A 264,234-nucleotide genomic window follows, 5' to 3' on the forward strand; every position below is an offset into this window, starting at 1 on the left:
TATAAAAACAAGACAATAAACTTATCATAATAAATAATATTTACTCACCCTTTCAGACAAGGACAATGAGATAATGTTTATTTAATATCTTGAAGCTACAAATGTACCAACCCAAGAGCTAAAGTTGCTATTACCACAGCAGTTTTTCCAGTGCGTTGTCCAATCGGACTTTAAATGACTCAGTTAATAAGATGCTCATCATTTCCCCCAGGAGAGGCCACGGCACAGAGCAGTTAAGTAAGTTATTGAGATTTTAAGTTATTCATCAAAACTCTGTCAGCTGCTTTTTAATTATTTATTTGAAGTCCATCCATTTGGCAGATAGTTATGGCACGTGAGAATCTTTTACTTACTACAAAGGATTCTAATAATATTCTCCTTACTAATATGGTAACGTATGACAGATTGATTCACAATCTGCTGAATGAGACACCCAAAATGCTCATTAGCTCTATTTTTGGCTTGGACTGAAGTACTGAATGGGGTCTCCAGGACTCCAAATTGTGGATCCTCTGCTATTCGAGAGCCTCGGACAGGAGGAAGAGCGCCGCCGGGCGGGCGGGCAGGTGTCTTGCTCGGCTGTGGCTTGGGGGGCGCTTTTTTCAGTGCCATTGTAACTTTGAACAGTCACTAAGTGAACTGTTGTAAGTCGAGGACTACCTGTACTTCCATCACTTTTTTCCTTTTTTTGGTCATCAAGTTTTTTGACACCTTGCGAGACGACTGGTGGTACTTGGATGTTGCCTATCCTAAAAGTGGTACAATGGGTGAAAAGGTTGAAAAGCCCTGCCCTATAGCAGAGGTGACTGAAAGAAGAAATGATAGCAGTCTTCAAATATCTTAAGAATTTGCATACTGAGGAGGGAGTGTACTAATGTTCTATTCCTGAGAGCAAGACCAGAACTATAATTATAAGGAAGTAGATTCAGTGGCGAGTTCTCCTTCCCCGGAGGTGGGGTCATCAAATATAGGTTGAGCATGCATCAGATATGCTGTGATGGAACCTGCACAGAATAGGTTATGATTAGAACATAGAATAACAAGGGTGGAGGGGGCTTGGAGAACTTCTAGTTAAGACCTCTGTTCAATCTGGAGAGCTATGCCATTCTGGTCAAATGGCTACCTAGTCTCTTCTTGAAAACCTCCAATGATAGAGCACCTACAACTTTTAGAAGTTAAGCCATTCCCCTGATGAATTGTTCTCATTATTAGGAAATTTCTCCTTAGTTCTAGGTTAGATCTCTCTTTAATTATCTTCCACCCATTACAGGTCACCCTTGACTTACAACAGTTCATTTAGTGACCATTCAATGTTACAACGGCACTGAAAAAGTGACTTATGATCAATTTTCAGTTACAACCTTTGCAGTGTCCCCAAGCTCATGGGATCAAAATTCAGATGGTACATATGACTATTGCAGCGCCCGAGGTCAGATGATTACCTTTTACGACATTCTGACAACCAAACAGGCAAGCCAGATTCACTTAACAATTGGTTTACTAACTTATTAACTGCAGCGCTTCCCTTAATAACTGTGGCAAGAACAATGGGGCAAAATTCACTTAAGAAATGTCTGACTTAACAACAGAACTTTTGGGCTCAATTTGTTGTGATTCAGGGTCAGCCTGTGGGTTCGGCAGTTGGGTCGGATGACTCAGATGAGGGGGAGGAGGGGGTGTTGAAGAACTTGCTGATGATGGCTTTGAGCCCCCAGCCAGGCCCCTGCCACCTGGTGGAGACCCAGCTGTCTGAGCCTGACAGCGTGGATGAAGATGACCCACAGCTGGCCCTGTTCAAGGACACCCGATGCAGGAGGCAGTCAAGTAGGAGTAAACAGAGGAAGGCAATGGGGCTTCTCGGAAGGAGGGAGAGAAGCCATGCCCTGAACTCTTTATAAAGGACTTGTGTGGGGAGGGCTGGTTTGCTGAAAGCAACCGCTCAGATAGTGTTTCAAAGCTCCGGTATCTTGGTTCGTGTCTTGTTTGTTTTTGTAATAAATTTGGCAGACGTAATGCAGCCTCTTGCCGTCTGTAAAGGGGTTGCCTTTTCTGCAAGGCCGGTAGCAGGCTGGTACAGAACACAATTCTGGTTGTAAGTTGAAGACTACCTCTACATCTTGTCCTGACCTCAGGTGTTTGGAGAATAAGTCAACACTCTCTTCTCTGTGATAGCCGCTCAAATGTTAGAATACTGTTATCATATCATCCCCAATCCTTCTTTTCGTTAGACTAGTCCAGGGGTGGGGAACCTTGGCTCTTTTATGACTTGTGGACTTCAACTCCCATGCTGGCTCAGGAATTCTGGGAGTTGAAGTCCACAAGTCATAAGAGAGCCAAGGTTCCTCACCCCTGGACTAGGCATATCAAGTTCCCTCATATGGTTTAACCTCCAGACTCTATCATTTTTGTTGCTCTTCTCTGCACTCTTTCTAGGATCTCAACATTTTTTATGTATTCTGGTGACCATATCACTAAGATATCTTGTAACTCCATGAATTTATGCGATAGCCAGTAACTAAAATATTTAGTAACATTTAAGTACTGTAGCTATAGGTCATTACCCCAGAAGTGTGCCAGCATTGAGGTGAATGGTTTGAACTAGTTTAATAGTTCAATATCATACCGTTGCAAATAATTAGAGTGGTTTAGATTTTTCCAGCTTTTCTAGATTCCTTCCCTACGTTCCAAAACTGGTACATTGACAATGAATGACCCGAGAAGAATGACAAAGGCAACAAATGGATTACCTAGATTCTGACTCATGCTCCTCAACATTCCCCCATCCGCAAAATCCCCTGTGGTAAGTATGTTTGCCACAACAAATGGCAACAACTTGACCTTGAAAAAAATGAAGTGTCACATTTCTTCATTTTGTTGACTCTGCCAATACAGTTATCCTGTATCTTCTTTAAAATAGCGAGAACTTTCTTGGAATAAAACTGGCCTTTAGATATGCCTGTGGTTTACTAACTAAAATATGTTAAAGGTCACTGGTACTGTCCTTACTGTTAGTAGGGAATGCTGCATGTGTAACCCTCTGTCTTCTCTATCTTTTAAAAAAGCATAACAAGAAAACTTCAGTTGATTAAAGTTATGATGGCAGGAAAAGTCAGTATTTTTAACCCCTTAAGCCAGAGGTCCCCAACCTTTCTCGTTTGGTGGACCAAAGGGAAAGGGAGAGGGAAGCAATTTACGTGCATCCGTGCACTAACGGGGCTGTGAGCACCCGTGATGCAAACGGGGCGATGCTAGTGCCCGCGTGACACTCGCTAGCACTGCACCATTTTCGCTGAGCAGGAGCTAGCACTGCCCTGTTTTTGCTGTGTGGTGCTATTTTTGCTAGCGACAGTGCTAGTGTGAGTGGGGGTGAGTGCACACACACATGTGCACACACTGGCCAGCCTGTTCCATGGCCAGTAGGCCACAGCCTGTGGGCTGCAGGCCACAGGTTGGGAACCCCTGCCTTAAGACATGTGGAAGATTACAACCTGGAGAAACATGAGTTAATTCATAAAATAAAATTAAAAAACTGATACATTGTGTGTATGTGGAATAAAAAGAAAGGTGAAGGATACAATAGATCTGAATTGAAGATAGTTAATTTTGTAGAGTGATGCTGAATACAGACAGAAAAGTAGAGATGTAGGAAGAATTATGAAAAGATATGTCAGAGTATCAACTGAACGATTGTGAGTTGATGCATGTTTTGCTCCCATAAATGGTTAAAATTGAAGATTTAGAGGAAATAATTGTGAAAAAATGTGCAGTACTGAGTTAATGCAATCAATAGGAAAAATATTCTATTAGGTGATGTGAATGAATGGATGACAAATGAAAGTACAGAAGTGATTGAGCCATTTAGAAATATCTTGATGAACATCTACTTTAAAAAAGGTTTGCTTTGAATGCCTGGTTTAATCATAAAGAAAAGGAGTAAATACAATCTAAAAGCATGACTGAATGTTTGAATGCGATGAAAACCATAAATGATAGAACTATATGGAATCATTAGCAAGTACTTGAAAATTGAGCAAGGAATAACAAAGAAATGTGATGTCTACGTGATTCTTTAACATATTTATGATACAACTATAAGGTGGTCTTGAAGCTTTGTTGGTTAGGGACACGAACGTACAACAAATATTCATACTAACTGAGGACAAGAAGTGAAAATAAAGCAAGCTTGCAAATCCTATAAAACCCTATTACACAGTTGATCTTTTAATCTTTATTGAGTTTATTTGTTCAGTCTGTACTGCTTTTCAGCGATTATAGATTTTGAATTTTTTAATACAAAAAATAACATTCAAAACAAATATACTTGCTGAATATGTCCTAAAAATGGTAAGTGTAATATAAAATACTCCAATCTGTATTCCACTGATGCCTTTAGGAGCTATCATGGATTTCCCCATCTTCCTCAGAGGAACTTTTCTTAATCGCGTCTTCGTTAGGTGTATTGATTTCTGAAGGGGAAAAAGAAATATATTTATATAGTTTTTGCTATTAACTCATTCTAGTTGCATCTGCTACTAATGTGCCTAACTATAACCACACATAAATAGCTTGCCATGAATGTACATTATAGTTCTCAAAATAATACAGGTAGCCCTCATTTAGCAAGGGCCTTGTACAACAACACTTCTAAGTTACGATGGTGATGAAAAAGTAACTTTGGGAACCCATCCTTACATAGAAGCCCTTCCCAGGTCTGTAAAACAAAGGTAAGCTGACGTAAGATCATAAGCACAGTGGCTGTTTCACTTGGCGACCACTTCACTTAACAACTGAGTTGCTTGTCCCAAATTGTGTTTGCTAAATTAGGACTACCTGTAAAACACTGCTAACAGTTAAAAAAAAGGTTCTGTTGTCCTCTGATCAATTAAGATAGTTTCACATCTTATTCTAGAGGATCATGCTACCCTCCCCAATTCCACTCCTTACTCCTTGCAGACCCTCCCCAATCCTTGCCACACTTCTTGTGTACTCCCTTGTTCCCTCCACTACCTGGCAGCAGCCACTTATTTGTCTACTGGCTTTAGACTTGCAATTTCCTGTGGTCTTCCCCACTGATTTTGCTTTTGCAGGGAGAAAGTCAATGGGGAAACTGCAGGGAAGGTTGCAAGTTGCTTGGGTAAGTATATCCCTCTCCTGCACACCATTCCCCAGTCCCCCTACATTCATGCTGGCCTCACACATCATCATGGAACCTCCTGACCCATGCAACATCCTCGTGCACCTCTCCAACCTGTGCTGTACCCTTGTTACACTTCTCAGGCTTTTGAGAAGTTTGCAGGAGACATTAGCAATCACAACTAAGTTTAAACTTCTGGTTTCCCCAATGAATTGTGGAATATTTTCGGGTAATTTAGAAAGGACAATCACATTTCCTGCATTGCCTTGTGGGAAGCCACCACAACTTAAAAAAAAATTATTCCAGGGGAATAATGTGTCCCAGATTTTAGACACATTCTAAAAGCTAGCCACTTAAGGTACCTTGGTACAAAAAAATGTTGCCCTATGATGCACTGTTTTGCTCAATTTAAAATTACAGACACAAGAGTTTTAGTAGTATATAGATAGTATATGTCAAATCATCTCCCCCCAACCCCCAATCAATTCTGCAGAACAATCAAATGCCCCTGATTATCCAAAACAGTTCCTTAAGAGTTGATTTCTAGAGACTCACTCATCCTCTACTACTCTATGGCTCAGAATGCTTCTGGCAATGGAAGTACCAGAAAGTCATAATACCAAAGTAGTGGTAGATGTTCTGTGGGCTTGGTCTGGCTTCATGAAAAGAATTCCCATTTCTGATAAAGATCAGCATTCCTTTTCCTATATTTAAGTTCTAAAAATATTAATAATTATTTTATTTATTTATTTATTTTAATTCCATTTATATCCCGCCCTTCTCCGAAGACTCAGGGTGGCTTACAAGCTTAGCAGTAGCCTTCATTCTATGTATATGCCTGCTTATTAGGGCTTTTGCCCCCCCCAAGCGGCATTATTACTAAGTCAGCTTAGTGCCCCCAACAATCTGGGTTCTCATTTTACCTACCTCGGAAGGATGGAAGGCTGAGTCAACCTTGAGCCTGGTGGGACGCGAACCTGCACTAATTGCAGGCAGCTGGTGTTACTTAAGGAGGCATTAGCCCACTGTTTCATCCAAGATGATTCCTCCCTTCTCGTATTATTATGTATGCTGGAAAGCTATGGGCAGAAGTTCTGTGAATACAGTTATGACATTTCGGACAAAAACTAAATACGATTACTATGCCAGAGAAAACCTGGTATTTCCTTTTTCCTACAATTTATTCTGATAATTTGATATTTGGTGTCTGAACTCAGGCTTTAATGTCAAAAACCTCTGTGATGTGAATCCTAATGACTGGAATTTCAGAATCATGTTGAACTTCAAAGTTCGCCTCAGATGGAAGGGTGATTTGGATCATTATTCAGAAAATGACCTTTCATTTTATTTGAGATTGCTACTTGTCTATTTAGTCTCCTAGAATTCTGTCTGTTCAAAGAAATAGGAGATTTGAAGGTTTGCTGAAGGAGATTATTTGTTGATCTGATATTACCTCAGGAGCATCTTTCTTTTTCTACTGTATATTCTACTGGCAGAAGAATGCCTGGAAACCAAGAATATGATATCACCTGGCAGTGATTTTATTAGCTACCTTGCCTAATTTCAAAATTGTTTAGCTATAGAAGCCTTGAAAGCTTGGAATACAAAAAAATATATCTTGACGGAGACAACCTGATCTAAGTGACTTTAAAATGTTTATCTAGTCCAAGAAAGATAAGCATTTTGGCTTTCATGGCCCAATCAGAATCAATTCTGCCTTCTATTTACATTTTTTCCTGATTCTTCATGCAGTGAGGAATGTATAAATCATGTACTTCTGTTTCAGGAGATTTAGAAGTTCTGATTTTCCTTCTCTCAACACAGTAGTGAACTTTTCCACTGTATTGTTTTACTGATGTAGAAGCATAATCTTTGCACTCTAAACTTAAAGGACCTAGGGCAGAGGTAGGCAACCTTGGCTCTTTTATGACTTGTGGACTTCAACTCCCAGAATTCCTGAGTCAGCATGGCTGGCTCAGGAATTCTGGGATTTGAAGTCCACGAGTCATAAAAGAGCCAAGGTTGCTTATCCCTGACCTAGGGCATAGTTATATATAGGTAGTCCTTGATTTACGACCACAACTGAGCCTAAGATTTCCATTGCTAATCAAGACTGTTTGTTAAGTGAATTTTGTCCCATTTTACGCTTTTCTTGCTACAGTTATTAAGTGAATCACTGCAATTGTTAAATTAGTAACACTGTTGTTAAAGGAAGCTGACCCCGGGACACTGCAACCATCATAAATGTATGCCAGTTGCCAAGATCTGAACTTTAATCACAAGATCATGGGGATGCTACAACGGTCAAATGAGAAAAACAGTCGTTACTTTTTTCCGTGCTGTTATAACTTTGAATGGTGACTAAAGGAATGGTTGTAATTCAAGGGCTACCTGTAATTAAAATAGAAAACCTGAAAAAGACCCAAATAAATTTGATGTGAATATAAAGGTAAGTCTTTATGATATTGTGTCAATTATCTGCAGCAGAATGAAATTATTTTTTTTTCTCATTCTGCGTTTCCAAGTTAATCAAGGCACAGAAAATGCACACTATCGGAATGACACATTATTCACAGATATTGTAAAATTAAAAACTTTCCAATTTCTTTTCTAAAATGGGAAACAATTGATGGAATAGCTTCACAATTGCTTCCAAAATCTGATGGGAGTTTCAGCTTCCATGCTAATCTTAAATAAGACTTGAAAGAGGAAAAAACAGAAGAAAGGGAACAGAGTTATTTTTCTTTCTAAGAAAGCTTGCAGTACATTTTCTCATGTTTCATTCCCATCGAGAAGGCTTTCTAGAAGGAAAATGAAGCATTTCAAAAATTTAGCTTAAATTATGCACTTCACTGCATAATCAGATACTCTATTCCTTTCGGCCACTACAGAGGCCACATATTTACTTCAAGGGAAAAGATATCTACAGTGAAAAAATTGGCCAAGACAGTTGCGTAGTAGAAAATTTCTGAGCATGCTTTTTTTCTAACCCAAAGAGTGATGGAAAGCAATTATGTAAAGGGGCTCGGGACTCTGCTTGTCAGCAGGAAAGCCTTTTGAAAACCAAACAGAAACTTGGTCTGGGGGAAGAATCCTCCAAAAGAAAGACTGAGTTGAAAATGGGCCAAGCACTGAGGGAAAAAAAATTCAAATAATCCCCTAATGCAGTCAAAGTGGGTCAGCATCTTGGAATGTTGCCAACTCCTTCATTTGAAGCCCCCTCCTTTCCCCCCCTAGTCATGTCACTCAAAGAAGAGCTATTATAAAGAAGTTCGTGTGTGTATGGGGGGGGGGATCCAGACGTCAAACCCGGCAGTGCTTTCCCTCTTTCGTTGTCTAAAGAATACTTTAGTAGGTCTACTGGCAAAGGAAGACTTTCAAAACAAAAATCTGGACAAAAGCTTTTAAGCTATAAAGAGATTCCTTTGTTTCTTGCACAGGGAAAAATTTCCTGCCTTCCGTGGGATTGTTCCCCAACAGGTTTTGCCGTCATCATCGTCATCACACCATCACTATGATGACTTGTCTTGAAGTCAAATGAGAACTGAGGACCGATCCCTGTCTTCTAAATGGAAGGTCTGAAGAATATCTTTAGGGCATGGGAAAAAAGAACTTTTCCATTCTTACTGTCCTCTTTACTTTGCTGGTAAAACTATTTCTATAATCAAAGTAAAGAAATATGAAAATGGAAGAAATGCCCTTTAAGCTTCTCCTAAAGAAACTATTAACATGTAACGTAGAAACAATCATGCCCTCAGTTGGGAAGTCAGGAAGGGAAAAATAATGTCTCTGTTCCAAGTCCATTAAGATACGGGTTATCTGCCATGGGCCATCTCCATATCTGAGAAGAGCGCACTCAGTCAGAAATGCAGGACGTTGCAGAGACACACTGCCTTGTGTTTTGGAATGACAATTTATGTATTACTTATTTATCTGATAGAAATGTAAACTGGCCCCCCCAGCAATAAGTGTGAATGTGACTGCTAAAGATTTGCAATTATCTTGAAAAGGTTTATCTACTTTTGCTCAACATAAAAGGGTTTCTCTCAGTTCTGACAGATCTACGTACATACAAATATGCACAAATATATAATGAATCAATTCCACAGATTTATGACTGAAGGAAAACTCCAGCTGTGGTTTCAGCTGAAATAAAAATGTTTAGCCTGCCAAGTTGGGGACTTTGCACAGGATTACTTTATTTCTTTTGCTATTTTTCCTTAAGAGGTCATCTAAAATTCAGGCTTGTCTTCCTTTCAGGGCAATATCTTTGTGGCAAAAAGTGACAGAAAGTTTTTTAAAAAATTATGACATAATTATGTTTTACTGCTAGTAGTAAGAAAGCAACATAAACAATTTTTCAGTTATAACATCTAATAAAATAATTTTGTCAGATGGTATTGCATTAAGGATTCTCTTAGATTTCTAATCCATGCAGAAAACTGTTGAGTCCTGATATTTCTGCACATTTCAATATTTCAACATAATACTGTGGAATGGGAGCCAAAGATATTGTAATAAGGACTGCCTAATGCCTGGCTGTTGATGTCATAGTGTGATCACTCATTTCCTGATGTGCTCGTCACCCGGCTCCTTCTGTGTTCCAGCTTACCCCAATTCTCCTTTCATAGCTTTATTAACTCTTTCTAGAGTGAGGTCGAGTAATTTTACATATAGACAGGAATCCACACTCCCTGGAAAGGAACACTTATTTTACTAACAGAGCTAATGGAAAACTTACAAGAAACAGAATCAAAACTAGAAGGTCACCAACATCTATATAATTCTACCAAGAAACATCTTAATAACTATATGCCACAAATGTACAGAGAACCACTGTTTTGAGTTCTCAGGGTTGATGAGACAAGACAAGCATATAAGGGCTTTTTTTCCTGAACTGAGTCAGTTCTTTTTTTAAAAAAATTTTTTATGGTGTATCAAGAATAGAAAAAATGGTTTTTCTGTAAAAATTATCATTTCAGCTAGATAGCAATACAAGTGGGGTTCAGCATGCAAACAAAATTTAACTCTCCCTTATCTTCTGGCTTCTACTGTCAAAGAATTTATGAGAATTCAGAGATTGACCATATGCTGGCAAAAGTACCATTACTATTGAAATGAGTGAGCTTCCTTTAAAATGTATTTGCTGCTAAATTCCCCATAGTTAAAGTTCTATTTAAAGCTGACTAGAAATCTATCACAGCTAGCGTAACTTTTATCTTTTTAGTGCCTTTGCATCATCTCCTCTCTCTGAATATCTGTGCTGGTTAGACAGATCCTACACTGTACCATTCTCTTCCTTTGCATAGTATTAATTCACCTTTATTCCATAAAGACAGAAGTGTATTTCAGGCAATCAATCCTGTCCTATCCTAAGATAGGACAGGATTATTCAATCCTATTAAATTCAAATTCAATTTGCATCCTTTTGGGTGCTCTTCAGTCACCTTGGAGCATATAACTATTCAACAGCCCAAGACTGCATAACAACAACAACAACAACAACCATCATCATCATCATCATCATCATCATCATCATCAAGTTGGAAGGACCTTGGAGGTCTTCTAGTCCAACCGCCTGCTCAGGCAGGAAACCCTATACCATTTCAGACAAATGGTTGTCCAGTCTCTTTTTAAAAACTTCCAATGTTGGAGCATTTACAACTTCTGGAGGCCGGTTGTTCCACTGATTAATTGTTCTAAATATCAAGATATCTTAGTTCTAGGTTGCTTCTCTCTTTCATTAGTTTCCATCCTTTGCTTCTTGTCCTAGCTTCAGGTGCTTTGGAGAATAGCTTGACTCCCTCTCCTCTGTGGCAGCCCCTGAGATATTGAAACACTGCTATCATGTCCCCTAGTCCTTCTCTTCATTAAACTAGACATACCCAATTCCAGCAAGTTCCTTATATGTTTTAGCCTCCAGTCCCCTAATCATCTTTGTTGCTCTTCTCTGCACTCTTTCTAGAGTTTCAACATCTTTTTTACATCGTGGTAACCAAAACTGGATGCAGCATTCCAAGTGTGGCCTTACCAAGGCATTATAAAGTGGTATCAACACTTCATGTGATCTTGATTCTATCCCTCTGTTAATGCAGCCTAGCACTATGTTGGCTTTTTTGGCAGCTGCAATACACTGCTGGCTCATATTTAAGTGATTGTCCACTAAGACTCCAAGACCCTTCTCACAATTATTACTATTGAGCGAGGTAGCACCTATACTGTATCTGTGCATTTGGTTTTTCTTGCCTAAATGTAGAACCTTACTTTTTTCACCACTGAATTTCATTTTGTTAGATAGCGCCCAATGCTCAAGTCTGTCCAGATCCTTCTGTATCTTAAGCCTATCTTATGGAGTATTGGCTATTCCTGCCAGCTTGGTGTCGTCTGCAAAGTTGATGAGTTCCCAATCTATCCCATCCAAATCACTGATGAAGATGATGAAGAGCACTGGGCCCAGAACAGAGCTCAAAAAATGTCTCTGTGTCCCAGCTGTATGATTCCTCAACTGTGCTCTATGGTGACTTGGGGCACTGAAGAAAATTCACAGGGGTGCCACAGGATATTTTACAACTTAAAAAATTATTTGCAATATGCAACTAATGCTTTTACATTGGAAACCTCCCAGAGAGTGCTATGGGGCAATGTACAAGCCTAAAATAAGCTGTTGCTATTAATAAATGGAATAGTTGATAAGTTTGCTGTGGCATTGTGGGATGTCATGCGTACAGTTTGAAAACTACTAAGAATGTTCTGAGCCAAGAAAGTTTGGGAACCTTCTGTGTTACCCATTTTTTTTCTCTCCCGAGTCCAATTTCAACATTAGTAGTTTCCTGCTCTCTTCTTGCTCATGTCAACTTTCCTTCCTTGTGAAAGATTCTGTGTATAAAAAACATTATTTTTTTATCCCCCAGCTCTTTCTCAGCCTCAAGATTGTATGACAAATGCAGTTTATATGTCTGAGAGAACATGTGGCAGGATGTCAGAGAGTATATATACTTTATCCATTCTATCACACTAATTCTATACTACTTGTTTTCAACTTTTATTAAAAAAACTAATAGGCAAGGCCTTTTAGTTATTGCTGAACAGCTATGAACATCCCTGAGAATTAAAGTTTAATAGCATCCGGGTTCTCAACTGGATTTTAATGGTTTCATCCCACAAGAAGCAGAATTTATAGCCAGATATAATTTGAAAATTTGAAGCCCTGTGTAAGCATTCAAAGTATATAGACTTCCAATTAATGAGGACATTTGTTCTGGAAAAATGCAGATGTTAACACATGCTACGCTACAACATTGTCTGGAAGAATGTTTGTAAGGCATCTGTCCTATAAAATTCAAAATAATAGAAAATACTTGTAGCTTGGGTTTTAGATTTTGCCTGTGGTTTGTTCTCCAAGGTTGTTTCAGTGTAATTTTTGATTGTTTCGTTCAGAAATTGGTTAATCAACAAGAGCACCAGTCAGCTGCTCAGAATTCAAATATAGCACCAGACAAACAACCAATTGCATGACCAACTGACCATATTGGCACACAAGACATTTATAAGCTAAGGAGACTAAGATAAGAAAATCCTGCTGCTGATGTTACCTAGCTTGGTAACGAAACATTCAGAAATTATATTGAAACAAGAACAAACCACAGCTCAAACCTATAAAATTCAATTACTTAGAAATCAGAACTGTGACATCTTGATATATTTGCCACAAAACAAATGAGCAAATGGGGGAAAATGTTCTGGTGATGTTATTGCAACAATTAAGTTACATGAAATTTAACTAGAAAGAATAAACATATATGCCAATCATACATTTGCTGCTGCTATTATTATTATTATCATCATCATCACCACCACCACCACCAAAACAACTTTTCATAGACCACTACCTAAATACATGATTATTCTCTGCATCAAATATTATTCAGAATATACAACAAATACCTTTGTTTATATTCTGGCCAAGAATCACCATATCTGTTGTGAATTTCCGCAATACCACATGAAGAGTTGGATATTCAATGACAACTTTCCCTTTCAAATTGTCTAGAAGGCTTTTATTGGCATCTAATTCTTGATACCTTTCGGAAAGGATAATAAGCATAATATGTATTATATAGAGATTTGATTATTCCAACATAAAAATATATGTCTTAAAAACAAGCGTACTGTATCAATGTCTTTGAAAATGCAAAAACAATATGACAATTTTTTCAGGAACAAATATTCACTTCTCTTATCAGATGTCAGCCTTTAAAAAAGTTGACAGGTTTGCCAATCAAACTTCAGCTTTCTAGGACATGTGAAAATATGTTTAGTATTTTGGTGAGTCACTCTCTAAGACATATTTTTATGCAGTGCTAATTCACCCTGTATTCCATAAAGAGAGACATGTATTTCAGGCAACCAATGGAAAATCCCTAAAATTTATTCTGAGGTAGTGAAAAAACCTCTTACAGCTCAACATTCTGTTGCAATGTGCAATTCCATATTGCTGGCCTTTAAAAAGAGTCCATTTTTAGGATGTTCCAACATAAGTTTTTTTTTCCTTTTCCAACTACAGGAATACCTAATTTGGGCTTTGCTGATGTTGAAATAGCTATGTAGCATTTTCTGAGAGAAAGGGGGAGGGGGAGAGTTTAATGTTTCTTTAGTAAAGAGAATGCTTTGGAGTAAATATGTATCACATTTCAGATTTTAAAGCCATAAAGCCTTAGTCGATGGATTTAAATTTTGAAAAATATCTAAATATCTTTTTTAGGATTTTCTCCAATGGCAAGAATACTTTTAGCATTTTTATTATAATTCTTATAATTCTTATAATTATAATTCTTGCTAAACTCAGGTGGATGTATCTTGAAACAGTAGGGCATTTTTTTCTGATAAAGATGTAGACACATTCCTTATTTAGTTTTTGTTTGAAATAAAATAAAATGGAAATAGTAATTTAAGTAATCAAATCCAATCCCACTGCTCAGTTCAGGAATAAAATCAATCTGTATTCATAGAAAAGCATACACCCACATTAAGCATGACTGTATAGCTAATGTAAGGAATAATTTAGCCATTTCATTTTGTTTTACATATTGTATAGGCTGCCTAACTCAGAAGATCCTGGTTAAGTTACAATATGATAAAATTATGAGCAACAGTAGAAATTAATCAAAATGATAAAAACAGTAATGTTATAAAGGAGAAATATATAAAATGCTCGAGATTTTTCCTCCTACGTACATATTTCTACATGGAACACAAATTAAAGTCCTCTACTATAATTTGATGCAGGATCTGTTAGTGCTAGAATGCACCAAACGGATACATTGAGATGCCCATTCGTTTATTTAATCCTTTATCTAATGTGAATTGTAATGACAGTCAAAGATAGACATGTAGTATGAATTGAACACACACAGGTGGAACTTAAATAAAATGATACATTTTTCACTATGAACAATGCTAAGGTAGGTAGGATTACAAGTGCACCTCCTACAACTCCATGCAAATAAAAAACTGACACAATACTTTTACTTTACTCTTTTGCTGTGCTGGGTTTCATTCTGCAGGAAATTGTATCACAAGATAATCCAACATTTGCAATTTAAAGACATTCTTTGACCAAGTGACAAAATTAGTGGACCAGAGGAATGCTGTGGATATAATTTATTTGGACTTCAGTAAGGCATTTGATAAAGTATATCACAACCTACTACTTGATAAGATAGAAAAATGTGGGTTAGACAGCATCGCCACCAGATGCATTCGTAGCTGGTTGACCGGCAGTACTCAGCATGTGGTCCTCAGTGGAACTGCATCAACATGGAGGGAAGTGTGTAGTGGGATGCCCCAGGGCTCTGTTCTAGGGCCAGTGCTCTTCAACATCTTCATCAACGATTTGGACGAGGGGATAGATGGAGAACTCATCAAATTTGCAGACGACACCAAGCTGGCAGGAATAGCCAACACTCCAGAAGACAGGCTTAACATACAGGAGGATCTGGACAGACTTGAACATTGGGCGCTATCTAACAAAATGAAATTCAATGGTGAAAAAAGTAAGGTTCTACCTTTAGGCAAGAAAAACCAAATGCACAGGTATAGTATAGGTGGTACCTTGCTCAATAGTATAACTGTGAGAGGGATCTCGGAGTCCTAATGGACAATCACTTAAATATAAGCAATGTGCTGCAGCTGCCAAAAAAGCCAATACTGTGCTAGGCTGCATTAACAGAGGGAGAGAGTCAAGATCACGTGAAGTATTAATACCACTTTACAATGCCTTGGTAAGGCCACACTTTGAATACTGCATCCAGTTTTGGTTACCACGATGTAAAAAAGATGGAGACTCTAGAAAGAGTACAGAGAAGAGCAACAAAGATGATTGGGGGACTGGAGGCTAAAACATATAGGGAATGGTTGCTGGAATTGGGTATGTCTAGTTTAATGAAGAGAAGGGCAAGGGGTGACATGATAGCAATGTTCCAATATTTCAGGGGCTGCCACAAAGAAGAAGGAGTCAAGCTATTCTCCAAAGCGCCTGAAGGCATTACAAGAAGCAACAGATAGAAACTAAACAAGGAAAGAAGCAACTAGGAACTAAGGGAAAACTTCCTGACTGTTAAAACAATTAACCAGTGGAACAACCTGCCTCCAGAATTCCTGGCAAACAGATGGGAAAGAAAAAGAGGTAGTGACAGATTTTATTTGCCTGGGCTCCAAGATCACCGCAGATGGGGAGTGCAGCCAAGAAATTAAAAGATGCTTGTTTTGGGGGAGGAAAGCTATGGCAAATCTAGACAGCATACTAAAAAGCAGAGATGTCACCCTGCCAGCAAAAGTGCGTATAGTCAAGGTTATGGTTTTCCTAGTTGCAATGTATGGCTGTGAAAGTTGGACCATAAGAAAGGCTGAGCGCCAAAGAATTGAGGCCTTTGAACTCTGGTGCTGGAGAAGACTCCTGCGAGTCCCTTGGACTGCAAGGCGATCAAACTGGTCAGTCCTAGAGGAGATCAACCCTGACTGCTCTTTAGAAGGCCAGATCCTGAAGTTGAAACTCAAATACTTTGGCCACCTAATGAGAAGGAAGGACTCACTGGAGAAGAGCCTAATGCTGGGAAAGATTGAGGGCAAGAGAATAAGGGGACAACAGAGAATGAGGTGGTTGGATGGAGTCACTGAAGCAGTAGGCGTGAGCTTAAATGGACTCCAGAAGATGGTAGAGGACAGGAAGGCCTGGAGGAACGTTGTCCATGGGGTCACAACTAACAACAACAAAGTTCACAGAACACTGTTACATAGCAACATGATACTGCTGGGAAGAATTAGTGGTAAGAGAAATTATAATTATTAAATGACTACCATGCTCTTAAAACGGAGCTGGGAGTCTGAGGGATCCAGAAGGCACCAGGTTGCCCTTTTCAATGTCAAATATGCAATTATCATAATCTGGACTAGTATAGATTGTTTCTGCTATACAATTCCTTAGCAATAACGACAGGGCACAGGTTAATATTTTTGATAAACTTCACAGAGTTAGAGTTTAATGATCCAAATTCAATTAAAATACAGTACTGCAACTTGCTTTTCCTGGTTTGGAAAGAAAGAACTTTATGCAAGAGTTACTTCCCTTAAATCCAACTTCAATCATCATGAAAATAATTTGGTTTATTTATTTTTTTACCTCAAGTAATTATGACCAGTTCTTCCTAAACCTATTTTTTTTAAAAAAAGGATAAGAGTATTTTAAATTCAAAGAGTGCTTTCATAACATTTGGAACGGCACATGAGGAGAAACATATTTGCTGATTTATTTACAGTACTTTAATACAAAGTATGGCGGTACCTTTCCACTGGCAAGAATCTCCACACATTCTTTTCTGATTAAGCAAACATTTACCACCAAAAGGCTAAAGTCATTCACATGCCACAATACACTTTCCATTATCTCATGTTTTAGACAAAACATCCTTAGCGTCCAGCTTGGCAGAGCATAAAACATTTGTACTTTAAACTATTTTATGATAGTAAATTATTCAAGTGTTAGATCACCAAGGCCTAGTTTTAAGTAAACTTTATTGGTTGACAGACAGGGACAACTTCTGGCTAATACCCAAGGCCTCTGGTAGAGTGTGAAGAGCTAAAGAACTGTAAGAGAGAAGAAGAGTTTATAGTAATGTTACTAACTAAACTTATTGCCCTGTTTTATTTTTAATTCCTTGGTTAAGCCTCTTTCTATTAAAATATACTATTCTGTTTACTATAAATTTATTCAGTACTTAAACAAGCCTTGAAATACGTTGTTTATTCAATTTATCATCAATTCTACCACAGATTTTCAACACTGCCAAGACAACAAGAAGCCTAAGTTAGGTGTTTCAAAGTAAACTACAGAGATGGCAGTGTTAGATTTGACAGTTTTTCATATTATAAGAAACCACCTCAACCCACCCACAGTTTTTATAACAGAGCTTTATGTCTTACATTCTTGTTGACATCTAATTTCCATGATAACCAGGAAGGAAGGAAGAGATGAAAGGAAACTAAGAAGAGTCCAGAAGGTTATATCTTAATCTTTAACTAATCATGTTTGGCTAAATATAACCGTGGCTCAAAAGGTAGTATACAAGTATTTACTGCTGGATCATAATTTGCAGTCTTTAGTGCTATGTTAGTTCATTTGATTTACAGCTTTGTCCTTCTTGTCTTTTAAAGCTTTAGCTTCCTTCTCTCTTTGACATTCATTTTTTTCAAAAACTGGTTACCATCTGCTCTGTCTCTTTCAACCTGGGCTTTTTAAGCTTCTTAATCTTCTCCCAATTTGACAGGCAATTTTCTGAGATAAATGAAAAATGCAAAGGTGTTGTTTAGCTCACTTCAATCTTTCCTAATTTTAGTTTTCACAGTACCCATGGTAATAAAGGTGATTTTTTGTGTGCGTCTCCTTATACAAAAGGGTCTTTGTTAGCTTCTAATATTTTACTTTATAGATGATGCTATTTCTACTGAATTTTGAAAATATATAACCTGCCTCTCTGTCAGACAATAAAGATAAATAGGTAATTATTTTTAAAGTAATTTTAATGAAGTTTTAGTGACCACAGTAAAAACAAATTCAAAATAAACCAGGTGCTGGGGGAAGAGAATAAAAACTGTAGCCTCCAACCTTCAGCACACCAAGCATAAGCTAATATAGTAACTTTTTATCCCTTTTATAATGACCTTTTCTTTCCAAAGCCTAACTTTTACCGACTGTATGTGCAACCCCATAACTTGTCATTTTTTTTTAGTTCTGCTTCAGTAAAAGGTCCAGTACACGTTATCAGAAATATTGTACAAATAGTTTAGGTAAAGGTAAAGGTTCCCCCGCACATGCGTGCTAGTCGTTTCCGACTCTAGGGGCCGGTGCTCATCTCCGTTTCAAAGCCGAAGAGCCAGCGCTTGTCTGAGGACGTCTCTGTGGTCATGTGGCCGGCATGACTAGACGCCAAAGGCGCACAGAACGCTGTTAGCTTCCCACCGTAGTGGTCCCTATTTTTCTACTTGCATTTTTACGTGCTTTTGAACTGCTAGGTTGGCAGAAGCTGGGACGAGTAACAGGCGCTCACTCTGCTATGCGGCACTCGGGATTCGACCCGCCAAACTGCCGACCTTCCAATCGACAAGTTCAGTGTCCTAACCCACTGAGCCACCGCGTCCCTAAACAAATAGTTTATCTTTGATCAAATAGTACAATTTTAAATCCTTCCTTTTCACTCCTCATAATCTTTGTCCTGTAAATCATTCCAATGGTATTGTAGGATTTAATCTTTCATTAATCTCTGGCATTCAACAGGAGTTTTAATCTTGGAAATTTTGTGGCTGATGATAAAGATAAAAATCTTACGGAGTTGCTCTTCCATCTTGCAGAGTATTCAGATGAACAATGCGATTGGGGAAAGAATTCTTGTGTAAGAATTTTGAAAAATATTCTGATATCTGCATATACTGACAAAGATGGCTCCTGAAGGGAGACACAATCGGTCACCGTTACATTTTACAGACCAGTCCTCAAGGAAATGAATATGTGAATTTGGGGACCAGGTGTGTAACATTTCATAAGATCCAAGAAAAAGACTTATCTATTTATTTCCTTATTTGCTATATTTGTATCTTCACCTTTCCCTTAGGAATTCACGGGAGCACACAAAGTTCTTCCAATTCTTCCCTCCACAATAGCCCTGTGAATAAGTCAGGCTGAGAGAAAATTACTGCTCAAAGCCACCCAATGACTTTTCATTGCTGATGATGAAGAAGGTGGATAAACGTAGGTCTCTCTGTTTCAACCATGATCATTGTATTAGACTGGGTCTCAAAAGCCAGTGCATTATTAATAGAGTATGTTCTATTAACAATAATGTACAATGTTTGACTTCGTTTCATGAAGTAGGAGGGTAGAAAGAACAAAGAAGAGATATACATAACACTTACAATTCCTTTCATGTATTAATTCAGAGGAGCTGCATTACAGCAGAGATAATAACTAACAGATGGACATTCATTCCTAAGTAGTGAATAAACCTTCCTTGTGGTTATGATTTCTGAACTAGAATACAGCAAGATTTACTCCACAGTTATACAGCAAGGGAAAAAACTATGCATTGGATTGTAAGTTTAGCTTATATAACTTAGTTTGAAATTTTTTTCTGTATGTTTGCCTCAATACTAATTTAAACAGGGTGGAAAAATTAAGATTATCAATCTTTTTCAAGATGATTTTTAAAGAACACTGGCACCTGAATCTTTGGCTGAAATCCCCATAAAAAGGATTCAAACACTAAATAAATGCAATTTCCTGAAAACACAGACACTTTGTCAACTGAATTACCAACTGTTTCCCCTCAGCTAACCTCTTTAACCACTTCCATACTTCTCAACTGAAGTTAAAGATCAACACTTTTGGATGCAGTTTTTGTGAAAAGGATCATGCTAATTATCTTCACCACTAAACAATTCATTTCTCTCATATAGTGTACACTGCCATAATGTGAAGAATGGCACTTTTTAATTCTTTCATAAATGATTGTGCATATGATTATAATGCAGTGAACCACGATATTCATATTTTACTTAGGTAAATGACAATATTGCTGAAGAAAAAGGTTCCTATACAATATATCTAGATTTGAAGACATTTGTAGAACAGATGTGGGTTGTAAAACATGCCATGAATGTATTCTTAACACATGAAAGTACTTGGCTAAGCTACTTCAGTGACTGTTTAACCCAATTTCAGACTCACAAATACACTTTGAACATTTCAAAAATGTGACCCAGAGAAGGAAAATGTTGAGACTTGGCTTTAACTATTATAACCACAGTGGCTTGAAAATTCATTTATAGAAAATCCTCTTGAAACATTCATTCATGCAATAATTCCATTTTTAAAATTGCTTAAGACAATTAATATTAAGGCACCTCAAATATGTTCCTTTTACAATTATAAGGTCAACAGATTTTAGAAGGAAAATCATAAAAAAGAGGGATCCTCCTGGAAAGTCGTTGCTCAATTTTGGTGCATTTACCAAGAAGGCCATGTTTTGAGATGCTATCCATCTGCTTTAAATGCCAATGGAATAAAGACAATTTTACAAAGATTATATAATGCATATGGGAGAAAAATAGAACTGTTAAAATTGTTTTACATTCTTTATGAACTGAACAGAATTGTAACGGGCACTTTCCACTTGCCATGCAAACCAATGACCCTCTTCTGAAATTACTAACTATGGTAAGCAGCATATCACAGCTGTATTCTGAATTAAGTGCAACGTCTGATAATATTCAGAATTAGGCCCAGAGGATTAATGATAATAATTCAATCTGGATATCAGTGAAATGTACATTTTTATGAGTGTGCCATTCTTATTCAGAAAAGGATGAACAAGCCGTAAAAGAAAATTTGTGGGGGGAAAAAAGCATTCTTCCTGGTGATTTGTTTACACCAGAACCTTAATATCCAAGAGTAACATTGAATCTAAGGAATAGAATGCCATGAAACACTTGAAGAGTTAACTACCAATTCTACTAATAGTCAGATTTATACCAGGTTGTTAATCATATATTTGTTGGTTGCTGACTTAAGAAATACTTATCATGTGCCTTAATATGGCTGCTAGGCTTGGGCAGGGCAGAAGGCGTACAACATAGTGCATTTAGGCAAGTTACTGAAAATTAGAATGTAGCTATACCAAACTGCTGATTGTCCTTTTTTTACCCAAAGGTTTTAAACTCATTGCTACTTCTCCCCACCCTTCCCACATTTCAGCTGATTCTTGACCCTTCTTGACCAACAAGTGAGCAATGTCCCTTCCAAGCAGTATTGTTTTCTACTCTTCTTGAAGCACCAAGGGGAAAAAAAGGAGAACGTTTAACGCAAGGTACGAAGTACAGAAATGTAACCGGATTTACAGTGCAAATCATATATACATAGATAGTAGGAATTCAGGCTCCTGGTCTTATTGAAAAACCTGAAAAGGACGAAAATAACTCAGGCCATCTGCTACCGTGATGTAAAACACAGATCTGTAAAGACTCCAACACAGTTTAAAAGTCACAGACCTGGGAGCAAAAGTCTGAAAAAGGAAAGATAACAGTACAACATCCAATATATGTATTTCAGAGAATAGGACCAAAGTTCATGAACAAAGTCATTCAGAAATCATCATCCATGAGATAATAAAGAATAGTACCATGAATATCATTTCACTCATTAAAGGTTGTTTTAATGAATGCCACAGGACAATGGGAATGAAACTCAGGAATGTGTACAGTAGTAAAATATGCAAAACTGAGGCACAATAGGAGGAAATGCAGCAAGTTAGGAAGTCCCAGAAAACAGTATCATTAACTATTCATACACCTTCCTTATCAAATGTAATAATACATAACAAGGCTTGCAGAGATCATAAGGAAACTTTAAAAAATTAATATGACACTGAAAGGAATAGAAAAGGTTCCCTTGAAGACCACTCGGAGGCTCCAGCTGGTACAGAATGCGGCTGCGAGAGTTGTCTTGGGAGTTTCCCGGTACTCCCATGTTACACCTTTGCTCTGTGAGCTGCATTGGTTACCAGTTGTCTTCCGGGTGCGGTTCAAGGTCTTGGTGATGGTTTTTAAGTCCTTACATGGCATGGGTCCGGAATACCTTGGGGACCACCTGCTGCCGGCGTCGACTCCCCTCTGCCCTGTGCATTCCCACAGAGAGGGCCTCCTCAGGGTGCCACCGGTCCGAGAATGTCGACTGGCGGCCCCCAGGGGAAGGGCCTTCTCTGTGGGCGCCCCGGCTTTATGGAACCAACTGCCGGTTGAGCTCCGGATGGCACCGGATCTTCGCTCCTTCTGGCACGGGTTAGACCCATTTATTCGAACAAGCTGGCCTGGCCTGATGGGGGAACCTTAGGGTTTTTAATGGGTTTTACATTTTGATTGTTTTAATTGGGCAATTATTTAATCTTTTTTTAACTTTTGTATTTCTATTTATATGCCCTGTTCACCGCCCTGAGTCCTTCGGGAGAAGGGCGGTATAAAAATTCAATAAATAATAATAATAATAATCTTCTTAGGAAAAATTAAAATTAGTTGAGTGGATAGACTGGAATTAAATATTCTAAAAGAAAATAACGTTGATAGAGAAAGGATAAACACATTGCATGGTTAACAACTTGTTTTCAGTTGTGTATGTTCAATCTTATTTTGCATTTACTGAAACAAAGCATTTTCCAACTTGGCACTCTCCATACGTTCTGGATCCACAACAACCAGCATTTCCACCCAAGATGGTTGAAACCTCTGGTGATTGTAGTCTCAATACTAGACTAAGAAAGGAAGAAGCTAGGTTAGGAAAGGCGCTGTTAGGGCATACAGTATATATTTTTTTGAGTAATCCAATGTTTATTACTGCTATATATTCTGAATAATCAGTAGGACAAAACTCTTGCATATATGGTCACATAATCTAAAACTGCTCTGATGTAAATATAAGATATGGTGTCACCACTAACACAAACTTCTTGGAAATGCCCCTTTAGTTAGAAGTCCACAATTTTTAATTTGTACAGCTTATTATCACTATTTCTCTCTCTCTCTCTCTCTCTCTCTCACTCTCTCTCTCTCACACACACACACACACACATACACACTGTAGCTGCAGCAGCTCCTTACAGATTTAAGTTTTATTCAAAAGTTCTACTAATGTTTACTAAGGAGTAAATTCAGATCTTATCCAGAAGCAGAGCAAGGTAAATAAATTCTCACTTTGCTTTCAGACAGATGTCTTTTAAATTATAGTTTTAACATTAATCAGTTATACTTTTGGAATTTAAACAGTGTGAAATGGCATCAAAGAGAGCACTGAAGGGGCAGAATATAAACATACAATTTATCAATCATTGTGGAAGATTCAATAATTCATTATAGCAAAAGTCTCTAGGATCAGACATTTTGTTTTAGGGATAGTTCAGCCTTATTGAGTAATTTTCAGAGTTATATAGCCACACAGAACGTTAGCTGAAAATGTATCTGTGACACAATGGCTTCTGCAGCTGGCCAATTCATGCAGACAAGCTTGGATCTATATGATGAACTCCAAACCTGTAAGTGGTACATAAGCTTCACTCCACCCACCAATGTGCCCTATTCACACTCCCAAATGAAGTTTAGTATATGGATTTTAATTTAGATAGCTAGATATTGAAATAGTTTGATGTCTTTGCCAAACTATACTTATCATGAATTATGATGAAAATATAAAACGGGATGTATTAGAAACTGCTAATATTTATGATGAAGCAGAGCGAGAAAATAAATCAGATATATCAAGTATTGCATACATTTTAGTTATTTGAGACAAGAACCTTTAAAAGAACAAAGTCTCTTTATTGAAAGTGCTGTTAGGCCATGCATTCATCTTACCTGGCAACCGTCCCTTCATGAATAAAAGAATACAAAAGGTTGTCTTTTTTAAAAAAAATCTTAAACCTCACATTCCCATAAGGTCTTTGCATTCTTATGAAGTTTTTATTTGCTGATTGCCTGCCAAAAAGCCACTCACTTTTGAAAACAAACATATTCCAACGGCTCTGCCAATGAAAGAAGGTCAAACCTCTCATGACAAGGTCAGGAGAACAATTCTAGTTCATTTCTGTCAGTAAAAGATAAAACGGCAAGACTAGAGTAAATGAATAAATGACTGACCAATACTAGGCAAGTACAGTATTAAAGGTTGCACGTGATGGGATAGGATAAGGTGTCAGCAAGCAACTGTTGAGAAAATGTGAAGCTAGAACATTGCAGTTCTAAAAATCATTCTTCTTTTTTTTTAATTCTTCCTGAATTTATCAGTAAAGAAAAGCCTTGATTTCTGTGACTGGCTTCTAGGCAAGAGAAACAAAACAAAACACAGATTGAAATTCAGGATATTCAGGTACAGAACTCATTTGCTAGTTTTTAGTAATTTCCTTGTTTAGGTGAATAAAATGAGATCCTTATGCGAATGTAAATATTACCTGCTGCTAGCATTCCACTTTTGATATTCAAGATGCCAATCTACAATCTTGTGCAATCTAAGGAAGCATAAGGTATCTATTTATAGTGCAATTGCAAATGGAGAAGAGCGAGCACTATTTGTTGAATGAATTTAGATGACTGTTTTCCACACAAGAATGTAATAGATTCTTGCTAACATAGCACAACAAAATATATTGAAATACATAAGGAAGTACCGTATTTTTCGGACCATAAGACGCACTTGACCATAAGACGCACCCAGTTTTTACAGCAGGAAAACAAGAAAAAAAATATTCTGAACCAAACAGTACTGGTATACTAGGAAGGAAGGAGGGGAGAGAGAGAGAGAAGGAAGGAAGGAAGGAGGGAGGAAGGAAGAGAGATAAAGAAAAAGAAAGAAAGAAAGAAAGAAAGAAAGAAAGAAAGAAAGAAAGAAAGAAAGAAAAAGAAAAAGAAAGGAGAGAGAGAGAAAGAAGAAAGAAAGAAGGAAGGAAGGAAGAAAGAAAGGAGGGAGGATGGAGGGAGCAAGGGAGAGAGAGAAAGAAGGAAGGAAGGGAGAAGGAAGGAAGAAAGAGAAAGAAGGAAGGAAGGAAGAGAAGGAAAGAAGAAAGAGAGGAGGGAGGGAGGGAGGGAGGGAGGAAGAAAGAGAAAAAGAAAGAAAGGTAGGTACCAGTAGTTTCTTTTCCCTGAATAGGTTTTCTAAGATGCCGAAGCAATTTCAAACAATTAGCAGTATTATCTTGCAAATGGAAAATCACTTCCAATAAACTTCGCAGAGAAACCTGCAGGGACAACTCCTCACGGCTTTGCCTGTGAGGTTTAGTTTAGCAAAAACTATTTCTTTAGCAGCGAGGTAAAAGAAAGAAAATGTGCGCGCGCAGGGAGGGGGAGGCAGTCAGAAGGCATGGCAGGCATGTCCGTATTTCCTCCCCTGCCGACCAATCACAGGGGCGGGGCGGAGAATTCCACGTCTTCATTCAATCACGTCTCTCCAATGGAGCTGATGGACTGCGTTGACTGAACGGGAGACAAGTGTTTTCGCTTACCTTCGGACCATAAGATGCACCTCGTTTTTCCACCCACTTTTGGGAGGGGAAAAGTGTGTCTTATGGTCCGAAAAATACGGTATATCTCTTGAGGAAGTGAGGCAAAAAACAGGCTCTCAGCATTAAATGAAAATACTGATAGAATCCTGGAAAAAAAAGAGAAATATGAACAAGGTTCCTAACCTGTTTCCCCCTTTAGCTATTCATAGCTTTGTAATAAAGAGAAAACCTGTGTGATTCTTAAAAAAATTAAACAAAAATGTAATTTTAAAACGTTTCCTCAACAGGTTACTTTCAAAATTGCAGGTGGCTCAACCTATTACCAAGCATTTACAGAATTCCTATATGAAATCAAAATTTTAAACTATGATGGCAAGGTTCATTAAATTCAATGACACATAAACCACCAAACAATTGTTTTAAAAATCGAAGAGTGCCCACTATTTAATAATTCCTCATTTAAAGGTGGACAATTGCAAAGCAAACAGCACGGAGAGAACTGAAATCAAACTAAGTTATAGCAAATTAAATAAACGCCTTTGGGAACAAAAAGGGCATGATAAAAGTCAGTTATGAACCAAAATCCTGAAACTATGTTTTACATTGCATTTTTCTCACCAGCAAACATCATAGGAAAGATTATAGGAATATGGAGTAGTAGGAGTAGAAATTTGAAGATTGTAGAAGATTGGTGCAAACTATCACCAGTTTAAAAGAAAAATTGCTGTAATATTGGTAACAGTTCACGCTGGCACATAATAACTGGAAATCCTCAAGAACAGATTTGGCAATGAAAGAAAAATAAACTTCAGTACTATGGTTCAGCTATCCAAAAGAAAATTAAATTAGCAGTTAGCTAAAGACTAGTTCAATATTTAGAATTGTAACATTTAGGTCTTTTAAAACACAAAACAAGGAGATATTCTTCACAACAAATATGTGTATGCCTAAGAAATGTCAAGGATGTAGCACACAGGTCTGCAACCCGCGGCTGCAGAGCCGCATGCGGTTCTTTCAGCCGTCTCCTGCGGCTCCCAGTCCTCTGCCATGTGCAGTCCCCCCCAAAAAAAAGTGGGATTAAAAAAGTTCAACCAATCAATTCAAATAGGCAGGGCAGGTGCATATCTCGCCTTAGCTCCACTCTTCAAACCCTGTTCTGCACATGTGCGCATGTATGCGCATGCACACATATTTTTTGCGGCTCCCAGTTTTTCCTTTTGTGAGGGAACCGGTTCAAAGTGGCTCTTTCACTGTTTCAGGTTGCTGACCCCTGATGTAGCACAACCCAACAGTTTAGTCATCATACAAAGGAACCAAAGTTCAACATTACTCCTTCACTGACATCGTACTGTAAGTGCTCCTACAACACTTCTGAAGGAGTATCTGAAACCATACACATATAAGAAGTAGTGCACGGAAAATTTATTCAGGTATCAAAAAGCCTTATCAATTACTTGTGATACATGATGAGGCAAATATATATATTATCGCAAACACGTCTTTTATTGATTACCATAATTTCTTTTACTCAGTAAACCTTTTCTGAAAAGTCACTTGGGAAAATAAGAAGATGTAGTTCCCCAACCAGACTGTATTATTTGGCAAGTGCTTCTTTCCTTCCCTTACTGGAAAAAGCAATAATCCTACTGTATGAAATAATTACTAAGGCATTCCAAACATACTGTGTTGAACAAAAGGATTAATTTTGAAGAAGACAAATAGCTATATCTAACAGGAATTTAAGAAACTGCAAACATAACCAAGGAACAACAGTGTATTATCCCTGCTCTGAATTGATAATTAATAAGGTACTTGTAGCTCTCATGTAATCTTCATCTGCATAACCAAGTATCTTCCCTTTCCCCCTTTGACTATTTCCTTATTCAACATCAGTTTAGCCAATCTAGACATCTGATGGAGGTGCAGTTCATGAAAGCATTTTAATAAACACATTTAATAAAATGCATTAACTGTAGTTGAAAAGGTGCTACCAAATTGCTTCTGATCTCTCTGCCATCAGTAATATCGCAACTCTTCACCATTTCCTCTAAAATCTGCCTGCTTTCTTAAAATCTCTCTCTTCTCTTTTGTCTGACAATGAATTAGCTTTTTTATGCTGTATATTTTACTTGTGAGAATGAGCAAGATTAATCATTTGTGGATTCTCCTAATCTCTGGAATCATTTCTGTTTTTCCCCTCTGCCTCAGACAAAGAAAAAGGGAAGCTGAGATCAAGAGTTCCATGAATAGATGTCACTATCATAGGTGAGATGGGTTTGTCATCTGTCAAGCAAATTTGCTTCTACAATATTGACAGTATTTTAATATCTTATGTATTCTTAACCATCAGTCAGTTTCAAAAAAAGAACAAGGGAAGCTGCAAACCCTTTTGTTTTTACCAGAGAGAGGATTATTAAACACATTACTGTAGTGAGTAAACAATTTCCAAGATGACCTAATATGTTTAATAATATCATCCTCAAAACAGGAGTTGTCGTCATCATCATCATCATCCATTTTGCATGGAAAAAGATTATACCTGCCAGCAATGGGGTGGGCGTGGTTTCGCTATGATGTATCTGGCCCACGGGCCGGTCTTACACTGATTGATACATCATATATTGATCCTCAAGAAGCCATGAAGAAGCCTTACATTTGTACAAATAGCTTAAAGATTTGCAGTGATCTTCATTTTTAAAAAATAGTTTCATACAAGAGTCTTTTCAATTCCTACCCAAAATCAAACCATGTAAAGTAAGTTTATGTAAAGTATGTACTCTGCATAACCTGTAGGCCTTCTTTGAATATTACAATTTTGAAGAGAGAAAAATATTGTTTACACAATGCTGAATCTTTCTTTTTAAAAAATCCAATCTCTGATCATCTCATAGTTCATCAATTGATTATCTGTAACCTAAGCAGATATGCTGTTCCCTTTAATAACAATAAAATTAAAATTCTTACCTGATAGAATTATGTGGCCTATTTTCTACTTTCAACAAAATTTGTATGTCTGACTGGGAAGACACTGTGTAGATTTTTAATCTGCAATAAAAAACATTAAAATTAAAAAAAAATCACATAACAAAAAATACAGAAACTTAAAAAAAATCTTTGTTTCAGCAAGAAAAACCAACCAAAAGAATTATAATGTACACAATATACTGTATTAATACACTGAAATAATAGAAAATACAAATATTTTGTAGAAGGAAGTACCTTTGCTGCTTGACAGGATCAGCTTCTTGAGGGTCAATATATGTCTTCAAAATATCACACAATAGTTTATCATCTGGCACCCTTTATCCAGAAATACAAATCATCAGTGAAGATATTTATAGGAATAGACAAACCAGTTAGCATCATATTAATATGTACTGTATGTAGTTTTATGATCTGTTTCAGCTATAGTTCATTCATTCACACACACAAACACTTAGAAATTCATAGCCAAGATACCAAAAAGACTTTCTGCTAAATTTTTCCTGTTCCAATTATTTAGTCCAATTTAAATAATTCTTTCACATCTTTTAATTAAACCTTCCTGTTGTATATTCTTTTCTAGATAGGAAACTGAAGAAAGTGCTTGAGGGATGATGTTTACTAGGTTATATAATACAGGATACAGCCATATAAAAATAGTATGTACAATAAACCATACTTTCTCAATTTAAAGCTTCCTAGACTACACAGACAAAGCTAAAAATAAGTAAGATGATATGCAATTTTAAAATAGTTCAAGGGAAATATCCCAATAATTTGTTTATTCAGAAGCCTTTGCATTCTTTCCAGAAAAAAAACACACACTCAAATGTAATTGTCAAATATAATCCAGCAATTATTTAAATAATTTAATTACATAATTATTTAAACTTCATTGAAAGTAAGTTTGCTGGCAAGTATGTATGAATACCTTTGTTGTGTGAATTTAGCATGACTCTGAGGAAATATAAGCTTCAAGTGCCAGTAGAACTTTTGTTCCCTGAAAAAAAAGAAAACAGTCTAGATCCTTAAAATTCTTTTTATTACAAATGCAATTGTAACAAGAGAGAGAAAATTCAAAACAAGTTAAGAAGTAGGAGAAGCTTGTTCAGGGCTTGTTCACTTGGGGAGATATTAAAAGTCTTGGGGAGATATTAAAATTGTTCCTGCCAAAGTATAACCCAACAAGCAGGAAAATCAAGTATTTCCCCATGGCTCTAAATACAAAATTTCTTCTACTTTTTAAACATAGTTTAAACTTTTGCTGCTCTCCTTATATTTGAGGATTGATGTTTCTTTTCCCATTACACATGTATGTATAAACACAAGTATCACAAGTATGATGTTAATAAATAAAAACAATACAGTGCTACGGGTCTAAAATTATTTTGATCTCTGGGTAATAAAACAACATTCTGTCAACAGATCGCAAACAGAAGCAGGATAGATCCATCTGTTCCTAGGTACGATGAACTACTACGTCCACGTTGTTGGATATAACAGCCTGGGAATATACATAGCGTTTTTCAATCTTTACTTAGAAATAAAGATGCACGTTTTGCTAGGATGAAATAAAATAATTTTACTTTATAAATCACCCAAGCAGACTGGTAATAGTCTGAGAAAGAACTATTTTTGGAAAAAAGCAACTAACATTTTTAGAATGGAGGGAAGTTGACTCATGACTAGAATAAGAAGTTGGTACATATAAATAGAAGGAGAATAAAGAGAAGCAAGCAATGCAAAGAGGTTCTGAAAAGTCTGTTTCTTCTCTACAGATACAATGCAAAGTAGCAAGGGGACTTGGGAGATGACAGATAGTATAGCATGCTGAAGCTGTTCTCAAAAAGTGGGAAATTTCTTTGTTGGCTATTACCTTTACCTAACAATGTACAACTAAATGTTGGAATTATATCTGTAATGTAGGACCATACAAGGTGCTTCTTCAGAGTTAGGTTTCTGGGAGTTAATTTATACAAATGATGAATTACTGACATAATCTTATCAATCTTCGCACCTTCCGGCGTGACTTAAAAACCTATTTATTCCAGCAAGCCGTCCTGGCCTGATAGATTTGGGGTTTTATTTGTTTTACTATTGCTTTACTGTATACTTACCTTGCTCTGTACACCGCCCTGAGTCCTCCGGGAGAAGGGCGGTATATTAAATAAATAAATAAATAAATAAATAAATAAATAAATAAATAAATAAATAAATAAAAAAAAAATCTTGTGATAATCTGATGTACATGTTTTTCATTTCCATGAACATCTAGGCAGAATGCAGATAGAGGTTTATGGAGTTATGGTGTAATACTACTGGATTATACTTTCATCTAGCACATTGGTCTTTTAAACAGCAGTGGATAGTCAGATTATGTATTTATTCACCTAAATTTAAAAACACCTTTGACTCTATGATACAGAATACCTTCAGGGTAAAAAAAAAAGAATAAAGTGCAAAGAAGAGCAACTAAGATGATTAAAGGCCTGGAGACTAAAACACATGAAGAACAGCTGCAGGATTTGGGTTTGGCTAGTCTAGAGAAAAGAAGAACTAGGGATGACATGATAGTAGCATTCCAGTATTTAAGAGGTTGCCACAAAGAAGAGGGGGCCAACTTATTTACCAAAGCACCTGTAGGCAGGACAAGGAACAATGGATGGAAACTAATCAAGGAGAAAAGCAACCTGGAACTAAGGAGAAACTTCCTAACAGCGAGGACAATTAACCAGTGGAACAGCTTGCCGTCAGAAATTGTAGGTGCTTCATCACTGGAGGTTTTTAAGAGACTGGACAATCACTTGTCTGAAATGGTATAGGGTCTCCTGCTTCAGCAGGGGGTTGGACTAGAAGACCTCCAAAGTCCCTTCCAGCTCTATTCTGATTGAGGGTTGCCTATTTGCCCCTTAACTGAATAAATTATGCTCTACCCAATCTCTTCCTATTGTATTAATTAGCAGCAACATAGGATTATGAAATTATCTTTTCAATTTCTATTCTACTGACAAAATGTAGAAGCCTTTTGCAAATCTTAATTATCAGTGCAACACTATTTCTTCTTTCTCAAAAAAGGCACAATTTATACTTCACCTCCTTTGGTATGTAAAGGAAGCAAAAAAAATTGTGTTGCAGTCTAGTGTTCTATAGCAGGGCTTTTCAACCTTTTCACCCATTGTACCACTTTTAGGATATGGCAACATCCGAGTACCACCAGTCGCCTAGCAAGGTGTCAAAAAAAAAAAAAAAAGGAAAAAAGTGATGAAGTACAGGTAGTCCTCAACTTACAACAGTTCACTTAGTGGGACTTCCGGTGGCTCCGCGGCGACGGAGACAGCCTTCCCGGGCTGCCCGCGGCTCAGCTGTTGTTTTTTCGCCCGAAACAGCGCCGATCAGCTGTTCGGGCGAATTCGAAGCCCCCTCCTCGGGAGAAGAGGAGGAGGCGAGCTCCCAGGTAGGGGTAGAGTTCTCCAGGGCCGCCTGAGCTTATGGCTTGGGCGGCTGAAGGATTGAACTCCCCCGTAGCCTGGGCTGCTCCCAGCTGGCCGGCGCCTCTGCTCCTGACTTCTTGGAGCAGAGCCAGCCGTCTGCGACCACCCCTGCCTGAAGGAATGACTATGGATTAAAGGAGCAGGCAGAGCGATACAAGAGGAAAAGGTGAAGAAGATTATTATATTTTACTCTCCAGCTTGATGGACTTTTTTTTGGATTATAAAACTGAAGTGAAACTGCGTCACAGTTGGTAAAAGATGGCGGCTAAACCACCCCCTAAAACTCTTCGGAGTGCTGGAACTTCTCCTGTGCAACAATCATTACTGCAGGCGCTGCATCCTCCTGATGTATTGACATCAAAGGACTTGCAAGATGCTCTTGAAAAACACACCCAGGTAATTTTGGAATCAATTAATGATAGATTTGCACAGATGGAGGAGAAATTGGAGAAACTGGAGAAGAGAATGGAGGAGAGGATGGAACAGAAGCTCAGGGAGATGAAGGTAGACATCTTGTCTTCAGTGTGTAAAGTGGCTCGTTGTGTGGAAGAATTGGAGGAAAAGCTAGAGGACTTGACTCAAAAGAATGCTATATTAGAAGCAAAAGTATTGGAGAATGAAGATAAAATGGACAAGGAACTGAGTCTTGCTCAATATTACCAGATGCAGTTTGCCATTAGAATTAGAGGCTTAAAGGAGCATACTAAGGAAGATCTAAAGCAGCTTGTTTCTGAGGCTTTCGAAGTAGCGTTGAAACAGCCAGCATCTGAAATAAAAGGAGGCATGGATAAAGTGTTTCGTGTGAATTCATGGATTGCTAGACAGAGAAAGTTGCCTAGAGATGTGGTGGTATATTTTGCAAAAAGGGAAACTAGAGATGAAGTTATACAAGCTACTTATGATACTAAAGTTGTGATTGCTAATCAAGAAGTTTTGGTCTTAAAAGAAATTCCTCCAAAGATTCTAAGGAGAAGGAAGGACTTTACATTTCTTGTGCAAGAGCTCAAGCAACGAGATATAAGGTTCAGATGGGAGATCCCAGTGGGGTTGATGGTGACGCACGAAGGTAAAAGGTACCGTTTGGCTACTGTGATGCAAGCGCGAGATTTTTACAATAATGTTTTAAATGCAACGCCATTAACACTTTTGGAAGCTGAAAAGGGATCTGGAGAAGGAGTGCATCAAGAGGCCGAAGATGGTCAGATAGAAGACAACGGTGTTGGAGGAGATCAAGATACAACCTCGTCGGATGAGTCTATAAAACAGAGAGTGACGCGTGCTGCTGCAAAACGATCTAAGAAGAGAAAATAGCAGGATTTGCAGAAGTCTATGGAATTTCTACGATATAGTCAAGTAGTCAAGTATGGGAGGTGGGAAAAGGTTTAGGTGTAGACGCAAGATATTTTTATATGTGGTGGTTTTGTGGAAAGGATGAGTTTTTTTTTCTTTTTTTTCCTTTTTTGTTTGTTTGGAATAATTATAGATATGGTACTGGAAGAGGAACGGCCGATTACACAAGAGTTGACTTTAAAGTTTTTCGATTTGGTTGAGGTGTTTTTTTGGTCTTTAATATATATTTAATACTATTAAGGTTTGTTTCATCCTATATAAGTTAGAGAGTGTGTCTTTTTTATTTTTTAGTTTTTTATATATATTTAATATTGCTAAGGTTTGTTTTATCCTACATAAGCTAGAGAGTGATGGATTTTAGAATTTATAGTTGTTAGTATATGGTTGCTTAGGTTTGTTTTTTTTCTATATATATACCTTGTATTGAGCTCTGGGAAGTAGGGGGGGGAGGGGGGGAGGGGGGGAGGCAGGGGGGGGAGGAGGGAGGGGGGTAGGGGGGGAGGTAGGGGGGGAGGAGGGAGTGGGAAGGGGGGTTTTTTAAAGGAAAATTGTATTTTAAAACTTTTCAATAAAAAAAAAACAGTTCACTTAGTGACTGTTCGAAGTTACAATGGTACTGAAAAAAGTGCCCCCCAAACCACAGCCGAGCAAGACACCTGCCTGCCCACCCGGCGGCGCTCTTCCTCCTGTCCAAGGTTTTCATTGTTGTGAGCATTTCTGTTGAGGATTGGCAGTGGGGGTGGGAGGGTGTTTGGTTTTTATTCCCCCGGTCTGCTGGGTGATTAAAGCAGGGTTTGGTCACTTCACATGACCCTGGGACACTGTGACCGTCATAAATATGAATCAGTTGCCAAGCATCTGAATGTAAATCACAAGACCCTGGAGATGCTGCAATATTCCAGATGGAGCCTGGTGCTTCCACTGAGCCCTGACAACCCTGCAGCTCCAGCCATCTCTTGTTCAGGCTTGTGCGATGCTGCCACCAGTTCAGCTCATTTCCCTCGCCCGCTACCACTTTTCTAGGATAGTCACGTACCACCTGCCTGGTGCTAATGTACCACAGGTGGTACCCGTACCACTGGTTGAAAAGCCCTGTTCTATAGGATTTTATCATTCATCTATTGTATTCATTTGCAAACACATTATCCTGAAATTCTTCTTTATTGGTTGCACATCTTACATTCAGATGTTTTCACTTGATGCTTTCATTCTATTAATGCCCAGGAAAACTGTCTCCAGAAATTCTTTGGCCAGCAACATTTAGAGCCTCATTAAATGAATATCAATGATAAGGGTGGGAATAAAAGCATTAAAGCCCTTCACCAAATATAGAGACAACACAGAAAAAAAACATAGAAACCATAGTTTTTCACTTTCAAGAGATTTATAAACAAGTCATTAAACCAGGGATGAGAGGGGTTGCAGCCCTGCAGATGTTTATTGCTTCCAGTCATGAGTAGGGGACTAATAAGGCTTTACACAGCCTACATCTGATAACATAAGTTCTGGCTTGTAGAATCTTTCAAAAGTGAATACTGATAGCCTGTAGCTCTTTTCTAGAGCTGTGTAGGCTGTCAGTGAAGCATGTGTGGATCAACATACAGAAAGACAAGGGGGGGGGGCAGGAACATTCAGGACACTGCACCCAGCCTCCCAGAGGATCCAGTGACTAATGCTTGGAGGAGAGAGGTCTTGCTCGGGCTTCACCATTTAAGAAGTTTCCACTGGAATGTTTGTTTCTCCCTGTTTGTTTGTTTGCCCAGTGCCACAGTCTCCCTTTTTCTTAGAAAAAATTCAGCACGATGAAAAAGGGAACTAAATGAGTGTTTACCCAGAAAATTTAATTAGGCCATTGCAATTCACGAGATGATGAAACGAATTTAGCTGGTTTTAAAGTAAGAATAATTACAAGATTCTTTAGGCAAAAGAAAGAGAGATGAAAGATGTGGAAACTTTAACCAGAAACTATCTATGCCGATTTTTGTATTTACATGGGCAGCAGCTAAAAAAAGAGTTAAGTCAGAGTGATTGTGAATGGGGGTTATTCTTTTTAACTACTGATCAGCTGAATTAAGCATGAATCATAAGTTCACTGGACATAAGCCGTTTACATGCCAAGCAACTTTCTTTCAGCCAATTTGATTATGTGGTGTGTTTTTTTTAGAAATTCCATGATGTTGCAAAAGTACTATTGTGGTTCATTAAGACAACAATGAAATCATAGGAATGGAAAGCCACATTAATACTCAAACATAAACTCAATCCTTAATTCTATTCCAAAAGGGCCATAAAAAGAATGGCAACATTTTCAAATGACATAACTGAGGGTTCAGAAACTTGCTGCTTTATATTTAAGTATTCCACAGACGTCCCTAATTCCAACTCATCAAAACTTATTTATTAAACAAACTGATATGGCTGCCCAACTCACACACGGTGGCTACAGGCAGCATACAGCAGTTAAAGCCACAATTACCTCACTTTTCAAAAACTATTCCCTTTTATGCTCTTCTAAGCCTCAGAAACACTGATTCAGCCTCATTAAGTGATTAAGGGGCATATCAAACTGTCAAAAATGTAATTTTTTTAACACTACATTCTCTGAAGTACAAATATGACAGGTGAAATTCTAAGACCATAATCATTACTAGAGGGGCCCCATATCAGTCTTATATGTCAGGGCTTTTCAACCTTTTCACCCATTGTACCACTTTTAGGATATGGCAACATCTGAGTACCAACAGTCGCCTTGCAATATGTCAAAAACCTGATGACCCCCCCCAAAAGGAAAAAAGTGATGAAGTACAGGTAGTCCTGGACTTACAACAGTTCACTCAGTGGCTGTTCGAAGTTACAATGGCACTGAAAAAAGCGCCCCCCAAGCTACAGCCAAGCAAGACACCTGCCTGCCTGCCCGGCGGCACTCTTCCTCCTGTCCGAGGTTTTCATGTTGAGGATTGGCAGTGGGGGTGGGGTGGGGGGGTGTTTGGTTTTTATTCCCCCCCCCCGTCTGCTGAGTGGTTGCAGCAGGTTTCGGTCACTTCACATGACCCTGGGACACGGTGAGCGTCATAAATATGAATCAGTTGCCAAGCATCTGAATCTAAATCACAAGACCCTGGAGATGCTGCAACATTCCAGCTGATCGGCGCTTCTTCTGGGCTCAGCAGAAGCACCGGGATCAGTGCTGAGCTCCAGATGGAGCCTGGCGCTGATCCTGGCGCTTCCGCTGAGCCCTGACAGCCCTGCAGCTCCAGCCATCTCCCGCTCAGGCTTGTGCGGTGCTGTCAACGGTTCAGCTCATTCCCCTCCCCCACTACCACTGTTCTAGGATGGTCACGTACCACCTGCCAGCTGCCAATGTACCACAGGTGGTACCCGTACCACTGGTTGAAAAGCCCTGTTATATGTGACTGTGTGGTCTGTGCTTTTGGCAGTGGGGCAGTTTTGGCAAGAGAGTGTTTTCCCAAAAAGAGGACTGTATTAAGAGACTGCACAGTCCTTAGCTGGATGGGAGAGGTGCGGGTTTCAGGACAGCCACATCTTACAACCTCTCGGGATATATTTAACAGGTTAGAAAGTTATACCTTGAGTTGAAAAAGATTCCATTCATTAGGCGTAAGCAAAAAAAGGATTGAGCCCAACTGTGTCATCTCTGGGCTTGGGCCTAATATCAAGCTTGCCAGACTCATGGAGTAACGCATGAGATACATCTTGAAAGGCTCTAAGGTGTGGTTACCCTGAACCTCTTTCTCCCCCCCCCATTCAGCTCAGAAATGTGCAATCTCTTAATCTGGGCCTCCCTCTGGGAAAGCTCTGGTTTGCGAAAAGAGTTTCCTGTAGCTTCTCTAGGTGCACATTCCATGCACACTCCTACAGTATATTCCCTCCCACTGTGAACGGTGGGAATGTAGTATTAAAAAATGTTCACAAAGACAGACAAATCTCTCTTCAGCATGACTTGTCACCTAACTGCCATGTTGCTACCAGCATAATGAATTTGCCAAGATCTCTTAGGTAGTAACTTTCTCATGAGGGAATACTAGATTATTCTTTCAACCTGCTTTTTGGGAAGAGGCGATGGGAACAATAATGGTTCAAATTGTATATCAAAAGAGTTACGATGCCTGATTATATCTAGTAAGGCTACATAATATTCTGATATAATTAGAAATAAGTCAGATTTTTTTTTAGCATCCAACACTATTATCTTAGGAGTTGATCAATATTTTTATCCTAAGGCAGCATCTGAAATATTTAAAGATTTTAAGTTGCACAGCTGATTGTATAAGCAAAACTTTTATAAGTGATCACCTTACTGTTACAATGATCTGTATTTACACTGAACAGAACTGAAAGGTATTTGAGCTATGTTGCTGAAAACAGGAGCAAGATGAGCACATTTCTATTGCAAAATTTACAGAAAATTTTGCAAATTTTAATCTGACACTGTCTTGATCACTAACGCTGGAATTTTTGCATGTTTTTGTGATATTCCTGCTTAGATACAGATTTCTACTTCGAGCATAGAAGTATATTGGCCCATATGCTAATTTCTTCTTGCAAATTATAGTAATATGAAATATTTGCAAGAGAGCCATCTATTGGTTTTCAGAATTATAACCAAGTTAGTCTTTGCAAGAAACCAAAAGCCTTGTGCATAAGCTTTTGTGGATCAATGTCTCTACTTCATCCACTGACAGAACAGTTATTAAAACAGACTGTGCTATGAAGACAGAGTATAACATTTGTGTATAAATATTGCAGACACGATTTATAAATAAATATATGTCTCTCTTGTTACATAACAGCTTCCCCTCCTATCTAATTCACAATTATGCTCCTTGAAACCAATGAAGTGTATTAGCATCTCCTTGTTGATGAAAGAATCATGTTTCTTTTCCATCCTTCTCTGCAACAAAGCTAGAAAGTTTATATCATTCTACGGCTAATATCATAATTTACTGATGACAAAATTAAATGCATACTGTACATAGTACACACTGAGAAAACAACACAAATATAAATCAGTCAAAGGCCAACTTTATTCAGAATGGTGAAAAGCAATCAGGACCCCTGTGGGTCACTTGGGAAAATAATTCAGAGGTTATAGCTGGATAATGTTTTATTAGGATGAATCAAGACACCCTTTCAGACCTGTGTTGTGATGTGTGCACCAAGTATGTAAAGTGGCAGAATATATCTGACATTGCACTGAATTTCATCACTTGTTCGCCTTAAGACACTTACACATAAAAGCCATATTTAGAATGAAGGACTTTGTTGAGCTAATATCATGCTAATAGGAGTAGCTAGAAACTTACTTATTGCTATAGAAAGTAGAATTCTCTCGTCTCTTCGTGAAGCCAATTGGTAAAGTTTGCAAGCAGATCTTGCACCTTCGAGCTCGGTTTCTCAGAAAGTTTACCTGATGAGAGATGCAGGTTTTCAAATGAAAGGATAAGAATTGCTTTAAAATGTGAACTACTTCAAATAATTATTTTTGAGAAATTGTGGTTTAGCACTACTAGGCCAAGCTTCACACGTTCAAGACCCAGAAAATAAGAGAATTGTGGAATCTTTTGCTTTCATTTAGTTTGTCATGTCTAAATCTTGTTTCAATAAGATTAAGCTTAAATTTTAGTCACTAAAGCAGAAAACCTCCTCATGACCCAAGTATAAAACACAGGAGTGCAAAATTTGTTCTTACAAACTTATTTTTCTTTTTTTTATTGAAAAGTTTTAAAATACATTTTATCTTTAACAATCCCCCCCTCCCCCCTACCTATCCCTCCCTTCCCCTCCCCCCCTTTCCCCCCTCCCCCTTTCCCCCCTCCCCCCGACTTCCCAGAGCTAAGTACAGGGTATAAAAACAAAGAACAATCATAAACATCCATATGCTACCTACAATAAATTCTTAAATCTATCACTCTCTAGCTCATATACAAACAAACTTATTTTTCTAAAAGTAAACCACAATTGAAGGTTATATTGAAAGCAGACGTATCATGTTTCACAGAATAGATGAGATGTTCAAACCATTTCTATATGAGGCTCTAAAGCAGGGGTGTTAAACAAACTGCCGGCCCGTGTGCCGGATGCATCATAGCGAAACCACGCCCACCCCATTGCCGGCAATGGCAAAGAAGTTGGGCTACGTCGTGACACGTCACGTGATGTTGCGAGTTTGACACCCTTGCTCTAAGGCTTTGCCTTCAATATGTGGGACTTAAATCACTAAAGTTTAACAAGACTGAAAATATATCCAGCAGCGACTATCTTGTAGAACTGACTGCTCAAAAATGATTGAATTTACCTAGAGTATATGCGTAATTATCTCAGTAACAGGTTGTGCAAATCCTTTGGAAGAAATGCTTCAGAAAAAACAGGGATGGGTACACAGTAGCTCTTTTCAAATCATTCAAGGAGGGTCAATTTGCAGGTGGTTTCAGCAGCTTCTCCAGCTGCCTCTGCATGTGTGCATTTCACACAGCAGAAATAACAGGAAGCAGCTTCTAAAGCAGCTGTGCAAGCCTGGAAAAAGAAGTGGCTACTTTAATAAGCCAAAAAGAAGGGGTTTATGTGTGTTCCCAAATGCCCTGAGACAACTCTTTCAAAAGGTTTGCATAGCTCTACTCAGTAAAATGACTCCCTTTCATAAAACTATCCCTTGATTTTATTTATTTATGCCTTCATTTAATTTTTAAGCGGCTTACATAAAGGAGGTGTTGACTGTTCTATGCAAATGAATGTGCCTTCAAAAGCATACAGTTCTGCAGTGCTCCATTAGATGAAGCTTAACAGAACTTAAATTCTGTGTTAACATTGCATGAAATTATATTGGATAAAATTATATGAGATCTAAGTTTATATACTAATATTCAGTACCAGAAATGATAAATCTTTTAATCTTAACACGTATTTACATCTTTATATCGATGTTTCTCAATTTTAGCAACATTTAGATGTGTGGACTTCAAATCCCAGAATCCCTTAACAATGCTCTAAAGATTTTCAATGTCACCCTTAAATCTAATTCTTGCATATGAAAATCAGTTGCAGATCCACAGTAAAATCATGGATATGACAAACAAGCTATTTCACAAAACGGCTCCTTTGGGGAGAGTCTGTATATTCTTATGCACAAATAGCTGCCAGCAATTGGCATCCTCAGTCATAAAATGCTTACTTAACCAAATACAAAGAAATGAAGCTGCTCTTTTCCATCTTATCAATTGTTATGGAATCTTTCTACTGCTCTTGAGATGTGTGAGCATTTCTAATGAATCGCTGGTTTACAGTCATTAATTTTATTTTAATTGTGAAAGTGCTCAAGTCGCGTATGGAAATAAATATGCAAGAAATTTATACTTTCAGACTTGCCCTACTTCCATAGAATATCAAAAATCAGAGGAGGCAGAGAGCCTAGCATACATTAAAAGAAACATCTATCTATGGGCATTCACATGCTTACAGGGTGCTTGCAAAGTATAGCAAATCTCCTACACAAACCAAAAGCAAACCCTTGAAAACCTATTGCTATATTATCTCTCTAGTTATTGCTTGCAATTCTAAATGGGAAATTTCCACTTTGCTAGCCGTTATTCCCTTAAGCTGTCTTTATTCAGCAAAACTGAACAGTGTCAGCACTGCTTCCAAATAGATGCTTCCAAGTGAAACCAAACAGCTTAACTGTTTTCCTTTCTACATTCACTCAACCTAATCATTCTGCAGACACACTTCCTGCTTCTACTAGCAGCCATTATCAAAGAGGAAAAAAGAAAGGTGGAAAAACACATCTTTCAAACAATAAAATGGAAGATTCTTCCGTGGGACAATGCTCCCTGCAAAATTCTTGTGTATCACTTGTTTTATGCAGAATATAGGCTTATTTATAGCTCTAGAACAGGGGTGTCAAACTTGCCGTGTCACGTGACGCAACATATTGCGACTTTTTTCACATTGCCAGAAGTGGGGTGGATGCGGCCTCCACATGATGCAACCGGCCCATGGGCCGGCAGTTTGACACCCCTGCTCTAGAATTTTACCACTGAATGGCAAACATGGAGAAATGCTCTTCATTTTGAAGTGTCTTCAGTACATTAGCCCCTCTGAGGGCATTCTAGTAATCTCTGTGATTTATCTTTGTCCTTTTTTTCTTTCCTATTTCCTTCAAACTTAACAAAGATAACAGCAGGGGCTTCCATGCAGGGACATATGCACTCCTGTTCACAGTTACAATCAACCTGAATAAGGGGACTTATGATCTGGATTTGAAGTTCCAATGGTCAGGCCCCCTCCGTAAACATGGGTCTAAACTTTGGGTTCTTGGCAATAGAGTTACGTGTGACTGTGTGTTACAGTTTCTGCTGAAAACTGCACTTGCTTCTGGTTTTTGGTAAAACCACACCAACAGTGAACTACTGGTTTGCTTAATGGCCTGAGATACACTTAATGACTGTGGTGATTTGTTTAATGACCATCACAAAAAAGGTCATAAAGGGCAAGCTCCATTATGGACATATGTTGAGGACTACTTGTATGTGTACCAATAAGACAAACTATCTACCATATCCCTTTTTTATGCATGACTGTAAATGCCGAGAGAAATTAATAATAATAATAATAATAATAATAATAATAATAAAAAATAGAAATCATGCTATCAGAAGTGTAACTTCTGATATTGCTTAAAAGAAGGTTCTCAACATCTCTACAAAATACTCTGAACATCTAAAGTTGTTTATAAAATTAATATTTCTGAAGTGAGGTCATTTTTGACTTTGCACGGGGTATATGGAAGAATACAGAGGTCAGATACAGGAACCATCCGTACAACTTTCTCAAAACTTGAGTTTAAGACTGTACCATCATACCAGTCAGTTTACTGCCAGCTTTCTCTTGGCCAGGCTGCAGAAAGGCCAGCTTCAAGGCTAGCAACTCATGATCTACTGAAAGACTTATAATTGGTTAAGTTCATATATCATACTAAGCACAAGCACAGCTTTCAAATCAAATACCTGGATGCCTACAACATACTAAGGCAAATCCAATTGAATATAATAGCCTTAAGATTCACATGTGAAGTTGTTTATTAAGTTGAAAACTGTGAGACTTTTAATCCCTTTTCTGTTGAGCCTTGGTGGAGCAGTGGGCTAATGCCTCCTTAAGTAACACCAGCTGCCTGCAATTAGTGCAGGTTCACATCCCACCAGGCTCAAGGTTGACTCAGCCTTCCATCCTTCCGAGGTAGGTAAAATGAGGACCCAGATTGTTGGGGGCAATAAGCTGACTTTGTAATAATGCCGCTTGGGGTGTGTGTGAAAGCCCTAATAAGCAGGCATATACATAGAATGAAGGCTACTGCTAAGCTTGTAAGCCGCCCTGAGTCTTCGGAGAAGGGCGGGATATAAATGGAATTAAAAAAAATAATAATGGGAAAAGGATAACACTCTGTCCTGGAGGAGGACAAACTTTTGTTATTTTCAAAGCTTGGAAAAAATGATGATATATAAAATAACCAAATAGAAACAATATGCCATACTGAGTAGTATTCTCCCAACTGCTGGGTTGCTAATATGAACACAGTTGCTATATTTTAATTAAGAATTACCACAGTACAACAATTATCTTCCTGAGGTTAAAGAGGTACTAAACTCAGTTTAGATTAACATCTTTTTCTTCTAACAATATCTGCATCTCAAAACTCCCTTACAAACGATCTTTAAATGTTGTTCAATGTATCCATTTCAAGGTAACATTGAATATAATGTGATCTTCCATGCTTATCTTTTCATTATTTACATTCCCAATCTTTTTTTCTAGTTGAAAAAAATGTAAAACATTTAATTTCTTTAGAATATTTACAAATCGATTGCTTTTGGGTTTATGAGAAATAGCATCTCGAGCAGCTCGGTCAGTCATTCTTCCCACGTCTTCTAAAAACCGGTAATCTGAAGAAGAAAAACAAGAAAAAAAGCAAGGAGACATTTTACTGAAATAAAAGTGATGTTGATATGTAAAAATATAAAGAACTATATATACGTCGTGTCTTTAGCATTACAACGTTCAGTATGTATAAGAATGTAGTTGAACCAGAAGCAATTAAGATTTTGCAATATCTTTTAAATAAAGCTATTATTATTTTTAAAGTCAGAAAAAATCAGAGAAGGAGAGGGTATAGTCTTTTGATTTTTTTCTTACTCAAACATGCTTTTTTCCCCCTGGAATCATAAAGTTACCATACAACCCCAGGAAAAGAGAAATTTCTTTAAGGAGAAGCTGGGATTTCATATTTTATTCTGATTTTTTAAAAAATCTCTATGCTGTTTTGATGGTATTAGTGTTATGCTAGATCTGACTAGTCATTGACTGCAAATAAATTTTACTATTATTAATGCTGAGAAGTGCAGTTCCAGTTTTCATTCCATTCCTGTTTTTCAAGTATTTTTTCAAGCTTTGGAGTCTGTGAAATTTTAAGTACCTCTATATGTGCTAGGATTAGATTTCTTTTAAGAAATATACTTCCATTACCTCATTCTTAGTCCAAAATATTCTCAACCTATTCTCAGTCCAAAATATTCTCAACCTATCTTTGTATTCTATCCGACATACTCTATTGTGTTTGATTTAGGATACTAGGACAAACTACACTGCTAGTATAGTAAAAAGGAGCTTACTATCGGCACAGTAGCAAGACTTTACAAAAAACATAGTAATTTTATAATTCTTATATATTTTTAAAAAAAACTATATAGCTCACTGCACTAGTGTAGATCGTTGCTTATGCCAAGGCCTACAGTACTTTCGACTACTTTTATTGGACTAATACTCTTACCACTTAGAAGAGTTAAGTTGCTGAACTTATTCATTGACACAAATGCCGCTTTTTCTCTGGTTCCATTACAGCTGTATAAAGCTTTATGTTTTTTTACACAAGCCAAACTGAAAGCACAAAAGCAAAGAAACACTGTTATTTTATTTTCAGTACCTAAGATTTTTTTTTAAAAAAAGACCTTTGGTTTATACCTACCTGCATGAATATTTCATACATCGAGGGCACCTGTATTTTGCTGCTTCTGTATTGCAGAGTTCACATCTAAAAAATGAAATTTGAGACACTACGTGTACAGATGAGAAAAGTCTCTACACAGGGGGACTTTGGAAAAGACAAACTAGTGAAGAAAAATGATCAGAACTTTTCACTTTTGTTTAAGTGCAAACTCCCATTAGCAGCCTTGGCTATCTCCCCAAAACTGATTTATTACAAATTAATAAACTCTGTCAGGATGTCTTTCCATTCCACTGCATTTCCTGCAAAAGGTGTTAAAATACTGTTACTGATAATCTGAGCCCCTTGAAGCTTCCAATGAGAATCAACACAACAGGATCTTACATCCTGTTAATGGCCACCCTCAGGATTCTGGCTTATCGTTTGTCAGCAGCATCCTGGTAAATGCTGCTTTGTCATTTCTTGCCAGTAGAAGCAGCTAAACAATGGAAATTCTTTTCCATGCTTTGTTTAGCCTGAAATGTAACTGAGTAACTTGGACTGGTGCCCCATCTGCTAGAGATGATGCATCAGAGTTCCAACTGGCACATCATACTAAATCATACTAAATCAGAAATACACAACCTGAACACCAGCACTTTGTGATCTGATCTACTATCAGCTCCTGGCTGGGTCTTTGCTCTTGTAATTGATGGCACACCGATATTAAATATAAAATCAAATCCTAATGGTGGGTTTTTTCTGCACCCACCATAAGAAGTCAAACAGTCACAATATGTGAGCCTAGGCACTGAGATGCCACTATTCTAAAAAAGTGTTTTCTTTTTAAATCACCAAACTCACAGTTTTGGGTCTTCCTGTTACCATATCTGGCTATTAAAAAAAATCAATTCCTACATGGCTACAGAGAGGTACAGAAAACTCAAATTTCTTGAGGCCATGTAAGTTTTCCAGTTTCTGCAGCCCAGATATGGTAGCCTTTTCCCTCCCTGTTATGTATATGGGGCTGCCCTTGAGGGTTGGGTTTTATGGTCATTTTTAATATTTGTATTTACTGTTTTTAGTCGGGCATATGTTTAATTTTCTTTTAACTTTTGTATTTTTGTATTTTTTATATATTTGCCCTGTTCACCGCCCTGAGTCCTTCGGGAGAAGGGCGGTATATAAATAAAATAATAATAATAATAATAATAATAATAATAATAATAATAATAATAATAATAATAATAATAATAATTATTATTATTATTATTATGTCATCATGTGAAGATCACCTGAAGTGTTAATACCATTTTATAAAGCCTTGGTAAAGCTACACTTGGAATACTGTATCCAATTTTGGTCACCACGATGTAAAAAAGATGTCGAGACTCTAGAAAGAGTACAGAGAAGAGCAACAAAGATGATTGGGGGACTGGAGGCTAAAACATATAGGGAACGGCTGCTGGAATTGGGTATGTCTAGCTTAATGAAGAGAAGGACCAGGGGTGACACGATAGCAGTGTTCCAATATCTAAGGAGCTGCCACAAAGAAGAGGCAGTCAAACTATATATACACATATATTAACCACTGTCCATTTTGAATACATAGCAAAAAGAGAAAACTTGAGAATTTACAAGGTTGATGATACATGGAACAAAACTGTGACTGAATCTGGATGTTCTGCTTCGGATATCACGAAGCCTCCACCCAGAAGGTAAGAAGGAAAAAGCAGCTAAACAAATCTTTTGGAGCAAAATAAGCCTGATCACAAGGCATACCCTTTCTTTTATACATTGCTTTATGAATAAAATCAGAACATGATGAACTTGTTTACGTGGAACTAACTCAATTTTTAATTTGAACTGCTATGGAATTTTTTCTTTCAAAAAGGCCAAGCGTCAGGTTACTGACTTAGCATTTTCCGAATTGTGCTTTAAACCTAGGTCAAACTGATCCAGACATAATTTAATACAGTAAATTCTGAGAAACCATTTATAGATACAGGGAGAACAGGCCTTTTTCAGGTTTGTCACTATAGAAGTAGTGATTTTCCTAAAGAAGTCCTGTTCCCCTTCATATCTATAAATGGATTACTATTTGTACCCACAATTCTGACTTGTGTGTTAAGATAAAAGCCTAAAATAATGCTGAGAAATATTTGTGAAAAGCATAAGAGCTTCAGTAGAGCAAAGATGCCTTGATGGGAAATAATGCAAAGTAAGCAGAAGAATTTTGTAAAAAAAAGTATGATTGATGTTTTTGCTTTTTAACTGTGTTACATCTAATATTTATTTATTTTATTTATATATCTATACTTATGGTGCAAATGTATTGGGATTTTCACCCAAAAATGAGTAAATGATGACGTGGTCAGAGGGAGCTCATGGTCTTACATGAACTGGGTTCAAAGATCATAGATTGCCCAGCTCTGAAATTTAATTTCGATTTATACCACAGCCATGACAACTCCAGTGATGTTTACATGAACATATTCAATAAAATTGTATGAATAGTATCCAAAGTGAATCCAAAAGAGAGTTTGCAAGTCATATGGACAAAGAAGCCAACAAGAAGTCTTTGAGCTGAGCACATATTGTTCTTCTATTTGTTCATATCTTTTTAGGAGCATTTGAGATATGCAAACGTTCAGGTCCATGTTAGATGTTAAAAGTACAGCTCCAAAGTACAACAGTCCAAATTAATACAAAAATAATGTGAAATTGTGCCAAGCTTGTGTCAAGCATCCTTCCCAATCAACATTGTCCACAGGTTTGTCACTTGCAAATGTAATTCTGTAATACCAGCAGAAGATTGCTGAAAAAAATGTTAATACTCATAAACCACTCATTATGTTTCACTTGGTCTACTCTGCAGACAACTATAGTCACCTAAATCTTTGCATACCAAATTTGAATATTGGAAAATGTTTTATTTCAAAAATCTCTTAAATTTTATATATTTATTTATTCTTTTTTTTCACAGACATAAACCACGTGACTCTGGCCTGCTTACAATTTCTAAAATTACAAAACAATGAAAAAACATTTAAACCCTAAAAGCACCCATAAAATATATAAGTACAAATAGTAGCTGTGATGATCAGTCAGCTAATAATAAAGACAAATACAGGTAGCCCATGACTTACGACCACAATTGAGCCCAAAATTTCTGTTGCTAAGTGAGAGTTGCCCCATTTAATGACTTTTAAATCCACAACTGTTGAACGAAACACTGCAGTTGTTAAGTTAGTAACATGGTTATTAAGTGAATCTGGCTTCCTCATTGACTTTGCTTTCAGAAGATCACAAAAAAAGAGAACACATGACCTCAGGACTGTGCAAGTCATAAATGAGTCAGCTGCCAAGTATCCGAATTTTGATCACGTGACCAAAGGGATGCTGCAAAGATCAAACCTGTGAAAAACGGTCATAAATCACTTTTTTAAAGTGCTGTTGTAAGTTCGAAGGGTCACTAAACAAATTCTTGTAAGTCGAGGACTACCTTACATAGCCAAGTTTTTAAAGCTTTGCTAAAAGCCAAGAGGGTCATTCTATTCAAATGTTCTAAGTGAATAACCTAAAAGGTTTAATTAGTGGTGGGATTCAGCTAGTTCACACCGGTTCGGCAGAACCAGAGGCTAATTTTTTGTTGACTTTGGTGAACTGGCTGAAGCCCTACTCCTTTTTTGCAATGCCCAGATCGGACCACCGGAAGTGCGTGAACGCCACTTCTGGAAGTCGGTTCTGAGCCTCAAATGCCTGGGGGAGGCTTCCCAGGTCCAGAACAGCCCACCAGGAGTGCATGGATGCCACTTCTGGAAGTCCATTCTGAGCCTTGGAAGTCCAGGTGTCCACGCAGAGAACTTCTTGTTCAGGTATTTGAATCCCACCACTGGGTTTAATCCAAGAAGCACACTTGAATCCAACATTAAAGTGTCTCTTGAGGAATTATTCTACATTAAATTGGGCAGCAAAAATTCTTGCACTGCATCATGTTCAGTTGCTCTCAAACGTTTCCATATAGTTTTTCCCCTTCAGCTTCTTATATTTAACTGGCATTTCCTTTGGATATTGTCCTGCTTATATAAAGTGTATACAGCACAGGTAGTCCTCGACTTATAACCACAATTAAGCCCAAAATTTATGTTGCTAAGCAAGACATTTGTTAAGTGAATGTTGTCCCATTTTATGATCTTTCTTGCCACAGTTAAGTGAATCACTGGAGTTGTTAAATTAGTAACACAATTGTTAAGTGAATCTAATGTCTGCATTGACTTTGCTTGTCAGAAGGCTGCAAACGGGAAGTAATCTATGGTATTTTAAGTTGTATAACACATTAGGATAATGTGAATTTAAAGCTTAGTTGGAATGAGGAATAGTTTTAGACAATTGATATAAATTGGTTTATTTGGGATTGTTTTTATTGGGTATCAGATTGGAAGGTATTATTTTGTATTTGAATAATCATTGATATGATATATATATATATGTATGTTTGGAATTTACCTATATGAGTTAAAGTTTGATAGTTTGAATAGTTTAGGATTGTTTGCGTAAGTTAGATCATGATTGTTTGTATTTTTATACCCTGTGTTTTGGTATTAGATCGGAAAGTATTATTTTGTATTTGTATAATTATTGATATGATATATATATATGTCTGGAGTTTTCTTATATGAGTTAAAGTTCGGTAGTTTAAATAGTTTAGGATTGTTTGCGTAAGTTAGATTATGATTGTTTGTATTTTTATACCCTGTATTTTGCTCTGGGAAGCGGGGGGGGGGGGGGAGGGGAAAGGGGAGGGAGGGGTTGGGGAGGGTTAGGGAGGGGGAAGAGGGTGGGAGGGGAGGGGGTTGGGAGGGTTTTTTTTTCTTTTTTGGTTTGTTAAAGATAAAATGTATTGTAAAACTTTTTAATAAAAAAAAAAAGAAGGCTGCAAACGGGGATCACATGACCCCAGGACACTGCAACCATCATATACATGAACCAGTTGCCAAGCGTCCGAATTTTGATCATGTGACCATGGGGATGCTGCAAAGGTCGCAAGTGTGAAAAAGTCACTATTTTTCAGTGCTGTTGTAACTTTGAATGGTCACTAAATGAACTGTTGTTGAGGACTGCCTGTGTAGGGCTGTGCTTACTACTCAAAAAAATCCCCACACCACATTTTTTGTGCTTCTGCCTACTCTCCCTCCCCCCCCCCAAGATTATTCAAATAGAGAATGTGTGTGAACAAAAATGTTTTTTAAAAGGGAGAGAATCCTATATGTCAGTGATGAGTAAAATGTAAATCCACAGGAACACTTTTTGAATTAGAAGACCTCCAAGGTCCCTTCCAACTCTGTTAATTCTGAAAGAAATGATACCTAACCATTAGACATGAATGACCTTCAACTATAGCTGACAAGCACCAGCACTGACTGATGCTCTATCTATCATTTCCATTTCAGCAATATATGCAATACAGGTAGTCAATGACTTACGACCACAACTGAGCCCAAAATTTCCATTGCTTAGCAAACTATTTGTTAAGTGAACTTTGCTCCATCTTACGACCTCCCTTGCCACAGTTGTTAAGTGAATCACTGCAGTTGTAAAGTTAGCAACATGGTTGTTAAGTGAATCTGGCTTCCTCACTGACCTTGCTTGTCAGAAAGTCGCAAAAAGATGATCACATGACCCCCGGACAATGCAACTGTCATAAAAGTGAACCAGTTTGCCAAGCATCTGAATTTTGATCACATGACCATGGGGATGCTGTAATGGTCAATAAGTGTGAAAAACATAAGTCACTTTTTTCAGTGCCGTTGTAACTTTGTATGGTTATTAAATGAACTGTTGTAAGTCGAGGACTACCTGTATATCAGGCATGTCAAACTGCCAGCCCACGGGCTGGATGCGTTGTCCTGAAACCGTGCCCACCCCATTGCTGGCAATGGGGAAAAAGTCACAATACGTCGCACGACGTCCCCTCGCAATCTACTTCCTCCCCTCTCCTAAGCTACATTGTGGTCGTAGGTCAAGGACTACTTGTGATGTATAAACTTTATATAAACAGGATAATATCCAAAGCAAATGCCAGTTAGATATAAAAAGCTGAAGGGAAAAAACTACACAGAAACATTTGAGAGCAAGTGAACATGATGCAGTGTAAGAATGTTTGCTGCCCATTTTAAGTGTAGAATTCCTCAAGAGACACTAATATGAATAGAGTAGAGTAGAGTAGAGTAGAATAGAAGCTGGAAGGGACCTTCGAGGTCTTCTAGTCCAGCCCCCTGCTCAAGCAGGAGAACCTATACCATTTCAGAAAAGCGACTGTCTAGCTAGCCTCTTGTTAAAAGTCTCCAGTGATGAAATGCCCACGATTTCTGGAGGCAAGCTGTTCCACTGATTAGGAAGTTTCTCCTTAATTCCAAGTTGCTCCTCTCTTTGATCAATTTCCAACCATTGTTTCTCATCTTTCCCTCTGGTGCTTTGGAGAATAGTTTGACCCCCTCTTCTTGGTAGCAGCCCCTCAAATACTAGAACACTGCTATCATGTCATCCCTTTCTTCTTTTCTTTAGACTAGCCAAACCCCCAAAAAGAAGAAGATAGCACTTTAACACTGGAGCCAAATAATTGAATGAATGAATGAATGAATGACCCAGATTGTTGGGGGCAATTAAGCTGGCTTTGTAATAATGCCGCTTGGGGTGTGTGTGAAAGCCCTAATAAGCAGGCATATACATAGAATGAAGGCTACTGCTAAGCTTGTAAGCCGCCCTGAGTCTTCGGAGAAGGGCAGGATATAAATGGAATTAAAATTAAAATAAAAAATAAAAAAATATCGTCAAAGTACAACCACTTACACATTGAGATTGGCTGAGCCTCCCTTGTGCTAGTTGGATTATTAAACCTTTAGGTTACTCACTTAGAATATTCAAACAGAATGACCCTATTTGGCTTTTCGCAAAGCTTGAAAAACGTGGGACTCTGCAAGGCAGTCGCCGACTTACAACAATTCGCTTAGTGACCGTTCGAAGTTACGACAGCGCTAAAAGAAAAGAAATAAGTGCCGGATGACCCGTTTTTTCACACTTTTGATCCAGGGAACCGTTCAACACAAGACGCAACTCCCGCCTCCCACAACCGGCTTACCAGAGCAGCAGAGCAACCAACACTAAAAACGGCAGCCCAACGCCCAACGCCAGGCTACAACTCGGCGGTCCCCGCGGGAAGCTTTAAAGCCACGAGGTTTGCTTCTCCACCCTCCATCGGGATCGCCCCTCGTTTCCGCCCGAAAGCCTTGGGCCCCGCCGCTCGCGAATGGAAAACTCGTCCAACCGTCCTGTGGCGAAGGTAAGAGGTCTCGGAGAAAGCGGGAAAGGAGGCGAGGGCCTACCTCTGCAGCGACATCTTCCGCTGATGGCTCTCGACCGCCCCGCTCGGAACGGCTCCCGTCGCGGCCGCCATGTTGGGCGCCGCGCTTGCTGCAGCCTAGACCGGCGCGCCGGCTCGTGAGAGCGCGGGACAGCTCCTCCTAGCGACCGTGCGGAGAGAAGCAGCGGAAACAAGCCCCCGGAGGGCGCCGCACACCAGCTTAAGAGTCGCTGGGGCGGGCTGAGAGGCTTGGAAATTTGGGGCGGAGGGGATCGTTCCCGGCAGACCCGGGCAGGGAAAGGATGATGGAGGAGTTGCTCTTTTCTTGCTAAGGAATCAGGCAAAAGTGGTGCTGGTGCAATTGGCCATGGGCAGAGCAGACTGCAGGGAGGAGTAAATGGTATTGGCAGGGGTCTTCAAACTTGGCCCTTTTATGACTTGTGGACTTCAACTCCCAGAATTCCTTAGTAGCGTACCTGGCTGAGGAATTCTGGGAGTTGAAGTCCACAAGTCATAAAAGGGCCAAGTTTGAAGACCCCTGGTATTGGTAACTGGGGGTAAAAGGAAGGGTCCGTTAACACGTGAAATCTGATTCCTGAGAAGCTTCGGAGCCTGAATGGATCAAAAAAAAAAAAGGAAATGAAGCGTTTTAGGCGTTTGGTTTCGTTGCTTTGTGCACTCTCCCTGAAATGGGGGCATTCCCTGCGCTAGATGCTAATACTAGTATTGCATTTTTAATGGGAGTTGTGGCTCCAAACACAAGCTTCTGGGGACTAGCGGTAACTGGTCCGAGGTTTCTTGAGGTCTGCGGTGTTAATTTTGTACAACGTAGGAGACAACATAGCTTGTCTTGTATGTATTCTGGGCGTAATAATTTAACAAAGGAGTAACAATTTATAAGATTATTACATACAGTAAATACATGCCACTTTAGGGGTGAAGGTGCTGGGTTGCAAACTTGTCAGTTATAATGCCGCCGTAGGTCTGAAAGGCGGCTGGTGACTGGGCCAGTCTTTTTCAGCCCAACTCACCTAACATTCCGGCCCTGTGGAATCAACTTCCCCTTGAGCTCCGGATGGCCCTGGATCTCCTTTCGTCGCGGACTTAAAACATTTCTCTTCCATTAGGCTGACCTGGACTGACAATAGGGATTTTTAAAATAGAATATTTTTAATATTTTATCATTGGGGCTTGTTAGTTTAATCTTTTTAAACATTTGTATTATTGTGTTTTATTGTTGTTAGCCGCCCTGAGTCCTTTGGGAGATAGGGCGGCATATAAGTCCCAAAAATAAATAAATAAACACAGTTGTGTAGGGAAACTAGGAGGGGGAAGGAGTATTAGGTATGTTTGTCACCTTGAGTTACTTATAATAATAAAGGTGGGATATAAATAAATGCACAAATAAATGAATAAAGGGACTTGGAACAAAGGAAGACATGGTAAGCCTACAAAGAGTTGCATTTCTTTCTGAGCAAATGTTTTATGATTGGATTTGTAATTTTCAGAGATGTTCACTGTAAGGTATTGGCCTTTATATTATGTTGCACTGCTTCCTAAATGCTTGAGTTCAATTGCTAAGTGCTAGTTTATTTATTTTATTTATTTATTATTTAAACTTGTATACCGCCCTATTCCCGTAGGACTCAGGGCGGTTTACAGGGAAAAATTAAAAATACATACGTACAAAGTTAAAATTGATTAAAACTAAAATTAAATTAAGTCCCTGAATTTAAACTAAAACCCCATTAATAAATAATTAAAACCCCTCAGTCTGGGCCAGACAGCTCAAAAAGCCAAGTTTTCAAATCCCTGCGAAATGAGCGAAGGTCGGGGACAGTCCTAAGCTCCGTGGGAAGATGGTTCCAAAGGGCTGGCGTGTCCACAGAGAACGCCCTTCCCCTGAGGATAACCCGCCGGCATTCCTTGACCGGCGGTACCCTAAGAAGGCCCTCCCTGTGGGAGCGCACAGGATGATGGGAAGTTGATTCCGGCAGCAGGTGTTCCTTCATGTGTATGCTTGTAACAGTTGCTAGCCAGCCCAGACTGGTTGTCTCCAGCTGGCTAAGTAGGTCTTGGGCAGGAAACCTCTGCTTTAAACCTATTGGTCGCCGCCTACCGGCCAACCGTATAAATAGCTGCACAGCAGCTCACTTGTTGCTTCTGTTACGTCTGACCTTCAATAAAGCCTGTTGCTGTTTTGAACCTTCCGTCTCGCTCAATGCCTGCAAGAACCAGCTACACAACACTTACTATTAAAAATTAGCCACAGCTAAAAACAATTGTGCATATGCTGCACATTGAATCAAGAGAAGATAGTTTTTGTGTTTTAAATCTTTTTTAGGCCTCAGACTTTTAAAGCAGCAGGCCTTTGTTATAATTTGGAACTATTGCTTGTAGGAGGGCTACTTATGTCAGTTAATGACTTAAGACAGGGGTGTCAAACTGCCAACCTGCGAAACCGTGCCCATCCCATTTCTGGCAATGAAAAAAAAAGTCACGATATGTTGCAACACGTCGTGTGACATTGCGAGTTGGACATCCATGACTTAAGAGATCATATACAGGTGGTCCTCAGTTACGGACTGCAATTGGGACTGGCAACTCTGCCACTAAGTGGCACAGTGGTAAAGTGAAACATCATGAGACTGCTAGACTGCTCAAATCATGATCATGTGACTGGAACACTGCAAGGGACACAACTTCAAATAATGGTCTAAAGTCTGCTTTTTCAGTGCCCTTGTAACTTCGCAATCAATGAGTGGTTGGTGAGGACCATGTTTACATCAGTCCTGGATCACCTGTCTGCACAGGGTGGTACACACACACACACACGGTCAGAAATCACTAAGGTGTAATGATATTGGTTAAGGAAAGGCAAATTAATGGCAAATCACTATTTACTGAATTTCTGGACTTCTCTTATCCCAGATAATTTAAATGATGGATGGGGTTAAAGAAAGTATTTTAAAAGTATGAAAGCTGCTTGAAACATTGTCCTAGATAAGAATTATTTTGGGGAAAAACCTTAGCCACAGACCTAATTATTCCTTGAGATGGAAACCTCCAGGAAGTACACTGAGAAACTAGAAAAACATCTTGGCAACAGTAATAACAAAACTATATCTGTATGACAGAGCCCAGGGTACATTTTATTTGCTTGCAGAAGTTTCATTACCAGATTAGGTGCTAGTGAATATGGGGCTTACTCCCTGTTTATATACAGTAGCTTGCCCTGCCAATGTTGGTGGGTGTGCTGTATTGTTGCCAGAAAAACAGTATGTCTGTAGCCATGAAGTCAATAATCAAGCTCAACAGGAAGAATAACAATCACAGAGTTGGAAGGGACCTTGGAGGTCTTCTAGTCCAACCCCCCCCCCCGCTCAAGCAAGAAACCACACCATCACCACCGCCGTCATCATCATTACTGTTTGGTGTTTCAGAATGGTCTAATGCCAGTTACGGTTTCAGAGCAACATGTGAAATAACGTCATTCACCAATTGATGAACCATTACATCCAAGGATGTAAAGTTCTTGGTATAACTGCAGAACGAGTATTTTCAGATTCGGATACCTATGAAGTAATATGACTTGGTTCCATCGTAACTCTTAACTTTAAACATGGGAATAACAAACCAAGCATTTCTGAGTATTTAGAGGATAAGATTTTCTGGAACAAGAAACTTAACAATTATTAAAAATAACTTATATTTTTACAAATCACCAGTCTTATGATAAATGAAAACTAAGAACGTACTTGGCTAGTAAGAGGTAAAAAGGGATTACTCTATAAAAGTTTGATATCTAAAAGTATAACGAATGTTAAACAATTTTTTGATTCTGTATCATCCATATATAGCAGGGCTAATCAGCTTGTGCTGTTTCACTGCAAGTAGTCCCTGTGGATCCAATAAGGATAGAGCAGACTCTAGATTTGCAAATGTTCAGGCTGCGTATAGTAGGAGTGTACCTATGAATTCATGGGTAAAAACCATGTCTGAAAAACTAGTATATTAGAGAAAACTGGTGAAAAGATGTGTTTCTGTGATCAAAAATGTGTTTTAAACCTTTATCTTTCTCACTGCTTAAAGTTATATATTCTAGATTTTATTCTGCGGGCCATTACTATTTAGTGAGTTGTTTCAAATTCAAGCTGCAGATAAACTTATTTAAATGGATAGTGACATACTAAATTAATCCATCCCACTCCAAGCTATCCCATCTAAAAGGAAGCAAAATTGTCATGTTTTCTTTGAAGGGAAGTATTAAAGTATCTTATATTCATTTAAACATTGTTATAAAGCATTTGTGAAAAATTAATAAACTTATGAAGATAGACTATTTTGGCACAAAAGCACAACATTTTCAAAGTGACTTATTTAAGAGTATAATTTAATAGCCATTTAAATATATGCTGTATTAAGATTTTCAACAGTTACAAAATATTTACACAAGATATAATTATAGATTGCCCTGGAAAGTTAACATCTTTAAAGTCATGGTGTGTAGTCATTCTACAAGTACAAAATTCTGTTCTTTTTATAAGCACCAGATATGTCTGTCCCATCCATTTCATGTTACAGACAGAAATATTTTCAAAACAAGATTTTCACATAAATAATGTTTTCAGTTATCATGAAAAATGTGACCAAATATTTTTAAGACACAATTTTACAGTGAAAAGTTGGTTTGATGTAACCAGCACATACAGCCTAAAAAAAGTAAAGGAAAAAAAACCCACTTTATGTTATATATGGAGCGCCAGGCCACACAAACAGGAAACACAAAAGAGGTAGTGGATCATCTGTGAAGAGGTTTGTATCCAAAAAGGACCATCATACAACTAAAGTGTTTAAGGGATTTTTATGGCGGCGTAACTCATTGTCAGTATAACATAAGCTATTGCACATTTGGGAGCATAAACCATACTGCTCCTTTTTACTGCATTCTTCCATCTTTTAAGGTGTCCTGGACAGTGCTGTTAATAAAATCAAGAAGAATTTCCATATATGTATATTCTTTGGTTCAGAGAATATCATAAAAAGCACCAACCAAAAATTAAATATGTTATTAATATCGTCAAAAGTTTCTTTCCGAATCCATTTCTCCTTCATAGGAGGAAGTCTTTTTCTTCCTGAGATTCTTTAAGAGATCACCAGCATGTTGCTGTACAATTCTTCCACAGTTTTATAATTATTTCTTGTATCCTGTATATGGCGTTAGGAGGAGGTTTGCTCAAAATCCTAAAGAAAGCACACAAAGCCACTTTCTATGTATCGCTGTTGTCCTTGCTTGAGATGAGAAAATGGATGAACCTGAAGAACCGGTAGTTGATTGGTGTCTTGAGTGTGGAAAAAAAATTGAGTTTTATGCCAGTTGCCATCTTGAATCTGCAACAAAAGAAAGCTAATGAAAACTTAAACTCATACAATATTTTAATTCTGTATCATCTTTTCAGAGAAAATCAAGAAAGAAGCAATAGTTATCACCAAAGATAAGTAGATGTTCCATGTACAATTATGGGCATAAACAACTATTTTGGAGAGGGTGTTTTAACAAAATATCTATTTTAGATGTTTGGATCTCATCTGAAAATAAGACTTTTCGTTTAGTTACAAACTAAAAAGTGGTTGTTCCAGGTAAAAATGGATGAGGGAAAATAACTGGACAAAGCCAAGGACATAACAGAGGCAGGGAAGTGCATGATTAGGAAAGCTAGTAGAATACTCTGTTTAAGGACATAAGCAGCAACCATGGCTGAAGGAAAAGACAGAAGTGAAGGCAAGCAGGACTGGAGGGATATGGAAATGCTGAAGGGACAGTATGAGATACTTGCTTTTCTTGATCCACCATATAGGAATTGCTCAGAATATTGTTTCATGTGAAATCTAACACAACCAAAAACTTCAGGATTTTGCTTTGGCTGACCTGAAATGGCTCAGCAGAACTTCACAAGCAATATATGGTATTCTGCTTTCTTGCACCACCTCAAGACAATAAAAGCATCTGTCTAAGTACTGAACAGCCAAAAACCTGGCTAAAATTCATCAAAATGGCTGCATCATTTCTCTTCAGATCATTTTGCTTCTATTAATCAGTCTATTACACTTTGGGGAAACTACAACAAGGTTGTGAAATGTTCTTTTATACCATGTATAGTATATTACCAACATTGTGATGGCTGGAGCCCCCGTTTAAAATTTGAGAGGAGGTCACACTACAGGTAGTCCTTGACTTACAACCACAATTGAGCCTAAAAATTATGTTGCCAAGTGAGGCATTTGTTAAGTGAGTTTTGCCCCATCTTATGACTTTTCTCGCCACAGTCGTTAAGTGAATCACTGCAGATATCAAGTTGGTAACATGGTTGTTAAGTGAATCTGGCCTCCCCATTCACTTTACTTGTCAGAAGGTCACAAAAGAGGATCGTGACGCCGGGACACTGCAACCGTCATAAATGTGAGTCATTTGCCAGTGTGTGAATTTTGATCACATCGCCATGGGAATACTGCAGCGGTCGTAAGTATGAAAAATGGTATAAGTCACTTTTTTCAGTGCCGTTATCAATAAAAAAACCTTATACACTTGACTAGCCTTTTCATTTGTTTCCTATAATCTTCCAATTTCTAGAAATTACGGTCAAAGGATGTTCCTTATAAACAGTATGCTAAGCTACCTGGAAGAACAGTGGAATATAAATGTAATAAATAAATATAACTGCTATCGGAAAACTAAGTATTGGAAGAAAAAACCTTATTTCTACTTCATTTACTTCTATTTCCACTTCCACTGCATAGCTTTCTGTTCTTTTTGGGTTTGTCATCCTGCCATCTACGCTGTACCTGCAAACTGAGATTTGTAAGAAACAAAAAAAAACCAGTATTTGGAGTACAACTTTTTGTTGATAAACCAGAGGTGATTTGATACTCATTGGGAAAAATGAGCTCTTCCAAGTATCCATGAATAGTCATGAGCATTTTAATTTAAAAGCCAACAACTTTCATTTTTAAACCATTATTTTATGATTGTCTTTATCTTGGGTACATACACACAACAGCAATAGGCGTTCATGGCAATTATGAATTTGGACAGAAAAATTTATGGGCTAGTGTAAAAGAATCAGATCTACATGCTGCTCATTTCTTCTTGTGCAAATGTCCTCAAAATTTTTGACTGTAATAGAAAATGGAGTTCTAATGTTGTATCTTGCACATTGGAATAGATGTGTCAAACGTGGGCTGCAAAAGTTTTAAGCGAGCAAGGATTTAGCACATTAGGCTTCTGTTTAAGAATATCCAGATTTTAAATCATAGCTAATCTCAGTTTTTATGGATGTTATAAATTCATCATAATCTATAAACAATTAACATTTTTGGTTGAATGTTAATGAAATGGAATCTATATTGTTTGTGGACAAAGTGCATATATATACCGTATATATATTGTGTGTGTGAAATGTTAACTATTTAGATTACCTTGCTAGGCCCCAAACATGGGGCAAATCTTTATTTCCTGTTTTCAGCCTATCTTGAAGGTCATTGAACAGGCTGTAGTCACACCGGACAGTTCATATATTTGTGTAAATTAATTCTTTGTTAGTAATTTACACACACACACACATACATACATACATACATACATACATACATACATACATACATACATACATATATATATATATATATATATACACATATATATATGTGGATCTTTGGTCATTCGGGTTTTTCACGCGTAGAATTGAAGGTGTAGGAGCAACGTTGCTCCTACACCTTCAATTCTACGCGGGGAAAAACCCGAATGACCAAAGATCCACATACAAACACCCGCGAAAACCTCAGAAAACACACACACACACACACACACACACACACACACACACACACACACACACACATATATATATATATATATATATATATATATATATATATATATATATATATATATATATAAGAAAATAGGAAAGTATTCTTTATATTAACATTTTCACTAATGGCTACAAATGGTTTACCATGCATTCATCCATAAGAACTTTTGGTTCAAGCAGCGTATTTGCTTCAAAAATATCACCATTCCATCCTTTGAAGATCAGAGGAGGTTTCTGATCATGTAGTTCATTAGTTTTCCACACTGGGGTATTGAGGCAGTGAACTGTGATAGTATGGGTTGCTTCTGAGCTAAGCAAATGAAGGAAGTTCATCTGTACTTTTCCAATGTTAAATTCCAACTGTTTTAACAAAAGTAAACATTATTAGAGAAAATATGGTGGCAGTTCATAACCACAAATCAAATTGACACTGTTCAGTTTGGATATATTTAATATATACTTATTCATTAAAATTCCATTGCAATCACAAGCTATTGTTATTCAATCTGTTAATTATTCAGGCACCATAAGCATATTCCTTCCTTTTCCTACAAAACCGGATTTGCACAATATAAATATGAGGAGGAAGATGACATAACAGGAATGGAAAAAACAACACTGCATACTTTGCTTTTCAAATTGTTGTTTCCATATGGACCTTGTTTAGGACCTTACATTGACATTTGGCTTGAATTTCTAATGGTTCTTCAATTACGGTACATAGCAATCCATTTCAGGTTTAGAACAATACTGAGAATCAGATATATATTTTTTTGTTTTAAAAAAGGCCATTTTCATCTTGTTTTTTCTCTTTGTTTCCACTAAGTTCACTAAATGTTTTAGGAAATGTGATACAGACACAGGGAACAAAAGAAATTATTAAATAATAGCACCACTATACTAGTAATGAATAAGGTTTTGTTCTCCATGTAACCCTAAAGCAGGGGTGTCAAACTCAATTTCATTGAGGGCCGCATCAGCATTGCGGTTGCCCTCAAGGGGCTGGGTGGGTATGGCAAGGGTGGGCGTGGCCTACTGGGTGGGTGTGGCTAGAGTGCGTATGGCCTACTGGGTGGGCGTGGCCAGCTCTACATCGTTCACATCAAGGGTGCCTGTGGGGTCCTGGGCAGGAGTGGGACAGATCTGAGGGTGTCTGGCAGAAGGAGGGTCTCTGGGCCAGGGCCAAGGCAGTGGGGGCCGTTCCCTCACTGTTTCCAGGATGGCTTCGCGGGCCACATGAAACCACTTCGCGGGCCGGATCCAGCCCCCGGGCCTTGTGTTTGACATGTCTGCCCTAAAGCATGATAAGGCCCTAATCTAATCTTGCAAATTTGTAATAATTCTCTGGAAATTATTTTTGAGTTAAGAGTGTATACGACTGATGAGCTATACATCTACATAATTGCTGATGACTATACTATAAATCTGGTAGAGGACAGGAAGGCCTGGACGAAGGTTGTCCATGGGGTTGCGATGGGTCAGACACGACTTTGCAGCTAACAACAACATACTATAAATCATTGCTTGCCTCTTTTTTTCTTTAAACATTCGGCTAAGAACATGATCAAATATGTTCCATTATAAGAAGCCATTATTACATAATTTCCTATGTGTTAGCTGCCTCTACCCATGCAAACTAGGTTTATTTGTTTTGTAAATATGCAGGGATATTGCAAAATACGCAAAAGGGAAGACATTTTTAATGATTGGGCAGCCAAGTTCCATAGGAAAATTCCAACTCTTATAAATAAATAAAATAGCAGTAAGAAGGTCAGTATCTGGTTATTGCAGAAATGATCTACCTTTGTGACAGCTACAGGTGATAAACATGTCTGGCCACCAGCAGTGAAGTTGCAGAAAACTTCAATAGCATCTGAAGGGCACCCAATATTTGGATCAATCCAATATTTTCCTGTGAGTTGAGTAAATAAAAGGCAGACAAATTCTAAAAAACGTTTTGCACCTGTGGAAAACCTAGTTTCGTAAACAGAAAAGGCTTCAGTCGTAAGTTCTCTTCTGCCTTGTATGTTTTCAGATTCCAAAAATACAACGGGGAGAAAGAAGAGAATTAGAGTTACAGGTAGTCTTTGATTACTGAACACTCACTGAGCGACTAAAGTTGCAAGGGCACTGAACAAGGGATACTTAAAATTGGTTCTCAAAATACCAGCCATCGCAATATTCCCACGTAAAGGCGATTGCAATTTGGGTGCTTGGCAACCAGCTCCCACTTACAATGGTTGCAGTGTCCTGTTGTCATGTGATAGCCATTTGCCACCTTCCTTACAAGCTTCTCACAACCACAGTAAATGGGGAAGCCAGCAGGGAATTTCACAAGTTGCTTTGATAAGTTTCCACCCCCCCTTCCTGCACACCACATCCTCCTTTCTTGATCACTTTGCACTTGGACACACCCATACTCTCCTCCCCTCAATGTCTGTTCTGTACCAGCCTGCTACCGGCCCTGCAGAAAAGGCAGGGACAACCCCTTTTACAAGAAGGCAAGAGGCTGGAACTAAGCCTACCAAATTTATGGATACAAAAGCAAACAAGACACGAACCATGAAACAGGAGCTATTCAAGCGGTTGCCTTCAGCAAACCAGCCCTCCCACGCATTCCCCTTTTATACAGTTCAGGGCATGGCTTCTCTCTGCCTCCTTCTGAGGTGCCCCATTGCCTTCCTCTGTTTACTCCTGATTGACTGCCTCCTGCATCGGGCGTCCTTGAACAGGGCCAGCTGTGGGTCATCTTCATCCACGCTGTCAGGCTCACACAGCTGGGTCTCCGTCGTGACCAGGTGGGAGGGGCCTGGCTGAGGGCTCTCATCAGCAAGCTCTCCAACCCCCTCAGCAAGCTCTTCAACACTCCCCTCCTCCTCTGAGTCGTCCGACCCAACTGCCGAACCCACAGGCTGACCCTGAATCACAACAATGTCCCTGATTTCACACGCAGATTCTCCTACCCTGAGCTCGCACTCTCACCCTCCTTCCGTTGACCTTCCTGCGTTTGCATGCACCTGTGGGACTCTTGCTGCTTCTTAATGAGCCATGCATGGCTCTTGATGTTTCAAAGGCAAGTGGGACAGCCTGGATTGCTGTCACTAAGCAACGTGATCATGTGACATAGCCTTTTAAGACCATAGTTCTTAGCGGTGGCAGTTACTGTTCCAATTTGCTGCTGCAATCCAAGGACAACCTATAACTGTACTGTGGCTCAACTGTATCCAATTGAGTTGCGAGAAAAAGACGTAAGGACTCTGTGCCGTTCAGTTTTATTTGAAAATATTATTTCTGTAACTATAGTCAAAGACATCCACAAGTGCGTCGTGTTAATAACGAGAATGTTTTTTTTTTCCTGTGATTTCACAACACTAGCAGAAGTAGTCATACAATTATAGAATTGGAAACTTTGCAGAACAGAAGAGTTTATAAGCAGTATTTTAGGGCCAGCAAGTTCAAACCAGCTAGATTATGAAGGAGGTATATTCCCAGAATAAACTTTGCATATAGAAATCATGTATAAGCTCAGCAATTTTTGCCATAGCTTCTGAAATAAAATATATGAATCTTATGCAAAATAGGCAATTCTATAATAAAAGACCACAAGTTCAGTAGCTGTGGATCTTTTATATTAAATAACTTCTGAATTCTAGACAGAGCAAAAGCTGTGTAAAGTTTAAGGGCTTATTTATTTTATAATTTTATTGGAGACTTACCATTAGATACTTTACGTTCGCAGTTGAGCAGATCTCTGCATATACGTGCTGGATTATCTCGGGTTCCCAATGGGTTTTTGATGCTATGGAGTAAATTGCTCAGATAATGTAGTGTTTTGAATATTTTGGCACTGTGGTCCAAGAATGTCACTTCAGTATTCTGATAATTCTGCAAAAGGAAAAAAAATAAAATTTATATTGTAAAGAAATATCAGTGTATTGGGACATGGTAAGTTACCAATCTAAATACTACCATCATCTATAATTGAAAATCTGGATTTTCTGATTTATGATAAATACTGCAGCAAAATATGTTAAATAGTGGGAAATGTTATGTCTCCTACAAAAGGTCTTCAAATATTTGTTATAATTGGTTATGACTTGACTTGGTAGTAATGTTTTTTAAAAAAATCTTGCAATAGCAGTTTATTATTTGCTGAATATGCGTCAGCATAATGCTAAGGTTGTAAAACAGACAAATATAATTTTAACTAAATATAACTATAATTTTCTAGATTACCAGAAATAATAATTCCAGTTTATGTTGGCAAGATAGAACACCCTCTGCCTCCCCGCCCCAGACACTGCTCAAGTATTGCCTCCAGTCCTGGGCACCATGCCTGAAAGCTTCAGACAAACTGGAACAGACTGAAAGAAGAGTAACAGAGATGATCAAGGAACTAGAAATTAAGTTTTCATGAGGTGGAAAGAAATGGGAAAGTTAACATTCTTTAATTAAGTAGTGGACATCAATCAGTAAGATTAGTATCTGTTTTCTATTACCCTGATGTGCAATCTATAGAATAATGGAAGTTAAATGACAGGAAGCAAATTCTGATTGAATCTTAGAAAAAAAATCTTCTAAATCTGTCAAAGAGCAATTATTCAGACTGATGGTAAATTTCCACTTGTTAGATGTGTTTAAGTGCAGCTGGAAAGCTATCTGACAAGGCTGATTTAATTTGGCTCCCTTCACGGGGAAAGTATGAGGACTGACCTAAGTGATTCCTTCCATTTTTATAATACTGTGATTTTACTATATCATGTTTGGTTCCAATACCTGTTTAATCCTTTTTTATATTAAAAACTAATGCTGTAATATTTCCTTATGAGATGAGGTCATGTCATTTCTCTTTTTTGTTTACACCAACCTAAATTATTTGCCGTTAAAACACAGTTGTATGATGTCTATAAGCATTTAGGCTAAACGGCTCAGATAGCTACATATATCCTTTTCTAGTTTGCCATTCAATGCTTTTCCACATAAAGTAATATAATATTTCAAAACCTGTAGTAAAAGCCTTCAAAATGATGCATATCTTATTCTTGAAATGGTAATTCTAATGTGTGTGTGTAATTTATCAGTTTCAACATGCGAATATTGTTACCTCCATTTCTAAGGCAGCATTTGATTCAATCAAGGCTTGAATAGTGGCACTCATGTCTATTTGTTTCTGCATAAAATCAAAATGTTCCTTATCAGTAACATCACTGTCAAGAAATTCAAAATCAATCATAGATCTTTTTACAGAATTAAGAACAGTAATTAGATATGCAAGGACATTAAAAGCTCATTATATTATTTATATTTGGTGCTTTAGTAAGCTTCAGGGCACTCGAGAAAATTACAGTGCTGAACTGCAAGGGCTCCAGGAAAGTGCCTGAGACATCAAAGTGATAAAAAAGGAGTATTTGTATTTCATAAGAAGAATTATTTCAAATATAGGATAAGTACAAGAAGTTTGTATTTTTCATAATGATTCGAGTATTGTGATATGCATGCACATAAACATAGCATAGCTTTATAAAAGTAACAAGAAATATGAAAAACAAATGGTATCACTAATCAGGGATATATTTTGAGCTGGCAATTGTGTATTGACTATACCTGACATGTCAAACACAAGGCCCGGGGGCCAGATCTGGCCCGCGAAGCCATCCTGGAAACAGTGTGGGAACAGCCCCCACTGCCTTGGCCCTGGCCCAGAGACCCTTCTCCTGCCAGAGACCCTCAGATCCGTCCCACTCCTGCCCAGGCCCCCATAGGCACCCTTGATGCGAACGATGTAGAGCTGGCCATGCCCACCCAGTAGGCCATATGCACTCTAGCCATGCCCACCCAGTAGGCCACACCTACCCAGGCCACACCCAACCGGCCCCGAGGGCAACCACAATGCTGATGCGGCCCTCAATGAAATTGAGTTTGACACCCCTGGACTATACATTCCCTTGAATTAAATCAGTCTTATTTCCAAGAAGATTTGCACATGCTGTTCTACATGTTACCTGTACAATGAGCATAATCTTTTATTTATTTTTTATTTATTTATTAAATTTATTTGATACTCATGGCGTATCAAAATGACTCTGACCGGCTTTTAAGATAATACAAATGTAAGCAGAACTATAGCAGGATTGAATTATTTCCATTTAAATGGTGACTTTAGAGAAAAAGTCAAAGGGTAGGTTTGTATCCTTTAGCTTTATTACCCAGTGATTATGTTATTCTAATAAATAAATGGAACTTACTCTCGGTCCAGGCTCTCCTGGTGGACCCTAGAAATAAAAGGGAAAAAGAGAGTTCATAAAATTATATGTTATATAAACATATACAATATGTCTTTTGATTGTATTTTGATTTCTTACGGGTAGACCTGGACGACCACGGGGTCCTTGAGGGCCCTGAATGAAAAAAAGAGATGATAAAAATGCCTAAGTAAGAGTAAGAATACTCTAAATTTTCATGTATTACTTTGTAATTAAATGTAATTTAATTCAAACATTTAAATAAATGTAAACAAATAGAAGATATAGTTGTGACTTATGCAAAGATTTCGCAATACACTATAGGCCATTTATCTAAGTTCCTGAAAGTATGTACTGTGTATTTCTAAAGCTATGCTGTATTATTTTTTCAAATCTATAATCCTTTCTAAAAGATGGCAACCCAATAAGACTGGATAAGTAAAATTCTTTTATTTTTCATTCTTTGTATACATTTGGAGGTAATTTTGAATTGATTAATTAAATTATACCATAGACACGAACAGAAAACAGTTTGCATAATCCCCAGTCAGTTAAAATGTTACTCTAAAACAAGTCCATGCATTACACACTTGATTTATTAGCAGTGCATAACTATTGCAACTGTCAGATGCAACTGTCTGCAAATGTATTTTACATAAGTTAATATTTATTGCCTAAAAAGGTAAAGGTTCCCCCGCTCATGCGTGCTAGTCGTTTCCAACTCTAGGGGCCGGTGCTCATCTCCATTTCAAAGCCGAAGAGCCAGTGCTTGTCCAAGGACGTCTCCGTGGTCATGTGGCCAGCATGACTAGACACCAAAGGCGCACAGAACACTGTTACCTTCCCACCGTAGTGGTCCCTATTTTTCTACTTGTCTTTTTACTCTAACTGCTAGGTTGGCAGAAGCTTGGACAAGTAACAGGCGCTCACTCTGTTACGCGGCACTTGGGGTTCGACCTGCCAAACTGCCGACCTTCTGATCGACAAGGTCAGCGTCCTAACCCACTGAGCCACCGCGTCCCTTTTGCCCATAGGACGACAAATACTTCCCAAATACACAAGCTTCCTAAAAAAATAAATTTACATTGCTGTTTCATAATATCAGACTTGAGTTAATTGTGCCATATTTATACCATGCCATAGTACTGTTTTTTTCTTCCATTAAATTTTATCCCAATTGTTGGACACCACCTGGACAATTACCTGTAATTTTCTTAAGTTTTTCAGAATTGGTTTGTCATTCCCTCTTTTCTAGTGCTGAAAGAAAGTGACTAGCTCAAGGTCACTTGCTGGCTTTGTGGCCAAGGTGGGACTAGAACTCCCATATTCCCAGTTTCTAGCCTAGTGCATGTATCCACTGCACCAAACTGCCTACATAAACAGATACTTAAAGACATATAAAGAAGCCTCAAAAATGTTGCCCAAGTTAAATTAAGTGGCTAGGTTAAATACTGTATGTACTGGGTTATAAATAAATAAATAAACCCCCCTCGTACGTCCTGTCAGAACTAATTCTTCCATCACCTTCCCCAACCATTCAGCAAAAGTTTTCTGCACCACTTTAAGAAAAAAAAAACTCGTTCAAAAGTAAATAACAACAGGATCTAGGAAAGACGCCAATCTTTTCTCCCACCTTCAGAATAATACAATCAGATGTACTATGGAACTGAATGAATTTTTTCTTAATGGTTTTCAACATAAGTGGAAATAAAAAATTCTGCTCTTGTGAGGGCTAAACTAATTGCTTTCTGCTACCAAGAATTTATGTGTGATTCTTCTCTGACCAGCCTCATGCAAAGCATGTCAAGATGGAAGAAAACGTCTAATTGCTATGACCAGAAGATTAAATAATACTGATGCTGATTTTCCCCTGAAGCTCACTGGAAATACCATTAGCAGGAAGCTAGGAGTTTATGTCAGAGTAATTTAATTTAGTTCAGCAGATAAACAACAAAAGTATCTTTAGACACTGAACAAGTACAATAAAATGAAATACCTAAAGCTCCGATCCTAAATGTGTAGTAGAAAGAAAAAGAACTGACAATAATGGGCTTAAGCCATAGGACCGTCTGGAGTCTTCAGGATTAGAAAATAGTATTTATAGGACCAGTGCTTGTTTTGAAAGTTACTATGAGTCTGAAAAATGATTTTAAGATTTCTACTTTTCTCTCGCATGGGTAAAACTTTATTGATAATATCTAATATCTGATAGGAAATCCCTCATGGAAAAAGTGAAAAATGAGCTTGTGATTTATGTGTTTGAAAATCAGGGTAGTAAACGTAAACAAGGAAATTATGGCGTGACTTTAAAAGAGATACAGGGCATTTCTATTTATAAGGACTATCAAAAATATTAGAACCTGCTTTTGCCTTTTTTAAATTTTCTTTTTCCATTTTCTTTCTTACTTCTTTACATTATTCCTTATGTTCTTTGTTTCGTCTTAATATTTGTATTGCTTTTATCATGTTAAAATTTCTTCAGTAAAAATTATATTAAAACACTAATATATTGAATTTGCTTTGTTGTCAACTAATGCCCCAGCAAATGGCTTAAGTTTTGTCTACTGTTGGACTACTCTTAATTTTTGGATTGAGTGACTTAAAAATACTGCAATCAGTCACTCAATCAACCATCTTCATTCAGTGAAATTATTTGCAGTAAAGGACATAATGGGCATTGAAATTAAAACCAGAAATTTTACTTTTACTTTTTTATGGCTTCAACTAAGAAACCTGGGAACTGGAAGCTTATTGAGACCAACAAAATTTTCTCTTAGAGATATCTAATCTCCATAGCCATTTCTTAGATTTTCTGGACAAAGGAGAAGCCACTCACGTATTCATGGGAATTAGGCGGAATGTAGCATTTTAGATTATTCCTGCATAAATAGACACAGATTTCTCATTCCCAAAGCTAGTGAAGTCATTAGCAGGAAGGTCTATAACTCATAAGAGTGCATGTTTTATCAAGATCCAATCTGGGTCGGTCACTGGGACTAGAGTTTTTTTCTTCCAAACTTTTGGATTCGTGCTGGAGCCCATCTTCAGGGAACTTCTCTCTAGTAGATTGTGTGCTGTTCTGTGTGTGGTATTTATAATGCTTATTGTTCATCTAAAAAGCCACTTACAACAGGCACTATAAAGACAAAAATTCTCCTCCTGTTGACTGACCCAGATTGAATCCTGCAATATTATTCTGGGAAACATATATTCTCCTTCTTGCATGCTTTGTCTTCAAAAGGTCCCAGAGCCTGTCAGTTCCAGGAATGAGTTAAAACAAAGGTCCCCAACCTTTTGGGCATCAGGGACCGGTTCCATGGAGAGACATTTTTCCATGGACTGGAGGGGGTGTGGTTTTGTTTGCTGCCTGCATCCTGCAGATGGGGCTTTGCTTGTTTCTGCGGACCAGTTGCTGGCATGCCGTGGCCCGGTACTGGTCCACAGACCGGGGGTTGGGGACCCCTGAGCTAAAAGATTCATCTAAAAATCTACAGCTGCTACTAATATTTTCACCTAAGAAACAATAGTCTGACTTTGTACAAGACATTCTACATTCCCGACATTTCTTTCTTTTCATGAGTTGCAAAATATAATAAAATATAATAAAAACACCTACATCGCTGTGATTCTTCAAAACAAGAATAAGTGAATTGTATTTGTCTGGCTGATGAGCTCTGATCAAACAGGCTTCTTCTGTATCCTTTTGTACAGGACATATCATCACCAGGAAGTACAGAGAAGACGCTTTTAACTATTCAACTATGATACCTGGATATTGGGTATATATACAACTACAGCGATGTATAAAGCCAGCCAAACATGCAATCAGTCCAATCTTTTTGTTTAAAAGTATGCTTACACTAAATAAATACAAAAATTTTCACTTTACCATACTAATAGCACGCATACCACCTGTTGTGCATCCACTCTAATTTTTGCTTTGGTGAGCCAACACTACTAGACAGGAGGCCTTGTACTGGTACAAAATATTTAGAACCACAGCAGTATGATCTCTTATATAACTTGAAATCATCTTTCAGTGCTTTGCTCAGCCCCCTTACATATATCCCTAAACCTTTCCACAAAATATGAATATTGGTTTCACTTACAATTTCACCTCTGGATCCCTTTTCCCCCCTGGGTCCCTGGGGAAAAATGAAATTACATTAATCTTATATGTCCCCTATCATTTGCTTTCAATCACACTAATACTAATACTAATACACAATCATACTAATATGAAAAAAATGCATTAACCTTAATTCAGTTGTATGAATATTCACAGAAAGGCATTTACTTTTTTAACTGGATGAAAATTATGTTTAATAACTTTGTAAAAAAATAGAGTATTATACTATAGTTCAGCTAATAAAGGTTTTCAAGGAATTCACATAAAATGTTTTTAAATAAAACTTTCTGTTTTAGTTTCTATGTCTAAATAACAAATTTAATCTGCAAAATCTGCTTGTGCTTCACACCTTTTAAAATGTGTGTCTTAATTCAGTTTATAGATCAGTGTAATTCCATTTGCTTTATTTCACCAACTGCCTGTTTAGGTATAAATCTACGGTAAATCATAATAATTATATAGAAAGTTAAAATTCTCTCATGCACAATGTACATACATATACTCAGGGCTTTTTTTGTCATAGAACGCTCAGAACGGAGTTCCGGCACCTTTTTTGGATAGAACCTTATAGGGTAGGCAAGGCAGGTTGTATGACATGTGTGAGTTCCGGCACCTTTTTCTTTTACAAAAAAAGCACCGCATATACTTCTTGTTCAATCATTGAAGCACTTCCAACTCTTTGGGATCCATCATATTATGAGGTTTCGGCTGCCAGTAATTGCATCTGTTGGCTATTTTTTGTGATTTTTATATCCTTGACTCATTTTTATCCTTGACTTCACATTCTACGTCCAATATATTTAAGCTTGAACTTCTAGCATTACTAGTTCTTGCAGAGAGGACTCTAGAGTTTGTATTAACTAGTTCTTCTTTTGTGTCAACAATTTTCTCTAACACTACAACTTTTTTTGATATTATTATATTGTTTGCTGCTAGAGTCATTAATGTGAGAAGGGATTAATTGATGAATACATTCAAAGGCATCCATTTTTCTTTGTTCAGTATCTGATATTTTTTTACAGTTATATGTTACAGCTGGGACAACCATGCTTTGACAATACATACCTCTGTTGCCAGTGTAATATCTTTGAGTTTTAATTATAGATCTGTCATATTTATTCTCTGAAATTGTAGATAACCTATATTAATATGGTGAGAACATACAACCTTAGTGAATTCCTGTCCCAGTGCTGAAGCATTTAGATGCTCCATATTATAAGTGTTGCTGTCTGTTCATCATCGAAATTCTTAAGCAAACTGATGAGGTCACCTGATATGCTCATGTTTTTAAGGAATATCAATGATCTGTTATAGTCCACATAATGATAGTCTAATCCAGGGGACCCCAACCCCCGGTCTGTGGACCGGTACTGGGCCATGCCAGCAACCAGGCTGCACAAACAAGCAAAGTCCCATCTGTGGGATGCAGGCAGCACACAAAACCACGCCCCCTCCGGTCCGTGGAAAAATCTTTCTCCATATAGAACCAGTGCCCAAAAGGTTGGGGGCCTCTGGTCTCATCAATAAAACAAATCAGAAGTCATTCTCTAATTCTTCTGCCTTTTCCACTATTCAATGAACATTCACAGTGTGATCGCAAGTATTCCTGCCTCTTTTGAATCCACCTTGTACATTTGGCAATTCTTGTTTCATGTACCGTTGATGTCTGTATTACAAATTCCAGAGCATTATTTAATAGTCTGTGCATTAAATGAAAGTGGTTTTTTTTAATAACATGAACATGTTTCTAGCCTTCCCAGGTTTTTTGTTTCCTTTTTTGATATTGGGATATAAATGAATATTTTTCCAGTCCCTTAGCTTCTACCATGTTTTCCACTGATTATGATTATGTGCTATTAGCTTGGCCATGACTCCAGAAATCAACTGGTTTTTCTTCTATATTTTTGTTAGTGATATTTTCTACAGCTCATAAACATTTCATTTTCCAAATGTGTGCTTTTAGTTCAAGAATCCAACCCTTGTATGTGTTACAGACTGGGGATCTTTTTGTAGAATTGTTTTGTGTATTCATATTCTATTTTTTCCCTAGCAGATGCTTGCCTTCTGTGCCTTTTGTTTTTCTTGATCTTTTGTAACTTTCTTAAACAAAACTTTAAAATCTTTTAGATGTTATGCTCAAGCTCATTGCTTATTGAGATATAATTTTTTTCATTTTTGTTCTTCTCTAGTACTCAGTACGGTATTTAATTGACTAACTTTTCCTCTGCCTATTTTGTCTTTTGTTTTTCATCTTTCTTGAGATATTTTCAACATTAATAGACACTCATTTCAACATCTTTTGGGGTTATTTTTGTATTTTAGGACATTTTTCTTTGTGCAATCTTACAAATTTCAGTATAGAATTCTTCAAGTCCATCTAATCTATGGTATTAGATCTATTCCTTACATTACGCTCATGATAATATGGAATATCGCCATGTTGGTATTTGTTGGTCTGATGAATTTGCTTTATTTACTTTAAATTGTAATTTTTCAAGGAGTTTGTGATCTGAGCTACAGTCAGAATGACATGTATTTGCACACCAAATGGAGCTTTTCCAGATTTGACTGATGTTTACCTAGTGAGTTTGATTTTGGTGCTTCTTCTCAGGTAATGTATTGAGTTGTCTTATAATTTATTGGAAGAAAGTATTTGCTAGAAATGTTGAATTTTCTTGGCATATTCTTATTATTCTGTACATCAAGGTAATTTCCCCCCCCCAGTATTGCAGGTATATTTAACTTCTAACATAGAATCCTCATTTGCTATAACTATTATGCTGACTTCTACTATTGTATCAACAGTGTTTTAAGTCACCCTAGAACTGTTCACCTTCTGCTTTCTCTGCCTCTGTGGTTACAGCACAGATTCAATCACTATAATAGTAATTGGATTGGTTTATTCTGAAATTGAACTGAAATTATTATTTTTTATTTGGAAACTGTACCCAAGCATTGATTTTGATTTCTTTTTGTTAATAAGTAAACCAGTAATGTATGAAGTAGGTCTCATGTTCCTTCTAACCTATTGCAGACCATTTCAGTTTGCCAATTTCCAGAACACCAATGTTTGATCTTAACATCTCAAGTCTGAAATTTTGCCTTGATTTATGGTTCTGCCATTCTATATACCAACTGTACAGGTGAAACTCAAAAAATTAGAATATCGTGCAAAAGTTCATTTATTTCAGTAATGCAACTTAAAAGGGGAAACTAATATATGAGATAGACTCATTACATGCAAAGCAAGATAGTTCAAGCTGTGATTTGTCATAATTGTGATGATTATGGCTTACAGCTCATGAAAACCCCAAATCCACAATCTCAGAAAATTAGAATATTGTGAAAAGGTGCAATATTCTAGGCTCAAAGTGTCCTACTCTAATCAGCTAATTAAGCCATAACACCTGCAAAGGGTCTCTCAGTCTGGTTCAGTAGGAATCACAATCATGGGGAAGACTGCTGACCTGACAGTTGTGCAGAAAACCATCATTGACACCCTCCACAAGGAGGGAAAGCCTCAAAAGGTAATTGCAAAAGAAGTTGGATGTTCCCAAAGTGCTGTATCAAAGCACATTAATAGAAAGTTATGTGGAAGGGAAAAGTGTGGAAGAAAAAGGTGCACAAGCAGCAGGGATGACCGCAGCCTGGAGAGGATTGTCAGGAAAAGGCCATTCAAAAGTGTTGGGGACTGAGGCTGGAGTCAGGGCATCAAGAGCCACCACACACAGACGGATCCTGGACATGGGCTTCAAATGTCGGATTCCTCTTGTCAAGCCGCTCCTGAACAACAAACAATGTCAGAAGCATCTTACCTGGGGTAAAGAAAAACAGACCTGGTCTGTTGCTCAGTGGTCCAAAGTCCTCTTTTCTGATGAGAGCAACTTTTGCATCTCATTTGGAAACCAAGGACCCAGAGTCTGGAGGAAGAATGGAGAGGCACACACTGCAAGATGCTTGAAGTCCAATGTGAAGTTTCCACAGTCTGTGTTGATTTGGGGAGCCATGTCATCTGCTGGTGTTGGTCCACTGTGTTTCATTAAGTCCAGGGTCAACGCAGCCGTCTACCAGGAGATTTTGGAGCACTTCATGCTTCCTTCCGCAGACGAGCTTTATGGGGATGCTGACTTTATTTTCCAGCAGGACCTGGCACCTGCCCACACTGCCAAAAGCACCAAAACCTGGTTCAATGACCGTGGGATTACTGTGCTTGATTGGCCAGCAAACTCGCCTGACCTGAACCCCATAGAGAATCTATGGGGCATTGCCAAGAGAAAGATGAGAGACATGAGATTGAACAATGCAGAAGAGCTGGAGGCCGCTATTGAAGCATCCTGGTCTTCCATAACACCTCAGCAGTGCCACAGGCTGATAGCTTCCATGCCACGCCCAATTGAGGCAGTAATTGCTGCAAAAGGGGTCCAAACCAAATACTGAGTACATATGTATGCTTATACCTTTCAGAGGTCCGATATTGTTCTATGTACACTCCTTGTTTTATTGATTGCATGTAATATTCTAATTTTCTGAGATTGTGGATTTGGGGTTTTCATGAGCTGTACGCCATAATCATCACAATTATGACAAATCACGGCTTGAACTATCTTGCTTTGCGTGTAATGAATCTATCTCATATATTAGTTTCCCCTTTTAAGTTGTATTACTGAAATAAATGAACTTTTGCACGATATTCTAATTTTTCGAGTTTCACCTGTATAATATGTTTAGAGAACTGAACTTTTGTTTTAACACTAGTATTACTCCTATTTGCTTTCTGCTGTTTGTTTATTTATTCCCTGTCTTTATTATTTTTATAAATAAGTTAAGGTAGTGGACACAGCTATTTCTCTTTCCTCCTAATTTCCCCACAACAACACTGTGAGGTGGGTTGGGCTGAGAGACAGTACCTGGTTCAAAGTCACCCAGCAGGCTTTCATGTCTAAGGCAGGACTAGAACTCACAGCCTCCTGATTTCTAACCCAGTGCATCAGCCAGTAAACCAAAACGGCTCTTCCCAGTAGCTTCTGATTTGGAGATTCATATTCCAATATTATTTTGATATTGTCCTGTTATGAAAGTCCACTTAATTTTCAAGGAAGAATCTTGAAATGGGTTGCCATTTTCTGCTCTAATGTATTGTATTTAATCTATATGTACATATATGTTTTGTTACATTGAATATATGGTTAATTAAAATGTTATTTAAAGAAATGACGCAAATCTTTTTCAGTTTATTAAGAATCTATCTGAATGGTTCAGTACCATCCAAAGCATAAAACAAAAACGAAAAGTAACATTTGTGCTTATAATTAAGACTTTCCTACAGAACATTAATATTTATATACGTGTATTTTTTCCTGGTAAAAATAAGCAATTATCTGATTTTTTAAAGAAAAGTTTATGAAATTTCCATATATTGCAACTTTTAAATAAATATTCCTTGGCTTCAAAAAATGTTTGTGGACTAAGGACAACATATCTTAGGAAAAAATTAAGAGAAAGCATTACATGTAGGAATAAAAAACAAAGGGAGATTTCAAATTGTGATGAGTTGTACTTACAGGTTTGCCAGCTGGACCAACAATACCTTCGTAACCAACAGGGCCTGTGTTTCCCTGAAAACCAAAAGGAAAATAATTTGTAGAGCAATAACTGAATGCAAATGTTCTTATGAAAACTTCATGTTATGTCATATATTTATTTACATTCCACTACGAAACATATAACGATACTAAACTATTTTCTGGGGACAAGATAAACGTAGAATGCAAATTTACTTTATCTCATTTTTATTTTCATATTCTGCTTTGCATTTCACAGAGACATTTATAAAAATTTGAATACTGTACTAAAGGTAAAGGAAATTGATTTCTGTTTCTTTAAAAACAAAAGTGAGCAAGCATTACATTTAATGTATATCTTTTATGTTCAGATTATCAAAAATCTCATAGAGTATGCAGCAAGCTGTAATTTAAGTAAATGAGCAAGATCACCACTAATTTTTTCTAACGAAGTTATATTGCTTTACCAAACATAAAAATAATACAATTTTATAAAGTTATTTTGATGAAACAGGAAATTTCTTTCACTCAAATATTTTGCTTTAATGCAAAGATAAAGATGTGCACTACTTTATTAGGTAATTGCTGTCTAACTCTACAGTCTAGTTCTTCCGAAAATTAAAAAAAATAATAATTAAAAAATCAGCAAAACAATTCAGAAATAAATGCATAAAACCAATAAGAAAAACTAAGATTAATTCTAGTCTAATAAAATTTTGAAGACTATGTAAAATCATTCAAGGAGGAGGCCAAGTATATTTTGTGCAGGAGGAAAAGGCTTGGTCCATGTAATGAAAGCCTTTCTTTTCTTAATGATAAATTCATTACTAATAATTGTTTTGGAAAAACTCAAAGTTATATAGCAATAGCACTTATATACCGCTCCCTAGTGCTTTACAGCACTCTCTGAGCAACTTCAGCATATTATCCCAACAATCTGGCTCCTCATTTTACTAACTTTGGAAGGATGGAAGCTGGTCAACCTTGAGCTGGTCAAGACTGAACTCCTGGCTGTGGGCAGAGTTAGTCTGCAATACTGCATTCTAACCACTGTGCCACCAGGGCTCTCATCTGCTAAGCATGGTAATTTATTTATTTATTTTATTTAATTTGTATACCGCCCTTCTCCCAAAGGACTCAGGGCGGTGAACAGGGCAATAAATATCAAAATACCAAAATACAAAAATTAAGAACAGATTAAACCATAGTGCCCAAATACAATAAATAAATTACATTAAAAACAATAATTAAAACCCAAACCCATCAGACCAGGCCGGCTTGTTCAAACAAATAGGTTTTTAGATCACGTCGGAAGGAGCGAAGGTCGGGAGCCATCCGGAGCTCAACCGGTAAACGGTTCCACAGGTCAGGCGCACCCACAGAGAACGCCCTCCCCCTGGGGGCCACCAGTCAACATTCTCTGACCGGTGGCACCCTGAGGAGGCCCTCTCTGTGGGAGCGCACTGGGCGGAGGGAAGTTGATACCGGCCATAGGTGCTCCCTAATATCTGAGTTCCATCGCAGATAGGACAGATGAACTGCTCTACATTTGCAACAACTCATTCAGGAATGCCCTTTTATTGCCCTTTTATCCTGAAAGCAAATCAACCACCTGCTTCTTCACAGTCCTACAAAACCTATGCCTGTGACTATAATGGCAGCTGAAGTTTGACTGGTGAAGAAGACTCTCATGTGGTGTCTGCAAAAATTAAGCTCTTGATGGTATAGAAAGAGCCACTGTAGAAGGCAAACATGAAACTTCGGTCATGCTAAACTACCTAGAAAAAAATACAATCAGATTCAAAAGATGGATGAAAACTTGAATATCCATATCTTACCCATATCTAAGACAGCATCTATAGCAATTTCTCTTGAAACAGAGGGATGAGGTTCAGGTGTCCATAATTTTAAAAATGACTGTAATTGTTTGTTTCGTTTTTAAACATATCACTGTTTACAACCAAGAAGGCTGATTTTTATGGAGACATAGCTTTATCTGAATGTTTTCTCACTTTTCTTTGGAGAGTGTGAACTCTGATCAGCTGGCTCTCTCATGGCCAGAAGTTGCCCATCTAACCTCCTTAATCAACTGTTTTAAATGTTACAGCTTTTTTTTAAATTCTAGTAGACATTGCCATCTGGTGGCCAGAACTAATGTTTTTTTTTTTTCAAATAGGAAATTTAGTCAGCTGTTTAGGTTCTAAGACAGGGTTGTTCAAACTTGGCCCTTTTATGGCTTGTGGAGTTGAAGTCCACAAGTCATCAAAGGGCCAAGTTTGAAGACCCCTGTTCTAAGAGAAGAGAATATTTGTAGCTCAGGATTGAACCGTGGAGTCCTTGGTGCTCTTTCAGGAGCTTGACTAAATCCAAACACTGATAAAGAATTCCTGGAAGCCTAGAATACTGACGAACCAGCCATCAATAAGCACATAAGTAACATTTTGCATACCATTCATAAGAGACAAATGAAAAGTTAAAAAGGAAACAGAAAGACCAAAACACTTTGCCAGCAATCAACAGCCAGATAAACAAGGATTAACACCAGGATTTGTACCAGACCAACGATCAAGAAGTAAACAATAATCCAATCAAGGATTTACCAACTCAGATAAACAATAAACAACAGCCTAATCAAGGAACTATCAAGAAGAAAATAACAATGCTGTGTAAATCACTACAATATATATAAACCAGGGGTCTTCAAACTTGGCCCTTTTATGACTTGTGGACTTCAACTCCCAGAATTCTTCAGCCAGGCATGCTGGCTGAAGAATTCTAGGAGTTGAAGTCCACAAGTCATAAAAGGGCCAAGTCTGAAGACCCCTGATATAAACAGATAGCAAACCCCATTCCCTTCTAGCACTGAAGTTGTTTTCAAGTTGGGTCATGCAACATCTGCAAGAAAACAACCAAACTCACAGCACCAAGGATCCACTAAGATATTTTACTCAACAATAGCAAAAGCAAACACTGTAAGTCCATCTTGTATTTTAGGTATTAAGAATGCCTGGGTTCATGCAAGAAAAAAATAAAGTAGATGCTCTAAAATTGAAACTTGCCATCCTTGCTCTATCAATCACCTTAGCTATTATTCAGTAACAGTATGTACAGTAGTGTCAAGTTAGAGAAGATAAAACTTTCAAATCTCTTCACTGTTTGATTGTTTTTAAAGCCATTGTTAAAAAATTTAAACAAACCACCATCCCCTGGATGAGGAAATCACAGGAAGTTGCAACACCTTTAAAGTCAAAAGCAGGAGTAAATTTTCAAAAACTTTTTTGCTCATAGGTGTCTGGTCCCATAGCAATGCTAAAATGAAGCTAGAGAAAATAACAGTGCTAAAAAAGAAAGATGCACAGCGATGTTCTCCTGCATCATTTCTTCCTTTCATGTTGCACTGAGATGTCACATAGAAATACATAAGGAGTGAATTTTGAATTTTGACACTGCAATGCATAAAAATTGTAGGATTATAGTAAATGAAATCCTAAAATAAATCAATAAATTTATAGCTCATTAAACCACTCATTGTGGAAGCAAGAAGAATTTTAAAGTGCTATTAAAGGTTAGTGAATTAACCACAGTTACGTAATTTATTATAGTATCTACATTTTGTACAATTGCTTGGAAATAAGTCAAATTAACTTTCATTGGTTTTTACTTATTTCTTCATAGATTAACATAGGACTATTTTAAATAATGCAAAAAATGATATCTCCTTAATAATAAAAATACAATAAAGGAAGAATATTGGCTATTAGCTGATCTTTTATAGCAGGGGTGCCAAACTGCCAGCCCATGGGCCGGATGCATCATAGCAAAACCACGCCCACTCCTTTGCCGGCAATGGCAAAAAAGTTGTGATATGTTGTGACACACCATGTGACATTGTGAGTTTGACACCCCTGTTTTATAGCATCCCAAAAGATGCTGCTAGAGGCAAGCCAACTTTATCAATGTCAAAATAGGTATTGGGACAATTTTTCCCCACTTGCCCCTGAACTAAATCTTAATTTATTTACTGAAAAGCAAAACTTTGGATTAACGTATTCACACAATTTCTTACCACTACAATAAATGTTTGGAAGATTCCTAAGAAAAATCAAACATTTAGACTATTAAAAATTACGTTGTTCCTCAAAGCTTTGGGAGAGCAGAGCCGCAGTAAGATAGACGACACTTTTGGCATTTGATTTCTGTCACTTCTGCTAATTAAGTATTTTATGTTGGTTTCGATACGTATTGATTATGACTGTAACTTGCTTACAATTGACTGGCCTGGTGTGAATAGCTATCAACAAGCAAGTCTTGATATTCATATAAATAGATAGACCTACTTACTATTTCACCTATTGGGCCTTTAGGTCCCAAAATTCCAATTAAACCATGATCACCTTCAGGGCCCTAAAAATATAACACAATATACTTTATTTATTTATCAAATACACAACAACTGAATAAAAATCACAGATCTAAAAACAACAAATATTATTTTTTTTATAAACATACACATTGAGAAATAAAGAGCATCATCCAGTGGCCTCATGTACATATTAAAAAAAGGAGAGGAAGGAGCCCTAAGCGCTGAGGCACCTCACACGGTAAGGGCCATGAGGTGGACTTCTCATTCCATGTCATCTGTTGACTGGAATTGACCATCATCTTCCATTTAAATTCATAAGTCTTAAAGATGGTTAATGTTTATTGAAGCTGGTTGCAAAGAAACCACATACCTTGGGACCTGGAAATCCTTGAAATCCCATCAAACCCTGATCTCCAAATTCTCCCTGTAATATTTGTAGACAAAAGAATTAATACTTTGGAATGACAATTTAATAGATACTTTACAAACCACAGCAGATACATACGGCGAGTCCTTTCTGGCCAGGAAGTCCTGGTCGGCCTTGATCACCTTGTGTCCCTGGAAATCCTCTTCTACCTTGCTTTCCTGGATGGCCCTGAAGCCCTTGTTCACCCTGCAGCAAGCCAGAATGAGAATGAATACATATTCACAGAGAGAAAAAAGAATGCTGTCAGCCTTTCCATTTATACTGTACTAGACAGGAAACAAAAGGGACACGGTGGCTCAGTGGGTTAGGACGCTGAGCTTGTCGATCAGATGGTTGGCAGTTTGGCGGGTTGAATCCTGAGTGCCGCATAACAGAGTGAGTGCCTGTTACTCGTCCCAGCTTCTGCCAACCTAGCAGTTCGAAAGCATGTAAAAATGCAAGTAGAAAAATAGGGACCGCTACGGTGGGAAGGTAACAGTGTTCCGTGCGCCTTTGGCGTCTAGTCATGCCGGCCACATGACCACGGAGACGTCCTCGAACAAGCGCTGGCTCTTTGGCTTCGAAACGGAGATGAGCACCGGCCCCTAGAGTCGGAAATGACTAGCACGCATGTGTGGGGGAACCTTTACCTTTAGACAGGAAACAGACCAGATGAGCTACTGCTACTTTACTACAAACTACATTAACAGAATCTTCCAACTGGAAGTACAAATCTCCCACCATTTCATTTACGGCCTGGCAAGTTAGGGAGGAGGGTTCCTTCTAAGCCTCTTTCTCCACTCCTTATGCAGTTGTAGTCTATATAATCTCTTATCTGATCATTGTTCCCTAGGATTCATCGCTTTGCCCCTACTTCTCAAGGTCTTCCTCACATACCATTACTTGAGCAAAGAATCTTTTGTTATTAATAAAAAGCAACTGAAAACAATTTTAAGAAGGTTATGTACATCATTGCTTTTACTGTGCTATATCCAGGGCTTTTTTTGTCATAGAACGCTCAGAACGGAGTTCCGGCACCTTTTTTGGATGGAACATTGTAGGGTAGGCAAGGCAGGTTGTATGACATGTGTAAGTTCCGGCACCTTTTTGTTTTACAAAAAAAGCACTGGTTATATCGTAAAGTCACTGTGGAGTCTTATAAATTTATTTATTTTATTTAGCTGCCCATCTCACAAATGCAGGACTCTAGGCAGCGTACAACACAACAACAGTTACAAACTCCGTAACAACCTAAAATGTCAAAAAACCTAAAGTACCTTTAGTCCTGGGAGGCCAGGGCTTCCAGGCACACCTGGTGAACCCTTACGTCCATGAGTTCCAGGATATCCTGCTAGTCCAGCAATTCCTGGGCTTCCTCTGGTACCCTTGACAAACAAAAGCTAGTTAAACAGAGTCCCTTAAGTCAGCCAACCCATTTATTTTTAGCAGAGGACAAATGCACCTTTTAATATATTCAGAATAAGCACTATTATTTAATATATAAATTTGACTACCCATATTCACACACTGTGACGCTACATCCTTGAAATAATGCCGTTACAGAAAGCACCATGTACAGCAGGGGTGTCAAACTTGCCGGCCTACGGGCCGGATGCATCACAACGAAACCACGCCCACCCCACTGCCGGCAATGCGGAAAAAGCTCTGATATGTCGCGCGACGTCACATGACATTGCGAGTTTGACATGTCTGATGTACAGTATCTAAAATATCAGATATAATAGCATAAATCAAGCAGCATAAATGAATATCAACTCTACTAGATTCCAATTCAGAAATTACCTCATGCATTGCACAAAGCTGCAAACATCAACATCCAACTGACTACTCATACTGGCCAGAAATTCCACCAACCTAACAAGATAAAGGTAGCTCCTAATAAGACAAAAAGGAGTTCTTAAAGCTGACCATCTTTTTTATTGTAAAAATATTAAGGTGAATATGCGGAAGGCATTGCTTACGTTCCCATTGTAGCATATTCTGTTTCGACATAGGTTGATCCTATGCTACCGTGTAAAGTAAGTAAAGAAACGGAACTTGCATTAATGAATTTTGACACAGCTTCTTCACAAAAGAAAATGGTTGGCATTATTTGAGTGGGAAATGACATCTGTAGGGAAATACTGACATTGTATTCTTGTGTAATATTTGCTACTATATATTACTGGTGATGCCATTGTTTTTAAGACCTCTGTCATCATCACCACAACTACCATCATAATCAGAATAAAGTTAGTTCAACTGTTACTCACAGGAAGGCCGTGCTGTCCAGGTAACCCTGATTTTCCAGGATTTCCAGGACTACCTTCTGATCCAGGGTTGCCAGCTACACCTTTCTGACCAACAGGACCAGGTTCTCCCTGAAATAAATGTGAATTCTGCTTGAAAAGCTCTACACCATCTAGATCTAAGTAATACCACTGACAATTTGACACAGTCAATAACCAATGTTATGGTAGCTCAGGTTGATAATATGGGACCGAAATTAGATTTGCCGACTTCATTTTAACTATATTTCCTCCCTGTGTGTATGTATTCATAATAAAAATCAGGCTGCGATTCTAAAAATACAAAAATAACCTATATTTTAGTGGAGCTTAGTTTCATGTTAACATCTGAAGATTGCAATATAAAAGAAAGAGAGGGTGCTAGACGTCCGGAGAAAAAAGGAGGAACCTGCCCCACTTTACATCGGGGAGGACTGTGTGGAGAGAGTTTCCTCCTTTAAATTTCTGGGAGTCTACCTCTGAGAAGATCTGACCTGGAAAGTTAATACAACCCAGGTGGCTAGAAAGGCCCAACAGAGGCTTCACTTTCTCAGGGCCTTGTGGAAGAACAGGGTAGAACAACAGCTAATGACCCTCTTTTATCGGTTTACCATAGAGAGCGTCCTCTCGTATGGTATTGTGGTTTGGTATGCTGGTCTGACAGCCGCAGATAGGAAAGTATTACAGAGGGTGGTGAGCACAGCACAAGACATTGTGGCATGTCCCCTGACACCACTGCATGACATCGCCAGGGCTCGCTGCCTTGGAAGAGTGAGGAAAATTCTCAGGGATGACTCACACCCTGGACGGTACCTCTTTACTCTCTTACCATTGGGTAGGAAATATAGGAGTATAGCCAGCCGCACCAACAGGCTGAAAAACAGCTTCTATCCGTGGGCTGTTAGGCTTTTGAATGAGAAATAACTTTTGTGAACTTTTGTGAATTTTATGCAGAATTGACTTGGGAGGCCGGTGTGTGGTGTAGTTGGTTCACATGGTGTAGTAAGATGGAGGGTTTGTTGTCACTGTGTGTTGGGGGGTGGGAGCACAAAGGGAAGCTCAGCTAATCTCAATGTACACATAGTTGTACTTTGACAATAAAGGTTCATTTCATTTCATTTCATAAAAGTATTTTATTGCCTATCCTACAGGTTAAGGACATTCTATCTGATTTGCTATTTATCTTTCAGTGGTAATGTGTCTGTCTGCATAGAATAACCTAAACTTATCTGTAATCTGTATTGGTCATCACTTAAAATAGAAGCACTTAATCAAGCAATTTACTTACAGGCATTCCAGGTTTCCCAGGCTGACCACTTGATCCTTTTTTTCCAATAGGACCCTAGAAATTTCAAAATATTTATTAGCTCACAAACTATAAAACCTAACAATCAGCTAGGATTCTGAATTTTTCCACCACACCTTTTATTATTTATTTATAAAATGTACAGGCCACTCATCTTACCTCAAGGTAACTCTGGGTGGCATACAGTCATAAAAAATAAAAGTATATCAATTAAAAACATAAGCAAGTAATAAAAAACCAGAACACCACAGGCCAATTAAAAGATGGGGAGGGCGGGACCAGGTTGGGGGGGGGTGGGATTCATTGTTAATCAATCAACCATGTCCACAGTGATACACCCCCATTGGGGCCCCAAGCTAGCTGGCAGAGCCAGGTTTTTTGGCTGCTCCAGAAATTCACGCAGGCCAACCTCACATCAGGGGACAAGATGTTCCTCAGGGCAGGTGCAATGGCAGAAAAGGCCCTTCTCCTGGATACCACCAGTTGGAATAATTTAGCTGATAGGGTTCGCAACATGCCTTTTTTGCCAGCATGGGTGGGGACAGCCAATCCCATTGGGATCCAAGTAGTCTGGATCCATACCATGAAGGGCTTTAAAGGTGATTATCAACACGTGAATTGCATCTGGAAGCAGACTGGCAATCAATGCAGTTTGCGAAGCTGTGGTGTTATGTGGGATGAATAGGACCTCAATGACTGAATGCATTCTTAGCATTTAGAGATTATGAGCTGACTGCATATTCTGTAAGATGTTTGTCCATTTACCATAAATGTAAACATTTTGTGGTTTGACTGTAGCTCTACAAAGCTATTGAGATATGCACTTTAATAAAATGTGCTTTGCTTTCAATCTCAGATTGTCACATATCTTCAGAACGCACTGACTGAAAAAGTTGGTTTAAAGTGGGAATTTGAGAGTACAATTGGAATCTTGACAGAAAGCTCTTATAATTTAAAGTCATTATTATGACTTAAAAATAAATCTGTGACAAAGTATATTGATGTACTATTTAGAAATCAATTGCTTATGTTTATTTGTAATTTGTCCAATAAATCAGAGATGAATTATGCCACAATGCATATTTTCTTTCCAAATAGGTTCAAATGGGCTTTTACTGTAGCTATGATTCAGAGAACGGCAATGCCTTGTAAGATTTCAAATAATATTCCCCACGTGCTACATGATTGTTCTTCAAGCGTACTTAAGTTTTAAAAACCTTGTTAAGGGTTAAGGCAGAGAGCAGCCATTGTAAAAAAAAAGTAAACTAAAAGATCTGCTTAGGAATCAGAATTTTATTTTGTGGTACTTTGCCCTCTGTAGATCTGGCTTCTAGTAGATTCTATCAAGTAGATTTCCTTCTTTTTAAGAGCACAAATTATCCAGGAAAACAAGAAAGCTGCTACCTTCATTATCCACTCCGAATATTCCAAATGTGAAACTAGACAAGAAATTATCCAGAGCTACTGCTATTGTTCATTCTGAGCAGGCTTATCCTTGGGCAACAAATAGGAAATGTGATGCTGTCATTAAGTTTTAAATTGCCTCTCATAGAGGGAGGTTTAGATATGGATCATATCCAACCTTCTGGATAATTCCTATTTGGAATATTTTTGGTTTTATTACAAAAGAGGCAGGTACAACGATAAATCTCTATGTGGTGCTACTGAAGTGATGTGTTTTATTATTTATAGTTGTTTTATTTGCATTATCTTTTTCCATGTTATTTTTTTTCATTCTGTTTTACTGCTTTGCCCTGCTGTAACTTTTATATCTAAGCTAAATTTCTTCCTCCTTTTATTTATTCTTCCATCCTTCCACTTCGCTTTTGTTCTTGCTTTAGCTGCACTGGAATACCGTCACCTGCTGATCTGTATCAACACTGGTTTGGTCTTCTTTGACTCCACTACCCCTCTCCTTTGCACTGTGATGGCGCAATGGTTAGAATGCAGTATTGCAGGCCAATTCTGCTGACTGCCAGCAGTTCGGCAGTTCAAGTCTCACCAGCTCAAGGTTGACTCAGTCTTCCATTCTTCCAAGGTGAGTAAAATGAAGAGCCAGATTGTTGGGGGCTGACTCTGTAAACCGCTTAGAAAGGGCTGTGAAGTCTAAGTGCTATTGCTATACACCCCATTCCTAGGCAGTTCCTTCCTAGATGGCTTTTGCTGGCTCTAAATCGGGTATAACTGATGTTGGTGTTTAGGCTGGGGTAGTTTGAAAGCAGGGATGGAGGCAAGGGGCATCTGTTCTGTTCATCCAGTTACAGGGATTCATGGAGGTAACTTGGATACATGGGGAAAGAGCCTTGGTGGAGCAGTGGGCTAATGCCTCCTTAAGTAACACCAGCTGCCTGCAATTAGTGCAGGTTTGCATCCCACCATGCTCAAGGTTGACTCAGCCTTCCATCCTTCCCAGGTAGGTAAAATGAGGACCCAGATTGTTGGTGTCAATAAGCTGACTTTGTAATAATGCCGCTTGGGGTGTGTGTGAAAGCCCTAATAAGCAGGCATATACATAGAATGAAGGCTACTGCTAAGCTTGTAAGCCGCCCTGAGTCTTCGGAGAAGGGCGGGATATAAATGGAATTAAAATTAAAAAAAATAAATAAATGAATATATGCGAGTCACGAGAACTTTATGCAAATGATGCCAGAACTCATTCTTGTCATTCTGACATAATCGTGGCTTATTATGGATGTAACCGCACCCAGTAGCTTCAGCAATACTCTTTATATCACCCCAGCAGACTTACAAAATAGCAACTATGGCCAAAACAAAATGTTTCTGGACTTTAAAAGCACTGAATGACTTCGTTTTGAATGTTTTCCCTAAAAAGTTTCCCACTTTCTACTTACTCGAGATCCTCTTTCTCCTTTTAGTCCTTGCTCTCCCTGTTCGCCTGGTTCACCCTTTGGGAAAACAGTAATGTAGATAATGTTTGTATGATATCAAAACTGAGAATAAATGAAGTTTTTGTACATGTTATTTTGAAAAAAAAATGCACAATTACAATGTACTGTACTAGAGACTTACGGGTGGCCCTTGTTGTCCAATAGCACCTCTAAGTCCTGGGAGTCCGGGGTGACCCTAGAAACAAAAGAACCTATTCTTGAAGAAGGAAGTTTCCATTTCTTTCAAAAGTGTAAATTCTAAAATGCTAAGTCATGATTTAATTAACTGATGTTACTATGGTGTAGGGAAGGAAGCAGCATCTCATTTCAGATATATCTATGTTGGAAGAGGAGGGAGGCAGAAGTAAACCAAAGGCAAACAATGCCATTCAAAGTGGGTGTTATTACAAATACAAATATATTCTTTAAAATCTTGTATGCCATTTTGCTTGTTGATAAGTCTAAAATCTACTCTTCTAGATCAGGGGTCCCTAACCCTGGGTCTGTGGACCGGTATGGCATGCCAGCAACCGGTCCACACAATCAAAGCCCCATCCATGGGATTCAGGCAGCACACAAAAGCCACACACTCTCCGTTCCCTGGAAAAAAAAAACCTTTCTCCACGGAACCGGTCCGTGGTGCCCAAAAGGTTGGGGACCTCTGTTCTAGATGCCTTGTGATATCTGCAAGGTCTTGCTGCTTTTATTAAATGGATGGAGCCCACTTTGCGGCATATGCTCTCCCCTCTTTTACTGTGAGGGTGATGTGAACTCCAGGCCTTTTTGTAATCCAGGTTCTGTAGGACGCTAACATGAATATGATATTGGCTATCAAAAGAAGAACAAAGAAGCTTTAAGTTTATTTACTTCCCAGGGTCCCAAATCTTTTTATTTAGTTTCCAAGTGTTCATTTTGATAAATTGATCCTGAATTCTGTTTAGGGTTTAGTTTTTATGTACGATTATTTTTTTAAAATAATCAATGGTGGTCCTGGATATATTTTTAAGAGGTATTCAAATAAGTGTAAGACGGAGTCATGTTGCGGTAAGTTCGCTACAAGTAACATGCATATAGATACCAAAATAGGTTTTACCATGTAACCTATGTCACCAGGTTCTCCTCTCTCTCCCCGTTCACCAGTAGGACCCTAGAGAAATAACCATAAAGAATCCAGACTGTTTAAAATTTCATTTGAAATAGTTACTGCGGTTTGGTTTTTTTTTTGTTTTTACAAAATAGCATATCTCTGGGGGGGAAAGGAAAGAAAAACAAGATGTTAGCAAATTCCAAAACACTGCAAAGCATCACTGAAATTTAATTTGTTATTAGTTCTACAGAGCTGAAAGAATATGTAACCACAGGAGTTAAAGTGCTGTCTAAAAATGCTTAGCTTTTGAATCATTCTTGCTCAAACTTAAACATTTCAAACTGAAAATTAGATTTTACACTAGGGGCTAGAGAGTTTAAGGAAATGAGCACTCCTAATAATTTGGATTTATGTAGAACATTAAATCAACTAAAGTGAGCCACATTATTTCACACGATATATTCCCACTGTCTTAACATCCTTATATGCAGCGTAATATTAAGGTAAAGGTAAAGGTTCCCCCGCACATGCATGCTAGTCGTTTCCAACTCTAGGGGCCGGTACTCATCTCCGTTTCAAAGCCGAAGAGCCAGCGCTTGTCCGAGGACGTCTCCGTGGTCATGTGGCCGGCATGACTGGACGCCAAAGGCGCACGGAATGCTGTTACCTTCCCACCGTAGCGGTCCCTATTTTTCTACTTGCATTTTTATGTGCTTTCGAACTGCTAGGTTGGCAGAAGCTGGGACGAGTAACAGGCGCTCACTCTGTTACGCGGCACTCGGGATTCGACCTGCCAAACTGCCGACCTTCTGATCAACAAGCTCAGCATCCTAATCCAGAGCCACCACGTAATATTATCTGCATACAAATGGGTGGCCAGAGCCTTTAATGGATTAGTTAAATCCATCCATGCATTTACTAGTTCCTTTATCAGTCAGATAGCTCCTATCTCCTCAAGTGTGTTCCTTTATTATTTGTAGTGCAGATCAACACAGTGCATAACTAATATTGCTACTAACCTCTAACCCACAGTCTAAGAACCACGGGCTGTATCAATAGGATGCGGTGCACATGCAACCATGCACATGCATATTTTAAAAGAAATTGCATCTGTTTATACAATGTTGACTGTAATTTTCTGGCTAAAGAAAGACCTACTGGTTCACCTAGGGGCCCAGGTGGTCCTAGCATTGAGCTGTCTTCCCCAGGGTAACCCTACAAAGAAAATAAAACCAATTGTTTATTGCTCATGAAATCTATTTTTTTTGTAAAATACATAAATTATACATACTTTCCTTCTTTAGCATATCTGTGTCACATACATAAAGGTAAAGGTAAAGGTTCCCCCGCACATGCGTGCTAGTCGTTTCCGACTCTAGGGGCCGGTGCTCATCTCCGTTTCAAAGCCGAAGAGCCAGCGCTTGTCCAAGGACGTCTCCGTGGTCATGTGGCCGGCATGACTAGACGCCAAAGGCGCATGGAACGCTGTTACCTTCCCACCGCAGTGGTCCCTATTTTTCTACTTGCATTTTTACGTGCTTTCGAACTGCTAGGTTCAAAAGCACGTAAAAACTAACACAAAATATTGTTCAGTTTATATAATGGATTGAGTTTGTGACAGCAGTCTGAAAAATAATGCTTTCATAACTCTTTTTTTAAAGAACTATGAAGTAACACATTCAGTTACCTGCAATACAATTATATGTGTCTTTATTTGAAAGTAAAACCCATTAATATTGATGAAACTTACTCTCAATAGCATAGAATATACATGTTCTAATTTTTAAATTTTTAAAATAATTTTTAAAATTCTTTGATATAGAAAAGACCTATTTATGATATTAATAAAAAAGTTACAGCTGTTTTTTATCATTGATTAAATGTATTTTGTAAAGTCATAATTGTTTTCTACAACAGATAAAAACATTTTCAGCAACAGTTGCTTTAGTTAGCTAAATGCTAGCTTTGAGTCTGCAATACTAAATCTTTGTAAGCAGAAAAATCAGGCTTTTGGTTGAGAATTCCATATGTTTTCCAAGTAAAGCTACGTTATCATTAATGTCAATGTGAGAAGGTAAATTTATAGGTACACCCTTTCAAAAAGCCACATTCTTTGAAGTTATATGTTCTCTTTTAATGTGGACATTTTATCAAAGATCCACAGAAATTTATGAAGTTTTTAAAAAGGTAGGAGTTCCATACGCAACTTGGAAATACTATGCCAGCAAGCAGGGTGACCGAAATTTGCAGAAGACAAACAATCTGGAATGGAAACACCAGGATCAATTTTAAAAGATTTGGGCCTTTAAAACTAAATTATTCGGACCAGAGTATCTGAAGATTACTGGGAACAATATGAAAGATAGTTCCCAGTAATCAAATTTAGAAACCGTATGAACTGGTAATTGAAGCAGATGTCAGGATGATAGGTATTACAAAATTTGTCACAAATTCTTACTCTACAAAATTCTCTGCCTTTCAGAGAATTCTTAAGACAATTTTTATTTTAATTTATATGTTATTGTTGTTGCTCTTCATTCATAGGAGCTCTTCATTTCAAGGAGGAAGTTATGTAAAGTGTGTGAAGTTTTTTACTTTACTTTAATCCCATTTATATCCCGCCCTTCTCCGAAGACTCAGGGCGGTTTACACTCTAAGCACAAATCAATTTGCTTAGCAATAGCCTTCATTCTATGTATATGCCTGCTTATTAGGGCTTTCACACACACACCCCAAGCGGCATTATTACAAAGTCAGCTTATTGCCCCCAACAATCTGGGTCCTCATTTTACCTACCTCGGAAGGATGGAAGGCTGAGTCAACCTTGAGCCTGGTGGGATGCGAACCTGCACTAATTGTAGGCAGCTGGTGTTACTTAAGGAGGCATTAGCCCACTGCTACACCAAGGCTCTTTATATCATGTATCTAATGGAATTTTCTAAATACTACCTTGTGAGCGCAATATGGTCTAAAAGATAAGTGAACTGTTATAAGGTACTATGTTTCTGATTTATAGAGCCAGTTTGATGTAGTGGTTAAGGCATTAGGCTAGAAACCGAGAAACCTTGAGTTCTAGTCCTGCCTTGGGCATGGAGCCAGATAGGTGACCTTGCGCCAGTCACTTTCTCTCAGAAAAGGAGTCAATGGCAAATCATTTCTGAAAAATCCTGCAGGGACTTGTCCAGTCTCTGACAAATAATCAACAATCTATTCAACCTGCAATTGTACACCTTGCTAAGACTCCACTAGGTTTGCATGGACAGTAGCTACTCAGCATATAAAGTGATAGCTTTAGACTTCCAGTGCTATGATATCTGCTGTAGTAGATGATTAAATGATTAAATTTATCAATTTCTTCAGTTTATGTTTTTAATGAAATGAGAAAAATTAAAGCTCATGCAACATGCAGACAAAATCTGTGAACTTTCATGGTTGCTAGCCAGCAGAAATTTGTCAATAAATACAATAATTTCATCTCCTTACTTTCTCTCCTTTGGGTCCTGGAGGGCCAAGTGCTCCTGGCGGACCTTGGTGACCCTAAGAAAAATATGTGTCATGCAATATCTGCAGTTAAAAAAAACACAAGTAACATAGAGTGATAAAAAAAATCATGCTTTGTATAATCAGAGTCACCTTGTGGTGAGATAGGAGGCAAATAAATTTAATAGATAAAATAAATCTACCGGGACAGATTTTGTCAAGGCTGATGGAAATTGAGCAATTGGCATAAAATTACTGATGTTTAATTGTTATATTTATCTATTTACTTATCCAATTTATATAGCCACCTATCTCACCAAACAAGCTGTCAAGGTTCTGACAGACAGAGACAAATAAAGCAAAACCCCGAGGCTTGCAAATTCCTCAAAGAACATGTTTATTAGTTACAAAATATCAGCACATCCAAAGTAAAACCAAGTCTGATGCTGATAACGGTTTTAAAAAATCTAAACATTTCTGAGAAATATTCTGAAAAATTGTACAATCTATGATTTCCACAGCTGTTTTCAAATGGATACAGTTATAACTGTAGAAAGCCAAAGATGCTTTTAAAAAGTAATGGCCATATTAAAAAATATGGAATCAATAAACAATAGCCAATTGCTGGCCATCAACACATCGTAATCAACCTACAAGAAGGTACCACATAAATACGACTCACAGAATAACCCAAAGCATATATTGCAATAGAAAGAAGTTCCCTGAAGATGGGCTCCAGCACAAGTCCGAAAACGTGGAAGTCTAGTCCCGCTGACAGACCCAGATTGGACCTTGCGACATTATCCTGGGACAAGTATATTTGCTTTCATTCATTACATAACAATCATAAAATTAATGGATAGGCCCATGAAAAACATTTCAGAAATGTATCATACCCTATAACCTGGAATTCCTGGTTTTCCTGCTGATCCCATTGCTCCTAAATGTCCCTGTACAAGGAGAAGTAGCAATTAACAGATTTTAATACTGTAATAATTTCATTAGCCAAGCTATCAGTTCACATAGTACTTCTAATTGGAAATATTCACAAAGCATGGAAATAGAGAGAGTTAAGCAAATTACCTACTGCAATTAATACATTTGAAATAAGCTTAATTCTGGTTAAAACCATAAGAATACTTTTTAAAAAAGTAATACAAAACAGACTTGTAATATGGTAAATAAATATAACTGAGTCAAATTATAAAAAATACAAGGTGGAAATCTGATTGATCTTGTCTCTTAAAAAGTGCATAAAATAATGTAAACATATAAAAAAATGTGCTATAGAACACAAACATTCAATTTCCGGATACAACATTTCAGATATAAACAATGCTGATATATAACCATAAATGAAGCACATGTAATAAAGTAGCCCAGTAAAATATATGTCTGCCTTTAAATATGTCATTTCAGTGTACCTGTGAAAAATAATTCTGATATGACATGACCATAACGGAACCTTCCCATTATGATCATGACTGTCATAAAGCAGGTCAATACGTGACCAACCTGATTTTATTATCTTTTTCTTTGTAGCAGGCATTAAGCGAATCACCACAGTCCTTAAATCCACAGTGATTAAGTGAATATTGTGGCTATTAAGTGAACCCATATTTTCTATGGGGTATGAAAATTGGAAGTAAATGCTGCTTCTCGGCAAAAACATACCGGTAACAGTACAGATTTTGAAAATAGCTTCTATATAATAATATGAGAACTGTTACTTAAAAATAAGTGACTCAACATTCTCACTCCTTTTGTCTACATATCATAAAAGGTGATTGACAGGGTTAACCTGTTAACTCTGTATGATGATTTATTATGGATGCTGTGAATTTTAGACAATTCACAAATCCAGACAAACCAATCAGCTTTAAATAGGCTCTTCACCTGCATCAAAGTTCATATAAAACTACAGAGGATTAAATTAATACTATACCAACCACTGGTCCTCTAGTTCCTCTTGAACCCTTTGGTCCAATTTCCCCAAGCTTGCCAGGTTCACCCATAGCTCCGATTTCTCCTGGGAAACCATGTTGACCCTTTTCCCCCTATTTGGGCGGAGAATAAAACATTACACCAATTGAAAATCACATTGGAAAGCCAATATAGGTACTGTATAGATAGTTGCTATGAATCCAGCAAGTGGGACATCACATGACTGGTTTGCTCAATGACTGCAATCTTGGCACTTAAGGTTGTGGGTGATCTTGTGGGTTATTGTTGTGATTCAGAGTCAGCCTGTGGGATCGGCAGTTGGGTCGGATGACTCAGAGGAGGAGGGGGGTGTTGAAGAGCTTGCTGAGGGGGTTGGAGAGCTTGCTGATGAGAGCCCCCAACCAGGCCCCTCCCACCTGGTCACGACGGAGACCCAGCTGTGTGAGCCTGACAGCGTGGATGAAGATGACCCACAGCTGGCCCTGTTCAAGGACGCCCGACGCAGGAGGCAGTCAATCAGGAGTAAACAGAGGAAGGCAATGGGGCACCTCGGAAGGAGGCAGAGAGAAGCCACGCCCTGAACTGTATAAAAGGGGAATGCGTGGGAGGGCTGGTTTGCTGAAGGCAACCGCTTGAATAGTTCCTGTTTCATAGCTCCTGTTTCATGGTTCGTGTCTTGTTTTGCTCTGTTTTATGTTAATAAATTTGGCAGGCTTGGTTCCAGCCTCTTGCCGTTTGTAAAGGGGTTGTCCCTGCCTTTTCTGCAGGGCCGGTAGCAGGCTGGTACAGAACAGTTATTAAGTGCACAGAGAACCAGGTAAAGAGTGTTGGGTGCCTTAAGGCGGTGGGGTAGGCCCTGGGAGGCATGATGCAAGCCGTGCACAAGTGTTTCCACTCAGAAACTGAAAATCCTTCATGTGCAAGCAGGCAGGCAAGATTTCAGCTCTGTGCAAGCAAGCAAGAAGATTTCAGCTCCACACAAGCAGGCAAGGAGCTGAAAACCTTCAGCAGGAAGTTCTTTCCTCCAATTCCCAGAGATGAGAAGGAGTGTTCTTGGCAGCAGCAACAGAGCTTACACTCTTCCTTATCAACTTCCTATTGACTTTCTATGGAAGCCAGCAGAGAAGACTACAAATGATGAATGATGTTAGCCACGTTGACAACACGATTGCAAGGTGCTTGACTAGTCATAATCGAGAACAGGTTTTCAAGCATCCAGATCACAATCACTTGGTCAGTGGGGGTGGGTGGGTATTGATGCAATGTTTTGCAATGATCAGAAGTGCTTTGATGACCCTTTATGAGGCCATCGTTAATTTTCAACTGTTGTTAAAAGAACAGCATAAGTCAAGTACTATCTGTAATAACAAAAAATATTTGTTATTCTATTCTTAAAATTGAGCAATGGGGTGGCCTAGTGGTGAAGACGCCTGCCTCCCACTCAGAAGGTTGAGAGTTCAAACCTAGGTAGTAGCAGATAGTTTTCTTTCAGGGTGCAAAGAGAAAATATCTGCTGTGCACTCCATGTAGGCATCAGGAAGGGCATCTGGCCAGTAAATGCTCAGCTCCATTCACATGCTTCAAATTAAGGGATTACAGGGTTGTAAAACAGAAAAAAAATCTATTCTTAAAACTAGGACTTTTTTCTTTTTACAATCCTGTAATCCCTTAATTATTCCCTTAAGGGTAGAATTGGAGCAACAGTATGGAGCTGAGTGTTTACTGATCGGATGTCTTTCCTGATGCCTACCTGGAATTCTTAGAAGGATCTCTGCACCCTGAAAGAGAAGCCTCCGCCACTACCTAAAATTGAATTCTCAACCTTTGGAATGGGAGGTGAGTGTCTTCACCACTAGGCCACCAAGCCACTCTATTATTAAAAAGAGTAGTATTTTATTAATATTGAATCCTTAATGAAAAATAATTTTGTTTTCTGTCCAAATTCAAGATAAAAAAGGAAGACCACTTACCTTTTTTCCTGAACGACCCCTTTGACCTGGACTTCCTTGAGTTCCCTCAGGACCCTACAAGTAGTTAACATAAAGAGAGATAAATCTGGATCCACATTTGTAGATTTAAAGATGAAGAGTTATAAATTCTACTCACCTGGTCTTGTCAGGTTTTCCATGAATAACTTTATCCAGCAGTTTTGTGTATATATTAAATAGGAGTGGTGAGAGTGTTGAGTCTTGAAACACCCCCCCCCAACAAAAGAGGTATTTCCCCCACCTACACAAACTGGAAGGAGTCTCAGAAAAAAGGCAACAACCACTGCAGGACAGCGCTGCCCATTCCAAGCACCCAATGCCAGTCTAGAAGGTTATCATGGTCGATGGTATCAAAAGCTAATGAGAGATCTTAGAAAGGCAGGAATGGATGCATCAACCTTCTCTTAAGTCTTTCAGAATTGTCGATAAGTGCAAAAATGCAGTATCAGTATATTAACTCAACTAGAATCCTGACTGGAAAGGGTCCAGAAAATCCCCTTCCTTTCCGGGCTGCCAGAAACTGTCCACTTACCATTTTCTTCATGTTCCTGGGCTGTAAAGGACTAGGTGAGGGAAAACCGTATGAATCTGAAAACATGGAGCTATTACTCATTCAGCTGAGTGGTTTGCTGGATTTGGGAGATATCATTTATCTGAATGGGGCAACTCTTGTTCTAATAGATCAGGTTCATACCTTGGGAGGCCTCCAAGACGCTGGTGTGAGAGAAGCTTATCTTTTACCGATAAGTCAAATGCGTCCATGGCTAAAACAAAGAGACCTAGTCTTGGTGATTGAGCCACTTTTGGTGGAGTTCCCTTGAAGATAATTTGGAAAGTAGAATCGGTGGTGAGCGGTGCTTCAGAAAGTGTTGCATCATCTCTGTATTGAAAGTTTTCTAGGCTCAGTTTTCTAGGCTCAACCCACTTACTGTGGGTTATAAAGTCCTATGCAACTCTGTCCAAATTATTTGCAGTAGCACCAATTCCACTCAGTTCACCTTTGCCCCCACCTTTACTATCTAGTGCTGAAGCAGTGCTGGAAAGGTTTAGAAACATTTCTTTTTATCCTGACTGTTTAGATGCCTTTTCAAAGCTGGAGTTTTAGTTATTTTTATTCTGACTGATTATTTATAGTTGGGTAGATGAAGAATATTTTTAAACCCATGCGCACACATGTACACAGATACCAGATTGATTTACTTATCTTTCCCACTGAAACAATACAAAGTAGTCTTTGAAGCAGCAGATGGCTATTGTCTTTCTGCATTTCCAAGAATCCAACAAAACTGATCTTCCTCAATGCCAAACAATTACGCCTAAAACTGGATCCATACTTCCTGGATAAATATATTTATAATTGCCTGCCCTTTCCCAACCATACGGCAGGGAACATAGTAAAAGAAGCACCAAAAATCTCATATTTTGTCTATGGGATTTTTTAAAGCTACGTTGATGATTTTACAATAACATGCAATTCAAACTGTATTCCATTTCTCACCCACACTACCAGATTTTCATGACCATACCTAATTTTGTATCAGATAGAAACTGATGACTGCCATGTTACAAAAAACAAATACTGCAGCAAACAATAATAATAAAAAATGTTAATGTCTGCATTAGAGTTGATAGTTGCTTCGCAAGAAAACTCTGCTATTGAGCTTCCTTGCTACAATAAATAAATAAACAAACAAAAGTATGCAGCTGGATAAGCTGGTTTTTTTTTGTTTTTCTCTAAAATAGTTTATTCAAAGCAAGCACAGCAGAATGTTTCTGGTTTTTATTAAACTGTGTCATGTCCTGAGATACCAGCCAAATTTACTGACAAATTAGATGAGGTACCACTTCAACAGTTACAAATCAGATGGTTGTTAAAAATCAAATGGAAAATACAGGATTGTTTCCTAGGTTACAACTTTGTCTTGTTAAGTATGTGGGAGGGGGAAAACATACAGTGGTCCCATTCAATTGCTTTGTCTCCAAATGTAAGCAAACAACAACATAAGTCATATATAGATAGTTCCTGACTTATGAAACTAATAGAACCTGGAATTTCTGTTGCAGCTCATGATGATTGTAAATCAAGGCATCCACATGACCGACCCGATTTTAAAACATTTTTTGCAACAGTTGTTAAAAGAATGTGGCGGTTGTTAAGTGAATGTGGGGGTCATTAGGTGAGTGTTGCAATGGACAGCTTTTGTTGGAAACAGGAAGTAAATGCTGGTTAAAAAAACATATGCTACAAACAACAGTAAATGCAGGCCGGTTGCCGACCACACAAAATTCAATCATGTGACATGGGGGGAGAGAGCAACCATCAGAACTTCAAATCCTAGTTCAATGGTGGCAAATCTATGGCACCTATGAAGCTGGGGGAGGCTGGTTTTTGGGCACTCGGTCTCTAAAAGGTTCACCATCACTGTCCTAGTTGTTAATGCTTTTATTAGGGAGGGGGTTTCCATCATAACTTCAAACATTTGTTAACGTGGTCATTAGCTAAGGACTAGCTGTACTGAAAGCTCCAGCACAAGTTACGTACTATTTGAATCTACATCTAGGTTGTCTCCTCATCCAACAATTCCAACATTTTTAAGCCACTGATAACCATTTCAATTGTTTAACTAGTGTTTCATTTAATTTGACCCTAAATCTATTTATTTGTTATACCCTGGCTTTCCTCCAGATTAGGAAGAAACAGCAACTGGCCCAAAGACACTCATGACTTCCATGGACTTAAGAATGGACTTAAACCTGTTTCCAAGGTATAATTTTTATAACACATTATGTTTATAACACAACACTATGTGGGAAATAGTGGGATAGTATGGACCAGCTCTGAGAAACTAATACCAAAAGACAAATCAAAGAGACAATCTTCATGGATAAAAATGACTCCTTAAACCAACCATATTCTTTATTATGAAAAGTTTTATTTTGAAAATTAATTATCTTAGATAGTTGGGGGTGGGGGTGTCTTGCACATAATTGTAAGAACTGATCCATTATAATGTGTGTGTTTGCGTATACATCTTTTCTCATATCACTCCTGTTCATATTTGATTTTAAAAGAAGCATTTTTGAAAAAAGAATTGTTCTCTCTCTTACTATGTTTTTTATTTTCCACACATCCTCTGTCTGGTTTTTAATTATTCCCTGACAGCCTTTTATCTTAAGGGTGAGATATAAATGTTTTAAACCAATAAACCAATCAATAATATTTCACAAAAATTAGAAAGGTCCAATAGTTGATACAGTTTGTAGACAGAATCCTTATTTGTAACCACTCTGACTTTTTTTCTTTATAATAGAAAACATAAGGTGTACTTAGGCATCATGTTATGTAACATACTACAATGATGACATAATCACTAATGTTTCTTACATAAAGGAAACTCCTTATTGTGGAGGCCAAAAAAATTGTCTGGAGAAGATGTGATAAAACAATCATTTAAAGATTTCTTTAAAACCTTTTAAAGCCCTGCTTAAAGTTTTGAAGCCTAACACTTGATATGCCTGCCTACATCACATTCCATGCCGATATTGAATGTGATGGATTCATAGTATCTCAATCAAAAATGCAAAACCAAGAAAACTGGAATAACAAAATGAATGCTCCTGTTTTATATCTCAAGTCTTATATGACCTATATAAGTATCGAAAATAATCTATTCCATGTTCTTATTACTATGCCAGAAAATAAAATTAATCATTGCTGTTTGAAGAGAGAACCCCATCCAAAGACAGAGTTCAACTGGAATCTGAAATTTGTTTCATAATATTAGTCATGCCTTTCAAGGCTGTTAAAGGCAATTTTATTTGTATTAACAGGGTAGCCTTTACATAATTGTAAAAAGTTTCAAATATCTTTTCCCATTATCTTTTGTTATTTTCTATTATTCAGATTATATTTATTTTTCCAATTTCATTCTTCCAGGTAATGCTGCAACTCTGACAGTGATTGTATTGCATGATATATTCCTGTAAGTATTATGCCATCAATTTAGCAGCACAGTTGATTTCACAGCTAACGGTGTAATTTTATTTTATGAACCTTTGGGACACAATTGGGTAAAATATTAAGGCTAAGATTCTTCAGAACTGTTGGGTTTATATTTTTGTAAAATCTATAAAAATATCTGAGTTTACTTACTGGCATGCCCCTGATTCCAGGTTCACCTGGAGGGCCAGTAAGCCCTGGAATTCCAATTTTCCCTTTTTCACCTTCTTCTCCAGGAAGGCCAGGGTCTCCTAAACTGCCCTAAAGCACAGATATAAATAAAAAGCATCAAGTAGGATGGCATTAAATTACTGGACATTACATTATGCAAACAAAGGCTTGGTAAAATGTTTTCTTCAGGTAGGTCTAGAGTAGGGCTAAGGACTAACACATACGAATAACAAGTATGACATCAAGAACGTCATTTGCATGTGATATTGTTATGTATTAGGCTTAAAGGAACACCTAAAGCATTTGTATAAGAGTCACCACCAGGAGGCGTTGAACTGTAACTGTTTTGGCGGGAAGCAGTTTCGGCGGGAAACAGAGGTTCCATCCGATTGGTTGGCTGTGTACCTGGCCAGGTACTGGCCAGGTATATAAAGAGTGCAGGTAACCCCTATTCCCCAGTACGGTCACTTCCACCTAATAAAGAGCTGTTATGCTGTACTCATCGGCCTGGCGTCCTTCCTACTCTCCAGAACCCACTACACAATAGATATATCTGCAAAACGTACTTCAGTTTTGCTGTACCTTTCATTGTAAAAGCCTTTTTAACCCACATACTTCAAAACTGTCAATAAATAGCCTATCTGGACATAAGCAGCTCAGGTGACCTAAATGTTATGGAAGAAAAAGTTGCAGTGCCAGTACCTCTTATGTGGCAGAGGTTTAATAATGTTAGGAATGGAAATGCAATACAAACAATTAATGGGAGTTTGCAGGAAACTAGAGGATAAATTAAAATAAAAGTTGAAAGGGATGCACAAGAGAAGGAAACTTGCTGCTCTGCCTTTCCTTTTCTTTCAAAAACAAGGCAGAAGAGGAGTGCACAACTTTTGCTGGCTGGTGGAGCACACTGGGCCTTGCAGGTTCTACTGAGAGTCATTTGAAGCAGCTTTTAATTTAATTTTTAATGTTATTTTAAGGCCACTATTTTTTAAATTATTATTCTGTGGGATTTGGGTAATAGCAAAATCACATTCAATTAAATAAAGAGAGAGAAACTGGTTTTTTTGTCCTTTTGAATAGGTGGAAGAGCAAGAAAAAAAAGTTATTACAACAGGTGAGTTTCAGGGACTTTTTGCGCTTTTTTGGGATCCGGCGAGTTATTGGAAACAAGTATCTTATGTTCTGGAAATACCATCTAGTCTGGATTTGAGAAGAGGTTCTGGAAGTCGATTATCTGTCAAAATAAAGACAGGGCACTACTGTGGAATGTTATCTTTAAGCCAGTGTTTCTCAAACTCAGCCACTTGAAAATGTGCCGACTTCAACTCCCAGAATTCCCCAACCAGCAATGTTGGCTGGGGAGTTCTGGGAGTTGAAGTCTGCACATCTTCAAGTGGCCGATGTTGAGAAACACTGCTTTAACTCATTACCGCTGTAACAAGCTTCGCCCTATGGAATCAACTGCCAACGGAACTCCGGACTGCCCCTGACCTTCGTTCATTTCGCCGGGACCTAAAAACCTGGCTCTTTGAGCTATCTAGTCTGGACTGAGGGGTTTTAATGTTTTTAAATTGTGATTTTAATTTTTTTGCGGCTAGACTTAATTTAATTTTATTTTAATTTTATATTGTATTGTTTTTAAATTTTGCCTTGCAAACCGCCCTGAGTCCTTTGGGAGTAGGGCAGTATATAAACCGAATAAATAAATAAAATAAATAAATAATATAAGGGACAAGTCTTCCTTAAGTTTATTTCCCTGTACCTGTGAAAATAGTCTCTTGAACAGTTGTCTGTGTATTCACCTGTAGGATTTCTCCCACCTGTAAAGAGGTCTTTTAACCCTGAACTCTGCATAGAAACTCTAGGGCAGAAGTGTCATCTTGAATTAAGACAAGAAGATTCAGGAGAACATGAACAGCCCATTCATGCATAAAGCCTGCTCATTCCCACTTCATAAAAACTGCTAAAAAATCAGGATGGGTGAGTTTCATAAGACATCAAGGATTATAGTTCACCTTTCCTAAACAACAAAGTTCAGCTTAAAGCTGGATTCATTATCTTAATAATAAAAAAAACAACCATGTACTTCTATCTGTGGGCAACTTGCAAAGTTTAACTGTTGTGGAGTTTTTTACCTACTCATGTGAGAAAGGAAACCAAGTTAAAGTAAGTTTATGAAAAGCTTACATAAAGTGTATTCTGTCTCACTTGGAAACATAGGAAGATACTCTCTACAAATCAAATTATTGCTTCAGAATTGTGAGAAAGGAAACCAAGGAGGATAATGATGCTGTGTACCAGCACACAAATTGTTTATATTCTGGTTTATTAACCACAAGTCATAGATTCAAGTGTTTCATGAATATAAAGTTTAGAATGAAGGAATAAAAGCCTGAACTGACAGTTGTCTTGCAATAAAGTGGAATAATAGAGTTAAATCAAAGTGGAATAGTCCATGGAATAGTCTTTGAACTATAAGAAGATATTGTCAGTGGAAATGATTGGACACTCACTGTTGCTCATGATAGAACCCAAACTTTGCATTTAGAAGAAATATGATTCTCTTTAGTAACTCAGAGCTTGAAAAATTCTGCCCGAAAACCTGGAGAGATGCTATTAATTGCTAACAAAACTGAAACTATAATTTGATTTGTACACAATATCTTCCTATGTTTCCAAGTGAGGCAAAATTTACTTTATGTAAGTTTTTCATCAACTTACTTTAATTTGCTTCCAGGTATCCTGTATGAGCAAGACACGTCTTTATCTTTTATGATAGGTTCCAGCACTAGTCTGGGCTCAGAAACTGAATAGGGTTGGGTCTAGTTATCAGCTGGATGGGAGATCACTAGGAAATGCCAGGGCCATAAGATAGATTAGGAAGTTCAAAAACATCTTGGAGGAACACAGTGACAAATCACTTCGCTATGGCGGAATAGAAAATGGTTGCATTTTGGTCCAACTAGGAACTGAGTTCAATTTGAGAGTGTCTTTCTATGAGAACTGTAATATCAATAAATCCATAGAGTATTTGAAATATATTCCACAATGTGAGGGGGGATAGCATGAGGATTCTTAAGCAGAATTAGTACTAAGAGATCGAGTGCCTTTTGCTTCTCTGTTTTTTTCTAGCAGATGCAGCTTCTGTTAACCATTGACTTTAAAAAAATAATTTAAATTTAGGAATCACATAATAAAATGCAACATTTTTCTCATGTAACTGTAAATTCTGATTTTTTAAAAAAGTACCTTTGATCCATCTTTTCCTTGAACACCATCTTCTCCTGGTGGTCCTCGAATACCCTATGTTTCAGAAGAAATATATTAAAATGTTACTACCAAAAATCTTGTGTATTCAAACCCAAGCAAGAGTTGTTGTTAGCTGCGAAGTTGTGTCCGACCCATCGCGACCCTATGGACAACGTTCCTCCAGGCCTTCCAAAGCAAGAGTACATTATCTCAACAAAACAGCATATAGATCAAATTAAAAAGAGTCAAGGATACAGCAGTTTTATCATTTGTGCTTGAAAACACATACAGGACCAGTACACAAGGACTTGCAGACTAAGAGCAGATATTGTTATTGTCACAGATTTGTCTTTTTTTTTTAACCTTGGTCCCTCTGGCCCTTCCAAATATACAAAAATGCTGTAATCCATGCATTTTGAAATGATTTGTGATTAACTTTTATTCTCGATTTAAATGTGATTCTGCTTTAATACTGAAGGACACAGCAGCTGTCACAAACAAGAAGTTGTCTGAAAGTGATATAAAACAAGCTGCACTGAACAAATAACCAGAATGAACACTGCATGTCAGGGAGATGTCGATTTAAGCTTCCTGATATTGGAGTGAATGCGTGTACAGGGAAGCACAGGAAGATAAACTGGAAGATCAACTTTTAAAGAAGGGCTTAACAGGCACTAAATAAATGGTGCATTTCTTTAGCACTGTCTCACTTTTAACTGCATTTGACTTTAAAGGGAGTATCTTCACTGGCAAGCAGAATATTCCTTTTACTTTTCTAAAGCAGTTTAGCATTCTGGAGTGGATCAGCCTTTTATATTTTATATGTTTTTAGTATATTTTATAAGAAACATGATAATATTTTTATGGAACCTATGACTATAAATATAAATGTCTCTCTCTTTCTCTCATATATTCATATATAAAGGTAAAGGTTCCCCCGCACATGCGTGCTAGTCGTTTCCGACTCTAGCGGCCGGTGCTCATCTCCGTTTCAAACCCGAAGAGCCAGCGCTTGTCCGAGGACGTCTCCGTGGTCATGTGGCCAGCATGACTAGACGCCAAAGGCATACAGAATGCTGTTACCTTCCCACCGTAGTGGTCCCTATTTTTCTACTTGCATTTTTACATGCTTTCGAACTGCTAGGTTGGCAGAAGCTGGGACGAGTAACAGGCGCTCACTCTGCTACATGGCACTCGGGATTCGACCTGCCAAACTGCTGACCTTCTGATCGACAAGCTCAGCGTCCTAACCCACTGAGCCACCGCGTCCCTTATATTCATATATAGATACAGTATATATAGATATACTCAATATCTCTCGTTTGGCTTCTGTTATTCTTGCAATGGATAGTTGTTATGGGGTACCCGTAAACTCAGTTCACATTAGAATATCATAATATTGTCCTCACTAAAAATGTAATTGTTTTGTCCTTCTGAAAAAGATAACAGATTAATACACTAAACATTTTGAAGTAAAGATTCATGAGCTTGCAACCTCTTGGGATTTAAATCTGAAGTTTTGAGATGTTCTAGAATCTAGACAAACTTGGAAATGGCTATGGGATTGGATGCTTACCCATTCACAGCATCACTGCTATCGTTATATAATTATTTAGAAGCCACCAATTTATCAGACATCTGGTGTGCTCTCTAGACCTCCCTCTTGGAGGATGATCTGTTCTACTCTTGCTTACCTTTCCAATTTTCTGAGCAGATAGCACATTTCAAAATAAAATATTCTTCCTAATATTACGTCCAAATGAGCAAACACAATTTTCCAATTGGCAAGTGTTATTTGACTTTGTATAGGAATACATAAGCATGCTAGGAAAAAATTACAAAAATATAAATAAGATAGCTGCCAACCCCAAGTGTCCATCTGAAACCTAGGCTACTTCTGGGTTACTGCTTGAATTAGTGTTTTGACTTCAAGTTGTGATCTATTCTTTGAGTACTAGTGATTTCCTCAGTAATTGCAAATGTATATGCAGAACAAAGTTACAGACTGCTACAGGAAACTGACTATCATGTTCAACATGAAAAATTTACTTCAGAAAAAAATATGCTGCAGCTCTTGTAATTCAGATTATCTTGATCTATTGTCATTTTATATCCATCACAGACCTAGGTGCTATTGTTTCAGAGTGAAAGACACAAAATAATAGAAGTTACAAGATGGCAGATTTTGATTGATTGTTACGAGAAATAGCAGCAATAGCAGTCCAAGAGTGGAACCAATTAACGAGAAAAGTGATCCTCTCCCTTTCATGAATGAGTTTAAATCATGGTTAGTTAGCCAGAAGCCTGGAATACTTTAACTTAGTTTGAATACTAAGTTAAAGAATCCTGTCCAACTCTTTGATCCTACATTAATAGAAGTTTATAAATCTTTAAGTTACATAATTAAAAACATATTCTGTCTCATGAGAAGAAGTGCTAGAGGTGACAGGATAGCAGTGTTCTAATATTTGAGGGGCTGCCACAAAGCACCTGAATACAAAACAAGGAACAATGGATGGAAACTAATCAAGGAGAAAACCAAGCTAGAACTAAGAAATTTCCTGACAATGAAAACAATCAGCGAGTGGAATCGCTAGAGTCCAGACATTGTGGGTGCTTTACGACTGGAATTTTTTAAAAAGAGATTGGATAGCCACTTGTCTCAAATGGTATAGGGCAGGGGTAGGCAAGCTTGGCTCTTTTATGACTCGTGGACTTCAACTTCCAGAATTCCTGAGCCAGTCATGCATGACTGGCTCAGGAATTCTGGGAGTTGAAGTCCACAACTCATAAAAGAGCCAAGGTTGCCTACCCCTGGTATAGGGTCTCCTGCTTGAGCAGGAAGTTGGATTAGAAGACCTCCAAGGTCCCTTTCAACTCTGTTATTCTTTCTTTCCATACCTTTAAAAATTTCTTTAATCAAATGTGATGCTGATATTTTCCAGGTATTAGCAAAGACGTTTTTTCATCTCTCATCTGCTTTCCTAATTTACATAGCCCTTTTGCATTCGCAATATAATTTTGTCCCTAGTAACAAAAATATTCAGTACTTACTCTTACACCTTGTTCACCTGGTGCTCCAATATTGCCAACTGGTCCAGAATCTCCCTGTTACATGCAACAGAAATACATCACACCGAGTGATCAACATATTCTGATCAACAGAGCAAAACACTAAGTTTGCTACAATAGATATCTAAAGTTTGCTCTTTATAAAACAAACTCATTTCTCAAGCATGAATTACTCTTTATATTTTTCATCATAAATAAAGTGTAAATAGAAAGGCAGACGTTACAAGAATAATAATGCAGTTTTCTGCAAATACAAATGCCGACTATATTCTTAACTAAGCCAAACACATTCTAGTCAATCACATAATGATATAATATGAAGCTTCTTTACACAGCCCTATGAACTAATTAATATAGCAGAGTTGAAATGAATGCTTACATAGTGGCTTCATATTCCTTGATGACTGAACTCTTATGTTTGCAGAGATGAAGCAATGAGAGGAACAAGAACAAGACCAACACTTGGATCCTTCCTTCCTTCCTTGTGAAGCTTGGAGTGCCTATACTAATTTCAGAAAGACTAACTCTAGCTACACTCCATTCGTTGACTGGAAGAAGAAGGTTGGACGGCTAGAGTAGTGGGCAGCTATGAGTGTGATTTAAAAAAGACTTGGACTTATCTTCTCTGAATCCATATTTTCTGTTTTCACCAGGCTTCCTGTATATCTGTACCTGTCTAAGTGTGACTCTTATGATGGGTCTTTGGTCTTCATTACTCAAACTAGATAACATCATCAATGCACCAATGACCCCTATCTTATTTTAGATTCCATTTCCCCATCCCTGTTTTATAACCTTATTTATTCTATGGATAGGATAGGAATTTGAAAATGTTGTAACCTGGTTCCACATGTTGCGATCTTCATTAAAAATAGCTAAATTTAACCATGGAATATTTTTTAAAAGGCTTAAATTCTCCTGGATTGGTGGGTTTTTTTTGTTTGTTTGATATGAGCAACAGTTCACTTTTAGGATAGATCCCCTATATGCATATAAATAGAACCTTGTTTGATGTTTATAAAACCTTTTGCTAAAATTACGATTGTTTCTTAATGCATGTTCCATTATAATTAACATTTAATTCAATTCAAAATGTATATTCTGATGCTGGGACTTAGGTTTAGTATGCTGGAAATTATGTTTAGTATAGGTATTTCTGTTATTTATTATTATTACGCATTCCATCTTCCTACCCCATCCCCACTTCTCTCTTTGTGGGGAAACTACGAGCTAAGCTGGAAGGAGGGGTCAAGTGGGGGGTCTAGCTTGGAATCACTGCACAACTGTTAAGAGGCATAAGCTTGAATCCCTTGAATTCCAGGATACATGAAGCTTTATCTGGTCGTTCCCAGAGAAGGCAAGCAATCTATGAGATTCTTGTTACATAGGTGGTAGGTAATAAAGTTACTGACTATAGCTATTCATGACTGGCTCTGATTGCTTGCACCTGACAATATCAATTGTACTAATACAGGATATTAGCCTCTTTTCTTTTAAGGAAAACCTCTACTGGTACATAGGCTCACCTAATTTATAATATTTGTCATGATTCATACATGAAGGATGCAGTAATGACAACATCGCCGAATGTTGGACCAATTTAACCAAAATGTCATAGCCAGTTTCAGACAGAATGCTTCTAGTGGAAATAATATTTCATGTATAGAGACACGAAATATCCCAGGGTATGTGTAGAGAAGTGACTGCCTGTTTTCCTCATCCTTCAAACTGCACCCCAACAAAATTGCTCCAACAATCACCTTTGTGCCTGGTTCTCCGTGTGGTCCTGGCTCTCCCTCTGGGCCAGGTGATCCCTATATTGAAAACATAAATGAAGTTATCCATTCTCTAGCACTAAATGCTTTCCAATATGACGAAACTCACTAGGAACTTCACAAGACTTTTTAAAAAAAGGTCTTATTGGTGTGATTATTAGTGAGATACTTGTGGTATAATATCCTATTCTGCTATGGTGCAATATCCGATTTTTAAAGACCTCTATACTTTCTGTATGAAGCAGTATCTGTCAGTTTTGCTTGGCTGTATAATTTAGTGAAGTAAAGGACTCACCTCAAAGCCAGCTTCACCTACAGGACCAGCTTCACCTTGTTCTCCCCTTGGTCCCTGGTTATCAAACAAAAATTATGTGAGCATTACATTCTTATTATGGGGAAAAACACTTTTACACCTATACTTATAACATCAGCTGGCCAGGTTTTTTTTGAAGCATTTTTCTCACAGCTGGATATTTCCTTTATCCAGATTCTGTTAGCTTCCGAGAGTAGAATAATTTAATACGGTCCGTACTCTTAAAGAGGATTTGCTGCAATGGTCCAATCATCATCATGCCATGGAATATTTCTCAAGGCTTCTTACTTGACGTAACATTACATCTGAACCCTCAAAACACGTAGTTCCACATTCAGTAACAGGCTCGTAGCACAGGTTTAGAGACATGGCATAACTGTATTATAGAGAAGAATGTAGCTGAATACATGCGGAAGTTCCACTCTCACATAACTCAATCTGTCTGCATATCTCTATGAGGTAGGGTTTAAATTCGAGGCTTTCCTCCTGTCTTCCTCCTGCAGATTGGGTGGTATCCATTCAGTGATGATTTCATAATTCTATATCATCCACACCTTGTCTTGCCAACTTCCTTCATTCTTTACACCATTCATAGAAAGGATATAACTTTGGGGATTTATGGACATCTGCTCTACAGTACAAGAAATAATTAAGGATAAGAACTGCCTCATGGGAAAGTTCTTATCCTTAGATTGGAAAAGAATGAATGGCAATTGAAGTCTTTTAATATTCTAAAAGAAGAAAAAATGGGCAGTTACAGGCCAGATGGAAAGAAGATCAGAAAATTGGCATTTCAATATCAGATGGGAATTTGGTAAAGCAAATTAGAGATCAAAGTCGAGCACATATAAGAAGGATATATAATGCATTGATAGAAATTGACTCAGAAGCGGAACTGGTTAAGGATTGTATGATAAAATGGGCCCAGAACTTTCAAGAACCAATAATAATGGACACTTGGGAGAAAATATAGGTTAGGAATGTTAAATTTACACAGGCACAAAACTTAAGGGAGAATTTTTACAAAATGTTTTATAGATGGCATTTAGATCCCAAAAAATCAGCATGTATGTATCCAAATTGTCAGCCAAAATGTTGGAGATGTGGTTGTGATGGTGCAACGTATTATCATGTATGGTGGACTTGTAAAAAAGTTAAAGCTTTTTGGATCAAAATTTGGTGGAACATGCAGAAGATCTTTAAGAAAAAGATAAGATTTTCACCACAATTGTTTTTGTTGGGTATTATTACTGACTGTACTGCTATAGAAACTAAATTTACACTGAACTTAATAACAGCTGCAAGACTTTTGGTAGCGCAATACTGGAAGAAGGAGTATCTGCCTACTATAGAAGAATGGACTTTGAAAGTTTCGAACCTGGCAGAAATGGCTAAAATCTCGGCATATGTGAAAGATCACTCGCAACAAAGATATATAGTGGAATGGAGAAGATGGATTGATTAGATTCAGAATAAATATGGGACTACAAAGTATCATTTAGCATATGAATAGTTATTAGTTATTATAACTAGAGGATATATTATTTATCTTTTCTATGGCTAAGGAGAGTTAAAGTGCGATAGGATTTAAAGAGTAATTATAGTAAATTAGAATATTTTAGAGTAAGATTGTACGATGTAATACCCTGTATTCAGCTCTGGGAAGTCGGGGGGGGGGTGTTGGGAAGGGAGGGAAGGGGTGGGGGGTGGGGGAGATGGGGTATATGTTCTAAAAATGTATTTTAAAAATTTTCAATTAAAAAAAAGAACTGCCTCGTGGGAAGGCTCTCAGATAAGTTTTCAGAAGCCCATGGAATGTGTAGAGATTGCAAAAAAAAAAAAAGAAACCTATCATATTTGATAGAGTAGCCTCAGCATGAAAGTTGATGTCTACTAAACCTGGGGTTTCTGGCAGTGCCTTGAAATTTCCAGCTTTGGAGTCCACAACACTGTTTCTGATACCGCTTATATCAGCAAAATCAGGAACTCTGCTAGATAGCTGGTGCCAATATCTACCTGAATTCTCTGGGATCAAAAGCTAAGCAGGCTCAGGCTTGGCTGGTTCTTGGATTGGGGGCTATCAGGGAATACTAAGACAGAGGTCCCCAACCTTTTGGGCACCAGGGACCAGTGCCATGGAGAAAGGTTTTTCCGCAGACCAGAGGGGGTGTGGTTTTGAATACTGCCTGCATCCTGAGGATGTTGCTTTGCTTGTCTGTGCGGCCCGCTTGCTGGCATGCTGCGGACTGGTGCCGGTCCATGGACTGGAGGTTTGTGAACCCCTGTACTAGGACATTGTCTGGATTTTTAAAAAAATTGCAAAGACAACAAAGGCATTTCCATAGTATCCCCAAAACTGGTGACTGCAGGCATGGATACATCTCTGTTGTCACCAGGAGCTGACCTTGATTTAAAGGAGGCTACCTTTAGTTTACTGTATTGATTTTATTTCAAATTTCATACTATTTTTGCTTCATGCTCTGTAATTTCAATCAGTTTTTGTTAAATCCATATGAAAGAGGCCAAATCTTGGTTTTGTTTTAATGGATGAATTAAATAAATTCTGACAGTACATTCTTTGATTTTTAATGGAGAAAAATAAAACATTCCACAGTAGGGCAAATGAATGTGGCATAGAATTCTGAATCTGGTACTGGTTTATATCTGTAAGTTTGAAAAATAGATTTTTTATTTTAACATATTTATTATGCTCAGTCAAACAAAATTATTTGAATTATCAGATACAATATACAGATGCCCAATTACTACAGTACTGACATATAATGAAATATGCTTGCATTTTTAATTTTTTTCAGTAGCTTTTTTCATGTTTAAAGCCAAAAAAAAATCATGTGTAATAATTGCCAACAGGCATTCTTGTGAAGCTAATGAGCCAAAGACCAATCCTTGACTATTCCCAATGGTAAAAATTAGTAATACACAAGAATTTTGATATAAAAATCAGTGGAGACAAATTGCACATTTTTGTTAGTCCTCTAATTTCTCTTAGATTGGTTTGAACAATTAGCAGACAATACTTGCCACCTGCCACCAACAATTTATAGCCTTTTTTTCTAGACTCGGAAATTTAGATGCTTCAAACACTGCTTATTTTGTCATAAAGACTGTTGTGCAAGTTGTCACTCAATTTATATCAGTGATTTTCAAACTTGGCAACATTAAGATGTATGGACTATAACTCGCAGAATTGGGAGTTGAAGTCCATACATCTTAAAGTTGCCTATTTTGGAAAAGATACTGATTTAAATAATCAACTGAAAGTCAAATGTATTTATATTAACTGGGAGGTGGGTTACGTACTCAGAAAAAAAATTTACTTTCTATTCAGCTTCAAAGATCTAATAAAGAAGTTACACCAACTATCTGAAACTAAATTAAATATACAAACACACCAGCTAAGTATAAGAAACCTGAGACACTCTAGATTAAATACTTAACTGATCTTGGAGAGTGTATATTTGTGAACTGGTCAAATTGCAGCATAGAGGATATGTTTGATATAAATGTACTACAGTTGGATAATCTCTTGGGAATTAAAAAAAATGCCTCATGTAGGTTCTTTATAAATACTATCTGAAATGATGAGGTAAAAGCTTAACAGAAAAGGCCAGAAAAGGATTTTTTTAAAAAAGTGAATGCAAGGCATCCTCTCTCAAGATAACAACTTTTCAGGCTTTCATGGATATGTTTAAGAGGACAATCTTCCATCTTAAAGAAATGACAAAAATACTTTATTCTATAGATCATAAAATCTTATAAAGAGCCACACAGTTTCAGCCTAAAAATAATGCTTCTTCTTTAGTATATCTTTAATTACAACAAAATAAGGCACATGTTTACAAGAAATTATATTTCACATTTCAAATGAAAGGAAATGAAATCAACTTACTGGTTCACCCGAAGGACCTCTATCTCCTGTACTTCCAGGAAGGCCAGGCAAACCCTAAAAACACAAAATCAAAACCAAAAAGCTACTTAAATCTTACCTCAAAACTTCATAAACTGACCAAAATGCAATTTCATAAAACATCTTCAATGACACTTTTTAAATCCAATAATTTTGTTTCTACTATATAAGGACTTGTGGCTGGTCACTGACTAGCTGATTTATGAATTAGTAAATTCTTTGTTTTGGTGAGCGGTATCCTAAATCATCTTTGAAAAATTAAGATATACAAACTAAAGATAAAATCCTCTATTTATCTGTGAAGTAAACTATTATATGAAGACATACTATAAATATATATGAAAAATGACAAATAACTGCTATAGTCTGGATGGCCTTCCTGTAGGATCATTTAGGGACGGGAAACAAAAGAATAGTCAAACTTTTTGAAGCTGCCTTTTCATGTAACAAGTCAGAAAATAAACCACTGACAACAAAAAAGTAACTGACTTTTAAAGCTTAGCAACATTTAAGATGTGCTTTGAAAAAAATATTCCATGTGTTCCATTTCTTGTATATGGCAGACATCCAAAGTATTATTTTTAGTGTCCTTGAACACTGATTCATGTAAGATGTCCTATGGTTACAGTAGGTACAATACTATCCTCCAGAAGCATGGCTAGCTACATTGTAGAGGAAATGAGTGTGTTGTTAATTATGGTAGGAAACTATCAAATTATATATAAGGCATTCCCAGTAGTAGTGTTCCAACTTTGCAGTGCTGGACCCAGGGAGATCTGCTGATGTCTGCTTAATGCCATTTTGTTGTGGCCTGTCAGCAGCCGGAGGACTCCGCAGCCAAGTCAGAGGAGGAAGCACAGGAGTAGGTGTCGGGCCCAGGGTCAGGGCCATCTGAAAGCTCCAATGGGGACGAAGGAATGGAGCTGTCGCAGTCAGGGAGAGAGGCGGAGCCTGGGCCCCAGGTGGAAAGGCTGAGACCTTCATGCCTTGAGGCAAGTGAGTCAGGAGAGGAGGATCACATGGGGCTAGTGATCAATGCGCGGGTGCGGAAGAGGCTGAGGAGAGAACAGCGAGAGGCTATGGGCCGGTCTTTGGGGCGGAAGAGCCACCGCTGCTAACAGAGCCCCACCCTCAGCTGTGGATAAAAGGCAGGGGCAGAGACGAATAGGTGTGGCAGACAACTATTTGTCTCCCTGCCGGTCAGGCACTTCTAGTTGGAACTCCTGACTCTTATTTGGAAACTTGCCGGAGGTTCCTCGGATCCTGTGGTGCCAGGAGTTGGAGCACCTTCTAAGCCTGTGCATGTGTCTTATGTTGGAAGAGAGCCAGCTTGCCTGAAGGACTTTTGTTGCAAGCATGGTGAGAGACTGAGGTTAACTCTGGGTGTTTGGGAGGCCTGTGCAGGGAAAAAGGGAGCAAGTTCCATTGTTTGGAGGCAACTAAAGATTTTAACAGTCGGCTGTGTGAAACTGCTGGCGTTGGAGATTTATTGGTGCGTCTGTTGTGTTTGGGGACCCGGGTCAGAACACATTTTGACACTAAGCAAAGACCTTTTCATTCATTCAAGTATTTCAAATAAACCAGAACACATTTATTTTTTCAATGCTATCAAATTATTCTAGCTGGCATTTGATATTTTTATGACAGACTTACTTTTTTTCTTACTTTTTGCAGCATGCTTTTAGCTTTTTTGTCTAATTTGGGAAAATTTAGGTTTTCTTGGCAAGGTTTTCAGAGGCCATTTGCCATTGCTTCCTTCCTAAGGGTTAGAGGAAGAGATTGGCTCAAGTTCACCGAGCCAGTTCCATATCTAAGGCAGGACTAGAACTCATGGTCACCTGGTTTCTAGCCTGATGTCTTAACTACTATGCCAAAGTGACTCTATATAAACTTCATTTTAGGGATTTGCTTGGAAATATGTATACAAGACTTTGTTCTTGGATTGCAAATGCTGCCTTGTTTGCAGTATGGACTGAAATAAATTTTGCATAGAATTCTATGGAAATAGAACTAAAAACATCCCTCTCTACTGCCATAGTTTGGATTGTAGCATAGTGGTGTATCCGCAATTCAATAAAACTGCAAAACCTTTCAAGGGTTTCTCTAGAATATGCATATGGCTGTAACAAAAGAATAGTTAATGAAGCTATTGTCTTTTTCCAAGTTCATGTTGCTGCTTCCAAGCCCTGACTCCATCTGCTCCCACATGCTCTTACACGTTACTATATGTTCTGAAGCCCATCTTTCAAAAAGTATGTACAATCCACTATTGCTACTTTTTCTCTGGTAAAGGAAAAAAATTGTGTCTTATGCAGTTGCTGTACAAGTAACAGGTCAGCAGAGATCACTTTCAGATGTATGTTCAGGACATGTATCAAATATTGAAGTGTATTTAATGCTTTAGTATCATTCAGATACTGTATATCTCTTTTTACTTTTTTAAAAAATAGCTATAACTTGGCTTGCTTACAAAAGTATGGTTGTATAAGACTGAAAAATTCAATTTAATCATTTAATTTACACTGTTATTGACTGATTTTGTCTTTACATGCTTTATTTTCTACAAATAAAAGAAATAAAAAGTTGTTGTACTACAGGAAATTTACCAAAGGAAGCAGTTCAACAAGCTCTCTGTTCTCTAATGCAGATATTAATGTCACCTGAGCCAGTGCATTATTGTCCTTGCATTTAAGAACTATTTTGGAGAATTTACCCTCTATGTATAATAGCTACAGTGATCTCATAAATTATATTACATAAATGCCTTCATATATGTTACCCCCCCCCGTCGATAGGGCTCGCAACTTGGGCGTCCTCTTGGATTCACGGCTCAATTTCGAAGACCATATAGGAGCCATGACCAGGGGGGCTTTTGCCTAGCTTCGTCTGGTGCGCCAGTTGCGGCCCTATCTGGACCGAGATGCCCTACGCACAGTCACCCATGCGCTTGTCACCTCCCAGCTAGACTACTGCAACGCTCTCTACATGGGGCTGCCCTTGAGGACCACGCGGAGGCTTCAATTGGTGCAGAATGCAGCCGCGCAAGTTGTTATGGGAGTTTCCCGATACTCCCGTGTACCTCTTCTCCGTGAGCTGCATTGGCTTCTGGTTGCCCTCCGGGTGAGATTCAAGGTGCTGGTAATGACCTATAAAGCTCTAAATGGCTTGGGTCCGGATTATCTAAGGGAACACCTGCTGCCAGCATCAACTTCCCATCGTCCTGTGTGCTCCCACAGGGAGGGCCTTCTCAGGGTGCTGGCGGTTAAGGAGTGCCGGCGGGTGATCCCCAGGGGGAGGGCATTCTCTGTGGGCGCACCTGCCCTTTGGAATGATTTACCGGTGGAACTTCGGACCGCCCCCGATCTGCGTTCATTTCGCCGGGACCTGAAAACCTGGTTTTTTGATCTATCAGGCCTGGACTGAAGGGGTTTTAGCTTTTAATATTGTTTTAATTGTTGGGCTTAATTAATTTAATCTATTTTAATTTTATACTATTTTTATATTGTATTTTATGCTGCCCTGTAAACTGCCCTGAGTCCTTCGGGAATAGGGCGGTATAAAAATTTGATTTAATAAAAAATAAATAAATAAATATTATTGATAACAATAATGTCTGCCATCATTGCCAATGTCTTTTAATATAGATTTTAAAACTTAGATAGGAAATGTGACTTTGGGCTGCACTGTTTCCCAGTCTTTGCCAAAGCTTAACTAACCAATGGGAGAAAAGACACTCCAATTATTATATCAAAACACCTCCCCTATAATACCTTAACGTGGTTATTTTCAAAGATCAGGAAAGTGATTCCAATTGGACCTGGAGCTATGGGGAAGGAACAAGTGCTATGCTCACTCTTCTCCCCAGTTTTCCATTTATTTTAAATTAAAAGAGAAACAATAAAACCTGTAATACTTGACCGGATAGAATTCCTACATTTTTGCAGAAATTCTTTTGAATTTTATTAGAAACATCATTTTTTAAATTTATTTATACTAGCAGAATAGAAGTGTAACATAATGTTCATATGGTCTACCTGGCCAGGGAAGTTAGTTTTAGCCCCAAACAACCCTATGGTTATTTGACTGAGAACTAGACTAGCTTCTAACAGAGGTACTCTTCATTTAGTGACCACAACTGGGACTGACAACTTGGTCATTAAACAAATCGGTTGTTTTGAAATGAAATTATGACTGTGCTCATGATCTTCAGCTTTCATGACTTAGAGACCTGCAAAAGTTGTAAATGCGAGGATTGTTTCTAAATGTTTCTAAATAAGGCAGTCATTAAACAAGGTTTACTTTTATTTGCAGAGTATTTTAGACCCCAACTCATGTTAGGTGACCTCAGCTATAAACTCAATGTATTATGTTAGAAGCAGAATGGAATTATAAAAAAATAAATCATGCACCTAGGCATGAAGAACTTACTGGTGCTCCTGGATTGCCTGTTTCTCCAGGAATTCCAGCTTTCCCCTGTGCAAACACAAAGGAGGCAATGTGTCTATTTCAAAAATATCGTCAGAATTGATGCCTTAAATATGAATGCTAAAAATTGCCACGTACAATGAGTCCAGGAATGCCTTTTTTCCCGGCGTCACCAGCTTCTCCCTGGGAAAAATAAGCAAAAGGCATCTTTTAATGTACACTGTATTTAAACATAGAACAATTTTTCTCCTAAATTCCAAATTATGGACATTTTTGTCAGCTGACAATGAGGTCAGCTTTTATCTTAGTCTGGATGATGCAATGAAAACACTATAAGACACTAAGGAAGAAATGGCATAAGATGTAACACAAAGACAAAAAGTTGAGTTCCAAACAGCAGAAAGGTTACATGGTACTGTACTTCATGCATCTAACAGCACCATGGATCATTTTCTGGGGCAAAGGTTAAAAAATCACGTTTACCTTAATACCTTCTGTCCCTTGCTCTCCCAGAGGACCATCTTGGCCTCGTGGTCCCTGACATATTAAAACAAAAAACAGTCAGGAATGATGCAACTGTTCATGTCTATGCATCCAAGGATTCCTAAGACAAAATTCTAGCACAAAATCTGCTATGATAATTCACAGAAATCAATTGGATTCAAATGAGTATATTTAGTAATTGTTTTTCCTACCACGTATTACATTTTTCCCCTCACACATTCACAGAATCCATTGGGGATTAAAAAAAAATTGTAGGAGATAAAGAAAAAAACAACGTCCATCTGAAAACATCCCCAGTCACCATCTTTGTATCAAAAGAAATGAGAAATCTGTCTCTGCAATTTTTGCCAACCCCTACTCCAGAAGATGGTAGAGGACAGGAAGGCCTGGAGGAACATTGTCCATAGGGTCGCAATGGGTCGGACACGACTTCGCAACTAACAACAACAACTATTCCCCTTTTTTCTTGTCCATTATTTTTCTATTTGAGCCATGGGCACAATCACCTTAAGATCTACCCTTCAAGATAGAAATTGCTAGACTGCAATTCGCTTCTAGAAATTCACAATTATTTCTTCAAGCTATTTCTCAGATCTTTTGTTTTTCCAATAAGTACACCCCAATGGGATTGATTTTCCACAGCCTTAAATACCTTAACTCTGTAAGGGAATAGGGATATGTCATACATAAATGATCAATTTGGAAGTGAAATAATCTCGTTCTTATTTCTCACTCCTTTAAAGAATACAGGAGAATGAAAACTAAAGGCAGGAGAAAGAAGAAAGGGGGAAACAAAGAGACAAGCCTGTTTTTTGTGCATCCTATAAAATGATGCCATAATGTCTAGAGACATTTCAAGAGATTTTTTGAAGAATGGGGTCAGAAACTAGTAGCTATAATTTAATTAGCAATGTTTGCTGATATAAATGGATTATTTACAAAAATTTTAAAGGAGAAATGAAAGGTAATATTTTGGAAGACTGACAGGATGAATGGGATAAACAAGAATCACCTGATGCAAAAATACTAGAAAATAAATTCTGGATTGTAAGACATATATGATGGTCAAAATGGAAATACCACTAATAAACAAAGTGAATATTTGGATAATTTTACTGAATTTAAAAATGAGGGTTGTTAAAAACTTGAAGCAACCTTTGAGACAGGAGAAAGAAAAAAATTGAAGGGAGATCAATTTCTATGAGAACATCTAAATGAATTAAGGACTAAGATTGTTAGAAGCATAAAAAAGGAATATAAAGTTGATTGATTTGATCAGGATTAAAATAAGACTTATCTTTATAAAATTCTGTGACTTCTTTGTGCTGACATCAGGATAGAAAGGTTATTTACTCATGGATTTGTAAATGGATAAGAGACAAGTTATAGGAAGATATGAACCATGTATGAAATCATTTAGAATGAAGAAATGATAAGTTTGCTTATACTTGTTGTAATGAAGATCAGAACTCACTTATTTAAATCTTGTTTCCCCCTTTTTCCTTTTTTCCCTTTTTCTTTGCACTTTTTTCTTCCTTTTTCATACGCACACATACATACACACAAACAAACATAATGTGTACTTTAGGGGTCATAAACACTACGTACTCTTTGACCTTTAGTACCCTGTGGTCCAGGAGGTCCTCGTGCTCCTGGAGGGCCCTAAGTAATAAATAAGAATTAAATACATTTTTATCATAGAGCAGAAGCCTATTTTTACAAATTATATTTTGTTACCAACTTTCCTCCCAAAAGCTCAAGACCAGAAAACTGTCACCCATTTTTCTCCTTATTGCCCCCTTTTTTAAAAAAAACATTCTCTAAAATAGGCTAAAATAATCCCTTCAGGTACTCAGCAGTATTAAAAGACTTAATCTCCCCTAGTCCAATACTCTATCAATTGCATCATAATTGCAGATATGGAAAAGTAAAGTTGTATGAGAGACAAATTATTACATTAGCAACTTGAAACAGATAACATATCAGTCATGGGATTACCTTCTAACAGATAGGCCTTAAAATGATTAATTAACAGACACATCTGCTCACATAGGTACATGTCTTATTTGCTATCTGGCCAAATTCACTGGACTAGATCCAGTGGGAATTATGTGGAGATTTCACAAAAGCAGAAGTGATTCATGACCCCTCTTTGCTGCTGCTATGCATAATGTTCCAAAAAGTCCTACCTTCCTCCAGAATAGTTTTACAGCTTGTAGGGGAAGACTGCAAATCACTCCCCCTACGCCGAACACATTTTCATCAGTTTCAATGAGAAATTAACCATGGCTTATTTCGAACTCACTGGATATAAAAGCTTGCTCAGGTTGGACTCATGCCAACATTTCCTACTTTTGGCTGAATAATTTTTCTCTAAAGTTAACCTGCCCATTAAAAGACCTAAGCTTAAAATTTAACGGAGGTGTGACTGATGTGGAGGTGAACAAAAATATAGTATTTTATACTTACAGGTAGTCCCTGTGGCCCTACATCGCCAGAAGCACCTGGTGGACCTGAGTAACCCTGAAACAGAAGGACATATAGTATTTATTTATTTATTTCATTTTATTAGATTTATATACCGCCCTTTCCCGGAGGACTCAGGGCGGTTTACAGGGCATTTTAAAATCATACCAATATAAAATACAAGTTAAAAGACAAATAAAAGATTAAATTAAATTAATTAAATTAAAGTATGGCCGATACATAGTTAAGTTTGTTTCAGTTTGTATTGTTATGTATGGAATTCTTATGTACTTTATTAGTGAAGAAAATTTTCTTAAAACGAGACTTATTTGTATTTGCATTTGTATATGTATTTGATTTTTTATGGGGAAAAAATCATTTCACTCTGTCAATTCAAGTAGTAGCAATACTAGTTCTGTAAAAATATAGCTGACAGGTCAAACAATATGCTTTTGGTCTAAGTTCCAAATGATGTTTTAGGGAATTTTAAAAAATCCCCATCACTATTTCAAGCTATTTTTTTTTCCAGGTACTTTCCTCCTCAAACAGAACAGCTTCAAAGTTTTGTCTTCAAAATAGAGAGAAATGTCTGCTCGATTTTCACAGTGAATTATGACCAACCAGAGCTATTCTTGCCGATAGTATTGTTAAAAAAAATAGTTAACGCAGAGAGTTAACATAAGCAAAAAAATTATGTTCAAAAATAATGTGGAATTTCAGTATATTTTAAGAAAAATGAACAATATTAAGCCCAATGCCTACAATTGATGCTTCTCATTTTTCTTACAAATGTCTCTACACATAAATGGGATTACCTTAAAGACCTTAAATATCTGGTAAACAGGAATTTTCCAGTAACTGTTTAAGCACATACTTTTTACTTAGGCTTTGTTAATGTAAGATAAATAAATAAAATTAGACAGTGGTTTTTTACATAAACCTTACCATGAGACCTTTTTCTCCAGGAGGGCCCACTGGGCCTGGATTACCTCTGTCTCCCTTAAAAGTAAATAAACAAATACATGCATGCATGCATACACAGATACATACATACTGTTCATACATGTAGTTATTTGATTTTTGACAGTAGAACTGCATATCCAGTTTTTAAATATATTAAAAAATGAAAATATAACTTCTATACCTAGATAAATAAACATGATGACAAGGTGGAAGGAGGTTGAGGGGTTGGTGAACTGGTGTAAGGAAAACAGCCTAGTTTTAAATACTGGAAAAACCAAAGAAATCATTGTCGATTTCAGAAAAGGCAGGCACAGCCACACTTCTCTGTGCATTAATTGTTCACCTGTGGAGATGGTTACCAGTATCAAAATCCTGGGTGTGCAGCTAACTGTTGGTTGCTCAACAGTGAGAAATTGGTGAAGCGGGCACAGCAGGGCCTGCATTTTCTACGTCGCATGAGAAAAGCACATCTTCCTTCCCCTGTCCTGACCACTTTCTACATGGGGAAGATTGAGAGCATCCTGTCATACAGCATCACAGTCTGGTTTGGAAGCGCCACCGCTTCACAGACAGGAAGGCGGTGCAGACAGTGGTGAGCATGGCTGAAAATATCATTGGCAGTTCCCTCCCCTCCACCCAGGACATAGCACAGAAGCGTTGCTTGAGCAGGGTCCGTAAGATTGTCTGGGACACTACTCGTCCTCTTCATGACCTGTTTTCCTTGTTACCTTCTGGGAAGAGGCTCCGTGGTATCCGAAGCAGAACATCCAGATTCAGTCACAGTTTTGTTCCATACAGTATTATCCCTGTGAACTCTCAAGCTTCCTCTTTCCATTATATATTCAAGATGGACAGTATTTAATATTTATTTGTTATGTAATGTAGGGGTGTGGATCTATATATATGTTGTATATAGTATGGTTAGGTGTGTGTCATGTATGTTTCACTTTGAGAGTGGGCAACTAAATTTAATTTTTGATGTGTGCCATTGTGCTCACAGTAAAAAAATGACAATAAAGGTTATCTTATCTTATCATATCATATCTTAATATTCAGTATGGTGATGTGAGTGGTAACTCCTGGTTCTCAGCTAATTTCTAAGTCTCTGCAGGAATGGTAAACAAAACCAGTAGGAACTCAGTAGCTACTTTTGCACCTACATGTGGACCTTTTCCTTGTCTCCATTAATGCATTCATTGCTAGGGTTTCCCCCCCTATTCTGGAATGAATGTGTGTGATTCAAAACAGTTTTTGATTAACCCACGAAGGACAAGATGGATGCTCTCTTCCCCATGAAAATAATACCATTGTTGTCATAAAAATGTGAATGCTAACAGGCTGTGACACTTTCAACCCAGTTGTATTATTTGCTGACAGATTCTATCAATCCTCTGCTTGAAAAATATTCATTCCATTAAAAAAAAATCCTGCTACAGTTTTACTATTAAGTAACATTTTTTGTAAGCAACATAGAGTAACTTTCACTCTTTTGCATTATTAAATTCCAATACAGATTTAGAGAATAAGCATGCTGTTATGTTTACATGTGAAATAAAATTTCAAGTAGTGCAATCTCTCCCAATTAGAAAATGAGTAACTTATCTTTACTAGAGAAATGGTAAAAAGCAAGGTTTAAACTTCTTTTGCCCAGTTACAGAACCCAGCAGTTACTTGTACAGTAATGTAAAAAAACTACAAAATCTAATCTCAGACTTCTATCATGACAAATAAACTTATCCCATATTGAACAAAATTTGAAACAGTAGGTGTAATGCACAGTATAGTACATATTACTTGTACTGCTCTTGTTGCTCTTGTAGCATCTTATAGTATACCTTCTCACCAGGTCCCCCAGATAGTCCAATTTCACCAGATGAGCCAATAGGTCCCTAAAGAGCAGAAGAAAAGCAAATAATCCAGTAACCTGTCATCTATAGACAATGTTATAGCAATAGCTTTTAGGCTTATATACCCCCTCTCCCCAATAGTGCTTTATAGCACTCTCTGGGCAGTTTATAATGTAAGCATTATTTGCATACACCCCAACAATCTGGGTCTTCGTGGAAGACTAAGTCAATGTTGAGCCCCGTTAGGATCGAACTTCAGGTTGTGGGCCAATTTGCCCACAATACTACACTTTAACCATTACACCACTAAAGATCTTATAATGAATCTCAGCAGCTTACATTTATTTCTATGGCCATATGCACATCAGAGTCCAGTCAAATTCTATGAAATATCTGAAAACATCTTTAGGCAACCTGTATAAAATGTACACATTTATTGTACACCATATAATCCGCTTCTTAGTTATATAAGGAACTACATGCAAAAATGAAGTTGCTTTTGCAAAGTCACCAAAAATCTTAGTAACCCTGCCTACAAATCTTAATTAATACCTTTAAGGACTCTTAAGAGCTAGGAAGAACATTGTATATACAGAATCCTTAAAATTACACAGCTCTGATTACACTGATATGCACATTTATATGATTCTTGTCTATTGGCATTACTGTTTGAAGATTATAAAGCTGTACTCGTGATTATTGGAACTCAGAACAATATAATTGCACACAAAAGCTGTTCAAAGCATTCTTTTCTATCTTCCTATTTGGCTACTGCATAGGTCCCATTCACCAGATTTTTGACGGTATATACATTTGAGGATCTGCCTTTAGTGATCAAGCTGCTGGCTTGATCACTAAATAATTATTATGAGTAAGATGTCCTCAAGTATTAAATCACGTCAGTGCAGTAAATATTTGTAAATCGGCATTATAATTACATCTATTTCAGTGTACTTTTATTTTCATTTTAAAATGTGTGAAAAATCTAAAATAATTCTGCATTCAGCTTTTGAATAAGACAGTTCCAATCTTACATGCTTCAAATATTTTCATGAAACTTTTCAATTTGAAGAGCTTTTCCCATGGTCAATAGGGTGGACATTAAAGAAATTTTAAATAAGATATGAGTAAGGCATTACCAGAGCCTAAAGCCAAGTTGTATTCCTCTTTTAAATTTTGTTCCTCTAAGTCTCATGAACTCCAGAAACTCCCTGGCATATTAAATGCCTTTTAAAAACAAATTAAAACTCAAAATAATAAATTCACATAGGGGAAAGAAACAATGTAGAAAAGATGTCTACATAAAAGTGCTACCTGTATAATATCCCCCAAAATACCAAATATAACTAAACAACATTCTTGGAACAAGAAGAATGCATCAAAATTGGGAACTGAGAAGCAAACTTTTAATGCCATTATAAAGAAACTTTATAAAGATAAGATTCAGGATCACAAAGGCTGAAGAATGAAAGTGTGAATATATGAAATTGGAAAACAACTTTTTCTAAGTCAATATCTTAAATAATGAGCTGTTTCCTTCTGTTTTGTGACAGGAGACTAGTGAGCTGAAAATAGCCTTTCTTAGGCCAATATATGTCAGATGTATGAATTATAGCTTCAATAAATCTTCAGCCAGTATGGAAATCATGCTGGAGAGTTACTAATCCAATTGAAGCATCAGATTGGAAAGAGTTCTGTAGGACTGAACCCAAAATTATTCTAAATAATGAGCTGTTTCCTTCTATTTTATGACAGAAGACCAGTGGGCTGAAAAGTGTCAGGTTACTGCTTTAGATTTTTTTAAAAACATCTACATTATGGACATGAGTATGCTAACAATATCTGTTCTTTTTGTGCAGAAGACGAAAGCAACTTGATTGTTGTTACTTCACAATCCCCCACCACAGGGGATTGAATAGCAGGGTTGGACCACTATGGCAATTTTATGACCTGCGGACTTCAGCTTCCAAAATTCCTGAGCCAGCATGGCAAATTCAGATATTTGTCCTTCTAACAATAGTTAACATCATGGTGCTGACAGATTTATTTATGGTCCTTTAATGTGATTTGGCCACCTAATGAGAAGGAAGGACTCACTGGAGAAGAGCCTAATGCTGGGAAAGATTGAGGGCAATAGAAGAAGGGGACGACAGAGAATGAGGTGGCTGGATGGAGTCACTGAAGCAGTAGGCGTGAGCTTAAATGGACTCCAGAAGATGGTAGAGGACAGGAAGGCCTGGAGGAACATTGTCCATGAGGTCACATTGGGTCGGACACAACTTCACAGCTAACAACAACGTGATTTGATGCAATATGTCAGAATATTGTAATATTTAAGCTACTATTATCCACAAATTGAATTTTTAGAATGGCTTGCATAGGTTGAAGTGATGTTTATGTAATCAGTTAACTGGGAAATGTTTGGCACTTTGGCAATGAGTTATAATGCTTCAAAATATAATAACAGCCCTTTTATCAACCACATTATTTTCTAGGGGAGAAAGACTTTAACATTCTGATCTTATTTTTTAAAAAATATTTAAAACATTTTTGTTTTATGTTCAACGATAGTAAAGTCTTGCTTATAATATACTGTGGTAATTTAAAAATCTGAAATTTAGGTGTACATGCCAGTATACAATAACTGAGACAGAAGCATTTTTTTCCAGTTCTTTAAATCAGTGTTTTTCTTGGCATAACTTTTAAAAAACACTTTATCTCATTTGTTCTACAAATTTGCTCAATGGAATTCTTTTCATTCTTATTAAGTTAACCAAATATTGTATAACTGGATCTCCTGATTCTGTATGAAGCCACTAATTGTACCAGCCAGGGAAAAAAGCATTTCAATTATAAGATGTTATACTTAGCCAAAATAATGCATTGCTAATACATTAAATCAAAATAGTTTCTCTTGTTGAGAAAACCCCTTGACTGAGTTTCATGTCAACAAAAATGCAATTTATTTAGAAGGATCTCTAATACCAAGAAGAGTTATGATGAATAATTACCATATGAATAGGTTTCGCACAAGAAGGAATTATAGTCAAATGCATCATTTCTACGGAACCTTCCAACAAAAGGATTGAGATTTTTCATATATTAAATAATCTAACTGCAAAGGTATCTACTGACAATAACCAACCTTGAATATATTTCCCAAAAAGAGAATGGAATGATGGACAAAGGATTTTGTAATCCTTTCATCTTTCATTCAGAATCACCCAGAATAAAATCACATATGTGAATCTGATATTATTAAATAGAAGGGAGATAGTGAAGTCAAAAGCTTAAAACTATTGCATTATTTTAAAGTGCTCTGAGTCTCCAAGTATTCAACCACAAAGCCTTTTTCCATCAGTGAAATAAATCAGGACCTAGTATGGATTCTCTGCTGAAGGAAAAAAGATTACTTCTTTTCTCTTTTCTCACCTGAGTCATCATTAATGTCTTACATCAGGGGTGTTAAATTTGCAATGTCACATGACATGTCGCGATGTATCGTGACTTTTTCCACATTGCCGGCAATGGGATGGGCGCAGTTTTGGCATGATGCATCCGGCCCACAGTTTGACACCCCTGTCTTACATACTTCTCTGTGGAGTTCTCATTCTGGAGCCTACCTGCTGTTTTAATTCTGCTCTTGCTCAGTATTTTTTAATCAAGTAAATTGATTACTTGATTAAGTACTAGATATAATCAAACTAATTATTAGAGAAAACATGAGGCAAATGACTTCATATCAGGTACATTTTTGAAAAATCTACCATATTGGCACAATTGTATTTGAATTTCAGCAAAATAAAAGCATGATTTAAAATTCTACATTTTCTAAGTAATTATAAAAAATGAAGTCATAAAACCTATAAAATTATATAAAACCTACAAATTGTTGGTTACTGATTATATCACTGATTTTTAACAATAATTTTTTGTTTTGAACTAATGGGGGTATTCCAGGCAGTAAAAGATCCAACAGTTTATGTCTAAATAGGACATATTTATACACAAGAATGCTGTGAAGTTCTAAATCAAAAATAAGAAACTGAGAAATTATATATTTTATTATTGTTGTTATTTAAAATTTCTTGCAATTCTTGACTAAAAATGAATAGCAGAGGATTTGTAATAGACAATTCCCTCATTTTCACAAACTATGGTTTCTTAGGTCAGTCAAATGAGGGATTAGAGAAATCTAGATTAAAACTAAAAGTGTTCTATTTAGGAACACTAAATTTTACCAAACTTACCTGTTTCCTGATATTAGTTAGACCGCTATTATCTTTATTGAGATGTATACTAAATTCTCCATCAATAAAGAGGGTAAATGGAGACCACAGCTATATTTTTATATAGGAAGGTGGAAAGTTGTTCTTCTGTGTATAAATATTGACAGGATATTTAAATATTAAACTTAATATTAAAATTTAATAATATATTATTAAATATTAAATAAATATAAATTTCTGTAAAGTCTAAAAAGAACATAATAAATCCGTAATAAAGTTATCTTCAGAATGGGTGCTTTTTAATCCATTACATTAATTAGGACTAAGCAACAATCTGGATTCAAATGTGTGCTTTTTAATCCATTACATTAATTAGGACTAAGCAACAATCTGGATTCAAAGTGGAAAAGTTGATCCAGATATTCAGAACATGAGGGTACTGAGGTAACAATTATGGAATTCTTTAAAATAAAACCTCTAATAGAAATGTTTTAAAGATATGTAGAATGTGAATCCATATGGCTGCACAGCCCTGTTATTAATTTTATTTCAGGCCTTACTACATCTAGCAAGCACATTAAAAAAAACAACAGAAACTACCTGAGGACCAGCATTAATGATGATGACATCATTTAAGATCTTCTTTAATTGTAAAAATTACTTATGGTGTACCCTTGGAATAATTTATCAACTTATTGAGTAACTACGTGCAATATACTAAGGCAAACAAACTGGCTAACCAGCATTTGTGTGCTGCCATCCTATCGCATCCATGCATAGTACTGTGACTTTAATATGATTAAATGTGCTATTCAAATTCAGAGTGACTGCCTTTTCCGATTAGCAAAATACAAATTCTGTAAACATCAAATTCCAGTTTATTAAGATAAATATGAGGCACACCAAATTTGGGACTAATAATAATGCATTCCTTTTGGGTACACTATTAATCCATCTTCTGAATGAATGTAGTGAGGCATTCCTACATAAGATCTTCAATGCCTCACTAATATAGCTATATACAGCAGAGATGAATCTTAAGTAATGCATAAATTTTAAGTAATGCATAAATGTAAGAAATAATGAGGCAAAGAGAAGGAGAAAGAAACAGCATGTTCATTCAAATAAAAATGAGCATTCCAAGCAGATAATTTACACCTGCATTCTGAAACCTGATGCTAAGCAATTAGGCAGAGCCACAAGCTTTATATAAATGAAAACAGAGTTCAATCCTTTGCTATGTATTATTTCAATGTCAGTTTCCACATCAGTATTTCTGTAATCTTACAGTATATGCCTCTGTATTTTTATTTCTAGTTAGATTTTGCATTTCATCTTAACATAGAATTGTGTTATACCGTAATTTCTATGGCGAAAAATGCATTTTACCGAAGAGGGTCATATAATGAAAGAAACTAAAACCAATATAAAAAGAGTGTTCTATCCACAACATAGAATTTCCACTGGGCTCACAAACATGCATTTCTTTCTCTCACTTTGCACCAGTAGTGCAAATTATACGAACTCCGATTTCTTATCTGGGAACATTAAGTATAATATTACTGGGGAGGTTATGGAATTCCACAAAGATTCATTTTTTGCAGTTGAATTTTGACAGGAATATCAAGCTTCAATTAAATTCATAGCCCATCATAACTGAGCAATTATAGAAAAATGAAAATGAATCCATTTAGAAATAGAAAATAGTATATTCTTACTGTTTCGCCAGTTTTCCCAAGAACTCCTTGGTCTCCTGTTTCTCCCTGTTGTTTTAAAAATATAAGACTTTATTTTAAATTACATGAAACTGAAATATTTTCCTTCTGTATATAGATTATGCTGTTCTCTATACTTTGGCACTTTTACCAACAGTTAGAAGAAGATTATTTGCTTCTCTAAAAACTTTCCACATAACATATTAACTCAACTTAAATCTTTTTCACCGTCTCACCTTTCCCTGAAGGGCTGAAATGTCATTTATTGTCTTTTATTTGCTAACAATTTTTTCCATTCCTTCACCAATATTATCTCTGCTTTCCTCTACAACAGGAGTTCCCAACTGGGGGTGTGAGACGATATTCCAGGGGGGTGCAAAAACTTGGGTTTAGAAGTTTCAAAATTATAGTAAAAAGGTAAAGGTTCCCCCGCACGTGCGTGCTAGTCTTTTCCGACTCTAGGGGCCGATGCTCATCTCCGTTTCAAAGCCGAAGAGCCAGCACTTGTCCGAGGACATCTCAGTGGTCATGTGGCCGGCATGACTAGACGCCAAAGGCACACAGAACGCTGTTACATTCTCACCGTAGTGGTCCCTATTTTTCTACTTGCATTTTTACGTGCTTTCGAACTGCTAGGTTGGCAGAAGCTGGGACAAGTAACAGGCGCTCACTCTGTTATGCGGCACTTGGGATTTGACCCGCCAAACTGCCTACCTTCTGATCGACAAGCTCAGCATCCTAACCCACTGAGCCACCGCGTCCCTGTCAAAATTATAGTATATAGGAATAACTCATTTTGAACTTTTGTAAGCGGTGTGAGAATATATCAGAAGCGTTCTAAAGGTGTGGGTATAGAAAAAGTTGGGAACCACTGCTCTACAACTATGCACAAACTAACCATTTACTTGTACATCGCTCAGAGTCCTTCTAAGAGGGAGATAGGTGTTTTCTTATTTTGACAAATACTTGATAAAAATTCAAATTCTTACTATTTTTAATTTAACAAGAGCAAATATCAGGAATAACTTTAACCCCTACCTTCAGGCCTTCTAGTCCTGGTTCACCTGCAAAACCTTTCCTTCCAGGTTTCCCCTATATTCAAATAAAGAAGTCCAGTTTTTTTTAAAGCTTTTAAGGTTTCATTAAATCATTGACAATTAGAGTTGCATTATGCTTGCTACAACCTATCAGAGTGACTGTGGGCCAAAATATATGCCGTCTGTATATATAAAGTTCGTTAGATTTTTATTTCAACAAAAACATCTAGAGAAAATTGCAGTTATGTATTTTAAGTGGAGAACCTATTCACTCTTCATCCATGAAGTATTTTTGTTCATTTCCAATTGCTGAAATGCAAGGACTAAGTATGCATTTGTGTGTCATAGGGCAGAAATTTCAAAAGGAATATCATTTCTCAGAAAAAAGACCTGCCTTGTAAAAAATTTCTTATTCAAGAGCCTATTCTACCTAACTTGCTCATTAATAAAAATAACTGCAGCTATACTTCATGTACAAACTGGTTTATAAAGTATTGTTCTCATAGGAAATCTGTTGTGAACAACCCTTGTTTTTGTGTTTCATAATTTTCACTATTTTGTGACTGCTTTATCCTTTTGGTGCTACCAAAAAGACACTGTCTAGCAATAATCCTATAATTGTTATTCATGAACATTTTTAAAATAATCTTTTTTACAATTGTTCTAAGCATTCATGCTTGAACCAAATCTGCACCAATATATGATTTCAAAATATGTTTTGGATAAGGCTGAAGTATATGGACCAATCAAATAATAATCTCCAGAGTTTATCTTTCGATTCATTCTTGCTTCGTCTATTTCTCTTTCTTAGCATTTTAAATCTTGCACTTTACTAGCCTTAATTAAAAAATAAACAATGATTTCAAAACTATTTTTAATTGAAACTAGTGGTCTTTCTCAGTCTATCAGAAAACATAAAAAAATCACTCAAGGCCTATTTGTTACCATTTCAAAGAAAGTAGGTAGAAACTATTATAAAACATTTAATTTTTTTGTTTTATTTTCTTAATTCGGAAACTCTATTTATTTAACTGACAATGGGAACAGATGCACATACATAAACTAAGAATTTCCAAAAATAAGACTACTATTAATCTGAAAATGAAGGCCAAAGCAGTGAGGGGATCAAACTTCTTTCCAGCTTCACCAGTGAACCTAAATTCATTACAATGAATCAAATCCCGTTTCAGCTACTACTTTGAATTTCTCAAATTCATTTTTCAAAAATACAAATTGTTTTACATTAACCGTAAAAACAATTCAATGTTTTAATAGGCAATCCTTCATAGTCACATTTGGAGATGTCAGAAAGACAGATTAACTGTAGTCCATATTGAAGTTTTTTAACCTGAGAAATGGAAATTCAGCCCCAAATAGGAAAATATACAGTATTTTCTGGCGTATAAGACGACTGGGCGTATAAGATAACCCCCAACTTTTGAGATGATTTTCATGGGTTAAAGTCTTATACGCCGGAAAATACGGGTAAGTAGGAAGTCAGGGCTGCTTCTCAATTAGGTGAAGGTTTATCAAGAGCTTTTGGCCTCGAGATCAGCTTTGCTCTGCCTCGCCTAAACCTCGTCTCCTCTCGCCTTGGCGCCCCCTTCTACTTCAGCCACACGCGCTGGCTGTTTCGGCCAGGAGCGACGAGCATTGTGGCCCAACACTTCGGGAAGGCACCAGGTCTGAAAGAAGGCGGTTCTTTCCGTAGGTTAATGAACAGGATGGCGGAGGGCGGCATTGGTGGTGGTGAAAGAAACGGGCTCAGCCCTGCGCCGCAAGTTTGAGATTCACACACCCCCCTCCCCAAGGCCGCCTTCTACTTCAGGGCGGAGGGGCGACCCCGGGTTGCTGAAGCCCCAGCGCCAGCTTTCCACTGAGGTCTGCCTGTCGCAATTCCCGAGCTGCGCCTTCCCGGGCAGGTGTTGCTGTAGGTCTGGCCACGGCAAACTCCCAGGGTCAGGTGAAGCTCAGCTCCGCGCGAACATGTCAGGTCGGCCTCTGCCTGGCTTTCCGCGCTCCCTTGAGCTCTCGTGCTCACCGAGCGCCGGCGGCTTGGCACGCGCTTGACTCCCGCTCCCTTCCAAAAAAAGGGGGGGCTCTGCTGCCCTAGGATGCCGATAAGCTGGAGCCTCAGCCTCGGTTGGGCTGGTCGGTTTATTTATGAGGAGGCCGTCTTTTCCCATTCTCGAGCGCTGGATTTGTCCGTTTCCACTAACGTCTCTGCTCCCGAGGATTTACTATTTTCCGGCGTATAAGGAGACTGGGCGTATAAGACAACCCCCGACTTTTGAGAAGATTTTCATGCGTTAAAAAGTCTTATACGCCGGAAAATATGGTACTAAAATGTTAAGGTTTTAAACCTGGACTGAAATTCATTTTGTTTCCTTAAGAAAATATCCCTGTAATGAATTCTGTTTATTTCTTTTAATATTTCTAAGTATTTAGGAACCTTTAAGGATGTAACAATATAAATGAGTGGAGAAACGTAACTCCAGATAAGAAAAACATCTTTTAGATAGATGGAAACTCGGCCCCAAATGAGAAATTATATTAAAATGTGAATATTTTAAACCTGGACTGAAATTCATTTTATGTCTTAAAGAATATTGCTCTGTGATGAATTACCTATATGTCTGTTAATACCTCTAAGTATTTAGGATCATTTAAAATGTAACAATATAAATGAGCGGAGAAAAGGCACTTTAAATAAGAAAAACATCTATTATTTAGTTTTCTAAAATATTGCAAAAACACACATAAGAAAAATAAGTAATTCTATGCCAGGGACCCTAAATTCTATATTACAAATAATTGATATACTTTCTGAATAAATTAAAACTCACAACTTTCTTTGAGAAAGAATCTGAGTTCTAGCAGAGAGCATTTCAATCATTGGCAAGAGGAAGGGAAGAGAACTTGAGAAGAATATTGATAATTAATTCAAGTGCAGTAGTTACCTATAAAACGAAACATTCTTGAAACATTAATGAATGTGAAAGTAGGAGAAGAGTGGTTACCAGTAAGACGTAATATTTTTATAAAATGTATATAGAAAGGTAGGAAATCTTAAGAGGAAAAATGGACTGAATATATTTAGTAAAGTAAATAAAAGTAAAATCAGTTAAACTTATAGTTATATTCTATTCTATGACATAGACTAGGTATGCTAATTTCCTGTGAATATTTTAGGCCGGGGTTTGGCGGCCCGTTGGGAGAGGGAGGGGCAGGCGCCTTACGCTTGCATACATAAACATGAATGTGGCCATATATGCACACGCACAAACAGGCTGCGAACATGTGCACCATGCAAACGGGACTGCAAGCATGCGCATGAGGCTCTCAGCGATGCCAGCGCCTGTGTGAGGCTTGTGGCTCTGCCACCTCCAGGCTCATGGTGATGCTACCACTGGCGCGAGGATCACACCGCAGCCCGCAGCGATGCTGCCACCAGCACGGGGCTCACACCACGACCTGCCTACTGCTTGCAGCGCTGCTGCCACCAGCACAAGATTCGTGGCGATGGCAACAACAGCAAGTGGTGTGCCAACAGCCACCTGCCACTTGTTGTGCTGCCACCTCCCATGCAAGTTTGTGGCAATGCCGCCACCCACACGATACTAGGGGTGCTGCTGTCGCCTTCACAACACTCACAGCAACAGTGGCACGAGGACGCATACATATGCACTGCCCAACTACTCATGCAGCCTGATGGCCAAGAGACCATGGCCTGGTAGTGGGCTATGGCCCATAGATTGGGGATTTCTGTTTCAGACTACAAATACCAGCAGTCCCAACTTCTAAGATTAAGGAGTTAGAAATTATGGAAGTTAAGCATAATGTCAAATCCTGCAAAAACACCTGATATATTTAAAAAAAGAAAAACCAGAACAAGTTGATTTGATATCAGTTTGAAAGAAGCACTTCAAAAAGTACTTTATAAAAAGCTTAGACATTAACTTTACAACAGTAATAAGATCCAAAATGCACTGATGTAATTACTTTTTAAAAGAATTGCATATACAATGAAGATGCAATCTTCTACAGTGATTTATATACTGCATGCAGAAACATTTTTGGAACAAAAATAATTTACATGCCACCTATAATGTGAGAGATAATTATTGTAATAGCATGTTGAATGAGAGATGCGGGAAGTGGTCAGATAAGGGTGAGCTTAGCCTGTTTCAGGAATGTGGATGTGGCAAATGTCTCAGAAGGCACCCTCCCGAATTTATTGGGCTTTAAAGATGATGGGAAGGAATGAAATTTCAGATTTGTAAGATTTAATGTAACTTTACAATAAAGTAAAGTAGAGGAATGCTGGCACAGTGATTCACTGCCAGGAGTTCGACCCTGATCCACTCAAGGTTTACTCAGCCTTCCATCCTTTTTCAGTACTTACCCTTGGTCCAGTTACTCCAATTGGCCCAATGGGTCCTTCTTCTCCCTAAAGCAAAAAAGGACAATCATTTTATTCTTGGATATTGCATTTACCATAGATATTTTTGTGATGTAAGACTAAACACCTGAATGTATATACTTAAACTTGAGAGATGACAGAATAATGATTAATTCATAAGCATATACATATATAGGAGTAAATCTCACTGGATTCAGTAGTATTTCCTAGTAGTGACATGTAATATTACTTTGTGCATCAATAGTTACAAATTCAGGTATATAATACTATATGTCTAAATCTGCTTAATTGGACATTAATTAATAGTCTGGATTTCTTTAGAATTATTTAGGTACACTACTATGAATTCAGTTTCACAAGAAAAGATGCCTCCTTTTTCAGATAAGTTATCTCTTAAGATGGATATTAAAATATACACTCAACAACACATCTTTTATTCAATTTATACATTAATATATTTCTTCTTCAGAATGCAAAACATAGTCCTTCCTAGTGTGTGTAAGATACCAGATTTGGTTCATTTAACCTTGTACAGGTACCACCAAAACAAGTAAGTTATTGATGGGCCACAGTTTATACTTCACATCTGCCAGAGAGACATTTAGTAATTTTGCAGGTTAAAAATAAGATCAGTCACACAGGACTGGATCCCAATTCTAAAACAAAAGTGTGCTGTTGAGATAACAATCACCTTACCTCAACTCCTTTGGGACCAGGTGGACCCGGAGGACCTCTGTCACCTAGAAATCCCTAAATAACATAAATCATAAGATTAATGAACAGGGATACTACTGCAGAAAGCATAGAGGAGTATGAGGATTAAAAGTAAGAAATGTAATTTTAATTGACATTTCCCCACTTTATGTTGTAATGGTTTCTTTATGTTGTAATAGTTAAGGAAGCCTTAACTATTAAATCAATAGCCACTTGAGCTTCTCTATAAAAGTACAATATGCATACTGTTATGTGCATGTACATTCCAATTATGTGTTAAAAGCTCACAAAGGAAAACTACTTAAATGGAGAGTAAATTGTAATCATTTTCTGCTTAAACCATTAATCTTAGATTAGGCATATGCATTTATTTTTATTTTTTTCATATTGCAGGTGGGAAAGCAGCTGCAAAGGGTGGATTCTGATCATAAAAACACATAAAAAATAATCATCTCCCACTAGCAGCACTTCAGCAATAGAATTTGCAGTCAAGAGTGTATATCATAAAAAAGTGAGCTCAGTAATCACAGATGTTTTAGCATCCTATAAAAGTTAGCCTTAAATGAAATTAAATTTTCTTTATTTCTTTTACACTTTTCTATGACTGTTCTCTATTTTTCTTATCTAAAAATTGGAATTGTTTTCACTACATGGAAAAAAACTTTAATAAAAATTATAGATGGATGGATGGATATAGACTAAAAAAGAGAACAATATACAGCCTTGTCCTACTCCTTTGGCAAACTGGAACCAGTCTATATTGTGTCTTCTTGACTTGTATGTAAGTTTCTCAAGATATTCTGAAGTTCCATTTTCCTGACTACTTTTACAGCTTGACCTGATTTACATGCGCTGAAACCGACGAAAAAAACTTCTGTATTAATCAGCTGAAATGGATTGTTTTTTCACTTAATCAAGGAGCTATACTTTATGAGGCTTATTTTAATAAATGTCTGAAAAACGTAACTGCTACCTCTGTGAAATTTTCCATGGTCACATGTTCTCTCAGAAGTAAACACCGTGATCTTCAATGGTACTTATTTTCTCATAAAATGTAGCCTCCTCTGAATGGAAGTATCTCTCTGTGACACTAGTGGCATGAACTGAATTAAATTAAATTAAATGCTCACCACATAGCAGAGATAGAGGACAATAGGAAGCTCAGATTACAGCATAATCTAAACTATCTAGAGAGCATTTGATCTGTGGATGGGTCTTTTGGCTCTAGCAGAGATTTAAATAGTTTTATACAACTCAGAGTGCATTGACTCAATGTTTGGATATTGTAAAATGGAAAAATCAAATCACTTATTCTGTCCATTTACATTAGAAACTTTATTAGTTCTATTACAAAGTTAACGGGGAACTTAACGTAACATTGTGATGCATATGTGCCTCATTTGTATAAAGAAATGATTGAATAGTATTTCAAAGCTAGAAACATCTTTCTGTTCTTGTTTGGTACCCATTCAGTAAAAAAAAAAATCTTTATTTCACCGGAGATTATTTAACAAGATTTGGGCCCATTCCAACCAGTTTAGATCAAACATATTTTATTTCTAGCATTGTTCTATTGGTTTCAACCCATAAATATATTTTAAAAGAGGTGAAAGATGCTTTGCATAGGTCACAAAAAGTAATAACAGTTGCATTGTTTACAAAATGCTTTGTAATTATTGCACAGGTTACTTCTTTTCTGATATTTTTAAAACAGGAATAAAATGAAATGCCCTGCTTCAGAAATATTATACAGGACTTTTTGAAAAATTATTTTCCTGGACTGAGACAAAATGGCTGCCCCAAGGTCATCCAGCTGGCTTTGTGCCCAAGGTGGAACTAAATGGTTTCCTGGTTTCTTAAATTGGTGCCTTTAACCATTGCACCAAACTGGTTCCCTGGTGTAGAGAACCGATAGAACAAGCTACCATATCCGTGGACCCACATGCTCAATTCCAATCTGCAGTAGATCTCAGAGTACCCAGATTCCCAGACCTCCCATCATTGTCCTACATAGAAACAATCTGCAACAAAGCTAACAACACCATGGTGCAAATAACGTGCTTTAAATGAATTACAGTAATCTAACTGTTAAGATATGCAACCCTAATACCATAAAGTTTGTTACCAAAGCTGCAAGCTGTCCCATTTTTGATGCTGCTTTTGTGATACAGAAATCAGAGACATTACCTGGAAACATAACTGGAGGTAAACAGATGCAACCCAAATAATCTTTTAGCAGTTTAAATAAATTACAGTACATTAGAGGATTGATCATAAAAGAGCGAAACAGTTTCCCAAATGTTCTTTTTTGAATTGGGAATTGGGAAGACAGTGATGGAAAGAGAAGGTCATTTGGAAACTGTCTCATTCCCAAGAGTCAATATTTTACATTAGTGTTAATATAAAAGGCTCTGTCATGTTTTCCTGTCAGTTAGTTTATATTTTTACAGAAGTTCCAAGGGAGAAGAATGAGGAAAAGAAGAGTTTGGCAAAACAGTCTTCCAAGAAAAAAAAGTCAGAAGAAACTCCACAAAACCTCAGTGAGTACGTGACATCTGGGAGCGCTAATACTGAACAATTCCAGTTTCACATGGGATCATCCGATTATGGACTCTGTAAAAGCTTTCCCATTTAGGTAATGTTCATCTCAAATGTAAGCCACCAATTTTCTCTAATTAAAGACCATATTCTCCATTTACGAGAGCCAAAATGTTACATAGAAAAGACTCATCCTTGCATCAAATAAAATTTTCAGCTTCCAACTAAATAATCAGTGTTCTGACTATGATCAACCAGCATAGCGGGATTTGGGAAAGGACATTGAATATTTAGTAGGGGAAAATATGTGTCACATCCAGAGGGATTAATTTTCCATAGCAAATTGTCTTTTGAATATATACAGCTGGAATGTTACTGAAGGATCTATAATTCATAAGATACATACTCCTCCTGGTGCAAATGGGTTTGTAGAAAAAATAGCAAAAAGTAGCAAAATAAAATAAAATAAAATAGCAACAGGTCTCGTTGAACATTGTAAGCCATCTTTTCTTCCCAGCAATGTTTCAGTACAGCCTTTTTCAAACTTAGCACCCTCTAGATGTACTGGGATATAGGTCATATCATGGCTTCATAGCTGGGTAGCATGGGAATTTGATGGGGGGTTGAAGTCCAACATTTGGAGAGAACTGACTTAAATAATATTGATCTAACAAGATCCATCCTGCTGTCCTTTTCCCATATTGCTTCTGCTGTACATAAAAAACAGCAACTGCTTTAAAACTGATTTCTCAACTCCTTTGAAGCAAGCAGCAAAAAGATTCCAAAATCAGTAAAATATGGCTTCTCCTACAATTTTACTTGCTGCAATTAATTACAAAGAATTTATAGTAAAGTTCCACATATTCTAACCTTTGGGCCTTCTGGACCATTTGGACCTGGTACACCAATATCTCCTGGAAAACCCTAGGACCAAATAAACAAACAAAGAAATGGTATTATCATTTTATTCAAGAACTTAAGGAAAAACTAAGACCTTAGATATTCTTTTCTATTTTTTCCCTTTTGTTTAGCTGCAGTGAATATAAGTAAAGGTAAAGGTTCCCCCGCACATGCGTGCTAGTCGTTTCCGACTCTAGGGGCCGGTGCTCATCTCCGTTTCAAAGCCAAAGAGCCAGCGCTTGTCCGAGGACGTCTCCGTGGTCATGTGGCCAGCATGACTAGATGCCAAAGGCGCACGGAACGCTGTTACCTTCCCACCGTAGTGGTACCTATTTTTCTACTTGCATTTTTACGTGCTTTCGAACTGCTAGGTTGGCAGAAGCTGGGACGAATAATAGGCGCTCACTCTGTTATGCGGCACTCGGGATTCGACCCGCCAAACTGCCGACCTTCTGATCGACAAGCTCAGCGTCCTAACCCACTGAGCCACCGTGCCCTTCGCAGTGAATATAGTGGGGGGGGAAAAATCAACTGTTTTAGTATAGAAAAAGATCCAATCAATCTTGAAACGTTCCAGATGCTGATCTGCAGCTTGTCTGAGTGAGAATAATGTATGGGCCACTCAGATTACACATTCCCTTTTTAGCCACTTCTTCCCACTAACTGATAACTGGTTATATCAAATATTGCATTTAGATCCCTCATTATGACATCTCTCTATGATTTAGAAAGCACTTCAGTATTAACAAATGTCCTAATTACATTAAACTCTACCCAGGAGATTTTGCTGCTGCAGGTACATAAATAAAAGGTTTGATTTTTTCCAAATCCTAAAGAAGAATAGTAAAATGAGGCAACTGGGCTACATGTAATCTTCAATCACCAGATGTGTCTCTTTTTTTTAAGGGAATATGTCTTATTTCAGAAAATGTCCATTATTCCTATAGTATTTGTGATTACTGGACTTTCAGTCTGGTTGGTAACCATCTGGAAATAAAGTCTTACTTTGGCAACAACAAAGTATTCTAATGAATTCAAATGTCTGTGATATAGGTAAATAAAAATCACAGCATCTTTATAAATCTACCTATATGGAGTGGTTCCTAAAATCAGTAATCTAGTAATAGCTGCTATGCCTATTGTATAAAAAAAACCCTAACACATATTATTGCAACACAACAATTACAAAGCTTGTAACACTTCATCAGAACTTCCAAATACGTCAGTATAAAATACAACATAGTTGTGAATGAAACCTTCTTGGAACTAAAAAACACAAGTTAGCTAATGACTCATGTTGAGAAACCTGCACTTCATTACTTCTAACGTTTATTCATATCAAACATCACTTCTCTATATAATTCTAGAGTTCTTTTCTATACAAAACATATGGCAGAAATCTTCCATACAGTTTATTGTCTTGAGGGGATTTTGTGCTCAATTGCAAATCAAAATAATTTACAGATCAAGTGAAGTTCATGTTGAAAACAATAAGTAATGTGTTTTTTTTAATCCAAAAACATTCTGGAGAGAAAAGCTTCCCAAGGAAACAAAAAGCTTGTATAGTGCAGTAGGGAGACCTCCACGCTAAAGAAGAAAAATGACTTAAAGACATGTTGGGTTCTATCTGACGAGGGAGTGCTTCCTACAAACAATTTTGGGGCAATTACTATTACCAGAGAGTTTAACAATACAACATTTCTAAGAATAGAAGCATACAGCTGGTTCACAAAACTCATCTGAATTACAAATAATACAAATATTTTTAGCTTCAAAAGCATTTTTAAATAGACTCTAAGACAGTCTGGGGATATTTAATTTTCTTCCTTCAAACAGCAGTCCATCAATATTATCTTAAAAACACTTCCAAAAGCTATCCATAACATTACATATCAGCCTGCTCTTTGAGAAACATAAGCCCTCCAAACCCATCCAGACACAGTTTAATCAGTTTTATCTTTCTGACCCATGATATTTTTGCTACACATAAGCAACTTAGTTCTATTTACTGTTCATGAAATAAATCTAGATCTTATATTTACAACTATATTTTTGGATGCATTTTAGCAATAGGTAAAGGTAAAGGTTCCCCCGCACATGCATGCTAGTCGTTGCCGACTCTAGGGCTCATCTCCGTTTCAAAGCCAAAGAGCCAGCGCTTGTCCGAGGACGTCTCCGTGGTCATGTGGCCAGCATGACTAGATGCCAAAGGCGCACGGAACGCTGTTACCTTCCCACCATAGTGGTCCCTATTTTTCTACTTGCACTTTTACGTGCTTTCGAACTGCTAGGTTGGCAGAAGCTGGGACGAGTAACAGGCACTCACTCTGTTATGCAGCACTCGGGATTCGACCCACCAAACTGTCAACCTTCTGATCGACAAGCTCAGTGTCCTAACCCACTGAGCCACCGCGTCCCTATATTTTAGCAATACCATAACAATAAAAGTGTACTAGACTAGCCAAATTAGCAAATTTCAATAAATATATCCACTTTTTCCTAGCAGATACTGAAGAATAATCTATTCCGAAATTGAAGTCAATGAAAACTATTGGATTTCTTATATTTAAAATTATCACATTCCATCCTGGAATTCAAAACAAAGCTTCCAAGAAATTTTCAATTCAGACTTAGGCCTGTCTGTTTATTCTTTATTACTGATATTATATTAATCAATTAATGATATAAATATAGGTTAGTCCTCACTTACTGATTGTTTCATTGAATGAGCTTTCAAAGTTATGACAGTATTAAAAAAAGCTTTGTGACCAATCATCACACTTTTAGTGTTGTATGGCCACATGATCAACATTTCTATCCCTTGCAACCAGGGCACCTTTACAAGCATTGCAGCATCTCGCAATCACGCCCACCATTTCTGTGTTTCACTTGCAACAAGCAAAGTTAATAGAGAAGGCAGAAGTAAAATTATGAAGTTATGATCAATGGTGTTTCACTGAATAACCGTGGTGGCTTGCTTAACCAAAAGGGAAGTGAAATTGTTAAGCCCATTCAGTCATGTAATGTTCTGCTTACTGACTGAAGCACTTAGATAAAGATTTAGAAGTTCCAACTTGGTCACTAAGTAAGGACTGCCTGTATGTAAGTTTGAAAGATTGCAGCTTGTCAATTACCTCTGGTCCGGGTGGGCCTGATGGCCCCTGGGATCCTGGATCTCCCATTTTGCCCTAAAATTAGAACCTGTATTATGAATCCAAGTTTTTCTTAAGAGGTACAGAAAATGAAATTGTATGTTATAGTAATGTGCCGTTTTAATGTCCAGCATTTGAATCTCGTTGATTTTAATAAGAAAATTCTTTGCCTTTTGGAAATTACTGCTGGATTAGTAGAAAAAAATTACAGAGTATTAGTATTGGTAATAATAATAATAATAATAATAATAATAATAATAATAATAATAATAATAATAGTAATAATAATGTAGAGAACTGAAGCGTACAGCTGATTGATATCGCTGTACCAGGAGATGCCAGAGTTGAACAAAAAGAACTGTGGAAAAAATTATGAAATATCGCGACCTGGACATCAAAACTGCGCAATTATGGATGAAACATGTAACAGTGATACTCATTGTCATCGGGGCAATGGGAACTATGTCCAAAAATTTGCAAAACACATCAAGAAACTGCAGCTTCCTGCAATAACGCTAGCAATGCTAAAAAACTGCGCTACTCGGAACATCTTACATTTTAGGAGATACCTGGTTGATACCTAGGATGCTGGCCACAACCCGTGTCAATCATCAGCACCAGTCAATTTGAACGTTCAGTTGACTGAGGTTCATGTTTAATGAATAATAATAATAATAAATTATATTATATTATAAAAAGTAAATGCTTTTATCACGTATGTCATGATTAAATTTATGATCATACACATACAGATGAATTCAAAACAAATAAATTAGTTCATATTGCTTGATTAAAATATTCCAGAGAAGGTCTGACTATGTGGGCAATAAAAGTTGACACCAACCTGAAGGCACATGATTAATCAATTTGATTAAAATTGATTTATAAAAATAAATTTTATACCTTCACCAAAAGACAAATCATGAAATATTAAGGTTGCTTGTTGCCTATTTTGTTAAGTGGCTCTGCTACGAAAAAAGTATTAATCTATTTTTAAATATTACATGTGATTACTCTTATAAAATAGAAACATATCTTATTCCAGTACTACATAGACAGTTTAGTGCTTATAATATTTACTGGTTTGTTTGGTGGGACACATAAAAAAGAAAAAGTAGATCAGAAGTAAAATACAGAAACTCTTTGACTTATGACTGTTCATTTAATGATGGTTCGAAGTTATGATGGCTTCAGAAAAAGTAATTTATAACCTGTCCTCAAAGTTACAACTACTGCACTACCTGTGCGATCATGTGATCGGAATTCAAGTTTTTGGCAACCGGTTTTCATTTACAACAATTGCAGCATCTTACAGTCATGTGATCATGATTTATGAACTTCCCAGCTGGCTTCTGACAAGCAAAGTCAATTGGGGGAGTCAGATTTGCCTAATAAATGTGTGATTCACTTTACAACCATAGTGACTTACTTAGCAACTGCTGTGATTTGCTTAATGATGATGGTAATAATAATCAATAAAATCAGATCCAGTCACTATAACTAGCTTAACAATCCCATCGCTCAGTGATTATGGTAGAATGCAGTCCAGATTCCCAGGAAGTGAATGCCAAAGAATAAGAGACAGCAAAGTTTTGATAATTTGGATGGGAAGAAGCGGGTAAATCAGTTACTACCTAGAAGTTTTCAGAGTATATGATAATGCAAGTAGTTTGCTATTAATTTGGGAAGATTGTGTCTATAGGAACAATTAGGAAAACTGCTTAGAAGTAACTCTGCACATCTTTCTTGTTTTTTTTTAAGCCTGAAAGCGACCAGATTTCCAGTCCTAATTGAGGACTACCTATTTTGCCATCGTTTTCCATTTATGAAACCTTATGCAGTAATAAAATTGATTAATGCATAAAACGGAAGAAAGGTTTTTGTTGCAGAGCTAAAATGATATCCTAGGTTATTGTGGTTGTAATAAATGATCTTTTAAATATTTTTCAAATTTTCAACATTCCTTCTAAGAGATGTGTATAGTTGCTTATACATATATAATGTAATTCAACATGGCAGGTATAACAACCAGAATTTCACAAGTCCTGATTAGGAAAGACATTTAAAAACCCTTATACACACTCAGTTCAACAACTTATAGATTTTAATGCTGTTAGCACTGTGTGTAGTTATTTATATTTCTTTTAGGATATATGCCTCATAAGATTCAGTTTGCAATATTTTATACATTCTTGATAACCAATGTGCAAATAAAGTGGTTCCAACTAAATATTTAAATCCAAAGCCATTAAGACATACCGAGGGTCCTGGTTTTCCTCTATTTCCTGGAAGTCCTGGCAAACCAACAGCACCCTTTGAGAAAAGAAGAGTCAGGAGTTGCTAAAATTAAAATAAAATGAATGGCTGCGCTCTGCCACTGAAAACAGAAGGAAGGCGATGTTATTATTCTTTCTAAAGAATATTTTTATTCTGTCCTTTCATTTGAAAGCCACAATTCAGAAAAAAAATAATGTTTGCTTTGGTGTGTTTTTTCACAGATACTTTCTACTGCAAATATATGTGAAATCTATATAAAATAAGATGTTGGTATTTTCTTTTTTAGAGATCCCTTGATAGGGACCAACCTATTTTAATGCAAACATTTTAAAGCAAAGAAAAATGCTTTAGCTCCCCTTTTGCTCTTACCTAACTCTATCCTGTTAAAGAAACATGTAATGTAGGTTGGAGTAATAAACAGTATGGTACAGCTGGATTATAGTGCATGATTTCTCTCTCCCCCATTATGTCACTCTTAGAAAAAATGTCCTATCACATTAATGTAACTCTGTTTTTCTCTTCCTCTCATGCATCCTGCAGGAGAACCCAGGAGGTACAGATTTTAGATTCCACCATAGTGTACTTTTTCTAAATATGCCCATTTCATCAGAAAAGGAGCAAGGTAAGCTTATAACAGGAGGGATTATGCAATAAGAGATTTAGTTCTAATAAACTGATATTTGCAACTGGCTATGTCCCCAGCTACTTGTGGAATGGGCATTTCCTTCATTCAGCAGCATTTTTGCAAGTGTGTGCCAACAAAAATTCCAAATGTGCCCATCAGGCCAAAAAGACTGAGACTCCTCGGTAATGTAATCCTTAATAGCCTGGCTAGGTGACAGTAACCAGAATGTTAAAAAGTGGAAGATCCAAGAGATTTCATATACTTTTTCTTGATGCTGATCCCCTTTTAAAATCTTTGCGGGTCAAGAATTTTAGTGATGATAAGCACCTGCAGGAAAGACAAAAATACAATGGAGGGGAACTAATCGAGGAGAAAAGCAACCTGGAACTAAGGAGAAACTTCCCGACAGCGGGAACAATTAACCAGTGGAACAGCTTGCCTTCAGAAGTTGTAGGTGCTTCATTACTGGATGTTCAGACAGCCACCTGTCTGAAATGGTTATAGTGTCTCCTGCTTGACCAGGAGGGTGTACTAGAAGGCCTCTAAGGTCCCTTCCACTTCTATTCTGATCGATTAGATGTATCAGAAAGGTGCCTGTAAGCGTCAAGGTGCTTCAATATGGATATGAGTCATTCTCTAGTCTTTCCTTTGCTACCCAGTGAAAGTACCCAATCGTTACGCATTCAGACCTTGCCATCGGCTGACTGGATGCCAGGGCCAGAATGGGAAAGAGAATGGAGTTATGGCCCTGCTTTCTTCCCTTGCGCCATGTAACTTACAGGTTTCTGGGAAACAAAGTTAGACGACACCGGTGGCGCTGAAGTGGCTAAAGCCTTCCCAAATTTCATTTCGTTCCCACAGGAGTCATGAGTCCCAGCATTCTGTAAGTTAACCCTTTTGACTTTGTTTCAATAATTGGTGCCCTAATTTCACCCAATTGAAGGTTACAGACACAATGTGGGTTATTATAGCACTCATGAATCAGTAAACCTGGTGCAACTGAAAGAATGGACATTGCAGAGTACATACAGGTAGTCCTCAACTTACAACAGATCGTTTAGTAACCGTTCAGTTACAACGGCACTGAAGAAAAAGAGATATATGAGCGTTATTCACACGTTAGACCATAGCAGCATCCCCACGGTCACATGAACAAAATTTGGATGCTTGGCAAATGGTTCGTGTTTATGACGGTTGCAGTGTCCCAGGGTCATGTGATCCCCTTTTGCGACCTCCTGACTAGCAAAGTCAATAGGGAAGCCAGATTCACTTAACAACCGTGTTTCTAACTTAGCAGCTGCCATGATTCACTTAACTACTACGGCAAGAAAGGTCGTAAAATGGGGCAAAATTCACTTAACAAATGTCTCACTTAGCAACAGAAATTTTGGGCTCAATTGGGGTCGTGAGTCAAGGACAACCTATACTGTACAGTCTATATAAACTTTATAAAATGAAGCTCTTTTGAATTTACCTTGTCTCCTGGATACCCCACCTCTCCTTGCTCTCCTGTAATGCCTTGTTCACCCTACAAAGCCATTATATGATATAAGTTTATCAATGTATTATTATTATTATATTACAGTACATTCAAATATATAAGAGTTATAAATAGCACATTTTATAAAGTTTAATGAACACAGAAATAACATGCTTGTTATTATTTTAGAGACTAATACGTTGTCCTGCTCTCTCTCTCTCTCTCTCTCTCTGCATGCATGTCTGTATGTGTCTCTGTATCTATATAAAACCTCGGTGCCTCTAATAACTAGAGCAGCTAATGAAACAGGTAATTTTAATCATTAAAATATTAGACGTGATCAGTAGGAATCACACATGAGCAGCTTCTGGCAAATAAAATTCAGATAATCTTATTTTAAAAAAATCAGAAAAAGTGCTTGTAGATAAGATTCAAAGTTTTAAAAATATTTATAATGAAACTATTTAGATCACCTTATCACCTTTCAATCCAGGTTGCCCCATACTCCCTGGAAGACCCTTTGGAAAACAAAGAACAACAACATTTAAGGCTCTTTTCACTGTTTACAGTAGCAACCGAATTTTGCAATAGCTCTACAATACTTTACCAAAGGTCCAGGAATCCCAGGAAGTCCAGATGGTCCAGCTTTTCCCACCATACCCTAAAATATAACGAATAAACCAGAAGTTGTAACGAACAGGCTGATGTCTCTTTGCGTTCTTTTGAGGGGATGGTCTCAAAATAATTTGAGAGGTTTGCTTGCTTTCCCCCCCCGCCCCCCGATCCATACTGAATTGTCCTAAAGTTAATTTAGAAAAGAATATCTGTCTTTCAGAGTTGAACTGTGGAGTCCTTGGTGGTCTCTGAGCGTGGCTGTTTGCTTGCGTATCTCTAATTACCTGACAAGAGAACATCGGTGCTGCCCCTTGAAAAAGCACCTCTGGGACAATCATGACCCAGATGACTCAGAATCTCCATAGACATTTAGCTATGCACTTTGGGATAAACACCCTTTGAAATGATGAGGGAGTATGAACGCATTACCAGAAAAACTGCAGACTGCCGGAACCATTTGCACTTCAGTCTGAAATGCAGACAACACAAGACTCATCCCCAACAGCTTGTGTTCAACAGTGAAGGGACAGAGGGCAGAAAATATCCTGCAGAAAGGACAGCTCCACAACACAATCCTTTCAGCAGTTCCAAGAAGGCTCCACACCCATTTGCACCACTCAGGTGACCCTGATGACACAGATAAACCTCCAAGTGGCCTCAACGACTCTCTAAAAGAATGCAAAGGACCAACTGTCTGCAAGGAATATAAATCCTTCCGTTCCCCACCATCCAGAGCTGATGAAGCTTCTTGGATGAGAAGTGAAACATTTTCAAAGCCTGTTGCTCTTGAAAAAGTACCTTTGGAATACTCACCCTATATGTTTGTGCCAAATACAATTTCAGTAATCTTATTTTCTAACTCTCATCCAAGTAATTTATAGATATGTTGAATGACAGTTGACACTTCTTCCAGCTTGATATTAAGCCATGAACAATTGCTAATTATGTTTGTCATCTTTTGTATTCAGAACTCCTGGGAAACTTCGTAAAATATTTTGCGGAAATGCTTCTTCCTTATTTCCTCAAAAGAATCAGATCCAGCAAGGCTTTGTGAAGACAGCAGCTCAGAAAAAGGCCTTTTGCTACTAGTCTAAATAAAACACCAATGGAATACTGACCATAATTATTTTTTTAATTGTTTGATAAATTTGTCCATATTGCCACGTGTGCTATATTATTCTTATTTATACAAGCCTTGCTGAAACTTATACAACTGTAGTGAGACGGAAGCCCTTTATCAGTGGAACAGCAGTCCACAAAGCCAGCTTTATAGTATGTATGCATTATAGTAAACTAGAATGGCCAAGATTCAAATTAGTCATTTACTGCTTAGTACAGGAATTCAAAGAAAAAGGTTTTAAAGTCTAAATAGCCAAACAACTGCATGAAATTATATAAAGTATCTTTACAGAGAGTTGTGTAAATTACTATTGTTTGAATATGACACATATTTATACCAAATTATACAAATACTTAACCTAAGCTTAGAAAGAGTTTCTAGCAGGACTACCCAATTCTTTAATAGCTTTATTCTCTATGCCATCCGTCTGGTAAACTCACAAGATTCATTTTTGTCACCATGCACAGTATACATAATCCAAACTAGACCGTGTTGTTTCTCTCATATAATACATATGCACAATTCTGTATTTATTTATTTATTTTTGTCATATTTATGTAGTGTATATCAGAGGGGGTGACCCTCTGAGAGCTGTATGCAATGAAATTTCATTTTAATATATGCTGATTAGTGTACAAAGTAACAATAAAGTTATTATTCTATTCTATTCTATTCTATTCTATTCTATTCTATTCTATTCTATTCTATTCTATTCTATTCTATTCTATTCTATTCTATTCTATTCTATTCTATTCTCAGACAAACAATTTATACTCACTCTAAGTCCAGGAAATCCAGGAGGGCCAATACCACCAATATTTCCCTTTGAAAAAGTTAAATTGAAAATAAACATATTTCTTCATATATGATTCAAATAAACATAGGGACAATTCACTGCATAGTTAATCTACACAAGAAAATTATAGAAGCTGTGCTAGATTAAAAAAAACCCAGACATTTCTAAATTCAGCATCTTATTTTCAAAAGAGTTGTCCCGTTATCTACAAGTGCAGTATTTTCTTTTGCATTGTCTCTTGTCAGAAATGTAATTTCCTTAAGTTAAAAGGGAAAATCTCCTTTGCATGGCAGATCACAGTCTAGGGACTGGATCTGAATGGGTACCTGAGACCTCTGCAAGCCCTCAGCAATTTTTTTTAAAAAAAATCCAAAACAAACAGAAAAAAGCAGCATTTATGGCTCCACTAATTTTTGACATTCTGAAGGTAGGAAAAGGTCACAAAATGGGTTACATTTTCTACACTGAAGTTATTTTTATTAAACATATGACACTTTCTCTCTTCCTCTCTCTTATAGTTGTTGTGGGGAAAATGGAAGAGGAAGGAGTACTAAGCAAGTTTGTCACTTGAGTAAATAAAATAAAATAAAATAAAATAAATAATACTTACAGGACTTCCATCAGGACCAGGAGGGCCTCTGTTTCCAAAATCACCTGGCAATCCCTGGTTAAAATGGGGGGGGGGGGGGAAGCATTGTAATGATAATGAAAATAATCTGGTAATAATTATATTCTTATTCTCTGACATCTTTGAAAATGCAAATATTTTTTCCAGGAGAATGTACTGGCTGTTTTTGTTCCAGCAGCTTCCCATAAAATCTGACATGCGTGAATGGTCATGTAGCTCACCAACAGAACTTTCATATCATCCAACATAAAATGCTTTTTACTGTAACCAGTTTGAAGTTCAGTTGTGTTAAGTATTTTAAAAAATCACTAGGGTTATCCATATAATCAGCCATACGTGTATGTATTTCAAAGCAGCTTCAGGATGAAATTTTTAAAGATTTTGATTCATCACAGTAACTTAATGGACTAAGCACTAAGGGGTGTGATGGCCCAGTGATAAAAGACACTTGAGCTGGTCAGCTGGAAAGCTGACAGCCCAGGAGGAGACCTGAGTGCCATACAACAGGGTGAGTTCCCGTTCCTTGTCCCAGCTCCTGCCCACCTAGCAGTTCGAAAGCATGCAAATGTGAGTAGATAAATAGGTACCACTTTGGTGGGAAAGTAACAGCGTTCTGTGCACCTTGGCATATAGTCACGCTGATCACAGAAGTGTCTTTGGGTAACACTGACTACCTTGACTAAGACACAGCTAAGCACCGTTCCCTAGAGACATATAAGGCTGGGCAGGGGAAACGTTTACCTTTAGCTTAATGGAGCATTCAGACAACAGCCACCCTTTAGTCAAATAATATATTCAGGCTAGGCAGGACTATCTTTTTGGTAGCTGAGACATGGTTCCAGTATTTCTGACAGAGCCGAGTGCTGTGGTCACTGTGGTGGTCATGGGAATGACGATGATTCAAAATAGGTGGAAATTCTATCTAAATAGCCAGATTTGGAATCTGTTGGGAGACATCTGCTTTTTATTTCAATGCTATTATATCTATTTTAGAGCTTTGGGGGACGTAGAAAAAGAAGTGCAGGGGATTCTGTACTCTCAAGTTCCTCATCTTTTATTTAGCATGTCTCAGCATCCTAAATCATTGAAAACACAGGGCCAGCTTTTTTTGAGTAGAAGATAATGGTGATAAAGATTGATTCTGAAGGCACTGTCAAGTTGTATTCACCAAATAGGAAATCTGTGTCCACGAGAGCAAGGATTAAAATAGCACCAAAAATACCGAGCAATGCTGACCAGTTGTACTTCTAGGTCAGTGGTCTCTGGCTGGCTGACACTAATACATCAAGGCAATACTCTGATTATCAAATTTAACTCATTTAAAAAGTCTAAAAAACCCCAATGCTCAGTTCCCCAAGCAGCCACAATTAATTCCACATGTCCAAATGTTTACCGTGTCACTTTACAAACGCACACTTACAAACATATATTACACACATAAATTACTTTTAGTATATTTTGCAATTATCTGAGGAATGTAGACGCCACCAACTTGAACGCTACTACCTCAAGAAGCCTATTCACATTTTACTAGAAGTAACAATGCATTGTTTTTGTAGTCACAGCAAAAGGTAATCAAATATATTAAGCATTTTCTATCATAATGATTTCTGGTTATAAAAAAGCCTTTATCCCATTGGCCTAATATGAACTTTGCAAAATCTATGTATCAGACATAATCCAGGTGGTTGTAACTTTAACATATACTAAAATTGCCAGTTGGAATGTAATGTACGTACTATAGAAAAAAATACAAGTTTGGAAGAATAAAATACCTCAGCATAACATTAATTTGTTATTTGGATTATAATTTCTTATTATGGCGTTGGTAAAACAAATACTCTAAATTGCTTCTCAGAAGCTATCTCTCTCTCTCTCTTTTTTTAAAAAGCAATTTTAAAGCTAATATCTGCAAAAATTCTTGCAAAAATCTAAGCAGTACAAATACTAGAAAGTTTCCAGAGAAAGATTCCTACAGGATAGGGGATATAGACAATCAGACATGTATTTTCTGCAATCACCAGGAAATTTGTAATTGAAACAAGAGTGAGGGTGAAGGTTCGTTCTACGAGCTTGTGGGTTCGTTTCTGAACATTCCATTACCAAGTTACGTAACATCTTCAGCAGAGTTTAGGGGATGTCGGCATCAGTGTCCTTGTTTATAAGGGCTTCAGGTGTGGGTGTGTCAAGTGAGGGTCTGTGATGCATCTTGTGATGGGTGAGGTGTGAGTCATCCGTGAGTCTTGTGATAGGTCTTGGGATGGGGAGGTTACATCAAGTCAGGGTCATTGAGAGGTGAACTGCTGGGGGTAGCTTGCGTGGGTCGGTTGAGGGTCAGTGCTGTCAGCATTGGCTGTGCAGTTGATTTGAATTCTGAGGGGTTCGTAGGCTAGTTGTAGGTCAATGTGTCTGTTGATGGAATTGCTTGTGGCATGCCTGGCTTCAATGAACTCACAAGCATGGCGGATGGTAGCCTCGCCGATGATTTCTGTGTTGCTCCAATCGAACTGGTACTGTTTGGTGTCAGTGTGGGTCAAGATTAAGGATTTGGGATCGAGGTGTTTTGACTGCCAGCCAGTGTACATGGATCCTGGGTTTTAACAGATGTGATGTTTGTCCAACGTAAATTGGTTGCAAGGGTTACAGTTGATTTTGTAGATGACATTGTTTCTTTCATCCTTCGGTATCTTGTCTTTGGTTCTGGATAATTCCTGGTGGAGTGTGACTGTGGGTTTGTGGGCTATTGCTATGCCTAGGGGTTGGAGAATCCTGGCTGTCATTTCCAACACCCTTCTTAGGTATGGTATGGTTAGTTTTTGTGTGGTGGTTGTGATGTGTCAGAATATGAAGTATTTTGGATAGCTGTCAGGGAGAAAGACATTGAGCAGCCATTTCTCTTCTGCTCTTCTTAGTGTTGTGACGCTGCAGTGTGTCCTGGCCCTTCTGAAGAGGGTCTGGACACAGCTTCTTCTTTTGTGTGCGCTGGGGTGGCTGCTTGCCAAGCTGACGATCTGGTCTGTGTGTGTAGACTTGCGGTAGACGCATGTTTCCAGTTCTCTTTTGTCTAGTCTCCTTATGTTGATGTTGAGGAATGGGAGTCTGTTGTCTTTTTCCTCTTCGCCTGTGAATTTGATCCCAGGGAATCTGTTATTGAGTAGGGGGTGTTATTCTTCAATTTGGGAGCATTTGATGATGACAAAGGTGTCATCAATGTAGTGTGTCCAGAATTTTGGTTGGATAGTGGATAGAGCTAGGAATTCGAGTCATTGCATGACTGCTTTTACTAGCAGGCCTGATATGGGTGATCCCGTCAGGATGCCTTGTACTTGCTCGTAGATTTTCCCATTGAACTTGAAGTATGTGTTGAGGCATAGCTCCAGGAGTTTCATAATGGTTTCTGTGGACATGGAGTGTTCTGTAGTGGCATCATCTTTGTGGGTATGGTATTTAGTGAGTAAGTGGTGAGTGTTTTTTTTTTACCCAGGTCAATGTCAACCGAGGTGAAGGGAGAGGTGACATCGAAGGAAATAACAGTTTTGGATCCTCTTTAAAGGGCACCTATTCGTCAATTCTGTATCTAATTCTTCAACTAAGTAGCACCTCTCTGAAACTGCCTCCCAAAGAAAAAGACACATACTACTCATCAATGTTGTTTCTGAAGAAGATTTTATAGCTTTATAATTTAAATGCACCGAGTTAGTATTAACACACTGAATACACTATGGAACATTTCTTTCTGCCCATCTCCCCCAGTTATGCTTTATTTTCTTACAAATTGACTTATAATTCATGTAAGGGTAAAATAAATAAATAAATAAATAGTATTTAACTCCTAAGGTGCAGAATATACAAAGAACATTTAAGGTGCAATAGGGAGACCAGATCAGGTCTGCAAAAATCTGAACAAGTCATTAGTTGGCAGCACAGAGTTACAGTTTTCTGTGTTGCTTTGTTGCATCTACTGGTCATCCAGAATTTTGGCAATCTTATGCTGTAATCCTATAATTATTTATCTGCAGGAAGCACCAGTGAAGTTCATTATATTTAGAAATAAGTCTGACCTGAATAAACTGAGCTGTCAATCAATACATGATACCATAAAATGAAATAAATGTTAGCCACTTACTATTCTCCCTTTTATACCTCTTTTTCCAGGTGAGCCTGGAATACCCTGAAAAAAATAATAAAATTTAAAATTTTAATAGAAGTTGCAGGTTTATTTAGATATACAGTAGTTTGCTATCGTTCTTTCATTTTATATTCATCACTACCACTAGCAAATTACAGCTACACTGAATTTCTTTCAAGAGTAATAGTTTCGGCTGAGCAAAGATGACTCAATTTACTCACATTTGTTTTCATAAGTATCGATCATTTTCTTTTCATTTTGCCCATTTTGGACCCTTAATTGTATTTAAGGTGGTATTTTTAAAGCTTATGCTTATGATTACCCACATTTCTGTTTCGTGAACAGTTAGTCATACTGGGCATAGTAACTGAGGATACCCAAGATACTTAGAAATAAGATCACGAGGCATCCCAGTTGTAATAGATTAAACAATTATATGGATCATGACGCTATGACTACTTTATTTAATTAGATTTAGACTTCAATGAAGATGATCACCGAGGGGTCTTCCAGGGGAAGAGAACCTTCTTCATATAAGCTGGCCTTAAATTGTTGAAAGTTTTAAAAGAATTGAACTCTGGAGACAGACCAGCAAGCATGGGTGGCAACTCAGTGGCAAGATAATATAACTATTACAGCCAGTTCAAATAACAGTCTATCTTCTCATTTCAATAGGTTTTCATACTGTTTCCGTGTGTAATACAATCATTCAACAGGGTTGGAGCATAAATTTCCATAAAATATGAATAAAGATGTATCCTATATTCTATAAAACCTACTCTTTCTCCCTCAGGTCCAGGATTCCCAGCCACTCCCGGAGGTCCAATGAAACCCTTTGGAATTATAAATAAGAAAAACAAGAAAATGAGAAATTTCTTCCGCAACACATTAAATACACTTGCCAACACATCTAAAACATAAACTTTCTGACTTCTACAGTCTAGGTTGTTTCCAAAATGTTCGGAATAGGTCTAACTAATCCAGAATCTCAGACAAGCTGCGTTGCTGAGATGCGTTTTTAAAAACTGAGATGTATTGTTTATCCTGGGCATCATGCTTTATTGTTGTAGCCGTTGTTTATACATTGCTCAAATTCAGTCTTGCAAGATAGGCAGACATGTAAAATAAATACATAAATGGCCCAGATACTTTTAGCTTGATTAGCAGATTCCCCATTCAGGGTGAGAGTTAACTCTATATTTAGGATAATATGCAGGAGCAAAAAGCAATTTTCTTTAATAAGTGCCTGCCGAGTAGCTTGAATTTTAAATTGGGAAAGCTGAGATAACAGGCTTATGTCAAAAACCCACAAGCCTGTCCCTAACTTATGACCATAATAGAGTTAACCTGTCACAGTAGTAAGTTGTGATCATGGCCATAAAGGAGTTTACCACGTGACCAAACCAATTTTATGACCTTTTTGCAGCAGTTGTTAAGTAAACACCACAGCCATTAAGCAAACCAATTGTTCACACTGGGCTCATTTTGCCAAAAAGCCGAAGTAAATGTCGGGTTTTGACAAAAGCATTGTAAAACATGGTCATGTGACTGCAGGATGCTGCAAACGGCTGTAAATGTGGACCGGTTGCCAAGCACACAAAATGCAGTCCTATGACTATGGGAAGAGTAGTCATAACTTCAGAACTGGGTCAAAAGTAGTCTATAAGTCAAGGACTACCTGTGGTTCTGATTTTACTTGACTTCGCAGGCAGAGCCTGAATAGTGTCATGTAGGCACGCCTTTATTTATGTAGTCTTCTGATATAAAACTAGTATATCAGGATTTAATATAAAACTAGTGTCTCAGGCACAAAAAGGTTTCTATTCACATATGCACCCCCACACACAAACTGAAGGATTAACATGAACAGACTGGAGATGATGGGGATGAAAATAAATTCCATATGTTAATGAAACTATTTTATGAATCAGAATTAATCAGTGAGTAGAGGAAAAAAATAACTCTGCATGAAATATCTCTAGCCCTACATTATGGTTGAGCTAACAAAGTCATGCATATAATGCTTACTTACTCTTACACCTTTAGGGCCTGGGTTACCTTCGGGTCCTGCTAAACCCTAGCACAAGAAAACATGTCTTTTACATTATTTTTCAAACAAGAAAACAATATATTTAAAAAGTGTTAAAATTATTAATTTTGCAATGTTGGTAACATGCTTTTTGAAATCATGTCTGTGAAAGTCAACATTCGGTGCATATAATGTGGCTCTCAGAGAGCTTGTAAAAGATACATAATTCCTTTGGTATGGGCACTATTTCCTTTTTTGCTATAGTCAAATATTAATGAGAATTGCACTCTTAGTTCTTCAATAAAATATTGGGTTTGATAGGATTTCACAAGAATTTTTACTAAACGAAAATTTGGATGCAATTCCTATATTTCCAAATCAATATAATACCAATATGCCCATCCAAAATCTTTTTAAATTCTTGCCCCTTAAGAATGGCTAGCATATTGCTCTTTCAACTATGAAACAGTATGGTAAAGTTTTAATTCTGAATGTCCATGATAACTGTTTATTATTTAACTATTGCTACAAAAGCCAAAAACAAAGCTGAAACTAATCTGGGTATCTGGATAGCAAGGCTGGATAATTATTTTCCATATATGAAGTACAAAAAGGAAACCTCATCAACATGAAGTTTAGAGAGCCAGGAGAAAACTATAGGGCTTTTTAATGCAATCACCAGTCACATGCATTGTATTTTATAAGGCATCCAGACAATTATATTTCCATTTTCTTTATAAAAACTTTCCTTTTTCTCTCTATAAAGATCAGTAAGAACAGGGGTCTTCACACTTGGCCCTAGGGAGAAGGGCGGTATAAAAATTTAATAAAACTAAACTAAACTTTTATGACTTGTGGACTCCCAGAATTCCTCAGCCACGCTGGCTGAGGAATTCTGGGAGTTGAAGTCCACAAGTCCTGAGTAAGAAGATTAATGCAACACCAGGAGCTGTTCATCCTTAAGCATCACATGAAAGCTTTTTTATGCAGCTGGGAGCTAATTTCCTGACTTCTTTCTTACCTTTGAGGACAGAACTTTGATGGGCTCTAAGTATACTCGCTGTGTTTTTGTAGAACCATTATAAAGACATCACCCTACAAGGCAGCTGTTAATTCCTATGCATTTGTCTCTCATCTTCTATTCATTGCACTTTTTTGTAGTTCATCGCTGTTATTACTGAAAAAGCAAAAATTACTCCAGTGCTAATTTAGGTTTGAAGTATAGTTACTGCACCTGCCTGCCAGGGTAACCAAGAGCCCCAGGGTTGCCAGTCATTCCTAGAATTCCCTAAGTTGAGAAGACAAAAAATACAGTTTAATCATCTATGTAAGTATGAAATATTCATTACAAGTCCACTCTTCATTTAAGCTTACATAAAACATATTCAGTATGCAGCAGCATGCCTCAAGTAAGCAGTGGAGAATGTAACTCAAAAGCAGTGAGGGAAAGAGCATGGCCACTTTGTAGGGTCTTGAAAAATAGATAAACCTGGCTTTTTAGGAAACTTGTAGGGCAGGCATGTCAAACTGCTGGCCCGCAGGCCGGATGCACAGAAACCACGCCCACCCCATTGCCAGCAATGGGGGGAAAGTTCCCATATGTTTCACGACATCACATGACGTCACGAGTTTGACATGCCTGTTGTAGAGTATAGGAAAAAAAATAAAGGAAACTGTAAATTTTCTTTAGAGAAAAGAGTAAGATTAGTAAGCAGGGTGCACAAACTAATGCTAACTATGGCTGTATGATTGCTACTTAGATTGGAATGAAAGTATCAATGTGTTGGTCATCTACAATTGAATGCCATCAACTCCAACTCTCATCAAATATCCTAATGAAATAATTCAAAAGCTGAGGCTAATGCTTATTTTTAGTGACTCAAAAAGTCTCTGGAGTGTTGGAAGTAATGACAGATTTGTGAATAGTGACATAGCTGGAATTCGTCTAGTTTTCTTTTTAACAGCAAGAGGTAGCCTGTAACTTACTACATTGTTTTACATAAATTCTACTATTCTGTTATTCCAAAAGAACATTTAGACATTTTAGTATGTTTTTAAAATTTAATGAATTAACGTATGTTTTTGTACATAGTGGAAATCAACCAAAAACCTGTAACAGTTGAGCATGCTTTCATTTTTTAAAAATGTGGCAAGATACATTGCCTTCTTCTGAATCATTAAGCCATAAATAAATAAATATCTAAGCAATTTACTAGCAATCCATCTCTCCAGCTCACTGCTTTTTATTCTGATTAGCAATGGTTCTCTGATATGTGAATTTAAATTGGTGTGCAGGATTAAATATTGGCCCATATTCACACAAAAGACATTTGACAACCAGCCAAGCAAGCAAGCATGAAGAGCTTATTAAATATTTGGGATTAATACATGGCATATCAAATCATGATTGTTTTACTTACTTGTTCCCCTTGTATCCCTCTTTGTCCTGAATATCCTACTAAACCCTGCAGGTATATAAAAAAAACCAGAAACAAATGTGGCACTGTAGTCTAAAACACTCCCAGATGTCCCCATATAAACAGATTTTTTTTTGGTCTCTCCCAAGAAATTTTTTGCCAAGTTTAGTTTTTAGACTTGGCAAAATTTCAGGACATGAAGTACGACCGGAAAATATTACTGATATATACAGAGAGAAATCCTCATCTCAGTTATAATTACTTTTTAAAATTTCTAATATGTCACCTGGCTGGTATCAATGTAATTTGTTTTATGTAACATAAACTTATAATTATACATTTATAATTATTCAAATTTGGATATAAATGAAGTAGTTTTCCAATCCCTAATCTTTTTCAGAGCATCTTGAGCAGCTAATTTGATTATAGTAAATATGCTTCTCCACAGAGCTCTAAGAATTTAACTAGAAAAGTAAATTTGCTAGAACTATTTTTTTATTTTGTTCTTATGACAATAGAAGCATGTCAGTAAGATAGCTGATGCAAACTGGTTGAATAACTCACAATAATTTTGTTTTGCATGTTTTATCAAGAAGTTCTGGGAAACTTTCTAATCAAATATGCTGTATATCATGGGAACTATACTATATACTGTTATGGGGAAAATCCCATAATATACAGTATATTAACTGGTGAGAGATAGTATAATGTAATGGTTAAGGTGCTGGACCAGGAGTGAGGAAATATAGTTCCCTCAGGAATGGAAGCTGGCTGGGTGCCCTCTCAGTTCTAGCTTGGGAAGGAAGAAACAACCATCTAACCCACATTAGGTGAGTACAGATAAATGAAGTCTTCATTCTGGTGTAGATCAATTTAGGGCTGATAATAATACAAATTCAAGTCTAAATTAAGAAAGGCATTGACCAGAAACAGTAAGCTGAGAATTCATCAAAAGTATGAAACATAATTTCACAATATGAGCTCCACCCCTTAGATAATTGCAACAGAAGTATAAAAAGGTTAGGCATTATTGGCACTGCAAGATCACAACACACATTTAACCATTTTCAAAGCCCCTACAGACAGCCATTATGAAATCATGCATGTGTACAGTTTGATCTGGAGGACAGTATTTTTGAAAGCATCTGAAAATATTCTATTACCATTTCTTTGGAAGTTTTTGGTAAAATGAATTATGCGATGATAGCTTGATAATACAGAGGTAGCTAGTTACCTGTTTCTTAAAATTCAGTATCAATAAAGCAAGGGAGGAATGAAGCAAAGGGTTATTTGAAGAGCGAGGGCAAATCCTTCACGTGTAAAGTAGGTCTGAACATAAATATCCATTCTTGGAGTTCCTAAATATTCTTCCACTGTCCATATTCATCCATCAGCACATTTCACTTCCTCTTCTTGTACATAAAGAAGATCTAACTCTTTTTTGTGGTAGTTATTCTAAAGGGTCTTAAAGCTAACAATGGAAATACATGCTAGTGATAATTCATCTGTAAAGGTAAAGAGACATTACAGCTGATAGAAATCCTTGCTTATCAGGCAGTAGGTATAATACTTTTATGTGGTCAGGGCTTGCCCCATTTTGGGGGGCTTTTAAAAGAAATGTTGGGTTACAGTCAGTGGTGGAATTCAGCCAGTTCGCACCAATTTGACAGAACCGGTAGCTAATTTTTTGTTGCCCAGGCCCAGAACGGACTTCTGGAAGCAGCATCCACACAGAGGACCGGTTATTCACATATTTGAATCCCACCACTGGTTACAGCAGTAACTTCTGTCTGAGAATCCAGACGGTAGACCACAGCTACTAATTGTTTTCAGACATGCATACAAATGAGGGGGGAAAATTAACAAAGTGAACAGAACTCATTGAATTTGTATAAATATCATTTCATACGGCTTTTTTGAAAAAATACATGTGGTTTTAATCCAGTTTTCTTTTAATTACAGGCAGTCCTTAACTTACAAACATTCACTTAGTTCTGAGTTACAGTGGCATTTTAAAAAATGGCTTACAACTGTCTCTCACATTTACGAGCATGGCAGCCTTGTCAAGTCATGTGATCAAAATGTGGATGCTTGGCAACCGGCATGCATTTATGATGGATGCTATGTACTGGGGTCATGTAACTTGTAACTTTCTCAGCTGGCTTCCGACAAGCAAAGCCAATAGAGAAAGCCAGATTCACTTAACAATTGTGCGATTCACTTAACAATTGCAGTGACTTGCTTAACAACCTGAGGGGAAAAGGTCATAAACTCTGACACAACTGACTTAACAACTTTCCATTGCTTAGCAATAGAAATTCTGTTCCCAATTGTAGTTGTAAGTCAAGGACTACCGGTACTAGGATGATCTGTAACTTTGGAACTATAACACTTTTTTATTCTCACCTGGAATAAATTAAATAGTAGTTGAATGTAAGGCAGGCTTCTGGCTATTGTTTAAATCTCATTGTATAAATTTTATACATTGAAAGAAACTTTACAATCTAAAACGTTTACTATACTCTTTTCTGAATGAAACATTGGCTATAAATCCAATAAACAGAATTTCACATTTGTCCACAATGTGTAACAATTTTCAGATGAAGCATGCTGATGTGTCATGTCTTGTTTACAGCACTGGTGAATCCACCATGAATTCATTCTGATATATTATTCTTGTTCTGTTTAAAATAAACTCTAGAAGACACAATAATAAATTACATGCTTAAACCCATTGTTTTTCATAATTAGCAGCCTCTACATATTTGTTTAAAATTTGGTTAGCAATTCTTCAAATTAACTAGCTATAGTTTAAAAAAACATGCTTGACATTTTGTACAAGTAAAATATCATTTGAATGTTATTCCCAATTATATAAACACGTATGCCTTTCACCTATTCCCAGCAAGACATTTGCAGTAGTTATATCACATTCAATTTTTCTCTTAATCAACTCTCCTGAGTGAGTGGCTGGGATCAAAAGCTGTACACATATAGAAACCTTAACAGCTGTCTGAATCCCAATTAAAATTTGAACTGAATTTACCTCTCTGAAATCCACTTTATTATATTAATGCATTTTTTTTCTGTTTCTATTCTTACATGCATATTGATTGAAAGCAACAGAAAATATATACTATAACCGTTTACTGGTACACCCTCATATACAGAAGATACAGAGTTGGAGTAGTCATTATGGATAAGCCAGACCATCCAGGGAAGTAAAAAACAGATTTGATGAGAATTGCACATTTTTGTGGGGCTTATTTGTGCAAAACAAGCTCACTACCAAAACTTACTCCCACTCTGCCAGGATAAGCTGACAGCCAGCTTTATCCTAACCATGTCCAAAGCATGTTCTGCCAAGGTTCCAACTCAGCGTTCAGAAACCTGATGGATTTTGTTGGACAAGATGGCTGTCAGCTTGTTCAGGCAGGATGGGAATGAGTTCTAACAGCAATTTTTTTTTTACACATACAAAACATATCTAATCCTTTGATGCACAAAGCTGGATCATTGACTGAACTTGTTTTTTCCTCTGCCTGGACAAACTGACATCAAAATAAGGATTAGTTGCTGCTATAAAAAGCATGCAGCCATGAAAAATAAATGTGGAACAAAAACGAGACTATCTTCCTCAAAAATAAAGTAGGAATGATACAAAAAAACCTTATTCATCTCATTTAAAATATGTTTTTAAATTGGATTGCTTTATTTTTTTCCAGTGAAAGGTTACTTTATAAAGCTGCAAATTTCTATTTCTATTCTATTGTTTCATTTGACATATAAATGAAAACGTAATGATTTATTTCTTGCCCAACCTTATTCACGAGGGAGGGGGCTTGTTGTTAAACAATTCATTTATATTTTAGAGAGTTATGACATCACAAGTTTGAAATCTCTTATATGGACCCATAAATCTTGTTTTATAAAAGACTGGATTTTTAAAAACATGCAAAGCCAATATCAAACAAACTACATTCTGTTGGTCATGCCATAAACTTTAAGATCACATACATATTGTAATGCCTGCCTGTATCACATTCATTTGACTGCAGAAGGGCAGAACTGAGTGGATGAATTGAACCCATATCCAGTGATAAAATCTGATAAAGAAACAAATAACCAAACAGTGCAACCTCATCTTAACTTCAGGCAGATACGTTTTAGTGTCCTGGAGGTGTAGCAAACTCTAATTTTTTAAAAATTTGTTATTATAGTATTTTATTAAAACATTTTGTAAAAGTTTGTGACTCGGTCTAAAATAATATTGTGAAGCTTAAGTAGGTAGTTCTGAATTACAGGCAGCTGGTTTGGATGTCCTGAATATAAGGACAGATAGTTCTCGGGTTATGCGGGCAATTGGGACCAGAATTTTGTTGTTGGGTACCAGTTTTGTGTTGTGCCTTTTGATGGTGATGAACCTTCATTTAACATTAATCTTTTTTTTCATCATCTACAGCTTGACAAATATTAAACATTGTTTATGGATCTGAATAACTTCATTGGATTTTAAACACATATAGGACAACAATGTCTGGAGCCATAGTTATCTCTTTTTAAAAGGGATCGACCTAAGTTATCATCTTGATGGAACCTGCAGCATGGGCTGCTAATTTATTAGAATTACTAATAATGTTGGACCTACTAATGTATAGATTTTTTAAAAATAAAGTACAACCAAGCATACAATTTTCAGTTCCAGGCAAATGTACTATCCAAGGAATATTGGCACAGTAATTCAAGATTTGGGGGTTTTTTAGTTGATGAAAGAAGTTCCACTAATCAACAATTTTAAAATAAAGTGAATAAATTTACTAAAAGTAAAATAAATTTACTTCAATTTTTTTTCTACGGCGAACAGCTGTTGTGGTAAAACATTTATTTTGTACTTTGAAAGAATACAAAATTCCACCCTATCTCTTTGAAGATAAGGCTCCATGCAGATCTGACAATCAATAAAGACGGCTAAAATGACTAGTTATCAGACTAGCCAGATAGATAGCAATAAAATTTAATATTATTTTTTTTTACATGTCCCTGTTCTAGGACACGGAATCCTGAAGAAATACAAAGCATTATTCTAAAAATTTAAAAACAAAGTTTGAACTGAAGTGTCAGTTTTTTCAACAAGGAACTGTTCCAGAACACAAAAAATAAAAATAGTAAAATTTATTAAGATGCATTTTACTTAAATAGTAAAATTTATTAAGATGTGCCCTTGTAAAACAATTCACAGCAAGCTGAATTGATCCTAAGTAGCAACAAAGGAAAAATATCCATCAGGAATGTGTGGTCCAGTAAACCAAATTGTTTATTGATAAAGGAGAATATTTGTAGCTCAGGTTGAAATTAGGAGTCTTTGGTGCTCTCTGAGCTTGCTTGTTTTCTTGCAGATGTTTCATTACCCAAACTAGGTAACATCCTAAGTGCTAGTCAAATTGTTTATATTCGTTGAGCACTCAGAGATAGTGTGGCTAACATGCTAACTAATAAGGTAAAGGTAAAGGTCCCCCCGCACATGTGTGCTAGTCGTTTCCGACTCTAGGGGCTGGTGCTCATCTCCATTTCAAAGCCGAAGAGCCAGCGCTTGTCCAAGGACGTCTCCGTGGTCATGTGGCCAGCATGACTAGACGCCAAAGGCGCACGGAACGCTGTTACCTTCCCACCGTAGTGGTTCCTATTTTTCTACTTGTATTTTTACGTGCTTTCGAACTGCTAGGTTGGCAGAAGCTGGGACGAGTAACAGGCGCTCACTCTGTTACGCGGCACTTGGGATTCGACCCGCCAAACTGCCAACCTTCTGATCGACAAGCTCAGCGTCCTAACTCACTGAGCCACCGTGTCCCTGATATGCTAACTAATAGGAGGATGTAAATTATATTAAGGTCACCTAGATAGATTTATCAAAACATTTTAACATCATGGTGTCATTTACACTATGTCTGCCTTTTTCTATGTTTGTAAGAGTATATAAGCTATGGTTCTGCCTTTGCTCACTGCTGCCCAACAAGCAGCCAATGCTTTGCTGAAAAGCCCAGTATGTACTATATTGCTTACACGCCAAGTAAAATTGTGCTGTATCTTCAAAGTTATTTGGTTACAAAAATTACAGTCACATTACATTTTGTAGTTCTGCCTAATGGGAAGAAGTCTTACGAATACCCATGGTGTAAGCTGCAAAGCTCTATATTTCAGACAAGAGGATTCTTAGAGAGGGAGATTTGGCTATGTAATGTAATTATAACATGGGAGACATTATGCAAACGAATATGTTTGATCTCTAAAATGAAATAAGAGATCAAATTTTCAAAGTACTTTTTGGTATAGTCTTGCAGCATATTATATGAAAGCTAAATAATTATTTAGGAATATTATAATGCTTTTTCAGTTTCCCTAAGATTCTCTTGTTAGTTTATAAATATTAGATACTGAATTAGCCTAATCAACTCTGATCATTCTAATAGATTTGGTGAAGATCTCTACACCAAATAAGCAATCATAAGCTCACTATCATAACTCAGAAGAAACACAGCATAATCTCAACCCATATACTATTTAGTTCTTACATAAAATATGCGTAATTTCATACAAATAGCAGAATTCCAGTCAAAGGAACACCTCAATTGCCACAAAATTGCAATTAATGTACAAGTTTCCCTCATTTCCAAGGCAGCCAAGGTGCAGTATAAAAGTAATTCTTGTAACACGGCTTTTCTTGGAAACTCTTTTTAAAAACAGATTTATTTAAACAATGTTTCATTGGAGTCTTATTGGTTATTGAAAACTTTGTTTCCTACATTTTCAGTACCAGGAGTGGCTCTGATGACGAACTTCAACCTCAGATTCTGTAATCTGTAAGAAATTCTTTTTACATATGAGTATTACATTATTTGTAATTATAGACCTTAATAATGGCCTACAAACTAACATATTTTAAAAAATCTTACCTTTTCACCTTTGGGACCCTGTATGCCAGGTAATCCTGTTAATCCTGCATCGCCCTATAAATTTAGTATAACATTAATGTAGCATGATACCAGATCAAAGAATAACCAGAAAGTTGTTCCCCATAGCCCTCAAACTACTGCAATATGACCAATCATCATTGCATTGCATCTAGCATTAGAATACTTCAGTAACTTTAAGCCAGAGAATCTCCTGCAGATCTTTGTGTGAACAGCAGTGAACTAGCAAGGATTCCTAATCCTTGGTAGCACAGCAATAACATTATCATGCCTTGCTTTTCTTAAATTATATTTCTGATATAAAGAATAATCAGGAGTGAATTTTTGTGGAAGAATTATAAATGCTGCTAAATGCTAGTATTAAAAATGAAGTCCAGGCAGTCAAAAATAGGTAGCTGTTCCTTGCTGATTTTCTGATGTACATTTAACACATTATTATTTTAAAAAATTAAATAGTATATCTGATTTTTGTTTTGATGGTAAACCACCAGGAAACACAAGGACAGCACACTGAAAAAATATTGATGGAACTAATGCCGGCAATGGGGAAAAAGTTCCGATACGTCACACAACATCACCTGACGTTGCAAGTTTGACATGTCTGATTTACATATTACTCTTTTGCATCAAGCTCTGGATGGTGAATCTTGTAATAACAATAAAATTTCAAGGTGATCCCAGTTAGATTACACCTTGACTGCCCTGGGGTATCAATAGCACCATTTTCAATAAATAGACAGAATCATTGCTTAATAGTAGAATAGTTCCAACATTTTTTGTATAAAACATTTCATGTATAAAACATGCAGTATCCATTTCTACAGTCTATTAGTTTTCAAAATTAGTAATGTAAAGCAAAAGAACATGCAGATGTACCAAAGACGTTTTTCCAAACAAAATTAATCAGGGAAATAGATTGTATCCAAAAGAAAATCAATAACAATGCAATAGAACATTATGAGATCCATATTTTCAACAATTAGACAAATCCATCATTTTCTTTCCCCTTTTGTTTGTGCATTGCGAGTCATCCTCCCACCGAAGAGATGTAGCTTGCAGTATGACATTGCTTTGGTCATTTTGATGAGAGCAGGGAATTTCTACTGATGCCCTTGCTTTAACAAGAAAATATTCCTAACTTTCCAAACAGCAATTTCATAATCCTCCTATATTTTAAATTGGACATAAAACATTAATCATACAATACAAATAAGACTATGAGCAATATTACTCATTTACTTTTTCTCCACGCTTTGCTTGTCCTGGAGAAAATCCTGGATCACCTTTTGGGCCCTGGGAAAACAAAATTAAATTAATATATAAGGCACAGGTATTATTGCTAATATCTCTTAGAAGTGAATATGTTATTTAGGAGAAGGATATATAGATTCAATGAAATATATAAAATAACACTTTAATCAAAGAAATAATTTCTATTATATATTGGAGGTATTTTTATATGCATTTTACAACATTAGCTCTTCTAGGAGTTTGTACAGATGACTTAGATCTAGAAATAGAAAAACACAGTTTTAGTATTCTAGTAGCTATATTTTAGAAATATTTAATACTTCTCTGGTAGTTTACAGTGTATCATTCAAAAAGGACAAATTAAATTACCACCATATTATTCTAATAAAAGACACCCCCATTCTTCAATCTCCTTAATCTTCAAGCATCAAAAAATATCCCCAATAATTCATAATATTTTCCTTTCTTGTGTTCCTCTATCTTTCTCTTATTCTAACATCTGTTTTCCCCTGATTTCTTTTCCTTAAATTTTCTCCTAATTTTCTTTTCTGCATTTACTCAGCCTAAGCATAGTTTAATGTTAGCAAACCTTTTTTTGCCTGCCAAAGTAAAATGGGCAAGTTTTAAAATTTGTCCCCCAACCTCAAGTGAGAAAGCTTGTAATGAACAAACCCACATCTTACTTGACTTCAAGGTTCTTTTCTGAGAGCTTCTATAATCTCATAGGTGTTAAATTCTCATAGGTATTAGCATACTTTTTTAAAATAATATTTTGTTTAGTTTGGGAGGTAGCAAATGGTATCTATGTTTGATAATTCTGGCATCTGTGGATAATACATTGCTGATTCCTGTCTTAAGCCTATTTGGAAACCATGTTCTTTTTGAAACACATGGCCTGATTTGTTAGGGTTGTAAACTATTTTTCCTAAATTGGGAATATCCACTCAAGGGAACTGAATCATTTTTTATTTAAACAGTGCATCCATGAAGACCAGGGGTGCAGAAGGTCTTAGTGGCACCATGTACAGTATGTTGTGATGCCTTTGTACAAATGATAAAAATTATGTACTTGAGTCATCCTGAGTAGCAAAATGGAACAAGTACATGATTTGCATAATGACTTCACACAATGTCAGCTTCTACAGGATTCTTACATACAAATGTAAATCAGAATAGGGTAGAGGTGGAAGGGACCGTGGAGGTCTTCTAGTCCAGCCCCCTGCTCAAGCAGGAGAACCTATACCATTTCAGACAAGCAACTGTCCAGTCTCTTCTTAAAAACCTCCAGCGATGTAGCACCCACAACATCTGATAGCAAGCTGTTCCACTGGTTATTTTTATTTTTATTTATTTATTTTTATTACATTTATATCCCGCCCTTCTCCGAAGACTCAGGGCGGCTTACAAGCTTAGCAGTAGCCTTCATTCTATGTATATGCCTGCTTGTTAGGGCTTTCACACACACCCCAAGCGGCATTATTACAAAGTCAGCTTATTGCCCCCAACAATCTGGGTCCTCATTTTACCTACCTCGGAAGGATGGAAGGCTGAGTCAACCTTGAGCCTGGTGGGACTCGAACCTGCACTAATTGCAGGCAGCTGGTGTTACTTAAGGAGGCATCAGCCCACTGCTCCACCAAGGCTCTTAATTGTTAATTGTCCTCACTGTCAGGAAGTTTTTCCTTAATTCCAGGTTACTTCTCTCCTTGATTAGTTTTCATCCTTGTTTCTTGCCCTGACCTCTGATGCTTTTGAAAATAAATTGATCCCCTCCTCTTTGTGGCAGCTTCCCAAATACTGGAATACTGCTATTATTTAAACCCAAATACTTAAAACTTAATTTAAAATACTTTAAACCAAATATTTAAACCCAAATACAAATAAACTCTCAAATACTGGAATACTGCTATTATTTAAACCCAAAGAGGCAGTTTGTATAATCTGGAAAAGGATATAGCTATATTAATAAGGTATCTTTGTCTCTTAAACAAATTTTAAAATATATGACAAAATGAAGTCATCATATTTATATTACCAGTTACTGAACTATTTCAAAATTTTACAGCACTAATTTTGTTCAGGATCTCTCATGTGTGGGATATTTCTTCATTCCCTTTTGTTAATGACTGTTTTAAATGATGCAATATTAACCCATTTTTCAATCTTATCTGTCTCTTCTAATTATTCCAAAACTTGAAGAGGTGAGATTTTTATTATTTCTTTTTTACAGACAGGCAGCGGATCCTATCAATAACAAGAGCTTAAGTATTAGGTGTTCTGAGAACCCACAGAACATTTAAGCTTGGTATTAACAAAATAAATTTCTTTGGATTACTGTTGGTGACTGTTAATGTAGGCTGACATAATCTTGGTAAAAACAACTGTTCATGATAATTAGAGAAGCTGGTGAAGTTCTACTGAGCTAAACTTAGAAAGGATTAAACCTATCTTGAAAGTGATGGAAGTTCTACTGATTCTTAAATTCTTCTCTGGCTTCCAATTGAAGAATTGCCAGCTTCTCTGGCCTATTAATTCCTCACTGTCCATCATAATTATATTTTCACTTCCTTACACTGAACAGGAGAAAATTAAGAAGCTGCAAGTGAAGGAACAAGGAACCATTCCTTGTCAAAACTTTATTCACTATATTTGAATTTGTTGCTGCAGTATTCTCCTCCTTCTTGCATCATTCACGTTTTTCAATTTACAGGAGAATATGCAAAAAAAAGAACCAAAAAACTTAAATTTCCAAATTAACCCAAACATCACTAACCCAGATTCATATGCCAAAATATTCTCCATTTGCTGTGCTAGATACTCAGAATACTCAAAAATTACAGGGTACTTTGTTTTACATTTGCCTGTGCAAAGTTTATCTATTGCTGCTAACTGCCTGGGAGCAGTTTTTAACACTTGTCACTACAGGTCGGATTCCCACCCTAAGGAACTGTATTAGAAGAAATGGCTGTAGTTGTTTTTATCCTGTAACCCATTTATCAAGGAGCTATAACTAAATCCGAGTTGAAGGCTCTCCAGAATTCCATACAGCTGTCCAGAGCTATCTAAATAGTTTCTGCTATTGGACCTCCCTTTTAATCTGCCTACTAGATTTGACTCTGTCAAAGCATTACAGTATTTTACCCTTCAGGTAACAAAGCTTAGAAAATAAAATAGGAATGCTGAGGCAAAACCTTTATTGCAGTATTCACATATTTTCTTTGAATAATGTGTGTGTGAAAATACAACACAAAAATGGCTGCTTTGTTAACCCTTGCCTTTTGAAGCATAAACCACATTTAAAATAACGTGCCTGGTTTTGCTTTTACAGAGAGTCCTCACTTAGGAACCACAACTGGGACAAGTAATTTGGTTGCTAAGCGATGCAGTTGTTAAGTGGAAAATCATGTGGTCATGATGAGCATACAATATTATTTCCCCTTTGTTTTTTAAGCAAAGGGACAAGGTTGCTAAGTGAAAAATCATCAACATTACTCATGTGTAGCATACCTTCAGACCTGGCCAACCTGGCAGCCCGGGGTTTCCATGTGGACCTGGAATACCCTATGGAAAATATAAAATATGTAATTACAAAGAACAGGAAGGAAGGAACTTCATTTGTGCAAGGACATTTCTCAGGGATTATTAACCTTTTTATGCTGGGTGTCATGAATACTGGTCTAAAGAAATTATTCAGAAACCATTGCAACTAAACTTCGAGCCCCCCAAAATAGGGAAGGAATTAGGAACAGATTCAAGAGAGGCTTCTTCATGGCAGTCCCAGTTGCTGTCATTAACTAAATCACAGCAAATCATTAGGTAAGAACCAATCCCAATCTAAGCCATTCCCACCTTGGTTTTTCCCAGCTCCAAACCTCCATAAGATAAAGGACTGCCTTTCTTCAGCTCCCCCTAATCACCTATCTCCTCCCCATCTCTGTCCTTTTGACCACCCTGTGGCTTCAATTCCTCTGCCCCACTCCCCAACTAATCCTCACCTTTGCCCTGCTGGCTAGGACCACCTGCCTTGGCCTTTGTGAGGCAGCTTCTGACCACTCTAGACCTTCTTTCCAAGGCTGTGTGCAGCCTTATCCAAATCATCTGCAGCATTCTCACAAAGCTTTGGAAGGCTTCCTAGCCTTGCGTGGAGGCCATACATGAACTGAACAAGGGTATGTGCAATTTGTACAAAGGCGTGCATGGCTTTTAGAAGAAGGTCTGGCATGGATAGCAGCTTCCTCAAAAAAGAGCCAGACTGCGTGCAACTGATCATCATCAGCAGCAGCAGCAAGAGGAGGAGGAAGAAGAAGATGGCTAAAGTCAGCTGGGTGCAACAGGACTGGCAGAGCAAAAAGGGCAAGCGAAGCATAGACAGAAGTGGCAGTGGACTGCAGAGTGGCAAAGCTAGCAGGGCAGAAGGACCAGCAGAGGTGGCAGAGTTCAAGGCAGTCAAAATGGCAGATGTGGGTGGGTGAGACAGAAGGATGGGGGGAGTTGAAACAGCCCTGTGGTCTTAAATACAGGACAGCTGCCAGGTGCCTGAATTTTGAACCTGTGACTGCAGCTGCATTGCAATGGCCAAAACTTCAGGAATTGGGCATAGCTAAATTCATTTATTGCCGCAGCAACTCTGAACAGTAACTGAATGAATAGTTATTAACAAAGGAATAGCTGTAGTTCCAGTTTTTCTGATTTGACTGTTTCCTGATTTGGACAGCTTTGAAGGGCTGACAATTTCACACTGACTAAGAGATCTCTTCACCCTACAAACTGAAGGCTGTGCCAATTATTATAGAGAATAAGTCATTTAGCATTTCAAACACTCATTCAAAGATATTTCTGTGCTGCTGCAAGCAAACCAAGTCTTTGTAACTTACATAGAAAAATCCATACAAAACATATCTGGTACAAAAAAATAAAACAACAATACAACAAAGCTCGAGTAAACAAATGTGTTGTATATGTAAACAGTAATAATACTTCATTAACAGATTGTGAAAAACTAGGGAAGCCGCCTGACAGAAAAACACGCGGGAACTTGACAGCTGTCAAAGTTCCCCGCACAGCGCAGGCGCCACCACTGACAGCTCGCGGCTGTCAAACTCCGGACCAGGCGGAAGCCTAAGCTGTCAAAGTTCCCCGCACAGCGCAGGCGCAACCACTGACAGCTCGCGGCTGTCAAAACACCAAACCATGCGGAAGCCGGAGCTGTCAACAGAAGACAACGCGGATTGGTCCCGGTTTGACGCGGCGCCAAAATGAACACTCCTGATTGGCCCTCGCTGCCAGCTGCCGGCTATAAAAGCCGGACAAGTTATTCTATGTTTGCCTTGTACTAAATAAACCCTGTTGTTAACTAGCCTGTCGTCCCGAGTGGTCCTTAGGCTACTTCACTGGCGACGAGGGTGGGATCGCTCCGGAGCTGAAGTCACGGCCGAGGAAGAGAGTTCCCGGCAAGAGCTGTCACGGGAAGTTTTAACTTCCAAAGGAGCAACCCAGGACCGGACGACATGGCAAACTTCGGGCGTGTGAGGGAATTTGATACCCGCCATCCCGAGAGATGGCAATCACACTTAGGCCAGGTCGAGGGATTCCTCCTCGTCAGTAAAATCACTGACGACAGAGCAAAGGCCGCCGCTCTTCTATACATCAGCGGACCTCCAGTGTATGATGCAGCTGTTGGCCTGTTCAGCCCGGTGCCCATCACAGAAGTCTCCTACGCGGACCTGGTGGACCAGCTGAACAAATACTATATGCCGGCTCGCTCAGAACTGTACTGGCGGGTCCAATTCGCCCAAAAGAAACAGCGGCCGGACGAGCCCGCCAACGAGTTCATCGCCAGGGTCAGACACGCCGCACGGAACTGCTGTTTCCCCGACCTGGAGGACCGCATCAGAGACCAGGTGGTGATCGGTCTGAAGGACGAGAAGCTGCAGAAGAAGCTAACATCCAAACCCGACATGAGCCTGGCAGAGCTGACCAGAGAAATAATGGCCTACGAGCACAGCCACAAGAAGAAGCCGACAACCTCGACCCCAGAGAGCCCAGCGACCGTCTTCCAAGAGAGCGCAACCTTCAGCGACAGCGAAGAGTCGGTGGATTTCACCGACGGAGAAGCCCTGCAGCGCAGAATGGAACGCAGGCAACCAAGGAGAGGCGACACTTCAGACCGCCGTAGGTCCAGGAACCCCCCTCCGCCGCCGCCACGTTACGAGCAACGGGCCGCCTGTGCCAGCTGCGGGGGCAACCATGCCCGGGGAAGCTGCCGATTCAGAAACGCTAAATGCCACAATTGCGGAAAGACCGGCCACATCAAGCCGGTGTGCCGCAGCAAGGGCCGTGACAACATCCATGATCTGGAGGCAAACTCCCCAGGTAGGCCAGCTACTCAGGCCAGCAGAGAAAAACCGCCAGGGCCCCTGGTAGAGACAATTGACAGGGTAAACAGCCTAAGCGCAAAGGTTAAGGTCTGGGTAAAAATTCAGGGGGTACCCTGCCACATGGAGGTGGATTCAGGGTCAGCAGTCTCCTTAATATCATTAAAAACGTATCAGGAGATCTGTCGGCAAGGCAAGGGACAAATTCCCCTGAGGCAAACCCAAGTACACCTAGCTGACTTCCAGAAAACCCCCATTCCTCTGGAAGGGAGGGCTAAGGTCATAGTGCAGTACAAGGGGTTCAAGGGTCCCTTAGAGGTTTTAGTTACGCCAGGGAACCGCACCAACTTGATAGGGTTAAACTGGTTCGGGCCGCTAGGGATCGCCATAACGGGGGTAAACACAATTCAATCACCCAGCCTAGAAGCCGTTTGCAACAAATATGCAGACGTCTTCGATGGCACTTTAGGAAAATACACTGGACCCCCCATCTCCTTACAGTTAAACCCAGCAATCCAACCAATTAAGATAAGAGCTAGGAGAGTACCCTTTGCCCTAAAAGAAAAAATAGAAAACGAACTTGATCGCCTCATAGGCCTCGGGGTGCTTGAACCAACGGAGGGGGGGACCTGGGAGACCCCTATTGTCACCCCAATTAAACCTAATGGTGAAGTGAGAGTCTGCGCAGACTATAAAGCGACAGTCAACCTAGCCCTCAGCCCCCACGCTTACCCGGTGCCAGCGGTAAGGGACGTATTTGCTTCCATCCGTTCTGGCGCCATTTTCGCAAAACTCGATCTCACGCAGGCGTATTTACAACTGCCTGTCACTGAGGACACCGCGGAAGCCCAGACAATTGTCACCCACCGCAGTGCCTTTAAAGTAAAGAGACTCCAATTCGGCATATCGGCGGCCCCAGGTATATTTCAGGGTATCATGGAGAAGACCCTGAAGGGAATACCCGGGGTCTGCCCCTATTTCGACGATGTCCTCATCGCCGGAGAAAACGAAGCAAACTTAGCTGACAGGCTGTCAGCTGTGCTGAGCCGGCTCAGAGAAGCCGGCCTCAAACTTAAGCGAGAAAAGTGCTCTATTGGAGTCACATCCACTGAATTCCTAGGGTACAAAATAGACGGACAGGGCATCCACCCCACCACAGACAAACTAAGGGCTATTCAAACTGCACCCAGCCCAAGGAATAAACAAGAGCTTCAAGCTTTTTTAGGGTTATTAAACTTCTACCATGCCTTCATCCCCCATAAAGCCACTATCGCGGAGCCCCTGCATAGGCTCCTGGACAAGGGCACTGTTTGGTCCTGGACCAAGATACATGAGAATAGTTTCCAATCATTAAAACAGATTATCTGTCGCAGCTCAACTATCACCCTATTCAGAGAAGATACCCCAATATGCATCGCTTGCGATGCCTCTCCCTATGGAATCGGGGCTGTATTAAGTCATCTATTCAAGGACGGTACACAAAGACCCATAGCCTTCTATTCACGCACTCTGACCAAAGCAGAAAGAAATTACGCACAAATAGACAGGGAAGCCCTAGCAATAGTTGCAGGGGTCAAAAAATTTCATGACTACCTTTATGGGAGGCCATTTACTATATTTACTGATCACAAACCCCTGCTGGGCATATTCACTTGGAATAAAACTACACCACAAATTCTCTCTCCGAGAATATTACGGTGGTCCACATTCTTAGCAGCCTATTCCTATCAACTAATACATAAACCAGGGAAAGAATTAGGACACGCAGACTGCCACAGCAGACTGCCCATGCAAAACAAGGACTCTGACCCAGCCCCAGCTGGTCTGATTTTAGCAATCATTTTAGCAATCATTTTAGCAATCTCCCAACTTCCAGATTGCCCCCGGACTGCAAACAGTATAGCCAACAATTCAGCCAAAGACAAAATACTTACCAGAATCCTCAAATGGGCCACAACGGGGTGGCCAGCTCAAAACCCACAACCCCAATTCCAACCATATTTTAACAGGAAAAATGAGATCTCCACCCATAGGGGATGCCTGCTGCGGGGAAATAGGGTCATCATACCAGAGAAAAACATAGACCAAACATTACACATTTTACATGAAGGACACCCAGGCATTGTAAAGATGAAAGCGATGGCTAGAAGTTATGTATGGTGGCCAGGCATTGATACACAAATAGAAAAATACGTGGGAGGGTGCTATACCTGTCAGGCGACCCGAAACGAGCCACCCCAAGCACCGATCCACAAATGGGAAACTACAAGGAACCCTTGGTCACGTATACATTTAGATTTTGCAGGACCTATCCAGGGCCAAAGTTTCTTAATTGTAGTAGACAGCTATTCTAAATGGCTAGAAGTCACTCCCCTTAGAAAAACAACGTCCGAATCCACTATTCAAGCCTTAAGGAAAATATTCGCCACACATGGCCTTCCAGACACCATAGTTTCAGACAACGGACCTCAATTCACCTCTCGTGAATTTCAGTTGTTCGCTATGAAGAATTGTATTAGGCTGGTCACGTCGGCGCCGTTCCACCCATCGTCGAACGGGATGGCTGAAATTATGGTACGGTCTACAAAAGAAGCCTTGAAAAAATTCGTTAAAGGAAATTGGCAGAGGCGTCTCAGCCAGTTCCTCTTGTCACAACACTCAACCCCATGCACAACAACGGGCAAATCACCAGCGGAATTGAGATGGGGGAGGAGGCTAATAACACGACTCGATAGACTGCACCCTGACACATACCCAGAAGAAAAAGAGCACCCCTACCCAAACCGCACACTCAACCCAGGACAATTGATATGGGCACGGTCATACACGGATAAAAACAAGTGGGTCCAAGGGACAGTACTAAAACAAACCGGACCCATTTCATACCTTATTGCCACACAAGCACACGGCAACATACGCCGCCATATTGACCAACTCAGACCTAGACAACCACCACACAACTCGGAGCACCCAAAGCATTCCGAGCTTCAACCCCCCCCGGAAATACTTCCTATGCCAAACCAGGAAGAAGAACAGCAGGGGAACGAACTACCAGAACCAGACAATCCCCCACCCCTTCGCCGCTCCAACAGGAATCGAAGAGCCCCCACCTACCTAAGAGACTATCAGTGGGCAGGTTCCAACATCCAAGAGGGAGGAAACGCGCCAGGGGAGGGGTAAGGGGTGTGTTGTATATGTAAACAGTAATAATACTTCATTAACAGATTGTGAAAAACTAGGGAAGCCGCCTGACAGAAAAACACGCGGGAACTTGACAGCTGTCAAAGTTCCCCGCACAGCGCAGGCGCCACCACTGACAGCTCGCGGCTGTCAAACTCCGGACCAGGCGGAAGCCTAAGCTGTCAAAGTTCCCCGCACAGCGCAGGCGCAACCACTGACAGCTCGCGGCTGTCAAAACACCAAACCATGCGGAAGCCGGAGCTGTCAACAGAAGACAACGCGGATTGGTCCCGGTTTGACGCGGCGCCAAAATGAACACTCCTGATTGGCCCTCGCTGCCAGCTGCCGGCTATAAAAGCCGGACAAGTTATTCTATGTTTGCCTTGTACTAAATAAACCCTGTTGTTAACTAGCCTGTCGTCCCGAGTGGTCCTTAGGCTACTTCAACAAACATTAACTCAATGAAAGAATCTGTTCATTAAGACAATAAATGGAACATCTGAGTAATCAGTAGCAAGACTACAAAGGAACAAACAATAAAATCCAACTCTTCAATTAACATGATATATCTTTTTCCTAAAATACATTTGAGTATTCAACTTTTCCAAATATTAAGCTGCAGAACCAGTTTTTGTTTTGTCCATTATTGTAGGAGATGACCTGACAACTGCAGTTTTGGCAACAAGGATCTTTTTAGATATTGTTGGATTATCATTTCTGGAATATTCAGCCAATCTTGTCAGCATCAGGAGTCATAATGCAAAATATCTGGAGAGCACCAGAGAAGATCAACATTTAGGAAAAATTTGATAGTGGGATTTGGGCTAAGTTGAAACTGCTAAGGAAAGTGACTCTGTGATTATGGTCAAAAGGAAACTGTCAATCAAACGGCCAATGTGAAAAAGCCATCTTTCTACTTGAAACCATTTCATAGTAAAATGAAAATAAGATAGCCAATGGCTTGGGTCCGGGATATTTGAGGGAACATCTGCTGCTGGCATCAAGCTCCCTTCGTCCTGTGCGCTCCCACAGGGAGGGTCTTCTCAGGGTACTGCCGGTAAAAGATCGCCGCCGGACAATACCCAGGGGGAGGGCCTTCTCTGTGGGTGCGCCGGCCCTTTGGAACCAGCTGCCTGTAGAGCTTAGGACTGCCCCTGACCTTCGCTCATTCCGCCGGGACCTGAAGACCTGGCTCTTCGAGCTTTATGGCCTAGACTGAGAGTATTAACTGGGGTTTTAATTGTATTTTTAATTGTAATTGGGTTTTTATTTCAAGGTTAGTGTAATCATTTTAATTGTTTTTAATTTTTGTAATTTGTTGCATTGTTTTTAAAAAACCTTGTGAACCGCCCTGAGTCCTATGGGAGAAGGGCAGTATATAAGTTTAATAAAATAAATAAATAAATGAATGAATGAATGAATGAATGAATGAATGAATGAATGTATTAATAGTTTTATACAAAACTGTTACGTGACAGCACACTTGGAATTCTGTATAGAGTTCTAATTACCCCACTTCAGAAAGAATATTGACAAGATAGAAAAACTGCATATAATGCAAACAAAATGATTATAGGGCTAAATTATCTCCCGGACAAGAAATAACATGAAACAAACATGATGGCGGGGAAGCTGCAACGGTCTCAAGTGTTAAAAACGGCCATAAGTCACTTTTTTCAGTGCTGTTTTAATTTTGAACGGTCATTAAATGAGCTGTTGTAAATCGAGGACTACCTGTAATGCAGAATCTCAAAAATACAGACAGTGTATTCTTTCACATATACAGTGTGTCTACTAAAGGAAGAAGAACCAGAGCCGTAAAATAGAATATTCCTTCCCTCACCACATCTGTTGTTAGCCACCAATTTTGACAGATTAAAAGAAAATTGGAGAAACCCGCAGAGGATCAGGGCCTTGAAGGCTACTACTATTTTATTTATTTTATTTTATTTTAATTCCATTTATATCCCGCCCTTCTCCGAAGACTCAGGGCGGCTTTACAAACTTAGCAGTAGCCTTCATTCTATGTATATGCCTGCTTATTAGGGCTTTCGGCCCCCGCCAAGTGGCATTATTACAAAGTCAGCTTATTGCCCCCAACAATCTGGGTCCTCCTTTTACCTACCTCGGAAGGATGGAAGGCTGAGTCAACCTTGAGCCTGGTGGGATGCGAACCTGCACTAATTGCAGGCAGCTGGTGTTACTTAAGGAGGCATTAGCCCACTGCTCCACCAAGCCTCTTTTCTTTTACTAGTTTGTACGGCTATGTTTGGAATCATAGCTAGCAATAGACCAGGAAAAGAAGACACTGCCCTCCTCTGAGTTTTTGAGAATCTCGAAAAGCATCCTGTTGGCATAATGAGTCACAGGATGCTCTTTGGCAAAGAGAGACTAAACAATATATTCATCACATATTTTGCTCAGCTAAAACAAGGGTGTTTTTAGTTGTATTGACCACATCGGATATACACTGTGTAAAAATAGAGATTTTCTTCCCCCTTTTCCAGAGGAGGGGGTGGAAACCATGTAAAACCTCCTACATAGAAACATGATATAATGTAACCACCATATCTCTCTACAATGAAAATCTAAGGGTGTGTGGATCATTATACCATTCTGATAGATTGCAAAACACGGAGGAGGCAAGTATTTCTATTTCATGGTTGAAGTAGAAAGTACGGAAGTAACTACTTGGTTACTGCTGTTCTTTTTCTCCTTACATATGTATTTATTTATGAAAAGAGGTAGGCTGGAATGCCTCTATTAACGTTTTTTTTTCCAGCACATTAAACATTATTCAGGTAATGTTTAAAAGCATACAGATAGTCCTCAATTTACAACAATAAACTCAGCCCAAAATTACTGTTGCTAAGTTAAACAGTTGTTAAGTGAAACACTGCAGTTAACGCCTTTTGCCCCATTTTACAACCTTTCTTGCCACGGTTGTTGGGTGAATCACTGCTGTTGTTAAATAAGTAATACGGCTGTTAAATGAATCTGGCTTCCCTATTGATTTTGTCTGTCAGTCGGTCGCAAAAGGTGATCGCATGGCCCCAGCCACTGCAACCATCGTAAATATGAGTCAGTTCCCAGTCTGAATTTTGATCATGGGGATGCTGCCGCCGTCGTAAAGGTAAAAAATGGTCATGTCGCTATTTTTCATTGCCGTTGTAACTTTGAAAGGTCACTAAATGAACTGTTGTAACTTGAGGATTACCTCTCTTTCTTTCGGTAAGGCTACTAATGAAAATTATGCAAAATCAATTCCGAGTCCTTTCGTTCGCCAAAGTCCCAATTAATATGCCAATGCAGCAACACTTCATTTGCAAAAAATAACGTTCATGCAGAAATTACTTATCAGGAATGAGCTCTGCATTCAAAGGAATTTGATATAACGCCATTCTTTTTTTGTGATTTTGAGTAACAAATACAGCCTTGTCATTTCCGTTAGCATTTCAATTCATACATAACATTAAACAATGATTTTACAGTCATTATTGCCAAATGAGCCTTAATGGACTGGCTGACATATCACAAGAAGCCACAATGGGTGGGTTCAAACATCTTCCCTAACTGTATTGTTTAATCACTTAACACCCTAGCCGGTGATAATTAGTCTTACAGAGTGGGTGGGAATAATAAAAGGACACTGTAGAAATTTCTCTTTCTCCAACTGGTAAAAAGACGCCAATTTTTCAGCCCTCTGACAGGGAAGATTTTTATAAGCTGCCTGCCAACACACATGGAATCAGTGTCAGTGCAGTTAACTTTAATATAAGCCACACTAACATGTTTTTGATGAGTTAGCTTTTGTTCATCGTAACATGCCAGGAATTCCTTCCTTAATGCCTCAACCAATGTTTTGCAGAAAAAAAAGCTAAAATATGTGTGCATATTATTATGTAAAATATTATTAACACAGGGGTACCTCACAGACAAAAAAAAATCCAGCGTGGGAGAATAATAAAATTCATAATGAGGAGCAGGCAAATTCTGGATTTCAGAATTTTAGTTTATAGAAAATGTGTTAAATCTGTTTTAAAAAAAATATGTGTCTGAATACAACTCATTACCAAAAGAGATAAAAATTCATAGGAGTCAATCACATTCTTACTACACCAAAAGAGTAAAGAGGCATTATAGGATTGCAACTTTTAGAAGTTTCTTCACTGTTGCCAGTGTTGCATTTCAGGGTTTAGTGACCATGGCCTAGAGAGCAGGGGTAGGCAACCTTCCTGGCTCAGGAATTCTGGGAGTTGAAGTCCACGAGTTATAAAAGAGCCAAGGTTGCCTACCCCTGGCTAGAGAACACATTTATTAATGTTTTGCCAGCAACTAAAGGAAATATGGGACGTGGTGGCTCAGTGGGTTAGGACACTGAGCTTGTCGATGAGAAGGTCGGCAGTTTGACGGGTCGAATCCCGAGTGCCGCGTAACAGAGTGAGCGTCTGTTACTCGTCCCAGCTTCTGCCAACCTAGCTGTTCGAAAGCACGTAAAAATGCAAGTAGAAAAATAGGGACCACTACGGTGGGAAGGTAACAGCGTTCCGTGCGCCTTTGGCATCTAGTCATGCCGGCCACATGACCACGGAGACGTCCTCGGACAAGCGCTGGCTTTTTGGCTTTGAAACGGAGATGAGCACCGGCCCCTAGAGTTGGAAACGACTAGCACGAATGTGCGGGGGAACCTTTACCTTTACAGGAAATATGTTCTTTAAACCACAGTCACTAAACCCTGGAGCTCAACACTGCTAAACAGATATCAGCAGTGAAAGCCCACACCGGTTTCTTCACAGTTTTTTGCTTTCTACCTTCAGGCTGTAAAATTCTAGGAAGTCCGTTCTACCTCCCTCCAAAAAGCAAATAAATAGGACATTAGACTTCAGAGACACCTTGATGAGAGGAATGAAAAAAATTGAAGGTGAGCAGAATATAGCCTGATATATTGTTTGTTACCACATTAATTCAACGTTTACATTCAGTTGCACTGTAAAACAAAATGCACTACTTATTTCCTAGAGAAAAGCAATTAAAAACATTTCATTTTTTAAAATGCATTAAGACACTTCAGAAACAAATCGTCTACTTGACTGTGAAAAGGTGTGTTTCTGGAAACAGATATCTATTTTTTACTCACTCTTGGGCCGCGCTTTCCTGCTGGGCCAGGTAATCCTGGAGGACCTGGGGGTCCCTAAAGGGGAAATGAAACAAGAAAATAATGAACACAAAAATCCAGCATAGGAATTCTGTCTTTCAGAAATTGAAATTATTCATTAGTTTCCCTACCTATAATAGGGGCATGGGATTTTTGAAATTGAAAAAAGTGCTTACACTAAATACCACAATGATTAGCATGTGCCTTAGAAGAACAGAAACAGTGGTTAGGTGGCTCAGATAGTAACTTCTAGTAAGACCCAATACTTGATTAATATACAATAGCAGCTTAAGCAGGAAGCTTCAGTTGATGACCACTACAACCTGGTCTAGATTGTAACTAAATTATCAAGGATTGCAAATAAGGAAAGACGCATCTATGTATGTCTTGCATCTATGTATCTGTATTGGAATAAAATAAAAAGGAGACGACCATGTAAATTGCAAACCAATAGACTATGACAGCCCTCTATATTTATGGCTGCTTGATTGGTTAAGCCAAGATAACTTTCTAGTAGACACAACATGCAAATCTTAGGATGGGTTGGCCAACTATGGACCATTTCTTAATTTATACATATCCTTATTGAAAGATACATGAACAAAATTAAAAATGCCTTTAAATCTCCACAGATAGAGAGGTGATCAACTCATTTCCAGAATACCTACAGGAATAACAAGAAGCTTGCAAACATCATCTATTTTGTAAAGAAGGCCGTCAGTTAGCAAAAAATAAGTTAAGGTCTTAGCCAAAAGAGCTCTGAAACAGCTGCAAATAGGTAGGACACCAACTGAGCAAGCTAAGCTCTAAAAGTATTTAGGGATTGTTGTCCAAACTGCATCTCTAGAAAAGACACCTATAAAATATACTGTCAAGAATATCCAATGAATACCTCGGGGACCACCTGCTGCCGGCGTCAACTCCCCTCCGCCCCGTGCGTTCCCACAGAGAGGGCCTCCTCAGGGTGCCTCCGGTCAGAGAATGCCGGCTGGTGGCCCCCAGGGGGAGGGCCTTCTCTGTGGGCGCCCCGGCTCTGTGGAATCAACTGCCGGTTGAGCTCCGGATGGCACCGGATCTCCGCTCCTTCCGGCGCGGGTTAAAGACCCACCTATTCGAACAAGCTGGCCTGGCCTGATGGGGAGTTAATTTAGGGTTTTAAATATTTGTATATTTTATTGTTTTATTTTGGGCATTAATTTAATTCTATTTTAACTTTTGTATTTTTGTATTTTTATTATATGCCCTGTTCACCGCCCTGAGTCCTTCGGGAGAAGGGCGGTATAAAAATTTAATAAAACTAAAAACTAAACTAAACTAAGTATTGTTATTTTAATACTCTTTTGGTGTATCAGGGAACATTTTACTCTCAATCAATTTTGTTGAAAGAAAAGTAATTAATTTGCTTTATGGAGCTCATTTTGTTTTTAGAACTGAAGGCCAATCCAAATTCCTAAAGGCTATCACCACAATTCCTGAATTTATGCCATATTCAGTCTTCCATTTGGAGATAGGGTTAGTATTGTAGTACAACAATCATTTTCATTGTGGCCTGATGTAATAAAAACAAAGCGGATAGGAATGAAAAGTATAATTTAGCTGCCAAAATATATTACAGCTATGTAGCTTGAATCCTGTAGAAGCCTAACTAAAAATTTAAAAATATACTAGATAACTCATGACCCCTTGGATCATCGTTTCAGTGATATTTCCTTACCAGATCCCTTGATACCTTCAACAATGGCAGAATTTCTAATATGCTCCTTCACTGGAAAAGTTAGGATACATTCAGAGATGTATCTGCCTTGAAAATAGTCATGTTGAATTTCTTAACAGAGTGTCAGGACCCACCCAAATCCACGTCTTAGGAAAACAAAAACTCTTGGGAGTCAGTTCTAGTCCAAAAGGAATCCTTACTAGGACATGCTTGGTTGTGGGAATACAAGACAGGACTTAGTATTGTTTTACAAATTGAAATTTTATAAAGGGTACCCGGTTCAACCCCCTTTCCCTCAACCCCATTTGGTCAGCCCCCATACTTCTACTTCGTGTCATCCCTTTCGTGGGGAAAAAAAAGGAACTTCGAATCTTTATGGTTATTGCCTTCTTCCTCTCCATAATTAAAAGAAGACACAAGCCAGAAGCCTTCTTCTCTAACCCTCCCATTTGTTCCCCCCAGTTCAAAAGGTTCCCTTGGCCTTTGAAATAACCTAAGGCAGGCTGAATCCACATGCACTCCTCCTTCCTCGGGAGATGTCAGAATCCATAGGGGGGGGGGGATAATGTTTTAAACATACATTTATGAATGTGATATAAATGGATTCTGACACAGAGTCATATTTGAGTCATTACCAAGCTGATCAATTGATATCAGTTGTTATAACCTTACTGTAAGAGATACAGGAATGCAATCACTTTCTCCACTAAACTATCATTCTTTCCAAAATGGTGTTGTCCACATATATTTGGAGGCAATTAAATAAATTACAACAGAAATGGACTAAATTAACTGTTAATCTTGTTCATTTCAGTTCTCAATTCTCCCTGCACTTTTTATGATGATGGAGAATCAGAAATCATGAACTATTATAACTGATTCTATAAATCTTATGAAAATTTCTGGCTTCTCCATTTATTTGATTGTTCTTGATTTGTTTGTTTTTTAAGTCAAGTGTGGGGTGTGTTTTTTTTACTTGACTGCAAGCAATAAAGTATCACACAAAATTCTGTACCCAAAAGAGTACGAATTAAATGCATGTCATTCACTTGGTAGAGAACTGATAGTTTCATAAATATATATAAATAGAAAAAATATTCCCAGCTTTTCTGCCCTTTAGAACTTTAAAATTAGCAGCCAGTCTAGATTTAGAAAGTGAGATAACCCTGTGTCAATTGAATGTATGGAACAGAAGCGAAGATGGAATCAAATGAGCATGTTAATTAGTCATAGCACCTGAGCAGGTTGTAAATTTTGCCATTCTGTCTATTAACTCTAAGAATAAGCACAGAGTAGTCATTAACTATGTTCATAAACTAGGCTAAGCCAAAATTCTGACAGCATGAATGATTAAAATAAAGTCTGAAACTCATTTTGTGGTTGATTTAATTCCCAAATAAGCAATGAATTATTTGGCACCTAATCATGGAGAGAAACCATACAGAGTACCTGGCATATACCGTATATACTTGAGTATAAGCCGAATTTTTCAGCCCACTTTTTGGGCTGAAAAATTCCACTTCGGCTTATACTCCAGTCAACAAAAAAACTTACCGAGGACTTGTACGCGGCCGAGGCTTTGGTGCTTCCGGGATCGCGCGCACCTCTCCCAAGCCACCGCCGTCCGCAGACCTGCCGAAGTTTGGGGAGGTTTGGGGAGGTGCGCGCGCACCTCCCCAAACCTCCCCAAACGTCGGCAGGTCTCCGGACCTCCGTGCCCTGCCTGCCTGCTTCTTTCCGCTGCGGAAAGAAGCAGGCAGGCAGGGCGCGGAGGTCTGCTTCTTTCCGCAGCGGAAAGAATCAGGCAAGCAGGGCGCGGAGGTCTGCTTCTTTCCGCAGCGGAAAGAAGCAGGCAGGCAGGGCACGGAGGTCTGCTTCTTTCCGCAGCGGAAAGAATCAGGCAAGCAGGGCGCGGATGTCTGCTTCTTTCCGCTGCGGAAAGAAGCAGACCTCCGCGCCCTGCTTGCCTGCTTCTTTCCGCTGCAGAAAGAAGCAGACCTCTGCGCCCTGCTTGCCTGATTCTTTCCGCTGCGGAAAGAAGCAGACCTCCGTGCCCTGCCTGCCTGCTTCTTTCCGCTGCGGAAAGAAGCAGACCTCCGCGCCCTGCTTGCCTGATTCTTTCCGCTGCGGAAAGAAGCAGACCTCCGCGCCCTGCCTGCCTGCTTCTTTCCGCAGCGGAAAGAAGCAGGCAGGCAGGGCACGGAGGTCCGGAGACCTGCCGACGTTTGGGGAGGTTTGGGGAGGTGCGCGCGCACCTCCCCAAACCTCCCCAAACTTCGGCAGGTCTCCGGACGGCGGCAGCTTGGGAGAGGTGCGCGCGATCCTGGAAGCACCGAAGCAAGTCCTCGGTAAGCTCCGGGCGGTCACTTGCTTCGCGTCTCCTGAGGGAAGGGGGGGCGACTGGAGCGGGCGTTTCCTCGCCTGCTGGGCGCCGCGATTTGCCCGGGGAACGCGCGGGCCCCGAATGGCAGCGTGGAGCGAGGAAGCGGACAGCCAGGGCTTCCCCGAGAGCCGCGGCCACACAGGGTATTCCTGTGTATTCAGGCTTGCAAAATGGCGGATCGAGCCTCTGCCGGCGGCGGAGGCTTGCAGAACGGCGGATCGGCTTATACTCGAGTCAACAACTTTTTCCAGTTTTTGGGGGTGAAATTGGGGGTCTCGGCTTATACTCGAGTCGGCTTATACTCAAGTATATACGGGTATATTATACAAAACATACCACGAAAAGAGCTTTATAACTGCTTAAAAATTTATTGTCCAGATACATCTGGCATAGTACATTCTGATAACCAGTGGACATATTTCAGGTATTTACATCAGTGTAAGGATTATGTTTCCTTCGTATTTCTTTAGGAACAAAAAAAATCATTTTTGGAATATAAGATACTAATATAGAGAATGTTTTTAGTTCCTAACTTTGCACTGAACCAATAACATTCATAATTATCGATGTACATGTTAAATATTCCACCATAGTTTTTTTGGTCCAATACTGATGCAACTTTACTTTAAAACACTTTATGGTTGGCAATGATGTGATACTTCTGAAAAATGAAGTGGAAAAACAATTTTGGACAGTTACTTATTTGAACCACGTACATACTAGAAACAACTATAGAAATTCCATTACATAAAATATGTTAGTCAAGTGAAAATTCAGCTGCAGAAAGATACTATTACCCAATACACATGTATGTATGGACACACACACACACAGACACACACACACACAAACACACACACAAACACAAAGAGACATGAAGCATCCTTTGGCCCACGCTGACATTGACAGATTGTGCAAAATAGAAAAGGAAAACAAAGGGAAAGACAGGGCTCATACATCATTCATACATAACGTGGATTGTCTGAAAAGACAATATCAAATTGTTTGGTTTTGGCGTGGGTGAGTTAGCCACTGTAGTTTCTGCACTACAATGTATGTATGTATATATCATACGAATTAAGTTGCTGCAGTTTATTCAAATATATATGGTTAAAAGAAACCATAGTTTGGCACTGTAAGTGAAACCAGCCACAGAATCTTATGGCACCAGAGACTTGACAACTTAATAATATACAGAATTAAAAGCCATATGAAATAACAAACCTAATGAAAAGAATACGTTTGGGAGCAGCCTAGGTCAGCTACAATAATTGCAGACCAGTAGTTCATGGAACAAAATATATATTTATAATCAAGCAACGGATATGTATGTATGTATGTATATGTATATATACATATATTCATATTCATTTTTATAACCTGCTAGCCCATAATCTGTTTGACTTTGTTTTATTGACTAAATCACAATTAGCTGTGGCCACACAATAACACAAACCACCCTTCATTCCGTCCCTCAGCAGAAAATCTTTTTCACTGCCTCTGCAGATCTCCATAATTTCTATGAGCTATTATGCAGTTTTTGTTATCAGAGGCATCACCTACAGCCTTCTGGCCTCATCATAGGTGCAGAGCCTTAGAATCTTCCTTTATTCCTTTGCCCTGTTCTTTCTGTCTTTCCCGTTTGCTTCTTCTGTTAGAGGAGACATGTCAAACACAAGGCCCGAGGGCCGAATCCGGCCCGCGAACTGGTTTCATGTGGCCCGCGAAGCCATCCTGGAAACAGTGAGGGAACGGCCCCCACTGCCTTGGCCCTGGCCCAGAGACCCTCCTTCTGCCAGAGACCCTCAGATCTGTCCCACTCCTGCCCAGGCCCCCATAGGCACCCTTGATGCGAACGATGTAGAACTGGCCATGCCCACCCAGTAGGCCACACCCACCTTGGCCATACCCACCTGGCCCCCTGAGGGCAACCGCAATGCTAATGCAGCCCTCAATGAAATTGAGTTTGACACCCCTGTGTTAGAGTAATAGTTAGACTAACAGTTTCTCCTGGCTTTTTCCTGCAGAAGGCAAAGTTAAAAGAAGGAATTCCTCTGAGGCATGAAAATAGTCCTTCCCCTAGGACAGGGGTAGGCAACCTCGGCTCTTTTATGACTCATGGACTTCAACTCCTAGAATTCCTCAGTCAGTTGAAGTCCATGAGTCATAAAAGAGCCAAGGTTGCCTACCCTTGCCCTAGGACCTAGGTTGATGGGCAATAACAAGTCATGTTTTGCTTGAATGCAAAAAGGTGGTTTCTCATTATTCTTAGAAGCAAAGATGGATTAGAAATCTGTCATAATGTTTAAATAATTACAGGGATTTCAGATCAGTCATTTTCATTTTGAGAAGATTGAAGAACAAATATATTTTAAGAATTTTGAAATGGCGATTTAGAATTTACCATATCCACAATAATATGCATATTAAAGAAATTGGAAAAATGCTTGCAACGAAAAGTTCATAAAAAGAAAAGGATATACAAAAATGTATACATGGTGTGTGAAAGTGCATATGAACAATCCGAGAAATTGTTTCTGCTAAATTCTTAAATAACAAGGCTGTGACAGGTAAGGAAAATTCAGCTTTCTTATAAAAATATTAATGCATAAGCTTTCGTGAAATATTATCCCGAATTAGAGGAGTACAAATATCCCAGGTAGACATTTGAAACAGGATACAGAAAAAAAAATATCTAAGCAATATCTAGAAATCCGAATGGCTATGATTATGCAAAAAACTCCATGAATTTGGACAGTTGCTGCTGGAATACCAATAATCTTGGCCCTCCCTTTACTTTCACAGAAAGATTCATTTTCTAGCTATGATACAAACTTTGACCAGGTTGTCACTGAACGGTCTATTTTTTTATGTATTTGATTAAGTGTAAGTCTTTGAAACGGAGATGAGCACCGGCCCCTAGAGTCGGAAACGACTAGCACCCATGTGCGGGGGAACCTTTACCTTTACCTTTTTTTAAGTCTACACCAGGGATGTCAAACTCAATTTCACTGAGGGCCGCATCAGCATTGTGGTTGCCCTCAAGGGGCCGGGTGGGTATGGCCAGGGTAGGCGTGGCCTACTGGGTGGGTGTGGCTAGAGTACGTATGGCCTACTGGGTGGGCGTGGCCACGTCTACATCGTTCGCATCAAGGGTGCCTATGGGGGCCTAGGCAGGAGTAGGACAGATCTGAGGGTCTCTGGCAGAAGGAGGGTCTCTGGGCCAGGGCCAAGGCAGTGGGGGCCGTTCCCTCATTGTTTCCAGGAAGGCTTCGTGGGCCACATGAAACCACTTCGCGGGCCGGATCCGGCCCCCGGGCCTTGTGTTTGACATGTCTGGTCTACACTGTTCTATTATGACAGTGAGGCTGGATGTCCCAAAGGTGCTTTTTCTTCAGCTTCTTGGATGAGAAGCAAAATATCTTCAAGGGAAAACAAAGTCCACTTGCCTTTTGAAAAAGCACCTTTGGGACAACCGTGACCTGGATGACTGAGAATCTCCATAGACGTAAGGCTGGATCATTTCAGATTTTTTTCTAAAGTATCAGTTTTTTAGGAAGGTGTGTGCATTTGTAAGGAAACAGTCTTGTGCCCTACCCCAAAGAAAATATTATTCTGGACATAATGCCCCATAGGAAGTTTTAGAGACTACAGAGGTATGATGTATAAATACATTGGATGGGAATTCATGGAGACGAGGTGAAAAATTGCCATCTAGCTTTTACGTAAAGAATATTGCCGTGGTCTAATTCATTCCATATTCACAATATACCTTTATCTTCACTATAAGAACTAGGTCTCAGAAGTAAAATGGATTCGAACAATGGCTTTTAATTCATGGGGAAAACAATCTAATCCAGCTTTACTTAGCCTTGTGATCTCCAAACTCTAATACAGTTGGAGGATAGCAGCTCCTCCGTCTGGTTCTTTGTGCTACACGTGGTAGATTTCTCTAGAATTTCCAGGAAATCCATCTACAACAAAATATTTATTGTTATAAAATATCAAAAGCCCAGGCTATTTCTCATATTCCCACTATCAGCATAGAAAACTGAAATTACAGGAAATTCCTGCATTATAATAACCTTGGTAAATCTCTGTAATGTGGCTTGTGAATTGCTACATTTTATTAGATACCATAAATGAAGGCAACTTACCACCTGTCCAGGATCTCCTTTAGGCCCCTTAAGATTTTCCATGTCAAGTAGTCTCTCCCATTCTTCGTAATCATAATCATAATAATCAGCATCCAATTCATAATTGCCTTCTGCATTATAAATCTCATCAGTCTGAACTGTACGCTCATCCAATGAGTCAAACCGGTTAATTAAAGGTTCAGAATGAAAATCCTCATACAATGTTGAATTTAAAAAATGTTGTGTATCCATGAGTTCATATAAATATGGCTTTGATGTATTTTTCATCGTATGTTTGGCATTAGGATGCTTTATGTAAAACAGCGAATTGGAATTGGTTTTTCTTTTTATATTTTCTGTCCGAGAGTCTGTAGGATTTAAAGTTAATTTTGCAAGAGACACAGAATCACCTTTCCTTTTGCTGACAGGATGTTGGTGTTCTTTGGAGACACTCACAGTTTGCTGGTCATTTGGTTCTGACAAGGCAGTAATATTCCCTATGTAAAGAGGAGTCAAGGAAGAAGTTGTCTCCTTCAATTCTTGAGGATCTTGTACTGATGCTGACTTACTGACGTGAAGGTTTAGGGTACCTTTTCTTTTACTTAATGGTTGGGTTACTTCATCCAACAGCTTGCTTGAGACCACCCCACTTGGAGAATTGGGATGAGATCGGTACGTATCAGCTTGGCGACACTGTAGTTTCACATATTTGCAATAGTTTGTCGAGGCTTGTGCAGAGGGGATAATATCCAGCTGACATAACACACCTTCAAAGTTGACCGACTGGGAGTTCATTCTTCCTAAGGTAAATAAGCTGTGTGAATCGAACTGTACTTTGGAAAGAATCTCCTTGCTGAAGTGTTTCCTTCCACACTGAGTATATAGGGACACTGATTTTTCTGTAACATCAATAGCAAAAGTGTGCCACTGCTCATCGTGAACCCGATAATCAAAGCATGCAGAGTGCTTCCCTCCAGTGTGCACCATTAGCTTCCTTGGTAGCAACTGTATACCAAACTGCAGTCTGTTTTTATTCCTAATGCTGAAAAGAAAGGCATTGTTTGCTCCGTAAGAGCGTAAGCTAATTAGTATGGCAAAACTGGAACCTAAGCCTGAGGCTCCCACTTGAGAGATGGGAACTTCAATGGCTGACTGAGTGGATAAAAGAACTCCAAATGCAGTTAGGTGAATCCCTTGAGGTGATGAAGCACGTGACAAATGTATCATTGACCCTGTTGTTGGATGATGCATAGCTTGCCCACTTAGGCCTAAATGATGGAGAACATCTATGCCTGGAAGAGAAAGAAAAGGAGGTAAGAAAAATACTGCTGGCTTAAATTCACTCATGCGGTTTATAGCAATTTTTGCGAATTGCTGTACCAGTTTCACTTAGATGTCTGAAAAGGGCACTGTTCAGTAAAATGCAAATCTGTCACATGTAGGTCTGCAACATGCCTGATTCACACCAACATAGGACATAAGAATTGTGCAGTTACTAGTATAAACACTATTCAGTTATGTATGACATAACCTTAGAAAATGAGATAATAGTGTCTTACAAAGGCTTGCATCCCACTATAATGTGACTTCCAGATGGCTGACCATGACTATGACCTTTAGATGAGGATAATAATTCCCCTAATGATTGCCAGGAGGAAGATTGTGTTAAGCCTGCTAGAGCAAAAACAAGGGCCTTAAAGATGAGTCAAGGTTTTATAAACTAGAGTTTACTCAAGCAGAAGCAACAAACCACTCAATTTTCTTCCCAACAAGATTATACATTGAATTTTTCTCTAATTTTTAACTTTTTAAATGGGATAACTTAGCCCATTCACTTCCACAAATTTTGTAAAACTTGCTAGTTTTCTGCCTACACTTTTATCAAACCTCCTTATTGATAAAATCTATATTTGGTAAATAGGAATTTAGATAGTACATTGATAATAAAAGATTAAATTTGAATAAACAGTAACCAACAATGATTTTTTTTGGGGGGGCAGATGTTATTGTTGCTGACCATCAGCTTTAAGACAATGTCTATTTTGTTGAAAGTGAACATGTACTTTCTAGTTTATAGAAAATCTAGTTTAAGATTCTTTAGAAAATCAACACGGATATATCTTTCTTTATACAAATAGCAAATTTAAGATTTTTTACATAAAAATAAATTCATCTATCCTTCCAAAGCAAACCAATAAAACTCAAACTTTTTTATTTTCAGTTATCAAAATGTTAATTGAAGCCAACGCCAAGCAAACTATTTTCCTTTGTAAGGTATCTATAAAACTGAAAAGTACAACAGGCACAAGTTCTAAAATAGATATAGATCAAAAAATTAAATACAAATGACTTCATTTCAAAGATAGAACACGCTCTATACTTATCAAAAGAAAACAAAATGTAATTTTCTCCTTCTACTCCAAAGAATTAGAATAAGCAAATGTAAGACTTCAACGTATGCGAGACACACTAAGCCTGTAATGGAAAGCAAAAGGAATTGCATATGATAAAATGAAAGGGAGTGCTCATTCTTCTCTCACCTAAGTCAAAGGAAAAATATGCTGTGTTGTCATGCCTCATATAGCAGAGGAATGCTGCTAAATTACAGCTCTTCAACATAACCAGACTGGATCTTTGTGCTAAATCAAAATCAGCTCTGAATGGGTCCCTTCTCATGATATCAGCTATCCTGATATGGACAGTAGATCTATTGCCAGCTTTGACGTTCAAAATCATTGCCTATACAAAATCATGAGAAAGGCAGGGCTAGATGAATCAAAAGTTGGAATTAAGATTGCCGGAAGAAACATCAACAACCTAAGATATGCAGATGATACCACTCTAATGGCAGAAAGTGAAGAAGAACTAAAGAGCCTCTTGTTGCGGGTGAAGAAGGAGAGTGCAAAAGTTGGGTTGAAACTTAACATTAAGAAAACCAAGATCATGGCATCCGGCCCTCTCAATTCCTGGCAAATAGATGGGGAAGAAATGGAGGTAGTGACAGATTTTATTTTCCTGGGCTCCAAGATCACTGCATATGGGGACTGTAGTCAAGAAATTAAAAGACGCTTGCTCCTGGGGAGGAAAGCCATGGCAAATCTAGACAGCACACTAAAAAGCAGAGACATCACCCTGTCAACAAAAGTGCGTATAGTCAAGGCTATGGTCTTCCCAGTTGCAATGTATGGCAGTGAAAGTTGGACCATAAGAAAGGCTGAGCGCAAAAGAATTGAGGCCTTTGAACTATGGTGCTGGAGAAGACTCCTGCGAGTCCCTTGGACTGCAAGGCGATCAAACCGGTCAGTCCTAGAGGAGATCAACCCTGACTGCTCTTTAGAAGGCCAGATCCTGAAGCTAAAACTCAAATACTTTGGCCACCTAATGAGAAGGAAGGACTCACTGGAGAAGAGCCTAATGCTGGGAAAGATTGAGGGCAATAGAAGAAGGGGACGACAGAGAATGAGGTGGCTGGATGGAGTCACTGAAGCAGTAGGCGTGAGCCTAGATGGACTCCAGAAGATGGTAGAGGACAGGAAGGCCTGGAGGAACATTGTCCATAGGGTCGCGATGGGTCGGACACGACTTCGCAACTAACAACAACATACAAAATCATTGTAATGATTTTATTTTTATTTTTTTCCCTTGAAGAACCTTAGATCTGCTTCCAGGTGGTCTATTGATAGTTCTCTGATCATCCCATTTCTATCCCTCATTGGTAGGAACCCTTTATCACAACCTGCATTCCAAGGTGTGTGTTTTTTTCTTCCAGTCTACATTCAGACATCAGTCAAATAAAACAGCTTGGCTTGACAATGTTTGGGAAGGATCAGGAAGTGGAAACACTGTGATGGGAAAGTGCCCATCAGCAAAAATCTCATATACCGTAGGATGACAACAGAAGGTTAATACATTAAAAAGGTAAAGGTTCCCCCGCACATGCGTGCTAGTCGTTTCTGACTCTAGGGGCCGGTGCTCATCTCCGTTTCAGAGCCGAAGAGCCAGCGCTTGTCCAAGGATGTCTCCGTGGTCATGTGGTTGGCATGACTGGACACCAAAGGCGCACAGAATGCTGTTACCTTCCCACCGTAGTGGTCCCTATTTTTCTACTTGCATTTTTACGTGCTTTCGAACTGCTAGGTTGGCAGAAGCTGAGACGAGTAACAGGCGCTCACTCTGTTACGCAGCACTCGGGATTTGACCCGCCAAACTGCCGACCTTCTGATCGACAAGCTCGGCATCCTAACCCACTGAGCTACCGCGTCCCTGTTAATACATTACAAAATCTTAAAAGGAAGTAGTCAATTTTTTAAAGTGCAAAATAAGCAGGGAAAGGAAGTTGAACTCTTTCTTATCCACATCCTTTTTTCCTCAGGAGTCTTTTCACTGCACAGATTTTTTTTTTCCTAACTAAAGAGCCCTGTCAAGGTAAAAAGAAAAAGAGTACCTTTAAAATAAACTTTTTATAGGAAAAAAAAACCACAGGTATCAACTCCTGCATTTTTACCTAACTCATTCTTAACTTTAAAGTACCCTCCAAACAAACTTTTAGGGAATGAATAATTACTCCAGTAATTATTCTTAACTTTTACAAGTTCACGATGGGTGGACTTCAACTCCCAAAATTCCCAAATCCCAAGACCGTCCATTTTAAACTTGCCAAGGTTGAGAAACACTGGATTTATTCAGTTCCAATGGATGGAACCGCTATTTTCATGCCTGGTTTGTTCTGACACATTAAACCTTATGTAGGATGGGGAGGCTGTGAAGAAGTCCCAGAAGTTATGCAAAGCTATTTATTAAAACCACATTAAGTCCTAGCATCCAATCCCATGAGTTATGGTAGTTTAATTCATATGATCAATCAACAATTTAGCCTCAGAAGTAATTTGCAAAAATATTTCTTGGCCTCAGAACATACCATCTTAGCATTTTAGACTAAAATTATGTAAAATCAATTATTCATCAGCATTAATACAAGTTGAAGCAAAAGCCAAAACTGAATAAACAAGAAGGATTTCCACAGATTTTTCCAAAAATTTTACCCTAATTTCTGAATTTGACTTTCTTCCGTTTACCAAAAATATTATTAGCAATGTTAAGAACTGACACGTTTTTTTAATGTGCGTGTAAACAGACTTACACTCATACATTTACACAAAACCCTCACAATTTTGGAATTGTCACTGGATAAATAATTTTGTATTACCCCTTTTGAAAATTAATTACGTACTTTGCTATTAAGAGATTGTTGAATAATACTTAGTGGTCGACAAAGAGCCAACATTAAAAAAGAGCAAGCATATTATATTCAGAAGAACTGAAAGATATATCATTTGAATGGGGAGATGGTATTATATATTTTTCAATTCCTTGGGATGTTCAGGCATAAAATAAACTTATTTCAGTCATAATTTATGAAAATTGCAGAGCTGATCATGCTGTAATTCAAATTGTCATTTTTCCCTTATTGGGAAAAAAAAGATTAGTTTAGAAATAAAGTCTGGAATCTAACAAACTCAGTAATGTTTTAGCTTCCTATTTTTCAATATTTCCCATAGAAAGCCATTTTGATGTTAAGCTATTACGCTAGGAATCAGGAGACTGTAAATTCTAGCCCTGTCTTAGACGCAAAGCCCACTGGGTGACCTTGTGCTAGTCACTTTCCCTTTGCCCTAGGAAGGAGGCAATGGAAAAATGCTTCTGAAAAACTTTGCCAAGAAAATTGCTGGGACTTGCCCAGGCAATGTTTGAGAATTGGACAGGATTGAATGCAAAAATAGAAGTATCTCTCATAGGATTTTCAGAGTTTGAGGAAAAATCATTAGATAAGGAATTTCTGAATGGAACAATAAGCACTTTTATTTTATCTTACTCAGTGCTCTGAAAGAATATAATGGGGGTTAGACAAGGAGGTTATTGTTTTTTTTTTAGTAGTAGTAGTAGTAGCAGTAGTAAATTAACCTGTAGCACTAGCATTCTGTTGAAGCTTGGTACCTTAGCGATTGTACATTTCTCTTTAACCAGCTTTCACAACCTGAACTTACAGCTAAATTTCAAAATTTCCTTGTTTTTGTTTTCTTTTGTTTGTCATCGTTGACTCCTGGCAACTGCCTGGACCAAGTATCAGTGTTTTGTTGGCAAGATTTCAAAACATCACCTACTTCCTAAGACTGAGAGAAAGTGACACACAATTGGTCACACAACTGGCTTTGTGCCTACAGCAGGACCAGAATTCACGGTCTCTCGGTTTCTAGTCTGATGCCTAAACCACTACATCAAATTGGTTCTCTATAATAATTCTCTTAGAAGATGCTTTAAAAAAAACGAGTGCTTTTAGAACATGTAATCCACTCCAGGTGCTTTGAGTTTTTTAAAAAAAACAAAAAAACCAAATCCATTAAGGATCTATTCTTTTTCTTTTCTCTGCACAGATGTTGGCATCTGACTTCATTTACTCTGTACATTAAAAAGAACAAAAAAAAAAGAAACCTCAAATGAGATTTGCAACAAATATTTATGGTTTGTCGTCTTGAAAATGACTTGTTTCAACTTCAGAAGACTGTGCTTTCTTCCCCGTTTGCTTGCAGATTTCATTAATCATTTTCCTACAGTGTGGGGGATAAGGGTAACTGTGCTGTTTTATCCTCTGACACACCATTGCCAAGGAAGCATAGTTAGAAAAGCCAACAAACTTTTTTTTCCTCTGTAGATGCCACATGTCTTCAATTTATTCTATATTTTAAGTGAGTTTCCGTTCTAAGAAGCTTAAGAGAAGCTGATATTGACAGACAAGTCAGACAATACATGTCTTTAGAGTGTCTCATCTCAAGGCTTGGGGTAAGCAATAGCTGTTTGAATTTATCATATATACATCTAATGCTCAAAGAGTAGCTATGTATGTAACAGAAAGGCTCCAATAAACTATTGAACTAGACCTATATTTGGGCTTTGCATTTAGGCTTCTTAAACAAGAATTCCACTACGAGCATAAAATAAGCAACACCACTCCAGCTTTTTTTTTCTTAACTAAACAAATTGATTGTTTATACCCAAATCCAAAAACAGCTCTTTGGGAGGCCAGATAAATCTTCTGAGTATATTCATGATCTGCAACTATGAAGAAAATCCTTAGAAGAGGATTCAGTTAACTCCAAAGTCAATAGGCCTGAAAGTGAAGCTCACTTAGAACATTTTGCATCTATCAAATTACGCTAAGCCAAAACAAAATGCACGATACTTTAGTGCAGTGTGTGAATTTACTAATCTCTCAACCTTACTCACTACATAGGATTGCTGGAAGGTGACTGTCAGGTGCAAAAGATCAGATCCACATGTGAAGATCCAATTAAACTCATTTATTGCTAAAAGGCGTATGCACAGGAATTTTCTCAACTAATGATTCGCACCTGCTTGGAGTTAGATAAGGCTCCATGGAATTCAAGGGGAGGGTTGGACCTAGTCTGCTAGTGGCTATAGAGAAAGTCTACGCTCATCCTTCTTTTAACTCCACCCACAGGTGTTGCCCCTCCTTCTTCTATAGTAACGTAGAAGAAAATGTCATGTAAACATTTCCTGGGCTTCTTGGAGAAAAGGCCAAGACTAATAAAAACATATGACGTGAATGGATATACAAATGTTTTTAATAAATAAGATATAACAAACCTATGAAACTTACATTTGCTTATTTGATGACAACCCAAAAATATCTTCTGCATAATAGTAAAAAAAATGATGCAAGAAGAATTTCTACTTATAACGATAACAGTAAATCGACATCCAGAGTGTTCTGAATGTCATACATTTTTTTACAATAACTACAAAGAACTTTTCTATAGCTAACTCTGAGAAGTATTTATTCTGTTTCTTAAGTTCTGAAAGAGAAGGAAATGTCTTGGAAAAGTAAAGTCCTTTCAACTCCTAAAAGCAAAGGATCCCCCGCACATGCTTGCTAGTCGTTTCTGACTCTAGGGGCCGGTGCTCATCTCCGTTTCAAAGCCGAAGAGCCAGCGCTTGTCCGAGGACGTCTCCGTGGTCATGTGGCTGGCATGACTAGACGCCAAAGGCGCACGGAACGCTGTTACCTTCCCACCGTAGTGGTCCCTATTTTTCTACTTGCATTTTTACATGCTTTCGAACTGCTAGGTTGGCAGAAGCTGGGACGAGTAACAGGCGCTCACTCTGTTACACGGCACTCGGGATTCGACCCGCCAAACTGCTGACCTTCTGATTGACAAGCTCAGCGTCCTAACCTACTGAGCCACTGCGTCCCTTCGTCATAACTGGGATGAAAATACAGTGAGATATCTTATCTTGTTCCCTGTGAAGAGCAAGCTAGGATCATGAGGTTCACAAGAGGGAAAATCAGACACTGGAGCTCCCCCAAAAGAGTCAGCGTTCTACATTGCCCACAGTCACTGTTAAAGAGGGGGGGCAAGTCATATAAATTATTTAAATTAATAAAATAAATAAAGATTCCATCCTGAAAGTTTTCCAACATTAGCATTGGGAATGAAGTGGAAGAGCCCAGACACCTAGGTCATAAAATGGATATATTGGAGCCTATAATTGCTACGTTCCCAATTTAGCTTTCCAGAGTAAACATCTATCCATTTCTCAGTAGTCTAAATACAAACAGTAACATAACACAATCACGTTTTTCAACTGTCTTCAGCACATTAAAATGTAATAAAAGAAAATAAATTTTAAAAAATGCAACTGCTTTTGATGGGCCTTAAAAATGAAATTCCAAATAAGTGTTTAATAAGCGCTTTGGGTTATCTTGGAAAATCCTCAAAAGTACAGCTTCAATTTTTATTTTGCTCCACCAAACAGCAAATGAGAGTAATCTCGAAAAGGTTAACATGTCTAAAGTGGTTTCTTTCAACTTCTGCATCCATTTCAACTCTGATGTTTGAATAAATCGTCAATCAAAAACATTTAAAGGTGATACTAACAAAATCAAAACTATACCTTTCTCTTAACAGATCATTCGAAATGTTCTGTAAGAGATGCTTCTTACCTTCTTGCTGTCTTTGCACACAACCCACAGCTATACATAGTGTAAGAAGGAGAAGGGTCTTCCTATAAAAGACAGAAATTTCATTAGACTTGACACATACCATACAAACAAAATATATAATGCAATATGATAATATAGTATAGTATAAATATAATACAGTGTAGGAATGTAAAAATACAATACAATACAATACAATAGGCATTGCAGCCTAGTGGTGAGGATACTTGCTTCTCACTTGGAAAGTTAAGAATTCAATCCTAGGTAGCAGTAGATGTTGCTCTACCAGGGCGCAAAGAGAAAATATCTGCTATGAACTCTACATAGAAATCAGGAAGGCCCCCAACTCTACCCCAAATTAAGGGATTAAAGAGTCGTAAAAAGGGAGATTTTTTATAGTATAGTATAGTATAGTACAGTATAGTACAGTACATTACAGTATTGCTACAATTGAACGGCCATGTTTAAAATGTCACCACATCAGATAACCCTTTGAATCTATTAGATACATTATAGTCAACATCTTGATTCATTGAATGTTCATCTGTCATTTGATGGGTGATCATTCAGATTTCCAGTAACAGTTCAAAACTATTTTGTATTTTCTTTCTCCCAATGTATTTCATTTTTCCTCTGGAACGTGTTGGCCCCTCTAGGACAGAATGCTTTGCTGGACAAGGCATCAGTCTAATACAGCATAGTATTTCATATGAGTGGACTGACATCTCCCAGATGTTTCCATGCATTTTTCCCTTAAAATATAATGCTCTAAATATCCTAGTTTCTTGCAGTTAAATGTGCCTAGAAATAAGGTGCATGGTTACAATTCATGGCTAGGGGTACATTTGACAATGTCATAGTGCCACTGAGGAAATTACATCTCACTGACATCCCCACTGTCAAAATATATCTACAGATAACTGCTTATTTTTTATTTTCTATGTTTACATGAACATCCCCCATAAGAAATGATACAGTAGCAGAGCACACTGCCTTGAAAACAAGTTTAAACAAGAGATAATAATAGACTATATTTAATCTCAGAATTGACCTCATCTCTGTAGCTTGAAACTGCTTTGTGAAGTGGATCTGTAAACACTGGCTATAAATGAACCTGGTTAGCATTAACTACTGTCATGCTAGAGCAGATATAATATTCAGCTATGATTAAAACAAGTCTGGAATGTGTAATATATTTTATATTTATATTAATTTATATTATACAGTAGGAGAGCAGCAGCAAGAAATGCCTATATTTCATTCTTTTTTTTCTTCCCGAAGCTTTTTTTTTAAACTCCTACCCATGGAATCCAAAAGGACAGAAAATATCCACACTAATCCTAAACTAATCTGACACATGCCTAAATGCTTCATCTGAAAGCTTGTTGCAGACAAGAACATAGGAATAGTGATCAGTAATGCCAATTTTCTGAAGGCATACTGTGGATTTGGCAGGCAGATGAGCTAGCTAGCTCACCAATCAAGCTCTTTTTGCCAGAGAGATCTTTCTGATTCATCCTAACCCTTCTCAGCCATTAATACTAACAAAATAGATTTGCTTGGTTTTTCTGTTCATATACTGTATGTCTATAAATCTTATCATTCTGAATTGTAATGACATAGCATTTGTAAACATCTGACACTTTCACAAATGAACCAGGAGTTTATTACTTCCTATATACTCAGAGAAAGGGACGCGGTGGCTCAGTGGGTTAGGACGCTGAGCTTTTCGATCACAAGGTCGGCAGTTTGGCGGGTTGAATCCCGAGTGCCACTTAACAGAGTGAGCGCCTGTTACTCATCCCAGCTTCTGCCAACCTAGCAGTTCGAAAGCACGTAAAAATGCAAGTAGAAAAATAGGGACCACTACGGTGGGAAGGGAACAGCGTTCCGTGTGCCTTTGGCGTCTAGTCATGCCGGCCACATGACCACGGAGAAGTCCTCGGACAAGCGCTGGCTCTTCGGCTTTGAAACGGAGATGAGCACTGGCCCCTAGAGTCGGAAACGACTAGCACGTTTATGCGGGGGAACCTTTACCTTTATATACTCAGAGAACAATAATATCTTATGCGCTAACAAAAGTGAAAATGAGTACTGAGAAGAAATTCTGATCCTGTCTACATATAAACAAACTCAAACATATCCAACTAAAAACATCAGAGAAAGAAGAAAATTTTTAATTTTTTTAAAAAATTTAAACTGCCAGAGGCTGCTGGGAAAGCTACAATACTGTGAGTTAAGGTGGGTGAGGAGCATAGTAGCGGCCCGCGTGCCTAATGGCGTGCAAATTACATAACTAAAAATCAAAATTAGTGGTGGTACATTCAGGGCAAGTACATCTGAGATTCCTTTCATCTCAGCATCTCTGGCTTAGTTTAGTGCAACACTTGTTTTGCAGCTGTTTTTCACAGCACTCTTTTCAAACTGGGAAAATGTCCTATCTGTACACAAATCACTAGTCTACAAGGACAGATTATTTATCTAGGGTCTGTAATCTGTGCTCTTCAGGCAGAAATTAGGTGTTCAGCTTAGCCCTTCTACTCTACTGAGCCTCCGCGCTATCAGCCCCCTCTACTTCAAAGATCCTGCAGGAGAAGGACAGTGTGGACAACTGTAGGATCTGGCAGGGTGACAGCTGTGAACCATAAACCCAAAGCTTTTGCTGTGTCCCTGCACAACAGATACAGTGCCCTTGCTGACCTTAATAGGGACATTAAGGAAACAGGTCAAGATAGTTGTGATGATAACTCAAATAAGCAGGGGACCATGGTCCGAGATGAACTTGTTTTTGACAGAAAGAAGTGCAAATCAGGTATTACATATCAGTCATGCAAGAAAAGAAAGGTACCCAAAAAGAGAAGCCACCTTCTGGTTGGTGATTCAATTATAAAAGATGTAAATTTAGGAAAGGACACAGAGGTTTCAAAAGAGGTCAGGTGTCTTCCAGGTGCTACTGCCAGCAGGGACAAGAAGCGAATTTTCAAAATAGTCAACAATGCCAGCAATGACTGTGATGTGGATGCCATTGTACATCTTGGCACTAACGATCTGTCCCAAAATGATGTACTCTCTGTACAGAATGATTTCCAGAGCTTGGGGCAGGAACTCAGCAGAATAGGCTGTAGGCTCACTTTTTCAGAGGTCTTACCAGTGTATGAGGAGCAAAATGGAAAAGGCCAGCGTATAGCAGAATTTAACATGTGGCTAAAGGAGTGGTGTAAAGGAGAAGGCTTTGGTTATATTAGTCACGATGTCTGTAGCTGGTCCAATGAAAAAATGTACAAAAGAGATGGTCTGCATCCATCCAAGAAAGGGACTGAGTTACTTGGCAATAAAGTCACAGCTTTTCTGGAGAAACATTTAAACTAAACAATGGGGACAGTAAGTTAATTGATACAGCACATCACTGTCCCCGGCAATCTAAGAAAATAGGGGAAGTCAGGCACCACACAAGTTATGTAGCAAGTAAACACAGGGTCAGTCATAAAGGACTCAAATGTCTGTACACCAATGCACAGAGTATGAACAGTAAGCAGGGTGAACTAGAAATTCAGGTAAATGAGGGCGGATATGATATTGTTGCCATTACGGAAACACGGTGGGACGAAACCCACAAATGGAACACACAGCTACAGGGATTTAAATTATTTAAAAGAAACAGACTAAACAAAAGAGGAGGTGGACTTGCTCTCTATATAAGAAATAACTTTATCTCTACAGAAATAGAGCACAACAATGATGAAAACTGTAAACTTGAATGCTTTTGGGTCAATATAAAAGGTGAAAAAAATGACATTGCCATAGGTGTATACTGTTGGCTGCCCAACCAAGCAGAGGAAATAGATGAACTTTTTGCTAGTCAGCTAAGGTATGTTAGGAAGCACATCACAATAGTAATGGGGGACTTTAATTACCCTGATATCAACTGGGAGACAAACTCTGCACCAAGTGGAAGATCAAACAGATTCCTGACAAACCTAGCAGACAACCTTCTCTCCCAAAAAGTAGAGAAGGGAACTAGGGGATTAGCCATATTGGATTTAATTTTCACTAACAGAGATGAAATGATAGAAAGTGTTGACGCCACAGGAACCTTGGGGGGAAGTGATCATGCAATATTGGAATTCAACATTCTGGAAGCACTAGCAATAGAACACAGCCAAACTAGAGTCTTGGACTTTAAAAGAGCTAATTTCAATAAGCTTAGAGAGACCTTGGGAAGAATTCCATGGATGAGAATCCTAAAGGGGAAAACAACTCAAGAAGCTTGGGAAATTTTGAAAAGTGAGATAATAAAGGCCCAGTCTAGCACAATACCAACAAAGAAGAAAAACAACAGCTCTCAAAAGAAACCAGCATGGCTGCATAAAGAACTCTCTGATAAATTGAAAGATAAAAAGGGTAAGAAGTATAAGAAGTGGAAAGAGGGGCACATAACTAAGGCAGAATATCAGCAAACAGCCTGTGCCTGCAAAGTTGAAGTGAGGGAAGCTAAGGCTCAAAATGAACTAAGGCTTGTGACCAAAGTCAAAAATAACAAAAAAAGCTTCTTTCAACATATAAAAAACAAGAAAAAAAGTTAAGGAAATGATTGGTCCATTAGTGGGGGGAAATGGCAAGAAGGTGACAAGCAACAGGGAGAAAACAGAACTATTTAACTCGTTTTTTGCATCTGTCTTTACACAAAGGGAAAAAACAGTCCAACCTACCAAAACCAGTGCCATAAAAAACAGAACAGAAACGCAAGTTAAGATAGGCAAGAAAATGGTAAGTGAGCACCTGTCCAGCCTAGACGATTTCAAATCACCAGGACCAGATGGATTACACCCCAAAGTTCTCAAGGAACTGGCAGACGTGATCTCAGAACCACTGAGCTATATTTTTCAAAGATCCTGGAGCACTGGGGAACTACCAGAGGACTGGAAGAGAGCTGAAGTAGTTCCCATCTTCAAAAAAGGGAAAAAAAATAGATCTAGGAAACTACAGACCTATCAGCCTGACCTCAATACCTGGGAAGATTCTGGAAAAGATAATCAAACAACAAATCAGTGAACACCTTGATGCAAACAAAGTCATCACTAAAAGTCAACATGGGTTTGTCAAAAACAGATCATGCCAGACAAATCTTATTACATTCTTTGACCAAGTGACAAAATTAGTGGACCAGAGGAATGCTGTAGATATAATTTACTTGGACTTCAGTAAGGCATTTGATAAAGTAGATCACAACCTACTACTTGATAAGATAGAAAAATGTGGGTTAGATAGCATCACCACCAGATGGATTCGTAGCTGCCTGACAGGCCGTACTCAGTGCGTGGTCCTCAATGGAGCCGCATCTACATGGAAGGAAGTGTGTAGTGGGGTGCCCCAGGGCTCTGTTCTGGGCCCAGTGCTCTTCAACATCTTCATCAACGATTTGGATGAGGGGATAGATGGGGAGATCATCAAATTTGTAGACGACACCAAGCTGGCAGGAATAGCCAATACTCCAGAAGATAGGCTTAAAATACAGGAGGATTTGGACAGACTCGAACACTGGGCGCTATCTAACAAAATGATATTCAATAGTGAAAAAAGTAAGGTTCTACATTTAGGCAGGAAAAATCAAATGCACAGGTATAGTATAGGTGGTACCTTGCTCAATGGTAGTAACTGTGAGAGGGATCTCAGAGTCCTAGTAGACAATCACTTCAATAGGAGCCAGCAGTGTGCTGCAGCTGCCAAAAAAGCCAACACAGTGCTAGGCTGCATTAACAGAGGGAGAGAATCAAGATCAAGTGAAGTACTAATACCACTTTACAATGCTTTGGTAAGGCCACACCTGGAATACTGCATCCAGTTTTGATCAGCACGATGTAAAAAAGATGTTGAGACTCTAGAAAGGGTACAGAGAAGAGCAACAAAGAAAATTGGGGGACTAGAGGCTAAAACATATAGGGAACGGTTGCTGGAATTGTGTATGTGTAGTTTAACAAAGAGAAGGGTGAGGGGTGGCATGATAGCAGTGTTCCAATATCTCAGGGGCTGCCACAAAGAAGAGGGAGTCAAGCTATTCTCCAAAGCACCTGAAAGCAGGACAAGAAGCAATGGATGGAAACTAGTCAAGGAGAGAAGCAACCTAGAACTAAGGAGAAACTTCCTGACAGAACAATTAACCAGTGGAACAACCTGCTTCCAGAAGTGGTGAATGCTCCAACGCTGGAAGTTTTTAAGAGGAGACTGGACAGCCATTTGCCTGAAATGGTATAGGGCAGGGGTAGGCAACCTCGGCTCTTTTATGACTCATGGACTTCAACTCCCAGAATTCCTGAGCCAGCATAGGAATTCTGGGAGTTGAAGTCCATGAGTCATAAAAGAGCCGAGGTTGCCTACCCCTGGTATAGGGTTTTCTGCCTGAGCAGGGGGTTGGACTATGTAGATGACCTCCAAGGTCCCTTCCAACTTCTTCTTCTTCTTCTTCTTCTTCTTCTTCTTCTTCTTCTTCTTCTTCTTCTTCTTCTTCTTCTTCTTATTATTATTATTATTATTATTATTATTATTATTATTATTATTATTATTATTATTATATGCAAGTATAGTAAAAGATCATAGTTTTCATCTAAGCAAGGGAGATTTTAGGGAATATGAAAAAAAAATGAAAGGGGATATTTAAATGCCAGCAAGAATATGTATTATTTACATGGCCAGCCAGATGTTCAGACTGGATTTGGCATTATTAACCACTAAGAGAATCTTTCCCAAGGACCTTTGGGTAGGCAAACGTGGATGTTTGATGGTGATAGAAGTATCATTGCAAGGTATAAGCTGTTCCAAGTAAGGCACTCTTTTTCAATTGACTGATGGTGAATCTGTCAATGTCAATGTGTTCAAGTGGTGCTCCACAAATTTTGGGATTACACCCAAAGTGCCTATTGCTACTGGTACTACCTTTTGCTTTCTTTTGGCATCATTGTTCTATTTCTATTTGCAGGTCTTTGTATTTTGTTATCTTCTCCAGGTCTTTCTCTTCTATTCTGCTGTCTCCAGGTATTGCCTCTTCCATTATCCAGTCTTTTTTGTCCCTCTTATTGACAGTTATTAAGTCTGGAGTGTTATGTGGCAGATGCCTATCTATTTGAATTCTGAAGTCCCACAGCAATTTAGCTTCTTAATTTTCCATGACTTTCTCTATTTTATCATCCCATCAGTTCTTGCTTGTACACAAATGATATTTCTTGATACTTTGTCATCCCATTGTTTGTAGTCAGTCTGTGCAATCTTCTTGCAGCAGATAACCAGGTGATCCACTGTTTCTTCAGCTTCTTTGCAGAGCCAGCACATTGTATGATGCTGTATATGATTATTTATTATCATTTGATGTCTTTTTTTAAAAAGTTATCTTTTAATAGCTTCAGTCAAGAATCGATGGGAAAATAGACAGATAGTTGGGAGCCGTTAAAGAAAATGTCATATGGATGATTATCCATTAAAGCTCAAATAAGCTCTGCTAACTGGCAGGCTAAGATAGAAAAAGACAGTATTTTAGGCACCCTCTTCTTTGGTTGTAAAAAGGTAAAGGTAAATGTTCCCCCGCACATGCATGCTAGTCATTTCCAACTCTAGGGGACGGTGCTCATCTCCGTTTCAAAGCCGAAGAGCCAGCGCTTGTCCGAGGACGTCTCCGTGGTCATGTGGCCGGCATGACTGGATGCCAAAGGCGCACGGAACGTTGTTCCCTTCCCACCGAAGTGGTCCCTATTTTTCTACTTGCATTTTTTACGTGCTTTCGAACTGCTAGGTTGGCAGAAGCTGGGACGAGTAACAGGCGCTCACTCTGTTATGCGGCACTTGGGATTCGACCCGCCAAACTGCCAACCTGATCGACAAGCTCAGTGTCCTAACCCACTTAAAATGAACACTTTGGTTATCATAGTACAACATATAAAACCATAATTAGCCATTTTTCCAGGTTAATATAAAATCTGAGCTAAACTTCTACACATTTCTTTAAAATGATTGTTTGGTTTATTGTTCAATGTGTCATGTAAAGTTTGAATTTATCACTATTTCTTATTTAGGTTTGCTATAATCCACACAGAAGCATAGTTCTGCCCCCAGCTTGGGGTTCAAGCCAGATTAAAATGCCCTGGCTATGCTATGAAGAGGTCAGCATACAGTCAGATTTATCAGCCAGCCATAGTCCTTTTGTTTTAGTATGTCCCAGAATGTCTACTGTTATTCTCTGTACTGGAGTTTCCATGATAGGCAAAACTCCATCCTTGCTGTCCCTCACTCATTGGCAATTATTATAGGGTCTTATATACTTGGTCATATTCCTGCTATATCCAGTCCAGAAAATTTTGCCTTACCCCTTTTTTTTGTCCACCTGGGTGTCATATGACAAGTTGAAGATGCACCTGTGAAACTTGCTGAGCACAATTAGTTTTCTGTGGGGCTTGCACATACGTGCATGCACACACACACACACACACACACACACACACACAAAGTGTTTGTGATACTTCAGTTCTGAGCTTGCTGGGGGGGGGGTTCGTCTCCTATATTTTTATAGACAAGTTCAGATATCCCTCTTGTTCTCTCTTGAACACTCATGTGCTCCTGACAACTGTTCCCAACAAGAGTTCTTTTTCCCCAGAGGATATATTTCTGTGGCATTCTATTGTAAAGGGTCCATGTGAAGGGGAGATGGATTCCTCTTTTGCTTTCTAAGGTACCTGGCCTTCCACCTGATGTATTTGCTTGGAATCGAAGTGTAGATCTTATTCCTTTTTTCCTGGTCCCTAAGAGAACTGTGTGCGCTCTCTTTGCTGCCATATAGTGCTCTTCCCTTGTCACATAGCCATGGTAATTCTTGTTCAAGTTATCCAGGAAGTGGGTCAAGGATTTTCACCCTCTTTAGTACTTTGGAAACTTGTATTTTTTTCACAGGAAATGCTAAGAAATTCAGATGGGTTGCAAGCAAAGGCCTTCTACTCTTTAAATTCCCACTTTCTAATTGTTAGGTATGTTCCTTCTTTCTTCTTTCTACTAGCTCCAGTCTCTTTAATTCCAGATACATTCACTTAAGGTACTCCTCTTGGAGTGCCATTCTTCCTTTCTTTTTCTCTAGTTCCAGTTTTTCATTCTGTCTAGGCTTAAAGGTAAAGGTAAAGGTTCCCCCGCACATGCGTGCTAGTCGTTTCCGACTCTAGGAACCGGTGCTCATCTCTGTTTCAAAGCCGAAGAGCCAGCGCTTGTCCGAGGACGTCTCCGTGGTCATGTGGCCGGCATGACTAGACGCCAAAGGCCCATGGAACGCTGTTACCTTCCCACCGTAGTGGTCCCTATTTTTCTACTTGCATTTTTACGTGCTTTCGAACTGCTAGGTTGGCAGAAGCTGGGACGAGTAACAGGCACCCACTCTGTTACGCGGCACTCGGGATTCGACCCGCCAAACTGCCGACCTTCTGATCGACAAGTTCAGCGTCCTAGCCCACTGAGCCACCGCGTCCCTGTCTAGGCTTAGATTCTTAATATATTGAATCTAATACTATTTGACTGTGTGCTGGCTTCCACAGGTACAATACTGTAGTCACAGAATCAGACACTATAAGATGCCTTCAGCTTTTCAGAAAAAAAGCATGTTTTCATGCTTTTCAACAGAATACAGGAAAACCATGCTCCTTAAATAAAGCTAGCTGTCCTATCGATAGCTAGAAGTGAATATAATTTGGGGGCATGGAAGTCTCTGTTTTTTAAAAAAAAAGATAAGGAGAAAAGGGGCGAGGGAGAGAAATGTCCATTAATCTGTCCCAGATTAGATGCCTTTCTCAAAAAAAGGGGGGGAAAGTGCTGGACTCCCCTTTGTAATACAGTGTTGTTGCTCTGTAGGAAAATTGACTTATCCCAAAAGGTAGGTGGCTGTAGATCTCAAAACTCCTATCCAAAGCATCTAGATTTTCATCCCTTGTCCACGTCTCCCACTTTAGGGTAGCAATTTGGTTTTTTTCCTCCTGCCATCTCCTATTTTCCATGTGTGTCTCAGCTGGCATCCTTCCTCTAACCCTGGCATCTGAGGGAAATAAAGCCCTCACTTCCTCCTCTGCCTTTTGGATGATTAAAAGGTAGAAACTTTTAAAAAAAATTCTATAGGAGCAGTACCTATAATGCTGAAGATGAAACAGGTTTCTGTCTTCTAAGGCCACCTCACAAGAGATAAGCAAAAATCGTATTTTTTTAAATGAAAGATAAATTGTGATAACTTTAGATTTTAAAATGCAGCCATTCCCTGTTGAAGGAGAAATACATAGCCTTGCTTCAATAAAACAGCACCTTCTAATCTAAGTGGATTAAAAAGAAACAAATCGTATGAAAGGTGCAGTGCTCCAAGCAAACCACACGATGGCTACAAAGCAGCTTGATGTAAAGAGCCTAGAGTTGGAGTAGAAATATTCTAAATCACAGGATAGTCTTAACAAGAAATTACTTACTCGTGCACAATCTGATACGTTTAAACACTGAAGTACACACACCTGTATAGAAAGATTTTTTAAAAATGGAGAGACTCAGACAGGATGGTAAAACGAAGATTAATACGACGTTCCTAACTTTTCAGAAATAACTATTGCTTGAAATAGGTATTCCCAAGGTCTCTATTATTCCTGAATTTCTTCCTTCCTGAGGCTTCTGAATTCTGAAAACGATTTTGGTCTTTTTCCTACTGTAGCCTCTGTCTATAGCTTTTGCTACCATTCTCTTCCCTTTTATACATAGAGAGAATAGAGAAGAGAGAGAGAGAGAGAGAGAGAGAGAGAGAGAGAGAGAGATGGAGGGCTTAAATTTTCTTCTCTAGTTGGGGGGGGGGGCTGCAGTGTCTCTTTATGTCTATGTGAGGAAGAGTCATTTCTCTTTATCTGTTCCTGCCTGAACTTTCCTTCATTTCTCTGTATTTGCTGCTGTCTGGCATATACTCTGACCAGCTGTGAAGGGGCTGGAGAGGCTTGTCATTCACAATAATCCCAGAAGCAAACTAAGAGCCATGCAGTTTTTGGTTTAATATGTTTCACATGCACACACACACTGAAGGAATACTTAAATGTCAACAGAAAATTATTTTGGCATCTATCTGTCATATAGATGTAAACCAACTATTAATTCAACCCAAGATTGATTCATGATTATTAAAAATGTGCATGCCTCTCTTTTTTTAGATTATTTATCCCTCTTTTATTATTTTGACAAATGATTCAGCCAATTATTAGAAATATGTTCAAAGTGCAGCACTGAATCATATACCATGACAATATATTAATAAGTCTAACATTGCTTGATATATGAAAGATGTATGATTTTGTGGCCTTTTTATCTATCTATCTATCTATCTATCTATCTATCTATCTATCTATCTATCTATCTATCTACAAAGATAAATAAAAATAAAAATATAAGAAACAAACACTGGAGCAAAATGCTTATGGGAATGTAAGTTTACTCTTCCCTGTGCAGTGCTTCATAGAGCTTTCAGACAATATTTCCCTCTGATATCAAAACATGAAACGGTTTATCACAGGCTAGCACTTTTGAGTTACAAGTTATTTCACCAAGGAAAGGAGTGCTAGGAATTGGTACATTGTTTGCAGCAGCTAAAAAGCTCACCTCAAAAGTTACATTTCATTCTGGCACTAATTTTGCAGTTCTGAAAAAAATGCTTATGACTTCTTTCCCTTCGTGCTTTTTTTAACACCCAATTCAAAATATTTTCCCTCATCTGGACTCAATTTACAAATCCTCAAACTAGCCAGGAAACTTATCAAAGACACTATCAAGAGAATGAGAAAGCAGTATGAAAAGATAAATGGTAAGTAAATCCACCCACAGCTACTTGATAAGTAAGCAGATGGACATATCCACTGACTCTAGAATAGTTCACTAAGTTCCAACTACAGAGATTGCATTTTAAAATACGGTAATAGTATATTGTACGAAATGTACCAGATTCATCTTGCAATTCATATGCATGTTTTATCTTAAAGAAAAAATGAAAATCCTAGGTTACTCAAGATAACGGCAGGAAAAGGTGGACAGGGAATTTCTTAAAAACCAAATGCTTCATGTGGCTAGATCTCTGGGAGATTTTCTGCAAAAGAAAATTAGCCTTACCGTTTACACTGGGTTCATGGAAACACTATGTAAACATTTTTTGCCAGAACTGTGGGATAAAAGTAGGCAAGTGTTTGAAGTAAATTCTCCAAACTTAATGCTTGTAACATCTGTTGGCTATGTTTATACACTCTCTAACATGGCAAGTGAGTAGCAACCTATTCAAAGAATAATTGGAACAAACCTTGGGAAGAATTCCTACTTAAAATTGAAAAAAGCTAGCATTTGTTTTCACACACTGCTTCACTTCTGCTCTAAGACATAATGTAAAACTTTATAGTTTTCCATTCCAGATTCCAGTTTCTGAGTTACAAACTAAAAGAACTAGAACAGCTAGGGCATGGGTGTCAAACTCGATCGTGTCACATGACATATCGTGACATTTTTTTTCCTTTGCGGAGCCAGGGTGGGCATGGCCTGCGCATGACCGCAGGCACGTGACCATGGGTTGCCAGTTTGACACCCCTGAACTAGTCACTAGGTACTGCTGTGATGCAAATATATTGTGAGGCTGTCATTTATACTGCTTTATATGTAACAGTGAAAAAAATGTTCCTTAAGCGTCTCTTTCACTAACTGACTAATACAGAAAGATAAAGCATATTGCAAGTGATTTAATTCCACTGAAATTAGTGGAAGCAAGCAGTTTTATGCAAATTCATGGCCTGACATCTATATCTATATTATTGTTTCATGAGTGTGAGAAGGCACAATTAGAGTATTTACAATCAGAGAAAATATATGACTAACCAAATGAAAGTCATTTTCTATGAGCAATATATCCAGTAATTTTATTTATTTATTTATTTAGGTACTAGCCAATCCAAACAGATCCCAGTATAAATAAGACAGAATAACAACCCAACATAACTAGATAAGACAGAAAGCAAGATGGTGAACCTAACCAACAACCTACATACAAACATACCCAAACATCTTTGCATTGTATATGCATTGTACTTCCTTCAGTTCCCCGACTGGTCAATAATAGAACATCAGTAAGTATTTTTAATGATTAAAGGCTAATACGATATTTTCCCCCAAAGCAGAATAAAAAGGGAATTACTTGCTTTTAGCATATGTTTTGCACAGGCTTGGAAATGAATGAATCGGACAAATTTTCTCATCAGAGCCAGTATTAGCCAGACTAACTTTCAGGAGTATATGCATTCAGTAGTAATGTCCAATGTCTCATATAACATATGGAACTTAGGTATATGCATTGGTGCTCAACTGAAGTATCACTTTCTGTATGATTTCCAACTCATAGCTGCATATCTTTGTTATAAGGGGGGGGGAAGTATCCCTGCTTTGATATTACCAGAGATAGACCTACTGTATGTTCTGATTAAATTTATCATTACTTCCACTGTACTATGTTTGTTTTTCCAAAAACCAACATTTAGGACAAGAACAATCTTACCATTAGGCTGAATAAGTCAGTTGCTTCAAGTGATAGGCATAAGATCATATTGGCAAAATAGAAAAGTCTGGGTATGTCACAACTTACAATATGCTCACCCCACCCCACCCCCAGGCAGCCATGCGAAAAAGAATATTGTTCTGTTATAAGAAGTCTCCCCAGTCTCTCTATACACAGAATAATATACCATACCCTTGGGCTGGTTCTGACATGGGAGACAGTGTCAAAGCAGGCTAGCAGTACTGAAAATGAAAGGTTAGTTATCATGTTAGGAAAGTTCAGAAACAGCAACCACACATTGAATACGTATGAAAATCTTCCCAACATATTTGTATTTCATATTGGTGTAACTTTCTCACACAAGAACAGAACCTGACTAGCAGGTTCTCTACGCACCCCAAGTCCACTAATTTCCTGGCCCACTTTTCCTGCATTTCTAAATGTGTAGTTGGTAGATACATCATCTATGGCTAACTTGTTCTACAATTCTCTCTATTGTGGTTTTTAAATATGAAGAAGTTCACCTGACCTTATTTACTATACCAATCATACTGTGATTTGTCACATCATTATCATCTATGGACACCAATGAGAAGTATCTTCTGCTTCTCTACCTGGAGTGAACATGATGACATTTCCATATTGATAATGTCAAAATGGTTGAGTTTAAAAATTCCTTCTCCTGAAATGAGCATTCAGTCAAACAATCCGAGAAAGGTTGGAATATAAAAAGTAGGTACCAATGAGAAGATTTCAGATTTTTTCCCCCGACTACTGCTTCTTAATTCACAGGTTGTTGTTTTTTTTGTCCTGGATCAAGGAATTGTTAGTCATGTGAATACTCACCTGCAGCTAAAATGTTACTGCCCAAACAGGTTTAGTACCTCGATAAAAACTAGAACATAAAAGCAGACACACATCTGTCATATACAGATTAATTCAAACCAGAGAGGCACAAAGGAAAGAAATCAGCCTTACAGCTTACAGCTCTTGACAAAAACGTCACATTGCTCTTTTGCTTATCCATGGAAAGATTACCTAGCATGCTAAAATATTTACTTGTAGAAAGCAAGCCTAACAGACTGCTGTACTATATTAACAGATTGGCTAGCCAATAGAAACAGCTCATTTTCTAAACAGAAACAAAGGCAAAGCCTAGGACAAGTGAAACTGCTTCCACAAAAAAAAATCACCTGGAGTTTTACGCTTGAAATCACACCAATATATCAACCCACGGCAAGTAATTATAAATGCTTCTTTGCTTCTGTTGGCTTCAGGGAAGAAAAAGATAATGACTCAAGATGAGCTAGAGAGAAAAGCTGTAGTTATAATTTGGCAACCTGACCACTGAAAATAGCATCTACCTGCAAAGTGAGACAAAAAATGTGAACTTGAAAAAAGTGTTCCAGTTGTCCAATTCATTTCCCTCTTCCCTTTCATATCCAAAAACAATAATCTTCAGAAACATTTTCTTTCTTACACAAACAGGGCTGCAAGATTGGGAAAATAAATGTTCTGGTACTATGTTCATGCCTAGGGGCTATTTAATACTTACAAATCACCTACAAAGATGTTTATTTTAGACAAGCTGCGGAAATTTTGTGCATACCTAAGTCTTGCAAGCAACATTCTCTAGCATGCAGTTAAACCTACTTAAAAATCAAAAGGTTTCATCTCTTTAAAAACATGCACAAGGATGGCCTTCCTAGTGAAGGAAAAAACCTTACAAAGAATTAGCATTTTCAATAGATTCTTAAAGATGTCCATAAGAATCTAGCTGCCTAAGAGATGCAGCTTAAGATAGAGCCCATCTCTTTACCTCAAAAGACCTTTCATTAACCAGAAAAGACAATACAAGAACAAAGTTTTGGTCTCTGTCCTACTAGAAATTCAAATGTAAGAAAATTCACAAAAAATAATGTTGGATTTTACTAAGCTTGAATATTCAGTAGGAGCAACTGAGTGAACATATAAGTGTGCTGACAGTGAAGGACTTTTCCATCATGGCTTGTTAGATTAAGTAAAGTAAAGGTAAAGGTTCCCCCGCACATGCATGCTAGTCGTTTCCGACTCTAGGGACCGGTGCTCATCTCCGTTTCAAAGCCGAAAAGCCAGCGCTTGTCCGAGGATGTCTCCATGGTCATGTGGCTGGCATGACTAGACGCCAAAGGCACACGGAACGCTGTTGCCTTCCCACCGTAGTGGTCCCTATTTTTCTACTTGCATTTTTACGTGCTTTCGAATTGCTAGGTTGGCAGAAGCTGGGACGAGTAACAGGCGCTCACTCTGTTACGCGGCACTCGGGATTCGACCTGCCAAACTGCTGACCATCTGATCGACAAGCTCAGCGTCCTAACCCACTGAGCCACTGCGTAGATTAAGCAGCACTAGATAAAACACACAAGTTCCTCTTCTCTTCTCCTTCTCCTAATAACAATAATAATAACAACAACAACAACCATCAAAGAAATAACACTTGAGAACTACAGATATGGTACGTAATCTAAGATACACGTTCTTTTTTTGTCTAGTTATATTTTATCAAAATGAATTAATTATAACTCTGTCCCATAATTAATATCCAGATCAAAGCAATATTTTTCAAGATCTCATGTTGGAAAGCAAAACTGAAAAGGTTAAAACAAATGCAAAAACTTTTAATTTTTTTAAAAAAATCTAGAAATCTCCCGGTCTTCTACCTCAACCTATCTCTGTAGATAATTTACAGCCTGGGACTCTTTCCATCCTAGGCAGGAATGGGAAACCTGCCAGCCAACTTTTTCCTTTTCCTTTTCCGCCACATGATTGCTTTAAAACATCAACGAACAGGATAGCCCAGCTTTCCCCAAACAGATGCCCTGCAGATGTGCTGCACTAGCTGGAGAAGGATGAGTTGTAGGCCATCCGACACTTGTAAAGGGTGCTGCATTGGGGAAAAGCTGGGGCAGTTTCATTAGGAAATAGATACCAAAAAATGATGACGATGACGATGATGAAGATCATCATGAGGAAATAAGTGGGGGCAAAGTTATTCCTACCGCCATCCTTTAGACTCCAGAAGACCTATGGAATACAGTGGTCCTTATTCTCAGTTAACACCAGCTGCCTGCAATTAGTGCAGGTTCGAATCCCACCAGGCTCAAGGTTGACTCAGCCTTCCATCCTTCCGAGGTAGGTAAAATGAGGACCCAGATTGTTGGGGGCAATTAAGCTGACTTTGTAATAATGCCGCTGGGGGGGGGGCGAAAGCCCTAATAATAAGCAGGCATATACATAGAATGAAGGCAACTGCTAAGCTTGTAAGCCGCCCTGAGTCTTCGGAGAAGGGCGGGATATAAATGGAATAAAAAATAAAAATAAATAAATAAAATAAACCATGTCCCAGGGACCACTGCTTTATTTATTCCCCTTGATTCTGAACCCGAAGCGGGACATCCATAGAAAAAAGGGGTCCGTATTTATTATTACTCCAGACCCTGACCAAGACGGGCGCAGTTGAGGGACCTCAGGCAGCAACCCGCCCTCTCGCCGACTGCTTCGGCCTCCCCACAAAGCCCCCCCCCCCGGTCCCGGCTGCCCTTTCTTCTACTCACGTTTGTGCCGTGGGAGAGATGCTTCCACTCCTTGTCCTTTGAGCTCCTAAATGCATTTGTATGCATTTGTCCGAGCAGCGAAGTTCTAACCGAAATCAGAAGCCAATTTCCCCCCCGGATCGCTCAGGGTTCAAGTACTGTCCATGAAATCGACCTCCGGGAACCTGGTTAAGTCGCTTCTCTTTGGCTTTGCCCAGTGCCTACTTCCCTTTTTAGCCTTTCTTCCACATAGTTTACAGTCCGTGGCCAGAACGGGAGGGAAATTCGCGTGTGGCTCAGGAAAAGACGTCTTTTTTTGTGTGTGTATGTGTGTGTGTGTGGTTTGGGAAGAATGCCTTTGTTTGTTTATTCGTTTGCAAAAGTGCTGCGCTCGACTTCGCTTTGCAACTGGGCTTGGAGATCCACAGCGAGGAGACGTCGGCGCTGGGAAGCAGCAACGAGGAAGAGTCGGTCGGAACTGGGAAGAGGCAGCACCTCCAGAAGACTAAAGGCTTAGCAAGGGGGTGGGAGGGGTGGGGGTGGCGGGGGGGGGGTGGGTTGGAAAAACGAAGAGATTTAAGATTGCTCTTTGCAGCCTCTTAAGTGGCAATAGCGCAGGCACTCGGCGCTGAAAGGCGAGAGCCTCTGGCTTTGGAACAGAGCGAGCAGCCAACCCAAAGCAATGCAAAAAAATCCTCCCCACCGCGGCTCGGTGTTGAATTTCATCGCTCACTGACTTGCGATTACATCATCAAGCCCGTCTCGAAACAGCTCGCGCTGCCTGCAGTCCCGCGCGCCTCTCCCGCAGCCGCCAAGCGGAAAAGACAAAAGCGCGAGAGGGCACGCGGGTGGCGCGGGACCGGGCCAGTTGGCGCGCTCGCCGCGGCCGCTAGAGGGAAAGTTGAGGCCGCCGCCGCCACCGCCGCCTTCGCTTTTGGCGCGCAAAGTCCGGGGTGCTGCTTGGTGGCCGTGCGGAAAGCGCCATTGCTATCGTGGAGGCTGTCTCATTGGACCGTGCTTCTCGCTGCCTAAAAAAACCGAAATGGGCACTATTACTATTAATGCCACTGCTGTTTCTCTTTTTCTGTTTTTTTTTTAAAGGTTGACACTTTTTGAGGTAACATTTGGTCAGGGTGGCTAGGAACCTTTGAACATTTTCTTAAAAGCCTTGTCGTACGTAGCCCTGGCTCTCACTCTGGTGAATGTTTCCCCCCCAAAAGAAGTAAGGGAGTGACAATAGCAAAGTGGTTCCCAGAAAATATATAAAATCTGTATTAAAGTTATTAAACTCTGAAGGTCAAGCAAAGGTAACGTCCAAGCCTTTTCCAAAATGTTCATCAGACAGGATTATTTTAAATAAATCAATAAAATCTGCTTCAAATCGCACTTGGTTCCCGGTGTTTGGAATGTGGCTCAAGATCCAAAACAAAACAAACTCACTTGGAATTCCAGCAACAAAGTTTTATTGCAAAAGAAGCGTTTGCAAAGGCTTGGTGGACTGAAACGCACACAGGAGTTCAGCCACACCTTACAGAGCTGTTTGACACATTTTTATATCCTATCCCCAACGCAGATTCCCCCTCCCCTATCGCACTCAACACCCCTTCCCTAATCATCCGATAAACTATCCGGACCGCCTAAAACCACTGTCCTTCCCATGTTCCAGGAAGCCCCTTTGTCCATATCCTATCTTTCACCACCTAATTTTCTGTTACCACAGTCCGTTTCCTATGTTGTTTCGATATTTCCTCTTACAATTTGTAACTTCTGCTTTTCACATTTGTACCTGTCAATACTTAGATAAAATATTATTTCTGATCTTCAGTTAGCTTCTGCTTCAACCTTTAGATTCATTAGAAATTTCTGAATAATACTTTTATTCCCTTCACTGGTAATCTGGTGGACTGTCCTGTCTTGTGTGTTGTTAGCAACAATACAGAAGCAGCTTGCCATTGCCTTTTTCTCAAAAAAAATTTTTTTTTTCAATTTCCCAAATGAGCCTACAGCTCTTAGACTATATTTTGTCATGGTCTACCATCCAAATACTCATCGGTATGTTTTTGCTTAGCCTTTTAAGCAAAGCCTGGCAGGGTTCCAGGAAAAGGTAGCTGATTGCTATTAAATGAACATCTGATTACCTTAAATGTAGTTTAGAAATAGCTTACGGACATAAATAACTGATTTTTTTTTCATTTTAATTTTGCTATTGGGATAACTTGAAAATATGCATGGGATTCTTTCAAGAAACAATGGAAAAGAACATTCAACTAAATCAATATATATCAATAAACTCCTCACAACATATGGAGGTTTCCACCTGAAGTCCAACATCCAAAGACTACATCAACCAGAGAAGGGGCAGGTAGGATCTGATGAGTGTCAAAGCCACTGCCCAAAACCTAGAGCATCCAGGAGTACATCAGTAAGATGGCACCCAAAGATGAGTTGCTGAGAGAATGCCTAAGGCAGGAGCAGACATGGGAGGAAGATCAAGCAGAGGAGGTGCCATGGCAAGACGAGACCCTGCATGGGATGAACCATCAGCAGATTGCTGAGGTGGCAGACACTGGGAAATTCTACCAGTGGCTGGAAAGGGTTGGACTATAAGACAGCAATGAAGTACTGATCATAACAGCACAAGAACAAGTATTAGGCACCAAAGCCATAGAAGTAGGGGTCTACCACACTAGACTGGATCCCAAGATGCAGACTATGCAGAGAGGCCTTAGAGACAGTCCAACACATAGTGCCAGGTTGTAAGATGCGGGCAAGAATAGCATACATTGAACAGCACAACCAAGGAGCTAACATTGTGGGCTAGACCAGGGGTGGGCAGCTAATTTTCCCAGAGAAACGGACTGTTGTGGAGGACTGGCCCCTGATACTGCCTGGCCCCCTGATGCAATTGTCATAATTCACTGGCACATCACATTACGAGCTACAAGCATATGAGTCAAGTTTAGTACACAATGATTGGGACCAATAACTTACACTTTAATAACAGTTATGCAACATAAAATTGCTTAGCAAAAATATTTCATCATACAAAAAATTGGCCATGTTGATATAAAGGATCATATTAATGCCAACGTCTGTGACTTAAAAACCTTCTTCCAAAACAGTCTATTTTATCTTACGTGAGTTTCTATAATACTGGGCACAACTGACAATTGTAGCCAATGAAGGTTGTGGCCTTAACTTTAAAGTTATTGAGAGTGGGTTTTTTTGGTTATTAGTGAATATTCTAAGAAAACTATACCAGCAAAACCACCCATAAATCCTCCCCTGCCAAAATAGTAAAGATATGAAAGCCATAGTGTAGCTTCCCGGTCTGACCCAACTGTCATAAATAAGAAGAAAATGAGTTTGCCTTTTACTGTGACCAATGCTAGCAATGCAGAATCTGGGTAGGGAGAGTATGAGGTATTGTTAAAGTGCCAAAGAACATTTGCGTCAGATAATGAATTTCAATTAAGTCCACAAAATATTATTTTAGTATTTTTTTCTTCTTGTGTGCTTCTTAAATAAACCAGTCTGAGGAGATGGCACAGCAGGAAACAAAAAGTCTGGGAAAAGACGAGACAGTTGCCTAAACACAGTGCAGGTGTTATCAGTGGTCCAGACTGAACATGGGATGCAGGCAGTCTGTCCCAAAAAGAGGGTGGGAAAAACTCAGGTCTTAAAAACTCCATTCCTCTCCGCTTTCACACAGACTATATATGGCAGTGTGCATATATGAGTGTGTGTTTGTTCTTTGACCATGTAAAAGCTAATCATTACCACAATAATCTGTAAAAAAATGTATTACTAGTAGATTCTGTTTCTATTTCTACTGCTATGTAAAGGGTGAAACTTCTGACATCAGTTGACAATTAATGGCTAATACTACAGTTCTCTTGTTATTAATATAAGGCATTGTTCTGTCAAACATATCCATGCTTTCTATATCTGTCCAGTAATGTTTTCACTGAGATTTGTTTTGATCATAGTGTTGTATGTGATGCCACTGAAATGCTACATGCTCAGAATGTCATACATACTAAAGATCATTTGTATATCAAAATAGGAACTTAGTTTTTTATAAAAATAATTAAAAAAATAAAAAACAGTTAACTTAATTAGAGAATTATTTAACAGTTTGATCTCATTCCATGATGCTTGCAAACTTCATTTAACTATTTTATGTTGTTTTTTCTTTCCTCCCATTTTTGTTTTCTTTCTTCTTTTTCTTCTTTTCCTTTCTTTTCTTAAAAAAATGCTTAGTAGAGGAAAAATTAGGACAATATGGTTCTTGGCATGATCCAAGAAGGAGAATCAGAATCATTGCAATGACTTGGTGGTCCATCAGACATTTAGAAAGTTATCAGTAGCAATAGGATCTCAAGCCACTGAGATTTAAGATAAATATATGGATATGTGTTGCTAAAACTTCTCTAAAAGCTCATTAACATCTTTTATTTATATTTAAGTCTTCTAGTCATGATGGGATTTTGGGAAGCAAACAGTTGATAGTAACCCCCTCCCATGAGTGTATCTAGGGTAGCTTGCCAAAGTATCAAGAACTTGTCCAGCTTAGCGAATAATCAGGTCTCAACTGCAGCCATTTTAAAGGTGGTGCCCTGTGAGCACCTAAGATTCTCTGACTCTGATTTCAATCTCTTTCTTGCACACAGCAATCCCAGCCAGTCTGTAGCAACCACAGTGGTGTCTCATGCATCCGAATGTCATTGCACAAAAGATAAAAATTACCTGTTACAGTATGTCAATTGTGTCATGATGTGATGCTGCACAATATGTAATTTGTGTCATTTTTGTGTTGATGTGATGTGCACGATGTCACTTCCCCTCCTTGCTTCCTGCAGGTGATCATGATTGTATGGTATATCTATGATATATTGTTACACTTATTCCCACATTGCTTTTAAAGTACCACAAATCCATCAGTGTAGATCTTATTTGTAAGCTACTTAAGTTGATCAGCAGTATTGTTCTTAGCCAAGAAACAGAGTCAAGGTTTAAAAATATAGCTTCTCTACTTAGTATGAATCTACATAATTGGCAAAAGCAGCTTAAATTCCTAGTGGGTACAACAGCAGCCAAGCCTTGGCACTAAAATGTAGGTAATAGTTTAAAAGATGAGGGAACGAGGGGTTTATATTGAATACAATTAGAGTAAAATCTAGCCATACTACTTCTGGAAAATGTTTGAAGAACAGATGTAATTTGGAAGCAAGTTTTTGCCAAAAGAAATACTATACTCTTCACTCCATTCTTCCTTTTTGCTGTTTTCAGTCGATTTTCCAATGTTTTTGTCCTTTCTATGAAACACTATAAGTCTGTCTCAGAGATTTCCCCCAAGTTGTCTCCTAAAACACGCACAAGAAAATGTTGAATCATGCAAGCCAGGGCTTAAGTACAGTGTAACAGGCAAGGTGTATGTACTGGTTAGGAGCCCAGACATCAGGTGCTAAGTATGTGAAGAGCCTGGTTACCTGGTTATGCTAACATCTATGGATTACAATAATCTTCAGATGTTATATGCATTTTTCTTTTTTATTGTGATTGTAATTGGTCCTGAAATAATTTTTGGATTGTTTGCCACAAGAGTCATTTCTTTGAGATGAGCGGCCATTTAAATAGTATAAATAAAAAAATAAAGTGATGTTTGAATGACCACCTGATTGCTAAAGTTTATAAAATGTTACTTAAGATGAATCTGGAAGATAAATTTGTTAAAGATTGGATGGTAAAATGAGAGACATTTTTTGTTACAATATAATGCTAGACCAATGGGAGAATGTATGAACCAATGGTTTAAAATTGACTTTGAATTACAATTTCAAAGAAAACTTTTATAGGATGTACCACTGTATTTGATTCCAGATAGACTGGTGAAAATGTATAGAGGTATTTCCAACCAGTGTTGAAAAGGCAACCAAATCCAGGTACGTTCTATCATATGTAGTGGTCTTGGAAATATGCTAAACCATATTGGGTAAATATAATATTGACAATGCAGAAAATATTTAAAATACAAATATTAATGAAACCTGAAGCTTTTCTTCTAGGTATTATGGACAAACCAATTGAAAATCAGTTTGGGACATTATTTCTTTATATGGTGACCACTGCGTGCACTGTACATGGAAAGAAAAGGGGATGCTGACTGTCGAAAAGAGGATTTTAAAATTGACTGAATTAGCAAACATGGCAAAATTAACTGGTCTGATTAGAGACAATGGATTATACAAGTTTATAAGAGACTAGAAGTCATTTGTGGATTTTGTACATGTTAAATAGAATGACAAATGGTTAGAGGGATTTGAAGATCATTTTTAAGTTTGGGGTAAGCTATTGACTGTATCTAAAGGCTGAACATTACTATTAGTCAGACAATAGAACTTGATTTCTTCAGCAGTTACAGAGCAGAGGTGTGTAACATATTACCCATCTTAGCAGCCATCACTAAAAACACTAATTCACTCGTTAAAGTTCACTGAATTTTTCACAGAACAGCAATAGAAAAATCAGGAACAAAATAAGGCTGTTATATAAAACCCCTTTATGGATTGTTACCTTGTGGTAGTGAAGGGGCTTGTGGATCCCATTGATCCTATAAGGAGTGTACACTTCCAGAAGGACAGCCACAAAATGGCAGATCGGCGATGAAGGTTCAGATTAAATGCAATCTACTGGGGGGAAAAAATGACAAGTCATTCCTGTATTCTGGCCAACGTAACCAAATGGACATACGCAGCCAGGACAACGTCAGCATGATTCTGGAAGATGAGCTCTCAGGTTGGAAAGTATCCAAAAAGCTACTGGGGAAGAGCAGAAGGCAAGTATGAGCAGCACTAGTGCTTGTGATGTGGTGGGATTAAAGCTGAAAGAACATCTAGCTACTGACATGGCCAGAGGGAAATGAAAATTTGATACTGTAAAGATATGTATACCGTTAGTATGCTAGAATCACAAAGTCAATCTTGTCGGATCAGAAATGTCAAGGCTGAATATGAACAATGTGAAAATCAGCAAACTGAGACAGACTGCAGTTGTTCGCTTCAGAGAAGCTTCAGATCTCTTGTTGCAGATAGGAAGATCACAGAAGAAGTGGACTGGTCAGACATAAAGATGTGTCTACATTGGTGCTCACATACAAGTCAAACGTGACTGAATAATCTCTACTCAATATAAGACAATATTACAATGACACAAGATTAGGATATAACCACAGAGGCAAAGGGAGCAGAAGTTGAAAACTTCTATAGTAACTTCAATAGCATATCAACACAATAGCAAAGAAGACATTTTATTAATTATAGTAGACTGGAATACAAAAGCTGGAGATAAAAATAGCTTTTGGAATAATGGAAAAATTTGGCCTTGATGAATGAAATAAAGAAGAAAGCAGACTAACAGTCTGCCAAGAAAATGCAATGTTTATACCAAATACCTCTTTTCAATAAACGAAAAGAAAGCTTTGCTCATAACTGGATAGAGAATACCAAAATCAAATTCGGTATGTATGCTGCAATATTATAATAATACATTATATAATTAAATCAGTGAATACTTAATATTATTATGATTATAGTAAAAATTTTAATCAACAGCATAGGGAATGTCAAGCAGCCTCACCTAGAGAAGCAAACAGCAACAGTTTTGCAAAGACAGACTAAATCAGGAATCAGTTCTCCTTTAAATATTATACTGCAAGAAATTAAGATGATCCATTTTTTAAAAAAAGGAAATATAGCCTGAGTATTTTAACTTATTAAAATTAATACTGTTATTGTACTAGACTACTTTAAAGGTGAACAGTATGTCAAGACTCATTCATAGCATACGTATATAGGCACAAGGCTTTCTATCAGTACTTCTCATATAAGGGCTATGTAATGTATATATAATGTATATAAAGGCTATGTAGCACTTGGAATTTGCTTCAACATCAAGAGCTTCCTCACATGCCAGTATTCATCAACACTGGGGAGGGAGAGCATTAATCACATCAAGGAAATCCACATGGTAAGCATATTTGAAATATTATTTATCATATTTGTAATCAGATCTTTCTCTGTTGGGGTTAGAATGCATGTGGCTGTCAGGTGTTTTGCAGTATAAGCCTACTAACTTGTTAGCAGCAGAAGAGCACTGAGTGTTTTTTAAGGTCACATCCAGGCAGCAATTCAGTACCAGTTTACAACCAACTCCATACCTCTCTTTTCCTATAATGCTGCCCATGTTCAAGAGTTGTGATAAGTCATGTCCATCTCACCAAAGCATAGTTGAAACCATAGAGAACTCAGCACTTGGTTTTGGAATAGCGAACAATTGTAGGCATTCCGGTTCCCTAGGGGCAGAATCTTTTGCCTTCCCTCCTTCTTAGACCTTCTCTGGGAAATGCCGATTTTAGGACATTCAAAAGAATTAAAATAGGAGCATTATGCTTTGAGCCAGCCAAACAAGAATAAGACACTTGCCCTGTTATGGAACATGCACAGTTAGATTTGCAATCATCTGCAAAGTGTCAAATAACTCAGCTCAACCCTGCCTGCATTTTAGAATAGAATTCTTGCCTATATTGCTTAGAATTTATTGTTCCTACTCCAGTCTTTACAGCAGCATCTATATATAATTTAAGAAACCTGAATGTAACACTGCCAATACTTCATCTTCAGTTCCTTTTTGATACGATGTGGCAATGGCAAGGCAGCTCTGTTGTTCCCATTTTTCTTTTTCCATTGGCCATCATGCCTTGCTTTCCATCAACGTGCATGGCAGGTGCATTAGTAGTGATTAAATTCTTTTCTCCCGTCCTTCTCTGAAGTGGGGGAAAGGGAATTTTCATTTATCAAGAATCTAGGGAATTACATTCCCCCCCTCCTCCATTTTCTAATGGTTGGCTTCTGAAAAGGTTCCCTGTATTTCAGACTGGGTTGCAATGTAGAAAATCACAGGTCAGTTTCAAACTGCTTTGGAGATTGGAGTGAAAGTTCCCTAATTACTTATATATTCAGACTATTGTCTCCAAAGAAAGCACATATTTGGTGCATTTTAATGACCTCCATAGAGATTATTGAAGCATCTTTATGGGCTTCTGGCCTTTAAAAGCTTCTGGGCTTTTAAAGTCATACATATAGAAAGTCTTAACTATTCAGGTCAGAAAACATGAACTTAAAGAAAACTCTAGAATGTGAATTAAAAAAAATGAACAAAATTAGGCCATGCCAATTGTCAGTATCAAATGAGAGGAATGGAAGGACAAGAAGCAGATTGTAAAGCCAAACAATAACTGAATACATAATGATACACGTAATCATAAAAAACATTCAAAGAACTAGATAACATGAAGTCAAATACCTTTCACAGTTCTTAGCTTCCTCTCACAGCTAGATTTTGTAGTGACTAATGAAATTAATTTCTCTAAACATCTGTATTCTTATGGAATATAACTTTATTATTTCTCTTACAGTACGTTATTTAAAATGACAGTTCATACAACATATTCTCACTGGGAGAAGTAATTGCAATAGGAAATTATAAATAGAATATACCATAAACATGCTGTTAAAATGTCTTAATTTCTTTTTTTATCACTACAAGATGAGAAGTGATATACTTCATAATTTCAAATGACATTTCCTAAATATTGGACATTTGGAGAGACAAATAGAATAAGATGTTTTATGCTGGAGTCCACATGCCTGGCAGATACTCCATGAAAAAAATGAAACTACTTCAAACATTTATTTCCTCTGTACCCCACAAAATACAGCGGTGGGCCATGTATTAAAGTTTCTGGAAAGCAACACATAGAATTGTTTATTTAAGTTCTGCAACAGACAGCCAAATTTTACATTTAATTGCTCTGGTTAAAGAAAATATTACTGGTCTATCTAACATGGATTGAGGAAATCCAAGAAATGGAAAGATTTACACCATGTCTTTTTTGGCAGCTGACTACAATTAGATGGGAATCCCAAAATCAACTTATTGCTTTATGGAAATAAGAAGACCGAAGTAGCTGAGAAGTGATATACCGGTATACAGTCAGAATAGTCTTGTGGTGCAACTCTGAAGGGTTTTGTGAAACTTTAACTGCAGGTAAAGGCTGGTTTTCTTAAGTAGTTCCCACTGGTACAAAAGCAGACTATTCAATTGGAAATTATAGGAGATTCTCCAGCCTCTGCTTCATTCTTCTCCCTTCAGCCAGTGGAAAATCCTCTAAGGATCTCCCAACTTTTTATATCATTTCCACGGCCAAAGCTTCTATCTCCAGCATTCCATGTAATCAGTATCGCAGCATACCTTGTATTATTGCCATGGCAGCTGTATTAATACACTTTAATTGGCTCATTGGAGACTTCCCTTGGCCTGCTTGGATGATGGTCTCCTAACTCCTCTAAGAGTTCACGTACTCCCCTCTCCAGTTATTCTGCAGCTGCAAAGAGTTCAAAAGTTTTCACTTCCAATGTTAATTAGTCACAGTTTGTTGTTATGCATTAACTTTAAAAAGGGGTTAATTTTAATTATAGTTAAAATGAGCCTGCTTCATGGGCCAGTGGTCCACTCAGATGAGATGACAAGTTACTAAAAAATAGGGGCAAAACTTTCTAAACTGTTCATGGTTGTGCTAAGGGAGGAGGACAGACCCACTTGTGTCTCAAGAGGGACTAGGTTCTTGTTCTGAAGTCAAGTAAAACTTCATAGCATACCATTGCACCTATGTTTCTACATTTACAGCTGCAACATAGAATCTATAATGTAAACCTGAAATATAGAAGTTCAAATACAGGTAGTCCTTGACTTACGACCCCACCAAGGCCAAAATTTCTGTTGCTAAGTGAAACATTTGTTAAGTGAGTTTTGTCCTACTTCACGACCTATCTTGCCACAGTCTTTAAGTGAATTACTGCGGTTGTTCAGTTAGGAACAGGGTTGTTAAGTGAATCGGGCTTCCCCATTGACCTTGCTTGTCAAAAGGTCACAAAAGGGGGTCACATGACCCTGGGATATTGCAAAGGTCATAAATACTGTATGAGTTGGTTGCCAAGCGTCTGAATTTTGTTCATGTGATCTTGGGGATGCTGCAATGGTCGTAAGAGTGAAAAATGGTCATAGGTCACTTTTTTCAGGGCCGTTGTAACTTCAAACAGTCACTAAGTGAACCATTGTAAGTCGAGGACTACCTGTAATTGTACCACAATGTTAATTTGAGAAAATCTTCGAACAGATTTCAAACAGATAAAGAGTGAGAAAAAAAGATCTACTGGAAGGAGAAAGTCTGCATTTTAGTTATGTATCTTATTTATTTACAGCGCTTTATAGACCACTCTGATCTGCCAACCGTGAGAGGCATACAATTCCTCAGCACGTAATTGGGATTACAATCATACAATCAGTTAAAACAACTGCTAGAAATACTTGTATGGAATAAGGAGTTGCTAAATGAAGATTCCAGCAGTATCTGGAATATATTTGTGGGACAGAACATTTCAAATGTCGTTGAAAAGTTTTTGTGACTTTCCTCTTACCTCTCATCTCTCCAAATGCTGCAGAGCTGATTAGCTGACTAGCTGGGGACCAGTCACAACATTTCCAGTCTGTTTGCTGAGTAGTATTTCATTTCAATATTTCTCATTCCCTCTATAGGTTGTAAAAAAAAAAATCTGGCACAAATATACGTGGAAATGGTTTTGCAAAATGTGCAAAAGCAAACTTTAATAGTAGAGACTTCAATAATGAATAGAATTCTCTAACATCTGTTGTTGTCCTATCATAATAGAAGAAGCTGAATTATTCGTATGTAACCCTTAATAGCTTTCCCTGCTTCTTTTGGATACCTTCCAGTATTTTTCTCTTATGGGGGCAACTAAAACAGCACGATCACTAGATAAAAGCCTTTAAGCCAAATGTTTCTGCATTTGGGAAAATTCAGCAAAGTGGGCAAAAGCAACTCCTTAAAAGTCCCCTATTAAAAATAGAAATTCCATTTGGTGGCGGAAATGTAAAAAGGAACAAGATTAGGAAATTTGCTCATTGTGCTAAGGATTTCTTAGGCAATTTACAACGAACAAAGCTTTTTATGTTAAGGAGAGTTGCAGATATCAGTGGTCATGCAGGTAGTCCTCAACATATGACCACAATGCTAAGCAGGGTGGTTATTAAATGAATTGTGCTCAATGTTATGAACTTTTTGCCACAGTTGTTAAACGAATCTTAGCAAAACCAGTTTCTTCCACTGATCTTTTGGAAGCCAGCTGGGAAAGTTGCAGGTGGTGATCCCATGAACACTGCAACCATTGTAATTTCATGCTGGTTACCAAGTGCCCAAATTTTGATCACATGACTGTGGGGATGCTGCAACAGTCATAAATGTGAGGACTGGACAAAAGTAATTTTTTCAATGCACTGTAACTTCAAACAGTTGCTAAATGAATATCTTTCATCCTTCTAAGATTGGTAAAATGAGGACCCAGATTGTTGAGGGCAATATGCTTTTATTGTAAACCACCCAGAGAGTGCTGTAAAGCAAATTGGGGCAGTATATAAGTCTAAGTGCTAGAGCTATTGCTATATTCCTATTCATCTGAAACCACCCCCCACCAAAGGCTTTGCTTGTTTTAAAATGTTCCACTGGAAAATATAATGTACAGTATTGATGTTTTCATCAGGTTTCTCTTTTGCAGGCTGCGGACGGTTTGGTATCATTCACCTATATAAGGCGAATAATTCAAGCTTTGCTTTTGTAATGGAATGCGAGAATGGCCTTGGAAGATTGAGAAAGTGGACGGACAGGTGATGCTGAGGGAATGGTCCAATAAAAGGGGGAGGAGCCCACAACTCCAGAGTAAGAGTCTTACAAATAATCCATCCTAACTAATCAACCAGTAAAAAGAGATGATAGGAGATTTATACTTTCAGACTTGCAAGATTCTATTACAGTAATGCCCTTCCCTTAATTCTAAGGTAGAATTAGCTCGTGCTGTTATGTTTCCTGTCTGGTCAACTTGGGAGGCTGTTTTATTTTTCTTAGGCAACCCCTCAGAATCTGGCACTTTCCAATTTGATGTGTTTTTTTGGATCACAACTTCCAGAATCCTCAGCCAGTACTGCTTGGAATCCCAACCCTTCTGGAAAACAACAGGCGCTAAGGGAAATTACTCCAGGCAAATATAGGATTCCATTAAGAATCAATGAAAGAAGCAGAAATAGTCTCTCACTATTATACTACCTGATATTGACAGCCATAATAGCATCTTTCTCCTCTGCCAGCAGTACCACCCAAGCCTTGCTTGAGTATGGTTATTATTTAGAGATCAGCTAGTTAGTGGGTGGGTGTGTCTGCATCAAATTTATGGGTTAAGCAGAGTTTGGTTTCAATTTAAGGATCAGCTAAATACTTGTGTGTGTCTATGTGTATGCAATTAAACGAAAAGTTCCAGTTCCTATTAAGCTCTGGTATGGTGGTCTATCAGCCAGCTGTCAGATGATTTATATGGTCCTCCCACTTTTGATGTGATAGCATCTTGAAACCCCAAATACAGAGGTACAGTAATGTAGAAGATTGAACTTGAAGAGACATATAGCACAAAAGAAAAAGCTAAGCCACAAAATAACTATGTAGTTTTGAAGTGCTGGAAGAGGAGCAACTATAGAAAATGAAGGAAGATAAATTGGAAAGTATTGGTAAATGGGTAAGTTAACTGTGAGATGGAATTAAAGGCTTTTTGGGTTGTTTTAACCACAAGGATTCAGGATCTCAAAGTGACAAGGAAGCGTTATACTTTACCACAATGCTAAAATAATGTGCTGTTCCTAAAATACACTAGAAAAGAACATCTATACAATTCCACGATAATCTCAGGGAAAGTTTAATTGAAAGTTTACAGAACTGGCTCACAAAAATGCAAAGGGCAATTAGATGACAGCAAATAAAGTTGACTATAGACTTACACTGAGAATCAAAGAAAAAGAAGATACAGAATATTTTTAAACATGGAACTTATTTTATCAAATGCTGGAAAAATAGGATAGACTAGAGAATAAGAACTTAACTTGTATTACTAAGCAAAACAAATTAACCCAGACAACATGTTGCTCATTAAGCAATGCTGTTGTTGTTGTTGTTAGCTGCGAAGTCGTGTCTGACCCATCGCTACCCTATGGACAATGTTCCTCCAGGCCTTCCTGTCCTCTACCATCTTCTGGAGTCCATTTAAGCTCACGCCTACTGCTTCAGTGACTCCATCCAGCCACCTCATTCTCTGTCGTCCCCTTCTTCTATTGCCCTCAATCTTTCCCAGCATTAGGCTCTTCTCCAGTGAGTCCTTCCTTCTCATTAGGTGGCCATAGTATTTGAGTTTTAGCTTCAGGATCTGGCCTTCTAAAGAGCAGTCAGGGTTGATCTCCTCTAGGACTGACGGTTTGATCGCCTTGCAGTCCAAGGGACTTGCAGGAGTCTTCTCCAGCACCATAGCTCAAAGGCCTCAATTCTTTGGCCCTTGGCCTTTCTTATGGTCCAACTTTCACTGCCATACATTGCAACTGGGAAGACCATAGCCTTGACTATACACACTTTTGTTGACAGGGTGATGTCTCTGCTTTTTAGTGTGCTGTCTAGATTTGTCATGGCTTTCCTCCCGAGGAGCAAGCGTCTTTTAATTTCTTGGCTACAGTCTCCATCTGCAGTGATCTTGGATCCCAGGAAAATAAAATCTGTCACTACCTCCTTTCTTCCCCATCTATTTGCCAGGAATTGAGAGGGCCAGATGCCATGAACTTAGTTTTCTTAATGTTTAGTTTCAACCCAACTTTTGCACTCTCCTTTTTCACCCACAACAAGAGGCTCTTTAGTTCTTCTTCACTTTCTGCCATTAAGCAGTAATGAATTGTAATAATAGAAAATTAATAAAATACTATAAAAAATAATAAAGTTGTCTGTTCTGTACCAGCCTGCTACCGGCCTTGCAGAAAGGCAACCCCTGTACAAACAGCAGAGGCTGGAAAGCGTCTGAGGCTGGAAAACGTCTGCCAAGTTTAATACACAAACAAACAACAGAACATGAAACAAGATACCGGAACTTTGATCCTCAAACGGAGCGGTTGCTTTCAGCAACCAGCCCTTCCCCAAACACTCCCTTTATTAGAGTTCAGGGCGTGGCCTCCCTGTGCCTCCTCCCGAGAAGTCCCACAGCCTTTCTCTGCTTGCTCCTGCTTGACTGCCTCCTGCGTCGGGCGTCCTTGAACAGGGCCAGCTGTGGGTCATCATCATCCGCACTGTCGGGCTCGCGCAGCTGAGTCTCCACCAAGTAAGAGGGGCCTGGCTGGGGGCTCTGCGAAGCCTCCAAGCCATCATCAGCAAGTTCGTCTTCAACACCCTCCTCCTCCCCCTCGTCTGAGTCATCCGAGTCATCCGACCCGGCTGCCGGACCCACAGGCTGACCCTGAATCACAACATTGTCTATATCTTTCTGTTTTTAGATAATGGCCATTTGTATTTTTTTCAGCCCATATTTGACATATCTATCTTAATGCAAGCCATTTCATGAAGAAATTTTATGCATAAACAGGGAACAGATTTTACTCAGTGGATAGCATTGGACCTTAGCAGAAATCTTTAAACAACTAGGTGAACACCTTACAAATTGCAGAACAAAAAAAGGGAAAGTTAATCACAGGATATTAGTTAGATGACAAGCTGATAAGCATTGGTCAAAAAAAAGAATGAGGGCTTATCCAATCAGTAAAACATGCCCCAAACCTATTTAAATATTACAGGAAAACCACTTTTCAAAGCAACACATTATATTAAGTTCAAATCCAACAGACGGGGGTTGGAAAGGAAGAAAGCTTGATCAAGCTTCTAGCTAAACAAACAGCTAAACAGGAGGAAAAGTCTCAGTGAATGTCTCAATTTTTCTTGAAGCAGCTCAAGATGGCATATATAATTTCCTCCCTGATATCTGCAACACACAGTGAATTAGGGGCACAGAGCAAGAAAGATAGAGAATGACTTGTGTAAGATATTCTTTTCTACAAGTAGTGAGTATAGGCAGAGAAATTTGTAAAGTAACCTCCTTACAAATTAAGGCAAATATACTTGTCCCAGGATAATGTTGCAGGAGCAGGGAACTTGTCTCTCAGAATTCTCTCAGAATTCTGTTGCTCTTGGAAAACCTCTGGTCCCAGTGATCCACCCAGATTGGATCCTGCAGTAATTTCCTTATATATATTTTTTATTTGTAAATATTCAGAGACACTATTCTAAAACCCAAATAATGGCATTGCAGGAACATTCGGTATATGAGAGACTGTAAGAACAAAATTGTAGGCCAAGGAGTGATAATGTTGAATAAATTTTCAGAAAAAACTATTTCCTATGAATAAATAGAAGAATAGGCAAGATTATCAGGGTCCATTCAAAGAATGTTAATGTTCTTTCCTGGGTCTCAAAAGACTTCCCAGGAGGAAGTTTGTTCATAAGCCTTGTGGATATACATTATGAATGCACAAAGAAAACATTTTGTTTACAGAGAATGATGGAAACAGTGGTGACATGGTCCAAAACTTGTGTTCCTCAGAAACCTAAGGTTTGGGGGTAGCTCTCAGGGTTCTCAATGAGATTAGGAATGATAAATTGCCCTGAAAATTAGCTTTACCCATGTTTACAGTTTATAATACTTCTTTTCTTGTTATGCTTGATCACAATGTGGGTCATAGAATGTATTATTTTTAAATCAGGTTTTGTTGAATAAACCAGTTAGCTAGTTTTGCTCACACAGTAAGCCATAAAATATGTTTTATAAGCCACAGTATTAGGGTTTACATAACATGCTAAGCCAAAGCCAATTAAAACTTGTCATATCCTACAGTGATTTACAAATGAATCCACTTGGGAAGTCTGAGCAATGGCAAAAATGTATCAAATTTGGGCATGGTCATATATCCAAATCATTGTTTGATATAAATGTTGAAAATCATACCTGATTTAAAAGAAGTTCTTCTATGACCAGAATGCATATGATGTTCACTCTTTGCACTAGCTGAATTCAAATGTTTCACTAAGTTATGGTTTGCCTCTCATATCACCACAATGGCTATGTTCACACATCATGCCAAATTACAAACCACTTACCTCCTGGATTCATATGGAATCTGATGGCATATAAATAAATAAACCAATGTATGAGTCAACCAAATTGGTATTAGGTACTATAAGTAAGGCATTCTTCAACATATTCAGATGAAAATTCATCAATATCTTTCATTCACTGGGTTTACACAAACCTGTATAACTTTGTGCAGTACCTGAACCATTGTGTAGCATGTACACCATGCTATCTGGAGAATAATGGACAATATATCCAACATATCTGGAATGAGGAGATGCCTGGTTTGAATTTCCTGCTACCTACAATTGGTTTTCATTATCTGTTTGTGCTGGCATCCTTCTCCACATCTGTATAGACGTACAGGATATAAACTCTCTCCAGATTCCAAACAACAAATGCCCAGTTCTGTTTTAGTGGCTTTTATCCAACAGCCTCCCTTTACTGACAGGAGATTCTTGGATCCACGTGGAAACTCAGAACTGAACAATCCCTTTTCCATTCCTCAGGCCCCCTAAACCAGAGATTTGGAGGCGTTGCCAAATTGTGGGAGGCGATACAGTTTGCTGTTGCAAAAGAAGAATGGATAAAATATCTTACCTCCACATGTACACATGGATAACCTTGCTGGATTAAGGAATCTTATACCAATTTAAGGGGCAATATAATCATCATGGCCATTTTTCCTTTATTTATATTACCCTACATTGTGCTTGACAGAGCAAAACAAGCTAATTGGTGGATTCCTTTTCTGCAAAATTGACAATAAGATAGGGAAAACAAAAAGCACACACAGAAGCAACGAATGACTGGAAATAAATAGACCTAGAGACTAGTGAAATTATTGCAATATATGGGTCTTGCAACCCCATGAAATTAGTTTGTTATATTCATTTGGTGGATTGGGAACTTTGGCTGTGATATAATTCTTGCTAAGGTTATATCATAGTTATTAGGAGGCAGCCTTACCCAAAGAGGTGATACACTGGAGGATTGGGATGACGTCTGGAGAGACTTGCAGTCAAAATAGAAACTGGCTATTTTGCTGGATTTCTTGTCTTGCTAAACAATTTGACAAAGAAAAGGGATTTTCAGAAGCCAACCAATTCACACTTAATATTGAAACATCTTAGGAAAGTAACATTTTGAACTTGTTAAATGTATTTTCTATGATTACATTTCTAAACATATTGATACAGAAATCAGCTGCTTCAAAAGCACAAACAGATTTCAGGGCTGCCTATATATATATACATATACATACATACATATATATATATATATAAATTTAAAATGACATAAATGTTTTAAGAAACAAATCCATTTGTTTGTAAGGCAGGAAGAATAAATCCTGAAAGCAAGTTGCTGTATTATGCATTTCAGGTAAGTGTAGTCATAAACAAGTATCAAGTATTTGACCATTCACTGACCTCACATTAGTGGAAATGCTGCCCACATTTTGGAACACGTAATGAGTTTTCTATATTTTACTAAGTTGGATGTGGCCAGCAAGTATCTACAATATGAGAGCTCAGCAAATTAATTAAGGGTACAAAGCTTCATAGTAAATGGTTTGTCATTGATGAGAATTACTTCCGCCTCCTACTCCTCCCACTTCCAAGACCCTTGACTCTTTCTTTTTACTTTCTAAAATCAAAATGGCTTGGCACATAACTAGCATTTTTTTAGACCTGCTCAGTTATTGAAAGTGGGCACTGAAGCACTTTTTCACCTGGTGGCTTTCTTTTTCCAGCAGCAAAAAACAATTGTAACAGGGAAAAACTTTAGATCAGGGGTGTCAAACTGCCAGCCTGCGGGCCAGTTGCATCATGCACATGCCACGCCCACCCCAGCTCCGGCAATGTGAAAAAAATCACAACATGTCACAACACATCACGTGACCCAGCAAGTTTGACACCCATGCTTTAGACAGGTGTCAGATGTGTCCTCCCCTTGTTAAGCAAGAGGAGGTTCAAGTGCTCCTCATTTAGCTAACACAGCTGGGACCTGAAACTTGATAACTAAGCTAAGTGGTTGCTAAGTGAAATCATGACTGTGCATAAGATTTTACCTCAGGTTTCATTTGCTTTACAGACCTGCGAAAGTCGTAAATGAGAGGATTGGTTGCAACTTACTTTTTCATCCCTGTTATAACTGTGAACAATCACTAAACACGGCAGTTGCTAAACAAAGGCTACTGGTATGATCTGCTCATAAGGAGAATAAAGCTTTGGAAGAAGAATGACAGTGAGGACCCTTGCAATATAGCCTAAAAAAATGTCTGAGCCTCACTGCTTTCTTTCATTCTTTTATTTCTGAGAATTTTAAATTATCTAACACGCAATCTATATAAGCTACGTACTTTATGTGGAACTGGTTCTATAATCACATGTGCTATTAGCAGACACCGCTTAAAGCCCGGTTGATATATCCCATTGCTCTAGCTATGGCTACATTTTCCATTGTAGCATGCTGATATTGAAAAGAGAGGGTTTCCTCTTGGAATCTTGTATGTAACTTGGATGTTTTATTAACTACTCCTGTGCTTTTAAAAGGTAAATCTCACGTGCATGGAGAATTATACAATGAAGAAAAGTTAACTTGTGCATGTGAAGATACTAAAGGGGTAGGACAGAGCCATAAAAAATGTTACTAACCCTATCTTGAAACTAGGATTTCCTAGGCACCCAATAACTGATATCATTTGCACTATCAGTACTTAAGAACGGAGGCTTTAAGAAATGTCAAGACTGAATAAATCAGCTGCATAGGAAACTGGTCCTTGACACTGTCTCCCTTACAAAATTATTTCCAAGAGTTCTTCTGGCTGATCATTTAAAACTGGCATCTGGTAAGAAAAAGAAAAAATCCAGAAGTCAGTATTCGGAATTTAGAGTGCTTTAGCTCCAAACAGTGAGCGGAACAATTCTTGCCCATCAGTGAGCAATTGTGTATAAAATAAAATATATTGAACTCTTAAAAGATGGGATCCATTCTCAATGCTATTAAGAAGTATAAGGGGAAAAAAAGATGACTCAACAGCATGCATGCAAAAGAGTTCTATGGAGACTGTACCTCTTGAGAAGGAGAGCTCTTCTTGATTGGTCAGTAAGGGATCCTGTAGTAAACTCCTCTTATTGTGAAGAAGTTTCACTTAAAATTCAGGCTGTAAACTGACATCCGATAAAGACATATAATGTGGTCCTGTTTTCTAGGACACTGGAAAATAAGGGGTTACCTTCTCATTTTCCCAGTCAGAGCCCTTCAAAAATTTGAATTCATACTATGTACCCCTGTGGAATCTTCCCCTAATGATAACCTCTGAACGAAATAAAAGGGATTAAATCACCGCTCTACAGAAAAAAACGTGGACTTGAGTGGCTGAACAGTGGGGGTTGTAAATGGTGTGGAGTTTTTATCTTATTCTTGATGCGCTGAATTTGTACTTTTCAAAATTAATTTCTACTGATTTCTGATACTAGGCTGTCTCTGCTTAATTAACCTGGATTAAGCCCATTAAACTTGTTAGAACTTACTTTTGAAAAGACGCACATAGATTTTGGCTGATAGCACGTCTTTCTTTAATAGCTACATCTGCTCACCACTCCCCGCTGTGTAAGATGAAAAACTGTTATCAAAGAAGTACCCAGAAATAGAAAAGCTTTTGCATCTCCCAACATTTACTCTGCAAGAAAAAAGAAAAGAAATGCCATAATTGAAAGTAAAAAAAGGTTTCATATATTCAAGCAGAATATAGCCATTGCTAAAATAGATTCCATATGTTAGATTGATGAAAAAAGCTAAATATGGCCTCCGAATTCTGGTTGAAAGTACTTCTGGTTGAAAGATGAGATATAGCTGATTATCTAGGGAGGCTTGACTGGAAATGCCTTCTTTCGCTATAAGCACGTGTTTTGTTTGCTACAGAATATAGAAAGAAGATGTTTCTACACAGTGCATAGAAATAAAGTGGCTTATTCGGTAGACCTTAAAATTTAACAAAAATGATAAATATTGTATAATAATTGCTTGCAAAGAGATAGTCTAATAGTCTATGTTATGAAAGGACTCAGATTTTTTTGATAGGTGGGGTATAAGATATACTCCACAATTGACCCAATATTTCTGTTGCTAAGTGATATAGTTATTAAGTGAGTTTTGCCCCATTTCATGAGCTTTCATGCCATAGTTGCTAAGTGAATAATTATAGTTGTTAAGTTAATAGTATGGTTATTAAGTGAATCTGGCTTCCCCATTGTCTTTGCTTGTCAGAAGGCCTCCAAAGCTAATCAATCACATGACCATGAGACATCACAACCATCATACATATGAGCCAGTTGCCAAGCATCCAAATTTTGATTATGTGAGCATGGGGATATTGCAGGTGTGAAAAACAGTCATAACTCACTTTTTTCAGTGCTGTTGTAATTTTGAAGGGTCACTAAATGAATACTTGTAATTCAAGGACTACCTGTAGGTACTGTATGTCTTGAAACCCACATGTACAGGTCCTATGGAAGTGACTGAGACATGTTCGTGCTCAGTTGTCTAGAACAGGGCTTTTCAACCAGTGTTAAGAGTACCACCTGTGGTACATAGGCACCTGGCAGGTGGTACACGACCATCCTAGAAAAGTGGTAGTGGGGGAGGGGAATGAGCAGCACCACACAAGCCTGAGCGAGAGATGGCTGGAGCTGCAGGGCTGTCAGGGCTCAGCAGAAGCGCCAGGATCAGCGCTTCTTCAGGGCTGTCAGGGCTCAGCGAAAGCGCCAGGATCAGTGCTTCTTCGGGGCTGTCAGGGCTCAGTGGAAGTGCCAGGATCAGTGCCAGACTCCAGCTAGAGCTCGGCGCTGATCTTGGAGTTTCTGCTGAGCCCAGAAGAAGTGCCGATCAGCTGGAATGTTGCAGCATCTCCGGGGTCTTGTGATTTACATTCAGATGCTTGGCAACTGATTCATATTTATGACGGTCACAGTGTCCCAGGGTCATGTGAAGTGACTGAAACCTGCTGCAACCACCCAGCAGACGGGGGGGGGATAAAAACCAAACACCCCACCCCACCCCACTCCCACTGCCAATCCTCAACAGAAATACTCACAACAATGAAAATCTCGGACAGGAGGAAGAGTGCCACTGGGCGGGCAGGCAGGTGTCCTGCTCGGGTGTGGCTTGGGGAGCACTTTTTTCAGTGCCATTGTAACCTCGAACAGTCACTAAGCGAACTTTGTAAGTCGAGGACTACCTGTACTCCATCACTTTTTTCTTCTTCTTTTTTTGGTCATCAAGTTTTTGACACCTTGCTAGGCGACTGGTGGTACTCAGATGTTGCCATATCCTAAAAGTTGTACAATGGGTGAAAAGGTTGAAAAGCCCTGGTCTAGAAAGAGTTGGAGGAAGTGGACAGGGTCCTTGGTGTTTTGAATTCTGCCAGCTGGTTTTAGATTTGTGTTTTCTTCTGGCTGGTTAAAGCCTCTTAGAAGATAATATGTGTTACATCCAGGTGGTGCTGAGTGCTTTTTGAGAGACCAAACCATGTTGCCTGCTTTGAAGTAAGCAATGGTTCACCGTCTCCTCAAGGAGCCATCACTGGGATCTAACAACACCGGGCAACTTTTGTCTGGTCTATAATATTAAAGTAGGGTTGTTGAGAAGGTAGTAAGTTTGTAGCTCCAAGGGGCTCTGTAAGAAATCGATTATCTCAATTCCCCCTTGAGTTTTCAGATGGGATTAAAGCACTACCTGTATCAAGCTAGTATTACCTAGGAGGTGGACCTTCTCTGTCGTAGGTCTGCCTTGTCCCTGAAGATTCAGATGGCCTTTCCTCTGCTAGCTGCCCAACAAGACTCAGATATTTAGCTTTTGCCTTAGAGGCTGGGAACAGGATATTAGTTGAGCCCAGTATTCACATTTTAGGGTGTACGAGGGAAGAATTTTACATGGAGCCCCAAATATATTGTATTGTATTGTATTGTATTGTATTGCATTGGTTTTGTTTTCTGTATTGTTAACTGCCCCGAGTCTCCCTTTTTACAACCCTGTAGTCTTTATTTGGGATAGAGACTGAATGGAGCTGAGCATATACTGGCCAGATGCCCTTCCTGACACCTATGTGGAGTTCACAGCAGATTTTTTTTTCTTGGCACCCTAGGACAGGGGTAGGCAACCTCGGCTCTTTTATGACTCATGGACTTCAGCTCCCAGAATTCCTGAGTTAGCTACAGTCAGTTGAAGTCCATGAGTCATAAAAGAGCCAAGGTTGCCTACCCCTGCCCTAGGAGAAAAATGTCCGCCACTACCTAGGCCTGAACTCTCAACCTTCTGAGTGGGAGGCAAGCATCTTCAGCACTAGGCCATCGTGCCCTTTTAATTATCCAGAGAACTCATGTTTGAATGGAGAGAGTTTAAAATTATTTTAATAAATAAATATATTTGAGGACCACAGGTTTAGGTTAGCACACCTCAACCCGATCCCGCCATGAATCTGACTGCAGCTCCTTGATCCTCAGTCAAAATGAACATGCTGAGATTAGAACTGGTAACTCTATTCATGCCTGAATCAGAATCAGTGTTAAGCCTCCCAGCTTTTCTTCTTTGTTGATTTGAGTGAGTTTCTGTTTGGCTCCAAATCCTTTGTTTTTAATCTTGCTCATTTGTACACAGCAAGTTGTAGGAATGTTGATGTCCTTGGACCGATATTTCAAAGCAAGCTGCAACAATGAACCATTTGTATGTTGTGGGTGGTATGTGTTATTTATGAACTCATCTGGAAGTTCTTGGTAAGCAAGCAGCTCTTGAAGCATATTAGAAACATTGCTACTGAATGTTTTAATAGCTAAGCTGAGCATCAGTCGTATAAAGGGCCAGTCTTCTGCTTTCATTCTATTCCCTATTAGTAACCTTCATTTAAGATTATCTCACAATTCCAGAGTTGTCAGTTTATTAACTCCTGTGACTTTAACCAATGATTTAACTGACATACTGTACCATAGAAAGTTTCACCTCATAGTTGCTGTAGATTAAGTTAACCTATTTCTCCTTTGCAAACACCACATTACACCATAAGCTTTTGAGAACTATCATAGAAATCAGAGTTAAGCAATATGCAAATACAAAGCATGTGTGTTTCTTTTAAGAAGTGAGTAGTAGGTCCCAAAACTAGATTAAAAATGTAACTCTTTTTTTTGAAAAACAGAACAAAATATGTCCCAAATCTTGTGGGATTTCTGGCCTAAATGGCCAAAATACTGTACTTTTTTTAAAAAAATCTTTTATTTTTATTGCAGAATTTATTTTTATAATTGCACTATTTTTTATCCTATGAAGAAAAACACTCTGTGTTTGCAGTGTTGCGTAGGGATTTACTGCATAAGTGCCTTAAAGCAACAGCAAGATGCTTAGTTAAACAAATCAGGTTAAAACTTTGCTGAAGGCTTGCAGCTGTCTTCTGTATCTATTTTTTTTCCTGACAAGCAGTCAGTGGGGAAGCTGGCATGGAAAGTTGCAAATCATGATCACATAATGTCTCACTTAACAACTATACCACTTAATGATGAATTTTCTGATCCAACTGTGGTTGTAACTTGAGGATTGCCTGAATTGTTTTCAAAGGCTAGCATGTAACATTTATTAATTTGTTTTGCTCATAATTATTTCTACCTCTCTTGGAGTCAGTTGCTTTTGTTTTCCCTGTTTGTATGCATTTTCCCTTTTATCATACCATTTTATATGATACGATATTTTTTTAGACTTCATTGTCCCTCTTTTTCATTCTCCATTTATTTGAACTTAAATCTAAGTGATTTAAATAAGCAACTTATTTTCCTATAAGCATTTCTACATGTAACAACTTGTCCTGTGCTTTGATGTGCAAAACAATTAAAAAAGAGCAGACAGTATTCCTTAATCTAGATTTTAAAATACATACTTAGTAATTTCCCGCACCAGCATGTTGTCTGTCTTCACCTGGGCCTTTCATTTTTAGTACAATGAACTAGTTTGATGATAGGTTGCTATGAAAGGGAAAAAGGGAATAAATTAATGTACAGTATATCTTTTGATACCTTAGAAATCATAAAATTAAAACCAACATCATGCAAATATATGTATGCCCAATATGGATCAAGGCTATAGTTGTTAATTTTCACGTACTATATTACAATTACTGATTTGTTACTGAACAGAAATTTTTTCCGTATTGTGTGGGAAAACAATCTGCAGCCCTCATGAAAGCATTTTGGGAGCAGGCTGGTAAGTTATTGGTTTCTAAACTTAAGCATTCTATTCAGGATACAGTCAGAAAATGTTTACATATTCTAGATTAATTCTCAACAACTTTAGAAAGAATCATATCTCCTCTCTAAAAAAATGAATTTATCATACTGATCACAGGATCAGATGATTTAGTTTATATCTTTTGCTTCAAAAAATTGTCACGGCAATTAAATCTATGAACTGAGCCCTGATGGCTTATCAGTGGATTGATACATAAAATATATTGGAATATTGTTTCATATTTTTTTTACTGGGAAGTGATGGTGAACCTTTTTAAAAGAAATCCCTGTCTTTTAATTTTAAATGGGTATCACAGTTATTCCTAAACTAGGCAAGTACATGTTCTAATTTTAAACCTACTTCTTTGATAAAAGCAAAGGTTAGGATTTTACTCTGTTTTATAGATTACAAGATGCTCTTTCAATTATTGTGTAACTACTCAGGCTGGATTTATGATCAAGCTTTTGACAATATTAGATTTTTCATTGATGTTCTTGTTTTAACTCAAAATAGATGATGCCCAGCAGCTATAATTTCTTTGGATGCTTAGAAAGCCTTTGATATAGTTTCTTGGGAGGTTTGAAGTGGGTTTTGACTTTCTTTACATTTCCCCCTAATTTTATATTTGGGACTGGTATGATTTATTCAACTTAAGTTATGGCTGTTTATTATTGTAACACCCTTTCCTTGGTTACGCTGGAGTCCCTCTTTTTCTCCTTATAATTTGGCTTTAGAAACTTGGACATATATAATTAGACATTTTGAAACATTAGTGCAATTAGGAGATGGAGAACATAGCATAAAATCTGCTATGTCAACGATATCGTGCTTTAATAGATAAGTAAAAGCCTTTATTTCTAATTTCATTTCATTATTGTTTGAGTTTGGAATAATGTCTTGGTGCTCTATAAAATGGGATAAATCAGGCATGATGCCATTAAGTCAGGCTAATAATATATAAAAAATATAAGGATGGGGCTTTATTGGGGTTTGAATCTTTTATTCACCTTGGTATAAAAATTCCAGAAACGCTTTTGAGATGGTCAGTTGAACTGATTCCCTCTTTGTGGAAAAGAAAATAAGATCTAGGGCTAAGAGATAATCTAGAATTCATTTGAGTGTTTGGGATAAGATAAATATTATTAAGATTACTCTATCTCTACTCTTGATTTTTTTCCCCCATCACATTATATTAATTGAATGTATAAAACAGAGGTGGGCAATTAGGGGCCCTTAAGCATTAAAACAGTAAAAAAAAACCCAGTAAAAACAGTAAAACAGTAAAAAAAACATTAAAATGTCTAATTCGAAGTACATACAAAAGCAAAATACAAACCAAAAGAGGAGAACTTCCTAGCTGGATCCTTCTTCAAAAGGGTTCCTAGGGGAAGTTGGAATCTTTCCAGCTGTGAACCAGTATTGGCCGCAGCAGCAGCAGTGAGGGGGAGAGGTGAGGGAGAGAGGGGAGAGGTGCACCCGCTACTTGTACAATGGAGCTTTGCGCACTCACATGCTTGCCCGCTGCTTACACAGCCCTATTCCCAATGGACCATAGCCCAGTACCAGGGTGAGGGGCAAGGGTTGAGGACCCTTACCTTAGGAAAAACAAAGATTCACGATTGATTGCTACAAGTCAGGCTAAATCCGTAGACTGTCCAGTGAGAGTATTTTTGGCCCTTTGGCACACAATTTCTCCCTTTAGCTCATCAGATGGAAAACAGAAGGGAAGATGCTTTGGATCGCCCTCATCAATCCCTTAAATGGGGAACTTAATAAACTTCTACCACTCCTGAGACACCAGGAGTAACTATATAATCATTATTATATGGGAAAGAGTTTAATGAAACATTCCCTCTTAAAATTAATAAAGTCAAAGTCCAATCTCTAGGTATTCAAAAATGTTTGCTGCGGAAAAACTACTTAGGGGAATCTAGGGACAGCACCAATGTCACCTGCATTGAAGTCTGAATAAAGTGTTTAAATAGAGAAGTAGACTTTGCACCTTTTTGGAAAGGTTATTAGCTCACTGCTAAAACTAGAACCGTGGGCCAAATGTAATACTTAGAAATGCTATTTATTTTGGACTGTCTGCATTTATTTATTTATGTGAGAAAAATTCAGTCTGTGTATAATGAGTCACTCATTTTTTCACCTGTTTTAAGGTTCATAATCTTAACATATGTTTCAGAGTTAATATTTGGCATTGGCCAATGGAGCATAAATTAGGGCCATGTTTGGCTGCAGTGAAAGCTCCTATGAAGGGATACTTCTGGAGAGATTTTGAAAAACAAGAACGACATATAAATATAACCAATCTTTCATTTATAAACATGCCACTATAATTATATAGGGGATCTATATTTGTATAACTAAGAGTGACAGATGTATATCAGTGTTTCTCAACCTTGGTAACATTAAGATATTTGGACTTCAATTCCCAGAATTCCTCTGCCAGTCCACACATCTTAAAGTTGCCAAGGTCAAGAAACAATTCTCTGCAGCATACAAAAATTAATTCAGACATACTACATTAACTTGGCAGAATGAGGAGATTGTCTCATAAAAATAAGGACATTTTCACATTACCAGTTTTCATGGAACAAGCCATATGGAACAGTTTAAAACTGACCCAGATGTTTAAGCAACATTGCCAACCTTGAAATGTTGAAAACACTATAGGGGACCTATTGTACCCAGAGAAAAATAATGTACTCAGCTGCCCATCCAACATCCAAATATTTTATGTAGCACAGGATTTATGTAGCCTGGTTTTCAAATTTAAGAGGAAAGTGGTGCAAAAATACAGTTAAAGTCATGGGGGGAAGAAACTGAAAGAAAGTGCAAACAACAAAGCCAATTGATCATTTTTTAAAAAAATTACAAAACAAAAAAATAGGCATATCTTGAAAAAAATGTAGACCCAGAGATAATATACAATGCTCTACACAGATGATTTGAAACTATGTATACAATCATATCAAAAAATACAATCACTTTTAAATAAATTCAAATGTTTAATGACATCATAATAGAATTTGGATTAGATATGTGTACAAAATCAAAATAAAAAAAATAAAAAATTAATATTCAGATGGAATGGAATTAAGTTATGGAATGGTGCTAAAAACAAAGCATTGACTATAGAGCAGAGTAAATAATATTTTGTATGCTGAGTTGACCAAGAAAACCAGTTCCAAATATGTAAAACAATTTAGAAATATTTTAAAATTGAGCTTGTCGATTAGAACAGACATGTCAAACACAAGGCCCGGGGGCCAGATCCGGCCCACGAAGTGGTTTCATGTGGTGCGCGAAGCCATCCTGGAAACAGTGAGGGAACGGCCCCCACTGCCTTGGCCCTGGCCCAGAGACCCTACTTCTGCCAGAGACCCCCAGACCCCACTCCTGCCCAGGCCCCCATAGGCACCCTTGATGCGAACGATGTAGAGCTGGCCACGCCCACCCAGTAGGCCATACGCACTCTAGCCACGCCCACCCAGTAGGTCACCCAGACCATACCCACCTGGCCCCCTGAGGGCAACCGCAATGCTGATGCGGCCCTCAATGAAATTGAGTTTGACACCCCTGGATTAGAAGGTCGGCAGTTTGGTGGATCAAATCCCGAGTGCCGCGTAGCAGAGTGAGCGCCTGTTACTCGTCCCAGCTTCTGCCCACCTAGCAGTTCGAAAGCACGTAAAAAAATGCAAGTAGAAAAATAGGGACCACTACGGTGGGAAGGTAACAGCGTTCTGTGCGCCTTTGGCATCTAGTCATGCCGGCCACATGACCATGGAGACGTCCTCGGACAAGCGCTGGCTCTTCGGCTTTGAAACGGAGATGAGCACCGGCCCCTAGAGTTGGAAACGACTAGCACGCATGTGCGGGGGAACCTTTACCTTTACGTATGACTGGCAGTAATAAAACTAAAGCCATTAATGCATAGGTGGCTCCTTAAACACTGTACTCAACAGATATTTTTGGCTAGATACAATCTAAACTATATGCTTTAGATTTCAAATCTCCCAAATATATTGCAACACCTCATACACTACACCCCCAAAGAGGCATAGATCATTTGCAATAGCCAAAGGAAATGGGTTATTGTAGTTTGCTGGAATATACCAGACAGTGATGAAAACAGACCTCTTATTACTTAAAAGCAAGCAGGGGGATGCTTAGAATTCTTTGTAAAGAACACAGTTTGAATCAAAGGCATCATACAAAACTGGACAGCAAAAAAATATATTGGGGAGATAAACTCTATACAGTCAATACCTGAAAAAAGGTGCATTCTGCAATAACAAAATTTAGCAATGTCTTCAGACTGACCATCAAGAAGGAAATGGAAGGATAACTAATTGTAGACCAAGAACAAATTATAGCAAGAAATGCCATGAAAACAAAAATTCAAGAAATGGGAAACAACAGCAAATGTACATTAGGCAAAGAGGAAAGCAAAGACTGTTGATCACCTAATGAGCAGATGTGGCAAAATTGCCCAGACAGATTATAAGACAAGATATGATTATGTAGCAAAAATTGCACATTGGAATTTAAAGAAAGGGTTTGATTCTCTAAAGTATTGGTATGACCATAATGTTGACAAAGTGCTTCCAGAATGACTATGTAATTATTTTATGCAACTCTGGATTTCAGAGGGACCAACTTCTAGAACATCGTAGTAGTTGAGCAAATAGATGTGGCAATACCGAGTGTTAGCAGTGTAACTCAGTAAGAATCAAAAAATATTGCAAATATTGGGGCTTAACTAATGAAATTCATGGATTATAGAATAAACTGGCAAATGTTTCCCCATAATTTCCCAATAAATAATTAGGAGCTACAACAATTAAATTGTCAAAACAGCTGGAAAAAAATGGAATAATCTGATTTCACAACATTTGATTAAAAAATGACTTTGCTTGGAACCACATATTATGACAGGATTTTAGAGAATTTGTAAGTTTTGGAATACTGAATGCTGGACTTCCTTCAGAAGAGAATATATATGTAATAGCCAGAAATAAATAATCGTGTTTTATGACATGACATTGGTGCCAATAAATCCTTTTTCCTTATTATTATTAATTATGATAATATCCGAAGAAGAAGAAGCAGTAATGTTTAAAAAAAGATTGGGAAAAGCCTCTGACTGAATTTGACAAACGAATTGTATCTTCATGACCTTAGTTTTGAGACAGTGAACAAGTTCCCAATAAACTCTTAACGTTCTCATTCTGAAAATTTCTTATATACTCCTGGAAAATGAAACTACCTGGCTTCCTATATTTGTAACAGTAGATTGCCAGATGCTCCAACACAAAATATGCTCTTGCCAGATGCTCCAACACAAAACATGGTCAGTTATAGCAAAGTTGGGATTGCTATTGTGTAATTGAAACTGAACACAGTGAGTTCAGTAAACATACAAAACAATTGTCCACTGGAATGTTCAATAATATCATTTCCCACAAAGGCTATGGTATGCTCAGCAAATTATTTTTCCATATTTATTGCTTTGCTGTTAAAATAAATGGATTTATCTTTCTGATTTATTTTCCAGCTTTTTCTTCTAAGGGGAAATGGAAAATTATGTGGCTCATCCACTGAAATAAAAGAAACAAGAAAGCTTCTATTTTCTCTCATTCTTGTTTAAAAAAAGTAATTGCCAGCCAGCTCTCTTAGAGGAAAACATTTATTACCATCCAGAATAAAACACACAGAAACAAAAGGGCATAACCAGGTGGTCACCATAAAGTACAGTCTTCCAAACTTTGAGCCAAAATATTCTGGCATAATTTGCATTGCTCCTTTATTCTGTCACAGGAAACAGACTGGCCCCTTATTGCTTTAACACAGGATAAATTAAAGATACTATCCTGACTTATTTTTTCCTCCTGGCAAGCATTAAACTGGGAGGGAAAAAAATCCACCATTTTTTCTTCTTAATGTGGAATAGGCCTAGGAAGAGACAAGTTTTAAGAGATGGCTAGACCAACAGGGTTGGACATTTGTTAAAACATAACACTGATCCATATGTGGGGTGGGGTAGCATCTGGCAAAGAAGTAGGGACTCCACTCTTTACTAATCAGGTCTCCAATCCTACCCAGATGGTCCATGAAATTGGGATCTGATGAAAGTGATGAGTTCCTTTGGATGCTGCTGAATCAAAGCATTTTGGTTAAAATAAAAATGGTCTTATAAACAGTACTTGGCAACCACACTTATTTCCGTTTGAGAAACTCTTGATATATTTTCAAGGAACCCTGGCTTTCTGAGAACATACTTTGAAGCTATTGTTGAAGAGCCAGTAAGTGGGGAGAGTTTAAATGTATAATCTTATTTATTTTTTTCCAGTCAGAAAAAAGAGGTTAATAATACAATATGAGTTTCCACTCTGGAAACTCATATTGTATTATTCCTCAAATATATGTTTGACTCTCTTCTTTATATCCATAGATACTAGAGAATAACTGAATAGAAGTTGAATCCCAACCTCTTTATCTAATTGCCAATGCTCTCCTTGGATACCCATTTTGCACAAATCAGGAGTGACACCCAAGTCAGGTCATCTTCACCTAAAACAATTTCCTCCATTTAGTAAACAGTTTAATTGTTCTTCATAAAATCAAGAAGATGGAATAGAGTTCAGATTTTTGCAGAAGGTCTCTTCCTGCCCATACATTCAATGGTTTTATTTCCTAATCAGCAGCATTTTTTCCGCTTAAAATGAAGAATAAAAATTTACCATCATTACGAACAGTTTTAAACAAATAAAGTGGCAACAGCTGCTTTGTAGTCCTCCTCCCACTCATTTTGTTCTTTCTTACAAATTATTTACTGTCCCTGAAATACATTTGGCTGGGAGGTGTGAAATGAGGAAGAGCTACCATTATTTCAAGACTTCATTTACAAGCAGTTCATCTTTATTCTGATAGAGACATATTTTCTACAAAAGGCAGAAACATTTTTAGTTGAAGCAATCACTGGTTGTAATCAGAGGTGAAGAAATAAATAATAGTTAAGCACAAAATCCCCAAACGATGATGCTTTAATGGCTATGACAGACTTGGTCTATTGCAAATCCAGTACATCCAGTGGCCAAATCTGATGGCCTTTTCAATGAACTAAATGTATTTATGGCTGAAATGGAGAGTACATACATAAATCCCTTGTGGGATTGTAGTATTGTACTAAGCGCTTCTTGCACATCAGTTAAAGTGAAAATATTTTACATATGTTCCTACAACTTCTCTTTACTTGCATCTGGACTTTAACAGTAAATTAGAATGAAAATTGTTCATCCAGGATTTCATAAAAACTACTGTCACCTAGAGGAGCAAGATCTAAGTGTGTTTTGGTCCTTTTTTCTCTTTTTTCTATAGGCTAGTTATATATTTATGAAACTAGATCCTATTTATCTGATTTACTGTGGCTCTCAGGTGTAATGGTTAATACAGCACTGCTTACAATATTACGTGGATATTTTGAGAGGGAGCTCAGATGTAATGGGATGATAGAAGGACCAGTGCATAAAAATAAGTAACCACAGATATATTTGTTGCATACATACTCTAACAAAATCTGATCCATTGGTCTAACTTTCATTAATATTAAATGAATGGAAAAGAAATTAACCTATTCTTGATTATTCCTCAGAGTTCTGCTTTAAAAGACAAACATTCCGTGTTGTTTGAGCTCCTAATTTCCGTGGGACTAAAGGAACATTTCCTAGTTAGCCACCTTGTCTAAAGACAAACAAGAAATTTAATAATAGAAAAAACCAGGCTGCATTAAGAATTCCATTTTTTTCCCCATTTCACATTTTAAACCATTTTCCTGAAGTTGCAGGGGTGGAATGGGAAAAATAGGCTAGTGCCAACATAATTTCACCACTCCAGATAATTAATTTTTGTCTTGATGAAAGGAAAAAAAATGGCAGGAAAGAATAGCTTTGCAGCAATTGGTGTAAGGTTGAGGCTGTTAAGGCCTGGGGCATCTGTGATCATGCGTTGCTAGCACACATGATGGTGTTTAATTGTGGAAGAGCAATGAACTGGGTCCGTTACATTGTACAAAGATAGCCAAATACAGTGTTCGACTATGTTTTTATCTTGAAGACAAAGCAAAAAAAAGTAGACCTTAAAATAGACTAAGAAAAATAAAACATTGTTGAGTCAGCTGTTGAAAATACATGTAATTGCCAAGTTCCACTATTTTGATTTTCTGAAAATATATTTTCTGAAAATATAGCCTCCGCACACAGTATCTCTATGTGGCTGTTTCCTGGGCAAGGCCTACAGTTTAACAGAATCTATACACTAAGGCAGGAGAGCTATATGTGAAATCTACCATCCGTGCCTCTTCTATAGCCACGGCCCTTTCTGCTGGATGCATCAATCAGCTTTTGATGAAAAACAGTGACCAAAGGTTTGTTTCTGACTTGATTGCACTTCTGACCACATTGAGCCCAAAATTTCTGTTGCTAAAGGAGACAATTAAGTGAGTTTGGCCCTGTTTACAACCTTTCTTGCCACAGTTGTTAAGCGAATCCCTGCACTTTAAGTCAATAGCACGGTTGTCAAATGAATCTGGCTTCCCCATTTTGCCTGTCAGCAGGTCACAAAAGGGGAACCGCATGAACCTAAGATGACGCAACTGTCCTAAATATGAACGAGTTGCCAAGCATTTGAGTTTTGATCATGTAACCGTGTGACGGCTACAATGGCCATTAAGTGTGAAAAATGGCCATAAGCCATTTTTTTCAGTCCCGTTGTATCTTTGAACGGTCACCAAACGAATGGTTTTTAGTCAAGGACTGCTTGTACCTATAATCCAAAGAACCTCCACCTGGCAAAGCCAGCCTTCCACTTTTCACATCCTAGCTCATATTGATGCTACAACTGAATTCAAGTAAATAGAAAGGTTTTTTCTTGCATTGGACGTTACCTCTGTCTTAAATCTATTCCGGATAGTCCTTGACTTACACAACAGACCCCCACAAAGGTACTTCTGACCATTTTTGAAGTTATGATGGATGCATGCACACAGACACACAGACACAGACATTATCACATTTTGGGTGCTTCACAACCAGCTCACCTTTGCAGCCATTTGGAGCATCCTGCGGTCACATGACCACAATTTAGGACATTTTCTGACACTTTCAAATGTCCACTAGGAAAAACTGATTCACTGAACAGCCACAATATTTGCTTAGTCTGCTGCAAAAAAATGTAAAGAAATTGGGCCTGGTCACATGACACCTCAACTTAGAATATGATGGCAATGTCCTGTGACCAGGTGTCTTCAAACTTGGCCCTTTTATGACTTGCGATGAAAGTAATAGATTATTTTCTTCAAGACAAGGCTAAAATACAAACTACAAAACTCAAAAAAAGCCAAAAGCCAAAAACACAAAAAAGAAAAAAACACACACAAAACAATCAAAACATTTTTAAAAAAGTGCATCAAAGGAAAACACACACACACATATACACATATTATCCCCTCTAGCTGAATACTGAATAATATTACTACAACATTAGTTCCCATCCCTTGCGTGGGTGGAAACTTTATAGTGAAAGATCCAAACTTGAACTAAGGAGAAGTTTCCTCACAGGGCTATGTAAACCAGTCAACACATTCTCAATTTTTAAATGTATCTACCAGCTCCAAATACCTGGCTCCCTATCATGATCCACAACCTGGTAGACTTTTATTAACCGTAAGCTTTCATGGACAGAAAGCAGACACCCTTTCTGTAGATTTCCTTTGTTCAACCACAAACAATCAGAAGATTTTTGTGGATCATCTCATCCTTATTTAAATTAGGGAGGAGAGTGGAAAGTGTGGGGAAAATTCTATTCCACTCCTTGAAAAACAGATTGCTTATCACTCACTCTTTCTCATCTCTACTTAGATCTGTGGGCCAGGAGTCCCTAACCTGGGTCATGTGAGTGGCTGGCTTTTTGAGCCCAACATTTCAGTTGCCAAGCAAGTCAGTTGTTAAGTCAACTTTGCTCCATTTTATGACCTTCCTTGCCAGAGAGATTTGCTGCAGTTTAAGTTAGTAACACGGTTTTTAAGTGAATCTGGCTGCCCCATTAACTTTGCTTGTCAGAAGGTCGCAAACATTGCTTGTCAGAAGGTCGCAAAATGCAAATATGAGTCAGTTGCCAAGCGGCTGAATTTTGATCAGATGACTCTGGGAATGCTGCAACGGTTGTAAGTGTGAAAAGTTATTTTTTTTCAGTGCCATTGTAACTTCAAAAGGTCAGTAAACAAACTGTTTTAAGCCGAGGACTATCTGTACAAGGCATGCAGATTGGCCTTCATAGGAGATATCTACTTGCAAAGCTAATGGCTTCCGGTATGGCTTATGTAGGGATTGACTGGGCTAGCAGAATTAATTGATGCTCCCAGAGAAGTGCAGTTTATTGAATTTCAATGTCCTGTTCATTGATTTTAAAAAGACTGCCAACTGTTTTGAAATTTAAAATAGTAACATCAGACTGCAGGCAGCTGTGTTCCACAACTACGATCCCAACCCTTCTCTGCCCATTTGGAAGTCACTTAATTCATGGGGTTGCTTAAAGATCTTTAATTTGGCATTAGATTTTCTTTTTAATAAAAGCTATCAAGTTTGTCATTCTGGATTCCTAATGAAGAATATATTAGCTTTGCTATCATTTATAGGTCTCACGTTAGAAGAATATGATGTGTACCGTATCTTAATTTTAGACCTGAAAATTATTTAACAACTACTTTGGAAATATAGGAAGTAGGAAATGTGTGAATGCCTGAATGCTTTTACATAAATATGATAACTCTATACCAGATTTATTTATGAAATGTATATTCCCCCCCACTCCATTACGATCCAAATAAATACCATATCCAGATGTGAAGGACTGGATTTACTTAAGCTATTTAACAGAATAGGGGAAACATGACATTTCATTTTGACCAGGAGTTTCCAGATTTATTTATTTTTTTGCTTTTGCTCTGGGGAAGATGGATACAATTATTAAACCCCTTTGTTGGGGCTACTGCTGTGGAAAAGTGGGGGGGACACCAAAGGAAAACTTTTATTTCTTACCACGTCAATGGCTTCACAGATCTGTTTCTTCAGAATAGAAAAATCATGTTCTGAGTGATCCAGATGTTATTTCTGTTTATATGCCCTTTTAATGATGTAAAATTCTGCTAAAAAGAAAACCCAGTCTATTAAAACAGATGTTCAACCTGTAGAAGTTCAACTTATGTAAACCAAGAATTGGCTATGCATTTGGTATTTCTCTAAGCCTTTGTTTTGATCATATGATTTTAATTTATGATCTAGGGATAATTATTGATGCAGTTTGCTCTCCATAGCAAACCTGTAGTAACTGTTTGAAGTTGCTTCCATTGATTTAAGATTAGCACCAACACCTTTTACTAGCACTTCATATCAAAAAAGCACCTTAACCCTTCATATGTAAAAGGGTCTGCAACTTGGTGATAAACACAATACACCAACCATAGGTTTCTACATCTAATACAAATTTTTAGAATTTTGGATTTTAGATTGGTTCTTCTATTGCAAAGATGAGAACCTTTTTGGACTTTAGCTCTCATCAATCCAAACTGCAATGCCAATCATAAGGGAGGATGAGAGTTGTTATCCCAATTAAAGTGTAGTGGGTTAACACACACAAGACGATGCCAGGCAGTGAATTCAGCTCTTTATTTGTAGAGAAGAACCAGTGACAGAATGGGCTGCCTGTGCCCTTTATATACTCTGGCTGCTGAGCTGACAGCCAATCAATTTAACTAGACTTTGAATTTATTGAATTTATATAGTTTCCTGCCAAAAACTGAGCCATGCCTAGCGGCAGTTATGTACAGCCCCTTCTAGCTGTCATCTGTTAAGCTATTGTTTAATACAATAGACACTCCAATACACAGCACCAATGTTCCTAAAGAGCTTGATATTCGGTTGCTCTCCATTCTAAAGCAAAAAATAGTCCTGAAGAATAAATAAAATTGATTGAAAGTTTCATTCATTTCATTTCATTTCACTTCATTTCATTTCATTCTTAGCTTTGTGACTGGACTTACAACAGCTACAATCTCTGGTAGCTCCTTTCAGATTGTCATCATAGGGTATTAACTAAATACAGTTAATGAAGACTGCATAGGGATATACAATGTATAAGAGCCTTGGTGACGCAGTGGTTAGAATGCAGTATTGCAGGCTAATTTTGTCCACAGCCTGCAGTTTGATCCTGATGGGGCTCAAAGCTCTCAGCTTCCATCCTTCTGAGGTCAGTAAAATGAGGACTCAGGTTGTTGGAGGCAATACGCTGTCATTTGTAAACTACTCAGAAAGGGCTGTAAAGCACTATGGAGAGATATATAAGTGCTTGTGCTAAGTGTTACAGTTACAAACAGATGTAGTTCTTTTCTTGATGGAATGAAATCTGTTTCTGCTTCATTTCTGAAACAATCTATGTACCACCTCTAAATAAGCGCAAATTCACCTCTCCTCTTTTTCTAGTCCAGGGGTGTCAAACTCGCAGCATCACGTGATGTGTCGTGGCATACCGCAACTTTTTTTCCATTGCTGGCAATTGGGTGGTTTGTCATGATGCATCCGGCCCGTGGGGCAGCAGTTTGACACACCTGCTCTAGCCCATCACATTATAGAATGTACCATTGTTCGCATCTATTTTTTATTATTATTTTGTTTTTAATTTTCTGTTTTATATATGCATTAAAATGTTGTCCTAAGAAAGAAAAGCTATTTATAATTCACACAAAGGCTAGTGAAATCATGAGATGAGTTGATTGGCTGAAACCAGGAAGAACCAGGTATCTTTGAACTCAGTCTTGGACAAAGAGTTTTACATTTTAAGGAAATGCTAGTGTAACAAATTCACCATTGTCACATCTGTTGAAGCTCTAACTGACTAGATGTCTATTCAGAACTATATGTCCCATTTATTTCAGCCAATCAGGTCTAGAATTGGAGCCTACATCTACTGAAGTGAATTATCCCATTTGTTCTGAAATTTTACTTTTCACTGACCTCGTTCGTTTGAGATACACTGTATGAATCTCCTACTTGTGAAGAATTTCCTAAATGAGAGTTCTATTCCACGGGAATCACTCATCTGGGAATGTAGATTCCTGCATATGACAGCTCATATTGCAATTCTTGTCAGCTGGAACACTTTATAGTGCAGAACATTCTTTCCTAAACTTGGATTCCTGAATCTTGACCCTGAGCTCCTACTATCCCTGATTCTTGCTCTTGATAAATGGGAATAGCCAGGGCTTTTTTTCTCATAGAACGCTCAGAACGGAGTTCCGGCACCTTTTTTGGATGGAACCTTGTAGGGTAGGCAAGGCGGGTTGTATGACATGTGTGAGTTCCGGCACCTTTTTCTTTTACAAAAAAAGCACTGGGAATAGCTCTAAATCAGTGTCCTGAACTTTGAGGTTATTCCTTGGGGAAATACAGAGTCCAGAGTCCAGGGGAGGTGTGAAAAACTGTTTAGTTATATTGTAGCAATATAACAACATTGCAGTAAATCCATCTTTTCCAAAGTTTAATTTATTGTTTTCATTTCTCCCCTTGTATTCATTTTGTTGTTTGAATTTTTATGCAAGTGTGTAGCTTAAGATTCATTAAAAAAGGTGTGATGAGAAATAATTTTAGGAACCCTTGCTATGAATCAGCCTAGGAACTTAAGGCTGGAGATCTAGTAGGACTTTGTAATCTAAATTTCAGTGAGGATTAAAATAATCTTATGTACTTCGGGCCTGTCTTTTCCATTCATGGAAGATCCACCCAGGATTCTTGAATGCCTGAAGCTTGGAAGATGGAAAATAAGACTTTTCAATGGTTACAGTGGAAAGTTAATGAAAAGTCAATCAGTTTTCATTCTGTAAACATTAATTAGCAGGAAAAATATATAGGTAGCTGTAACTTTGAAAAGGATGTGTATTTTCTTAACACAAAACCTTTGATCATTTTTGTAATAAGAGTGTACAGTTAGAACGATCTTTTTAACTTCCTACAGAGTATCATGCATATAATATATATTTGAATGTATCTTGTTTAAAAGGTAGATGAAGATGTCAATCTTGGATTTAAATATAATGTATCTGACAGCTCAGTGCTTTGAAGTAAGCTGTATATGGATTTTCTTTTCTGTTAGTGAAACTCACTAACTGTTAATGTAACCTTTTTATTCTCCGGTTCGCAAGACAAAGAATGAAAAGTTTGGAAAACAAAATTAAAGGAACAGGGAAAATATTTCTTTGATGCGAAGTTCTCACTAGGATGACATCATGAAGCACTTCATTATGTTTTATTTGACTGAAAGAAGTTGAAAAGTCATGAAAAGCAGGACTTGACGCTTAGTATAAAATTAAATAATATTATTTTTCTATCATTTACTGTTATTCCTCAATACAATATTTCTAGCAAAACCTACCCAGAATTTAGTTTTGTACTCAAAAGATAAATTCTTTAAAACACTGGTAAAATTAAGATTAAGATAAAATTTACACAGATGAATGTTCAGTTTTAGGCTGTGGTTATTCACTCATTTATCAAAATGGTAATAAAGAAGAAATATAAAAGCAAAATGCAGCAGTCTCTGTACCCCCAAGAGCTCCAACGTGCTGCTTCATAGCTAATTTGTGAATTGGGAAGCCCTGACATCAGTCACTTGGCAAGGTGCCCAAAACATGTTTTGAAAATTCCAGATGTGCTTACCAACCCAAAACATTTGGCAATCTTTCCATTAGATTTAAATAAAGAATTAAAGCTGTTGTTTTCAATTGTTCGAATACAAATATTTAGATAAGCTTTTGAAATGGCTTTCCAAAATGAGACTACTACAAATAAAAAAAAGCGTTTTTGTTGAATGAGGCTGCTGCTGGAGAGATTTCACATAACTAGACTTTCAGTGCTATATTTGGCTGGAACTCTCTTAAATATATACTCAGTGCTAAGCTCAGACCTCTTGCTGGAAAACATCTGGACATCTAGAACACAACACCAAAAGAAGTAGATAAGTAAAGCCATAATGCTGTTCTGGTCTAACAGGAAGTTGTGATGGGGGCTTGTTTTAGTTGGAATTTAATGAAATTTCTGTTTCATTTTCAAGAAGTCCTAAGTAACATGAGTTAGTACAATGGTAAAAGTGTAGATTGTTCCTTAACCTGTTGCCTTCATAATACAGTAATGAATGACAGAGGGAATAATGGAAGCCATTTATTTAAGAATCAGATGGAAGTTTACTAAACAAGTCCCTAAATTTTAAATATGTATATTTGTACTTGTGGAGAGAGAAACCATTTCGTGTAGTGGCTTAAGGCATCAAGCTAAGAGTTCTAATCCTATCTTAGGTCTGATGCTAACCAACTGAAGACAAAGGCAATGGCAAACCATTTCTGAAAAAACCATACTTTTATCACACTAAACTTTTGATTTTTTTGATTAGATAAGTTACCTCACAGAGTGTAGGGATGCTGTGGACATAATGTAACTTTCAGAAAAACATTTGACAAACTATTCCATGACTTATTGATTAAAATATGTTATAGGAAGGCAGATCCCAGATGAATGTCAGGAAGAAAATCCTAATTATATAAATGGACAAAGTATATTAAATGTGCTTTGATACGCCTGATATGGTCTGATCATGCTCAAATATTGTTTCTTTCTATGATAATCTATGACTGCTGTAAAACTTTGTCCTTTGACAATGCTCACAGTTTTTATTAAGCAACAAAACCCCAATATAGCAGCTTTTGTGTTACATTGCCTGCAGTATGTTCTTCTTAAAGGGGTTCATATGAAAAGCTGATGTTCCTAATTTCAAAAGTATGGTTATGTTTGGTAGTCACCCAAGAGCAGGTGTGAGATTCAAAAAGTTTTGAATACGCTGTCACAAATGTGCATCTAGTGAGAGATTTGCTTAGGATGTAATCATAGCAATTCTGAGAACAGAACTTTTCCATCTGGCCACCATGTGCTCTATCCATTGAATCTGGCAGTATGAGAGCTGCCTCCAAAAGTGCTCTGCGCTACTACAGATGTTCCAACGAAACTGTGAGGGCTACAATCAAAATACTGCTAGGGCAACAAACAATACCTGCAATCTAAATAGTGTTAACTCTCATTGTTATGACCTTTAACTGGGCAGAACGACACATCATAGGGCAACAATTTTTAAACCAAGGTACTAGCATAGAGAATGTGTCCAAAATCTGGGACCCATTATTTCTGAAGGAATGAAATTTGGGGAAATTGTGTCTGCTTCTGTGCTAATGGCTGCTGCTGGGCTATTGCTGTGGTCATGTGACCTTCATTTGCGACATTCCACTTCCCAGTCGGTCTTGCAAACCCTTGCAAGGAATGGATTCCTTATATGGCTCTTAAAGAAGCAACAACTTTAAAGTGCCCCCGCATATAGAACTTTATTCATCAAAGCAAGCGCCTTGAAGTGCACTCATGCACATCTGTGCCTAGATACAGGTAGTCCTCGACAAATGACCACAACTGAGCCCAAAATTTCCATTGCTAAGTGAGACATTTGTTAATTGGGTTTTGCCCCATTTTACAGCCTCCCTTGCCACAGTTACTAAGTGAATCACTGCAGTTGTTAAGTTAGTAACATGGTTGTTAAGGGAATCTGGCTTCCCCATTGACTTTGCTTGTCAGAAGGGTGGAAAAGGACACGACCCTAGGACACTGAAACTGTCATAAATACAAGTCAGTTGCCAAGCCTCTGAAATTTCATCACATGACCACGGGCATGCTGTAGCAGTTGTAACTGTGAAAGATGGTCGTAAATCACTTTTTTCAATCGTGTTGTAACTTTGAATGCTCATTAACCAAACTGAATTGTACTGCATATGTTTTGGAGGAGCCAGTATAGAGAAAAAAAAGCTAATCTTCTCCTTCCATTATATCTTTCTTCTAACAACGCAACAATTAAATTTATCCTTTATGACCAATCAAATATATAAGGACAATGTTGGTGTAGGAGATGATCAGGTTGTGCCTGAGGGCTTAAACGTGTAATCAGTCTCTAGTCCCTTTTGGGCCCACAAGAGAGCTAAGTCCCACCCACCTCAAATTCTGATGGCTCTTATCTGCCACCAATTTGCTTTGAACTGCCTGGACTCCCGATTTCCTGCGCTTGACAAATGAATGTTTTCTTGTGAAACAAAAATACCTAATAAACTATTATTGATTTTCTCTTTAATTCTTGTTATGAGAACTTCAGAAATATGACTGCCTTGCCTACTAGAGGGGAAAAAGTTTACTACAGTATTTGGTGCAAAAGAAGCTAGTATTTGGAGAAACAGACTAGCTATGCAACGGAGCAGACCAAAGGGGACAATCTTGGAAACATTCAAGAGATATAACCTCAAATGAGTTTGCCAACTTACATAAGTGCAGAAGACTTTGGAGAAAATTACAGAGAGTTGGTTTCCAGAATCAACAAGTACTATGGAGACACAGGAATACTGAATATGTCTGGCTTGGCAAAGTTCCTGGGTCCAGGCCCGCAAGGTTTGATGTCTATAGAAGATAACAGGTTTAAGATTAGGATGGCAGGGCTCCTATATTAACACTTAAGTAAAGTACTGCTTTGTGCTAGGAGAATTATAACTGCAATTTTAAGGTATTTGCCTTCAGAGGTTATCAGATTGGGAGGGTGCAGATTAAAAATAAATAATATAGAACGCTATATTATGGAATGGAGAAAATGGATTGATTTTATCCAGAATAAGTATAGGGTTAAGAAGTTTTATGTAGCATTTGAATAAGTCTTCTTTCGTTTTTTTTCCTTTTATTATCTTAGTTTCTTTTTATACATATTCAATATTATTATTATTTGTTTTATCTTATATAAGCTAGAGAGTGATGGATTTTAGAGTTTATAATTGTTAGTATATGATTGTTTATGATTGCTTTTTATATATATACCTTGTATTTAGCTCTGGGAAGTCGGAGGGGGGGGAGGGGGGGAGGGGGGGAGGTAGGGAGGGGGGAGGAGGGAGGGGGAAGGGGGGATTTTTAAAGGAAAACTGTATTTTAAAACTCTTCAATAAAAAAAAATCTTTGCAATTTTTCTTTAAAAAAGCTTTTACATTTCATTAAAAGCTTTTCCTGCACCAAAAAGAAATTCTAAAAATAATTATTTCCATAACATATCCGTCATAATGCAATGCCTATACATAGTATTTCCCATTCTCCATGTTCTGAAGTGTACCGGAAAAATTTTGCTGAGCACCCCACGGTTCGTATTAAAAGGAAAAATTTGAACAGCTATGTGTAAATTAATTATAAGCAGCATATGAGTAAGGGAACAATCTAGTTCAAAGGATGATTAATCATCTCCAATTCAAGACATGTTAAACAAAATTTATTTGTTCCAGACTTCTGGATCCCCAAACTAAACCCTTTTGTTTCCACAAACTAACATATATTCATACAGAAAACTCAGAAAATGTATTCTAGTTCATGGGAGCACTGACTACAATAAGTGACATATTCTCCGATACTGTGGGAACCTTTTTTATTGGGATAAAGCCACTAAACATCTTGTTGGTGGTCCCACTTATTCAAGTTACTTAATAAACTTGATCCTGCTTTTTTTTTGGTACCATTATGCATTTCAGCAATGCATACATTTTCTTTACCAATTTAAGTTGGCCATATTTTCCTCTGCATAATCCTTATTCAGCAGAATGTTTAATGAAAAGGATTTTGTATTTCAAAAACAGCAGTGAGAAGGAGCATTGAAGAGCAAACAACTGCATTCTATTAAAACAAAATACTTCATCTGCTTGACCCTTCTTGACCTCCAAATTGGACATGTTAAGTTCCACTTACTTACCACCAGGTTGTCCCAAAGGTGCTTTTTCAAGAGGTCACTGGACTTTCTTTTCTTTGAAGACGTTTCGCTTCTTGGCTGAGAAGTGAAACATCTTCAAAGAAAAACAAGAAAGTCCAGATGCCTCTTGAAATATCACCTTTGGGACAACCATGATCTGGATGACTGAGAATCTCTATAGACATTTACCACCAGGATCCATTCATAACCTAGTCCTAGCATATATCAGACTATTAAATACATGCCTTACAGTGGGGCTTTTCAACCTTTTCACAGATTGTACCACTTTTAGGACATGACAATATTTGAGTACCACCAGTCCTTACCAAGGTGTCAAAAACTTGACTAAAAAAAGGGGGGGGGATTTTGGGTTTTACTGATTAGATTCATTTGTTGTTATAGAAATGGCTAGTTTATAATATTATGGAAAAGTAAAAAGTTGATGTTCAATGTTAATGCTTCCTTCTACTGCAACAGAGGAAGTCCGTTCTTTTTCTTTCCTCCTCCTCATTTCCCGCCCTTTTTCCTCCCCACTGTGTCCTACTATTTGCTTTTATATTTTTGTATTTTATTCTATAATCTAATAAAATATTACAAACTGTAGAAACAAAAGAAAAAAGTACCAGTTTTAATTTCTTCGGTGTCAGTTCCTTTGCTGAATCACTTTCCCTTTGCACTGACAAACGTATGATGAATTTATCCATGTTTATTAATATGTAGCACTACCAGCTAGCTCAGGGGTCTTCAAACTTGGCACTTTTAAGACTTGTGGACTTCAACTCCCAGAATTCCTCAGCCAGAATTGAAGTCCACAGGACTTAAAGTTGCTAAGTTTGTAGACCCCTGAGCTAGCTGGTCGGCCCTTCTTCCTCTCTCACTCTCCAGTTCTTCCTCCATGCCTTGTGAGCTCTCCTTCCACAGTGTAGTAAGAATGCAGCCCCCCCCCCAATCCCTTCCCTCTACCCTTAAGGACACGGGAATCAAGTGCAAAGCAAGAAAGGCTCACAAAAGCCTCCCAGAATAAAGAAACACATAAACTTGGGGGGGGGGGGTTTCTTTAAGCTACCTCAGATATGTCACGTCACAATGTTGCAACATAACTGAAAGGCTCCAGCAATTGCAAAAAGCTTTAGCCTTAAATCAGACATGTCAAACACAAGGCCCGGGGGCCGAATCCGGCCCGCGAAGTGGTTTCATGTGGCCCGCGAAGCCATCCTGGAAACAGTGAGGGAACGGCCCCCACTGCCTTGGCCCTGGCCCAGAGACCCTCCTTCTGCCAGAGACCCTCAGATCTGTCCCACTCCTGCCCAGGCCCCCATAGGCACCCTTGATGAGAACGATGTAGAGCTGGCCATACCCACCCAGTAGGCCACACCCACCCTGGCCATACCCACCTGGCCCCCTTGAGGGCAACCACAATGCTGATGCGGCCCTCAATGAAATTGAGTTTGACACCCCTGCCTTAAATTAAGCCTGTTTACTTTCAAAGAAAACTTTCTAAAAGCCATAGACAGACTCAAGATAAGGGGGTAAAACAAATTACATTGGTTTAAAGGGATTAGATCTACGGAAGGCAACACTTTGGACTCATTGCTAGCCTTTCTGAAACAGACTAAAATATTCCAATAACCAAAGCACACAAACTGAGCCTCTGAATTACAAAACACTGTAAAAACTGCACAAAAATCCTTATGGTAACCTTAATGAAGGTAACGCAACAAGTGATTCAAAGTGATCAAACTGGATTTATAAGTGGTAGACAAATGAAGAATAATGTGAGACACATTGTAGATCTATTGGAATTTTTGGAAAGAAATAATCAGATCCCCGCAGCACTGATCTTTTTGGATGCTGAAAAAGCCTTTGATCAATTGGATTGGCAATTTTTGATGAAAGTATTAGAGAAAATGGAATTTGGGGAAAATTTTTTACAACCTATTAGGGCAATATATCAAAAGCAAACAGCCCATATTATAGTAAACAACAGTTTGACAGAATCATGTAATATTGAAAAGGGTACAAGGCAGGGGTGTCCTCTGTCACCTTTATTATTTGTTTTAACATTGGAAATATTACTGATTAAAATACGAGACTCAAATAAAATCAGGGGAATCCAAATAAGAGATCAGGATTATAGACTGAGGGCGTTTGCGGATGACCTGGTTATTACAGTAACTCAGCCAGATTATTCAGTTGTAGAATTGATGGAGATAATAATGTTATATGGGAAAGTTTCTGGATTTAAGATAAACATACAAAAAACCAAAATACTGTCCAAGAATATGACTGTATCACAAAAGGCTGTTATAGAAGAGCTAACAGGATTTGAAATAGTTAAAAAGATCAAATATTTGGGGATATATCTGTCAGCCTCAAATGTGAAGTTATATAAAAATAATTATGAAATGTTATGGGGAAAAATACAAAAAGAATTAGATAGTTGGAAAAAATTGCAATTATCTTTATTGGGAAGAATTGCAGCAGTAAAAATGAATGTTTTGCCAAAATTTTTATTTTTGTTTCAAATGATACCTATACTTTAAAAGGATTCAAACTTGGAGGAATGGCAAAAAGGAATTAATAAATTTGTCTGGGCAGGGAAAAAGCCACGAGTTAAATTTAAGGTAATGCAAGATACGCGTGAAAGAGGCGGTCTTAAAATGCCTAATTTTAAATTATATTATGAGGCTGCTGCTTTGTCATTGATAAGTGACTGGTTTAATTTAACACAAGGGAGGTTATTAAATCTTGAGGGTCATGATTTGTTATTTGGTTGGCATGCATATTTATTGTATGATAAGAAGGTGGATAATGTGTTTAAGATACATATTTTAAGGTATGCTCTGTTGCGAGTTTGGAAAAAGTATAGACATAAGTTAAATTATAAGATACCAATTTGGGCAATACCTAAACACGCAATAGAAAATATAAATGTGGGATTTAAACATGATGAGACTACATATAAGGAAATTTTAAGTTTAGAAAGGAAAGGAATGTATGGCAATTAAAGCCATATAATATCTTAAAAGAAGAAAAGATTGTACAAACTTGGTTCCAGTATGGGCAATTACAGGCAAGATGGAAAGAGGACCAGAAAGTTGGTTTCTCGATGATTGATGAAAGTTTGGTAAAACAAATTAGAGATCAAGGTCAAGCACATATAAAAAGGATATATAATGCGTTGATAGAAATTGACTCAGAAATGGAACTTGTTAAAGATTGTAGGATAAAGTGGGCCCCGAATTTTCAAGAAGTTATAACAATGGACACTTGGGAAAAGATTTGGGTTAGAAATGTAAAATTTACACAGGCCCAAAATTTAAGAGAGAATTTTTATAAAATGTTTTATAGGTGGCACTTAGACCCTAAAAAATTAGCAAGCATGTATCCGAACTGCCAGCCCAAATGTTGGAGGTGTGGCTGTGAGGATGCAACGTATTTTCATATATGGTGGACTTGTAAAAAGAAAGCTTTTTGGATTAAAATCTGGTGGAATATGCAAAAGATATTTAAGAAAAGGATAAAGTTTTCTCCGCAATTGTTTTTATTGGGTATTATTACAGATACTATTGTTATAGATACAAAGTTGATGTTGAATTTAATTACGGCAGCGAGACTTTTAGTAGCACAATATTGGAAGAAGGAAGAACTGCCGACTATAGAAGAGTGGACTTTGAAAGTCTCTAACTTGGCGGAAATGGCAAAGATTTCAGCATAATTGAAAGATCAATCGCAACAGGGATACATTGTGGAATGGAGAAGATGGATTGAATATATTCAGAATAAATATGGGACTAAAAAGTATCATTTAGCATTTGAATAAGTAGCGGATTTCTATGACGTATAAATAGTAGTTATTTTATTAATATTTTGACGATGGAGAGTTAAAGTGTGAAAAAATTTAATGTTTTATTATTGTTGCTAGCTTATTTTAGATTATGCTTGTTTGTATTATTATACCCTGTATTCAGCTCTGGGAAGTCGGGGAGGGGGGAGGGGAGGGCAGGGCAGGGTTGGGGGGGTTAGGGAGAGGGGAGGGGGAGGAGGGTTTTGTGTTTTTTTTGTATTCAAAAATGTATTGTAAAACTTTTCAATTAAAAACAAATCCTTATGGTAACCCAATCAAGCTGCCAGCTGATCCAGAACTAAATAAATACACCTCCTTTCTGACATGCTCATCTCCTGACTTTTTATTTCATCAGCGCTGATTGCATTCTCCTAGCTGGAGAAAATGAACCAAGAGGGCTTTTCTTCCAGCAACAGCTGCTGCTTTTTCCGTCTTTTTCCTCCCTGCCTGCTGAGCTCTCCTTCCGCAGCTTCTTCTCTACCCCCTTCTCTTTCCCTCTCTTTTTTATCCCTTTCCCGCCAAAACTTCCTTTTATAGCCTCTCCTCTCCTCCACCCCTTTTTCTTCAGTTCACCTCCAGCTCCTCACTGCTTCTGCAGATCCCTGACAGTCCTGCAGCTCCAGCTGCCTCTCCCTCAGGCTTGGGTCGCTTCAGCTCATTCCCCTCCCTCACTATACTTCTCTAGGATGGTCACGTACCACCTGCCACATGCTAAAGTACCACAGGTGGTACACATAGCACCAGTTGAAAAGCCCTGCCTTAGATCTTTCATCTCCACCAAACCCTAAATATTAGTCCAGGCAACAACATTGCATTCAAATGTATCTTTTTTTTCTTTGTAAGTATTTGTCCAGGACTATTTTTAAGGAGGTTAATTTTTCCCCTTTTCCTTTTCTCATCAGCATCCTTAGAACCCACATTTTGTCAATGCCAGATGGTTCGCATATTCTAAAAATGCATTTATGGACAGATAATTGGCCACAAAGTGAAGGAAGCAAAAGAGAAACAAGACCTATGGAAAACTTATCTATTTGGACTAGATTTAGGAAGATAGGAATAGGAATAGGAATAGGAATAGTCAACAAGTAGCAAAGGACATAGTTCAGATCAGCTTGTAGTTGCCAGATGTACAAAGTATCAGGTGTGAAGCAATGCCTGCTAGTAATAGAGGCTAAACTTCGACAACTTGGTGAATTCCAAATAAGCAAATGATAATTACCAACATACAGCATATAAATTACAGCATCCCAACATATTTACAGGATCCTAAATTGAGGTAGGATGACAATATTATTAGTGGACTAAATATGAAGTAGAAAGAAGAATCTTCTGATGTATCTGTTTCATTCTGAACAGCCTGAGCTTATTTATTGAAGACAAAAAGAACCTCATGAAACAAAGTAATAATGCATAAGCAATGGGAATCTTGCTTCTCAATCTGAGCTAGGCATCCACAACTGCTATCTTTACTTTTTTTGAACACCCTCCCCCCAAAGTCCAAGTGTATTTAGGGGCTGGCAAATTGGGATGTGAATAAACATCTAGGAACTTTGCAAGGAAGTGTCCCCAACTAGGAATAATGTTTCAACACAAGATAACCAAAAAGGGAATTGGCACAATAATTGTAACTCCAAGAATCAGCTGTTAAAATCACCCTCTATGCTGCTAAAATGTGGCAATTTCCCACCAAATATCAACAATGCCGATTTTTTCCATAGAATTTTATTGATTCCATTTATATCCTACTTCAGTCAATTTCAGCATCAACAATTGCTTAAGCAAGTTTAAACTTATT

General features: G+C 38.2%; 2 protein-coding genes across 2 annotated transcripts; both read right to left on the reverse strand.

Annotated features, from left to right (window-relative positions):
- Positions 1-3,553: 3,553 nt before the first annotated feature.
- ZNHIT6 (zinc finger HIT-type containing 6) lies at positions 3,554-52,006 on the reverse strand. Its single transcript, XM_083359045.1, has 10 exons — positions 51,918-52,006; positions 44,575-44,640; positions 44,380-44,486; positions 43,410-43,495; positions 38,867-38,970; positions 29,633-29,701; positions 28,939-29,019; positions 28,684-28,764; positions 13,079-13,215; positions 3,554-4,466 (listed from the first exon to the last, which is right to left on the reverse strand). The coding sequence occupies exons 1-10, from the start codon at positions 51,986-51,988 to the stop codon at positions 4,390-4,392; spliced, it is 879 nt and encodes a 292-aa protein (XP_083215171.1). The 5' UTR covers positions 51,989-52,006; the 3' UTR covers positions 3,554-4,389.
- Positions 52,007-56,298: 4,292 nt separating this feature from the next.
- COL24A1 (collagen type XXIV alpha 1 chain) lies at positions 56,299-214,375 on the reverse strand (the record flags this gene model as incomplete). The annotated part of the gene is made up of 60 exons (XM_083360473.1): positions 56,299-57,286; positions 59,911-60,126; positions 61,569-61,678; positions 63,483-63,651; positions 64,871-64,936; positions 66,012-66,038; positions 66,129-66,164; positions 70,118-70,153; positions 75,699-75,752; positions 80,040-80,102; positions 80,432-80,485; positions 80,567-80,674; positions 81,745-81,852; positions 82,741-82,848; positions 84,044-84,097; positions 86,914-86,967; positions 87,092-87,145; positions 88,043-88,096; positions 89,195-89,251; positions 91,520-91,573; positions 92,413-92,466; positions 93,466-93,573; positions 95,431-95,484; positions 99,602-99,709; positions 102,869-102,922; positions 105,923-105,976; positions 107,701-107,754; positions 108,011-108,064; positions 111,939-111,992; positions 116,385-116,429; positions 116,520-116,564; positions 116,865-116,918; positions 118,494-118,547; positions 119,355-119,408; positions 120,297-120,350; positions 122,150-122,203; positions 128,109-128,153; positions 129,144-129,197; positions 133,548-133,592; positions 134,262-134,315; positions 137,688-137,741; positions 140,852-140,905; positions 143,129-143,182; positions 145,246-145,299; positions 145,725-145,769; positions 145,859-145,912; positions 147,765-147,809; positions 148,393-148,446; positions 152,537-152,581; positions 153,319-153,372; positions 154,572-154,616; positions 155,803-155,856; positions 156,989-157,033; positions 163,936-163,989; positions 165,193-165,246; positions 168,712-168,765; positions 179,896-179,949; positions 188,168-189,438; positions 197,166-197,227; positions 214,320-214,375. 60 exons carry the CDS (start codon positions 214,373-214,375, stop codon positions 57,140-57,142), a joined length of 5,043 nt encoding a protein of 1,680 aa, XP_083216599.1. The 3' UTR covers positions 56,299-57,139.
- Positions 214,376-264,234: the final 49,859 nt, after the last annotated feature.

Source organism: Vipera ursinii (assembly GCF_947247035.1).
Source record: "Vipera ursinii genome assembly, chromosome: 3".
Lineage (NCBI taxonomy): Eukaryota > Metazoa > Chordata > Lepidosauria > Squamata > Viperidae > Vipera > Vipera ursinii.

Bases quoted from the DNA above. Each gene is read 5' to 3' on its own strand.
- ZNHIT6 (XM_083359045.1), bottom strand. From the start codon at position 51,988: ATGGCGGCCGCGACGGGAGCCGTTCCGAGCGGGGCGGTCGAGAGCCAT. The intron at 44,487-44,574 runs GTAGGTATAAAC...TTGTGCTTTCAG, and splicing joins TGTATGAAATATTCATGCAG to TTTGGCTTGTGTAAAAAAAC. The intron at 38,971-43,409 runs GTAAATATTCTA...ATCTCTCATCAG, and splicing joins AACCCAAAAGCAATCGATTT to GTAAACTTTCTGAGAAACCG.